At 43.0% G+C, this 211,265-nt stretch overlaps 5 protein-coding genes across 9 annotated transcripts; all 5 read left to right on the forward strand.

Annotated features, from left to right (window-relative positions):
- Window positions 1-637: 637 nt before the first annotated feature.
- On the forward strand, window positions 638-13,074 carry MED6 (mediator complex subunit 6). Of its 2 annotated transcripts, none has more exons than XM_052782319.1 (8): window positions 638-784; window positions 3,743-3,902; window positions 4,866-4,957; window positions 8,751-8,833; window positions 9,538-9,646; window positions 10,111-10,226; window positions 10,989-11,016; window positions 11,617-13,074. In XM_052782319.1, exons 1-8 carry the CDS (start codon window positions 763-765, stop codon window positions 11,745-11,747), a joined length of 741 nt encoding a protein of 246 aa, XP_052638279.1. In that variant the 5' UTR covers window positions 638-762; the 3' UTR covers window positions 11,748-13,074. The 2 variants fall into 2 exon arrangements, with proteins under 2 accessions (XP_052638279.1, XP_052638278.1); XM_052782318.1 differs by lacking the exon at window positions 638-784 and adding an exon at window positions 3,064-3,130.
- A 4,664-nt stretch (window positions 13,075-17,738) lies between these two features.
- Window positions 17,739-22,401, forward strand: LOC128139634 (disintegrin and metalloproteinase domain-containing protein 20-like). Its single transcript, XM_052782317.1, is given in 2 exon segments — window positions 17,739-20,562; window positions 20,564-22,401. Coding segments are annotated over 2 exon segments (2,289 nt in total). The 5' UTR covers window positions 17,739-18,444; the 3' UTR covers window positions 20,735-22,401.
- Window positions 22,402-24,984: 2,583 nt separating this feature from the next.
- Window positions 24,985-33,130, forward strand: SYNJ2BP (synaptojanin 2 binding protein). The gene is made up of 4 exons (XM_052782323.1): window positions 24,985-25,174; window positions 29,257-29,393; window positions 30,929-31,024; window positions 32,530-33,130. The coding sequence occupies exons 1-4, from the start codon at window positions 25,108-25,110 to the stop codon at window positions 32,668-32,670; spliced, it is 441 nt and encodes a 146-aa protein (XP_052638283.1). The 5' UTR covers window positions 24,985-25,107; the 3' UTR covers window positions 32,671-33,130.
- A 14,308-nt stretch (window positions 33,131-47,438) lies between these two features.
- Window positions 47,439-124,132, forward strand: LOC128139637 (deubiquitinase DESI2-like). 3 transcript variants are annotated; one of them, XM_052782320.1, is made up of 5 exons: window positions 47,439-51,122; window positions 100,245-100,317; window positions 101,674-101,767; window positions 102,804-102,945; window positions 121,015-124,132. In XM_052782320.1, exons 1-5 carry the CDS (start codon window positions 51,045-51,047, stop codon window positions 121,255-121,257), a joined length of 630 nt encoding a protein of 209 aa, XP_052638280.1. In that variant the 5' UTR covers window positions 47,439-51,044; the 3' UTR covers window positions 121,258-124,132. The 3 variants fall into 3 exon arrangements, with proteins under 3 accessions (XP_052638280.1, XP_052638282.1, XP_052638281.1); XM_052782322.1 differs by lacking the exon at window positions 47,439-51,122 and adding an exon at window positions 63,068-64,466 and having other exon boundaries at window positions 121,015-121,934; XM_052782321.1 differs by lacking the exon at window positions 47,439-51,122 and adding an exon at window positions 94,395-94,518.
- Window positions 124,133-128,140: 4,008 nt separating this feature from the next.
- LOC128139639 (cytochrome c oxidase assembly protein COX16 homolog, mitochondrial) lies at window positions 128,141-177,912 on the forward strand. 2 transcript variants are annotated; one of them, XM_052782326.1, is made up of 5 exons: window positions 128,167-128,274; window positions 141,237-141,314; window positions 152,759-152,870; window positions 163,636-163,698; window positions 177,530-177,912. In XM_052782326.1, the coding sequence occupies exons 2-5, from the start codon at window positions 141,292-141,294 to the stop codon at window positions 177,644-177,646; spliced, it is 315 nt and encodes a 104-aa protein (XP_052638286.1). In that variant the 5' UTR covers window positions 128,167-128,274; window positions 141,237-141,291; the 3' UTR covers window positions 177,647-177,912. The 2 variants fall into 2 exon arrangements, with proteins under 2 accessions (XP_052638285.1, XP_052638286.1); XM_052782325.1 differs by lacking the exon at window positions 152,759-152,870 and having other exon boundaries at window positions 128,141-128,274.
- Window positions 177,913-211,265: the final 33,353 nt, after the last annotated feature.

Consider the following 211,265-nt stretch of genomic DNA (forward strand, 5'->3'; position numbering starts at 1 on the left):
CTTCACCCTGTAAATGACCGGTGATATCACTTAAGAGTCAAAATGCCCAAGGACCAATCCTCAGGACAGGAACCATGCAGTGTTCTGAAGGTGTGATCTCAAACATCCCGTATTATTCCCACAGGGCAATCTAAATCAGGGCTACCCCAACCAGGAGGGGTGTGATGCTCAGCAGGAACCTGCAGCCCGCATCTCTTTCACTTTGAAAGTGACTGGCAATCACCAGAGGGCCAAGATGAGGTGAAAACAATTGTAACGCCTGTATCTCTGTTTTTGAACGAACAGCTCAGAATTAGCATTAAAAATGCACTTAGTTTTCGTCACTGATGCTGTCATTCTGGTTATGCACCACTCATGGGTGAAGAGCAGGTCACCTTGCAAGTCTGGTGGGAGGCCGGGGCAGCACAGCCCTTTGCTTCACGCTTGTGTTTCCCCGGCCAGCGACTGCGTGCTGGGACGAGGGACGTTCTCCCACCCCACCCCACCCCACCCCATCCCACGCCATCCCACCCCACCCCACCCTATCCCATCCCATCCCATCCCACCCCATCCCATGGCCCGGCAGGGCTGCCCGAGGACCGCCTTCACCCCGTCTGGCCCCGCCCCTCCGCCGGAGGCCCCGCCCCGCCCCCGCCCCGCCGGGCGTGGCGCCGCTCTCGTCTCTCGTCTCGGTTGCCGGCGCCGCTCTATCCCGCTTCCTGTCCTCGTCGCCTCCCGCCCCCCGCCCCGTAAGGGCGCCGGGCGGAAGTGCGCGGCGCGGCCATGGCGGCGGTGGATATCCGAGGTAGGGCCGGGGCGTGTGTGGGCGCTCGGGGCTTCCCGCTGGCGGCCCTGACGGACGGGTTGCGCTTCCCGCGGCTCCGGGCCTTGCCGGGGGCCGCCTCCGTGTTGGGTTGTGGGGTCTGCCCGCCGCCTTGGGCTCAGCTCTGCCGGCGGGCGCGGAGGGGTGAGCTTCCCTGCGTGGGGCAGAGGGCGGCGGGCCTGGCTGCCCCGGGGCGGCGGCGGCTGGAGGAGGAGGAGGTTGGTGTAATGGGCACCGTCCTGGCTGGCTGGCCGGAGGTTGCTGTGCTAATAGTATTCGCTCCCAGGAGTCGTCCAAGTTAGTGGAGGACGAGCCGTGGCCAAAGGTGGGAGTTTAATAGAGCTGCTTCCATTATTAGTGCTCCGTAGGGGCAAGGGAGCTCCTGCGTTTGTTTGTATCCCTTTGAAAAGTCTGCACAAGGGAGTTTAGTAGCGTTGCTAATGCATCTGTGTCAGGAGAAGGAACTGGGAGGAAAAATTGTCCAAAAAGCAGTTTTCTCGGACGTGAGGCAGGCTGGGAGGGTGTGTTCAGGGCCACCTGGGAAAAACAAGCCTCCCTTCTGTACACTTCTGCGTTTTCAGGTGGAATAAGGAGGTCCTGGGGTGAGACAGTAACATAGGGAACAGCTAAAAAAAAGGTTTAGGTCTCAAGTTTGGATGAAGGTGGGAAACACTGGCATGTGTGGGACTTGCACCAGACTGAAGCTGTGAGTTAGGCTGGTAATCTTAACAGTGCTTCAGGTGGATGTGATGAGGCAAGCTGGCTGTTAGAAAAGCCAGAAAGAAAGCTGAAGTAACTGAGAACAAGAAAGTTTTGGGTGAGAATTCAGGGGTATGAATAGAATGAGAGAATGTTTTGAAGAAGAAGGGGTGATACTTTGAATGAAGTATTAAAGGTTTGCATTGTAAACAAAATACAGGTTAAATTACTGTGAAGAGTTTGAACTTTGAGAGAGGAAGAGGGGCTTGAGAGGGCATGAGAAAGGAAATTATTTTTCTCCATAAGGGTGTCTGAATGGAATCACACCAAAAGCCTGTGTGATGGAGTCTCAGAGAATGACCAAGAACAGATGTTTAAGGAAAGCTTGTGAGGGGTTAATTTTGGTAATGCCACAGAGGTTTTCTCCTGCTGGCTTGTCTCCCAGATTGTCTTGACATTTATGGCAGATTGGCAGTATTGTCACAGGCACTTTACTTTTGCATCTGTGATGCAAATTCCACAAAAATTGCTTTGAACAAGATGTCCTGTTTTAGAAACGAACAGGGAAGCAGGAACACCATCCTTTTTCATACCCAAAATAAATGGAAGTACTCCCTTCTTAGTGGGAATAACAGATACGTTGAGTTCATGGTTGGTTTTGTTCTTCTTCCCCTTTTTTTCCAAGAATAGTTTAAGAGAGCAGTCTTGCTAGTTACAAAGGCAATTACAAATATTGGTACTAAGCAGCTATGGATAATTGAGCCTCAGAGCCCAACTTTATATTCCATTTTATGATATGTTTATCAGTCTATATACAGCATTATAGCTATATGTATATGAAGCTTGCCTGACATTCCTCTTGAGAAATGTAGTTATTGTCAATCATACAAGCAAGAAAAGTCTGTATTTGAAATGTAATATGAGAATTTATTATGGGAAGAACATGGCAAGCACTTAAGATTTTGGTGTTGTTGGGAAGGCTTGTCTTTTGGTTTTGAAAGGCTTTTAGGATAATCAGCACTACCACAACTTAAGTGCTTAATAACGGATCTTAGTGCTGTGTTTCTGAGATTTCTTTTTTTTATAGTGAGGAGAGAGAATAGTGTATATGAAATTACATGAATGCCTTGACTCCCCCCCCCCCCCCCCCCCCCAAGTTCTGTGAAAGAGGCTGGCAGTTCTGAGATTAATGAGGCAAAATTATTTACACTTGACTATTTATGCTGCATTTTTCCTGGTTTGCTGGGCAGCTAGTGTTACTTTATTAACTGTTCCTCAGTGAAACTGCTAGTAGTGTATGAGCTGGCATTTTTGGAACTGATCCAGTCATCCTTGAGCATGCAGAGTTGTTGCAGAAGTAAAATATTCACAGTGGGATGATAAATGGGAGTTCTGGGTATGTATATAATGCGTGAACGTAAGGGAAGGGTTCCTGTGAGAAGGGAATTTCCGTTCTTCATTCAGTCTTCAATGACTTCTCATCACTTATGCTTTTTAATTCTAAACAATGCATACCTTTGTTTCCTGCTTTCTTGTGTCTTGGAAATTCTATTTGCTGCTGCTGCAATTTAAAATGGATGAATTTCAGGGTGCTTTTCAAGGTGCCTCATGGATCTTCAACGTTAGCAGGTTTGTTGACTGTGGAACCAATTGTTGACATTGGTTTCTTTGGTCTGCTTGAGGAACATCATTTTGCTGCAGTGTGATAATAAAATCTGCACCCCCCCGCCCCGTAACTGATTCTAACTTACTCTAGTAAATTCAATTTACCAGAGACGTAGCTTTCAAAAGGAACTGTGCTTTGGATTGTCTTTCTACTCACCTAATGCTGTGGTTCTTAAAATAAACTATATAATACTACTGAGTAGATGTATGATAATATTATATACAGTATCAGAGCTAATTAACTCCCACCAACACAGCACGCACGCACACGTGCACACAGACCCTGCTCACATTCTTGAGACATAAAGGTATACCAGCAGCTAGTGGTCAAGGAAAGTGCAATAATAAAAAAAGGCTGTATTTCTGTTATGTATCTACAACAGAACTGCAGAAGGTGAAAGGATATGAATTATTATTTGAACTCTATGAAACACATTTTCAATTAGAACTGGTTTGTGTGAGACTGTGTTCCACCTCCTTTTCCTGCTATAATCATTAACTGGTGGCAATTTACTCTTGGAGGTATTTGTAGTGTTTCTGGCTGCTTTGGTACTCAATGTAGATTTCTCTTCCCAGATAATCTCTTGGGAATTTCCTGGGTTGACAGCTCTTGGATTCCAATATTAAACAATGGGAGTGTGTTGGACTATTTCTCAGAGCGAAGTAACCCATTCTATGACCGAACATGTAACAACGAAGTCGTCAAAATGCAGCGGATGACCTTGGACCATTTGAAGTAAGTTGTAATTTGGAACTGCTTCTTGTGCAGTGTCCTTTGTCCCTCCATCCAGAGACTTTGATGGTTGAATGGAAGCATGCTGGAAACCTTCTGTTCTGTGATTTTTAGTCCCACCACTTGCCAGGGAGCCCAGCTTTTTCTGTATTTGGATGTCTTCTACTTCCTCTTACGCCATTTCAAGGAGGTGTTAAGCATGACAGATTCTATGTATGTTCTGAGATTCCAGTAAATTGCCTTTCAGATATTTCTCTGAATTAGAAAAGCTGTCTTCTCTCATCCTCTCAGCTCAACAGAACCTGAGTAATGGTAATGTAGTTGAATGTTTTTCTATGGTGAATAGGGTTTATGTTAGGGGATGCTCTGAGTTTGTCTTTCTGTATCCTGCTGGCTATGTGCCATAATTAGTACATAATTCCTCCAAAGAGCTGGCTTTTTAGTATGGATAATAAAAGTAGTGAGTGTTGTAAATAAACTGATCACAGATGGTTGTGTAATGAGATTGCAGCATGTAGAAGTTTAACTTTCCTTGCAGTTCCCCATCTGCTACACTGAGCACAAGTGAGATGTTTGAGGACTATTTAAAGACTCCACAATATGATAGGGGGTGTGCAAGCTGAGCTAAAAGTTCATTGGTGAAGTCACTTGTGCTCAGATGTGGTTGCAGAGAGGCTTTCACATCAGACACACAGATGGTCACATCATACACTGGTCCTTTGTTTCTGAGTTTAAAAGACATCTCTATGATGATAAATTGTTATCCTTCTTGCTATTTATTTGTTTGCTAACATGTTCTACTTAGGTGTTGTGTCAGGTTGTTGTAACTCCCTTTATATATGAAGCTAGGTTTTTATAGCTAGCTCAGGAAATCCTATGCCTTTACTGCCAGGCCTTTTGGTAGCTCTATACATCCTACAGATTTTACTTTGAGGAAGATACTTATTCTGGTTGCTTCTTTTTCAGCCAAATGGTTGGAGTGGAGTACATCCTTCTTCATGCACAAGAGCCCATTCTCTTCATTATCCGAAAGCAGCAAAGGCAATCTCCAGCACAAGGTAAGGTCACTCAGTTCATGTCACTCTTTAGAAGGCCGATTGGTTAGTCCCTTTTATCTATTCCTAATTTTTTTAAGCACTTCTGGTTCCCCTTTTATGTCTTTTATCTTAAGTCTAAATAAAAGGGTATGAGGCTTTGTGGTGGGGTGGAGATATTTTGTCTAGCAGAGTGACCTCTAGCGTGCTAATAGCAGGGATTGCCATCTTGTGGTGAAATGTGAAGAGTGCAATGAGAAAGTGCTGCCTTATCGTATATTTTGCCATGGGAAATTGATAATAGCATTCGTGCCATGTCATATTTATCTGTTAGGCTATGCAAGAGTATTCATTTTAATTATTTGAATATAAGGCTAACGATATCCTTGCTTGGGACTAATGAGCTTAGTTTAATTTGACCTAATCATCTGAAGTGGCTAGTATGCAATTTATTTATTTATTTGGGAGAACCATGATTTCCATTAGGTAGGGAGAGGGATCATTCATGCTTTTGTTTGTGTTATGTCGCTGTCTTATTCTGCACTATTTCCACCTTCAACTGTGGATTGGTTATACTGCTGAGTAGGATCTTGTTAGTAGAAGACGATGACCCATGTGAAAAATGACCATGAGATACTGCAAATGCTGCTTGTTTTGGTTATTCCTGTGAGAACTGAGTATTTTGGAATTGTGAGGGAATCTTGTAACAACAGCACCACTCCTTCTTACAGTGTCACTGATGACCTTTTCAAGTTTTAAATTAACTACCTTAGCTCTTTTTCCATTTGCATGCAACTGGCTTCATTATTCCTTTTTAACCTTAAATTTGTTTGGGTGTGTGTGATTAATTAAAAAAGTAGCCACATTTCAATAGTTATTGGACTGTCTTCTGTGTTTACTGCCTGTATATGTAAAATAATTCAGGTTATTTTGGAGTAAGCTTTATAGAAAAGAAAGGTAGGGTTAATGCTAGTTATTTCTTAACTTTTTTTTTTTTAGTGAATTAGGCTCTGCATATGCATTTTAGTGTTGTACAGGACTTTGCGTTGTCTAGCAATGCTGCTTATTTGCTTGTATCACGTAATGGCCTCTTTATATTGCAGTTCCATACTGAAAAAGAACATATATGATTCCTTCTTTAATAGATTTTTTGAGTTGTTTCTTTATTAAAGGTTTTGAATCTAGCTTTCAAAAGATGAATATGGAAATAACATGCAGCCCTTAATTTCCTGCTTTGACACTTTTTAGATTGAGAGTAGAGTTGGGACTTCCACAATATGTGTGTTCAGACTTCTGCTGTAAGGCAAATACATATTTGGTGGAACTTAACTGGGACTTGTTTGGTAATATTTTTGCCATTGTGACTGTAAAGTTTATGCTAGGTACCTTGATGGAGTCGCATAGTTCTGTGGAATAATTACTGGAGGTGACTTAGAAATTAAACCTATATTAAAGGTATGGCATTGTTCACACATTAAGGAAAGGTATAACATCGAAGAAGCTTTCAGGGTGGAATGCAACTGGTATGCAAGGAATCCATTCCACAGTGGTTCCCTAGACAACGTTGCCTGCAAAACGGCACAGAGGGTGGAGTGGAGTGAAGACTCCGTGGCCAGGCTTTGTGAATCACTGCAGAGATAGGAACTTCATGGTACTATGGTACTGATAAGCTGCATATTTGCCACCCTGGGCCAATAGTCTGTCATACTTTGACAAAATGCTGTCCTTTGTGCGAACTTTGCTCATTATAATGTCATTATAATACCAAAACACACCTCCATCCCAAAGACTACCTGCCTTCAAAGTGGGACCACCCCTCACTGAGCCTGCGCTCTGAATTTTTGTTAATCTGTACCTTTAAAAGCGAAGTGAGAGAATTTTATACCAATCATAATAAAGGTATGTATGACTAGAGTCACTCAAGCTCCACCTTGAAGGTAAAGAATTGTATAAAAATGGCCTAAGAAAGGGGGAATGTTAGGGAAGGCATCATCGAAAACAAGTCGGGGAAGACACCATCACAGACTACCTCTAACTCCTGGGGTCAGTCAAAGGGCTGAGCCTCTTTCCCCCCCCCATAAGGACGCCTTTGGGTAAGATCTGGACTATACTGAGCGCTTACTTGGAAAACTTAGAAATCTCTCTCTATAGAGTCGCTCTTCTGATTTTGCACACTGTATTATTTATAATCTCAATGTTCGCACGTGCTTTTGCAGACAGTGTATGTATCACTGGCAATCCGTAAGAACCTGTATTTCTGTTGCTTTAATAAACTGCGCTGTTCGTTAAGCTAGCCGTAAAAGTTTCTCATTGGGCGCCGCCAAACTCTCTAAGTCTGGCCGTGTAAGTCCATGGAGTGTGACTAAGCTGAAAGTGAAAGTGCAGTGTGCTATTAGGGCATCCGTAATCGTGAGAGTTCAATAAGTTGAACACAACTGGACTAATAGTGCCAAATTGGATATCACTCAGAATCTAAACCTAGCTGCCCTCAGCCCCTCTGATATCTGAGGATAAGCTGGAACGCAAGGGGGTTTATTTTCTGCCAAATTACTTTATCCTTCACGCGACAAGTTCTCTAGTTCAAATGTTACCTGTGTGTTTCATTTTATCATGGTACAAACATTAGTGTATTTGAGACATGAGAATGGGGATGGAAAACTAAAATTTAGTGATTTCACAGCTAGTGTTGAGTACTCAGAACTGGTGCAGGCCTGCCTTATGACTTCTGTGTGTTTTTTTTTTTTTTTTTAAAAAAGTATACTTATATTTTAAATTCTTTAAGCCAAGTTTTTTGCCTGTTTGAAGTGATTTTGGAAAAAATCTTTAGATCGAATGGTTAGGGAGAGTTACCTGTCTAGGAAAGCAGGCTGCTCTAGTACAGAGCTGTGAGACAGTAAAGCTGCTGTTCTGTGTCTTGCTCCACTTCTAAGGAAATGCTGAGAATCCTCTTTCTTTTGAGGAGAAGTGGGGACTGGCTGTAATATGGACCCAGCTGTCTTGGTCTGTTAATTTAGGCAGGTGTCCAAGCTTCATAAAATGCAAGTACTGGATGAATTGGGTCCTGTCAGTAAAAAAGTTCAGACAGAATGTGCTAATGCAGATGGAGGAACTGTAACAAATGTGTGTGCAGGTAAGATCCTTAGAAATGTGAAGCTGATAGCATTGCTGTGGTTCCTCAACTGAAGAATCTTTGGCAGAGTATTATGGAGGCAATTGTGATGTTCCTCTGCATTGCAGCTCTAATGAACAACAATTTTTGATCGGTCAGTAGAGGTTCCAAATCTGATTTAACAAATGCCTTTGGAAGGTAGTCTTTTTTTGGCAGAATGTTATTAATTTAGAAAGGCATGCTCTGTGTGTGCTTAGCTGCCCTTGGGTCTGGGAAATCTAGCTAAGAGGACTGTACAAGTTGGAGAAAGCTGAGGCCAGAAGAATGAGATCTTGTGTTGTTGTGGGTTTCTACCAGTAGCAAAGGCAAGTGGAACTACTTCTAGTGCAGTTCACTTGACTCCTCTTGTGTAGCTCTGAAAACCTCAACTCTTGTAAGGTCAATTATTTGTTTGCAGTAGGACAGGACTTAAAGCTGATGCTTTTCTATCTATAAAGCAGACCTTGTGGGTTTTTTTTTTTCCCCTTATCAGTCTGTGGCTAAGGTTCAAATAAAGCACCTTGAAGGAAAAGGTTAAAAAGAGAAAATTTGGTGATGAGGTTAATATTACAATTTCTGCTGTTACTACTGATATTCAGCAACAAATACACAGTCTTCAGCCAGAGCTTTAAATTGATCCTGCCTTTTTTTTTTCTTTTCTCCCCACAGTTATCCCATTGGCTGACTACTATATTATTGCTGGAGTGATTTATCAGGCACCTGACTTAGGGTCTGTCATTAACTCCAGAGTTGTAAGTGTTCTGTGCATATGATGTATACCGGTTTGTATTGCTTTTACTTTTGGTTGCTCCCCAGGCTGTTTAAATCCCTCCTTCACTGTTTTGAGGAAAGATCTTGTGTGGTATACAGTAACTTAAACCAAACCCCACTAGTTAATATGGCCTGCATCCCACATGGAAATGAAAGATCCTGGGAGAGTGCAGTATGGTCCAAAAAGTAGGATACATTGTTTAAGGATGAAGGATCAGAATAGCTGAACCTACACAATTGGGAAAGCAGCATGAGGTTCGAAAAATCAAAAGAAAAATTACATGACAAACACATATGAAATAATAAGTAAATACATATTCAGTGAAGCTTGCTTTGGAATGTTAATGTTAAGATAATGTAATATTTCTCTTTAAATGAGGCTTATGTTTTTAAGTTGATGTGGAATTTCTTTTAATTGGATACTCGGGTTTGTTTTGATTTCTTCTGTTCTAGTACACTACTGCTTTTGCAAGTTTTTCTGTCAGTTTAGAAAAGCACTTCAGAAAAGGTCTTATAAGAGTGTGTTAAAGAGATTACATTCTTGGTCCAAAACTAGATGTCTCAAGTTCCCTTCCCAGAACAAAAATTAATATAGAATACTAATCTTAAAATTCCTGCTGTCTAAAATTTATACAGTATTTTCTCCTTAAATTCTGAATACTGCCTTATGTTCTTGTTCTGAAAGCTCACTGCAGTGCATGGAATTCAGTCTGCTTTTGAAGAAGCTATGTCCTACTGTCGCTATCACCCATCCAAGGGCTACTGGTGGCATTTCAAAGATCAAGAAGAACGAGGTATGATTCCTAGTTGCTCCTGTGTGCTTTGGGAGGGGGAAGGTAACGTAGGGGAAAGCTTGAGGCAATGCACAGTGATGGTGTAGAGATGAGGTTAAGCGTCTGTCTGTCTGAAGGATAAGTTAGTGCTCCCTATCAGGTGGAAGGAATCTTGCTCTTCTGTGCTGGTGGGGATGAACATCGAGGCATGGGTGGGAGATGAAAATGGTGAGCCGTGTGTCAACAAAGTGGGCAACTCTTTAACCCACTGGAGACCCAAGTACATTTCCGGAAGCCAAACCAGTTTGTCAGAAGGTAAGAATTGTCCTTAATCTGTCTTCCACAAAAAAAATCCACCTGATCTCAAAGGGAAAATGTAGGTGAAGTTTTGAGAAGAGACAAATACCAATTTGTCATACAACAAAGAGCTGCTAAGAGAATAGAACTTCTAATACATCTTTCTCTTACATTTCTGTGACTTGCAGAGAAAGCTAAACCAAAAGCCAAGAAGAAAGAAGAACCAAGTTCTATTTTCCAAAGGCAACGGGTAGATGCTTTGCTTTTAGACCTAAGACAAAAGTTTCCACCTAGATTTGTTCAGGTATGGCACTTATAAGCTGTAGTATTACTGTAATTTACTTAGAACTTAAGGCAGTCGTAAGTACTTGCACAGCTGAAACTGAATGGGAATTTTGTGTTCATTCTGCAATGATAACATGGATTAGACAATAAATTTGAAATGGAAAGCTCTGACTGGAGTGTGGGATTCCCCTTTGTAATTGCAGGAGTCATTAAGACCTTAGCTAAACTATGAGGGCAAATTTTATTATACAAATGCCTTATCTAATCACAGAAGGTCAGTTCTTGTCAGCTATCAGATTTTGCTGCTGCTTCCAGTTTCCTGCTTTGTGAGCTCAATCAAGCCACCACAGCTATTTTGTTTTAGTTACTCCATTGTTCTGGAGGCTCATTAATTAGCGTGGAAATTCTTGGCATTCTCTGAAGCTGTTGTGATTACCTGTGATCTTCTGTAGTAGCCATTTGTTCCACCAGGTATTCTGCTTGGGAGCAAAGGAAATTGTTTACAGCATCTCACAGAACTGTTTACTCCTCAGATGTGGGAAAGACTGGCTAACAGTGTACTTTTTGCTTTAGTGCTTTTCAGTTGCCAGAGGAAAAACTGGATGTTATAAAATGTTAATTGGGTTTTAAAGCATATTTAGTGATCCCTTCTACCCTCAACTCTTATGTATAAGAGCGTATTGGTTGGTTTATATTCCTAAATGAATAGTAGGAAGGGTTAAGAATTATGACTTTGGTTCCACTGATGTGTTGTTTTATTTTTTTGCTTCCTCCCCCACAGCAAAAGCCTGGAGAAAAGCCTATCCCAGGTAAAACACCATTATTGTCACAAGACTTAAAAAATAGGCTTTATATAGCAGTGTCTTCCAGTTGCCATATAAGCTCCTTGCTGCTGCTGCTAAGGTGGTTAGGAACTCTGGCATTGCCTAATTGTGCAAAGTGCTAGGTAAGAGCAAAGTACTAGATAAGAGTTCTCTGTGACAGCCAGGATGAAATTGAAAAAAATGTGTATTCTACTCCTGCCCTTTCTGTCTGTAAAACTGTATTGCCTAAAGGTCCAAATACAGGAAATGGTCTTTGAAAGCAGGAGGAGGGTGAAAGGGTGAAAGAGGGAACAGTTTAGTCAGTCGAGCATCTTAGTGATTTTGCATGGTGCTACAAGCTCAAGAAAGCATTTGAAGGCTTTGAGTTGATTGTAAGCAACCTCAAAACAGGAAAAGCATGAACTGTATCTCTTCAATCTATTCCACTTTTTAACCCCTATAGGTATGAGTTTAGTCCTTGGTTATTCTTATACCTTTGAAATGAATTTTGCCCCTTTTGACATCAACAATATTTTCTGAGTACTGTGAATAGTATTTTAGGAATAAAAATTGGAGTTTAACGTTCTTTTGCTGTTACTTCTTAAGTGGATCAAATCAAGAAGGAACCAGAACCAGCCCCTGAAGCTGTCAAGCCAGAGGAAAAAGAGACTGTAAAGAATGCTCAGCAGAGTGCTGGTGCTAAAGGACCACCTGAAAAACGGATGAGACTGCAGTGAAGGGAGAAGTTGTTACACATCTGGATTAGTCAGTACCTGGAAAACAGGAGATTCTTGCTCCCCTTTCTTTATATTTAAGCTCTTCCACCGAGACTGACGCTTCAGGGACTGAAGTCCCTGTAAGAGCTTTTTCTGTAGAAACCTGTCACACAAATGTTAATGTCAGGATGTGAGCTGCCTCAAAGAAGGTGTTCTCAGTGTTCATCTTATTTTGAATGTTGGCTTCTGAGAATGGTTTTTATATGGACATATTTTGCAGCCTCCTGAAATCTTTACAAACTCTTGCATCCCTTGTGTCTTGGTTTTGTATGTAAAAAGAAAAAACTTTTATCTATTAAAAAAAAAGTAATCTGAATTTTTGGCAAATGAAACTCCTGGCTGCTGGAATGCCTTTCTTAAATGCTTACTTTGTTAGTAGCAAATATGCCATATGTGCTGACAGCATTTTTTTTTTGCTTGGATATCGGAATATATTTTGTGCTATTTTGAGGAAGAAACGTTCAACTAAAGGATTTAGGCTGCCTGCTAGAAAGTGCTGTGCCTTTAGTATGCTTGCAATACAGATAAAAGATTTGATAACTGGAGGCTCAAATCCATGTAATTAGATGTCAAACTGCTCTCAGTCTCTAAATGTTCTTGAGCACTCAGTTAATGGCTAAGCTGGTCTTTTTTTATAAAAGCTAGTGTTCTGTGAGAGAGATTTATGATGACGTAAAACAGGCTAAAATGTCTTGCTGTTGCACACTCAGTGAAGCTGTTTATATTTCTCCTTTTTTCACTGTAGCTCAAATATATCAATTACATCTCTTCCTCTGTGCTTCTAGCACTTTCTTGCTGCATCTGATCACCTTGATTAGTCATCTGCCTTTTAGACCTTGGGAGGTAGGGCAGTGGAAGAGAAACATCACTGACACTATACAAAGCTATAAACTTTGCTGTTTAAGCATGTTGCTTACACCCCCACCCCCCCTGCCCCGGAAAATCAGAAGTCATCCATGGCAAAGAAATGACTGTTGGTTTTGTTTCTTTCATTGAAGTAATGGAGCAATTCTTGAAATAGCTTGCTTTCTTTTCACAACTGTTACCTGCTTTCTTGTAAACTGTAGTAAGCAAGAAAAAGGTCTGTACATAGTAAACAAAATGTAGATAGGAAGGAATACAAAGATATGCTTAGATAGCTGTGTCAAATTTATTTTGAGGTTATAAGAGACTCTTTTTCTGTTTTAGTAACGTAATAAATAGCTCTGGGTAGCTATTGAATGATGGAAAGATCCGTGTAATTTTTGTCCTGTAATCCAAAGCTGTAATGTTAAAGATGTAGATAAGCAATAGCTGTTTGCTGTTGATGCAGATATAGACCTAAAATTCATATATGGGTGTACTTAAGTGTGTATTAGCTTTATTTCATACCATGTGGGTCATGTTTGAACAGCTGTTTCTCCAAATGTTGATGGAAGTACATAATAAGCTGGTGTGAACTCTTAAATTGAGTGAAGATATAGAAAGCAGTTATTCTGGGATGCTCAAAACAAGACAGAGCTAATTATTTAGCATTGAATAATTACCAGGTAGTGCAAATACACTTAGAACAAAAGGGTGTAGATTCTTTCTTATATTAAAGAAATTCCTCTGAAAGCAAGGAGCTCAAGAAGCACCAAAGCAATCGTCTCATCCACCCCCATGATGGAAAGGGGGATCTCCAGAAATGAGGCATGAGTGGTGAGGAACCTCAAGAGTCCTTGCTGGATTTTTGATGTTCAGAATAAAGTCCTTGGAATTGGCCATTAAAGGAGCTGAATTTCTCTGTAGTTACTCATGTTACTAAGAACCTATATGTCATTTGGAAAAACTTAAGCAAGAAAGATGACTAGACTGCACTGTAATGAAGATCTAGGGTGTTTTGGGTTTTCTTTTTCCGAGGGAGAAAAATTAAGTACTTGTATACAAAGGAAAGTTTTAACATTACTAGCGGAAGAAAGATACCTTGCTTATTGCTGAAGGCCTGTACAGCTGTGGTCAAAAACAGGTGCTAGAACATATAGTATGAGTGAAGTATTCTATCAGTCACTGGACTTCACCTGAAATAAAGTGTGTTGTACAGCTCAGTGTCTGAAAAGAATTCTCCTGAAATAGAAGTGTTTGAAGAAGGGCAATAAAATAAGTAGGAGAAAGTTTATCCTGTGAAGCCACTGGGAGGACCAAGGCTTTAGTTCCTTAGGAAAGAAAAGACAAATATTGAGTCTATAAAACTGAGTACTGTGAAGCAAGTAGGAGAGTAGAGAACTCTTTTTCTATCTTGTAGTACAAGAATAGAGGGACAAGTTAATGAAGCTGAATTGGAGTTACATTTAGACTGAATCTTTATATTCCATGCTCAGAATTTGAGCTGATTCAGAGATCAGGGTGGAACTTGAAGGGGCAGACTGTCCTCATGTCTGCATCTCTTACCAGCCTTTTTGCTTTCTGCAGAAATGTCTGGTATTGGCTGGTGTCAGAGGGCATTAAAAAGGATGGACTTCTGATCTGATCCCATCTGAGTTCAGGTGCCAGCATCTAAGCTATTGAGAGGATAGCAAGTGGCTTCTATGCATGAAACAATACTTTTGAATGTGATAAGCCTCTTCCAGGGGAATGATCTTTTCCTGAGAGAATTATATTATAAAGCAGTAAGGGATGTTACCAATGAGTGTCCATTTCTTAGCTGTCCTTCAATGTTGAAGGTTTGCTGTATGAGGGACCGAAATATCTTCTATCTTGTTACTTGTGACAAGATATTCTAAAATAATTTTATCAGTTAAGTGAGCTTTGATATTTACTTACTCAAGTGACATTATGTCAGATATTACTGTTAAACTCCAAGTAATTTACTGTCAAAAAGCTGTTAAGCAGCTATCTTCTAGTCAGTAATGTTTTTCAGTGTATGAGAATCTAAGCCTTTTCTCTCTGGTATTTATACACTGTCTCTTGGTTTGGAGCCTAAGCGCCGAAGTCCAAAGTCCTTCCGAACACCTTCAGTATTTGTAAAGCTTATAGATGAAAGGGAAATAAGCATGCAGTTCTGAAGTTTGCCCTGTGTGTCACTTTTCTTTTGCATAAAGGAGAGATTTGGTTGTACAGGAGAGCTATCTCTATTTTTTGCTCTTAAATAATAACCATTCAGAATTCAAAAGGGCTTTACTTGGCCTAAATCATGGGGTAGCAGGAACTAAAACTGACCTAGAACTCTAATGGAAACATTCTCCTGAGAGCCTGAAAATACATGTAAATGTGTGTATACATGTGAACAGATATGCATATGTGTATATACATGTGCATATATATATACACATACATGCAAAAAGATTGTAGGAAGAGGGGCAGTCTAGCTACCTCAATTCACAGTGTAAAGCTATAGTGGTGTCTCAGATGCAGCAGAAATACTGTCTTTTTCAACTTTTCACTAAGTAAGGTCTGACCAGGCTATGTGTTATTCTCGCCCATTCCTCTTAGCCGCTCTGTCCCCATACTTTGTATTTTGGTAACCTTTTCCTAGCAAAGAGAGTTAGATGCCATTTGGACAGTCAGTACGTGTTGTTTGCTGAAGCAAGCTGTACTTGGTGCAAGGTTAGAAGGGTATAGGCAGTAGGAAGGATAAGGTAAAGGGGAGAGATTAGCTTTATTTTGAGACATGGAGGTTCCCTGTGAGAAAAATGGTAGAGATATGTTATGCAAATAGATTGTGGCTTCACTGACCAACAGATGGCTTCTAAACAAAAGCTAATGTGATACGCTTTTTTGGTTTTTTTTCAGTATTTTTTCAATGGCAAAGCAAATACTGATAACTAGGCATTCAAGGTTCAAGACAGTTTTTCTTTTTTCTTGGAGAGGAAGGTGAATTTTTGATAAAGTGTTGCTTTGGTCTTGTAATCATGCACAGAATGAACAAATGGTCACCTACGTGACAAGTATCCTTCTGTAGCCTAATGTGAATCATAGATGGATGGGTGATGGGGAGAAATTTTCCCAGTGGGATGTGTTATGATGTATTATTGATCTCTCAACAATCGGAAGGCTTCATTTCTTTCTGCCAGGACAGTGGATTTCAACCTGTGGTCCACAAGGCTGCTGGGGTTTTGTGACCTGTTCCTAGAGACTCAACAGAAGGTAAGTGAGAAAAGTAAGCCTCTTGCTGGTAGGATTCAATTCCATAGGAGCTGGCACCTTCACTGGAAATTTTAGGGGGCTACAAGATTGAAAAAAATTTGAAAAACACTGATGAATCATGAGAAAGCCAGTTACACGTGCCAAACAGATGTTTCTGCAGTTGAAGTAGCTACAGATTGCTGTGATACGTTTTTCCTGCTCTACTGTAAGGTCAGTCATTTTTTTCTTCCAACCTGTTCATTGTCATATAATGGGAATCTTTCCCTCCCTCCCCTTTGATCTTTGCCTGATCAGACTACAGAAGTGCAAGGCTCTGGTAACCTGAACACAACAGTGTCATCTCTTTTTATGTAACCTCGATGCTGAAGGGCTAGCTTAGGCGCTTAATGCAGCGTCGCAAACTTACATTGACACTTCCCCCCAAGAATAACCTGCCATGAGTTCAGCAATGGAACCAGAGTACTTTCTAGTCCTAACTATATAGTTATGTTTATATTAAAAGAGAAAAAGTAGTAGGCAACTTCTGGGAGGGGGCAAGACATGTCTCTAGCAAGTTGGCAGCGTGATTTAGTAGGGCCTTTTCGATAGCTTGAGTGATCACACAGCAGAAGTATGCATTTAAAAATAGTGCTACAGACACTGCACACAAAGATTATATAACAGAATTTTTCTATTATAGTTATTGTGGTCTGAGTTATATTTATTTCAAAAGATGTAATCCACAGCCCTGGATACTTGAAAAGTAGTGGACAATTATTCAACAACTACCTGCACATAAAAACTTCACAGAAAATAGTTTCTATAATTTTAAAATTAAAACTAACAAGAAAATAAATCAAAGGCTAACATAGGTCATGAGTTTGTTCACTTCTAGGTAAAGCAGTAATAAATTTCAAACAATATACAATTATGGATATCTAGAAAAATCCTAATAGAAGCAGGCGTCCTCCTGTTTTCATTCCTTTAATCTGGGATACTGTATTACAAGGTGTACACTACTAATGCTGGCCACACTTGCAACGTATGAGCAAGGTACCAGTTCGCAGAATCTGAAGCCCCTTTGGACAACTGTTGGTAACCTCCACAGCTGCTGGTTAGGCCTGCCACGTGCCCAGCTTAAGGTACCAGACTGCTCAGGACCCTGGGGCTTGAGGCAGCAGAGGGAGGCTCTGAGCACTCTGCCAGCTTCTCCTCTCACTGCTCAGCCTCCTGAGGGGCAGTTTGAAATGTTAAGTGCCACGCTCGTGCCAGGGTGATGGTCAGCACCCAGAAGTTGGTGCCGAAAGGTAGGATCCCGGAGATGGAGATGGAGTGGTGGGAGGGTGCACCTCCTGCAGCTGAGAAAGATAAGGGCCATAGCAGGTCGGACTTCATCCCAGGCATGCTTTCAGTGCTGAAAAGAAAGTTGTGAAGAGTTCCTGAAAGGTAACAGCTGTGGCTCTGTTGAATCCGAGCAGTATGTGCCAAAAATCCAGTGTGCATAGCTGTGCTGCACGGGACATCCTATCTTGCCACAATCCAGATGAGCTTACAGTCTTATAGCTGTGTCTAGATGGAGCTAAAACGTGTTTAAAACGTGGCAGCCAAGTGGTAGATGTACCTGTAAGTGCTCTCTTCCCAGTGCTCTGCAAGGACAAACCTTTAGAAAGGCCGTGATGTGGGAAAACGACTGTTGCATCAGTGATGTCTGTAATTAAGGCACATGGCTGTAGGTGTGTAGCAGCTGTGGTGCACATACGCTTTGTGCTTTTATACCTGGTGCTATTAGTTTGCTTCTATATTACTGAACGTAGCGGAAGTGAATTCCTCCCTGGTTCTACCTTTCTTTTTGGAGGGGGGTGTGGGGGGGTGTGTGTGTGTAGCTGGAGTAGCTATAGTAAGGCATGTGCTAAGAAAGGGCACCAAGGAGTGCTATGTCCTAGTAACCGGCTAGGAGACTAGTATTTCTGTACCTTTTCATTTCAGACCCTAACCTTTTCCAATATTCTTTTGAGCTGAAATAGTCTGCTCCTGATCTACACTCACAAATTATCCTTTAATAAAAAAAGCGAACAAAGCAAAAGCCAGCCTTTGAGCTATTAAAACAGATTTTTCCCCCTTGTGGACTAACCAAATGATCCCTTTGCTCAACACAAACATCCATGACGAGGAGCGTGAAGCTGAGCCGGGGACCCTCCTTGCTATGTCCGCTCAGAAGGCGAAACGCCCGTTAATTCGAAAATCAAGACTATAAAAAGCTGGGAACGCGCCTGTGGTAGGCGAATGTATTTGTTCCTCCCCACGAGAGCCTCCGTACGTGCTCAAAGAGCAGGGGAGGGACGTCTCGAGGCGCCCTCGCCGCCCGCCGAGATGGACCCTCGGGCAGCAGGACGCCGTCGCCCCGCGGGGGGAAGGCGACGGGGGCGGCCGTGCCGCCCCTCCTCCCCAGCCGCGGCCCACCCCGCCTGCTGAGGGGCAGTTGGAGGCCTCGGGGTGGTTCCCCCCCCCGGGTCGGGGCCCTTCCAGGCTCTGTCCCCTCACAAAGCGGGGTGCGGGGCGGTGCTGGGCAGCAGCCATGGGGGCACTGCTGGGGCTGCTGGTGCTGCTGGGCCTGGCGGGGCGCCCGTCCGGGGAGCTGCGCGTGGCCGCCACGTGGGTGACGGTGCCGCGGCAGTTGAGGCCCCGGGCCGACGCCAACCCCCTGGCCGTCTTCTACTGGCTGGAGGTGGAGGGGCGGCCGCAGGTGCTGCGCCTGCGGCCCAGGCGGGGTCTGGTCGCCCACCCCTTCACCTTGGTCACCTACGGCAAGGATGGGGCCCGCTGGGAGGAGCACCCCTTCGTGCAGGACAACTGCTTCTACCAGGGCGAGGTGCAGGGGAGCCCCGGCTCTCTGGCGGCCCTCGGCACCTGCGGCAGGGGCCTCCGCGGCGTGCTCTGGGTGGAGGATGGCACCTACGAGATCGAGCCCGTCCCCGACGATCCGGCCTTCCGGCATGTCCTCTACCGCATGGAGGAGGCCAGTGACCCCGGGGGTCCCGCTTGCGGGCTGACCCCGGCGGAGCTGCAGCACCAGGAGGCTTTGCTGCCGTGGTTCAAGGCCCCCCAGGCAGCGGAGGAGGAGATGCTGAAGGACTGGTGGACGCACGTCAGGTATGTGAAGATGATAGTGGTCGTGGACAACGTGCGGTTTGTGAAGTCGGGCAGGAACGAATCTGAAGTCTTGAGGCAAGTCCTAGAAATCATCAACATTGGGGACTCTCTGTACGAACAGCTTTCTGTTCGGCTGTTTCTTGTGGGATTGGAGATCTGGACCGAAAGCAACCTTATAAACATTACTAACTCTATCAACAAGGTGCTTGATGACTTTAACAAATGGCGAAAGTCAAACCTGTCTCCACGGATGCGCCACGATACCGCTCACTTATTTGCGTTTCAGAGCTTTGGAAGGAGCCTGGGATTGGCGTTTCTAGGGTCCATATGTGATAACCAGTGGTCATCAGCAGTTGCTTCCTTCACTGATAGGAAGTTGTCCTCGTTTATTACCACATTTGTCCATGAGCTGGGCCATACTCTTGGGATGCGCCATGACGAACGGGGCTGTAAATGCAGACGAAAGAAATGCATTATGTACGAAAGCGATGTCGACACTGATGCATTCAGTGACTGCAGTTACAAAGACTACTTTGACCTGCTTGGGCGTGGCGCCGGCTGCCTTCGTCAGCCCCCGGCACCCGGCACTTTCTACACCATGAAGCATGAATACTGTGGGAATAAGATAGCCGAAAGTGGAGAGCAATGTGACTGTGGTTCAGAATCAAACTGCGGAAAGGATCCTTGTTGTCACCCAAACTGTACATTTACTGCAGGTTCAGTCTGTGCTTCTGGAAAATGCTGCAAGAACTGCCAGGTACTTCCAGCAGGAATGCTCTGCAGGGCAAGTACTGGTGACTGTGACCTGCCAGAGTATTGCAATGGGACTTCCCCTTGGTGCCCACTGGACGTGTACATACAAGATGGAACCCTGTGCAAAGATGGTGCTTATTGCTATCGAGGAAAATGTTCTTCCCACAGTAAACAGTGCCAGCATCTCTTTGGCAAAAAAGCCAGGGCCGCTCCTTTAGATTGCTTCAAAGCAGTGAATGCTCAAGGTGACCGGTTTGGGAATTGCGGTATTCGTAACAATATCCATTTTACAAAGTGCAGTATTGAGAATATCTTATGTGGTAGGATCCAATGTGAAAACATACACAAATTGCCTTTTTTGCAGAACCACGTAACGCTAGTCCAAACCCCTGTTGGAAATAAAAAGTGTTGGGGTCTTGACTACCACATAGGGATGCCAATAGCTGATGTGGGAGCTGTGGAAGATGGCACGCCATGTGGTAGTGATATGCTTTGTATCAACAGGACATGTACCAGTATATCGCTGCTGAACTACGACTGCAACATGACAAAGTGTCATGACAGAGGAGTGTGTAACAATCGTAAGAACTGTCACTGCAGGTACGGCTGGGCTCCTCCGTATTGTGAATGGGAAGGACTCGGAGGTAGCATTGACAGCGGACCCCCTCCAGCCAGGGAGATTTTTCAGAGAGCAAAAATAGGAGTAACACTAATTGGTCTTATTTTTCTCTGTATCCTTGGAGTAACCCTTACCATATGTTATAAACAGGAAATAGTGGGATGGCTTAGGAGCAAAAAGGCCCAATTCCACAGAAGAAGATAGCAGTTGTTTCAAATACTGGAAACACAAGCAGTTCCTAAAGAAGAACGCCTGCTGCCGAGTCAAAATCCACCACGAAGCACTTGCTGAAGACCAACAAGCAGTAGCTTTGGATGCTCCTGGGGAACTCTCCCTTGACTAGAGCCAGCTGATAACTCATCAAAATAATTCAACACGTTCTGAATAGTTCTAATCTCATGTGATATCATTAAATGCAGAGTAAATGTTATCTTTGTTTATTTTAAGTTAATAAATGCAGGCAGTAAGGCATGCTGTTCCTTGCACCTCCAGCTCTTAAACTGAAGTAGTTAGGTAAACTGTAGGTATAGCTTTTATGCTTCATAGCAACAGTTTCCAAATGTAAACTCTTTAAAACAGGTGTAAATAAATTACTCCTTCATCTAATGTTTTTTCCAGCTCGGGGAGAGAGATGTTTGTGAGCATCTGGCTTCTGTCATTCATCAATAACCAAAGAGAAAAAATTGCTCTTGCAGTCTCTATTTAATTCACATCTGCGACACGCAAGCAGGCAAGAAACAGGTATTGCAGTGAGATGCAGGTGTCTGTGGCATAAGCCCTTCCAACTGTTTCCAGGGTGTAGCCCTTCAGGAGGGAGATAGATCATAGGGAACAGGGTCTTCATTTTGTGAGACAGTAGAGAAGTATTATCCAGGTCACACCAGTAAGCATTACATTTCTGAACAATCAGATATACATCAAGAGTGTAGTGACACCAGACCTGACATTTCACAAGAACAAGTTGTCTTTCTTTTCTGGAAACTTCCCAGTGCCTTGACTGCTGGGTTCTTTTGAGAACAGCTCTGTATTTTACTGTCTCTAAGAGGAGCTGTCTGTGAGGTTGCACAAGTTAGCTGGATTTCTAAAATATTTGGAACTATTCTGCAAGTCTCCTCCACCCAGAATTCCTGCAATATTTGGTAGATGTTTTATCTAACTATCTTGGGGGGTTTCTCTTGGTTTACTTTGTGATTGCTTCTTAAGCTATCACTGAATATGTCATCACGGCTCTACGGAGTGCTACACAGAAGCATTGTATTTTTTTATTTTTTAACATGAGATAAAATGTGTCTAACTTATGGAAAAAATATGGGGGATGTGGAAATACCATTCACAAAGTTTTATTTTTATTATTTATATTATAGCAGCGATAAGGTCTTTCAACCAGATCAGCATAAAGAGGAGTCTGTAGTCCAGATTTACGGTGAAAACTTTATTTTAAAGGACTGGTGTTTCTGGATTAAGGGCTATAATGCACTTGTCTGCTACCAAAAGAATTATTTGTATTTGGAAAGCAAAGACCACATTTTTAGCAAACATTCTATAAAGGCAGGATAAGTACCCCAACACTTGCAACGTTTGGGAGGAAATATGTTGGTGACTCTACAAATGATGACAGTAAACTCTTGTTGACTCCCTTGTATTCTAAAAACATAAATGTCATACACATTTTCCTGTACTTTTTTTTTAACATGATTGTGTTCTGCATCCAAAAAGGGCTGGTTACATTATGATTGGATGTGAAATACAAAGGATGTGATTCACAGTTCTTCATGGCTTTTTGTCTAAAGCAAATGGGTCCTTAAATTGTTATCTATATTTGTTCTGGGGAAATGAGGTAACACATTGTTTGTTCAGCAGGCTATGCTTATTGTCTTGATACAAAATGGATGGTTTTGATTAGATGAAGAAAACTTAATCCTGTGTGTTTATGTCAAAAGACAAGATAACTGCCCTTTCACTAACACCCTGAATTTACTCCTTATAACTAGAGACTTTTTTTGGGGGGGGGGGGGTAGGGGTAGGGGTTTTTTTTTACCTCAGAGAAATAACAATTCAGGTGTGAGAAACAAGGGATATGTGACAAACAAAGGGGATGTGGATTAGGTGAAAGATGGAGATAAAAAGTAACACAAGCACTACACCCAGCACCCTCCAACTAGCTATGTACAACTTGCATAGTAACGTACCTGGGCTTGGGGTAAGTAGTGGCAGACATACTGGTAAGTACTGGCAGACTTTTTGATACATAAACATCAGTGGCAGAAGTCTCAGGCTGCCACCTTGATGGCTGTTGTTGATTGATAGTATACCATAAATTGCCAAGCATAGATCTATGCTGAGACCAGAGAAAACACTTAGAGAGTCAGAGTTTTTATTTATGGACCTGCGTACTGAAGAAACAGAGGTGTAAACGCGAGCAGAATTTAGGCTAGAAAGCTTATTTGTAAATGCAGTTTTGGAAGAGACGAAGCAATAAAATGCTGTAGTTTCTGTTCTTCTCTATGCTTAAAAGATTGATCGAAAAAAACATGACTGTTAATTGGGAGGAAGCTTTCAGCAAGCTTTGGACAGGAGTATTTCTGTATGCTTTTCTTCTCTTTCTGCTCAGGCCATATGAGCAAGACAAACATGCATTCCAACCTAGTCTATGTTTTATAAAATCTGTCAGCTCCCTCACTAAGGTTTTCTCCTTGAAAATATTGTTGTTTCTGATTTCACCGTAGCAACAAATAACTTGATACTTCTGGTGGTTTGTTAGAAATGTCCCACTACTCTGTTGTGGTATGAAGGTGCAAGTCTAAGTTCAGTCCTAATCTTTCTGGTTCCCCCCCCTTTTTTGTCTCTTAGTTTTAATTGCCTGTTTTAATGTTTTAAATGGATGCGAGAACTTGGCTAATGTAGAAGTCACTTGAATATGGAAGAGGCAGCCTGCAAATGCTGCTGCACTGTGTCCCCAGAGATGTGGATCAGTCTAGTATGTGAAACAGTGTTGGAGGGAAGTGTCTGACTACGAAGACATATGAAATGGTCTGTGCCAGTGCAGCAAGGTATTAAGTCTTAGGCAGCTGTTAAGATGTGGCAGGCCAGTAGCAGTGGGTGAAGCCTGGAACTGCCTAGGAGTAAGTTACAGCAATGATTTACCCATGTTTCTTGTTTGAAATCTCTTCCTGGCTAAACAAGACTTTTAAAAAAAACTCTTAATATTGCAGTTATCTCAGTTCAAGATAAAATCGTTCTTGTTCTAAGCCAAAACTGCCATCTCTGAAATACATTAAAACTGCTGCCAAGGAACAGTATGTATCTTCAAGGAGTTTGCCAAGTACTGTATTAGCAGAACCTGAGTTTGGAAGAAAAATAATTGATGGCCATTGTGCAAGTTTTGCTTTCCAGTGTTCTTAATCATTGGCAAAAAATAAGTATAGATATCCAGGACAACGTAACTGTGGGGACTGGACTGAAACAGGTGTGAAACTGAATGATGTGCTTAACAGTTTAAGAACTCCTCCTGTGATAGACAAGTCATGGTTTTGCTCGTCATTGCAGATGTAATTGGGCCTTGAATGCCTGTCTCCCACCTCTGAGGCGGGTGTTTAGTGCTAAACATTAATGTTGTAGCAGTAAGGCACGTGGCACGCTCTTCCTCTAATCCAGAGATCCAGTACCCAGGCTGCCTCTCCCTATTAAATTCAGGAATCCAGAAGTGCAGATAATCTTGGAATAAATGCAGTCGAAAACATTTGTCATCAGTACTGTAACGAGGAACAAACAAATTGGTAGTGTAACACTGAAGACCAGAGCACCTGGTCCTCATTTTCATCAGAAAAGTTCCTGCAGCATGTAGATGTGGCTGTCCTAATAGTGCCAAGCAGTTAGGTGACTAAATTGCACTGGGCCCTGTTCATTGTTCTCTGTTGTCGTTGTCTGTATTGCCACACGTGCAGCGTGTGCTGAAATAGATAAGGATAAAGTTTAATAAGGAAATAAACAGGGTTAACTTTTGCCTTACTCTCTTTTCCCCAATATTCTGTTGGTTCAAGAACTCCCTCAGGTACAGGAGTCCCAGGTTCAAGTGGCTCCTCTGCGTGACGGAAAGTTGAGCTACTTTGCGTTTTATTGTTAGGTAATTATCTGTTCCGTAGAGTTTTGAGGAAGTTTCCCAAATCCTCAAACTGAGCAGATTCTACGGGACCCACGTAACCAGTTGTTGTTCCCAGCGGCGGTGGCCAGCGCTGGTGCACCCCTGGCAGCAGGCAGGGCACCCCCGGGCCCGGTCCTCTTCCGCCTCTGCGCTGAGCGCCCCTCACAGGGGGCATTCGGGGGCCGGAGGGAGAAGCCCCGTTCCGCAGGCCGCCGCGGCTCCCCGGCCCGCAGCGCCAAGGACGCACCGCTCTCCGGCCGCGGCGTGCTACCGCTTCCGACGGCAGGGCCGCTGGGGCTCCCCGGCCGGCCGTGGAGCACCGGGCCCCGCGGGCAGAGGCCGGAGCCGGGCCCCGGCGCTCCTCCCCGGGCGCGGCCTCGCCCGTCGCCCCCACGCCCGGGTACCCGCGGCGAGCCGGGGCCGCCGGCTGGCAAGGGGGGCCCCGTCCCCGGGCGGCGCGGCGCGGCCGCGGACTACAACTCCCAGCGCTCCGCGGCGCGGCCCTCCGGCGGCGGCGGCGGCCGAGGAAACGAAAGCGGCTGCCCCGTGAGCCGACTTCACCTTCAGGCCGCAGCATGAACGGCAGCGTGGCGGGCGGCGGCTTTTCCGAGGAGGTCATCAGCCTCACCCGCAGACCCTCAGGTGAGGCGCGGGGCGGCCGCCCCTCGGCGGGCCCTCGGCCCCTCCCGGGCCGGGGCAGCCGCGCCGAGGCCTGCGCAGCCCCCGGCGGGGCGGGGAGGCGAGGCCGGAGCGCGGGGGGCGGCCGGGGCCGGGGGGGGGGAAGGCCCTTAGCGGGCCCCGGGGCGGCGGCGGGAGGGTCCCGGCGGTGAGGACGGTGAGCACGGTGCCCGCTCCCAGGCACCGGCAGGGTCCCGGCCCCAACGGCCTCTCCGGCCGCGGCGTGCCTAACCGTGGCGGAGACGCTGCCGCGGAAAAAGCCCGTGACCTGCGTGAGGGAGAGCCCGCCGGGTCAGGCTTTGTCTTCTGGGAGAGCAGCGGCCGGGAGCGCCGGCTGCGGCCCGTGCCTCGGGTGAGACAACGCGCGTCTGGTTTTCCTAGGAGTTGCCGTCTCCGGCGCAGCTCCTGTTGCTTGCGAGCCAGGTGGCAGGTGCTCAGCGCTCGGCCGTGTTGGATGCCCCGGAGCAGGGGGCGTTTGGAAAAACGTTAGTTGGAAAAACGTTAGTCAAAGCGACTGTACCCTGTGCCGTCAGCTGCGTGTTAGTTGTTCGGGGTAGCATCAGAGAGGCCTTCTTCGGGGTGGTGAGCGAGAGGAGCCCAGGCTGGAAGGGAGAGGGAGCAGGGCAGTCTGTGGGGCAGTTTTTTGGCTTTGCTTGTCCTGTCACAGCAGCGTATGCTCTCGTGGAAGCCTGCAGACGCCTGTCCGCCCTCGTATTTTTACAGGATTTACGATGCCATTCAAATCGCGCTTTCAGAAATGTGGCAAGTTAGCACCAAACGTGTGGCTCTGGAGCAAAATCCTGCCTCCAAAGAACCGCAGGCTCCAGGGAGGCTTTGGAGCTAGAGCTGTACTATGGTGCGCCAGGCCTTCTCTTTAATTAAAACGAGCGTGAAAGAAAACGTGGCAGCCTTTCTGTCTGCATAACTGCTGGGTGCGGCTGCTGGCTGGCCTTGGCTCCACGGGCCCCCCAGGGACCCGCAGCACCCGCATCGTTGGCACATGTGCCATTTTCCTTTCTCTGGGGTGAAGGTAGTTCCTGTGCAGGGCTGGGGTCGGTCCTGGCCCCTGTGCCCGCAGTCGCAACCCAAAGGGCAAGCCCACTGGGCAACCTCTGCCTTCCCTGCTTGCCAGAGTGGCCGCTGGTCTGAAAGCTGCGTAGCCTTACCTGCACGGCCACAAGCTCAAGCTAATGAAGCCATCTATGTCAGCGAAAATTATTTGCCAAACGAAGCCGGTTCTGACGGGAAAGCTGTTTCTGTACATTGGGAACCTAGAATTCTGAGGGAGGTGGAAGGGGGATGTTGTAGGGCAGAGTGGAGAGGTCTTCAGTGTGGCCACGGCAATTTAAATCTTGATTACCGTGAGCAGCATTTGTCCAGTCATTAAGATGGGCTGTGTATTTTTCAAGTTAGCTTTCTAACTACGTCACTTGATTTGAAGGTGCTACAGCCCCTTGCGACCTCGATGCATTTACCATGTGAATTATTATTCATGTCTGCGGAAGGAACAAAACACTGTTATCTGTAAAGCACAGTGTAATCCCGTAATCTCTCTAATTGGAGTTCTGACTGCAACTTTTTTAAATAGGTCTGATGCTAAACATCTCTGGCAAAAGTTTGCTGAGGAGTTGAACATATTTACAGTGGCAAAACAGTGTGTGTATGTCTCTTCTTTTTCAAATTTCCTTCTGAAGTACTAGGCTGAAATTAGGCGAAGAATCTGGTTTTATGGAAAACTAAATAACTTCATCGGTTCAATTTGCAATATTATTCAATCTCTCTTTTCTTAATCCTGCTGATCATGATGTTTTTTTAATGTCTTTATGAGGGACTTTTTAAGTGTCAGGCAGGTAAATGAGGCATAGGGAGGTCTGCAGCCTCAGGGAGGGTCAGCAATTTAGCCCAGAGCCTGCTTTTAAAGCTCTGCCATTCCACTTCTGGTCCCTTGTAGACAAGGGATTTAGTGCCCTGTGCTCTCTTCATCCCCTTGCTCCTTTTCTCCTGGTTGTGCTGTGTCTCTTCCTATGGCTGCATGAACTGGAAGGGGGAGAGAATAGCAGAGAGCTCAAGGAATGACAGAAGATATTTTTAGCCAGAGTGGAAGTTTAAGTGCCAGAAAGGAAAGACACAGTGAAAAAGCCCTGTCGATACTTAACTTGGTCTAGCATAAACTGCTGCCTCTTTTTTGTCACGAAGATCTGCTCCTATCTCATGTTGCCTCTGCTGATGAAAGCTGTGACTTTTGATTATTTTTCCAGTCGTAGGTGAAAACTTGCAAAACGTATACTTTTTTCATATATATAGATATATATTTGGGGTTTTTATATATGAGAGAATCAGTATATTCTGAAACTCTGATTCCTTCTTTCTGGCTTTTCAATAAGTGTTGATTAAACTTTATACTTTCTGTAGTATTGATTCCCCCTGTTCCTAGTTTATTGGATTCATGGCAAATAATTTTTAGGTTTGTGGATTTTTTATTTTTTTTTAATTCCCATCGAAGGGTGTGTTGTTGTGCACAACTGTCCCTTCTTGGAATAGATATTAGTCTAGCTGAAATGTCAGTGTTTCTTCGATCTGCTGCTGCTTCCACGTTCATCCTCATTTGTCTCGAGCTGCCAGGAAGGGGAGGAAAAAAAAAAAAAAAGGTGTGGCTAGATTGCTGTTAATATTTCTTTACTTCCCAGCTGTAGATGCACGCTTAAAATAGCATGACTCATCTTGTACATCCTTTGATCTCCTATGACTGATTTAAAATGCTGCCTCCCAGCAGGCACATGGTGGTTTTACTTTCATTTGCAACTCTCCTCCTCAAAGTTTCTATTTGCAACTTTGGGAGAAAGTAACAAAGAGAAAATAAATCAGCCTGGCTGAACATGGGGAGAATTTGCTTTCAGCTGTTCTTGGCAATAGGTTTTGGATGACTGGTTTATGGCAGAAAAAAAAAAGTTGTTTTTTTTTTTTCTCCATTTACTGTGATTGTATATTTGATTTTTTTTTTCTTTTTCCTTCACTTTTTCTTTTTTCATTGCAAGCCTTTTCTTAGAGAATCCTTCCTGTCCCTTGTCACGTATTATTATTTACAGAGAAACTTAGCTGCATGTGCAGTGGGGAATGTGCTCTCGTAACCTGTGGTTTTCCAGATTTTGAATTCAATTTGTTCCTTTTGGATTTTGATGAAACAAGAAGTCTTAATCTTTAACTGCACTTTAATCCAGCAGCTGGTTCCAGCTAGGGTTCTGTAATTGAGGCTTACTTTAAAGAATAGTATGAAATATAACAAAAATGTGGGCATCGGTTCTGTTTAATATATGTGTATTCCTTTTTGTTTTGCTTTAAATCTGAGAACTTTGTCTTTATTTCCTGTCGTGTTTTGAATTCCTGAAACAGAACAAAGTGATTACATGCAATTTTAAGGAGCTGCATCTAAACTAGTCTTTTTCTTGGAGGCGAAGGACGCCGGTTCCAGCTCCTGAGATGTGGAAGGGGAGCCTTCGGAGCTCTAGGTGCCCTTGAGCTGGTAGCACAGCTTCTCTTGCCTTTTTCTTCATCTGTAGACAGGGTCTAATGCTCCTTGCATTTCCTAACTCTGTTTCCCAGCTCATGAAATGCTTGTCAGGCATGATTTGTTGCTCAAAGGTAATGATGTTACTATAGCCTCCTGTGAAATGCAGAATGCTTTCCTTTCCTTTCATGCTGTGCTGAAGAGGCATATTCCTGCTGAGGACTGAATCGGCATCTCAGAACGATGGCATGTGCTTCAGTATTCCCCAACACCCACCTGAAAATGGCTTGTGGATGCTTTATGGAATGAAGCATCTGGGCCTTCAGACATTCAGGGTCTCTCCTCTGCTTTCAAGATCAATTTCATGAGAATAACCTTTCTAGACAGCGATAGTTGGACAGGATGATGCATATTTGTGTGCTGTGAGTTTTAGTATGGTGGAGAAAACAGGACAGCGTGGGAGGGTACAGTCCCCAACAATAGCAAGAATGTCTGAAGCTTTGAGGTTTTTCTCATCAGCTTTCTCTTTGGCTTACCTTAGGGCTGGGCTTCAACATTGTTGGTGGGACAGATCAGCAGTACATTTGCAATGACAGCAGCATCTATGTCAGCCGGATCAAAAAGGATGGGGCAGCTTACCTTGACGGCCGATTACAAGAAGGAGATAAAATTTTAGCGGTAAGCCCTTTCTTCTGTTGCCCCATGTGTTCTTGAAATGCTGTGATCAGTGATGTGATATGAGATGCAGGTTTGCCATCGCAGTGCACAGAGAGGAAGGATGTGATGAATGCAATTAGATGATGCTGAGCAGACTCCATGGAGGAACTATCTTGGGGGTCTGGGGAAGGCTTTGAGCACTAGGGAGATGAGTGCCTCTACACACAGGCCCGTCTCTTCCGCCTTCTTGATTTGTCTCAGAAGCGCTCCTTGGTGCTGCGTTCGTATTTCCTGTGACTTGCCTCCCTAAGGTTTTAGAATCCATCAGACCTTCTCTTGCTCACAATGGATTGTCATTTACACATATGTAAATAAAGGTCTTCCACCTCTAAGTTTCCATTTTTTGACATTTTGACATTTGTCCATGATTACTGATCCTTTTGCTCAGGGAGATTTTTAGGCCATAAAACTTCTAGGCCATAAAACTCTCCTTTTCAGCTCATCAGGAATAGTACAGGCTGCTTCTCCTTTTAGAAAAATGTTTTAAAGTGACTGAGGTTCAGTCCTGCTGGTTCTTCAGACAGTTGGCAATCATACAAGACAATATGCTTTACAAAGTGATGAGTGAAGAAGTAGCCTCTCCTAGTGTGATACATGATCTTTTAACACGCCTTAATTTTATTTTACACTTGCTTATTATGTTCCACATTTAATCTTTTTAGCCTCTACAGAGTACCTTGCACTAGTTGGAGCCTATTATTGATCCAGAAAATGATACCAAGCTAAATGGAGAATATTATTCTATCTTTTCTTGACAGTTTAATATTTACGTACTTGTGTTTGGGGAGTCTAAATATCAAGAGAAGGGAGGCACTGGATGTGATTTCAGGGGATACAATTAGGGGTAATGGGGATGAAAAAGAAAAATTAGGATGAATATCATCAGTTAGTGAATGAAATCAAGTAGGTTATAAAACCTTCTGCCATGAGATATTATTTTAAATTAAGAAAAATCCTAACACTTCCAAGTGGATGCCAGTAGGTGTGTAAGTCTTTTTTTGTTTTGCTTTTTTTACATCAGTATGCTTTTAAGTGTATGTTTACAACACTGTTTCAAACAGAAGGGTTTCAAAGGTAGACCAGTAGAGGGAACAATGTGGGAAAGAGATTCATAATAGTAATTTTGCTGTTCCTGCTCTTTTATTTCCATTAGCTGTCAAAATTACACCTTTGATTTATTTCCAGTAAAGCAACAGCATAAGAAGCTGCTATTGACACAACTGTCATCTTATATTCTGATTTTGCTTCTAGGTAGCTTTTTTTACTACCTCTGTGTTTTGGCTTGGAGTTTCTCATGTTATCTCTCAACGTATAAAAATACATCTATAATATGAATGGATGAATATGGATCTTGCTGATTATAGTATCATGCCCCAAATGCAGAATTTTGTGAAGTAGGAAGATTTTTATCTCCTATCCTTCCTATGTTAGCCTGCTGAAGGGCAAATAGCAAATTTTTAATGATGCAACTGGTTCTCCTTTTCCTTTTTTGCTAGGTCAATGGCAGAGACTTGAAGGATTTGCGGCACAAGGATGCTGTGGAACTGTTCAGGAATGCAGGCTATGACGTGTCTCTGAAAATTCAGCGTAGGGTATGTTTTACCTGTTTCTTAGGGTTATTTCTGGCTCAGTGTAGACTGGTTTCTATGATTGATAGCTCTGTATTTCATGAGGCAGAAAAATACCATGTCCAGGTGCTCTGTGTGGATTATGCATATAAAAATTTTGATTGAACTACGGCTTTCTCTAGTTGACCACAGCTGTAATCATCTGTGCGTTGCTTGTTTGTAACAGTATCAGTGAAGAGGTGAGTTTGGAGAAGTCCCCAGGTTTTTGTTTTGCTGGAGTAAGGTTTTCTCACAGATCTCCTTTCTCAGAGGCAAAGGTTTGTCTGTGAAGACAGAATCTCAGGCTCTCCAGTTTTGTTTCAGAGGACAAAACCGTACTGGAGACAAAACCACCCTGTTGTTTCAGAGGTCATCATTCATGTTAGTGTTGAGATGTATGTGCAGCCCACCACTACAAGAAGGGCATTGAGGTGCTGGAGCGTGTCCAAAGAAGGGCAACGAAGCTGGTGAAGGGTCTAGAGAACAAGTCCTATGAGGAACAGCTGAGGGAACTGGGGTTGTTTAGTCTGCAGAAAAGGAAGCTCAGGGGAGACCTTATCGCTCTCTACAACTACCTGAAAGGAGGTTGTAGCGAGGTGGGTGTCGGTCTCTTCTCCCAAGTAACAAGTGACAGGACGAGAGGAAATGGCCTTGAGTTGTGCCAGGGGAGGTTTAAATTGGAGGTCAGGAAAAATTTCTTCACTGAAAGGGTTGTCAAGCATTGGAACAGGCTGCCCAGGGAAGTGGTATAGTCACCATCCCTGGAGGTATTTAAAAGATGTGTAGACGTGGCGCTTAGGGACATGGTTTAGTGGTGGACTTGGCAGTGTTAGGTTTATGGTTGGACTCAATGATCTTAAAGGTCTTTTCCTACCTAAATGATTCTATGAAATGTGGGCTGCTATAGTTTAAATGTATTGGCACTATTTTGGATATAGAAAGAGAGGAATCCTTAATCCACTGGTGTAATTTGACCACCCCTGGCTACTACTGAAGTTGTCAAAAGAAATACTGATCAGCCTGAAGCATGCTGGTGGGGAGAGGTGGGCGAAGGCCCCTTTTCTACTCCCTTAGTAAAGGAGCAAATCTTCTGGACCAGTATACAGGGCAGGTAAGAAAACCAGAGAGAATTAGTGATGCCCTTTTCCTGGTAAAGACACCAGAAGATGGTGTGGTGGGAAGTGCATCAAGGAATGACTGGATATGTGTGTGTGTGTCATTGCTTCTGCTGTATGAGACATACCCTGCCTCCAGCTGTTCGAGTCCTAGTTTACAAAGTGGCAGAGAAACATGAGGGTGCCTGGTAGTGACTGGGTACCCTGCAGTAAAGCTCAGTCCATCCAAAGCTGTTCTAACCCTCCTATGTGTGGAGTGTACAGGTACCCGGGTAAACCATCTTGCACATCCTTACAGAACCACTTGGTCCTAACGCAGAACTGGGGGCTCTCCTGTGGTGTGCTCTGACACAAATACTTTTTTTTTCCTTGTAGTTGCAGCCACAGAATGGCCCTGTGGGTCACCAAGGTGATGGAGAATCAGGTGGGCTTCCTCTAGCAGCCATTCTTGTGCCAGGCCTGGCGCTTGCTGCAGCAGCAGTCTGGATCTTGCTGAGGTATCGACAACGGATGTGAAGAGTTCACGTTTTGGATATCACTGCGTATTTTACACAGCTATGATGTAATTTAAAGATAGAGAATCAACGATCTTATCACAGACTGATGTCAAAAAGGATCATTGCCTATCATAAAGCTGCTGCTGATGTTCTTTATATATTGATTTTGTTGTAGGTTGAATGGAAGCAAAGAGGAAAAAGGGAAGGGAGATGACTGTGTTCATGTATAGAGTGGGATAGCTGTTTTTTTGACTAATCTGAGGAGGTTTTGCCATCAGCCCTGTTTTGCACCATGAACTTTCAAACACACTTACCTAATCTGTGTTTTAAGATGTGACTTTTGGTTAAAGGGAGTAGGGGTTGGGGTGGTTTTAAATAAAAAACATTTACTAGAGGCTTTGCCTTGTTTCCACTGAATTTTTCTTGAAACCAGTGATCCCTGTCTGAACCATGAATAAAGAGAAGCAATGTGGAGGGTATATTATTTTTTCTGTTGAATTTTTGTTGGTTGTTGCTAAATAAATGCCTTAAGAAAAATGTATAAAATCTAATCTGTGGTTTCACAGGTAAAATCATCAGTGTAGCTGCTGATTTAACAGTAATATGCAGTGTTGGTGTGGTATTCTACCAGTTCTGAAAAGATAGAAGATAGCCTGCTGCTAGAAAATGACTTTGTCAGAATGACTGCTCATTCTTGGGTCAGAGTTGTATGAGAAAGCTTTCCACAAAATGCTAGCATACCAGAGAGAGGCAGGCAGACAATCGAATCACAAGCATAAGCAGTGGCAAGAGATTTGGGCATGCCAAAGCTGCAGAAGAGTCTTTAAATTAGTAATGAAGCAATAGTCCCTCCATCCGTCAAGTGGGTTGAAGTCTGCATCTCTCAGGTTAAAGGTCTGTTTTGGGGGTTATTTTTTTGCATGGGGAATACTTTAGATGAAGTTCTCTGTAGCAGCTAACTTGCTGCCTGCAGTCAGAAAATCTTACGATGATTGAAAGGGAGAAGTCGAGAGCACGCTGGGATCATCCTGGCTATTGCTTGTTTGTGAAGACTGATGAGATGTTCAGGAGACAGACTGGCAGGTGTAAGCCAGGGTAAGGCTTAGCGAGTAAAACCAAAGGGAGAGACCCTTGCTCTGGAAAGCGTGTTGCTGAATTTACCTGCAGGGTCTCATCTTGCTGTGATTGGAATGGTTTTAAATGCCCCAGCTGACATGAGCTCTGTGGGGTAAGACCTGTTTCTCTAGTCTCCAAGAAATCAACGTGTTTTGTTGTTTTTGTGAAAGAAAAGCAAAATGCATGGTCTTGTCTGTATGATGCCAAAAAAAAAAAATCACATATGCAATATATGTATTCAGACAAAGAAAAACTGGTGTCTCGGTGCTTTACTTATCTCTATTATTCTAGCAGGACATTGCTGATAGGTTTGAAATTGTTGTGTGTTTGCTCAGGGCTGTGTTCCTGCCATCTGCTGGAGATAGAAATGGTATGCTGTTATACATGACATTCCTAAATCACCACGGAGTTTCAGAGCACTTAGACCACATGAAATCTTGCTTTGGCCTATAAACTGCTCTAGTGTCAAGGGAAGAGGAAACAGGAGGAATTTTGCTCAATGTTTTTAGGGGACTTTGGGAACAGACTTGAGGTTTGGTGAACGTATATTGGTGGTGGATGGCCTGGGCCGATGCGTACAGTGACTTGCCTTGGCCTGCAAACCATTTATGCCTGATAGCAGAAGGGCTGCTGTTCAGACAGATCTTTGCAGATGCAGCATGAACCAGCTTGCTTGTCTGTGACCTGCTCTGAATATTTGGCTGTGGTGTCCACGTGGAGCACACGAGTGTATTAAGATGCATGATTAGAAGTTGATGCTGTTGTATCACAGCCATCAGAATAAAGATGCAGACAGTAAGACAAAGGTCTGTCTGGGACAAACCTCTTGATAGCCCTTGCCTGAGTCCAGTTTCTGTGAGGGGGAGTATGTGGGACAGGCTAGGAGGATGAGGATTTGCAGAAAGGAGTAGTTAGTTTTACTCATTTCCCATTGAAGTAAGCCGTGAAAGCAAAGCCTTTGGGGTTTTTTACCTTTCAGCTTTGGGATTTTGATACTGTTCAGACATGATTGCTATCTGTGTTGCGGGCAGTTTATTACGGGGGGAGGGTTATATCCAATGCCCAGATAATTGATGTGGCTTACTGAGCAAGAAAAGGCCCTTCTGGTGCATAGTGTTCCTTTGGATTTCTTTTCACAATTACTGAATAATTTTAATACCACATACAGCATTAACTCAGTGGCTTTTCCAGAAGTCTGAACAGTAGTTTTTACTCAGAATTTAAACCATCCAGTCTAAGCCTCAGGAACACCTTTCTGTGTCTGCCACCATCAAACCAGTGCCTGAGGAGTACCAAACAATCCCTTTTCCAATCCCCAGCCACCTCTTGTCCCATTTATTGACAAAATCCTTGTGGAAAATACATCTCAACCCCAAACTCTCCTGTGAGCTGTGGCTCATATTACTTTCAGCAGCTGGGCTGTCTTACCTAAACTTTCTGTGTTTTCCAAAGTCTTTTCCACCATGTGGTTTCTGTAGCATTGAGTTTCATCTTTACACTGAATGCTGTATACTCATTTTCTGTCATTGCAGAAGAAATGAATTTAAAAAAAAAAATCTAATGAGGACAGCTTGTAAACAGACAAAGTTTTAGCTTTTGTTACAACTTAAATCTCTGGGTTTTGAAAAGAAGGTAAGTTGAAATCTTGAAGGCAAACATAGAAAGCATCCTAACTAATTTATATGTTTGTTTTTTTTAAGAACTCATTTACCATTAATACTGAGGGCAGCTGAAACTCTTAAATCCCCGTGTTTCTCTCCCATTCTCATCTGTTCCCTTAACCTTATTGTGAACTTACTGACCTGCTGAAGCCTGGATTTTCATAGCCATAGTTTAAAGACAAATCCGACTAGTTTGACTTCCTGTATATTCTAGGCATTTGTGTCTCACAGAGTCTCCTGAATTGTACATGCTAATAGTACGTATTTGGTTTTGGCATAACAGTGAGAAAGAGCAGCCAGACTTGATGTGAAGATAGGAATATGCACTACTTCTGGCACTTTTTAATTAAAACAAACTAGAAAGGAGTGTGTGGGAGGGAAAGGTGCCTTACTTTCAGTTTGCCTTTAGGTTCCAACAACTGGTTTGTTAGGTTGTTCTGGGCTAGATTAGAGAGGCCTCTAATAATGGATAGTCCCTCCCGGTGAGGGGATTTGTATGTTGTAATTGCCTTACCTCTCACATTATTTTTAAGAAATGAAGCCAACTGAGCCCTTCAGGATTCTCAGTGTAAGATACTTTCTCTCTTGGAGTAGTTTCTGTGGCTTTCTGCACCCTTTCCAGTGTTTCTGTATTGCTTTGTAAAATCCAGACACCCCAACCATGTGTGGAGTCTCACTATTGAGCATGGCAGTGCCATATACTAGGAGTTTTCCATATTGTTTTTATCTGCAAACGCTTAAATTTCTTTTGGTGAAGGTGCAGACACGTGGAAAGCAAATTTAAGCCAACTCCTAAGAGCTAGCTTTTCTTAAATAACTTTTACAAATCTCTTAGAAGTGGTATACAGCTTTCCCCTTCTTCATTTGCTTTCTCAAGTGCCCTAAGGAATCTGTAAACCACAGAATAAACACCATTGCCACATGAGAGGTAAATTCTCTTAATTCCAGTTTGTAGATCAAACGAGCAATCCCTTTTGGTCATAGTGTGACACTAGAAATGAGTGTTCAGTGCCTGTATATTCCGATTTCTAAATCCATGTCCATACCTGATGTGACCTGCATGGTGTGGGTGAAGGTGTCTGACTTTGCGTTTTGCTGAATGACTGCATCTCCTATTCATATTGGCTGTGTGCACTGACAGGCCCAGATGACTCTCTGCCTTGTCTGCTGTATTATTTACCAGTCCACTATCTTTAGCAATACTGGTTTTGTCTTCTGCCAGATCATTGGTGAAAACACTGAATGGAGTTTGGTACAGAGGCAGCTTCCCCCCGTGGTTAGGATTTTTCAGTAACTGTTGGTATCTCCTGATTATTGGATTCTTTGTTTAACGGATGCATTTTGATTGTGTATAGCATTGATTTTTTATTTTTTTTTAAATACACGTATCAGCATGTTGCATAGTACTAAGTAGATCACATCTGAGTGGTCAGTAAACTTAATCTGTTCTCTTGCTGGCAAAGCTGATACAGGGGTAATAATCAGGTCAGGTGAGCTTTATGAGCCGGTCTTCCTGCCATCCTCTTTCCTAATTTATTGATGTGGGGTTTACCTATGAAGTTATTTTCCTCTACTTGGGTTGAAGGAAAGAGCAGATAACTTACTAATGTGAGAGTGTCCCATGGGCTGGGGGCCCAAGGGAAGGGTTATGTGGAGAAGTGTGAAGGAGGGCCTTGACTATACCCTTGTCCTCAGGGTTTTCCTCATGACTAGCTTTAGGCAGACTCATGCTGCATCCATGCTGCTGTGCTTGGTACGTGTCCTCTCTGGAGCTCTGCTCTGTCTCTCCCCACGTGCAGCTGAGGGGGGACTCCAGGCCTTGAAGAAGGATCCACGTATGATGAGAATGTACGCTGGTTTAAATGAAGAGCAATGTTGTGCAGACTCAAAACGGCTTTCCTTGTCTAATTTGAAAGCTTTTGTCCTTGCTGCTGCAGCTGTAACTGATGGCAGGCAAACTTCACTGTGGAGTGAGCTGTATATCTCCCACCTGGCTGTCAAAACCAACTTCCTAGGCTGGCACTCTTAGTAAAGAAGAGTAACTGTGCTAAGTGTGCAGGGTAATTATTCAAAGTGGCATGTGAACGGTTGGAGATCATTTACCAAGCTTTCATGCTTGTGTTTATGTCCAAGTCTTCCAGCCATGTTTCCCTTTGGTAAAGTTCTCTTCCCTCTCATCCCTTTTCACCACCTCTCGGCAGCCTAGCATTTGTGCCTGGCTTGCATTTTTTACCGTGACACAAACGCAATTGTCATAGAAAAATTGCTGCTTTTGCTCTGTGTCAGCAGGTACTGATATTCATTAATTCAACTGTGTCCCCTTAGTTGCTCTAACTAGCTGTCGGACTTGGTGTTAATTATTCTTTTCCTTTTCCCTCTGGAAAAGAATGTTGGAACTTAGTTCTGTGACTGCCCTTGTTCTGGCTGGTTTGTCAGGTGTTGGAGGACAGATCACAAGAACACCAAGCACGAGCGTGTTCTCCTCTGAGGTAGTGGAGGCTGTACAGTTGGAGCGGTAAGAGTCTCTGATCAGCTCTAAACTGAGCCCAGAGAAGCCCTAAGAGCTTCACTCTGTGATGATGTGGACACTAGAAGCTCTTGCTGAGTATCAATATTTTAAGCAGGATGGTCCAGTCTCTACAGCACTAAGGGCTGGGTTCCAGTTTTGGCAACGCCTCTGAAGACCTTTGTTGATGTCGTGAGAACTCCTAGCTCCACGCCTGCCCTTTTTGCCCTTAACGATGTGTCTGTCTCACCTTTCCAAGTTCCTGACCGTGGTGGTCCTGGGAGGAAAGATGTTTCCAGTTGTTAGAGTGTGGCAATCCACATTAGACCTGTACCCCATCTCCTGCAGTGGGTTGGATGGGCAGGATAGGCAGATCTCGGGACTCACCAGCTAGGTGACTATGTATCCACTACTTGGGACAGTGCAGCAGAAGAGCAGTTTATGCTAAGCATGTCGTTCTTCTGCTGGGACAGAGTATTTCCAGAGAAGGAAGACAGACAGTTTAGCAAAGGCAAGCAGTTTTGGAAAGACAGTTGTACTTGTGCTTGAGAGCAGGGTTGTCTATATATCCATGGCTAACAACATGTCTGGGAAAAGTTTTGGGTGGAGAGTTAGAGTAGATGAGAAAAGAAGGGCTGAAGAAAACCTCTTTGTTCTTGTTCATAGTGAGTGTGTGAGGGAAGTGTGCTCCTAAGAAGGAAATGAGATTCAAAAGAAATAAAGGCTGAACCTGATTCAGTATGCTTGCATGGGGCAGGGGGGTGGGAAGTCGGGGAACACAGCTGGGGCTGGCTGATTTAAACACGGTGTTTTCTGGGAATGGAAAAGTAGCAGTATAAGGTGTAAGCCATGCTGTGTTTTCCATCTTTGACACAGCCACCTGCTTCAGCTACTTTAGTCTAACTAGTAATAAGCACTTGATGAACCATTAGAGCTACTCTGGATGTTAATAACATTCATGCAAATAGACAAGAAGCTCTGTCTCCCTGAATCACTTCAAATTTTGAGTTCATAGATAGTTTTCAAGGTAGATTGCTGGCATTAATTGAAGGACGTCAAGCTGTTAAATAGGAAGTAGTCTGTGTTAGATGGTTCTGTGGTTATTTAACATCCATTAGTGCAGGAACATGCTTGGGTTCTTAAAGATGGGGGGGTTTTTAAATCTAGAATGATTGAGATACTAGCAATTTGGTGTTAAAAGTTGTTAGCATGGGGATTCCCAGGTGGAACTGGAGACTGTATGAAAGAAATTACTTGCTTAACTGGTGAAATACTTGCTGTCTCACTTAAGTACATAGGCTGTATGGCAGTCCAAATGCAACACATGAAATAGTGGGGTCACAGTTACCCCAAATGGTCTTTTGCATTCATTGCTCATCAGCATGTTTTAGTAAACTTCTAAATCACTGAACCAATAAAACATGGAAGGAAAGGGGATAAAAGAATTATAATATTTAGGGCTCCTTTCACTTCCTTCTTTCTAAATATAGCAAGTATAGTACAAAGTTTGGGAATATAGTTCAGAAATTTAATTTTAAAAGGTAATCCATGATTATGTGTATTATTTTTTTCTTTCATTGTGTAAATAATGCTCTTCAGAAGGGTGTCTTGTGAATTTAGAGAAGACTTTATGCAGCTCTGCTTATGCTCCTCCACAGGCTGTTGTCAGCTGATGCACAAAAACGCACGTTGGTCACGCACTCTAATGGCAAAGATAATACCTTTGGCTGTAAAGTGCTTTTATACAAGGGAAGTATTCAGGTATTCTTGGCTTTGCCATGTTGGTGTTGCATGGGGAGGGAGCAGAAATCAGGTAGGAAGTCAGGGCAGAAAAGGCAGAGAGGTCTTGCAGGAGCAGGGTAGGTATCAGTGGGATATATGGTAGAGATGTGGTCTGCTTGGCATAGCAGTCCTCCTCTATGCTGGGAGCTTCCCTGCAGAAACCAAGCTCCTTGGCCCCTTCAACCAAGTCCCTGCAGCAGTGTGGGGCTTCTGAGTCCCAGCTGAGCTGTCACATGCCACGTGGCTGAATTGCAGCAAGAGTGCCACAAAAAGCCAGTTTGTCTGCCAGCCCAGCACTTGAAGATCACAGTTCTACAAAGAAATTTCAGTCTTGAGTCCTTTTTCTTAAATTGCTTGAATCTTTTCCTTAGCAGTGGTACCAGCTTTGCCAGTTAACTATAAACCACCAAGGAAGTGTTGTGTATAGACATTGTCAAGGAATCTGATCAAACTTAACTTTCTTCTAATGGTAATTAAAAGGGAGTGTTTGAATCTGTACCGAAATTGTCCAGCGCAGTGGTTTATGGGCTCCGCTGCATTTCGCTCAGATGTTGAAACAGGACTTCAGATGTTCTTGTGTGAACAATTAGACATGCTGGGATGAGGAGGAAAAAGCCTGCCCCATTCTGTATTCAAGTTCTCCCTGTCTGGCAAGCTTTAATTAATCTTTCCTTGAACTGCTGGTATGTCCCATTTTGGCTACTGAATTTGTTTGTAGTGTATAAATACTTATAAAAATCCTAAATGGAGGATGTAAGAGAACTGATCAGCTGAATGAGAACACGCGGTTCTGAAGCTGTGGTATGAAGCTGGAAAATAAAACCAAACACAATCCAGCACACGGACTTCTGTGGTTGTGGTTAAAAAAAAAAAGCATAGTCAAAGTGCTGCTCCAGGGAAACCACTTTACTCTGCTACTGCCGTCTCTAAGTGCTATTTTAAATGCTCATGTCAGAACATGTATGCTGTTGTTCAGGGTGAACACTGCAGTATGGAGATGTGGGCTGGATGTGAAAGGCACTGATTATAAAAGATTGGCTGGAGAGGGATGAAGGTTTGAATAACCCCGAGGACTCAACAGTTGTTGCTGAAGGACGAGGTCTGGGCCACCTTGTGCCACGGTTTGCGTGTGCCTTAGTCAGTGTCGTGTGAGTATCTGTGCTGATTCTTTGAGAAGCAGGCCCTATTTTCCCAAAATGCAGACTTATTTTTGCATAAAGCCGACATGCCCTTGATTTTAAAGTTGTTCAAGTTAAAGGGATTTGCTCTCAATGGCTTCCCCTGACTGAAATAGGTTCTCACGGTCGTGATATTTAAAATTTTAGAGGTGAGATTGTAGGCTGCCTTTTAATAGGGGCAACCGTTTCTGATTCAGAGCTTAACAACAGGGCATACAGAGGATGAACGTCTTGTGCTGAGAAAAGAAAAACAATGTTAGGCCAGTGTTCCCACCATGCTTCTCCTGGCAGTGGGAGCAGGTGGGAGAAGGATGGCAGAGAGTTGTCCCTCTTGCTTATCAAATGCTGATCTATTTTAAAAGCACCAGACTGGAAACCATTCTCTGTAACTTTGCTTTGCTATGGCCTTCTAGTGATTTTTTTTCAATGCCTGAAATATATTGCTTTTTTGCTGGGCCATCAGCAAAACATATGTGACCTTTCTCCACCTAATTCTGAAAGTTTTCTGCCTGTCACCAGCTCCTCCATGCAGTGGAGGGAAACAAGAACTTTTTCAAGCCTGAAATGGAAACCACAAACTTGAGGCTAAATACAGGCCGAAGCATTTTCTCTGAATTTAACTTTATTATGTTAATCAGATAGACAATTTGAGAGAGAAAACTGTTTTTTCCCTGTGCAGAAGAGATCTCTATTTGCCCTTACTGAAGGGCAGAGAGGTAATTATCACCCGTGGGACAGGGATGGGTTAGCAGGAGGGAAACCCTAGTGTGCCCCAAAGCTGTCCTCTTGAGATTCTGCTTCAGAGATTAATTTGAATTGCTTGACTTGCCTTTTAAAGGTATTATGTACATCTCCCGTATGGATTAAATCGAAGGTGTTCAAAGTAGGATGCTTGTTTTGTGAAACCACACCTAATGGTGTATATCTGTCATTTAACAATTGCCCTGGTAAATTCTTTCTGATGCACATTATTTGTATGGTTTAGACCCCATGCTTTTCATGAGGGCATGGGATATACTTTCTATATGTGAACATATTTTTAAGTGTGTAGTAGAGCAGGGATGAAAAAAATGAAGTAATACTGTGTACACACAGAAATGACCCATCTATACAATCACTGCCTGTTGAAGATATAATCACTGAGTATTAGTGATTCAGTAGCAATTCTCAGTTCATTGGTTCCCAAGATGGTGATATCAAATCAGTGCAGTGTTCTTGGTTATGATCAGTGGCTCATCTAAATACACATGTTGATGGTTGTCGTTTTATGGGGAAGGATCAGACAAATGTTCCTGCAAGTTGGGAAGCATGAATGCTAAGAAGAATGTGGAGCAAGGAAAATGAGGGATCAGTGCAAATGACATGTTGTCGCAGATGGTGAAAGAGATGAGTCAGACTCAGATGTGCTAATAGCTGTTATTGATGAAGGAACTCTTTCTCAAACAGTTGTTAGTATGGTTTAAGCTTATCATTTGGGCCTGTGTGTTTATCCCCAGGCTTTAACAACACAGACTGTTGAAGAGCTGTCGCTCATAGCCACTTGTTCACAGCTGCTTGCACACATGGCTGCATGGAGAGGGTCTCCAGCAAGATGATCTATGCCAGCATCAGTGACTGGCTGTATTGTTTTCCCTTGCCTAAGAGGATACATGTCGATTATTGAAATAACCTTAAAAGAGCAGGAAGAGGGAAGAAGAATGGAGAGCTTTAATATTTTACCTGGCACATCTTCAGCTTTGCAAACCATAATAAGTGGCACATTAGAAGTGTCTAGTTATACACACTAGTTATACAGACGGCTAAACTCTTTAAGGTAGCATCTTAAATAATGAGTCCTAGTTTTTCTATTAGTTTCAGTACGTATTATGTTGATTATGATAGGTTCTTACCTTTATTATCAAGCTTCAAGTCAGCTAAAATTCCACACATGGAGAGATGCTTCAGGGTGCTGATGTGGCTGGCAACGTATCATTGAATGCAAAGGTTGTTCCAAAGAGAGAGCTCTGGTCCCTCCTCCTGCAGGTGAGCTCTGGGTAGAGGCTCTTACTTGCTTTGCTCCTCCATGAACTTGTTTTACCTCTTCTCTCACCACTCAAATTTACCAGGAGGAAAAGTAAGACTTTCTGCTTACAGTTCTCCAGATTCCTCCCTGTGCCTTTTTGGAACATCATACAGTGTTTTCTACACTCCTGTCCTCTGGAACAGGAGCTGATCTTAAGAGATAGTATGATTTTTGGTTGAGATGCCAAAGGAAAGCTGCACTAACTCTCTAGGGCCTTTGCTGGTGTTTTGCAGGTCAGAAGAGCGCCAACTCAAAAGACTCCCTCTGGAAGGCACTATGTTTCTTTTTAAGTGACTATTCTGGGCAGTTCTCAGTGCTCAGCTCATGAAAAAGTCACTGACTGGATTTTTGTGACTCCCATAAGCTCTAAAATTGTATAGAAGTCAGAGCCAACCCTTTGCAGATGGCAGCACCCAGAGAGATTCAGGAAGGAGTGATCTGATAACATTGCAGTGAAGCAAGTGGAAGAGCTCCCAACAGGGAGTGCTTTGTCTTCTGGGACAATTTAATAAAGCTATAGTGACCCTGTAGTGTTGGGGGAGTAATACATGCAGCCCTTAGAAGTAGTTATCTCATTTCTGCGGAGAACCAAGTAATTAGTGGTGTTCTAACAGCTCCTTTCCATTTCCAGGTTGTTCCACTCTTGTATCTTGTTCAGAATCTGAGATCGCTTAAGAATATTGGCAGATAAGGTTCTTTTATCCACAGAATGCCCTCTCCTTTCCCTGTCTTTATCCTTCTCTCTTTCAAACATCAACAGTTATGGCAACAGGAAGGTTGGAGGCAAATAAGCAGCTGGCAGTCTTCCTAATGGGCAGAAACACAGGCTGGAGTCTCTCCTGAATTCAACAGCACAGTGGTAAAACTGCAGCAGCATTGCTAACAGTGGCACAGAGTGCATTTTGAGCTTGCAGGGTAGCTGGATTTAAGGAGGTGAGATATTGCTCATGCTAAACCTTCTACCAGAGCTGAACAACATGATGCATACAAATGCAGAAAACGTGGTCTAAGGTTTTAAAATGGCTTTCCTTATTTATTTTCCAGAACAAAATGGTAAAAGATGGTCTGGGTTGCAAAACTAGGAGTGAAAGGGCTGCTTAGTTGCTGATTCTGGATTACTTCAAGACAAAAAAAAAGAGGGACACTGTGGTTGCCTCTCTTATCTGGCTTTAATGCAATGCCTTTCTCTTAGCCTAGCAAGTTTTCCACAAATGAGAGTGAGTGGGGGCGGGGGGGAAATGTAGGCTTGAAAACTATGGAATTGGATACTAGTGTTCCAGGGTTTTATTTCCAATATACTTGTATCTAATCCCTCCTGCTGTTGGTGTCTTTTGTTGGACCCTCACTCTGCAGACTGTTTTTCTGACATACTATATTATGCTTCAATCCATTCTTTTTTCGTCTGCTGAGAGTTTCCTTCGCTCAGACTGTTCCCAGTTATAGGAGAAAAAAAAATATTTTACAATCAATATGCCAATAAGGTGAAAATATTTGCTGTTACCTTTATTTGGCCCTAGATTTAAATTGTGCAGATCTACCAGGTCTAATGGGACAGATTCATTCTTGAAGTGATTGAAAGGCTGAATATGTCCTTAGTTATCTGTAAATGGAGGTGAATGCTCCAAATTTCAGATCTCAGTCCTACTCTCCTGAACTTTAAAGAGATTTTGATTGGAGTTTCAATCCAAACTCTGTTGCTTGGCTTTATCTACCTACTGCTTTGAAATGAATCCGGAGTTGAAACACCCTCCACGCTTCAGGGTGGTTCAAATTTGAATTTCAAGGATAGGCAGTATCAGGAGGAAGGGAGGAAGGAAGCCAGTGGGGTGCCCTAATTACTAGTAATGTTTTAATTAAGTGGAATAGAGCTACATGAGTTTGATAATCTGAGTTTTTTTAGAATATTGTTATTAGGAGATACCTGCGCTGGAAGTGGTTCTTTCTCATAGCACCACAGTTGTGTGAGAGCCATTTTATCCTGTCATTTTTAATGAAAGTTAAACCAGGAGTGATAGTATTTGAAGGCTGTCACTTCTGGCTGGCAGCTACTTCATCTCCATTTTCATGCACTCAGCTTTATGTTTATAAGCATCCCCTGCAAAGGTACAGCTTAAATACATGGACTTCTGCGTGCCTATGCTATATATGGACTGCCTACAAAATCCATTTGTCTGAGAACTATTCAAAAGTCAATGTTTAGATGTGCAAACTATGAGAGTGTGTGTCTGTGTCTGCGTTTGGTGACAGACTTTGGATGTAATCCTAAAATACCTCCCAGGTTGCAGCTATAAACACAACTGGTGGAAGCACTAGTGGGTAAGGCCAGCTCAGCATGTGTCAAGTTATATGGTGGCATGTGTCAATAAAACAGCTCTTCTACCATCACTACTATTTTTAGTGCCGGCCATCCCAGAATACTGCAGCTGCTGCTGCCTGCACTGAGATGCTAAGGGCTTTACTTTGGCCCCTGTTAGCTTCTGCTCCTGGGATCTCTTAATCCTCCCCTGTGATGGAGTGGCCATCCCATGCCAGTCCTGCGGATGACAGCCGGTGCCCCTGGGTTTTGGTACCCAGCTATCTAGAAGCAGAGCAGAAGGAATCGGAGCCTTTAGAGCACTCTGGGGTTGGAAGGGCAGAGGAAGCGGAGACTGGGGCTGTCTGGACCCGTGTGCCAGTGAAATTTTACTGAAGGGACTTTCTGCAGTGCTCAGAGCAAGCTGTCACTGGGCTCCAGGTTTTCAGGACATGAAAAGGAATTGCAGTCTTTACGAGCTCTTCTAAAAAGTGCAGTAGTGGTGCTCACTTGCAGCCTGTGAGTCAAAGCCTCGCGGGAAGCATGTTTGCAGTTTGGGGATCAGTAGAGGCACTGACGGGGATCACCGCTGTAGCGGTGTGTGCACAGTGATGCAGTCTGTGTTGCCCGACAGCGGGACTGTTGCCCAGGGCCTAATTCTGTCCTGCCTCCCAGAATCATGGCCACATCCAGCCTTTGCTACTGTCTTTAAGCAGCGTGGTGAGTTCAGCTAGGCTAAGTGGGCATCAGCCAGTGGGCACATGCTGAAAACTGCACGAAAGCCCAGCAGCAGGGAGAATAGGGGCATTCTTTCTTCTTTTTTGGGGGGGAATCATTTGCAATTCCTTTTTAAGAGCATTATTTTACAGGGGCATTTAAACTTCAGTGACCAGAGACTTGGCACCACAAGATGTTCTCATCGCTGTCCAAGAGGCCCTCAGCACCCTGCAGAATTGGGCTGTACCTCACCACCCGCATTTAGACTGGCGCACGGGCTCTTCCTTTTATGCCTCCACCTTGCATTGCTCTCTGAGTGTGGTAGGACACTTCCTCTTTCCCCTGTGCCATGATGCCCGGACCTGTGAAATTGCTGCTGTTTCTTAGCACTAAAGTCTGTTCTGCTCCCTGTGTCTTTTGGGTCTGCTTTTGCTTCTGAATTCAGTGGGACGGCTGTCCAGAGTTTCAATATAGTAGGAGAGGGACATTGTTTTTAAAAAGCAAAGCAAACATGAATTCTGAGCAGCAAAGCACTCTTAAGGTGTAATTCATTTTATGTCAAAGTGCTTTTGAGCTGTATATAAAATAAACAAAAATCCTAAAAAAATCCTTCAACTACACAAAGCAAAACAAACTTGGCACATTAAATAACGTGTTAATAAGCATCTATAAAATAAGATGATGGTTTCAATCTGATTTATTTTTCAGTCCAGTGGAGACAGCTGATGAATCATACATGGTTATGGCACTTGTGAATTGTAAGTCTCCTCACGACTGAAGGTAAATGTCAAAGACACCATGTGTTAGAACAAGATATTTTGCTTGGCAGGTATAGCTTATTAGGAAATAGGCTTCTGTTTTATACATACACACTCTACATTGCTCAGTTGAGTGTATCTGTTCCTTGAGCACCCATCCTGTAGCTGTCTTGTATGGTTGAATACCTCCTCCTCATTTAGGTAAATAGCATTTTCTTTGGTAGTGGAGAAGGGAGAGGGTATGATCACTGAAATCCGTTCTCTTTGGTGCTCTTCTAGTAAGTGATAAGCAGAACACATCTGTCAGCTGTGCGGTTCGGAGGCACAACGTGAGCTGGGTTAGAACTGAGTTGCCAGAAGGCAAAACGTTTGTGGCCGTGTCCTCTGCTCTTGCTGAATTTGACTTCCTACCTGAGCGGGAGCGGGTTTCTCCTGTCAGTGCTCAGAGCTCTGGCTTGGCCTTTTTCCAGCAAACAGAAGAGGCTTCAGACATTCAGGCTGAGCAAAGGACATCTGATGCAAAGGTTTTATCTCCTGACCTTCCGGGGCTTCTCTGAGAGAGGCAAAAGCTTTCCTAGAGGACCTGGCTCTGAAATGCTTCCCTGGAGAGTTTTCACATCTCCTGGTCTCTTTTAGCTTCTCACTGCTATCAACACAGAGATTATTCTGGGGATAAATCCAACAGCTCTGGTGCTGACTTTTGAGAGAGGAGCAGAGAGAAGTGCCGCCTCCACCTCTTTTTGGGCAGCCACAGTTGCAGTCTGCAAACTTTGCTCAAAAGCGAGTGCTGCTCTTATCAGGCAGTGTCTGTGTGAATGCGAGCCGGTCAAAGGGGAAATGGGAAGATGATGGAAAATAGCATCATGCTTGCAGCACTGCTAGTGGAGCACCCTCCAGAGAGTGTGCTGTATCCACCAGAAACACAGCACAGAATGTTTCTTGCTTGAGCCTATGCATTTTCTCCCTTCACCTGAGAAACTAGTGTAACTCAATGAGATTGGGAGACTCCAGGTACATGGACCATCATAACTCTAAGACCTGCGATTTGCTGGTGTTTTAATGACTGTATGAAAACAAAGTATGCTTTGGGCTAGGCACGACGGAAGGATGGGATTAGTATGAATGAGAGCGAAGGTATTGGTTTCCTTATAGCTTGGACTCAGCAAGTCAGACATTGGATAGGGTATGACCCTTGAGTACATCTAAAGATGAGATTACCAAAGTATTTTGACTCTGTAACTGTTCCAGTAGAACACACATCAAGGAAAAGCGGAGCTTCAAGACGTGGCAAGCATCTGTACAAAGATGTGTCCCTAGTAGTCCCGAGTGGATGGAGGTGCCATTGTGCACACGTGAAACATGGCTCTGAAGGCTGCACCTTGATTCCTGTAGCTCCACATTCTGTCTTTTTCTCCTAGATCCTCACCTCTTGCCTATCTGCTCTACTTACAGCCATTGATTGCCACTGCTCTGCTGCTGTGTACCACAAAGAAGTTGCAGTCCCAAGCCAATCTCTGTAACCTCGGGCACTCTGCTGGATGGTGGTTTTGAGCTATCCTACTTTATTCTTTCTAGATGCTGCCTCCCTCACAGGTTCCTACAGCTGTGATGAGGCAACACAGGGCAGTTTATAGGGAACTCTTCAGATTATATTCTGTTGTGGATTCTTTAGTTCCTATAGAAATGATTGATCCCCTCTTGCATTGTAGTCCCAGGGGAGGTAAACTCATCTTTGGCCAGTGATAAGTAGTGGAATAGGTATGAAGGAGATGGGCACATCGCCCTGATGAAAACCTTGGTGGAATGGAAGGTAGGGTTATTCCTGTGCTGTTATATACCCTACGCATATCTAAAAAGACCTCATACGTGAAAGTCTCCTTACTGCTAGCAGTGAGTTTCATAGATGGAAAATTCAGGTATTCTGAGTTGTTGCAGGTGTATCTTGACAGAAACATAGCTGAACTGGTGCAAAGGATAGTGTTGACTGTCCCTCAGCTGCTGGTGTCAGGATACATTTCCAGGTCGGATGAGTTTAACTGAGTGGCAGGGACGGAGGATGCCACTAAGCAGATTTTAAGAAATTTCCTTTAAACCAACATTTTTTGGAATCTAGCATCTGAATCTCTCATACCACGTAGAGGAGATGTTATTAGCAGAGAGATTTCAAAAGCAATGCAGTTCAATATAATGGAAAACACCTGACCTGTATCTGATTCCATTTGGGATCTCAGTAACAGCTGCAAAGGAGGCCAAGCTGAATTCCATCAGCATAGCGAGATCTCAAGAGCCCCTTTGGAGTATGCCCGGAATACAAAATACAGCTGAGCCCCTTGCGTTTATTAGCATGACAGCTCCCTGAGTGGGAGAGAGAGGATGTGTATATGTGTGACTTGGTGGCTAAAGGTGGAATTCTGCTGCTTAAATTTCTAAGGATAAATTCGTTGAGGCCTTGATGCTTGATGAGGCTGGGATGCTTTTAAGCTGGGGAAAGAGAAAGGTTGAGTGCCTGCTGGGATTCCATTTTGCAAGTGGTTCCTTTCTTTATAATGACAGGAGTTGTTCTGCTGCAATGTGTTTTTAGTAAAAACTGGCTTTTTCATCCAAAAGGCTAGAGTGTTTTTTTTTCAGGAAACATTGATTTCCCACTCAGTCTCAGTGGGATTTATCAAAAGAAGCAAATTCCCTTCTTCTCCATTGTCCATAGAGGGACTCTGGGGAGCAGGTAAAGGGATTTTAGCAAAGTGAGAATAATAATGCACTGAACTCTTGTCAAAAGTTGAGGTTTTTATATGTATGTGAATCTATGTGTACATATGAACGTATACCCACGGGCATACATATTTAATGAAACCCTGAGCAATTTTGTGGAAAAATGTCCATGCCAACATTTTCAGTTTCATCAGACTTTCCTTTTCAATTCTAATAATTCAGGTTCCTTTGGGGATTGTCAAAGTCTGCACCTGTGACTTAACCCTTCAGTTGGCTTCAGTCTCTATGTTGGATCAAACCCATTCATTGTCTAGACCCCTTTTCCCTTGTTCTCTGATGATGTGTTGGGCCTATAGTCTCTGCGTCCTTGTGTGCTAAAATTGGTACAGTCTCTGGCATCCCAGAGGGGCCTCCAGAGCATTACAGATGGTCATTCTGGGGCAGGATGGGGAGGCCTGATGGAACTCAAATAATGTGCTTCTCCTTCATTACCCTCCACCCAGACAGTTCAACACAGCAGATCTTCCTATTGTATCTTCTTTCTCTCTTTCTCTGCCTATTTAGGCTGTACCCTTGGCTTAGTCACTCCATAGCGCTTTCAATGTCAGGAGCATGCCCTTGTGTTACAGCAGAGCCTTGCACGGCTTAGCTCTGCTGCTTTGGCACTGGAAGAACTGTCTCTGCTTTCTCACCCAGAAAGCAACATTTCCCCTTGGTATAAAGACATGAATTGCCGTCTTTGTTGGTTCCCACTTAAAGAGTTGTGTCCCAGGCTGGTGTGTCTGCTAGCCAGGGCTCTCTGCTGGTAGTGCTAAGGTGGCAGAATTCTCATCTGCTGCTTCAGGACACCTTAGCCAGCAAAGGATTTGTTCTGGTCTTTAGTGCCTGCCAGCCGTTTTCACCTGTCTTATTTAGTGGTGAGCAGGAAATTATATAGGACACAGCATTTGGGTCTACATATCCCATAAGGCTTTATTTTCATGAAGAATAGAGGTGGTGTTGCTGCAGTGCTATAACTGAGCTTTTTAGCTATTGAAGAATACCAGAAGCAGTTGCCATTTCCACAGCTACTGTGACATGTTTTGGTTTCTAGATCTGCAAGGACTGCCCATTCAACTCAATTGATTTGCAACTCAATTGATTTATTTTCCCACCATTTTTTAATCACCTCTAAAAATAAAAAGAAGTTCTGCCAGCAGCCAGATCAGTTCCCTGCCCTTCACCAAATAATAAATAACAAGAACTAACTGGAGTTCTTGGTGGAAATCAGGAGAAAGGTTGGGAACAGAGCAGAAGCTAAGCCTGGTGTTTCTCGCCTCTGAAAATGTGAGACACAAGCGTGTTGAGACTCAGCTAGGATGGGTTCAAAAAGGGTCAGTTTTCAGCTGCTGCCTCCCCGTTTTTCCCTCCCCTTTCCCTTTTCTCATCAGCTTCTCGGTAAATCATCTCCCTCTTCTGGCTCTTCCAGGACTACAGAAGCAGAGGGGCTGCCCTCTGTCCTTGCAGAGCAGCTGTGAGATCTGCCCCATGTCACTGTGAGCTCCCTGGCCAGGATTTCCTCTTGGACTCAAAGATGACTTCTATGGCAAGAGGAACCTGGGAGGAAAATGGATGAGACTAGAAAACAGAAGAACTGAAGGATATTGTCTTGTCCCGTTGGTGAGAAAGGACAGTGGTGCTCATTGTGGGGTAGGTGTGATATGTAGAGGCTATTTCTTCCTGCACCCTTCTTACCCCAGGACTCTGTTACGGACCCTGTGGGAGCCACATCAGCCTGTCTCCTACTCGGCAAATTCTGCCCAGGAAGAGGGTTTTGCTCATCTCCTTTTCTCCTGCCACAGCACTGTCACTTTTTTCTGCCATTCCCCACATCTGGTTCATGAGATCAGGAGTTAGAAAGGGAGGTGCTGGTCTGCGAATTCACAGCCCCCTGGTAGGAGAAAGGGAGAGGGCTAGGGTGTGTGTGTGTGTGTGTGTGGGTTAAGACCTTTCTGCTCTGGTAAGTCCACAGCCATATGAAGTACACGAGTGCAGTCTGGGTGTCTTTGGAGCCTTAGTGTAAGGACAACCATTTTGTCTCTTAAGTGCAATGATGTTAAGCTTTTGCTATATATTCTGGAGTGCTGGTGTCACTGCAACAAAAGTGTGTGTGAAATCAAGGTAGCAGATATGATGTGCTTTAAGGATCACAGCCTTATCCTATTGGAACAGGTGAAAGAGCAGATGGTGTAATTTAAGGCCCCAGGTTCTTTAGACAAGATCTATTGGAGACTGAAAGGCACAATCCTCATATCATTGTAAGGCATGTCATAATCTTAGATTTAACACATGACAATCAAAATGTAAGTCATAAAGCATGGAAGAAAAATTACACTGTACAAGTAGGAGTGTCACATTTCAGAAGCTGGAAGACCTTGCTCTCTCAATCGATTGTTGTCCTCCCAAGTGCTGTGTCTTGTACTTACCCTGCCTCTGTTAGAATACTGCTAAGGGTGTATTTTGCTTTTCAATAAGGAGTCATTTTCTAAGTAATAATCATGCAGGAGCTTTTATTCTAGAAACGCCCGTCCTTCAAACTAACATCTTCACTGTAATTCAGAGCTGGAGATCCTTCCTTGCAGTTATTTTATACATGAGAATTATTGTTGTTATAGAAGGTGACAGTGATTATTGCTGTGCAAAGACGCAAGTAAGGGCAAGGCAGGCACTCTGTATTTTTTTCAAGACACGCAGAAAGATAAATTAAATCTCTTTGTGGAATAAAATAACAGGAGATAGTGGGAGTGATCAACAGGCAGTAGACTCCAAGATGGGGCCTGAGCACGGCTAAAGCATGTGGTCTGGGAGCGTTGGAAAATGCAGAGAACCAAAGATGCGTGTGCGTGTGTGTGTGGGGAGGTATGAGACTGAGAGAAGGTGTCAGGAATGACGGTGATGGAGCAAGGCACAGCGTTCACTGGGAGGTGCAAGCCTGCTATGGGTTTTTGCTTTGTTGGTGGAAATAAGACCTTGCGTATATTTTTGTGGGTCAGCAGGACTGTACCTGCATAACACCTTTACTGATATAATTTTTTCCTAATACGAACATAGATAGGCCTCCGATACTGGCATACTGCTTAGGCAGAGTAGGCAACACAGGAAGAATGATGCTATTTTTTATTTTTTTTTATTTTATTATTTTATTTTTAACTTTATTTCAGGGCTTTAACCAGAAAGAAGCAGGTATCACTGTCTCTATTAGGCTAGGTTATGGCTGTAGGTGGGAATGTGCGCGCTTTAGTGTTCGTGACACCTACAGTGAGGAACTGGCAGAACAGGCAAACTCTGATATATGTCTGAAGCAATATTGACATTTTTATATACTTACTTAATTACTTCAAGCAAAGTTATGAGGATGAGCAGTACTTCAGGAAAAGTGGGCTCCTATTGACTACTCATTTCAGGACTGACCTTGCAAAATTATATACTTAGGCCTGTTGCCTTCAATTTTTCAGTGATTGAGGGTTGAAGAAATCTATATTAGCCATGAAGCTTGTTGATAAGATCACCAAATTAACTTAATTAATTCCTATAATAATAAGCTAGTCCATTAGCCTGCAGTGCCACCTAGCCTCCTCATCCTTTGGAGAGCAGAAAGTATGGCATGAATATTTAGAAAGATAAAAACTACTTGGAAAACATTGATGTAATGATCTTTTTTCCCCTTTGTTTAAAGATACAGTAATTCAATCTCATCAGAAGATTTTCATCAGCAGTCTGAAAACTGTTGCTCTGGGATCAGCCAGTGGGGGAAAAACCAGGGGAGAACTAGAGACTATTTTTCTTCTAAATGTTAGTTCCTTGTTCAATGCAAGTATTACTCATAATTTCTAAGGTCTGAGCTTGGTAAGGAAGCAGCCAAGCTGGTGCATGCCTATTAAATATTTTAACAGTCTGATTCATCTCAAAGTGATTCAGAGACTATTGATAGTAGTCCTGTCAGGAGTTGCCATCTCTGTCGTGAAGTTGGAGCGGTTAGCGACATACCACTAGTGCTTTGTGGCATTTCATAGCATTCATGAGGTAGAAGTATGTGGGGAAATGAAGGCAGCAAATGCAGTTCTGCTGGGATGCTGATATTAACATCTCTGCTACCTGAAGGAGTCATGCAGAATTGGCTTCCATCCATGGCGGGTGCCAGGGCAGACTGCTGAGCGGAAAATTGGCCCTGGGAAAGGGGAACCAAGGCTCTGCTGCCCACCCTGCCCATGTGTGCCTTGGGGAGCCAGGGCTGCTGCTCTCCTGTTCCTCCTCCTTCCCTGATTCTTTGGTGAGAGGAAGTTGGGGTACTTGGGTTTGGACAGTAGTTACTGCAGGATAGCTGTTGGGCTGTGTTTCATGGGGAGCCACGGTCCCGGAACTGGAGGAAGAAACTGAGACATTAGTAAGGATGCAGGGCGGGAACAGCATCCCAAAATCAGGCTGGAGGCAGGAGGTTAGCAAAGGGTAACAAACCTGTCCTTACAGCCATGAACTCTGCCAACTTTGCAAGAGGCCTTTGTGCCTCTCCCAGCCTCTCTGCCCTCCCTGCCAGTTGAACCTTCTCCATCATTGTTGCAAGATAGAGTTGTTTTTTCCTCACCCTTTGAGTGGCTGGGTTCACATTTTTTGCTTGCTGTTCAGATGATGATCTGCTTCTGTTTTACAGGTTTGTTAATAAGTGACGGGGAAAATGAATTCAAGTAATTCATTTCTGACCAATACACTTCCAAGACATCTGTGATAGCTTCTGCCTTCCTAAATAACAAATGTATTTAATCTGAAGCTTTGGGTTTCGGTAGCTCTGTAGAAACAAACACACAGCTTTTTGCTTTGGCAACATTAACCAGAATCTCCCTGCATTTAGACTTGAAAGAGATGAGCACATAGGTCCTTTGTGAAAGACTGCAAATTGTGACTAAACCTGGGGCCGCTCTCATGGCATCAACAAAAATAGGCAGAGAATGGAAAATGTGCACTGCCACAGGCTGCGTTTGTGCAGTGGGCTCTTTCGATTAGTTTGCCATGGCCAAGTAAGACCTCAAACTAAGCTGAAATGTGGGTGGGATGGGACTCTGTTACTGGTTTTCTTTGGTATGGATTTCAGCTTATGTTATGGCAGTATTCAAAAACACTGGTAGCCAGATTATGCCCTGTGTACCAGAGCAGGCTTATGAAAATTTTAGGATGGGAGGAGTGAGGGGAAAAAAAAAAAATCTATTGAGTTCCATCTCCAAATCCTGCTAGATTTTCTTCTTCATCAGCGGACGTTCCTTCACTGTTTGATGATATTTTTATATATGAACGCTTTTGTTTGAGAAGGCACTGCAGTGGGTTTTTGGCTTGACTAAATAAAGAGTCTGAGTAGTGTACACATGTCTAATGGTTAGCCACAGCCTGTTTGCTCATACAGATTACGTGTGAGGGCCTGTTAGAGCCCTCCGGGTATGTCTTACAGAATATATTAGGTTAAACAAAACCCATCCCTAAGCCTTGTAAAGCTGTAAAATGCTATCCACATTCAGAGATCAAATGAATCAACTGAAGCCGTACCCTCTTGTTCTGAGGGAATGAGCTGCCCACTGCCTGTGTCTAACCAAACAAAGGATGAGGAACTCCTGGGGAGTTGGAGAGCTACCGTCTTTGCTTAGGCATAGATCGATATAGCTCACTCATTAAAATTAAGAGAGGTTTTTGAGTGACAAGGGTTAAAACTAGTAAAAAAAATGAACTGACTAAAGCTGGCATGGCGGTACCTATAGGTGGTGCTGGTCAGTAGAGCACAGTAGTCTTGAACCTATCAGAAGGCACTTGTGGATGCATCTGCCATCAGATGTGGTCTTTGGTGTGTTACTCTAGAAGCTAAAAGGTTCTTGTGTTGTCTGGATGCTATAATAGCCCCAGAGAATCGCAGCATGCTGTTGTATCCGCTGGCTAATCATGCAATGTGAACGGCAAGTAAAATAAGAAAAGGGAATTAAGTTTTAGTATTCTAACCCCCCCCCCCCCCCAGTGATTTGTAAAGAAATTAATACAAAGACAGTGAAGCACTTGTAATTACTAACCACTGTTACCAAGCTGTAAGACTAGCTTGCAAGTTGCATTTTACCCTACTTTGCACATACAATTAAAAAACTCAATGGAAAAGTTAAAAATTAGGACCAGTTTTGAGACAGCTTTCAATATTTTTGTGATTTCTTAATTTCCTTTATGTTCAGGTCCTATGAAAGGACTGCAAAGAGAGGCTTAGGTATAGGATAAGGAATACCTAAATTCCGTGAATAAGTTGTGATGCGTATATGCATCTCTCTAATCAATGTCCTGTACCACTAGCTTTGATAACTTTTCTAGAATGACTGGAATGCAGCTACAATGCAGCTGCAGAGTATGATACTTAGCTTGACTGAAAAAGAGACCTACTACCTGGGCATCTAATGCCTGGACGCTAATCAATAGGCATCTTGAGGGTGTTGGAATAGCATAGCTTAGTAGCTAGGGAACATGTGTAGGAGCACCCATCTCTTTTTTTTGTGGATTGTCTTGACCCAATGTTAAATGCATAAATTGCTTTGGGAACAAGCCCAAGGCTCTTGCATCCTTTGCTGTGTGGTGAGCAAGAAGGATGTAAGGTGCCTACACCAGCTCTGTAATCTGAAGGTTTGGGTGCTGTCCTTGATGAGGTGAGCTTTAAATCTGCAGAACTAAGAGAGCCCAGGTTTCCAGTTCCCTGTAATCTACCTAACAGGTGATTATACAAAAAGCAGTCAGTGGCCCCAGCAGCGTGTTTTTGAAGGAGCTTGGCTGTTTCTTCAGGATTCTGTATTCAGCTGCCAACGTGTGGTAGGAGGGATCAGAGCACATCAGGCAGACCAAGTTATCTGGGGGTATTATGTGCCACCATGCTGATTTTCTGGGTCTCAGTCGACTGCAACAGGAGTAGAGAATGACAGTGCCTTGGTTGGGGTAGTTTTGGGCATGCTCAGCAGGGGAACAAAGATTGTCCTGGTCCAAGAGGGAGGCAGTTTAGACACATTCAGGGTTAAGCAGCATCTGGCTTTTTGGATTACAGCTTATGATGTCAGTTCCTATCTCCTTCTTTACAAGTGTGGCGTTGCACCCTGCTTCAGTTCTCTTCAGTCCCGAGTGTACAGCAGATTGGCTGTTTGGCTGAAGTCTGGCCACTTTGCTTCCCCATACCTCTGTGACACAGGGTTGATGATGTATCTTTTCTCTTGCCATTCACCTGTACCATCTCTTTAAATGGCCACCTTTCATTAAGTGGGTGCGGTTGCCTCCTATGTGTTCATACAGTGCCCAGTAACATGGGTCCCTGCTCACCCCTGCAGCTTCTAAACATTATTATAACATAATGCAAATAAATAATCTGAAGATGTTGCTGATGGAAAAACCCTCTGAAACTAAACTTGCTTAGCTCCTCAGATATACAACACAAATTACTGTTAACTGTGGGTAACAGTGGCTGCTCTTAACCATTATTGTTTGTGCTGTGAATTATAATAACAATAATAATAACAACAGCTACTTGCCTAATCCTTAGCATCAGAATGAACACGTTCATCCCAGTTTCCAGGTTGAAAGTCTCTATGTATATTGCTCGGCTATCAGTTGACAGTGTTGCTGTATGTAAACAGAGGTGATAAGAGTCCTATAGTCCCCTGAGGCCTGCCCTTGGCCCAGGAGCACCATTTCAGCCCAGCCTGGGGCCATAAGTCTCCACCCCAGCAATGCCTGCCCCAGTGATGTAGGTAGGACACTGGTCTCCAGCTCTGCACTGCCGGGCCTGACCCGTGGACTGACATCCTGGCTTGACTTTAGACCTGCCTTATCCTTATGAATTGCCTGATGATCTGGACTCTTGGCTGAATGTGGTGGCCATCTCCAGGCCTGCCCTGCGCACCTTGCTCATGGGCTGTGGGATGGGGCCCTGGATAGTGAAGTCCTTGCCCTGCCAGCCATGTTACTGCACTCAGGTCCCCATCCCTTTAGGAGCTGCCAGCCTTTGTTGCTCCCTGACAAACAATTAAGTTGGAAAGCGTAGCTGCAATGAGAAGGGAGACAAAATGCAAAATCAAGAGTGACTCGATGAAGAATTCAAAATAAATATTAACTTTGTTTCCCCCAGCTACTAACATGCACCTAGCTTCCAGCTACAGATCCCCACAGTCTTGGATAAAATCTTTTAAATAGTTGAAATCATCCAATTTGACTGTTGTTCTTTCTCTTTGTGATGCAATCTGAAGTTAAATATTTCACATATTGCCTTACATAGGGCAAAGCACAACCCCTCTGCTATTGCTGGCATCCTGTGCTGATTTTCTCTCTCTCTTTCCCATATCCCACACTCAAGTCAGACCAGAATCAGTCAGCTCCTTGGTGTATGCAAGGGTCTCGGGTAGATGTGAGATAAAACGCTTTCAATCAAAATACTTCCTCTGACACTCCTGCAATAAGGCTACAAAGCTCCAGCACCTACCCAGGAGGTGATTTATTGTTGTAGATGGAAGAAGGGCAATGCAACTCTATGTTCTCAAATACTGTCCTGGTTTCAGCTGGGATGGAGTTAATTGTCTTCCTAGTAGCTGGTATAGTGCTATGTTTTTGAGCTAGGTATGAGAAGAATGTCAGCAATAACACTGATGTTTTCAGTCGTTGCTAAGTAATGTTTAGTCTAAAGTCAAGGGTTTTTCAGCTTCTCATGCCCAGCCAGCAAGAAGGCTGGAGGGACACAAGAAGTTGGGAGAGGACACAGCCAGGGCAGCTGACGAAAACTGGCCAAAGGGGTATTCCATACCATGTGATGTCATGTCTAGTATATAAACTGGGGGGAGTGGGGGCAGGGCGATCACCGCTCAGGGACTAACTGGGCATCGGTCGGTGGGTGGTGAGCAATTGCACTGTGCATCGTTTGTATTTTCCAATTCTTCTATTATTACTGTTGTCATTTTATTAGTATTATCATTATTATTTTCTTCTTTTCTGTTCTATTAAACCGTTCTTATCTCAACCCACGAGTTCTACTTCTTTTCCCGATTTCTCCCCCATTCCACTGGGTGGGGGGGGAAGTGAGTGAGTGGCTGCGTGGTGCTTAGTTGCTGGCTGGGGTTAAACCATGACAAATAGCCTCCACTATTCTCAGGGACCTGAAAAAATACTGTCTCTAGTTTTTAAAAGGCCATTTTTTTACTTCCTTTAAAAAGGATAGTCTTGGCTAATGTACTCAGAATGGGATAATAATGACAACTTGACATGGGCAAAAGCACTATATACAATCCAAAATGGCAAGTTGTCAAAAAGTATAATGGACAGCCAGGGGTGGTGTACCTGCTGTGGAGACAAGACCATTAAGTGTCTTGAAGTTTAAACTGGGCAGCCCTGCTGTGGAACATGCCTGAAAGCCCCATTGTCTACTGGGTTGCTAAGGAGCCTTTGAAAGTGCATGAGGGTAAATTAAGGAAAGGTGTTAATTTAAACTAGAATTTCTGAATAGCGACACAAGTAGACAGCACCTCAGATACAACCATCATCTCTAATACATCCATTAGTTCTCTCTTGCACTGCTGTTCTTTTGTTCTTGTCCCCAGTGGAATGTCACAGGACTGTTTACAGTGCCCAGCACTGCCACTTTTGTGACTGGGACCTGGAGGAGGTGACTGAAGCTCTCGGCTACAGCCTTGGTTAATGTACCAGGCAATTACTGAAGGTTGTACCCTATTCTTGGTTTTCTAATCCATGTTGGATTGTGGCATTATTTTCCTTTTAACCCTTTTCACCTCTTTCTTTATCGAAGAACACACGTAAGACCACATTTGTCTGCTTTAGACAGTGATCGTTGTTAAAGGAGAAGCTGCTGCCCGAGCATTCACACACCAATGAAGGAGTCACACGCACCACTGGAGACCGGAGTCCCTTCGCAGCGGGTGACTCCAGTGAGCTGATGGGTGCCCCTTTCCACGCCTCACACGCTCACCCTCGGGTGCTTCTTCTGCCTTCAGGCTCGACCCTAGGTTCCCCAAAGCAGAATCTCTAATCAAGGCTTTCAAAATAAAAAGCGTAATTTGTTCTATCTATGGTGCACAAATTTAAACAGCTCAAGCCTCCGAAGAGGGACCCCAAACAGTAAACTCCCTGGGCAATTTTACTCTTACAATTTAAGTTCCTGACCCTCACACCATAGTCTGGTCCAATAGTAATATTTGGGTCTGGGGTCTTCTTCCCTCTCATTGGGCCCTTTTTCTGATCTCTAGGTGGGTTCTTTCTCTGTCCTGTTTTTTAGGCTAGTGGTTACTATGTCTCCTTTTCCTGCCTCAAACCAGTTCTGGGGCTTTCTGAATCTTCTTACTCCTCCAATCAGAGAATAGGTCAATGTTAAGCAAAAGCATTAAGCAAGCTCTGAGTTCTGCTTTACCATGAACGACTACTTTTAAACAGCTAAACAGACTCCTGTCCTGGTTTCAGCTGGGATAGAGTTAACTGTCTTCCTAGTAGCTGGTACAGTGCTATGTTTTGAGTTCAGAGCGAAGAATGTTGATAACACTGATGTTTTCAGTTGTTGCTCAGTAGTGTTTAGACTAATGTCAAGGATTTTTCAGCTTCTCATGCCCAGCCAGTGAGAAAGCTGGAGGGGCACAAGAAGTTGGCACAGGACACAGCCAGGGCACCTGACCCAAACTGGCCAACGGTGTATTCCATACCATGTGACGTCCCATCCAGTACAGAAACGGGGAAGTGGGGGGCAGGGATTCGCCGCTCGGGGGACTGGCTGGGTGTCGGTCGGCGGGTGGTGAGCAATTGCACTGCGTATCATTTGTACATTCCAATCCTTTCATTATTGCTGTTGTCATTTTATTAGTGTTATCATTATCATTATTAGTTTCTTCTTTTCTGTTCTATTAAACCGTTCTTATCTCAACCCACGGGTTTTGCTTCTTCTCCCGATTTTCTCCCCCATCCCACTGGGTGGGGGGGAGTGAGTGAGCGGCTGCGTGGTGTTTAGTTGCTGGCTGGGGTTAAACCACGACAACTCCTTAAAGCCCTCCAAAACATATTAACAGCCTGTATAATTTATATATGTTCCTGTGCTATTATAGCCTCACAATCTTATCCCACTATTGCCATTGCCATGTGCTGTTTACATCTCTTTCGGGTGTGGTCCACGTGCTCACGTAGGTCAGCTTTGCCACCTTCCACAACATCCTTGAAGATGCACACTTACTTATGCCATGAATGGTAAGTGTGGATGACCACAGTTAAATACATAAATCCCTTTGAAGGGAGTGCTAGGGATGTGAAGAGCCTGAGAAAATCAGGCCTTGCAACAGGCTGCTTAAATGTGAATGAAGGTGTTGTCTAGCTTTAGGCATATGTATGGGAAAAATGTGTGTTTCTGCTATGTCCTAAAAGTAGCATAAGTGGTTAAAAGAATAATTCAAAACAGATCCCAAAGCTCTAGTTCGAACTGCTCTAACCAGTAGTGAGAAGAATCTCCCTTTTCCTCTGTATTTGCAATTCTTTTAAATTTTAATGCTTTTACGGGGCAAGACTTGGACTCTGGTGCCTGTTGGCAGCAGGGCTATCTGCAGGATTGTACTCACACACCTGAAATAGAACAGTTCAGTTTCTTGACTGCCATCAGCCTGAGCTGCTGATGAAGCACTTCAACACAACCCAAAGCAAACCAAGCCTTGTGAAGAGTTTGTGTGACTGTTAAACAGCTTATATTAATGTTAGGACATTCATTTTCAGACTGATCCCTTGTATCTGGAGTTAGAATAAGTTGCCTAGCATAGAATGGGGTACAAAAAGGAACTTTCGAAGGATCACCAAAACTCCAATGAGGCTGTCACCATGTGGAACAGCTTCTTTCCATGAAGGGGAAGAAAAGGGAGCCTAGAGCAACGACTTTCGTAATGTAGCTCTCGCAGTTACATTTCAAGTTAGGGGGAGTGAATCCAGGTCTTACTGTGCAAGTGACATTTACCGTCTCTCTTACAGCAAAAGTCCTTTAAATAACAAATGCACATTTAGACTGGCTTTGATCTCTTAAAGCAAGAAGATGAGTTTGAAGACAAGCTTTTGGTTTTAATTTTTTTCCCTCTTCTAGCTCTAAAATGTAGAAGTGGAATTCTGCTCTTAATTTATAGCTTTTTTTCTTTTTCTGCCCTAGGTGATTATTTTAGAAATGTTCATAGGACAAAACATCTAAGCTTGTGGCTGCCTGTCACCTTTCCCAAATCCTAGGTATTTATAGATATCTGTCCCTGGAATGTGAATCTGGTTTAAGTCTCTTAATTTATTTTAGTGAACTCTGGGCACAGCAGACATTGGAGTTAATTTAGCAAGTAAGCATGTGGACAAGTGTGGGAAGAGCTTGTGTGCTGCTTTTCTTTTCCAATTACATCAGTCAGTCTAATATCAGCTATTCCCTCTCCTTTCAAGTCTCCTTAAAACATCACCATCACCAGAGCAGGACACATACCCCAAAGCGACAATCTCAGGATATATTTGAGAGTTTAGCAGGAGCCCTGTGGGATTCAGTAGGAGGTTTGTTTTACAAGTTAGGGCATGAATGATGGTGCTTAGCCCCTTGCAGAGGGAGCTTTTCATTGCTTCATAGTCTTTAAAATGATGATGGGGGCTCAGTCTGTCCTCTGAGCAGTATCTGGACTCTGAGATGGTAGGGAGGAGGAGGAGGCACCTTCTCCCACCTGCACAAACTGCTCCTGCAGGCCCAGGCTGCTGAGCCAGATGGTTAATGGCACCTAACAAGGAAGTTGGAGTTGGTGGGTTGGAGGGCTGGGGGATGGTTGGGGTGCTGGCCCAGCCCCTGTGGCATGTGCGTAGAATTGCCTAGCCCACTCATGGAACGACTAGTCTGGATGAAATTACTGTGCTGGAGTCCCTGCCACATTGCATGTCGTCATGCCCAGGCCCGAGCTGTGGCTTTGCTCTTTCAAAATGCAAATGCATACTCTTGGGGCAAAGCAGTTCTGGGTCTCCTTTGGCACTGGCTGGAGGAAAAGTTTTATGTCCGATTCTGTCGGGCTCACACTTAGCTATGCAGGACATGGACTCACTTTCCTTTCATGCTGCCTGCCTTCACCACAAATTCTCCAGCGTGCTGTGTAACACGTCATTTACAAGGCTGCAGCTCTATGGTCTTGTCCTTCTGCTCCTGACAAAGGCAGGTGAGCCCTTCGCCCGGATGGGATGGTTCCCATGTGGCTGAAGACAGTATTGGGAAGGGCTGGAGCATGCTGGGCTTTGCTGATGTAACGGGCTTCCTGCGATTTTCATTCAGATCTGGTTGGCTGTAAGCTGGCAGAGAGCCTCAGATACGCCTCCAACTCAGATGAGGTCATCCCTGCTTTTTTTTGGCGGCGGGGTGGGGGGAGGCTGCTTCAGGAGTCTGCGGTGTCTGAACATTTAAGGTCAGCGTGCTAATTCCCACACCACTGCAAATCTCTGGGTGCAGGAAACCCCTTCTCCCCGCCCCCCCAGCTGCACCCTTTCCCAGCACCATCACAGACCCTGCTCTCCCTTTAAAGAGAGAGGAGGAGCAAAAGGAAGATGAATTTACCGCAGTGGATTTTATAATTGACTCTCGCATCCAGGTCAGCGGGGAGCGTTTGCTGGCAAGACATTGCAGAGCTGCCCGGGCCTAACACGAGTGTAAAGTAGTTCCAGGACGGAAGAAACTCCAGACCCTGCCGCGGCCAGAAGTGAAACTACTCGCCCTGCCCAGTCGCTCGGTCCCTTCCCCGCCCTCCCACCGTGTGCCATGCAGAGATGCATCCAGCCAGTAGAGGACGGGGTAGGTCCCCCCGGCTGTCAGTCAGCAGGGGCTGCCCGGCTCGGGACGAGCTGTTCCCGAAATAAGGACCGACCCTGGCGGAGAGCAGAGCGCGCATAGCTGGGGGTGCCCGGCCCCGGCCCCGCACCGTGCCTGGAAGCTTCGTCCGCCCGGCATCTTCCTCCCTCCAGCCCCGGCGCCGGGTAACCCCGCGCTATCTCCCGCGGAGAACTGCCCGCTAACTTCGGCGCCGACGCCAGGTCTGCCTGCGCGGCGGTGGGCAGGATGGGGGTTGCAGCATCTCCCCTCTGCCCCGGGGGCAGCCAGCCCCTTCCTCCTCCTCCTCCCACCGCCGAGCCCCGCGCCGGAGCCCCTCTGGCGCAGCCTCTCCGCGATGTCCTGCCAGGGGCGGCGAGCCCTCCCCGGAGCGCCTGAGAGCGGGCCGAGCCTCAGCACCGCGGACAGCTCCCGGCCCTCGGCGGGCCGCGCTTCAGCACCGCGGACAGCTGCCGGCTGCCGGCGGGCCGAGCCCCAGCGCGGCGGACAGCGGCCGGCGGGCCAGGGCGCGGGGCGCCGCCGGGCTCTGCCCGCGGAGGGGCCATCGGGGCCCGGCTCCGGCCCGGCTCCGTGCCTCGGTGCCCCGGTTTATTGCGTATTGCTGGCAGCCCTCTGCTGTAGCAGCACGCCGCTCTGCCGAGAAGGACGCCGAGAGATCCGCGCGCACGCACACGCTACCGCTCGCCTCTCTGGCGGTGCCAGAAGAGGGCTTATCTTTGGGCTCGGAGTCCGTTTGTCTTCTGTGGATCGGGATTTACGAGCCTGGACGGCGCCTGGTTACGGTGGTGTATGAGTCTACAGACCCCGAGGTGCGCTACAGAGTTAGAAAGAAACCTCGGATCTGTCGCGCTGTGGAGGGGTAAAATAAACCCTATACAACCAGCAAACCTAGCCCAAGCCTTCCTGCCTCCCTGCAACCAACTTTACCCCCCCCCTCCCCAACGGCGAGAATTCCCTCCTTTCCTCCTCCCTCCACGCTCCTTCCTTTGGAGACTGTAGCATGAGGCATTTCCTTCTATCTGGCTCAGGGTAAAAGCATACCCTAGGGGCAGCAACACACATCTGGCAGGGACTGAAAGGTTTTAATCCAGCCTCTACTGCAATCAACAATGGCAAATGAACCGGTGATTCTGAATGTTTATGACATGGTGAGTATGAAACAGTACTGATTTGAGGCGGGGGGGGGCGGGCAGTGGGGCCGGGTGGGAGTTTGTGCTTGGAGGCAGGCATTGTGTGAACAGGAGCCAAGCACAGGTCCCCACAGAGGCTGATCCCCACTCCCCCAAACTCCTCATCCAAGCATATCATGTTCTGGCTGTCAGAGATGATGCTGACCCCGGCTTTTTTCTTTGAAACATTTAGCATATCAAGCCAGATTACAGGTAAAACTGTGCCTGATTTTGTGCAGGATCTTTCAGGAGCAGCACTTAGTGAGGGGAGGACTTTTTAATTTCCAGTGTCCCAGTTAAGGAAGGAGCTGTGATCACCTCTCTCCTTGTTGGAGATAATTGTCCTTTAATTTTGAGTGAGCAAGCACTGCCAGGCTGTGGGGAAGGGGTCAGGATTTCATCCAGGGAGGAGAAACAACTGTAGAATTGCAGTAAGGAGATAGTTTCTAGGCTAATAATCTGGATCAGTCCCTCATACGCATAAGATTGCAGTTAATAATTTTCTCTGAAGGTTAATTGCAACAACAGCAGTAAGACATTGTCTGAACTGGTGAAGTTTCAGCACAGGGAGGAGCACAGGGACATGCTGCTCAGCAATGTTTCCTGAAAGTTCACAGTGTAGCAAGTGGCTTTCCTTGCCCTCGTCTTGCAAGAGGGAATGCGAGTGGGAATTATCTGTGCTAACAAATCAGAAGATCCAAACCCTAGCCTTGGCATGAGCCCCCAAAGAGAAGAAGGCTTGGCACAACCTGTTTGCTTTCTGGTCCAACAGAAGCTTAGAAGAGGCATGTTCAGACGAGGAACGTTTTGATGATGATGTACTTCTCCTCTGTTTTTTTGTTTATGAACTAATGATAAAAAAGAAGTATTTTTCAGATCTTCCAAAAATTTAGTGAACTTTGCTGGGGAAAATACAACCTTATGAGCCCCAGGTGCTGACTGAGCTCTAAATATTTAGCTCCAGACCTTTCAGATTATGGCATACACTTGCTTTTTGTCATCAAGCAGTGACAACTTCAACAGGAAGCCTACAGAATAGTGTGGGTTTCCCTGTTGAGGGAATCCAGAGAATAGACACCAAAGAGATTAGCACTTGATTGCTGTAAATGTCAGACCTCTTCTTACTACAAAGATTAAGTGATCTTTTGTTGACTAAAAAAGCTGGGTTGTTTTCTGAGGAAAGAGAGAGTGGTAAGGGCTATTTAGGTAGGACTGTATCTGTATTGAAGGACAGTCTGAAAAGCACAACTATAATGGCTTGAAGCTGCCTCTTCCAGAGCTATTATTGGTAAAACTGAGCAAGTTGGTGTAAAATCCTTCCCTAGACTTTGGTCTTGAGTGTTTAATGTCAGTTGCTTGGCAGCCTGAACTGTGAAGTCCCCCAAGCTTTTCTTCAGCCAACAGGTCTGGTAAGCCAAGCAGCTGGTAGCTAGTGCTTGGTAACAAGGGAGTGGCATTGCAAATGAACGCACAAGAGTTTCTCATTAATACTTTGAGGAAGATAAAGGGGTTGGGTTGCCCTTTTATTATATCCACTGTCTTCCTTGCAATTTTTTTAGTTTGTTCTGCAGCAGGCTGTGGTGTGGACTTTCCTCTCTCAGCCACGGTTGAGCTGTCCCAAATCAGTGAATATTTTGCTACTGAGCTGACGAGATCCGAATACTGTATGGACATGATCTTTGCCTTTTTTCGTATGATTGACGCCAAAGATGAAGTCCAAAGGAATTATGGCAGAAGGGACTTGCTGTTCATGGTCACTGTGTTCTGAGATGGACACCAAGACACAGTGAACTGAACTGAGGTCATCAGTTTAATTCAGACTGAGTAATTTTTGCTGCTTAGCAAGCGCTGAAAACCTTCATGTGTGAGTACTAACACCATGGGTTAACCACTCTGTACACAGAACACGTTCTATTTTCATATAGCATCTGTTTGACTACCACTGAGTCTCCTCTAGTTCAAGTCCTACATTATGATTATTGAGGCTACATGCTTTTCCATTGCTGCTATGATTTTAACACCATGGAGTTTGGAATGCAGCCATGCAAAATCTGCACTTTGTTACACTGTGGTGGGGAATTGCGGGGGAACTGGGAAATGAGCACATTTGCTTGAATGACTGTTGGAAAACTAGCCTCAATGAAAAAAAAAAAAGACAGCTGGGGATAACAATTAACTGGATGTAAAGCTCTGCTTTCCTGACAAGGAACATGACCCCTGTATGGCATCTGGAAGCACTTACACTGCAGGAAAACTTACCCCTAGGGCAGAAGTTCAATTATGGGCTTTGTGCAGCTATGAAATACCTACTCTGTGTAGTCTTGTGTATTCAAAGATTATAGCCATTTATCCTTTTACCCATTGGATTTGTACCAGGCTTCTTTAGGAAAAAAGTGCTTCTATTTAATGAGGTGTTTTGCACAAATAGCTGAAGCAGGTAGATTTATTTGTAGATTTATTTTCTTCAACATAAATAAATTGAGCAAAAATCACTGGGTATTCCAAGTGTTCGGAATATCGTCATCAAAGGCAACTTCCCTCACCCCCAGCATGCAGGGTGATTATATCCTGTTTTATCTGTTGCTAAAGAGCTTGTACACACCTGTACACTTGCAAAACAGACAGGGCAGGAGAACTTTGCTGCTCAACCAGGACATTTTAAAGAGTGAATATGCAGGATACTGAGCTCTGATTTATGGTGTTAAGTGTGAACACAGAATAACAATATGGATCAGGGGTTTGATCATGGATGAATCTCTTTCCCAATCTGAATCCCACTCTTGCATGGACTTACTCTAAGCCAACAGCTGTTCAGAGACCTGCATGAAATAACTGGGTCTATAGAATCTATGACAGAGCTTGCTCTGATCAGTCAGTTATCACTTTGCCTTCAGAGGGATAAATCAAATTCCCCTTCATAACTTGCAGCTCTCTTCCCTCCACTCTGCCTTAATAAGCTGTTTATCATGGATCAGATCTTACTTAGATCACAGGGTTGACTTTCTTCAGCCAGGATATCATCCTGTTTCCTCATCACTTTAAGTCTTTGTGGCTTACTTTGGAATAGTTGACTTAATCACTGTACATTAATAAATGTTGCCTACTTAAATCAGACAGAAGAGTAACTGCAATTATTGCCTAGGTTTAAATCTTTAACAAGCAAGCTAAACACATTCCACTAAAAATAGTTTGCTTGGCAGAGAGTCAAGTTGGGGGCTCTCATAATATTTTCAGCTTATTGGATAGCACATTCATGCTATCAAATTAAAAGCAAAGATATTCATATCACTGCTGTCCCTCTTTTATTACAGATATGGTTGTCCTGAATTTCCACTGTCTTTGCAGCTGATAACATACAAACCTGTCATTTTGATCTACTGGTATTTTTGCTTACTCTTTATGCTGGGGAAAATGAGACCCTGAGATGTGCTGCAGAGGAGAATGAGAGCCCTGGTCAGCAGGGAGCCAGGGAGCAATGATGTAGGGTCTCTTTGGACAACAGGGGTGAGTCTCTTTCTCAGCCTTGTCCCACTGTTATTCAATTGATTCCACTGACATTACTTGTCATCCTCTCCAGAGTGAATGAGAGGGAAATAAGATCCAGGCCACTATAGATGCACTAGCTCTGAGATTTTTTCCCTGTGACTTCCAACTTCAGAGAGGTAGCCAAAATTTAATTATTTATAATGGTCCTCCCATATTCTTTCAGTTCTTTATATAATTTATATGATTTGCCAGCTAAATGGCTGAAGGCCAATGGCTGATGGCAAAGGATGGCCTTGCAGGTGACTGACTGGGGCCTCTCTTGCTTCACTGATCCGTGGGTGATGGTGTCATTGATTTGATTTCTCCATCACACCACTGAGCGCATCATCCAAGTGGCCCTGACAGAAAAACAAGCACAATAGCATTCTTGTCTCCATGGCAGTGATGAAGGCCCCTGTTTTGTGTTTGTGATATTATGGCAAGCAGCCTGTGTTGAAGTAGGGGTGGCATTTTGGGCTGAGGATGTAAAAGCTTATAGTCATGCATGTGGTTTCTAAGAGTTCCAGGACCGTGAATCTCACTCCTGATTTTTATTGGCATAGTGGAACAGAGCATCCCAGGAGGCTGCATCTGCACAGAGGGCAGCATTTCTGGGGAGGGAGAGAAGGAGGAAGGTGGTGTTACAAGCCACAAGGTTTTGTAATGAGCTCATCTTCCTCCGTGGGAGAGGAGAAGTAGTTTCAGGTGTACCACCAAGAAACATTGACCAGGCTCTGTGTGGCTAATCAGCTTGTGGTCTCCCAGCAGAGGCTGATCAGAGGCTGATCACGGCCTGTGAGTAGCTTAGGTGGGGGAAGAGCTTTGATGAGGTTGTTTCCATCTGGCTCTACAAATGTCTGTCATCTTACGGTTGCTTCTACATAGAGTTGGGCTTAGGGACTGAGGGCTGGCAGGAGGGTGCCGGGTCAAGAAGGAGAAGTCGCAAGAAGCGGTCTGGCTTTTCTGTCAATCCCAGGAGGGAGGTAGGTAGGATTTTTATGGATAAGCTGTTATGGTGTGGGAACCTGTATGTGGGACTCTGCAGCAGACCCTGGGATAGGGTGAAAGTTGGGTTTTGTTTATGTGCTCTGAGAAAAGGATTGTGAGAGAGTCCCTGGGTGAAGAGGACACACCAGCTATCTGTGAGGAAAGGCGTAAAGCTAGAAGGTCTGTGTGGCCACAGAATAAATGCATAAAACTTTAGTACTTTAAGACAACTTCTCTGATACAAAATAATATTATGGAGGTGGGAGTTAATTTTGCACTTTTCAGCTCTGTCATTTTCAGCATTTTGCTTTAACATCCATTGCTTGCATGTGATTTGGAGGTGTTGACCTGTGTGTACCACTGAAAACCAGCACAGACTTACCATCCTAGTGTCCCTTTTTGGCTTCCTATGCAAGTGGAAAAGTGAGAGTGAGACTTTTGGCCGCTATAATTAAATGCTTTGGGACTGAAGGAATAGAGGTGCTTTGTACATCTAGCTTCAGCACATAAGGAGCCTTTGAGTCTATTTTAGAAGCAGCAACAGGATTGCAAGCAGAGCACTTCATTCTGTGAAGTGATTGTTTTAAGCACTGACTAGATCATGGAACACTTTATTATCTCTCCAGAGGAAAGAATAAGTCTAGTTACTCAGAAAAATGTCAGCTTGTTTGTGATTACTATTAGTGGAAGTCTCGGATGCTCTCGGCTCACTTAGTCAGAAGAGTGAGAAATCCTATTGCGGGTGGTGGTCCCATCTCTGCACTACTCATTAGTTGTTTGTGAGCTGCTATGTGTGGAGAAGTGCAGCATCACCTGACTCTATTTGGTATTCCAGGAAGCCATGTGGAAAGCAAGGGGACATTTTTTGTCAAGTAGGTTGATAGCTGTGGAGTTTCTTGCTGTGATGAACTGAAGAGATGCTCTAAGTCAATAGAGCAACTTGTGGTCTTGAAAGATTAAGTGATAGAGAGTCACTAGGATCTCTTCTTTCATTTTCCTCCTTCATATGTTGGCCACACTGAATGTATTTAACAAACAGAGAGCAAAATGCGAAATATTGCCTTTGGGAGATTTTAATTAAATTCTGGCAACTCCTAATATATATGTAAATTGTTCTGAAACAAAATCACCACTTTTTGAAATGCATTAAATGAAGTGTTTTGACTCTTCCTTAAAATATTTGCCAATCATCACTGGCCAAAACTATTTGCCAAATCTGAATCATTTCAGGTCTCCAAAATGCACTGTTCACTCAAAAGTTTGCCACGTTCCTGAAAGGGCTCAGTAGGTGTATCTTACTCTTATTTATCCTGTGGCCACTCTCAAAGCTCATAAGAATTCCCCTTCCACAAATAAGCCCTGGCTAAGGAAGATCTGGGGTGTTTTATCTTCTTCACAGGCATGTTGGGGGGGGTAAGGTCAAAGGTAAATCCTTAAATTCCTGAAGGAAAAGGGGAAGATTTTAGCCTTGGAATTTTATTTTATCACAGACTCTTCATTTATCCAGAGCCTTATTCATTCTGCTGTCTTCAAACCACATCAGGTAGAGTGTACTGGATAACAAAATGCAATGGCGAGACAGCAGGTGCCTGGTGTCTAGTAATGGGTTCCCCACAGTGCTATAATGTGTCCTACATAAGTGCTAAACTGTCTTTGTTTCTAAGAGTAGCTGAACATAGTGCTAGTCACAGGTGGTACTGTGAGGAATCGGGTAGATCTCAGATGCTTGTTTTCTGTGCCTTCCTAGAGCTTTTAGTTGGCCGCCTTTGCTGGGGTAGGACTGAGTTTAGACTGTTACGATGCTTACGCTGCATAATAGGTCTGGGGTTCATAATCACTCGGGTAAAGTAATGGTCCCACTGCAAAATCTGTAGCAGTAATGTCATACTATGATACTTGTTGTTATGGGCCCAAAAACTCTCTGGGAAGACTCTTAGAGGCCAGAGAGACCAGATAGACCACTGCTGTGAATGAGACGGGAGGCAGAGAAAGCTGCTCTCACTGGATGTCAGCAGAGTCCTGAACCCAAGATATGAGAGGGCTATCCAGACTGCTTCACTTTTCTTGGACACAACATTTCCAAGTGCAAACACTCTTGACTTTGGAAAAAATAATAATAATTTAAAACAAACAAACAACAAAAGGCGTTATGGAAAATCTGATGGCGGTACCTTAGAGTTTTCAAATAAATCGGGCTGAGCAGCCTGGCAGTGTGTGCAGGTAAGGAAAACGAGGCTTTGTTTCTGTTTTTCTTTTCCTCCTAGACTGCATCAATTTAATTTGAGTGACAACAGGCTGACCTCAGGCAGTCCAGTCATAGAGTGAGATTGCTGCCTTGCCCTGCTTGAACTCAGAAGCAGAGGGAAAAGGAAAGCAGTTTGGTGATGCAGAGCACTGTGGTGTAGTCAGTGCCTAGTTCAAGCCTGTAAGAAAATGATGAAATGCAACTAGACATCCCTTTTCTCTGGTATCTTTGGAGAGAGGAAATCAATTGGAGGAAGAAAAGATAAAAAACTAATACACTGAGCTGCAGCTGAGCCCCTTCCTTCAAGAAAGAGGAATTCAAACATGGCATCTGATCTAAACCAATTAAGAAGCTAAAGAGTAAGTGCCGTGGCCTGTGTTAATAAGTCCAGCGATGAAGTGTGCCCATTTATGCATAATAAATGGGGTTTTGTTGTCTTAGCAACAGCCTGGAGATGTGTTATCCATCAGGGGAACAGTCTGTTTTGATGTTGTCAGGGTGACAAGCTGGCTACCTGTCCATGTTACTGCTGATCTTCTCCAGCACTGCAGTTCTTTAGCTGACTAATCTATGCTTATGCATGAGATGTTTTAAGAGCTGTCTCTTGACTGTATGCAGAGCATTGCTATCTTCAGCTACAGCATTCATTCCATCAGCAAGCTCATCGAACCAGTGCTCTGTTGCCCAGTGGACTGAGTTGAACTGACTCATCCAGGGCAACGCAGGAGTTCTCACTTCTGCTAGTCCTGCGTGCACTAGGAAAACAGCTCCACAACATGCTCTCCTCTACATCAGTGAACGCAAGAAACCCTTATGAGAGAGGAAAACCTAGGAAAGCTTAACACAGCACAAAAAATGTGTGAACTCTGCCTCTGGAGCAAAGCTTCACAGGTCCTGTCATTAGCCCAGTTCCCACATCAGTGCTCTTGAGTCGGTTCCTGCAGATGACAAATCTGACTTAGTGTCTCTAAAGTACTTGTTTCAAGGTAGCCTGAACTCTCGCAGAGTCAGGAGTCTTATGGGCGGGATTTCAGGTGTAAGCCCAGGGGCTCAAGGTAAGGTCAGCTCTAACCTAGAGATACAGAAAACTTTTGCTGCTACTGGAATTTGTCCTTTAACCCTATCTACAAGTAAAGTCACAATCCCTTGGCCTGTCTCTGAGCAACCCTGAGAGAAATGATTGTTTCCTCTTGAAACCATATGGAAGCTGGCTTCCAGTGAATTTTCTCTGGTGCTTTTTGGGGTTTCCCAAAACAGCAAGGCAGGCTCCTTTTAGAACATGACACTTCTGTCAGCAAGATTTAGCCTCTGGCTCATTAGGCTGTCAAGGTTCCTAATGTCACTTGGCTGTTCTAGAAAACAAACAAGCAAAACCCCCAAACAAACAAAACCCTCTTAGTATTGATGAAAGCTGATGCGTTGACAGTACAGGAGACTGTCACTCTCCTACCAACTAAATTTACGCTGGCAGTAGCAAAGCAGACCCTTTTGCCTTTTGTACCTCATCCCTGGTTTATAGGTTGAGCTGCTGTGGTTCCATGGCTCAGCTGGTCATCCAGCTTCCTACTGAGGCAGCCCAGAGGGACGATTTATGCGTGTGGTGGGAGCTTCTGCTGGGGAGAGCTGAGCATTAGTGATGGTAACAGAGCTACGAAGTCAGAACAGCTGTCATATCCATTTCTAAGTGTGGTGATGGACAGGTATATAGTTGTGCATTAGTGCAATGAATGAATTTAAATGAGTATCCTAGGGCCAAAAGCTACGTTAGTGACCTGGGTTGCCCTTATTCTAATTCTCTATTTGTTTCAGTCTCTCTTGTTCCTGTCATTATGCGAAGATGACGTAGCTGAAGCTGGGAAGGGAGGCAGAGATCAATCGATACGTAAAATCTATATTTCTGCTGGGGAAGAAAAGAAGCAAAATTCACATCTGATGATTCTTTCTCTAGCAAATGGACTCAAACTGTTAGGAAAGAAAAAAATGTTTGATACTGTTCTAGGTAGGCACTGGATGTTTTCGAGTATGAAAAATCTAGAGGAGTGAAAGTAGTTATCTCCTTACTTCAGAGCTTTATCTAATCAGCAAGTGAATCTGTGAGACTTCTCATCTTAGAGCAAAATATGAGGGTATGTCCTAAGAGTGGAAAATTCTTTTAATTGGCAACTTAGTTTTTCAGCAATGAATCTTAAGGTGTCTGGAAAAGCAATGATAAGGGAAGAAGAAATGCTGTGGGTTACAAGTGATCTCTGATAGGTAGGAATGCTTATCTACAGAAGCAAGTGTCAGATGCTAGAAATGCTGAAAGCATTTCAGCCTGTTTAGTAAGCGCCTCCATGTGGGTCAACATGTGGGTCAAATGCCATGTGACTACTGATAGATTCACATCTCTGGGAGATGGAGGACCTGGCACAGCACAAGCTCTGTTGATAACATGGTTTGCTGAACCTTCAACCATGGATCTGTTACTATGCTTTCCATGCAGTCTTACTTAAACCCACAAGGAACTATCAACCCCTTTGCTGTTCTCTTCAATATCTTCTGCTAGTGATTGATTTACACTGGACACTGATGCAAGAAAAAAAGCTTCCTAGATGCTGATTGCTGCCTCAGGGTTTAGAGTGCGTGAGGAGCCCAATGTTGCCTTCTAGAGTGAATTATAGGCTTTGCCATAGGTTAGTTTTCCCTAGACATCTGGGGAAATCCCTAGATGTTCTTCTAGACATCTGTTCTTTGCTCATCTGTGTGTCTTGCTCTGCTTGGGACTACTTGGAGGAGATGATTTTATAATTGCCCTGTATTTGTCAGTTCCCCCAGCTCTGGATTAGCCTGGTGAATGTGAGAAGTGACAGAAAGAGAGGACCCAGAGGTTAAGCATGGGACTAATCTGATAAATCATTACCTCTGTCATTAACCTGCACTCTTGGGTAGTACTTGGGGTAAGAGCCTCAGCAGGCTGCTTCTAGTTGCATAAGCAGCAGCCTAGGTTGTAGATATTTCCAGGCAGGTGAGGTGCTTTCTTAGCAAATCACTTATCTAGAAAATGAAAGGCTCCATTGAGCTGCCTAAGCATAGACACCAAGGGCTGTTTTAGGATATCCATCTGACCTCTGGCTTCCTCACAGGAAAGGTCCAGGTCTCTTTCCTCATGGATCCTGTTTCATAGCTATCAACTTTGTAGAGATGTCTTGAATATTTTAGGGCATTTGAGTTGGCATGACATGCCCAGAGGTTCTGACATGAGTGCTACTTATGTGCTGGGGGAGGATCAGTAGTAGTTCTGCATTTGACTTCTACCATCCAGTGTGCTGATGCATCTGGAGTGACAGAGGCCTGGTTAAAATCCCTGAGGGACTCAAACACAACTGCCTCTTCATGCAGGTCTGCCATAGAAACAGACAGCAGGAAACTCTGGATTTGGTTGTTCTGGGTCTCTTGTGTCAAAACATTTAGGTTTTGTTTGAAATACTCACTTAGCAGAAGAGTGGATGTTTCCAGTGGATCCTAGCTATTCCAGAGGGTGTCCAGGCTGAAGCCAGGCTATAGTGTTACTCACACTTGTTCTCTGGCCCACTGAACCTGTATTTTATATGAAAGGAATCTTTTCTTTACTTCATATGAAAGAAAACTGCCTCACCATGAAGGACCGAGAAGGCCTGACTCCAGATACACTGTGAGAGGGTGATGCTGCTGCTTCCTTCTGAGGCAGGTGGAGGGCCAAATCCCCTCTGGCAGGCTGAGGGGGTTAGAAAGTTGGTCTGTATCATCCTGGACAAGTGTCTGGACTCCTGGTTATAAGGTACAAGCAGAAAGCACATGCTTTTCCTGGTAAGTAAAGGCCAACCTTGCTCTTCCCTCCTCCTATTGCTTTGTTTCCATTCAGGGCATCGTTAGACAGATGTCAGGCTTTGTTGCCCTGAGAGGATCTCTTCTGCCCTTTCGTCCGTAACTGGCTACCTAACCTGAAGAGTCAATTACTTGTGCAGCCTTTTTTCTGAGTCTGTCCCAGCACTAAGAGTACACAGGCTAGTACATCTTTAGAGTACCCCTGTGATGGAGGCATTGTGTAAAGGTGGGAAGGCAGTGCTGGAGGTTTCCAAATCTGCAGAGGCCAGAGCTAAAAATGCATGTCCTGAGCTGAAATCCACCCACCATCTGTCTCCAGTTCTAACGTTCATTGTTCTTGATTGCAGTGCCATTTGCTGTGCCCTTGTTCACTCTAATTTTTATGGCTGCTTGTTATCCAAGACAGCTGGCTATCTTCTCTTTGGGATGTGGAATAGACCTCTTCTGTTTTCTGCTGCTGGAGCACTGTGCCTTGTGTGCTTGCTACTGCGAGAATATTGGGGGCTAATGCATTGAGGAATGGGTTGTACCGAACTGAAACAGAACAGATTCATTCCAGTGTAAGCCAAGAAGAAATGGGCAAACTAAGCGGGTCCATTTCAAGCTCAGGTGTTTTGGGGACCAGAAGGAAGGAAGTACTACAAATCCTTTTTTTCCCCATGGGTCTCGTAATATAAGCAAAAGAGCTGTGACTTCTGCTGAGCAAAAGCCTTGGGAAGGATAAACAAATGCAAACCCATGGACCCATGAAAATTTCAGTTGTTTTTGTTGTCCAGGTCAAATTCTGTCTCTTCCCTTGGGCAGAGTGCTGCTGGCAGGAGATGCTCTGCATCATGGTAGCCAGAGGCCTTGGCAAAGCCCAGCAAGCAGGCAGGACGTGCCTTGCGGGACAAGGGAGGACAGAAAGGTGTTCATCCCAGCACCCTGTTAACTGGATTGCTCATACATCCCCCTGACTGCTGAGCATACTCTTCTGTCCCTTGTATTCAGGCAGAGCAAATGGGAGGGAACACTTCATCTGAGAGCTGAATCAAGAGGCAAGAGAAAAGGGGGATGGGGATGGAGAAACTCCTCATACTTCTCTCTTTCACAGTCTTCAACACCACAGGATCAACCAGAACTTGAACTTTTTCAACACTCTTTAAAACACCCTCTACTTCTGTGAGAAAGGCAAGGAAGCAGGAAGCAAGCTGAAGTAAAAGTGACATCCTATCTTCCAAATCCATCTCTGCAGTAAAGTTATGCTAGGCAGCTCACACGTCCACCTGTGACTTTTTACATGCTGTTTGTAATACAGCATGTTATTGAAATGCTTCAAGGATTCCCTTTGTAATGTGTAAATACTCTGAGATACGCAGTTCAGTGCCTATTGCAGCTGCTGTTTTGGATAATCTTGATACAGTTAAAGCTGTTGCTGGATCAAATAAATCTATGCAGGTGGAGTTTTTAAAGTTAATGTAAAGAACAATCTAATAGTCTCTAACACATCAGGTGCTTAAAAGTCCTGTACTTGGTACCTCTGAACTTGGATTCTACTTCTCATACCCACAGGATGTTAAAGCATGTTTCCAGCTGTCTGTTGCCTCTCCAGAGGTCTCAGAGGTGTCTCATTAAAGCTGATGTTAAAGCCTATTAAAAACATGAATGTAGCTTCTAATGATGCATCTCATTTAGGTGAGTTGTCACCAGCAATTGGCAGGCATCATGGCTGCTCTGGTCCCCCGGTGGCTAGGATAGTGAAAGCCACCTGGAGAAGTGCAGGATTATACCTTCTTCTGTGTTGGGAGACAAAAGACAAAGTGTCTTGAAAAGGCTGCCGACTTTCAGGGGCACACCAACTTTGTCACCTTGTCACCCGACCAGCTCGCCTCCCTCCCTCCTGCAAAGTGCAGCCTCAGCTCCTGGAGCTTGCAGATGGGAGGCATCTGTCCTTGGGCTCTCAGTGTCTCCAGCCAGTTAATTATTAATCATCACAATATCCCTTATGTTAAGCATCTGAACTGCCCATGAAGCATGGAGAACTGCTTTATCAGTTGAGTTGGAAAGGTTTTAGTGCCCTGCCACTCATTGTTTGTAAAGTTGTTGTTCTGTCGAAGAACTTAAGTGCCCAGAAGTGATAGTTAACTCAAATGAGCCCCACACCAGATGACCTGCTACTAGCAGGGGCAATAAATCTGTGAATTGGGAAACAAGAAAAGAAAGTTAAGCTCGTATTGTGGATCCTGCAACAGAACCCGTGCTGTACCATTGGATATGTTTAGAACTGTAATGCTACTGCAGTATAGGTATGTTGCCCATTATGAGCACCTACTGGGAAAGACACTTAAGTATTTAGCTCCCTTGAAAGATATCTGGGGGCCTCTTAAATCCTGGGGGGCACAGCTAATTTCCTGTGACTGTTGGCTGGGTGGCTGTTGTGCCTGTCTTTGGGATGCTGCTGCTTACCATTGCTCTAGAAACAGCGAGACATGTGAGCTTCTGTGGGGCTCTAGGACTTGCCTGCTCTCTGTATTCAGCTTGTATGCTACTCTAAAATAGAGAGACTGAACAGAGACAGAACAGAGAGTAGGCATGAAAGAAGAAAATCACTCAGCTTGTATCAAGGCACTTCTTACTATTGGGAGTACTCAAACATGAGAACCTGACCCCCCTGCTCCTTCTAGCTGGGACTATTCTAGTGGAAATCAAATGGCACCAGCATTATTTCTGGTTTAGTTTTGATAACATACATTGAAGCAGATCTGAAAATAAACCAAAATTCTGGCTACTTTCCACTCATCTGTAGGGCAGTTTTTACAAGGAATAAATTTGTTTCCTTCTGCCTATCTGCAGAAGCAGCACTTTAAATAATGTCATACTCTCAGGATCACCCAAATAAAAAGATAGGTCCTGAAGTCTGTCTTAGCAATGTGGCACAAGATACCTTCTCTAAACTGTGAAGCCTGCAGCTGGCACTTGTCACAGTGGTAGCTCTCACTAAGCACTGCCAGCCTCTGTGCCCTTTGCAAAAATTTGCTGGAGTACTCTGGAGGCTCTCTCCAGTAAGAGCATGTTTCTAATAAGTTGCTGAAGCTGACACCTGCAGGCAGTATTACACTTTCCTGCCACCATTTAAACTCCTACTGTGGTAAGACCTGGGTGATGCAGGTAAGCGACCCTGTTAAAACAGGATCACGCACACAACTTAAACTGTGCTCTTTAGTGTCCCTATGACATGATGAGGTCCTCAGGTACTTCTGTGTTCTCCTCCACCCTCCCTTCTATCCCAGGATGCCTTCATGCAGAGAGAAAGAAATGATGGTGGATCTGACAGGATGCTTTTTTGTCTCAGTAAATTGATGATAGATCGTCACTAATTAGCCCAGCTAGGGTCAAGCTCACTCTTATTTCGTTCTCTACTAAGATAGTATGATTGTAGGAGACCAACTCTTATTTACATGTAATAATAGATGGAGATGTTTTTTTCCTCCTTTCAGTTCAAACATAACATCGTGTTCAATGACACCACACTGTTTTGTGAAAAGTACAAGTGCTTTGAACATGTGGGAATCAAAAAGCTCTAAACAGATTGCATAATGCTGCCAACAAAGCATGTCCTTGGACCCTAGCCGAGAACAACCAAACCTTCATTTTGAGTAAAGCACTGGATGTTGAGAAAGAGAAATACCAAAGCTTTAGTCCTAGTTCCCACCTCAATCACACTTCCAGCAAGTCAATTCAATCTCTTTGCCCTGGGTTGTCTCACCTGTAAGATGGTAAAGAGCACTCTTGTTGGGGTGGGAGGAGATGCTTGTGGGATGCTTGAGAGGTTAAAACCCTTTTTGGTGTCTGGGACGTAACTGCCTGGGTTGATGTGGATCCCATAGGAATGGGAGGCAGCAGCAGGGTTTCTGGGTGGCGGGCTGAGGGGCAGCGGCCCTGCGTCCTGCTGGCAGCACCCGCCTGACCTGTGCCCAGGTGAGCCCGTGCCCTGTTGCAGCCTCACTCCTGCTGCCTCGGTGGCTCTCCCTGGGCCTCCTGTCAATCAGGAGGCTGTGGTCCCCCTCCCTTCCCCACCAGAGCTTGCTGGGGGAGGGCAGGGAGGATCTGCAAGCAGTCAGCCCCCACACCTGCTCCCGGCCTTGGCTTTTACTGCCCTTTGACCGCGCGTAGCAGATGAGGTATTTGGAGGCAGCTGCTATTTCTGTCATTAGCACCCAGACTTCCTAGGAGAAAACTGCTGGCTTTGTGACAGCTGAAATCTGATTCAGAGGAAGCTTTTTACTTCAGCATGTACAAAAGCAAGGGGAGAGTGAAGTAAGGGGGAGGGAAAGAGAGCACTCAATTTGCTATTCATTTAATTCTGTCAGGAAAGCCCAAGCAACTCGAGATGACAGTGTAAAAATTGCAGACACTCGTGTTGCAGCACGGTGGATACTGTTCAAGGGGTTGGGGGATGCAGAAACAGTGGGTCAGAAAACAACACAGCATGAGGGGGCTGTGTGCCATGCTTCTCGCAAGGATACATTAGCTCCCTCTGAGCAGTTCTGTGCTCTGGAGCCTGCTGATGGTACTTGCCAGTTTAAAGCAAACGTGAGTATCTCCATGTTGTGCTGCCATTGCAGGTGCTGGAACAGGAGGGTACCCAAGAGATCTGCTTAGCCTTCTCCACTCCAGCGCATGATCCTTTCTCCCTCTTCTCTAGTGTACTTCCCAGTATTTCTCTGGAAAAGGAAAAGGCTGTTGTTCCCACTCTGCAGCTGAGGCACTGGTGTGCAGAGAGGCTGGCTTGTCTGATTCTAGGACACCAGGAAATGGAATGAAGCTGCGTCAGGGGAAGTTCAGACTGGAGATTAGGAAAAAGCTCTTCACTGAGAGGGTGGTAGGTCACTGGAACAGGCTCCCCAGGGAATTGGTCACAGCACCAAGCCTGTCAGAGTTCAAGGAGAGTCTGGACGACACTCTTAGTCATTATGGTTTAGTTTTTGGTAGTCCTGCGAAGAGCAGGGAGTTGGACTTGACAGTCCTTACAGGTCCCTTCCAACTTGAGGGATTCTATGATTCGGTGCCTTGTTGCTGTGCTGTCCCTTGGGTTTTGATGTGAAGTTACGTTTGTGAGACTGTTCTTGCTCTTCTCCAGCTTTGGCTGCTGAAAATGCTCTGATTTCTTTTCAAGGACTGTGATAGAAGTTTCAAAGCAAAGCGTTTTATTGAGGGTTCCCAGTTTACCTGTGCTCCCCTTTGATGGAGTTCAGATAGCTTCTAGCACTGGAGGGAACTGTGGGTCAGAAGCACTCTTCCAGCACTCGGTCTTTTTAAAATGGAAGTGCAGGCTTTCTGTTGCTATCATGATTTCCAGTTTGAAAGAAAACTCCTAGGATTTCATTTTGTACTGTGAAGCCAACAGGATCAGAGATGGTTCTTCCCAAACCAATTAATTTACAGAGCAGCTCTGGTACCATAATTCAAGAGGCTTTCTGAAAATATGTCACTTAATAAACAGGGGTAGATGAGCCAGAGCATGAAAGATTAATGCCCCCCCCTTGTTTCCCATGACTCTGTACAAGCCTTGGACTGAGATAGGGAGAGGTAAGGAGAAACAGTCTGTCCTAGTTCTGCCTAATGACTCGACAACAGGATTGCATGCATGTTAATCTACCAAAATTTATCCTCTGCTTTAGAAATAAAAATGATACCTCTGGGCCAGCCTGAAGTCTCTATGCTGGCCAGTTTACACAGGTTATCATTTATTTTGATGGCTAATAGATTTGAAAATCTTCTTGTGTTTTTACTTGGGACTTGTCAAAATAAAATGCTACCTAGGATTTTAGGGGGATAGGAACACAGTTACATTACATGCTAGGGTTACAGGAGGTGATGTGGTTAAACACTGCATGCACATATGTGCTCTGGGGACAGCTTGACAGACTGCAGGCTTTTGGAAAGAACTAGTCTAGCAAAGGAGGGGGGAAAGAAGCATCTGTCAGTAAATAGATGGATAAAGATGCTCTGTGCTGCTTTTAAGAAGCACCAATCATCTTTATAACTTTGACAGGTGGCAATGGGGCAGGAGGGGAGGATGAGATTCAGACAATTGTGTGGGTGGTGAAATTAATCCTAATGAATTGGAAGAGCAAATCCACAGAGGGCAGAAAGCTTTGGATTTCTGCCCTGCTGGATATGGATAAATGCAAGAGAATCCCTTTTGCACGCAAGAGCTAATTGGGCAATTACAATGTAACCTCAAAACCTTTGCTTAAACTGTATCCTGACTATCAAAGTGTGAGGCCGATTCTCTTCCAGTGATTCATAAGGCTTGCCCGGAGTTTTTCAGATGGGTGTTTGAAATAGCTCCCCTCTTCATCTTTCCCTCTCTTCTGGGAAATAAGACCTCTCTGTTACTTCATCTTTTTTTTTTTTTTTTTTTTTTTTAAATCACTGCACTATGATGGGAGAACTCATTTCCAAGGCTTCCTTTCAATGTTTTCAGTCTTCTTCACACAGAAGAACACATGAACATAAGAATGGCCAAACTGGCTCAGACTAAGGGTCCATCTAGTCCAGTATCATTCTTCTTCTTCCCTCAGTGCCTGCTTGTGGCCACTATTGAAGATGGAGCAGCAGGAACATATATGACGTTTCCTTTTAACACTTTCACAGCTTCCAAACATTTTCAGCTCTGGGGCTTCTCTGAGCTTGATGTCTACCTCTCTACTAATCCTTGATGGCTCTTTCTTCCATTCAGTTCTCCTGAACAAATGTAACCTTTTGTATCATCATCCCTTGCCAGGGAACTTGCAGGTCTACTACCTAGTGAAAAGCCAAGTCCTTTTTTTTAATCTTTGGGTTTTTTTTTTTTAATGGCTTCCTTCTGATAGGTTTTACATCTGACAGAATAGTCAATTCCTATCTGCTTTTTTCATGCCACCTGCAGAACCCCACCATATCTCTTTGTCTCATGACTAGTTACATACTTAAAGACATTTTCTCAAGAATGTAATCAAAGACTTTTTTTTAAATGAGTTAACTATGTCAATGAGATCACTGATTTCTCCAAAGAATACCGAGAGGTGGGTGTCACAGGACCTCACCTCATAGAAGTCATGTTGATCCTTAACAAAAAGATCATATTTATTGTCTGTTAATGCTATCTTTTGTTATTGCTTCTACTAATTAATCCAGTCTAGATGCCAGGCTTGCAGACTTGTAATTCCCTGGCTGTCATGTGGACCTCTGTTTGAAGATTAGCATTACAGTTGCTACCTTCTGGTGCTCAGGTCCCAGAGACATTTTACATGAAAGGGTGCCCACGATCATTAGTAATTCAGCTATTCTGTCCCTGTGGTTCCTCTGTTACTCTTGGGTAAGTGTTGTTCTGCCCCTGGGATCCTCCAGGGCCAACTCTGTCTGTCTGTATCATACACTTGTCCATGTCAAGTTTAAACAGAGCCTCTTCTGATTTCCTCACTCTCCCTAACTCCTTCTACAAAAATAAAAGTGGGAGGTTCAGGCATGGGAATCTCACCAGTTTTCTTCTGGTGGAAACAAGAAAGCTCTGATGCAAAGATTTAATTTATTTTCTCTGCAACAGCCGTGTGAGGTCTGAGTTCTCCTTTTACAGCTTCGCTATCACATGGCCGTACAGACTTTTCTGACATGTTGGAGGAAGGATTGAAGAAATAGCTAAATGTTACAGGAGAGGCTATCTTTATCTTTTTTAGGTCCATCTAGAAGCTAAAAGTGACAATGTTTTCACCTGTTTTTGAAAGCACAGGGTCCAGAAGCCATTTGGATGAGGAATGACCAGTAAGAGAACTCTCTTGTCTGCAGTGCTCTCTGCTGGATACCTTGGGGTTTTCCCACCCCTAATTTGTGGGTTCATGTTGTCTCAATCTTTTATGGGAGTGCTCTTGAACTAAGGTTTGAGTGCTACAATGCCAAGCAGTTCCACACTCCAAAGAAATGGAGCATCTGGGTGCTTCCAAAAGTTTAGGTCTTCTTAAGCCTTTAAAACTCAAGACTGATTCCTGTTTACTTTAGCCATCTTCCAAAGGCTCACTTGTGATGTGAAGCATGTTATTCTCCATCCCACCTCTCTGCTGAACCTAGTTGGTGTTCTTTCTCTCGGAGGGAGTGTTTTTCTTTAGAACTGGCACCAACACAGCGATTCAGCATCAGGCTGGTCTTGCTCACATCCGTTGTGTATTGCCATCTGATCAAACGGATGAAAAAGAGCCTATGCCTTGCTAGGACTGAGTTGGAAGGGAAAGCAAAGAAGGTATTTGCAAGCACAGGTGCACAAACCCCGATGGTATTAGTGATCAAGTGAGGTAGAAACCATGGCTGCACGATTACACAAGCTAGAAATGAAGCTCATGTTAGAGTGTGTGGTCTTTTTTTAGAGAGGAAGAAGATACATCGGCAGCTAGGATTTATCTATCCAGCACTGTTTTCATGCTTGGTTATCCAGACATTGCTGCTGCTGAAGGGTAGCAAACCACACTGTGTATTTACTCTCATTGTTCACAATGTACAAATGCACCTTGGAGGATAAAGTAAGCTGGGGGAGAGTTAAAAAATTTGCATCTTCTGTAATTTAGTTGCTGAAGGAGGCTGTCCTCTGAGCATGCTAACTATTGCTACAGAAAGCATAGGCATTTCTAGGGATTCAGCAGCACTCCTGGGCAAGTGACCATGTTCTGGAAGGAGATGGTTAGGAGAAGATTGTTCCCATAAGGAGACCTGCCAAGGACAAATCTATAGTGCTGCAACTTTGGTGCAATACTGGGCCTGTTTCTAGGCTTGATTACTAAAATGCCGTATGTGAAAGAAGGCTGATTGTCAGTCTGTCCATGGCTGGCTTTGTACATACTCTTGGGCATGTTTGCTTGTTGCTAGCAGGACACCTCATGTAAACCAGAGAGTTAAAACACTGCTGTTCCTAGGACTTCATTGTATATGTACAGACTGTAGTTATATGTTTGCACATGTGATGCAAGAGCAAATATATCCTATTTGCTTGTGCAAGTTTTATCTCTGTTCTCCTGTGGAATGAGGTAACACTCTCCTGCTTACGGCATGCTAGCGTTTGCCTTGTCCTGCTGTTAATGGATTATTTGTGATACCAACTACTAGCCCCAGCCATGAACTGGGATTCCACCATATTTCATGAAGACACTGTATAAATGGGAACCAGAGAGAGACTTCTGGCTCCAAAGAGATTACAGGCTACTTTTCATCTAGATCTGATAGGATGCATGCAAACAGCGATTGATTTAACTCCATCTGGCAACCCTAACCCCTCCTTCCAAGATGAGATCTCCCACTGATGCAAACATTCCTTTGGTCATAATGCCCAGTCAAATGCAACTTTGTTTCCTCTATGAAGTTTTATACTGACTAATTTTTTTTTTTTTTATCCCTTTTTGGTCTCTTCCAGTAAGTGAGGCTGAGCAAGATTTTTGAGGTGTTAAAGGGAAGCACAGTAAAATGAATTATATAAATGCTACCGAACTCATACTTTATAGAGCAAACAGAAGTTTCACATAAGATGAAATATATCGGGCTGGGCTGCTGATCTTATTTGTTTGATGAATCTGTTTACCTCTTGCATGCATCCATCTAACTTGGGAGAAGGCAGATATATGGAGTGGGAACTGAATGGTCTCAGACCTATCCATTCATCACTTGCATGATGCATCACTTGCATGACTTTCATTGCTGGAGTGTCCAGATACTTCCCTGTTATATAGGAATAGAAATCTTTATTTTCTCTTGGTCTGCAGGATAATTAGCTTAATTTATAGGTTTATGACCATTTGTATTCCCTAGCTTGCATGAGTGAACTTAAAGAAAACAACACAGGAGAACTGAGATCCACATCTGTTGTACAATACCCTTCATCTCTTGCGGGAGTTGTGTCCATATCTAAGCTGAGCCTGATTGTATGGAGTTCTGCTCTTGCTCTCCTGCCCTATAGATCACTCTGGAAAGAGTGTGGTAATTTTTTTCGGTCTCTGGTTCTCTGGGAAGCATTCTTTGGTGAATATGGAATATGACTTATGTGTGTAGTATCCTATTAAGAGTGTGGGCTCTTATTTTTGGTACTAATCAAAATGAGCGTGTGCTTGGAGCGTGCTGCTTCACTCCTAGAAACGAGTTACAATCTGCTTTTGAGAAAGGTAGTGGGCCATTGTCAGCTAGGGCTGAATAAGGCCTTGTTTTCCTACAATAGATATCTGGGCATCTAGAAAGTTCTTAAAAGGGCCAAACTAGGGGGATAGTTTAATCTGAGAGCAGATGTCTTTGATATTAGGGGATGTTGTGAGCTAGATGAGACATTTACAGTGCTTACCTCTTTTTCCTATGGTAGCCTGGCCACAGTTCAGATTAGAAGTCTACTCTGCATGCAGGAGAATTTTTTGGCAGGTCTCTGAGGTATCTGGCAGACAATACCATTTGCATCCCATGGTACAAATATACAACCATTTCTCTTTTCACTAAAATAAATAGAAGCCAAGATGTAGTTGCAGTATCTAATGGATTTTTATAGAAATAAATACAAATGGTGGGGAGGAAGGGGAAGGAATGTTCCCAGTGAAACCTGCTACATAAGGCAAATTCTCCTCCTTGATCTTACTGAAGTATTTCCTTATCTTCCCTCTTCCCCTTCAATCCCCGATCTCACTGAGTACATTTCAGATGTGGAGATACCCTCAGATGCATGTCCATGAAGAAACCAGTTGGCTGAATCACTAGGGTCATTTCAGGTCTGTTTCTCGATGTATGCAACACACAGTGGACTAGCACAGCAGATTTGCTTTAGCACAAGTGTAAAATTATTACTGTGCCCAGCAGAAGGTAAATATTTAGGGCAGCCGGAATGCTGGTCCAACACTGGTCTCATACATGCTGTGCTGTTTAGGAGGTGGAGGCAAGGAGAAGAAAGCAAGGATAACTTAGTGTTTTCCAAAGAAGCTGCACTGGCATGTTTGTGCCTCTCCCTATGCAAGGGTGTGTGTGATGCTTGGGAGAAGCAAGCACAGAGGCCATCCCTTTGAAGGGACAAACACCCATATTTTAATTTGAAATGGTTTTCACCCTAAGCAATATCTTCATAGTACTAAACGGTGATGATTTGTTGCCAGGCACTGCTGCTAACGATCATCTCTGTCTTTCAGCAAGGGATGGCTATTAAATGGTATTGCAGAGCTGCATGTCCAGTGCTGCTCATTAAATAAAGACAGTGGGAATCCTTGGGAAAAAAAAAAAAAAAATCCCCTGTAGCCCTCAGACAAACCAGAGCAGAGCACATTACATCAGAGTCGTTAAGATACTCCCACAGCTTTTAAATTTTTTCCCAGCCATCATAGCATGCTGCACATATATTAATCATTCTGTTGCATATTCATATGGGGGGCAAAAGTATCCTTAAAGCAGTTTGTCAGCATCCAATAGCTAAATGCCAACAATCAGAAATTATTACTCATTTTCAAAACGATTAGTGTTTAGTATCTTTGGTCATTTTAAACAGTGCTAAAATCACTCAGCATAGAAGCCCTTGGGTCATGAGTTATAAATGAGTTTCTGTCTGAACTTCCCCAGTCGTTTTTATATCAGTTTTGTGCTTTGCAGAAGATAATTATTCCAACAACCCAATTTAGCATTGGGCTAGGTTATACAGCTACCCCTTCTTAAGACAGTTCCCTTTTCAAGGAAAGGTTCCTTGCTCCACTCCTTTTTGTTTGTTTGTTTGGTTTGGTTTTTTAAATTGTCGTCCTCAGACCAGCAGAAACTGGGTTTTTGGGGGAAAGTGTATTTGAATCTGCATGGCACAACAGCATTTTATCGTTGTTATATTCAGGTTCCTTGCTTTCTGTTTTATCCCTTAAATTCTAATCTGGAGACATCACTGCAATGCGATTCTTCGGTAATTGTGCTGGAACAGCAGAGAGAGAGAGAGTGTGTATGATTATGGCAAAAAATGCACCCATATCCTTTTTCTTGTAGGAAAAGATAATGCAGAGAGATGAGACACTGTGTGAAATTGGCACTGTATTTGAAGAGTTTTATCCAAGACAGGACAAAGCACTGTAGGGAAAAAGAACAAGTCACTAGCTGCGGGAATCTGTATTTCCCAATATTTTTCTAAGCTAAGCTGGTTAGGCATGCTGCCAGCCAGGCATGGCCCCTGGAACCTCTCCAGGAAAAAAATCTCAGCTCACATTGTGAAAGGGTTTCCCCCATCCATGCTGGAGAAGAGATTCCCTTCTCAGAAGCTTAGAGATAAATATTGATTTTTTTGCTATAGCAAACTAATGCTACTGGCATGCAGTCAATTTCTGTCATGGGCACCACAAAGTGTTTTGAACATGTGCCACTATGCCACACCAAAGCCAGCATGGAGTATAGATTCCTTAGGTGCAAAAGAGCCCCCATCCCACTCTTTGCTGCTGCTGCTGCTCTTGGCTCACAGGACAGGCACAACTGGTTTTGGCAAGTGAGGGGGAATGGGGCAGGGAGTGAGAATTTACATGCCTATGTGACATGTAAGTGCTGGACTGGATTTTGGCCTTACATAGCACTGGCATGGAGAGGAGATCTGGGGATTGTTACTTTCTTTTTTATTTTCTGTAGGGATCCAGATTCGCTTGTGGGTAGGCTTAACTCCTGGGTATGAGGTGCTATTGCTGCCATTGGGACCCCCAGGGTGAGGCCTATGTCTGCGAACTTCCAGCAGCAAGCAATCAGGGTTGAAAAGGAGAGCGGGGATCCCTATCTCTATTGGGGATTCTCATTATCTGAGTATGGAGCCCACCTGTTCTAGCTGTAGTGGAGTGGGAAGGTCTTCCATTCAGGTTCCTGATACTGATGGTGTTAAACACTTCAGGGCAAATGGCAACTTGAAGAAGAATGTGGAGGATGACAGTTTTGAATTTGAATGTAGTATCATGCTGATGAAATTTTAGTTTTGACCTGGTCTAAAGTAAATCTGTAGTATGTCCATAGCAGAGCAGGGAATATGAACCTCTCAAGTCCTTGTTTGACATCCTAGCTGTGGGACTATCCATCATTAGTTTGTCTAGCGATGTTCAAACATGCTTCCACCTCCTGTTTGAACCCAAGATTTTTTTCTCTGCTTTTTTTTTTGGCAAAAATTTTCTTTCCTTTAACATCTGTGTGCCTCTCATTTTTTAACTTTTTTTTTTCTACTGAAGATGTCAGCTTTTGTCTAACAAATGTAAGCCTGCCAGCCTGCAGACTCCTTTGAAGTAGTTTGCTGTCTCCCTTGGGTCTCTGCACAACAGGTTGAAAACAATATGTTGTTGTGCTCTGCATTAATGGGGTGGAACAAAAGGAACTATTTATTCCATTGCCTGTGGTGTTCTTGCTCCTTCTGTGACATCATAAAGGGACTTCTTATCCCTTTGTGATGACTGTAATTACAATGACTTTGTTGTTATCTCAGTCCTCTCCAAGTAGTTATCCATGTAGGAACTTGGCAGAAGTCAGAAGTTGTTTTAACTAGTTTCCTATACTTGATATAAAGATAGTAGATGTCCCTGCCTTGTGTATCTAGGAGGCTGTTGTCCTTGGTGAAAGCATTAATGAATTGGGTTGCAATGCAAATATGAGTACAGTGTTGGCAAAAAGAGGTTTGACTTTTAAGGCTAGGACTCCTCAGGAGACAGTTCAAGCTGAAAAATCACAGCCGAAACTTTTAAAAGCCTCCTCCATGTTCTTTTTCTCTAATTCTGTTTGTCAAATAGGATGCTAGTTTTTCAGTAGGTTATAGTGTCTTTGCCGAAGGAAGCCACTGTGATATCCCTCTTCAGAAGAGGAACTGTGGTGGGTCAGCCTCACTCCTTTCCACTTCAACAAACCTCGTGACAGTCCTGTAGATCACTTCTTTTTGGTGGGCAGTATGGAAGTCTTGTTGGATTGTTAACCTTTGAGCCAGGATGTTGAGCTCATCTCTGCTCCCGATTTGCTGTGTCTTTGTAGTCATAGCACAAGATATATGCTGGTATTTTCTTCCCCTACCTCTAAAATGAAGAATGTTTTCCTGCTTCACACAAATGCTGTGAGGCTTAACAATTTAATGCTTGTAAAGCGTTTTGAAATCCTAGGAAGAATTGCAAAGTAGAGAAGCAGAGTGTTGTTGAATCACCTGATCTGAGACCATAAAAAAAAAACAACCAAAACCTTTGAGTATATCTTTAAATTTATAGAAAGTGTATACCTCAATAGTTGCCTTTTCTGCCATACACAGGAGCAATGCTCAGCCTCGTGGTTTCCAGAGTAGCAATTCCTGAGCAACTTTCCCCCCTAGTATTACATCAGAGAGGTTTACTTCTCCAGGGATAGGCAAAAAGCCAGATGATAATGAACCTGCTCCCCCCTGCCCTGGCTTTGTTTCTTTTTGGTTTTTAATCCTTTCATCTTTACAGAAATTTCTAGCTCTGAGTCAAGCTTGATTCCTAATTCCTTCCACTTGGTAGTCATCTCAGAGTTTTTCTCCCCACTGCTGTTCTACCTCAGCACAGTATGCTTTCAGATGGCAGCACTTAAGGGAATGTTCCTTCCAAAATAAAGTTAAAAGTGGCCTGCATGCAGCCAATCAAAATTTTCAAGGTCATATGTCTGACAATAGGGGCTTTATTGTTAGTCTATTGCATTCCCCCCCTTCAGGATGGTCACAGCCTGCCACTTTGGAGATGATTCTCCCTTCCCCTGCCACTGTCTTGATACGGTTTGGAGAAAAGGCAGACTGATCTTGGCAGGTATGCAAGCCTTATCATATGAAATGAGGACTGAGTATGTTTGTCTGGATCACCTGGCAGGTCTGAGTGACTGTCAGAGGATAACTGAAAGAAACACCATTCGGGAAGAAGAGCAGACACTCCTGTCCACCAAGCCATGGAGCCTTGCCCCTTGTTAATAGGATGAGCAGACAGACTTTTTTTTTTGTCATAGGTATTAATTTTCTCCCCCAAAGGCTCTGATGGCTGTACCTATGAATTGGATCCTGCTGAGCAATACTTCGTTCCTGAATTACTTATGAATGGAAACAGCAAAGTGGAGGGTGTTTCCAACTACTGTGTTTCAAACTATGCCATTGCTTGAAAGATACCAGTGTTTTGGATGTGCTCAGTAGAAACCTGAGAAGAGACCGCCTTAGGTGGTCAGGCATGGACTGTTGGTGTGCCTGAGCTAGCCAAAAAGTAGGTATTTGTGTTTGGCCAGGCAGGAACACTCCAAGAAAGAGCAAGCCAGTGAGGAAGAATTAGTGTCATATTAGCATTTTGCTACTACGGGAGACACATTTAGGAACCTGAGCAGGGATCTAGATGAGCCCTTGGTAGAAAAGTCTTAACTGCCAGTTTATTTGGTGGCATGGATTGCTCAATCTCTTCTCCTGCAGCTGTTTACATGTACATGTATCACTTTGATGGAGAAGCTCTAGTTGGTGATTAGGATGTTCATCCTGGATATGAAAGGCTGAAGTTCAAATCCCTGCTACCAATTTGCCAAAGCAGAGAGAGGAACTCTGCTTGTCAGTGCTTCAGGGACACGCTACAGCTGTTAGGCAATCGGCAGTTCTGTGGGGGGCTTGGGGTGCATGTTACCTGCAGCCTGATTCTCTGAACAAAGGCAGATGCTTTGGCCTAGGCAAAACCGATATGTCAACTGCAGTGCATTTTGAAAGGATGCACTAAACGTCTGTTTTCCCTCTGTAATGCTGGACATCACAACAGGGCTAGTCTCTTCTTTGGAGAGAAAGACTGGTAGAGGTCCACAGAAGACAGCAAGGATCCTTACCAACAAGGAGAAGGAGGTGTTAATGTTTCCTGGTCTGAGCAGGGCCTAGCCACAGCATTACTCCACATCTGAGAAATCATTTAACAGCCCTATTTATTATTACCGTTCTAAGTTACATCTTTCCTGCAAGATGAAGGGTGGAGAGCCCTGAGGCCATATTGCTGACCCTACTGGGCCTGCCAGGACCAAGCTGGTTCCAGACCTAAAGCATCTGCGCTGTGCTTCAGACATCTCCTGGTGAACTGGGGTGTAGGGTATTTATCTTCCTATGTTTCTTTTCAAGTGACCTGAATCCTCTTTGATGGGAAGCCTACTTCCTAACACACTCTGAAGACTTGGCTGAGGGCTTACAAAGCACATAGCTGTGCAGGGTCTGAAATATGCTCAGCTGAGGATGTTAACATCCTCCTAGATGTTAGCAGAGGAAAACATGTCGGACCATTCAGTAGTCTGTCCTGCACAGGCACATTAAGGCTTTCTTGGTATCTGGCTTTCAGTCATACACATGTTTTCTTGTGCTTTCTTACTGCTAGGAAACTTCTAAACGCTTAGCCAAAGTCTCTTCTTTTTAAGCTGAGTATGTTACTCCTACTCGAATCCTTTCATATCATTCTTAAGAAGTCTTTTCCCATAATTCATGTCAGCCCTTCAAATGTTTGCAAATTTGTCATCTGTAGTCATTGCTTTGCCAAGCTGTTAACTCTTCTGAATTAATTCTCTTATAAGTCAGTCTCGCCATTTCCCTGATAGTTTTGCTGCTGTTCTTTTTGAATACCTCTCAATTTGTCATTGTGAATGCATCTAAGGCAAAGGCATTATCACTTTACTAAGTTTATAACACATCCAAGTTTCTCAGGCACATTCCCTGAGTAAATACACTTCAGTGTAATCCTGCAATTGGATGCTTTTTTTTCTGGCTTCATGTACTTGAGATTAAGACTGTACGTGAAAGTTGTCAAAACTAAGGAGATACATGTGAAGTGGTGTGCAATAGCATGGATAGTCCTTCTGCAGAGCTGCTTATGAGACCACTGTCTCGAACAGGCTCTCGGCACTGGCACGTGCTGCACCCATGTCGCACAAGTCCCCCTCAGTGATTTCTGTTTGATGGCCCCAGTCCCACCCCAGCCCCTTCAGCTGACTCCTTCAGGCAGAGTCAGGACTGAGGTTAAGGGAAGCAGATGGAGGTTTGAAAAATGGCATGTTGCTTCTCATATGGCACAAACAATCTACTACAAATACCATGTTGTGTACACAGACACCCAAGCTAGGCCATTAGTGTCGTGACTGGTGTGACAAACCCTTGGGCTGGTAGATTAACTTCTGCTGGCTTCTGTGTGAACTTGCAAACAGGGATGTTCATTCTGCAGGGACAGAAAATGGTTGCTTAACTTGCCCAGCTAGTTGCCCTATCTCTCCATTGGTAAGGCAGGTTCTCACTCAAGCTCTGAAAAATAGATTGGATGAGTATTTACTGTCTCCAACAAGAGTCAACTGTATTTACTGCAAAGCATGCTGGATCAGCTACCTTCTAAATCGCAGGCTACAAATGTGCATGGCTTGAGGCAAAAGATACACAGTGGTAAAATTCCTCCCAGATGTTGCTGCAGGAAGGAAGCTCTGCTCAGGACAATGCCTGTTGTCAGTGCAACGTGGTAGAAAGTGGAACAGTAATGGAGAAAGCAGAAAATTATAAAAGACTTCAAGTAATACCAGTATATTGAGCCAGGACTGTGCCTGCCCTTTTGTAGGATGAGTCTGTAAGTGGAATCACTGAAGGTTTCCCTAAATCTTGTTTGTTATTTTAAATTAAAAACATTTAACTAAAAATATTCTGAATACACCCAAAAGTTAACTGCTGAAATGCATACCATTTCCTTTCTGCAGCATGATTAATATTTTCTTCTGTCCTGCTATTCATCCAGTAAAATCACATTGCGTCACAACATTGAGGCATAAGTAGATTTTCAACTCTCCCTCAGCAGGAGCATCAGTTTTTAATCTACATACAGAGTTTTAGAAGCCACTGAAGTAAGCTCTTTATGCTTCATGATTGCAAAGATTTCAGTGTTGGCTCATGCATCAGGCAATTCAGAAGCATATTATAATGTCTGAAAAGCCATGGCAACCTCCAAAGAAATTTCTGTGAAAAGACAGCTAAGGAATGTATTTAGCCCAACCTGAGAGGAAAAGATCCTTTACAGAGCAGAACCTGGCTGAAATGGAAGAGCTGCTGAGACAGTTGGCTGTTGCAGTCCTACAGAGGCTTGGCCTGTTGTTCCTCTCAAGGGTGCAGTTGAGCATCTTGCCTTGTGTGCGTCTCTTCCCTTAGCATTTGTGAGTTTGCATGAGGGAATTTGTTTAGCACTATAAGTTGTAAATTTCAGGCTGTCATTTCCCAGAAAATTCCCGGTCTGTTAGAGTGTATTATCCTGAAGGGTGGAGAATTGTCCTCAGCAGCAGCTCTTTTCATTCAAAATGCAGCAGGGTGGAGTCAGCTGCACACCAAGAGATGCCTTGTCTTTTTCTTCTTTCTGTAATGTGACTCTGCTCCTCAGATGTCTATTCTCCAGCCAGTTCTCCTGTCCCAGTCCAAGTCTGAAGTGTCCCAGTCCAAGTCTGAAGTGTCCCAGTCCAAGTCGGAAGTGGGGTCCTTGTATAACCCTGTATCCCTGCTTCATCAGAGCTACATCAAGCTCTCTGGCTGCATTGAAGCTGCAGATTTCTCAGTACTTGGATGCTCTCCTGGAAGAAAACCTGTAGTTCCTCAAGCTTTGATCAGTTCTGCCAGTTGGGTTGTTTGTAAACAGGCCAATGCCCACATTCTGGGAACTGTTTTTCTTGAGACTTACAAGTTATTGCCTATTGCAACTGGAGGCTGAGCCTGTCTGTAAACAGAGACCTGCTTACTGCAGTATTTTGTTTCTTTATCTGGCATTTTAAGTGAAAGTTAGCATACCTGACTAAAGCAGGCGCTTTTGGCTAATTGGATTTGGAGTGACGTGACGGGTTGTCACACCCTGGTCCATGACTTGCAGATTGATAGCTTTTGCCAACAGCAAAGAGAACCTGACATAAGAGGTGATCCTCCAGCCAGGAAAAGTCACAGTCTGCGTGTGCTGGAGTGAGGGCCCACCCAGATTTTTCCCAGGTATGAAGTACTAAAGACAGGTCTGTGTTATCACCCCTCTTCTCAATACTCTGCTACGCTTCTTTTTTTAGTTGCTGTTCTGCCCACATGCATTTAAATCCTTTCCTGCTTAATCAGTATTCACAGTATATTAGGAAAATAGCGTTTTAGGCTTGGTGACTATACAAGCCTTGGACCTCTGGAGAACTGAGTGTAAGAGACACAGGTCATGCTGAAATGAGCTTGGGTCTCGTCCAATTGCTAAAGAAAACTTACTAATAGCAGTCATGCTGTATAATTTGATGTCATCCCACATGATAGTGAGTTTTTATTACTAGAGCTCCAGGCCAGAAGGGGTGAAGAGCAGAAGGACTGAGACATTGGCAGAACTGTTTGCATGCCTAGAGCTGTGGAACATAAGTGAGCACTACTGCAATATGACTGAAGCGCCTTGGCAAAGATCTGCGGGAAGACCCCTGTCCTGCATGTCTGTAGTTGAGGTAATGCTTCCTTCACCCCTGCAGGCATTACTCAGTGAATAAAGTCTGATCTGTTTTGGGCTTTCTCCTTCCACCTCTGTGGGCCCAAGATTCTGGATCCTGGTTTAGAAAAATGTATTGGGGGAAACGGAAACTCTTCTGAAGTTGCTGACCATATAGGGCTGGGATTTTACTTGCTGGTTTCTTGAAGTGATATTCTTTAGCTTTCCCCTCTAGTTTTGTCTTTTGTGCTCTCATATTTCACATCTGGATCAACGCATCTCAGAAAATAAATCTCAGAAAATAATGCCGAGATATTACTTTGGTGTTCCCTGGCTGGTCTCCTGCATGAATCTGATGTTGCCTTTAATACTGGCTTTTGTGTTGAGCTTTAACATTGCAGAGAATTTTCCTGGTGTTTGAGATATGACCGATCAGTGCATTTATTAGTACACATGCTCCTCTGCACGTTTTCGTGAGGCTGCCTAGGTAAGTTGACCGCAGGGGCCAAGCACTGCTAAGCCCAGGACAAAGCCTCTGGGAAAAGGCTTTACACAGTGTATAAAGGCAGAGATGTGAAGAAATGCTCCTTGCCAGTCTGACTCCTTTCATGGAGCACACTAGTTAGCAGCTGGAGCCCTGGGCGTCCTCCACTTGGATTTGTTGAGCCAAGGGTCTCTTCTGCATTGAGCCAGCTTCCCCATCCTACAGAGAGGAGACACCTCTGCAAAGGAGAGCTGGGTCTTACAGTGTGTGACTTGGCCCTCAAAGACGAAAGGATTAAAATCAAGCCTAAGTGGAAGGGCAGACAGTCTGTTGTTGGACTTGTGTTGGCAGGAGTGCTCCATGAAGACTAGCAGAGGATGAGGTGATTTGGCCATTTCTTTCAGTCCCTTAACATGCTCCTTGCTCACTAGCAATGTCAGAATATCATCTGTATCTCTTGTCCTCCTTTACTGGTTTTTTACTTCCTCCTAGAAGCAAAGCTTTCCCAGTGGATTCACGGGGAAAAGGAAGTAATTCTACTGAATTATAGGCAGATGGTGCTTTGAGAGGAGATAAGGTTAAGTTAGTTACTGGTTTATCATCTGCACCCATCCTTGGTAAAGGTGTCTTGTTCAAAGCAGCGTGTTTGCATACATGGACAGCAGAGCAACCAGACTAGGTCAGAGCAAAGCTCTATCTAGCCTGGTATCCTGGCTCAGCTGCTGATTGTATGTGATGATACCTAGTGAAGAGCAGAAGAGCACAGCAAGGATCTATGACACTGAGTACTCGGAGTTTACAACTATTTGCCAAAACCAGATTTATTTAGCAACTCCCAGTGGATTTCTTTTCTATATGTTCATACAGATGATAAGAAAGGATGGGTTAGTGTCTGTTTGGTAGTGAATGGATCTGGTGGAGTGGAACATCCAGTCTGTACTGGAGTGATAAATGGAATGTTGCTTAGTGTGTTGGCTGCTCAGAGAAAGTAATATCTGAGATATTCACAGAGGTGGTCTTGTCTCCAGCCTCTAGGGAGCTGGTTAGTTAAGCCGCTCAGCACAGTGATGCAGTAAAGATTTTGGTGACACACCGTGGAAAACAATGGTCTGAAGTAGGGAGGTAAAGAGAAAGTTAGTGACAGAAACTTCAGCATTATAGTATGATATTAATTGATGGTAGAAGTTAGTGGTTACATGGATGGGCCTCTTCTATCTGGAAACCTATGTTTCTGGTAGGAGTTCCCCAGAACTCCTACTCTGAAAAGTCCCAGGATGACATAATCTGCTAGTATCACACCATCTGCTTCTCCATCCTAGACCTACCAGAAGCATATCAATACAATGAAGCTTTTAAGCTTCTTTCCTTTCTGGAAAGTTAGGTCATGGTTCGCTCTCCGAGTGGGACTTTCACTTCTACCTTTATGTGAAAGATGGATAAATGAAGGGAATACACAACAACTGACTCAGAGTATCTGCCAGAATCTAAATTATCTCACCAGATACTCTGATCTCTGAACCAAACAACCAGGAAATCAGGGAAGACTTGAATAAAAACTGGAAAATTTCAAATTCGACTTCATCAGGGACCAGCATTAAAAGCTCTTAACTGATACACTACAAACTATAAATGCAAAGAGGTTCCTCTCTGCGTTTGAATTTTGAGTCCTGAGCTATCTGCTGCTTTTGTGAAGCAACTACACTCTGGTTAGCTTTCCTCCCTCCCTCTCTTAGCTTCTGAGCTGTTCTCCGTCTCTGTTGAAGATGGAAATGAGACAGAATGCTCCAAGTCTCTCCATGTAGGGTTTACAGCATGATTTTGCAGGCAGTATGCAATGCAGGCATGAATCACAACTCCCTTTTAAGATACTGCTGTATTTGATTCCCTGGCTCTTTCATCTGACTCAGAACAGGCTGCAGATTTTTGGTTTTAGTCTAAGCAATAGCCAATTCAGTTCAGAGATGAGTATTTGCTGACTGTTGCTGCTGTTCTTCAGAATTGTGAACCCCTTGGAAAACGAGCCCAGCTCGTGCATGTGTGTACAGACCTGGTTTCAAATCTGGCTTGGATTCTTTCTTCCAGCTCAGCAAGTGACTGACATGTTCACTTTAGCATAGCTTCCTCCCGAGACAAGCCGTGGGCTGTGCCAAAGTGCCGTGAGGCGTTCGCTGCATGTTCAGTCGCACACCAGAGGCAGATTCTGCAGCACCCTGGAGACAGGGGTGAGATGAGGACAGTAGCAGCCATGATTCAGAGCTGCTTTGCATTTTGGTCTTGCTAGTAGGTCATACTGAAAATATTTATTTGCAGTGAACCAAGATGCAAATGAGATCCCATTTCAATAACATAAAGGTGTTACTGAAGTTATTTGAAAGAAAGTACTAAACCAGTGTAGCTGCTGTTCAGTTCAAATTCAGGTATGGCTGAGGTTGTTGCAGTTCAGTCCATAATAGTTCATTAAAGGAATTCATACCAAAAAATACACCATTTAAATACAGAAATGTCCATGTGACAGTTGTAATCCTGCAACACCTGCCATCAGCCAGAGAAGCACTTTTGCTCCTCTCTCCGTTATCTCTGGTGGAGCCTCCTCATCACTTGCGTTTCCAGAGCTGTCCTGCAGCCTGGCTCTCGGCTCCCGGAGTTGGGCAGGGTGGGTTTGGGGGGCTGCGGCTCTGTCCTGGGAACAAGAGTGGTTGGGGGCCAGGGCGAGCTTGTGATCTGACAGTGCTCTGCACATATGAGGTGATCAGGTCTCAGTGCATTACTCTAACATGTTAATCAAGGAGAGGGGTTTGGTTTTTTCCTGCTTGTTTGCTTATTTGTTGTTTGGATCCAACATAAAGTTTAACATGGAAGAAGAAAAAGCTATAGCTGAAAGTGGCTTTCAGTTTAACTTTCTTGTTTAAAATACAAAGCCTGATGCAGACCAGCCTCTGCAGATAGCCCTGACTTTGATAACTGGCAGGAGCATTTCTAATTTAAAAAGTCTCCCTTCTCTTCCTATTAGTTACTCTAAGCAAAGCAGCTGGCATGACCTGGGCATGTTGTGCTTGTATTGTTGCTGTGAGACAATAGCTCAGCCTGAGGGAAGAAGACAACCTACTTACCATATCCTCTGGGAGTTGTTACAGTGGCACTCTAGAAACCAGTTTTTCTCTGAAGCTTACTGAGACTATCTGAGGAGTTAACCCATGAGATTTGGGAGATCAAAGAACTGAACTGAGGGCTACGTGTCCATGGGAGACAGGCTTTGGTCTCCTCAGCAGATGTGGCTTGTGTCATATGGGCTCCTGTATGCAGCCTCCACCTCTGTGTCTTCTTCCCCAGTCAGAGCAGGGATATTCCTGCTGCAGAGGACAGGGCAACAGAGAACTGCGGAGAAGGGCAGCAAAAGGCAAGGGCACATCATGTCCCTAAATACCAGGCATGGCGTTCAACAGAGGGTTCACTGCTAATGCGCTGTCTCAGCTGGTGGAGGTTGAGAGCTACCTGACCTAGCTCCAGTCCAATGCTCTGATGTATCCTAAAAACAAGAGTTTGCATAATTCAAGTGAAGAGGTAAATGGAGGTTATACAAGGTTTGAAGAGAGCAGTGGGCAGGGGCCCAGCTGGGGTCAGGTGGTTTGCTGCCCTCCTGCAGTAATACATCATTTGTGATACCAAAACTCGCAAAGAACAAGAAGCATTACAGCATTTTATAGAGGGAAAGGGAACTGCTGTACTGCCAGAGGCAAGCATTTCTGGGGACATGGTTTAAAGACTGGCCATACATTAAGTCAGGCTTGGGACTGCACTTTTTGTATCAAAGCTACTGTGTTTTTCCACAGTAGCAGTGGTCTCGCAGAAAGCATTTCCAGGTGATTTACACAGCTATTGCAGTCATCAAAAATACATAAGCAAGCAGTGTGAGGAAGGTAGATGGAGTATGCCAGACCTCTGGTTACCTGACAGTAGAGGGGTTCTTACTCATACCATGGCAGCTCAGTGATGCCAGACATCAGGGAAGGTGCAGTTTATTCTGGCTCCACCAGAAGCAGCTACCAGACCCAAAAGAGAATTTTAGCTTAATGAACCTGTCATGTCCTTGTACAGGGACAAGCGAACAACACTCACTTTCCTTGCAGTGCTTGATTAAAATAAGAATTTAGTTGCTCTGAGTTACTAGATATGCATCTTCACTGCGCAGTAGCTGCAGGTGAACTGCAAATATACCAGGCATGGGCAGTTTCCACTCAGTGCCTGAAAACATAATTTCTGTAGCAGCACAGCTCTGCAGCTAACCTAATAAATAGTGGTGCTGAGCAGGGCTAATTATCTCCAATGCAGCACTGCCCTGGCATGGCTGTATGGCTTCCCGCTCCAGAATTAGTTTAGCTTGGACTTGTTTGGGTGTCTGCACTGTCCTTCACGGTATGGTGGAAACAGGCCCTGAACAGTGCTTGGTGGAGGAGCATCGCATGCATGCACCAGACTGCAGTATTACTCTGCTCTTAATGTAATGGGCAAGTGCTGGACTCCAGAGCAATGAAGTCACTTAACAGCTCTGCTTGAAAATTTGTTTGACTTGGGTGAAGTTGTGGTCACCTTGGACCTAATTTTGGAGCAGCAAGCCTTTGTCTCTTCTGAAAACAGTGCTTGATAGTATATGGTACCTCTGAGCAAAATGTTGACTAGCATGCTCCGAGTTTCTTTTTTTTCTATAAAGCAGTTGCCAATGTCATATAGATAATTACTAAATGGTGCTCCTCTGACCTATGGGGGGAACGGACCTCTGTCTCTATGATCTCATTGCCTAAAACCAATTCAATAAAAAGTAGATGTCGGGAGGTGATGTAGAAAGGTGTGTGGAAAATATCTGGGGATTCTCTAACTCAAGATTTTGAAGACAAGTGCATTGGTAAAACTGGCTTAGTGTCAGCTATTTAAGTGAGAAGATAGATAAATAATCACACATCCTGTAGCAGCTGGGTTTATGCAGGTTCAGGTCCAGTTATATCTTAATACAGGTTAATGCCTTATGTGGAGAGGATTAAATGAGCATTTTTTTGGAGACCTGATCCCAGCCAGCTGTATAAACACAGTGCCCACTTCTGTTGGTCTGTAAGGAGTCTCAATTTGTCTCAAGATAATTTCAAAATCACTCTTGTCCTTAAGAGAAGTTGCCCTGAGGACGGGAGATGGGGGATATACCCTAGATCAAGATTGTGTGTTTCTTTTCTGCTAATATGCTTCCAAATGTGGCTTTTCTCTTACTGTAGTACTGGATAAATGAATACACCTCCACCTTGGGGATTGGTGTCTTCCACTCTGGCATCGAGATCTACGGCAGAGGTATGAAGTATTTCGTTTTCGCTACCCGCACAACATGGGTACAACTGTATGGCTAGTCTGATATGGAAAAGCACCCCAAACTTACAGCTTTTGGCAAGGAATGTTTTGAGGAATGAAAAACTCAGCCAGTTCTCTTTTTACAGCCTATCGTGGAGTCCTGCAGGAGCTTGTGCAGTTCTGTCATGAACCACGTAGTCCTTCTTATTTTCAGCATGTAACTGCAGCCTTTAGAGCTTGTGCAGGTGTGTAGCAGGATGGCAGATAGGAGGGACCAAGCAATGTTGGAAAGCCGTTCTCCAGTAAAGGAGGGGGAGAGAGAATGGGAGAAATGGGGGAGGGGGAAGAGAGGTAGATCAGTGGTTGTCTTGAGACCTGCATATGCGTGTCTGTGCTAATTCACTGTTGGGGTAACTCCATTTTGCAGTAGTTCTTTATGAATGTCTAAGGACTAGAAATCTTGGAATCTAGATTTCCAGATCTTGGAAACTGTCCTTTTGAAACAGCAGAGTTACAAGGAAAAGAAAATGTCTTGTAAGACTTTTGAAATGGTCTGGATGGGGTTGAAGCTGATTAGAGCACCCATTGCGAAAGGTGCAGTCAAGAGATCTGGGAAAACAGCTGTAGCACAGTGAAGGACAGACTAGCAACACAGACTTTGTTTCCTTCTTCAGCATTAAATGGGAATGACTCGGGCTACTCACTCATGGTATTTTTAGCCAGTGCCATGCAGTAGACAAAACCCCTGGGGTGCCATGTTCCATCTCAAGCACAGAAGCTTTCACAGAAGCTTTTCCACGCGAGATGGCCTGTATGACACTGTGAGGTCCCCGGGCTGTGTTTCGCGGGCCATGCGAGATGGCCTGTGTGACATGGAGGGACCTCCTGGCTTGACCTGCGTGCTGAGGCAGCGGAGTGCAATCAGCTTGCCTTCCTGCAAAGAATTCCCACTCGCTGCCTGTAAATCCCTCTGGAAGATAATTTGATTTCTCCCTACTCTAGGAAAGACTTCTTCTAGCTCAGTACCACCACTGACAGCCTCTCATAGTTTATCTAGATGCCTCCACAGCGCAACTTTCCACTGAGAGGAAGCCACCTGGATGGGCACAGAGACAGACTCGGAGAGTTTTCCTGGCACTGTGGGAAAGCAGTAGTGTTAGCATGGAAGGTGGCTGTGAGGGCATCCTCAGGCTAATAGGTAACCGGACAGAGAAAATGGCTTTCAGAATCTGGCTGAAATGGGTTTTGGCAATAGCCCAGCCCCTGGTGCTGATGCTGAGCCGTGCAGACAGCTGCCATAGACTTTTTCCTGACATTGCATTCATCCAATTACTCACAGTCTGTTTCTTTCCTTGTCAGAGTTTGCCTATGGAGGGCATCCCTACCCTTTCAGTGGGATTTTCGAGATCACACCTGGCAGTGCGGTAGAACTTGGCGAGACCTTTAAATTCAAGTAAGAGCCCTTTTCTTCATCTTCCCCTCTGGCCCTGGTAGCCATCAGTGTAGGGGGAGCAGGGAAGTCCTGTCCTCTGGATCCCCCTTTCCTTCTCCTCATAAGTGCCCTCACTGCATCCTTTACATGATCCTGGTTCAAAGGCAGCCCTGCAGAGATTTTGGAGGTGGATAAAAGAGTGTGTACACCAAACAGGGAAGAGTGCTGAACTGTGTTTGGCAGGGTTTAAAAGCATACTTACAAATGAATGCAGTTCTTTTTTCCCATTTTCTTTGTTTTCTGTGCTCCCAGTTTCACCTGTCAGCAAGAATGGGAGTAACTGTGTGTTACACCGAGCCAATGCGCAGGCGTAAAACAAAACCTAGTCTTTTTATGAGTATCACCTATTTGTGGATACTGCACAGAGTACCAGAAGTCATGTCCTGTGTTTATTGCTACTCTGTCACAATGGACAGACCAGCTGCTAGAGGAGTCCGAGAGGATGCTGCATTAATGTGTTGTTCAAGGTGCTCAGACTGTGGGGCTGTGGGTCAAGGAACTGCCGCGGCAGGTGAGGCTTGACCTTCCCAGACTGCCAGTTGATGTTGAGGGTCGTTGGAGACTTTTAGAAAAACAAGCACTGTTGAGTGAACACTGGGATAAGCAATAGGTTTCTGCATAAAGTTTTCAGTCTGCTCCTTCCTGGCCCACCCCATGGAAACCCTCTCAATCATGAAAAAAGCATCTCTTCTGTCCTACTGGAAATTTCTCTTGTGGGATTATGGGCAGAGTGGAAGCAGGCACCCAGAGCTGAGACTTCCGTGGTGATGAGGCTCTTCGGGCTGTTGCCTGTGCTGTAACCTGCTTTGTGGATAAGCTGGGCATATTACTATGCCATTTTTATTAGTGAGAGTCTCTGATAGCCCCAGGTATGCATGTCCATGTTTTAAGCCTGTCCTTCTTGCCAATATCTGATAATTTCCTTCTCCCTGGGTGTGTACCACTCTCTTCACTGTAACTTTCCATGTTCCCTGTTGTGTGTTTTGTTTTAAACTAGAGAATCCATTGCCTTGGGCACCACAGACTTCACAGAAGAGGATGTGGATAAGATTATGGAAGAGCTGGGCAAGGAGTACAAAGGAAACGCGTACCACCTGATGCACAAGAACTGTAATCACTTCTCTGCTGCTTTGGCTGAGGTGGGCACAGCTGCTTTTTTTTTTTTTTTTTCTCTGCTTCAGATCTGTAGTAGTGCTCACAGAAAGGGAACTGGGGTCAGCACAGCCTGCCAGGCCAGAGCCCATAGCCAAATCTCCCGTCTCTGCCCTTAATATTTTTGGAAGCCGTTTGCTGTTGAAAGGGATGGGATCAGGAGGTGGAGATGCAGCAGGTTTAACACACATTTGGTGTAAACTGTGTGGGAAATTAGAAGTGCCTACATTTTGGTTCACTGAACAGGCGCTGAGCAGGAATTGGAAGGACAGACCTGGCTAGCATGCAAATGTGCATCATTTTAATAACAAACACAAATAACCCTACATGATCTGTAAAGGAATAAAAATGGCTTATCAAACAAAAATTTGCAGTGTTCAGGAAGTGGGTGTCCCTTTTCCTTATTTAATGTGCACCATCCAAAGCCCATTAAAAAAAGCATTGATTTTCTCATCTTTGGTGGTTATTCATTTTCACATTCACAAAACCACTGTGAATTATAACAGAGCTATTACTTCAGAGAGAATTGAAGCACAGAGAAGCACAGATTTATCCCAACTATCTGCTAATTCGGCATGTTTGATTTTTGATTCCCAAAGATCTGATTATTTTGGGGGGAAGCTGCCTTCCTCCTCACCCCCAGATGAGGTGTTTAATGTGTGTTTGAATTAAGGTGTGAGCATTCAGCACTTGTGTAAATCCGAATTCAGGATCTTGACCCAGTGCCAGAAAAAGATGAGAAAAGCACAAAATGGAAGTAACCTTCCATAAAAACTGTTTCTGTGCTTTCCAGAAGTGTTTTACAGCAAACACAAGGAGAGAATATCATTCTTCACAATAGAGTTCAACTGCTTTAACAGTGAAACTTTTAATTTCTCTTTCTGGAGTCCCCATCCTCATTCATTATGCATCTCTCACCTTTCTTCATCATGTGGGGCAAGAGTCCTATGCCAACAACCTCTTTTGCCACAAGTGTCCATTCATCCCCAAACACGCCCACCATGGATCCCGAGCAAGACAAGATTCTGTAGAAAAAATACTGTATGATTTTGTAAGAAAATCCCTAGTGAATCCAAGAACCAGCCATTCATTTACAAGGGACCAGCTTAGGCTCTTAGGAAAACCAGTTCTCTATTGATTTCATCCTTGCTAATTATAGAAAGAGAAGATGACTGAGTCCTTTCTGTAAATGTTAGCAAATAAAAATAAACAGGAAGGACTTGTACTGGTACAAACAGAGAATGAAGTTTCAAGCAGTACACTGATCAAATCAATGTTAGCCACAGTACTGTTTTGGAGTCAAATAATCAAATTACTACAACAGAAAATGGGAACTTTAAAAATTATGAAGGAAACCCAAGAGAAAGCTGTGTGATTATTAGCAAAAGCTAAAAAAAGCCCTTTACCTGCAGCAGTGAAATAAGGTCATTGCTTATTACGTACTTTGATATGTAAAATTTCCGTCTCGTGTCCAAGCCATAAGATCAAAGCCATTCTTCCTTGATTCTTCTGCTACATATCAGTGAACCCTTCACTGCCCATTCCTTGTCCAACCTTCAAGCACAAGTCAAAAAGAGATCTTAAATACCCTAGTATTCTTTTATTTAAATTTTGCTTTCAATACATCTTCAGTGAATGTCTTTACAGGAGTGGAATTTAGGGTTAAGTTTTCCTGCAAGAGCTTTCTTGGTGGATTCTGTGTGCTCATTCACTGCCCCATAACCTGTCCAGATAATAAAACAAAAGCTTAAATGGCTAGTTCTGACACTTCTGCTCCCAGGAGCAGAATTTACTCAGGATTTTGGTCAGTTTAAATAAGCCCTTCGTAAGCAAGCAGGATTTGTTGTTGGTGGTGGTCTTCACATACGCCTGTGTTTATCACCCCTCTCTTAAGTATTACAAAGGCAAAACCAGTGGAGATGCAATTCAGGCCCAGGAGCAGAAGGCCCTGGATGGTCTCTAGCATCAAAATACAGAAAATGGGAGCTGAAATTCTTAAAGAAATAGCTGGTGTTAAGACACTAAGCAAAAGTCCTAGCCATTTAACATGCCTCAGCAACATGAGAAATACATGTGGCTGCCTTATGACTGATGTCTACATCCTTTCTGGTAAACACAGTAACTTGGCAATCGCTGTGTTTCAGAGCTGGGTGAAAAGTAGCATAGCTTATCTTGGGATACTTCTGACCTCTTGGAGGAAAGACTGCTTGGAAACTGTTGAGACAGAACCTGCTTGAACTGAAAGCAATGGAAGTTTCTATTCTCATTTCCCAACATCCGAATGCTTGCTTAACTTTACAGCCTTAGTGCTTTTTTTTTTTTTCCTCTTCTTGCTGTAGTTCCCATTAAAACTAAACAAAACAAAAATCACCACATTAGGAAGCTCCAGGGCCTACCATGTAGAGCTATAAGGTGCAGCCTTATAGTGCGCAGAACATGCTAGCTACATGACGAGCGGCTCTCAAGACTGTGTAGATATGTGTCACCACAGAGGGCAAAAAACAGAACTGATATTTGTGCCCTAAACCCAATTCTGAGATGAGTCTGTTTAGTGTTTGTATTGCTCTTTCCTTCAGACTCTTCACCTGTGAAGCAGCAATAATAATAATAATAATTAGCATCTCTTTATGCATAGCTGTGTTACATGGCAGTTAAAGACAGGAAACTGGGAAAAGTATGCAAAGAATTAAAAAAAAAGATGTAGAAACTTTGTTCAACAGAATAAAATTGCTCCCTGGGACTGGGATTTAACTCCAGCCACACAAAAGACAGCCAAGGATTTTAAGTGGGTATAAGTTCTCTGTCTCTCTGTTGTTGTAACCCAGCTGAAAGGTGATGCTATCAGTACCGCAGTGCCCTTTCACCACAGAGAGGGGTCAGGGTGGAGGCTAATTTTTAGCATGAGAGAGGGAATGACTAGCTCTGCTCCCTACAGCCCTTTAGGCCTTTCTGCCCATGGGCATAAGGAGTTGTGGCAAGTTCAGGAGATGGTTGTTCTGAACCTCCTGGGTAATGCCAGGCAAGTCGCATCCCTGCTCTGTGCCTAAGTATCCCTCTTTTTATGCTGGGTTATTTCCTTCCTTTGAAAAGGGCTCGGAAATCTTTGGATGACAGCTCTCATCTGCCAAGGTTAACTAGCTGGGTTATGGCTTGTATTGTTCTGTATCAGCACACAAAACCAGGCCGTGTGGCGATGTATGAGTTTTACACAAATCTGTCTGGCAGGCCTTGAGATTTGGCTGTACGGCCATGTGCTAGGTAGCTGTGTTTGGCCACCTTAACTTCCTCATCTGGCTGTGGGCTTGCTAATTAGTATCCATGCAGATGTTGCCCCGCTGGCTGGGCCATTGGTTTGGAGGATACCATCTGGTCATATGGACTGAGGGCAGATGCAGCCACGTGTCCTGCTGGCTGAGGTCACAATTCTGCAGAGGGAATGGGAAGGAGGTATAAGGCTGGCTCTCCCTCCCAGATCAGCTTTCTCAAGATCACACTGTGAGACAACAGCTGCATGTCTAATTGCCAGGACCTGTAAGCCAGGTTCCCCAGCCTCAGAAGGACAGCTGAAGCCACAGGAGTCAGGCTTTATTTTCAAATTTTTGTTTTCTTGTCCTTTACTAATGTATTCTCAGCAAATAGAACAGCCATTCAGAAATCTTCCATCTACATCTCTTTATGAATGATTTTTCTGTCAAATTCCTGTTTAATCCAGTGATGCCTCAGGTCCCACCATGATGACTGGTAACTGTTATCTTTAATGGTTATATCAGGCTGACTGCTAATGGTTAGGGGCATGTCCAGACCTATGTTCATGACTCTGCCATTTGGCCATGCACCTCGAAAAATCCCTGGACTGTAGCAAGTCCAGCACAGGCAGATAAGCTCTACTTAACCACTGTGCATGCCTTCAACCTGCTATCTCCCTTTGGAAGAACTCACTTTGCAGTGTGATTGCAGCCTAATTGCGTGCTGCTGTGGCATTGAGCCTCTCCCTACAACACCATGCATCTCTTCTGATCTTCCTGCCCACATTCACTTGTAAGCTGCAAGGGGCTTTGTTACTCCCTCATTGGCACTTAGCTCTGAATTTTCCTTACTCCCTACTGCAGACTGCCAAGCATATTCATACTTGCTCAAGACTTAGATCTCTCCCCACTTTGCCAGTTCCCTATGGACTTCTAACGAGCAGCTACTGGATCAGAGAGGCATGGCTGGGTCTACTCACAAAGCAGCTCCTGTGGAAAGAAAACAGAGAATGCCCCGATTTCAGCAGCAGCAGTTCGGACTTCATCTTCTCCAATGCCATTTCATGGCAGCCTTCTCAGTAAGTGATTCAGTGAACATGCTGCATGATCAGGAATCTCTTTCTGTGGATTTCCTGAGAAATTCTTCTTCATCAGGGAACTCTGAGTTACTTAAGAAGTGAAGAACTACCAGAGAGCATAAGTCTCTGCCTAGGAAGTGCCACACACCATCTTACTTAGTTTTGAAGGGAGTTCTGGTGTAAAGCAGGGCAGAATTTCCTAGTGGATAGTTATGAGAAAGAAATCGGATGCAATCCCTGTGCAGTTGCCCAGCTTCAATTTAAGGTCGCTGGTACACACGCCACTTAATACCCCTTTGTGGTCTCCCTTTACCTTCACCATCTATGTCAGTGTGGGAAGCTGAGGGGAGCTTGATCTAAGCAGTGAAAATCTAGTTAGGGTTGCCTCAGTCACTCTGACTCCTGCAACATGGTCCCATGGTACCTATATTTATAAACCACTTACACAAATTGTTTGTGGGTTAAAATGAAGAGGTTCATCAAACCGGGATTAGCAATTTGCCTACAAGAAGCTTATTCCTTTCATGTTGCTTATGTTGACAGTCCCCAAAATCAAGTAGTATCAGTACCACTCTGTTTGAAGAAACTGTCCAGGAGGATGGGCAATCCTTTTGGGGGAGTTATGCTTGCAATTTCTGCAAAGAAAAATCAGCCAGGCCATCAGCAGGAGAGCCCAAACTTCCCATCCTGTTCTGAGCTTATGTGCCTTTCTGCATGTTGGTACTCCAGGTGGGTAATGCTGCTGGCAAACAGCAGGGATTCTAGCATTCTGATAAGGTTATGCATGTGTGGGGAATTCAGTTAGGACCACGTCAATATTGGGTAAAGCCCTTCTGTTTGATCATCTGTTGTTAAGTCGCTGTGTTCCTAACAATCCCCCGTGTATACTTACAGCAATACGTTCAAATGGCCCTTCAAGGAATTGCAAAATATTTATATTCTTTATGAGTTGTCCTGGCTGATGAAAGAGGCTATTTAAACTCTGCCAGATGGAAAAAATATTGGCTTTTGAACATCAGAAAAACCTTTTAAAACAGAAAGTCTAGAATAATTAGTTCTTTACATGATGTGATTTGTTGAATTCCCTGATTTTTCACAACAAGGAGATGTGAGATAGCAAAAAGACAGAAGTTACAAATTGCTGTAAAGCAGACATAAAGGGAGAAGAATACATGTGTGCTTTCAGGAAAAAGCCAAACTCAAAATAATTCTTGGGGTGTAAGTTCCCCTGCAAGGACCTGCAGGTTTGAAGTCCCAGTCATGCCATTGCTTTGCAGGAGCACTTGTCACTGCAGCAGTGGGCAACAATGAAATATGCCGTGAGGTGCCAAGACAGACGTGCAGTTACACACTCTTTGTCACAAAGACTGTTCTTTGGGCATAGATAAGGGTAGGTGCATGCAGATACAGGGAACAGTGAAATTGCTGTCAGAGGGCTCTTTTCAATGCCAGAGCATGGCTCATTATTGCCCTGCAAGCCTATAATATAGTTTGGGCTTGTGGAAGGCAGCTACTAGACAAGGCAAAAGCAAATTTGGCACAGGTTGTACCCCCAAAAGTGTGTAAAGGAGAAAGGTTGACTGCCAGGGGTTCATATATGGGCATGTAAGAATATGAGCCCTGCTGATGCGTAGGTGTATGGTGAGCATACAATGCCGGAGGACATTATCTTTAGAGAAGATAGCAGTAACTAGAGGATCAGAGGGAGGATGAAGATTTTCTGCTTCTAGGTTCCAGTCTGGTGATATTCCTCAGTATTGAGTGTAACGATCACACCATGTCACTGCAGCTTAAAGACTCTGAAAAGTCTTTTGCTGCTTAGCCCATTCACAAACAGAAGATGACTCATTTGACTTCCCACCAGCAATTTTCTGTGCTTCTGAAGTTTCCTGTCTAAGATAAGCTATGGAGCTGTGCTCTTACCAGAGCGATGACAGTTGCAACAGCATGTCTCAGAAAAGGGCAAACCACCATGCGAAGGGAGAAAAACACTTTTGAATCAGCACCAGAACTGGAAGATAGGTGGAATGACTCAAGGAAACCACTCCTTCTCCCTTCATCAGTGTGATTACTGCCAAGTAACTGGAATGATCCCTATTTAAGGAAACTCTTTAGCACCTTGCTATAGGACACATGACACATAATTATCAAAGAAGTGTGGCTTCTGAGCACCGGGGAAGATAGTCCCTTTTATTCCCCAACAGCCTTACCAGTGGTGGAATAGCAATAAAGTCAGTGGGTCTTATGAGCCCTTTTGATAAGATTTGAAGCTGATGCTCATCATAATTAGCAAATGAATTGAGAGGCACTGATTTGATTCTCCTTAAAAATTGTTGATGTTGGAACTTTACCTGAGGACAGCAGTGGCAGAGGGTTTTATTCTTTTATCATTTCTTTCCTCCCTCTTCTTGAAAGGGGAATTTTTTTTTTCCCATTTGTATGTGTAATTTATCTTAAGTACCAGAAAAGGTCAAAAACCCTCTGTATTTTGTAGCAGATTCCCAGCCTGGAGTTATTTATCTGTCTTGCAACTGCTCTAAAACTACCCTACTTCTTTCTTTTTTTTCTTCTCTCTTTTTTTTCTTCTCTCTTTTTTTTCTTCTCTCTTTTTTTTCTTCTCTCTTTTTTTTCTTCTCTCTTTTTTTTCTTCTCTCTTTTTTTTCTTCTCTCTTTTTTTTCTTCTCTCTTTTTTTTCTTCTCTCTTTTTTTTCTTCTCTCTTTTTTTTCTTCTCTCTTTTTTTTCTTCTCTCTTTTTTTTCTTCTCCCTTTTTTTTCTTCTCTCTTTTTTTTCTTCTCTCTTTTTTTTCTTCTCTCTTTTTTTTCTTCTCCCTTCTCCCTTCTCCCTTCTCCCTTCTCCCTTCTCCCTTCTCCCTTCTCCCTTCTCCCTTCTCCCTTCTCCCTTCTCCCTTCTCCCTTCTCCCTTCTCCCTTCTCCCTTCTCCCTTCTCCCTTCTCCCTTCTCCCTTCTCCCTTCTCCCTTCTCCCTTCTCCCTTCTCCCTTCTCCCTTCTCTCTTCTTTCCTTTTTCTTCTCTCTTCTCTCTTCTTTCCTTTTTCTTCTCTCTTCTCCCTTCTTCCTTTTTCTTCTCCCTTCTTCCTTTTTCTTCTCTCTTCTCCCTTCTTCCTTTTTCTTCTCTCTTCTCCCTTCTTCCTTTTTCTTCTCTCTTCTCCCTTCTTCCTTTTTCTTCTCTCTTCTCCCTTCTTCCTTTTTCTTCTCTCTTCTCCCTTCTTCCTTTTTCTTCTCTCTTCTCCCTTCTTCCTTTTTCTTCTCCCTTCTTCCTTTTTCTTCTCCCTTCTTCCTTTTTCTTCTCCCTTCTTCCTTTTTCTTCTCCCTTCTTCCTTTTTCTTCTCCCTTCTTCCTTTTTCTTCTCCCTTCTTCCTTTTTCTTCTCCCTTCTTCCTTTTTCTTCTCCCTTCTTCCTTTTTCTTCTCCCTTCTTCCTTTTTCTTCTCCCTTCTTCCTTTTTCTTCTCCCTTCTTCCTTTTTCTTCTCCCTTCTTCCTTTTTCTTCTCCCTTCTTCCTTTTTCTTCTCCCTTCTTCCTTTTTCTTCTCCCTTCTTCCTTTTTCTTCTCCCTTCTTCCTTTTTCTTCTCCCTTCTTCCTTTTTCTTCTCCCTTCTTCCTTTTTCTTCTCCCTTCTTCCTTTTTCTTCTCCCTTCTTCCTTTTTCTTCTCCCTTCTTCCTTTTTCTTCTCCCTTCTTCCTTTTTCTTCTCCCTTCTTCCTTTTTCTTCTCCCTTCTTCCTTTTTCTTCTCCCTTCTTCCTTTTTCTTCTCCCTTCTTCCTTTTTCTTCTCCCTTCTTCCTTTTTCTTCTCCCTTCTTCCTTTTTCTTCTCCCTTCTTCCTTTTTCTTCTCCCTTCTTCCTTTTTAAATAAAAAAAAGGCAGGCAGGAGAAGGCTGAGTCTGTGTTAGTAGGACCTACTTGTCTCTTTAAGTATGGTGAGAGAGTCTGCAGTAGCCCCTGGGACAAAGCTGGCTCAGAAACACCCGAGTGATCTAGTACAAATTCCCCCAGAGTCAAGGAAAGCAGAATTTGGCCACATGACTGAGGGATGGTAAAGCACAGTTAAACATCCCTATTTGCTTCCTAAATTATCACAACTTTCTCTTATATCCAGAGAAACCTATTAAAAAAGACTAGAACCAACTCTGAAGTTAGTGTGTATGGCTCACATCCACATGTGACCATTCTTCAGAAGGCTCTTTAAGGTCATTTGGATTTGAGGGATTAAAAATCCTTCAGGAAAACAGATTGGTATCTCATTATCCAGCTTCTTTTTGTACCCACTGATCTTTTTCACCCCTTTATTCCTTTAAATAGTAAAGGATCTCTTTCCTTATTGCTCAGCATTTCTTGATACAAAGGATTGGATCCAGGGGACAGTGCTCAGAAATGCCACCTGGGTAAATGGCTAAAATTTGAACTAATTATTAGAGCTGAACTAGGATCTTCAGATTAAACCAAGTCATCAAAAGTGGAGCCTTTTAGAGGGATCTGACAGTTTTAGTAAAACTTTTGCTAGGGCGTTTTGTGAGTTCAGGCAGAACTAGCTGGTGAGACATACTCATCCTCAAGTAACTGATAGCTTCCTGGATAGAGAGAAGCTTGCTGGGGTGTGGGAGAGCAAGTTGGACTAAAGATTTAATTACCTTTTCTCCTACATTTCAGCAAAAATTCTCCTGAATATCAGCTACAAGATGTTCTGGAGCAGGGAGTCCCTCAACCTCTCCTGTGGGAACTGTCCTACTTTAATTATTTACATAAACAGGGAGAGAACACATTTCAGCAGGAGAAGAGAGAGGCCTAAATCAGAATTTGTGTGCTTGTGGTTTTAGAAGCTCATTTTGAAGTTGTAGGATTTGCAGAAATTTCCAGAGAGAGAAAAATATTTTGGGGAACTGGGGGTCTTGTTCTTGCTTGTTTGGGGCTGAAGGGGCCTTGGAAAATAGGCCTGGGGGTTAATGAAGTGAGCTTGGCCCATTCTTTGTGGACACAGGAGGGGAAGAGAGTCTCCTAAGCATCTGAGGTGGCTTAGGTCAGCCTTGGAAAATTCTTTGGCATCCTAGATGAGGCTGACTCCTACAGGGCAGGGATTACGGACCCTGTCACAGTCAAATGCTTTGCAGCCACAGTCTTAGAGCTGCAGCACTGCAATGCTCAACCTGGGAGGTAAATAACTCCCAGTCTCCCAAAGTCAGCAGGACTCTCTCAGATCAGCCTAAAAGGATGGTCTCCAATAGGAAATAAGTTGAAGAGTAACAGATGGAGTCTGCACAGGGAATCCTGCAACCTCATTGTTGCAGAGGACTGAAGTAGATATTGAGCATACCCACTACTGATGCTGATACCACAGTGATATTATTAAACCTGCCCGCCAGATTGGATGGAAATGCTTGGTGAAGCCACACAGTCTGAATTTCCTTGGGAGGCAGGGGATGATCTTGGTGCAATCAGGCTTGCTTGCATGTGGTTCACATCTAGGCTGGATGATAAGGCTTCTTTCCTCTTTCCTCTGTATTATTGGTAAAGATCTGTCCTATTGATAGTAGCAGAGAGAGGCATTGTCATTGTGTATCAGTGTGTTAGCAGGAAATAAGCATCTCTCGTAACTGAAGTGCAGCGTAAGATATCTCTGTGATTGGCATTAGACCTATGTCTGATTTATACATCCCGGATGGCATGGCTGTCTTGGTTGTCCTTTGTCAATGTGGTTGGAGCTTTGGTAAAACAGAGGGATCTTACTTTACTGGTAGAAGGTGTGGAGCTGTGCTGAAGTGACAGGAGATGGTAGCCAGTGCATATTCTTTTCTCTCTGGCTATTCACCTGTCCTTTTTCAGCCAAGGCAAAGCTGACAGCATATAACAAACTTGCATCAGAATTCTACTTCCCTTAGAGGAGCCTGACTTTCAGTAAATTCTCTGAAAAAGGCAGGTGTGCTGAATCAAGGACAAAACGAGGGCAGTTTTTTAATAATCAGTGAATAATTCAAGCTTAAAGCTTTTCAGGTCCATCCCCAGGCACGTGTGAGTTCTCATCATAATGTTATTAAACACTAGGAAGCTCTCCTTAGCCTGAAAGCTATCAGAGAGACAGGATTAAACACCAGAGAAGGGAGCTTCAGGTGGTATTTGAGTCATAGTCAAAAGCAGCAGAAGCTTTTATAAACCAGTCTTCAGCAGATCCTAAGTAGACAAGTAATACCTGTGTTTTCCTTAGTCAACAACTGCTTTTCAGTTGACTCTGTTGTAGAGGAGGAGATAGGTGTTTTGTTGCGTAAAAGCCTGTGTGAGATTCTGTTAATGGCAGGGGACATGATGCTCCCAAGAGACAGAAAGGACAGAAGGAAACGAACGAACAAACAAACAACTACAGGGCATGAAAGAACGTTAGGAAAGCTTTATTTCCTGGCGTCTGAGCCAGACTTCACTGAAGCTGATGGAAAGATTTGCTTCATTGCAGCAGCCTTTGAATGTTGTTAGCTCTATGGGGGACAGGCTGTGTTTGTTTTGTGCTTTTTAACTGCCACATATGTTTAGAAGAAGCTTATTAATAAAGATGTCCTGCATCTGTAAATTATTCTCATAGTTTCAGGTGGATGTCATTTTTTCTCTTGTTTCTGCCTGTAAGTATGGACAATTTTGACTGCTTGCGGTTAATAAACTGCTATATTGCATTCCAGATGTGGCTTCTCTGCTGTGGCAAAATGAGATTTCTAGGTGTAGTTTGTGTATTAGTTAAAATTTATGAAGTATTTGGGACGTCCTTGGAATAAAGGCTGCTATAAAAATATAAAAGTGTTTTTCCATCATTAACCTTTCTAGCCTTGCTATCCTGAATAAGTCTTACAGCCCAAGAAAAATGATTAGTGGAATAACTCTCATATGGATCTTTCAGCTCTCTCAGTCCATCCTATTCTCTCTATCTATCTATGTGTGCAGGGGAATAGTATGAGGTGGCAAGTAATTTGAAACAGAAATCATCCCCCTCAGGGCAAGTTTTTAGTACATCATTTCAATTTTTTGAAAATGGTCTGGTTTTGCCACATCTGCCTCTGCAACTGTCCAGGTTTTCCCTTTAAAGTGATCCATCTAGCAAAAAAGATTAAATATGAAGATATTTTAAGAGTGAATTTGAAAAAAAAAAAGTAAAAAAATCTCAGGCTTTTGGGGGCTGGTGTAAATGTGGGTATTTTGCACCATCTATTTTATTTTATTTGCTTTTTGCATCTGTCTTCCCAAACCAAAAGCCCTGTGTCCTTACCTGTTATAAATAAGGATAATACCTTGGAGCTATGTTAGTTTGTACTATCTGGGGAATTCATCTCTAGTCGCACCATCATGGAGCCTTTGAGCCTTTGTGTGTGTGAATGCCTGAGAACAGATGCCTCCTTTCCATGAATGAAGATGGCAAGGAAAAACCCTGTCCTTTTCACCAGCTGCCTGTTGATAAATGGAAAGTGTCAGGAGTGTAAATGAACTGTCTAAGTGTGGTGATAGGCTTTAGAGACTGGAACCTTTTGCTTAGGAGTCCTGCCAACACTGCCAGACAGAAGGTCTCTCCCTGTTCCTACGAGTTCCTGTGTTCTCTCTTCTCCTTGTATCTCCATCCGCAGTAACCTGCTGCTCACTAATGTTAGGAAACAAGGCTTGAGACTGAAACGCAGGATTTTCTTGGTTAGCTATGCAGGAAAAAACAGATGCTCTTGATGTCTGCCCCTCTATGCATATGGGTTGGCCTGGTCACATTCAGCATGTCTGTAACACTGGAAAGGACGACCCTGTTGGGCAACAGCTGTTCTCAGCCACTGCCCTCAAAACAGCACCTGCTAGGAGAAGGCAGTTCCTCTTCACACCATCATGATAATATAAATGAATTGCAGTTGCTCATTCATTTGGTGGGAGAGTCATTATTTTAAATGTCACTAACAAGCCCAGACTTAATTATACTTAGTATTCCCCAAATGGTCATCTGTTGTGAGGCCACTCGCTGCCTACTTTGTCATCCTGCAGCTGCTGGCTGTACGTATAAGCGCTGGTTACAAGGAACTTCATGCTCAAAGAGGGTATTGCCATACTCCAGTGTTGGTACATAACCAATCAGTGATGCCACTCAGAATTCAGCTCTGAAAGTGGTCCATCGAGATATCACATTTGCAGCCACTGTGCCTCTCCACTGGTGGCCTGGCCAGTGAAGCTGAAATAGTGCTGTGAGTGCTGAGGTGCTATAAGCTAGCTGTCTCGTTTGACCCAGAGCTATCTACTCCATCGTCTCTGTTCTAGGCAACTCTCTGCATGCAGATTCCTGCATAGAGGCAGCTCTGTCCTTCCACCACAAGACCACAGAGGTGACTGACATGTTCCCACTAGCATCACAACGGGAGCAAGACTGTGGGTATTAGTCCCTCCTTTCAGTGCTTTCCTTTTTTCTCACTCTTGGCTGGTCTCAGGGAGGTGGTGCAGATGCTTCTTCTGCTTTACATGGCAGAAACGCCTGCAGTCCTGGGGAGGACCCGTAGGAGTGGCAGTGCCCTGCCTGTTGTGGAAGAAAAAGAGATTGCATAGGAGAATGGGGGCATTTTAGACAGTTGCTTAAATTCATTTAAAGTTTTTTCCCTTCCTGCCTTTGGCTTGAGATGCTCCCAGAAAGCAGCCTCATTACTGAGCTCATTCAGCCTCACCTACAGTTTCTCAGCTGTACCCTTTCTCCTGCAAGATGCAGGCCATTCCTGGCTCTGCTGAATGCGTGCTGCATGCAGGTTCGGGGCCCAGTGAAGCGGCCCCCCTCATTTATTATGTTGATCCCCACAGGCTAGTTATATTCCCTAGAGTAGAAATTGTCATTTTTACACAGTAACTATACAATAGATCTCTTTCAAGCAAGTGATCTTAGCATGCCAACTCCACCAAGGTGAGACTGTGCTTTCAGGTGTGTTGCGAAGGCTGTACGTCCATTCTCTTTCAGGAATGTTATTTCCAGCGTATACACCACGTGCAGCAGCTGATCAGGAGCGCAGAGCTAGAGGTATGTTCCTCACTGACGCACTCAAGACTCTCTTATCTCTGCCAGCACTGGGCAGTTATACTACCAGTTTAGTTTTTGCGAGGTAGTAAAAAAAAATGTCTCTGTGCATTGGGTTAATTAATGGTTTATTCCAGATGCGTCCACGTACTAATTTCATCGCATTGCCACGCTTCTCTTTCTACATATGGTTTTTGGCTACCCTAGCACAGCCTGCAAGCTTTGCCTAAGCAGATGTGCTGGTTTGTATGTGATGTCCTTATTCTGAAATTCTGATAAGCATCATCTATGCTATATTGTCTAGGCCTCATAGGAGCCAACTCATGCAAACACTGGAAAGATTCCCCTTGGGCTCTAAAGACTTTGCTCTTAAAGTGCTCCGGGGTGTGTGTTAGACTCCTCAGGCACCAGTAAAAGCCGTTTGCGTTCTCTAAGACACACCAAGGGGAATACTGTACAGTAGCTCAAATGGATACATGCCCTGTGTGGATGCCACCTCATTTTTAGCAGGGCTGCTAAATGGAAGTGGCGGGGGGAGGTGGTTCAGCGGATGTTCAGTGCTGAACTCTCTGAGCCTTGGTTTGAAGACAAGAATTGAAGTAATTAGCATGTATTGTTTGAGGAATGTAATGTTGCCTCCACTCATCTTGATTTTCATGAATCGGAGCACTACATGGTGCCCTTGGGAAGGCTCACTTAAAAAAATTCCTAAGTGCCTTGAGTTATACTTCTGTGCATGGCCTGAATTGCCCCAATTGCATCACCCAGCACAGTGCAGTACCTATTGCATTCAAGAACTTTCTCTTAGGATCTACAACTAATCTGCCCTTCACTCTATTTTGAAAGGGGCTCAGCCTGTTAGACGATCTCAGATAATGTCTAGCATATGCCCATAGACCCAAAGCCCTCACACAATGCAGCACATTGATAGTGTTGTCCTCTAGAAGGCAGAAGACTTGGCTTCTTCCATTGTGGCCTTCCATTTAACCCCATGTTTCCCAGCTGCTAAGCTGCTCCCCTGCCCAGAGTAAAGCTTTGCAGGGAGCCTGAAGGCCTTGCCGAGCAACAAAGCCTAGTTCTTAGGGCACTTCGGGGAGGGAAGAGCGATGGGATGCAGTCCTTACTCCCAGGGCAGTTTGTACATTTTAACCAGCAACTGTTTAGTGCAAAATGACACAGCTAAGGACGCCCAGAGGATCCTTCTGTATCCTAAATGAGTTGTTTCTTGGCGAGTTGAAATCCAGGTGTGGATTTGACAGCTGCCCAGAAACAGCACCCAAACTGTCATGTCCCATTTCTCCCTCACGTTTGGCTTCAGCCACGGATGTCTGAACTGCTGTTTCCACTTGACTCTGCAGCTGCCAGCTGGGTCACTCGCAGCTCTTAGGCAGAGTCTCCAGAAGAAGCTGCAGCTATGGGAGACTTGGCTCTCTATCCCGAGGTGCCGCTCAGTGGAAGCTGCAAGTACATGCAGCCTCCGCCGGAGTTCCTGCCTGAAACGGGGACAGGTCTCTTGGTGGGCTGGTGATTAAGCTGCGCTCGCTATCCGAAATGCTGGATTTCAGACCGTGGAGGGACTGGCTGCCTCTGCGGGGTGGGAATAACTCACACCTTCAGGGACCTGACAGTCACAGAAAGATGAGGAAGAGCTATACTCGGCAATGATTGCTGGACACTAGTCACAGGAGGTTTGCAAAGCTTAAGGAAGCCCTACTGGGCTGAGGTGTTGCAGGCTTTGCTGCTAGTAGTCCAGCCTCTCATGTACTCTGCAGGGTTTCCCATCCCAAACACTTTTCTGCCTCAGAGAAGCCATAACTAAACCCTGAGCTACCTTTCAGACTTCCATCTCGCACAGGCTTAGCCCTTCTGTGACTGTTCATTTCTTTAAAGTTCCTTCTCCAGTCAGCTTAAGAGGCTCAGCTGCTTTCTTGTCACGTGTCAAGCTCAGGCTCCACCACAGGTATGTGAAGTTTCCTGAAGGGATGGTAGGAGGACAATCGGTATGATGGTCAGGACCAGTGATTTCTGACCCATAACAGTTTATCTGCTAAGTCTGACAGGACAAGTACATGACCCATCCCAGAGAAGTTTACTCCCTTCAAAAGAGAAAACTCCACTTGTTTGGCAAGCAGGAAAAAAACACCTAAAATCCTAAACTCTGAAGTCCTCTAAAAAAGAGTTCTGCTGGTGGAAACAATGGACAGTAACAGGCTTCTGTGAATTTATTGTTCCAGGGTGAGGTTTTCAGTTGAGAATTACCCTGAAGAGCTGCAGTAGCTAGATTTTTCTGTGTCTTCATATGCAATTGGAAAAAACCCACTTCATCTTGCTTGTGCTGTTTTATTTAAACTCACTTGGCTTAATCCCACTGCAGTCAGGTTTATTTGATGCTTCTCCATTAGCGAAGTACTGCTGGATTCTCCAGCACGATATGCTTTACGACAAGGAGTGAAAAACACAGGAGCAGGCTGTAGTGTTAGTGGCATTCCCTGCCATTGCCCTTTTGCTCCTGTTGAGCATTGTGTTTTGCTGTGGAATAGTAATGAGTCTTGACTGACAAGAGGCGAGGACAAGCATGACTGAGGAAAGGGAAACCGCTTTGACTTCATCATTATCCTTAAGCTCCACAAACTGCCCTTTGCTGATTGATGGCCTTAGGCCCACACATCTCTGTTCTTTTTCTGGCTCTTCCTTGCCTCGCTGATTCATTCTGGGTGAAGAAGCTCCCTTAAACAAAAGGCAAACATCTCAGCATTGCTTCCACATTGGGAAGTGCTATTTCAGTTGCTAGTGGATATGCTTAGAAAAGAAAGCCAACTCTTAAAAACACTATTTCTAGTTCAGGCAGTCTTACCTTGTGCTGTTCTGTTGTTTCAGCTAATTTTCTGAAGAATCATACCCTGGTTTTGTTTTCCTATTAATATCTGGGGGGAAGTCTTTATTAAGACATATGACTGCTTGAGAACTAAACTCACGTGCATGCATACATCACAAGCCTAAACTGAGTCACTTTCTACACTGGCAGTATGTTGCCTAAGTTCCTGGAGAGGAAGAAAGAGAAATGCTACAAAATCTAGAGACAATTGTGCTGCATTTTTTTGGCTTTGGCTCAGGTTCAATGTTTGAGTAGACCATACTGAATACAATTTTAAAAATTCAGCAGTGTTCTTGTGAAAATGATCAGATATGTCTGGTGAGAAAATCAAATGGATCAGCAAATTTTCTATGAATGCCCAGAAACACAGGTGGAGAGGTAATGTGCTTATACGCTCAGGCAATACCTCTAGCAATGGAAACCAGGGATCTGGATGGAGGCAAAGAATTGCTCAGAAGGTAATTGTCCCCAGATTAAAAATTTCAAAAATACAGATTCATATAGCTGTATCTGAGGTTAAGTAGAATGCAGCACTTGTAAGAACTGACATAAAAGACCTTGGGGTGTATTAGGTAAAGAACAGTCTATGCCTGCAAGTAATTTTAGCAGCTAAATGGCTCTGCTTATTCTCTGATACCTAATGATAATGATGTCTTCAATTTCACACATTGATTTTTAAACAATGCATGTCAAAATAAAGTGAGTTTCATAGTCAAATTAGCACGGTCACAGGTTTGCCTCCTTCTCCACACCTCATTGGAAACTCCACACTGTTGGAGCAAGCTAATTCCCTTATCCTCAAGGTGACTGTTGGAGTGGGGCTTAGATTGTTCTGCCCAGGCCATACGCATAAAGGACCAGCTGGTTGTCAGCCATAACAACTATAATGCGGCACAGCCCATCCTCTAGCAACTGCTCCAGTTGTGGTCCCTGAAAATCTCTTGAAACCTCTAAGCACTGCATTTCCATTGTCAATAACAGACATCTTGCCAAATAATCTCCTTAGTGGATTACAGACAAACACCCTCTTAGTTTTTGCAGTAATTAGTATTAAATTCAGTGTAGTTCTAGACAGAAAGAGGGTGGAAGGAAGAGCAAAGGAATTTAGTATTGGCAGAAGGCACAGTATGGACAACCCTGGAACCACTAATCCATGTAAATTGTGGGACAAGGTCTGTGGGGTGGAGTTTCCTCCCTGCCTGTCTTGCTCCGTGGGAGACAGTGCTGGTAGGGAAGGAGAATTCGGGTGTTACGACTACTGTACCTGCCACAGACTTCAGGCTCTAGTATACTGGTGTAGGGCCACACAGGCAGTATATTTACTAAAGACAGGCTCTTGAGGCACCCCAGCTGATCAGTTCCACGTGCCTCTTCTGTGTGTGGTAAGGGAAATGGTAAAATGTAAAGGGAAACTTTGCTTCTGTGGCCTAAGCCAGATACAGCTACTAAAATCTGGCACCTGTATGTATGTGTGGTCAAATGCTACAGAAGAAGGGAGCTGCTGTATGCAGCAGGTTGTTTCATTGTGCTGAATATGAGATGACCTTGGAAAACAATACCTGTGTTAGCAGAGTGTAACCCAAATCAGTGCCAGGAGCATCTATAATGAAACACAGGCCTAGTGAGAAGCTGGCAGGGCTCTCCATGCGTGTCGAGCAGTTGTGTAGCCATTGGCATTTATAGCTGTTTCTGACTGCAGAAGATGGTCCCTACGTTTCAAACAGCTCTCTTCTGAGCAACAGGGAATTCACCCTGCTGAGGTGGTGGTAAGGATGGGGATGACGTTGCCACCACACAGGTGTTTTGGTACTATTAACCATGCTCCTTTTCGGTTTGCTCCACAGATACTATGTGGGAAAGAGATCCCCCGCTGGGTGAACCGCCTGGCCTACTTCAGCTCGTGCATCCCCTTCCTCCAGAGCTGTCTCCCCAAGGAGTGGCTGACCCCAGCAGCCCTGCAGAGCCACATCAGCCTCGGCCTCCACAAGGAGGAGCAGGGGGACACAACGGACGAGGAGTCCCCCTCCACCTCTGCAGCCCCCTCAGCCTCAGGCACTTCGCGAACCTGTAGACATACCCGGGTCTAAACTGTGCCCAGCATGCCCTCAAATAACATCCCCCTCTCTCTTGTACGATTTATTTCTCACACCCTTTCACATACCTTGGTTTCTCTCTTCTTCAGTGGACAACACAGGGGAGGGAAGACCATTTTTACTAAGGAGGCGAAGCTTCAGTCCCTTTTCCAAGGGCTGCCACTACAGTTGTTCGGCAAAATTACCGTGAACCCCAATGCTGAACTGAGGAGTGTGGCGACTAAACTGGATTCTCCTCCCAGGGCCTCCATGCCCCTTGATCCATGGAGAACTGCTGTCTCTCTCGGGCATGAGAGCATATGTACGGGCAGGGGGGCTCCATACTGTGATGTTCCTTCTCTGGAACTGTTTTATCTTTTTATCTCTTCCCCCACCTATGTGAGCCCAGCAACCTCCTCTCTATTTTGGCTGGGTTTGCCATTCCCCTATGACAAATCTCCTGCCCACACCCAGTGAAGGAAGCAGAGCCAGAACTCAACCTTCTCATCTCTCAGACCAGCAACAAGCTCCACTCAGCCCCATCCTTTTTGTAATTATCAGGTTTCTAACTCATGTGAAGGACAAATGAAAGGTGCTGCTGTTCTACAACCACCAGTTTTCAGTACTCAAATTTAAGAGCTCAAATGACTGTCCTGCTCTTGAAAATAATAACAAAGAACCTAGAAAATGAATGTGTTACCATGGCTTTTATTTGGGATCCAAAAGAGGATGGGGCTAGTGCTTAGAGGCAGCTACTAAGTAGGTGCAGAGATGACTGTTGACCATATTGGTGCTTTTTGGCACAGACCCCTCTCAGTCCCCCTAATTGTAGGCAGCGTTCCTGGGTTTCCTTTTTTCCCCCAGATTCCCTGAGGAATCTCTCTCCTAGCTGACATTTGCTGCTGGTTTTGGGAGAATGGCCCTCTTGAGCACAAGGAGGAGGGGAGAGAATCTGTTGGGAAAGTCAGTATTTCCTTCAGCTTTTCCTCGTGTACTCACAGACCTAAAACGTGGCTCCAGAGTCACCCTCCCCCAGCCTATTTTTGAGCCAACCCAAGAAGGTAAAAAATAAGTGATGAACCCAAAGAATGTCAACATGTTTCCTTCTCCTCCCTTTTTGGAGGTGGAGGGGGAAACTTAGGGCCACATCTGGAAAGCATGGATGACCCTTCCGATGTGTGGGCCACCATGGTGCCTTCCGTTGTGCGCACTATTTCAGTGGCATGAAAAATGGGCATAGCTGGCTCACTGGCCTTTCCAGGCTGGGTCTTGACAACAATCTGGTTCTTGGATGTATTTATGCTCATTCTGACAGCTGATGAGAAAGCAGAGGAGGAGGAAAGGACAAGTACACCAACTCTTCCACTCAATTACCTCACTAGGAGTTCTAGTCAGAAGAGGTAGGAGACAATTAAAGGGAAAATCCAGGCCCCCTCTCTTCCTTGCGACTCCTCTTGGCTACACAAAGGAGGATGAAAACGGAACAGGCACAGTGTTGAGAAGGGGTTGCCATTTTAGAAATGCAGTTCTCAAGCAGCTACCACCAAGTCAGGACTTCCACCCTCCACCCACAAAGAACTACAAGCAGCCCTTAAGATGGCTGGTAGTTTCCTTTTATTGGTCGCAATAGCATGCTAAGTCCAACCAGCTGTTTCTTTAGCTCAGGTATACAGAAGCATGTGCATTCAGGGCTGAAGGTCTTGGCTATGATGTACATCATGTCTGCACAGACAGCGCTTAATGGTTTGTTACATGTGCACGCTCTTAGTGAAGCAGGAGGCTTTGGAGAGATCTATTGGATGGAAATAAAACTCACAGGATGGCCTCATTCCACCGCCTCCTGAAGTGATGCATGTTTGGGCAACACCACCTTTACAAAACACCTCTCATTTTCATCCTCTGAACAAATTGCTGCAAGTTCTGTACTGAACTAAAATCACGTTTCTTATTAACCTTGGCCACTCACAGCCAATACTGCATTGTGAGCAATTCTGCAGCTCCTGGTAGCCAGTCCAGCACCGATCTTGATTACCCTGTCTTGTCCAGGGATGTTTAATAAGATTTCCATCCTGTTCTCCATCCCACTGCCCAGAAACCACGTTACACAATGTACTGTTGCACTACCTATTCCCCTGCAGTCATGGTCATTGCAGCCTAAACCAGCAGCGCAAGCTTCATTTGTCTGAAGTTCCCAGGGCGCCTGCCAATAGCCAGCAGCACGTTATGTGCAGTGAATTTTAAAATCTCTTTTTAAGTCCTTCTCTGGAGGAAAGTGAGAAGAGGCTTTCCCAGAGCTTTTGTCTAGGCCAGGGAAACTGCAGTCAGAAACACCTAGTTCCTGATGTGACAAAAGCCAGCCTGCCATCAGCCTTGTGTTTCCGCTCTGCACCTGAACTCCAGATAAAGCATGATGTGTACATCTAGGAGAGAACTAGGGCTCCAGAGGCATGTTTCACATGGAAAACCCTCTCACAGTATTTCACAAAGTAAAAAATGCTTAACTGGCTGTATGGTAACCCGGACAAGAAAGCTACATTCAGCCTCCTTGAGGATATGAATATATGCTTGAAGTATTGTGAATAACACTTGGGGCAAGCTGTCAATGTCACAAAAACCAGATGTTTGTTTATCTACTTTTATGTTTGTCCATCTATTTATGACAGTATGGGTCACATCAAAAAGGCATCAAACCTCTGTTGTAAATCAAAACCAGAATATATTCCAATCTTCAAAAGCGTTTCTCCCCACCCCTCTCTGTTCAAGGCAACCAACCAATAATGACAAGAACAAAGGGACACTGTGGAAATAAAATATATATTGTTGATAGCTTTACCTATGTAATTTAACAGCATTTTAGATTATTAAACACAAAGACATTTTAAAAGTCTAATTTACTGTTCATCTCTGGCACAGCATGTTTATTTTAGGCACTTTTCTTATCCCTCCAATTGTCACAAAATTATTGTTATTATGTAATTCTATCATATTTGTATTAGTTACACATTTGCTTTCTCTTGTTATTTTAGAGCATAACACCATCAGAAAATTTTAGATACCAACAGTTATCAATGAAAACAAAAGAGCAGCCCATGATACCAGCACAAACTCCTACCCCTTCTTCTTACTGCCAGGACTTTTGGTGCCCTTTTAAAAGTTGGAATGAGAGGGCACCAACTCTTCAAATGGGCAACAGCAGCTGTGGGTTACCTCTCTAGCAGAGAACTAATAGTACTCAGGTGGGACAGTAAGGCTGAAGGTGAGGTTAGCCTAATGCTGGAATATTAGAGTTACAATACAAACTGTTTCTGGGGAAAGTTAGGGTGAGAGGAAAGAGGTAAGTAATAACCTCTCTTCTCAGCACGTCTGTATCTATAATAGTAACTCTCTTAATTTCAGGAGATTATTCTTACTGAATTTTTTTTTGTTAGTGTGCTTCCTCTTCCCGAGTCTGTGATTTGAGGCCTATATCTCTCAAACTCTTACAAAGTTTTAAAAGGGACAGCTGTGCTTTCAGAGGACCTGGGTGAGCTGGTCCCCCGGCACTGAGCCTGTGCTCTGTGATGAGTTCATCCCAGTCTCAGCACAGTGCAGGAATGGACACAGATCTGTTCTCTTGCTCTCATCACTCCCAGCTGAGAGTTCGCATTTCTGGAATTCAGACCCATGTTGCCTTTGTGTTATTGAGGTACTCAAGAAGCAGTCATTTCCTGCTATGTTACTTTCTTTATTCTTCAGTTCTGTTTATTTGTCTCTAGGCTGGGGAGGGTCTCAGAACAAGTTAGTGGCAATAATGTTAGCTTATCTTCTTATTATTTGTGTTTGATTTTCTTCTCATTTTAGTTTGTATATATGGGGTGGCTTACTGACACGTTCAGAAAACTACGTAAAGTACCTCCACCAATTCCTTGATGTGATTAATGGAGAAGACCAAAGGAAGTAATCATCAGTGTTTCATTTTCAAATGGCTTTAAATTACTCTTTAAGTTGAGGCAGCAGGTGCCCTGTTCCACTTTGCCCCCGCTGTGCTCGCCATCAGGCAATGATTTGGGTTGTGGAAAGGCTGTGTAGTGACTCAGGATGTATTTGAGAGGAACTTTATGATGCCAGCTCCACTCTACCATTGCCACAAGCTACCAGAACATGGCGGAGCCTTTGGCTGCAGTAATATGTGAAAACATCATAGCCTGTGCCTGGAGAATACGTGCTCTTATCTCCAACACGTCAGCGCTCCACCATTGTGCATGTGGCTCTAGCCGAGAGGTGTTTGAGTGGATGACAGGGCACATTTAATTACTACTAGCAATGAATAACTAATGGCTCTAAATCTCAGAGTAAGACTGTCTGTTAGTGTGGTTGTAGCCAGCTTTGTTTTGAAAAGGCTGTAGAAGTTTATGGGGGTCCAATGGGATTGGGATAAGGAATAACAAGTCAGGAAAACAGGCAGTATGATCATGGCAATCTTTTCTGCTTAGGAAACCAGGCTACAGAATGAAAGACATGGCTAGTGGCCAGATCTTGACAACTGCTTTAATCAATGTGCTTTGATGGAAAGTTCAAAATTACACAAGGCGGCCCTCAGTAAAGATGTGTGTTCACCCACAAAAAAAGCTGGTGGGGACTGCATGTGCGGCTTAAGTGTTGAGCTGGCTTGTCTCTTGTTAGAAGTAAAGATTCAGCTGGCTAAGTTCTGGTCATCCACCGGGTGAATAGTAACACAGCCTTCAGCTCTCACTGGAGATGGCAGAGGCTGCATATGTTTCCTCCCCAGTGGTGCCCTCCATGCTTACTGATCCTGAATGGCAATGTTTCCTGCTATTCTAGCCCTGCTCTCCCTCCCACCCTACCAAGGTATCCCAGGTGTAAGTTGCAGAAGCAATTAGCCTCTCGCTGCCACTTGCTTTCCTGAAACTTCCCTGACCTCAGTTCTGCAGGCTGGCTTTTCTGATGTGTGTGGGGAGGTGAAATCCCTAGCTCTGTTGAGATTCAGTGAACTAGTCAGTTATTTGAACTAGTCATCATTTGATTGTGATTTTGCGGAGTGGCAGATTTTTGCCTCTGAGGTCCACTTTACCCAAGCCAAGTCCTTTTACCAAATACCCCACAGAAGCACAAAAGGAAGTTCAGAACACAGAAAAATGTCAGTAATCTGAGTCAAGTCCTCTCACTTGACAGTCTTTGTAAAAGTTCAACACAACATAGATAGGTATGCTCAGAGGCTAGTAACCCTACGTATGTGAAATACATCTCTGTTGCTGGAAGTTCTTACAAAGTACATATATGCAGTGCTAAATCTTCTCTAGGTTCCAGACTGCAGTACCTAGAGCTCCTCGAGTGAGAAAAGGCAATTCTCGCCTCACTGACAGGTAGAAGAGCACTCTCTTCACTGCTGGGAACGCTGCAGAAGCTACCCATGCTCGCATGGATTTTTTCTTCATTATGCACAGCATGAGCATTCGTTTCTTCCCAAACTATTTGCTGCAGGCTTTTCCTCTGTCTGCTGGAATGGACTTGTCTGGGGAAACATGTTCTTTCTTTTGCCTTTGAGGTTCTTGAAGGGAACTTCTCCTGAGGGGCTTCCTGTGCCAAACCACCTGGCCACACGGTAGCACTGAGCTCCCCATCAGCCTCGGGGCTATCTTGCAAGTCTTCTTTGTAGTCTTTTGTTGTTTTCTCATTTCTGTGGCTTCAGAGGTGACCTCACTGAAGGTGAACTCCTCTTCCCCACACACATGCAAAGGGAATTTTATCTTAGTAGGGTAATTCCAGGTCATGCCTGGGTTACTGCAGTTTTGTGGACGGTGCTTTCATCTCACCATTAGGGACTATGCTGTAGTGACTAACTTGAATTTTCAGTCCTGGCATACAGACAGACTGAACTGCCGCTCATGGATGTAATTACCTTAATATAATAGCACAGTATACTCATACAATGTTTTGTGATATTAGTGAATGGGTATTCACAGGTACCAAAAGTAATCAACAGTAAGAATAAGAGCACAATGTGTAGCAGCCCTAATCCAAAAATTAGAATGCCACTGTTCTAGGAGTGGTACAAACACCTAACAAAAATAGCACGTTTGCACAAAAAAGTTTCCAGGAGGAATAATGGACGGGGAGATTTCGTTCCACGTGCCATAGGTGGCAGATGAAAAAAAACAGGGGCAGAAGCCTCAGAGGGGCTTCAGAACAGCCCAGGTTCGGCAGCCACGGAGCCAGATCGTTTTAAGCGTCAGTTCCCCTCTCGGCACACACGTGCTGTTTAATGGCACCCCCTGGCCTTAAATCCTAGCTGCATTCTTGTGTGGGTGACAGCATGGCTCCAGCCCCATCCTTTTCTTCTCATAGATACAGTGGAAGCCACCTAAATATCTAAGCAACTTGGCTACAGCTGGCGTAGGACACGGGAACGTGCTCCCCAACAAACATTTCTCCTCAGGGAAGCCAGCGGGGTAGATGAAACCATTCACAGGCCAGTCTGGTACCAGCGTACCGGTTGTGTACGTTCAACAAACGCCCGTTAATTCGAAGAGCTTTTGCGATACGCGTTTGTGTGTGTGTGTGTGTGTGTGACCCAGAAGTACCCTGTGGGCTTACAGCCGGTCACTTGGCCGCAGCAGCCGTGTCAGGCGAAGCGCCTGGCTCGCTCACTCTGACCGCGCTGTTTCACGTGGATTATTTTAACCAGCGATCAGCTACGCCTGGAGAAGCGCGGGTAAGAGCGCAGGGGGCGGCCGGCTGGATGCCGAGGTCCCCTCCGCCCAAACCCACCCCTTCTCCCAAACATCCCACGGGAGCACGGAAGGGAGCGCAGGACGCAGCCGCCGCGGCGGAACCCAGTTTCCCCGGGCGCGTTGCCGCGGCGGAGGGGGCCGCTGTGGCGGGCGGACCCGCGCCGCGCCGGAAGCGCTGAAGGCCGGTCCGGAGGCGGCAGGTGGCTGCCCGGGGCCTATGGGCAGGGAGGGCGGGGGATGGATGGAGAGGCTCCGGAAGCTGTGGAGGGGCCGCACCATAACCTTCGGGGTCCCCCTCTTGGTGAGCACCGCGGAGGGGCCCGGCACCGGGGAGGAGGTGCGGCGGGGCGGGGGGGGCGGCCCGGGAGCCGGCTCCGGGGGTGCCGCGGTCCCGCCGCTGCCTGAGGGACGGGGCGGGGGTCTGGCACCGTGAGGGCACGGCCCCCAGGCCGTGTGCGCGGGGGCGTCTCTTGGTGTCAGGGGGACAACGGCGGATGAAATTCTGCCGGCCGGGAGGAGGAGGAGGAAGAGGAAGAGGAGGGGATTTGTGTCAGGTGGCGGGCCGTGCCTCCGTCCCCCGCGGTTGTCGGGGCTGGAGGGTGCCCGGGGCGGGGGCGAAGGGGGGGGCGTGAGCCCCGCTGTGCCCGCCGGTTCGGCGGTGGCCTTCGGAGGTCTGGGAGAGGGTGTCGAAGCACACTCCTGAAGTTATTCCTAACTAGAGGGTGAGGAAAACGCATCGTGGTGGTTTTCTTTTACAACGCCGCTTATGTCTTCGTCTGAGTTTCTGCAGCTTTTCAACGGATTTTAAACCGCGGCGGCAGCGTTGGTCTCGTAATTTGTACGTCTAAATGAGTGGAAAGGATTTGAGTTAAGTGAGTTGATGGGTTATGGTTACAGTTGTGTTCAAAGTGATAGGTGAGGCGTAACTATTTAGAATAGTCGAGGTTAGAAAAGATCAATAAAGTCAAAGGAATAAAACAAAATGATAAGGCGGACAGCATAATAGATTGCACTTGCTTCTCCTAAGTACCTGTGCGCATTAGGGGAAAAATTAAACAACTCGGATGCACTTACGGATAAAAACTCAGGAAGGAAGACAAAAGCAGCAGCCAGGACAGTGTGGTTTCTGTTTATGCAATTCATGTCTCATTTTCCATATATACAATTGGTTTAGAAAAAGTCAGCAGATTTCAAGGTGGATAAAGAGTAGGGCAAAGGATAATTCCAACATCTTTGTAATACTACTAGAGAAATTAGTGTCGTCCTCCTCAAATGTCCAGCAACATGCCTCAGAAAGATGGAGTGGTCCAAAGAAGGACAGTGACACTCGTTAGAGTTAAAAAAGTCTGAGGCTGTTTATTTTAAAGTGATATTACAGAGGTTCTAGAGTAAGGACTTTAAGTGGAAATACTCATGCAGCTGAATACACTGAAGTATCTTTTCTCAAAATATTGGTGAAGACATTTGTAAGAAATGAAAAGAGATTTAAAAAAACCCCAAACCAACCAACAAACTAGTGTGATAATACCACAACTGTATGAATCATTTGCATCAGCAGCTCTACTCCCTGATATTGCAGACAACCTCTTCATGTAAGACTTTGATAAAGTGATCAAGCATAGCTGTTACAGCTGTTTAGATATCCTGCTGCATTGCAGGTATACCTAAAAGGCTGTCTAGAACTTTTCTGCTTTCATGCTTAGACTGAATTTATTTTGCTTTCTAATTTTTCATGTCATTTTTTGAGTGCTCTGACATTATTCTTTAGTTTAATAACAGCTTTCTTAGATGTTTGATGTTGGATATAGTTTTAGGTCACAGTCCTATTGTTTATGTAATTATTTGAGGTTTGCTACTTCTCTCTCAAAATGAGGCGAACCCAGGCAGTTTAGTACTCTCCAGCTCAATTTTAACTCCATAAAAGGTTTTGGGAAAATATTATGTGATTAAATTAGAGATACTTAGAGGTGGTGACCTGGTAGAGAAAAAAGTTATCATTGCTTTTCAATAATAAATGTATCAGATTTGGTATTTGATAGGTGAACTGGTATAGTAGGTGAAGAGATGCAACTGATACACAAGGTCTTGACTTTGATAAAGCTTTCTACATTACTTTTCCTGTGAGAATTGCACTTCAGCGAAAGTGCGGCAAAGATATGCTTCTTGTCTTTTGTGTTCTCGAAGAATTGAAAAAATATAGAATGTAGTTATCAGGCACCTTCCAAATTGAAAGGTATCTTAGGTGAGGTGGGTCCTGCAGAAAAATATTGTGAAAAAACAGAAATGTCATAAGACACAGAAACTTGTCAAAAGTAAAGTAAAACATGGAATAGGACTCTTCCAGTCTGCTCAAAGTCCTCAGCTGGAGTAGTTTTCAGCTTTGTGGTGCCATTGTAGAGATGATGAAGACAAGCTGTAAAGTCTAGAGGAGAGTAACATGAAAGATACAGCAGACATTCCACCTTTAAGGAATGCCTGAAGGAATTGACTTAGTTTATTTTAGAAAAGTCTGAGACGTACATCATATATCGAGAGTGGTGGTTGCTTTTCATAGCTTGGGAAAGAAGTACCAAAATAAATGAGCTTTAGATCAGATGTTAGGAAAATATTACTTTTTCTTAGGAAAGAGCACTTGTGATACATACTTAAGGTTTTTAAGGAGAGGTTGAACAACCATCTAGCAGCAATGGTGTAAATTTTCTCAGTTCTGCTTTGGTGCTGGAGCTAGGACTTCAGCTTCCCAGGCCAAGGTAGAGCTGTGGTTGTCCTTTTGGCCCTCCTAGTGTTTTTGCATGATTTGCCATAGATCATACCAGAAATTTTTGAGACTGGTTTCTTTGACTTTGTACTGCCTAATTTCATTCCATTTCTGTTACCGCAGAGCTCTTTCTTTCCTCCAGAGACAATATTATATAGAGAAATATTATATTTATTTCCAGGGTTTCATGTCTCCCTGCCTTAAAATTGTTCTCCCCGTCAATATTTCAGAATGTTTCTGTGTTGCTGCCCAAAGGCTTCCCAAGGAGTAAGAAAAAGGAAAATTCATGCAGTTCTTGTTAGTTCCCCAGCTGTCTATTGAACTCTGAAAGCATCTCTGAAGCTGAACAGAGTTGTGCTAAAAGAATGATAACAGCAAAAAAGACACTGAATCTATGCACAGAATCGGGAGCAGCATGCCTTTGGAACCCTTTAAATTCTGCTGAATTTGTTAATAATACTGAAACCAAAGGTTTCTGTTAGATTCTTGCATCCTGTACATAATTTTTTTCACTAGATAGGTACAGGACTTTATACTTCAGTACTGCTGGACTTTTCATCAGTACCATATTTGCTTATTTTATGAAAAAAAAAAAATCAAACAGCTTTCACATCTTCCTTTCTTACACTGCGTATTTGAATGAAAAGTCGCTGTGCCACTTTTTCTAAAGGCTCCAAGGTTAAAGAGATTATAATTCAAAGGCAGATGACCATCTTATTATACACACGCACGCACAAATATATATTAAAAATATTTCTTACTTTTTAGTGTAAATTACCTTGATCCTTTTTTCTTTGTTCTTTTGGGCTTGGGGCTGTTAGAATATTTCAGTGCAGAAGGAATTTTCTTGGTTGATCTTCAAACCTCAAACTGACAACAGCTTTCAGAGTAAGATGTGTAAATCACAATTTTCAGTCATACTTTCTCAGAAGATAAGAGTGTTTCTTTGTGAGCACCAACAAGACTGTAGGGGGTAGGAATTAAACCTGCAGGAAACCTTGATTTGTGAGTGTTTCCTTTAACTCTGTAAACTTCTCAGATAAGATACCTCTTCATGGCATAAAACAGTAAGCATGCAGGAGAGAGTGATGTAACCTGGCATGGGATATCTTAACAGCTTGGGTGCTGCAGGTTAGTAGTCCTAAAGCATTGGTAAAGATGGTAACATCTGTGTAGATGTTGGGATGAACTCTAGTGACCTTACAGATGTATCTGTAAAATTTGCTGTTATGATGGAGGGCTGTGCCACCTCTGTGGTAACTTAAACATCTTTGACAGCTGTATCGACATCTCTGTTTCTTATCATGATAATGGTAACTCTTTCCTTATCACATGAACCTTAACTTACAAATCTTCAGGATACTTGGTTCTGTTATAAAAGAAGAGCTTCAGTCACTGCTGCTTTATATTCCACAGTCAACACTACCTGACCAAAAGGGATGTGTCTATCAATGTCCTATTGCTGCTGTGATGCTTCTGTAAGACCTTGAGAGAGCAAGGCTCTTTGGTATTACAGCTAGTGGATCCAGTGTCATACCTTTGTTAAGAGACACTGAACATGTAAGGTTACTTCTCTAGTGCAGTTAGAATGTTTGAAGGTTGCTGGAAGTTATTTTTTCAGACAAGTATAAATGGTGATTCTAGATCGTTGAGGAAACATGTTTGGATTTCAAAATTGTAAAGCAGTAACAGTTTTAAAACACACGTTAAAAACCCACTATTTCATGTGCTCATACCACTTTCCAAAACTTACGTTTGTGGTTCTGTCTCTGTTCGATTCTAGACAGGGATCTTTCATACTCTCTAAGTTGAAAAAATGAATGTATAGATGCAGTTCCAGTTCTGCTGTCAACATGTTACGAGGGAAAAATTAAATTCTGAGGATCTGAAGTGGCATTTTAGCAGACAGAAAATATAGTCTGTGGCTCATCTGGTGATTTTCATTGCACACCTGAAATAAGTATATTGCACTATATATGTAGTGCTGCAAGTTTCAAATTTGTAGTATGTTACAACGTTCTCCATATATATAGCTGTAGATTTTGACTTATTTTCATTTTTCTGTTGTTTTTTTTTTTTCCTCATCCTGTAGTGACCGTACTTTTACACATACTTTGCTTCCCCTTCTGGATCTTGTCTTTGGTGTTTTACATGCTGTGCCTAGTGTTGCCAAAAAGATGAGGGTAGCTTGGAACAGTGAAAGATTTTTCTGTGAATAAACATGTTTCTAAAATTTATTTCCATCAGTGTTTATGCACACAGACTGTACTACAATGCCATCTACTTTGCTGCCTTGAACAGTGCAAGTTTACTTTGATAAACACTTCGTCAAGAGACACCAAGAATGCATGTCATGTATACAGGACAAGAAAAACGGTCAGATTAGAGAGAGTCCCTAACAATGCTGCAGCAATGTGGTCAGTGCTTCCAGGCACCATTAGAGAAGGTCAGTGGCATCTCAGGCCCTTGTTAATGAACTAGTTGTCTCTCCAGCTTTTTGACAAACAAAACACTTTTCCCAGACATCAAGACGTGAAATTACATGTCTGTGGATTAGTTTTGTTCACTGGTGAAATCAGGGTCATCCAGAAGCCATGACTGATGCTCAGAAATGTTTTGCAAATATTGTGAAATAGTATTTTATTGTGCTGTGAGTCACTGAAAGTGGAAGTTTTACAGGGTTACTGGGTAGGGAAACTATGTTTTTATCACTTAAATGTATTTCAATAACTAAGTTTCCAAAGAGTCCTTTAAATACAACATTCCTAATTCATGTCATAAAAAGCTGCTGAATTCTGAGTCCTGGGGTATGCTGAATACAAAGCACACTTCTTTCCCATGGATTCTGGAGGATCTGCCCATAAAAGATGGTATGAATGCTGAGAAATATGGAAAATTCTTCTTGGGTGCAATCACATTTCTGAGATCTATTGTTGCCATAAGTGTCTATGTGTAGAAACTGTTATTACATTATCTTCTGATATTGTTTGAAAAAGGATTACTACAGTCAGCATTTTTTTCAATTTTAGATATGTCAGTGTTACTGTTAACATCATTCACATCATTGCCTTGACCTATTCATAATATTGAATTGCAGGACTTTTATTAATATCTATTACTTCGTATAACTTTACAATAAAATTTGACATATGCAGAACAGTTGATTTAAATGTTAATATGCTTTTGAGAGATGAATAGAAGTTAACATTTACCCATGAGAAAAGAATTCTGACTTCTAGTATTTGTAGATAAATTGTGATTGCCTGTAAAAGTCACAAGTATTACTTTTGTAGCCTAGAAAAGCAATAAATACAAAACTGTTTTTAGAATTTTAAAATGGTTGCGCCCAATCAGTGAATCACAGTGTTGCTTTTATGCTTCAATGACTTGTAAATATTGGGTCTCTAAGCTTATGATGAGGTACGTTTTTGACTTCTGTTGTGCTTCTGCTTTGCATTTCCTGTTCATCCGTCTGTGTTTGAATCCACAGCAGAGTGTGGAGCTGTTCCAGACAAAACCACCCCCTGGAACTGTTTGTGCTGGAGTGGAAGCCAGTGTGTTTAAGCTGAAAGGGCTTCTGTGGACTCCAGTTTGTGCAACCTGAATTAGCTGACTTCCATCTTTCAGTTGACTGTCAGGCCTTAAAATTTCTGAGCTCATCTTTTGAATCATCACCTTAAACTTTTCTTTTGATTCTTAATCTTTGAGTGCTGTTTTTCAGATAAATGTTAAATAAACAAATAGGCACTCTTTAGTACTCCAGATTTCCCCTCTGTTTCATTTTAAAACATGAAGAGTGTATTTGCATTGTTTAATGCTGTTAGAATGGACTAATCTGGCACTCAGGGCAACTGAGGTTCTGTATTGAGCCTCAGGACAGGAATGTAAGTACAGACTTGCTTGTTTTCACTTTGTGTGTTTAGTCCTGCTCTAAGAGTCCACCTTATTCAAGGGGTGGTGAAGGTAAAGATGTAAGATTAATATTTACTCTATAGTACATTTCATCTTCATCCCCTGTCCAGTGTTGTCAATAGGGAAGTATTACTTGACTAGTAGTGGTTTCTTTTTGTTCTTTAATGCAGGTTTCAGTTTATTGCTGTTTTGAGCTGGATCTAACACGTCACAAGAACACCAGGTTGCCATGAGATGTAAATAGTTTCTCACTGTAGTGTACCTTGGCTAGATTTGAACCTGTGAGTAATGGGAATCATAATTTTAATAAGGAATCGAAATTTTGACTTTTAGAAGCTCATGAAGAAAGAGAAGGTGGTGGTCAGAAACTGCAGCTTGACCACCATGGCAGACTTGGTTTTCAAACTGCTGCAGCTGCTGAGTGAAATTCCCTTGTCATCTGACCAGCCCAAGCAATGTGTGTAATGCAAAATGACAATGTTGTGGCTGAAAATGTCCTTTTTCGCTAATGCTCGTGCTGAGGAGCATATGGGTTTCTGTCTCTTCTGCATTGTTCTTAGATTGGTTTCTATTAAATGCATTTTCTGTGCTTTCCAAGCGGTTATGAAATGGAAATTGTAATAGACAAAGGTTTTGTTTTCTTTCTAAGACATAGAGTAGTAACATTGAGAGGATACAGACAATTTTTGTTGTACTTTGGCCTGTAGCCGTTCATATTTGCAATCTTCACATCACTGCTTTGAACATACTCTATATTGAGCCAGTTAGCCCGATACCTTGGGTCAAGTTCAATATTCTGCACAGAGTTCTACATGCTGTGAAAACTACACTCTTAGGCTTTATCAGTGAGTTATGATTGGCTCCAGTTTATACCAGCCGCTGTCCTGGGTTGCCAGCATGGTATCCATGTGGTCATCTACTGGCATATTTCATCCATTTTTGAATGTAATGCGGTAAAATCTTTCTGCAATTTGTGAATTCTAGTATACGTATTAAGTCAGTGCATTCTCTTAACTTTGTCATGCTTTTGAATGAAATAACTACTAAGAGATGTATAGTTTTGTGTTTTGTTTTCCCCCAAAGGAGGCCTCTGATCTGAACTTAAAACGATTTCCATCTGTTGCAGACAAGAAGAAAAGGTAGATGCTCTTCTGCTCCCATTGAGGGCGGGGAGAGGATTTAGTAAGTTTCTGAGAAGACTTTGAACCGTTTTTCTCTCTTCTCAGCAGTTTCAGTGTTAGAGCCAAATACTGGAATGACTGTGGGAAATAAGCTCTTGAGAATTAGAGCTGGCAGAGGGGGGCGCTTCAGGTTAAGATGACTTGCCTGGGTCTTTTCTGGGACTGGCAGTTTGCCCTGCTACGTTATTTAGGGAACAAAAAAGAGACTTCAGTCTTCTGGGCTGTCAAATTGCCATCTTTCACCAGTCTTGCACTGCACATATGACAGTTCTTTAAAAAGGAAACCCCAAAACCCTTTTTACTGTGATCACTGCAAGCTAAAATAAAATAATTCACATGACTGTTTTGAAGCTCCTGATGAATACCTGGAGGGTTTTGTAGCAGCAGCCTTGAAGAAGAGCTTAGAAAATTATCATGTTCCTTCTCCAGTGATATGTATCATAATATTTTCCACCACTGCAGGATCTGTGTTGCCAGCACTGAATATTGTGATTTGGTTAATTTAGGGATTTATGACAAATGTAATTTTGTAGTCTGGCTTTCACAATTGGTACTATAGCAGGAATGGCTTTCTCTAACAACAGGGACACCTGTAATATGGCAAACTGCTGGTGCTGCCAGAGAAATAGTTTCTTGTTATTTTGTTAACCCAAGAAACTGAAGGTGGCTGCTTTAGATGATGCAGGAAACTAAAAAAGTGGTCATCTTCTGTAAGTCCCAAGTTCTTCTGCTATTATGAGTCCTCAGTGACCATCTCACTGTAGTTGGTGACAAATATAAGTATTTCCCATCCTAAGGTGCAGTTCAGGTGATCAGTCTGATGCCATCCATAACTGATTGCATAACATACTTCCCAATGGAGAAGTGAACAAACAGAATTTTTAAAAGAGTGTTATTAAAGAGAATTTTATGTCATTTTTTTACATAAAACATTTATTGAGGTTGCTGAGTGTATGTGACAGATGGTGCTCTTATGTCACATCCTATCTTTCATTTTGTTTTGGAACATGCAAGTCTTCCATGCATGCGTAATTGCATTACAACATTGTAGGGGGTTTTTTGTGTACTCACTGAAACATAAAGGAATAATCCAATGTGAGATCTTTAATGGAGGTTTGTGCTAGCAGTGCTGTTAAGCTGCTTGCTTTGGTGTTAAGTGCTTGCTAACTAGTATGTTTTATGATTTTTGCCTTCTTAAGGTAAACTTCAGGTGTAAAGGAGAAAGTGAGAAGTTATTATCATAGAAACATAGAATGTTTTGGGTTGGAAGGGACCTTAAAGATCATCTAGTTCCAACCCCTCCTGCCATGGGCAGGGACACCTTCCACTAGACCAGGTTGCTTATCATTTCATCAATCTGCTGAATGCATTCAAGTAACTAGACAGATGATGTTCACTACATAATGTTTTTTGCTCCACATTCTGAAACATCTAAAACAAATAGTTCCTTCACAATGAAAGAAAGCAGGTATATTTGAACATTCCAGCTTGAGTACTCTTCAGATGCCAATGCCTTAATATTTTATGGTGTAAGTTAAGTATCTGTATGATTCTAAAAAGGGAATGAAGAAAAATATATCTTAATTTACATTGTAGGTGGCATTACTTTTCCCCTTTCAGTTAACTGGAGAGTGAACTTGAGCCTGACTTCATTAGGATGTTGCCAACCTAACTGTTTTATTTATTTGGCATCCTGAATACCTTCTACTGTCTCTTTTATGTCTGGACTAGTGGATGGAACATACTGGACTTCGCTGTTGCCCTTGGCTTACATTGAGCAGATCTGTCCATTGTAGCACTTTTCTAACTGAAGAGTGTTTGCAAGGAATGTAGAGATTATTTTACAAATTGGGAAACTAGAAATGTGTGTGAGACATACAGAATATGCAAAGCCAACAAGCTGGTAACGTTGCTGGAATTTTTAGCTTAAGTCTTACCCCATTTCTAATTATTTTGACTGTTGCCTCTTGATTCTTCATTGTTGTTTGTATGTATGCATTCTTCCTTTTAAATACAGTTAACTTAAATGAAGGTAGTGAGGACATCTTCCCTCATAATGCAGAAAAGAGAAAGTAAACGCTTAAAGCAAGACTAATATTTCCACTCAATGCATTGTCAGTCACTGAGTTCTTTGCTACCTTTAATGCTATTATAGTTGCATAAATTCATTTATACCTTCTTTTATTGGCTGTTGAACACAGTTTTCAAAAATCTAATTGACTGAATAGCTGTCCATTGCTGCTCTGGCTTGTGTAGATCAAGGCAATTCATGCTCAGGGCTGTCAGCTAACTGTATTGACGTGCTGTTGGTTGATTAAATAAGTGCTGAATATGACTGATTCTGGTCTGGTTTTGCAGTGAAGTCTTAGACATCATGTTTGGTTCTTCAGAACATTGGTCAAGTAAATTCGTAAACATATGACTTATATTTTTGTGTGTCTTCTGTGCTTTTGAAAATTATTTAATCTTAATCCTAACCTTCCTTCTAGCATTACTGTGTGATATTTCAGTGGCATTTGTAATTTCTTACAGCATCAATGTGCTTTGATTCTGATGCAACCTAACTGGTGTTTCATCGTAAGATAAATCAACCATTGCAGTATTGAAGTGTAAAGGCAACTATACTAGTGATGCCTGATGAGTGAAATGTGCCAATTTGCCAGGCTCGTTACACTGCTTATGCTGACTGAAGAGCAAAAGTACATCAGAAACAAGTGGGTTTTTTCCCTTTAGTGGTATAAAGGTGATGTGAGTAAAATTACAGTCTCCAGCCAAAACCTGTCTAAAGGGACTGAGAGGTGTGTGTTTATCAACTTCTTTATCATGTGTATAGCTGCAAATGTAAAATGCACTGTATAATAGATGATTGCTGTCAAACAAGTGATAGGATGTGATCAAAGTGAGTAGCACATGACTTATTTCATGCAACAACCTTCTACTTGATTTCCCTTAGTTACAGTGTACATTACATAGTTTTAAATGATCAAAGCTAAATAATGTAATATTTAGCTTGGAGCATGGCTTTGTAAGCCACAGTGTACCTTTTAATTATGTTAAATAATAGTTGGGTTATGAGGAACAGGCCAGTTAAAGGTCTTCCACTTGTTCATATTGCCTCTCATAGTGGTATATATTTCATGCAAGTTTGTTGTTGGGCAAACTAATTTTTAATTGATGTCACAAGTAATGGCTACTTTCTGCCTGGTTTAACAACTGTGTACTGAACGATTTTTAGTGCAGGTGCTTTTGCCCTGCCATAGCCACTCTTTGACAACATACTAATATACACAAAGGCAATAAGCTGTGGTTTGTAACAGCCTTAAACTTGTCTATAGCACTTAGGACTCAAAGTTTGTTAAGTTAACTCATTGGCTGTTAATTAATGTAATACTTGTTAGGAGTTAAAGAAGATCACCTGATGAACATTTATGCTGAGGTGTCAACCATATTGAAATTCAATTACAGTCTGATCCTTGAGACTTTCAGCATTATGCGTTACCATATCTTCAGCTGACAAATCTTCTACTTGGAATAAATCTTGAGTAATGTTCAGGTTCTTTTTAACCATTTTGAATACTTTATTTTCTGTTTCCTGTTATTCTTTCTTACCAAGATAATGACAAGAGGAAGACTTTTTTTTCCCCTCCTTTATACGAATACCTTTTTTTCTGTTGTGTATTTTGATGATTCAATATTTGCAAGAGCATCATTAATTCCTTGAACAGTTATGATACAAGTATGATGCCATCCCATTTTTGGTAGGTCAAATTTCTAGTCGCTGAAAGTTAACTTGCGACCACATGATGATTTTCTGATTGGCTTTCTGAAATCACAGTTCTGTGGCCTAGCAGCTGGATGTTTATATCACAAAATTTTGGTCTATTTGTTTCTAATTATCAGCTAGATTCTTAGGCTTATTGAAAGGGCCAGGCCAGAAAGAGACTGTAGAGCCTTTAATTCCTGGCTATTGGTGAAGGGTTCCCTGTTCTGTGAACAAAACACATTAGTTCCTGGGTACCAGTCTGTAACTTCCCAGCATCTAAGTGTGTGTGGGGAGTGCGTTCATATGGTTGTGAGTAGTTTTACTTGCTTGATGGGAAATCATGTAGTCCTGCAAGTTTTAGAAGGAATAAATGTAGAAGGCTTCCCCTCCCCACCCCTCAATTTAAATTGAATTAATATGGCTTTGTGGCCTCGGTGACCTGAACTTAAGATAGCATACTTTTTGGAAAGAACATACATTTTGACTGCCTGTGCAGCATAATTATAACAATTCTTGGACACAGGCCATTGCTACAAACCTAATATGTTGCAAGAAATCAGCCAGCATTGTGTAGAAAACAGTTACCGGTGCAGCAACAGCCTATAATGAAGGACTGTAACAGCAATGCGGTGTGATAAAATAGGGTGGTGTTGGGGTTTGGTTTTGGGTTTTTTTCCCACTGAGGTCCTTAGACTTGCCTCATGCTTCCACCTTCCTTAGATGTACATCTCTAGATATGAAGCCTTTTGGCCTCTGTGCATCTGCCTTAACAGAGAACAGCAGACAGTCTGTCAGGCCACATCAGGAGCAAGAGGCCTTATTCTTCCAGAAAGTACCTAGACTTCTAAGCTAATTTTCACGTCCTTAATGGTGTTTGTTAACAGTACTTGATCTTTTGGTTGGTCTGTCCATTTTTAATGGTAAAAATATGTAGACAGTTTTATGATATCCCTCTGTCATAAGAAAGAATAATTTAACAATTTCTTTATGTGGATATAAAGGTGTTTTTCCCCCCATTTCACCCTTTATTATACTTATTCATATGCTTCACAGGTGTGGAGGGAATTGCAAGACAACTAAGCAGGCAATAATAAAAGCGCAGGTGTGCTGGATATGATTTCTTAGCCTGTGTGATAATGTCTTATTGAACCACAGCTCCAATCAGCTGGTCTGTTCAGAAGCTTAATTAGATCTCTTACCTACAGACATCAGAGTAAGTCAATGTGGCATTGTTACTTCCCCATAGAGTTTGAAAATGATGAGAATAAATCCTGTGGTGGTAAGGTAAAGGTTCCTTTGCTGCAGTTGTGGCAGGAAGCTATATGGGGAGGGAAAAGAAGGGGTAAGAGGAGAGGAAGTCCCTAGAAAATGTGAGTCATGAAGCAGCTGTCTTTGTATAAAGGAGGAAATCTGTGAAATTCAGGCCCAGATCGTGGAAGAAAAGGCTCTGACTTTACCATATACTCCTTCTTCTATACATACCTTCCACTTGATTATTATCTTCAGTTCCTGGTGTTTCTGTTGGAAGAAGAGTTGGTTCCCTTGGTGAATGAATTGGGTCAGTATGCAAACTGTTCTTTTTAAGTATGCAAAGTGGTTTGTTTTCATAATAGTCCTAACACCTCCGTTTTCATTTTGTTGTTTTTCAGCTGTATCTTATTGGAGGATCTTTTGGACTCCGTGAATTTGCTCAGATAAGATACGATGTCCACAAACTACATGGCAAGGTAGTTGAGACAGTTTTCTTTACTTTTCCTTTTCATTTCATTTTGCGTATGTACTGTCTGCGAAAGGATTGCTAGGACAAGCAAACTACTGATATTGGGGATTTGCCTTTCACCTCTGGGCCCTGGGCTACAGCTGAGGCTCTTAGGCAGTGAGTAGTGTAGGTAACAATAAAGGGGCTGATATGATGATGAATCCTTTTACTGTCTGTGGAATGGATCAACATAAATAATAGAAAAATTTTGTTCCTTTCATTGATTGTAAGTGGCAATTCTGAATCCCCAGAAAGAAGCGTAGCACATCTAGAACGAGGTTATTATAAAGATACTGTATCTGATTTAGACTAAGAAAACTGGTATTTTAAAAGGTTCTGTTTTCAAACAATACTTGGCATTAAGTATATAATGTTAGATGGTTTTCAGGGCTTGGCTTTGTGTTGACTGAGATAAGCAGATACCTTTAACATTGTGCTACATCCTGTTCTTTAAGCTCTGTGAAAGAAACAGGAGCTAGTCTTCACTCAGTATGTCAGAATGTACTATATGGAAGAACCCTTCTGAATGAAGGAAATGGCTTGCTTACTAGTGCTACTTACACCTCTAAGTGTAACACTAGTTCCAAGTTGTATATGAAACGATCTGAAAGGAGCATGTCAGTTCAGCAGAAAGTAATATTGGCTTGCTTTCCCTAACTTTGTAATATGCAGGTCTGCCATTGCAATGCAGAGAGACTTTCTGGTCTCAGTGCTGCTGACTTGCAGGTGGCATGAATTTTTTTTAAAGAGTATATGGCACTTCATATAAAAAATTTTTGTGTAAGACTCTGGACACAGTGGCTTTCTACTGTGGTCAAATCTTTGAGGTCCTGAGCTGTTGAGAGTTTGGAGACCCCCTTGTTTTGTCTTAGACTCTTGTTGTGGGCCATCTAAATTACTTTAATCATTCCTCATTGTTCCTTGTGTTGCATACCTAGCTGTGGCCTTTGAAACACCATGTGGCCCACTCCTGCTCAGTCCCGTATTTGACATAGCCCGTAGACAGGGGAGAGTAATCTTACAAATCTTTTCTCCAGTGCTGTCTTCTGGGTAGTTATTTTCTATCAGTCCTGGGCTTTTAGGACCAGTTGGAGCCTTTAAGTTTTTCTCCAACCAGATGGGGATCATAACAGGGGCAAGAATTTGCCTGCTGTGTTTCTGTCAGTTTTTTGGTCAGATTCATACTCAGTGAATTACATTTGGCCTCCATCATCTGCACTGTGACCGCAGCTCAGGGAAAAAACCCGGTAGTAGTTGTGCTCATTCAGATCTATGAGGCTCCTTGTCCCAGCATTTATAATCAAGGGAAGCATCATTGAATTAGACAGTAGTACATGAAAGCTCTGAGGGGAAGCTACTACACCCTGGAGTTCTTAAGCTCTGAAAATCTAAAAGAGGACATCTGGGTTCTGCTCTAACCAGTATTACTTAAGGCTGCAACATCTCTTTTGTGTTTTCTTTTTCTTTTTATTATGATTTTATTTAGGAATAGATGAAATTTAAATGAAGAACAATGCAGTATTGGCTGAGAACTAGCAACACCAACTTTGGGCTCATTTGTAGACAGACAAATCAAAGTAATGTGTTCCATGAATTTCTGTTTCTATGTCCATAAAAATAGAGTTAAGAACCATTCTAATTTATTAAATAAGACAGCAAAAGAGATTAGAATGTATTTTAACTGATAAAGAGAAACAAACCTAGTTTAAAATGTACATGAAACTCAGGAAAAGAACATTAATCTTAGTGATTTAAAAATGCTATTAAAAATCTTGATGGTCATAACATCTGTTTAATTTGTCACTGGTTAAAATGTTTTTGTGTTGGAGTAGATTATGCTTTTCTCGTATAACATACTTTGATTAGCGTAAGTCCTTATCGGAACAGGGACAAGTGCTCCTTTTGGGGGGTTGGACAGTTATATGCAAATTGCAATAGGCAATAAAATAGGGTTTTTTTGTTACAGTTGCTCCTTTGGAATAATAACAATGTTTAATTAAATAACACTTTTCATATAAGGAGCTCAAAAGACTTTCACAGAATTTAAATGAATTAAGCATCATAGCCTTACTGTCAGAAAAGGCAGGATTATTATTTCCATTTAACTGCTGAAAAAGTGGAGGTTGCAAAAAGTTAAGCAACTCATCCAAAACTAGGCTAGGATTTGTAATACCTGAGTGCCTATCTTTTATGATCATGTTTTAAGGATCTGCAAACTATAGTACACCCCCTTTTGTAAGCATGACTCCTAAACTTGTTTTCTTGCTAATTCAACTGCTAGATAGACAGAACTTAGACAATCCTTTTGCGGTATATCTCTACTACATTTCAAATACTAAACTATGATCCCTTCCATTCAAAAGTATTTCTCCTTTTCCTTTTTCAGTCTAACCTTTCTCACTGTGCTGAGAGGGAAACCACAGTAGTAGGCAAGTTCTCAGTTGACAGTGACATTTCGAAAGAAGCATTATAGTAGAACTAGTGTCTGTGTTTCAGTGACTAAGGGGTTAACTGCCACTTTCTCTGTGTACTTGTGGCTTAATGAGCAAAAGCTGCATTAGTGATAATGCCTGTGTTATTAATGTCAAGCTGGCTTTTGAAGAACGTTCCTTGATAAAGGAAATAAAATTCAAGAGAAAATGGTGGTTTGGACTTTCGAGGGAGTATGGTTTGGTGGTGATGCTTGGGGCTGGGGCTGGGATTAGGAGAGAGACAGAGGCTAGAGCTGTAGCTGGAGTGGGGCTGGGAAGGGGCTGCAAAAGGAATTCTGTTCTCTTGTTCATTTGGGCCGTGACTTGGGATCTTGGGCTGAGGCTCAGACAATGTGTATGATAGAGAGACAGAGTCCAGAGCTGCAGTTGAAGAGGGGCTATTTGCATCTCGAGAACAGATATTTTATCCATTTAGTATAGCATCTTTGGATATCAGGGCTTTGTATATGCCCATCTCTTGCAAAAGCAAAAAAATATTTTGGGTACACCTTAATTTACTCAGGATCCCTAGATCAGTCATATTCCCTCAGCACACTGAATATTCTGCGTTTAAAGTGGACTTACGCTGAGACTCTTATTGATGTAAATGTGTGTTTATTCTCCTGAAACTAATCAAGGATTTCTCCATTATCTATTGTTGCCAAAATGTCCATTAATGGAGAAATCATTAGGTTAGGTAATTGTTTCTTTTCTGGGAAGAATTTATGCAAATCAAAATTGGTTATAGAAAACCAGGTATGCTTACGGGAAAATCATGTGGAATTAATGGAGAAGAAATGAGTAGGTTTGTATAGGCATTGTTCCAAACACCTTTTTTCTCAAATGGAAAACTAGGCCCTTTCTTTGTCTTCTTGTTGTGTATGCAATTGAATAGAGATGCTTGTTTAAGTTTTTTAACAGAAAATGTGATTTCCATTAAATATACAAAAAATGTTTCCTTTCAACTATGTAATAATAAATTGTTTTTATTTACTGTGTGCCCATTGTTGTCATTCAAGGCATGGTAGAGACTTGCTGATTCAGATCTAATTTTGGATATAAGAATCTCAGATATGTGGAATGGTCTGTACTATTGGCTGATAGTTACTGTAGAGGGCTGAAGAGAAGCAACATATTAACTACCTGGGAAAATCTAGGCTTTCATCCCATCAGCAAACCACTTAGACTAATAAAATAGAGTTTGTAAGCTCCAAAACTGCTTTGTTGAAGTATTATTGTGAGGCAGGTTCTCGGAGTATGGGGAGGCGATAGGACTGAGCAAGTTCCTTCAGGGTAACATGCAGCAGAAGCACTTCTAGGAAAGCTAGACTCTCTAGGTCATTTTGTCAGGAAACAAAACATCAGTTAGCCTTTGAAGTCTGCAAATAGGTCCTGCTGTGGATTATGTATGACTGTTACTATACTGACCTCTTTAGTGTTCACAAACTACGCAGATGCTGTTCACTTTTCCTTTGTCCTATGCAAAGTGAGTGCACCCCAAAAGTAGAATGCTAAGAAATGAGAATAATAATAGTAATATTTTCTTTCTTACTGAGGCAGAAAGTAGAGGCAGTGAAGAGTCAAAATGACAGAAGTTCAATCTTTTCTCCTACATGAGTTTCACCCTTGAATCAGCTGTTGTGCGTTAAAATATGTATGGCCATTGCACGGCACTCCAGGAGTTAAAATCCAAGTGAAAATGAAAATACCTGACCTGTTCTTTCAGAAAGCCATCTGGGCAATAAAACTGTAAACCCAGAAAGAGTATAAAAGGAGTAATGGTGGTGGTATGAAGCATACTCATTAGTAAGTGTGCTAAGAGTGTAAAGCTTGCTTTATGCAGACTGAGTAGATTGCCTTTAAAATTTCTGTAAAGGAAATGGCAGTGTTTTGAGCTTCTTAGCTAATCTTTTTGACCAATTGACTGGCATGTAATTACCCATGAGACATTGCTTATAGACACATGCAAGGTGCTAGTGTTGCCATTGTCAATTCTCATTTATTGAATTTACTTGGTGTCTTGAAGCCCTACCTCAGGAAACTATATACCTGTGAGGATCTCAGCTTTTATTTTATAATCCTAGACCTTGGAGTTGGGAAGAAGAGCACATATGGTGCATAGAGGATTATCCTGGAAGCCTTGCTGTCCTTTGAAAAAGAAAAAAATGGGGAGTAGAAGAGAAAAGAAGGCTAATGCAATTGCTTATGATACTCTGACATTTTACTGGTTTACAGCTGTTCTCATAATTGGGCTTGATAGTGATTTAAGTGTGTTGACTGTCTGGTTGGTTATTTAAGTGTGTTGACTGGCTGGTTGTTCAGTATTACAGTTCTAGAATATTGTTGGTGGGTCCCTGATGTTGTCCTTTAACATCATATCTTGAAGCTCACAAATGGGTGTCAGGGGACCTACAGCAGCATGTGATTTAAATAACTTCCACTGATCTCATTGGAAATCTTATTTCCATCTTGTTCAGGTTCTTGGTTCAGTTTCCTTCTCTACCATGGAGCTCTTCTCGGCCTGTGAGCAAGTCACTGAATTTTAGTGAGACTCACCTTCTCAGTCTGTAAAAGGGAGATAATTAATGCTGCTCTACTTTACGTGGGGAACAGGAAAGTTAATTAAATCAAATAGAAGGAATTATTTAAATTCAAATGAGTATTTAAAAAAAATATTTCCTCAGGTGAGATCCATTAATTCAAGTGTTTTAGGTCAGGGTGAAATAGTTCAGGAGGAAACAGGAGCAGTAAAACTGACCAGTTTCCATGAGGCTTTTATATCAGAGGAGAACATAATTGACATTTGCCTTAGGAAGGTCCAGGAAATCAGTCCAGCATTTTCTCATTATTGTAAGTGGATAGTTGAGAATTAGGTGGTATCTGCCTATTAGAATGCTTTTGTGTTGCAGTTGAAACATTACTCTGGTTCACAGACATACTGCAGTTTGTTTCAAAGCATTGAGTTGAGATGGTGACAACTGCAGCAGCAAAGTATTTAAATGAGGTTGCAACATCCACCCAAAAAGGGGAATGAATCTGTGAGTGACTGGACAGCACTGCTGAGTTGCTGGCTGGTGTATTCATATTGCTGATATTATGTAAACTAGCTCAGGTATGTCTGCAGGAGTTGCACACATAGGTGTGCCCTGACATTACAACTAAAATTGTCTGTTGGTTATTGCTTCTATTTTACCTGCCTATGAACTCCACCTGGATAGGATTTCTGCACCCCAGAAGTTTGGTTTGTTTCTTTGGTTTGTTGTGTTTTGGTTTTTTTTCTGAAAAAGAAGCATTACAGAATTAAACATAATTTAAGAGGTTATTGTAGTTAGTATGATTTCTGAACAATCTGTCATGTTTCTATGTCACATCATTTTCTTCCTTTAAATAATGTATTTCATATGAAGTGAAGGTTTTAAAACAAAATCACCTAAACCTCTGAATATCAGTGGCATTTAAAAATTACACTTATATTTGTGGCATGTCAGCAGATTGTCCCCATCATTAAACACATTGCAAGCTACTAGCGCTAAATAGAGCTGCTTTACAGCAAGCTGTCTTGTTTATCTTATTTGAGGACCTGCATCTGTGTTAGAAAACAGTATTTACTCTATTTGCAAAGCTATCAAAGATATTAAGAATTTAACTGAGAAAGCAAACAGTGTTGTAGCAGGATATAAAGGTGTGTTTTTCACCTTCTTCCCCCAAATTGTTAAATTGACTGAAAATTGCAAGGTGTTTTTATTGCAGTTCTTAACGGATAAGCATCCGTGCTTGAAATCATATTACACACTGGTGTTCCCAAAGATCATAAGTCTGACCAAAACTTGACTGACTTCACCATTTCAAGGAGTAATCTGGATAGGCCAGTTCATTGTGTTTGGACTGGACTGGCAAAGCCCATGGTGGTGTAGTTCGTTCTAATGACAACTAATGGACTTAATGCTATTGCTGCCAGCCCAGGTTGTTCCATGCATTCAGTTATCTTCTGTGTTCTGCAGGCTTTCTGCTTGATTTTGTTCCACATGGATTTAGACTCATCCTCTAGACTTCCAGGTGTGCCAACACCCCCTACCAATGCTAAGGTGAATTTAAATTAACACTGTTAGTACTCAAAATACTCTAAATGTATTGTTAGAGTTAGGGAGGTGAAATTTAAACACTCAGTATCTGCTCAGCTAAATCTAAACGTATGTTTGTGGTGCTGTGCACTAAGTCAGGAATTCATCTTGCTCATGTTTCCATTGTCTTAAATGAAATGCCTAGTTTGACATAGCTATGCAGGCAGCCCATATAGATGGTTTGAGAGAGAAATGCCCCCATAATATGCTTCATTCAATTTTAAAATACTTGCTTGAGAAATACGTTGTTCTCTTTTGACCAATGGAAAAGTAGAGAGATTGAGCTCAACACTATTATTACCCCATTTCAGTGAGATGAGTACCATCCTTAGTGTATGAATATATTTATATTTAATTTGACCAGTGAATGGTAGGTGAGATAAACCTCTGCCTAACTTAAGGTGCAGATGAGTTAAGTTTTTGGACATATATCTTCAAGTGGGATTTATTTTCTCTAGAAACACCCATCTCTATTCAGCTGACTGCAGGAGAAGCCTAAATAGAGACCTTATGCTTCAAGTCAAAAGTTTAGATGGATAAAATTAGGTGAGATGAAGCCTGCCCTAAATATTCTTTCTCTGAAGTTTCATTGGCAAACTAGCAGATGGCTTGAAGGTAGAGGAAGTCTTACTTAATCTGTTGTTTGTGTCTGAGGTATTCTGTGATTCTGGAGCGTTTCCTCCGTGATTTCATAGGAGGTTGTATTAAAAACATCCTGTTTGATCTGAGTGTGAACAAAATCAGAATATCTTTAATTGGTGTCTGGTAGAATTTTTTGGATGGGAAAGGTATCCTTTCTAAAGTTGTCAGCAAGAGAACATGGAATGATTTGAGCGTCTGTCACTGAACTTGGAAGAATAATTAAGTCTTCTCATCTAGCATTTTAGCATTTATTTATTTATAGATGCATTTTCATGTGTTTAATTGATTTCAGTAAGCTAATTACACAAGCACAGTGTGGCAAGGGATTGATGTTGGTGATTATTGTTTTCTTCTTTTTTTTCCTTAAGCAGGTCAGGTTGGCCTGAGTCTCAAGTCTAATGAAGACAAACTTTGGCTAATTTCCTTGTATAAGTAGATTTAGTTGATTTTCAAAGACTAAGTTCATTAATGAGCTTGGCCCTAGGTCCTCCAAAAATTAAGAAAATAATACACTGAAATGTTGTTTGGTGCTTTAAAGAATGTGAGAGGCATACGTTTATGATTGCTTATAAGAGAAAAAAAAAAAAGATCTTTGTCAGTCATTTATGTAATGAAGCACATTTTACTAAATTAAAGCAGACCTTGCTTTCAAGCATGGCCTGCTTAGTGGAGGGTTTTAGAATTGGATGTTAAGTGAGGCAGCCTGGCTCCTGATTGATGGCTAAGCAGGTGCCCTTACAGTGTCTTTGTTTCTGTTGGCAGGGGGAATTTGGAACTTGTTACATCTTTTGACCATGGTTCAGAATCATCCAAGGTAGTAATTTCAGTCCTTCAATATGGCACAGAAATGAAAGGGTAGCAGAGCTGTTCATACTCTGTATTGTGGTGGTACCAGATGTTCAGACGTCAGTTTTCTTTCTTGTTTCAGATCAGTCCAGAGGGATTGTATGGAAATGAGCTCTTTTATCCGTGCTATTCTTGAAGATTTTGAGTTCAGCTGCTAGTGTTGGGTTCTTGCATTGATTTCAGCAAAAACTAATCTATTTTGCTTGAGCTCAGATGACTTCCCCACTTTGTCTCTAAACAGCTACTTACTGAATTTGCTATGATACCAGACAGAGATGTATGGTTTAATTTTTCAGACATCCTTTCAGTTTAGCATATTAACCACCATTTTTCTGTAGAAGGCAAATACAGAGTCAGTCTGGGATTCAGTAAGATTTTTGTTGCCCCATTCTGAGGCTGACACTGTGTGTATGCTTTTGAATGGTTTCCAGTGATTGGATCCATCTAGACCCACTGCATATTGTCACCACAAACAGCTTACAGCACTGTAGGACAACCTGGAGAATTAGGTATTGCCCATGCCTGCCCTTTTCTACCATCTTGTGTCAAGTTGAAAAAATGAGACCAAGGCCATCTAGCCTGTTCTGATGAAATCAGGAGATCTGTCAATATCAGAAGACTTCCGTTAATAACCTGAAACAGGTAGGGGCTCTCAAAATCACAATATGGTTGTTAAACACTGGGGCAGTCTCATTAAATCTGGATGTGATGATGTTAACAATAGTAATAGAGAGATTATTTTGGTAATATGTGTTGTTCACTGATGAAGAATTAAAGCTGTACTAATTTTTAACTTTGAAATATCTGTTCTTTAAATGAATCTTTACTTTCAATCTTGTAATATTGTGCCAGCATAATTTTTTGGCAATGAACATTAAAATGTATTGTTAATGAGACTGAGTTTGGCCAGAGACCCTAAATAATAATATTCAGGGTTTCCATGGTAAAGTGTTTCACTGAATCCTTGTCAAGCTTTTTTAATAAGTTTTTTTTAATGAAGAAAAGCCCTTACCTATCAGTTTCCATGTATGCAGTGGTTACTACTACTGTAGAAATCACAGGGGTTTTCTGCCATCCATGCTAGGATATCATGCTATATCCTGTATGTAAGTATACATTAACAAACATCATTGAATCAAAAATCAAATCAAATCATTAAGTTTGGGAAAGACCTCTAAGATCATCAAGTCCAACCAGAACAGCATGTCTGTGAGAGACAGAGAGATCTCGTGCCTTTTATAAAGATTGGAAAAATGGACTTAACGTTTCAGGGGCTTAATATCTGTCTAGATCTAAAGATCTAGATCTAAAGATTCTTAAAACTTCCATTCTGCGGCTACCTGGATGCATATTGCTTTTGGACTGAAGATCCTTTACATACCTAAAATTCCGCTGATACCGAAAAAGCTGGTCGAAGAAACTCTCTAAGACTCAATTTTGGAGTTTTAGAAAGCAGGCATTCTTTATTGCAGCACTGGGTGCACGGGGGATCGCTCCACCTATCGTGCACACTGTCAGGCCTAATTGTGCAGGTTAAGTACATGTTCTACATACATATTCACTAGATTTCCAAGAAATGTTATATATATTCATTAGTTTTCTGGGAAACTATTAGCATATGCAAATGTCCTTTATGCAGGCACATTGAAGGTCTCTGGTGGTCTTCAGGAGTCCTCTGGTGGTCTTCCATAGTCTTCCTCACTCGTCCACTACTTGACCCTTCTCGGATGATTCTGCGCAGTGTGATCTTCTGCATGTTTGATACATCTTATCCTAAAGAATGCTTCTATTATCTATGCTTACATTTTGACGTAATTCATATGGATACTTCTAAGCTAAGTTACCTAAAAGGGCTAAAGTCCTTATCTTCTTCAGAAACTGCAAGGCCATCCAAAAGCAATTTCTCACACATTTTGCAACATACAGAACCCTCATCCACCACTGATCAGCAAACAATCGGGCAAAGAAACAGCAAGGCCATTGTACTCAGAAAAACATCCTGCATCACCGCTTTTGGCCAAGCTCTCTAATACCGCAGTTTTCATGGTTTTGCATAGCTTGGCATCTATTAAATATATAGAAAATCTTTTAGGCTCCATTAAATAGAGGTTCCTCAGTCTGTGTTAACTGAGAGGTGACCGCCGCTAAGTGAGCTGTTGAGTGCAACTTGTGAGGCATCCCACAAAATGGCTGTTAGAAGCAGGGATGCTGCTTCCTGTGACCTGCTGGTTCAGCCGGAGAGCAGGTACCCAGGATGTGGATGAGAGTTCAAGGCACATCGCCTTTCTCTGGGAAACATGCAGTAACTGTAAATTTGTAGATTGCCTGGACCTGCAGGCATTATCAACTTTCCTTATTAAAACTCATTTCTGTATGGAATTAGTTAAGAAATTGGAAGAATGAGGGAGAAAATGTGATTGTGACCTGATAGTTACATTATACATGCGAAGTAAGGGAAACCTGGCTTTAATTCCTATGCCATTTGGAATTTCTGTATTTTAATCGAATGAGTATTCGATATTAAATGTCTTGAAGCTGGGGCCCCTTTTTTTAGGGCATTGTTCTTTCTCTGAAATGAAGGATTTGTTCTTTTTCTTTAAGACAAACAAACAAAACCTGGTCCACCTCACTCCGCGATGGCTAAAGACTATGAATCCTAACTGGAAGGAGGTATCTTCTCAAATCTCAGGATAAGTTGTGTAGTACTTACAAACTCTTCAGCCTTTCTTCTTGTCTGTCTGTAGTTACTGCTGCTCTAATTGCTGCCCAGTGTGTGTCCCCTTTCTAAGCATCTAAATCTTCTCTTACTTTTTAAAAAAATTTTTTTTTTTATTCCAGAAGTCTTAATTTGGGCTACACAACCAGGTGCTAGGTCCCTGTAAATCTAGTTCTGAATCTTCAGATGTGTGTACTAACATGTGTGTGCCTGTTGCTACCTATCTTGAACTAGTAAATACCTTGGTGACCCTATGCATTGTTCCAGCTTTCTCATATGCATATGCAAGTTGTGGATGCACTTAGAAGATTGCCTTAGAGTGAGTGCTTCATGTGAGGGCTCTCATATTTATGTCCAGGAAATTCAGGACAGAATTTGGATCCTATCTGGCATGTCTTACTCAGGAGTACTCAGTAAAGGGAGCATGCTAGGTACGTTCTGTACACAAGGTAACTCTATTTGGATGCACAAAAGTCCCAGTGGGTATACATTGTCCAGGATTTCCAAGCATCAAGCAGCCACATTAGAGCTACCACCTGACTGTGCTACCCAGCATGTGGAAATTCCAGGCAAATGGCCAAATTTGTCTTTTTTTTTTTTTTTTTTTTTTTGCCAGGACAGAATTTCTGTGTAGAAAAAAAGGGCTGTGTCTGGAGAAACCTGGACATCTGGCAGCTTTACCTCAGATTATTGAGCTTCTCTGTGATGAAGTACAAAATAGAGTGCAAGTATTAAGAGTTCCTCGTTTTAAACAGAAGCCATTTTTTCCATTTCATAATTCTTGATGGTGTTTCTGTTGTCAAGATTAGACTCAGATGAAGAGAAGGTTATTGACTGGAGAAACGCATTCTTATGCCATTGCAAGTGGAACTGGTTTCAGTACATAAAATGTTGCTAGCTTTCAGATTTTTATATTTTATATACTACCAAGAATTCTGTTTGGTTGCTTTAAATCCTATCACATTGCCACAATTAATTACTAGTATTTTTGCTTTGCAATTGAAGTGATTACAAGTGTGTAATTTAGCTTCAGGCAGCTTTTAGCCAAAACATAATTTAGTATCCAGCTGTTTTTTCCCTCACCTCCCTCAAGCACCAGAAAACATCTAGCTTTCCAGACTCATCTTGTGAAGCCAATAGCCATGGTGTCAGCAGATTGAAGCTCAAACAGAAGTACTGGGGTCCCAGTCCCTAGATCAGGATTTTCTGCACTTCTGGACTTGTAGTTTTTACCAAGAAGGTTTTGAAAACCCTTTGCCCAGGAATGTTTCTGTTTTAAGTGTGATCTCTGTCTAAATGAACCTTCCCTTCTCCTTTGTGTTTTGAGGCTAGAAAGACTCAAGAAGTCAATTGGTTCTGTGCGGCAGTCTGAAAAAGCAGAGCCCAAACTCGTAGCTGGAGTTACAACCACTAATGAGAGGGGAAAATGCATAATCTGTCTCTCTTTGAATATCTGTCACTGCAGAAAGCATTTATAGGTTTGCTTGTGATTCAATAGGTGATACATTTTCCCCAGAGTTAGCACTGAACCTCCTGTATGTTGTGTCAGGCAGTGCTTAACTGCCTTTTTTTGATGAGGCATAAAAATGAGACTTTGCCTTTAGAACCTTAATGAGTGCTGAAATTAATGTTGTAGCTGGTACAACATCATGTCTTGCCTCCCTGGAGCGTAGCTCAAGGAGAGTAGAAGGTATCTGAGATTGTATGTTGTCCCTGTGCGAGTAGACGGGCAGCTATGGGGTCAAGAAATTCACAAGCTCTCCCTAACAGTCCCTCCACTTCTGCACCCTCAAAGACTATGTGTGCTGTTCATAAAGCCTACCAAGTGTAAGCTCTGGGATGATTCAGAGCAGGAGACTAATTTAGGTATTCCCAGAGGAACCTCTCTTTCTTCATTGATTACAAAGAGAATGTAGGAATACAAGCTTTCTGGATACTGCATAGAGAAGAGAGATGACTTGTCTTATTAATATCTAAAACGTATGAATTAAAATCTTCTGCATTCGTAATTCCCACTGAATTTGGTAAATTGTTTTGTTAATGTTGGACGTTTAGCCCTTATAAGTACATATGGCATAACAGGAAAACAGTAACTTTGCTACTCATGTTTTAAATTTAATTACACCAGATCTTATCATTATAACTTTCTCTAATGTACCCATCGGAATGTCTGACCCTTTGGCAGGTAAACGTGTTAGTTACTACAAATAGTGGCAAAATATCTTTCAAAAGAAAATAGCGCGTGATGTACAAATGTGTTGCAAATTCTATTAATCTAAAATACAGGTAATTTGGAAGATGAAAAACTTTCTGGAAGTGCAAAGTATTAGAAGAGGCTTTTTCTTCGTACTGTAAAACTTCACTAGATGTCAGTGTGGAAAGTATTTTTACTTAAATGCTATGTGAACTGTAGAATGAGAAGTGTTCATGCCTTTAACACATGCAGATTTAGGATGGCAGTTATTAGAATTTGGTAGTTGGGGGATTTCTCAGTATGTAATTTATTGTAGAAATGCAGTTTCAGAACAATGAAAGCAATTTTGATAAGTTCACACTGAATTCTGAAAATTGTTTCTGTTCAAATAGACAAAAAATCAAAATTTGTTTCAGTACTTACAGAAAGTTTTGAGATTTGTATTATAAATCAAAATAACATTTTAAAACATAATTTAAAACAATTTTTAGGGTTAAAACCAGCAGACTTTTTGCTTTTATGTTGATTATTTTGAGTCAGCAAAAATGTGAATGTATATTTTCTTGCTGTTGGTTTGTGAAAACTGGACTTATTTGTATGAGGGTAGCAAGTATATTTTCACATGGCTCAAGACAGGGCTTAGGCATTAACTTATGCATTTGGAAAAGAAAAAGATGCATGTATATTTATATATGTTTAAGTTTGATTAAGGAAAGCATTACTAATCTGTAAGTGTGCTTGTGCATTCTTTTAACTGTATTATGTGTTTATATGGCATTTGAAGATCAGACTATCTCTGCTCCTACATGAGAAGGTTGGTGGGTTGGGGTTTGTTGGGTGTTTTGTGGTGGTGGTGTTTTATTGAAGCTTCAGTGCTTTTATTGAAGCTTTAAGGTTTGGTCTCCTATGAGATAGTTAAGATGTTTCCCTTTAAATGAATTCCTTTGTGTTTCTGAGCTGGTACACCAAGTGAAAGATATTGGTTTAGATAGAGTATGGTGCCTTTGGTTTTGCTATATTGTTAAAGTAAGCTGCTACCAGGACTAGTTTACCAGGATGAGCCTAAGTGAACAATCAGTGAACACCCGAACACAGGTATTTCTGCTGAAGTACAGAACTAAAGAGGACACACTTTCCAATCCTATTGTGTCTGCTTGTACAGCAATGAAAAGATTAAGACGAGAAGAACACAGAACACAGGCTGCTTGCATGCTGCCTTCAACTGCCAATTCATGATTTCTCTCTTGGAGTTACTTGTTTTTAACAGAAACTTAAGTGACCTTTCTGTTTTTCAGAGTTACCACAAAGAAGTTGATTGTGTCCAGAGTTAGGATATGACTAATAGAGCGATAAGGAAAAGCTTAAACTATATTTGCACTAATTTTCCAGCTTTAACTTGTACAGTAGGTACATAGCCATTAAAAAACAATCTTTTAAAAATATGATAAAAAAATGTTGAGTCTGCAGGAGTTGCATCCAAAAGTTGTATTTTGTCTTTATTATTTCTAGCTATTAAGTATCTTCCATTTAGAGGCAAAAAGGGGTTTTTTTGCCTAAATACTGGTGGCACAAGCTCACACTCTTTGTGAGTCCTTACCTATACCTTAGGTGTGCTTTCAGTAGCATGTCCATTACTTTCAGAAAGTTGGCGCAGATGGAACCAATTGACCCTGTAATTTGGATACAGCAAATCATCCTTTAGTAAATATTCAAGAACTATTACTGAAGTTCCTTTTGTATTTGTGCAACTTTTATTCAAAGTAAAAGCTTTTGCTTTTGCCAATAAAGATCATGTGATTCTGAATGCAGGAGTTGGACATTTTTCATATTAGAACTGGACTTTCCTTTTGCGTACAGTGGTTAATGCTGAACTAATAGTAACTAAATAACATGGTGATGGGTTAACTGAAATATGCAGAAAATGCATTTGAAAATGTAAATGTCAAATATATAAGCAGCAGATGCATTATAAGGAATTTTGAGAGGTTTGTTAAAACATTGCAAAGAGCTCGTATGTAATTTAAGGTACGATGAAACCGATATTTAAGAACCTAAAATCTTTTAGTAGATTTCATTAATTTTTTATAAATTATACCTACACACTGAGGAGGAGAAAAGGAATTTTTAAAGTACTGCTTTATGTAACATTTCCTTTTTCTGAACTGATACCTTAAGGGTGTTTAGTTTATGTCCTGTACTTCGCGACGTTTAAGTGGCTGTAGCGGGACAGGTATAGCATATTAAAGAGGCTTTACAAAGGCACCTTGAGAGATGGGCAAGTTTTCTCTGTCAATGCTTTATGATGGCTGACTCAACAAATTCTGCAACTCTTGTTCCAGGCGAAGAATCTTTTTTTGTGACCAGTGGTCCACATTTTGGCTGACAGGAAAGAATGTGCTATTGCCTTACTTTTCACCTCTTTCTGTGATAATAAATAAACGCATTAAATCCTCTGATAGTAAATCAGGCTGAACCATTCTTGCCTTTCTTGCATAGTTTACACCATGGATCTTCAGCATTTCTGTCCCTTTCACCTGGGAGGTCTTACACTTTTGTTTCTTGTTTGGAAGAAAGTAAAAAGGAAATTTAGGAAAAACTGCACAGAATACTTAGCAAGTTCCTCCCTTTGTACTATTGGGTTGCAGGGTAACCAAGATTTAGCAAAGCCCAGGAATGCCAGCTTTGAGATCCTGTATTGGAGAGCTCTACCATTCTGACTTTAAGGCGAGAGGTGTGGTTGGGTCTATACTTAGAACTGGTTCGTCTTTATGAATGCAGCAAAATTTGCTTTTCCTTGCAGGGACCTTTCAAAAACACCAAGGGTCTTGCTGTTAGTTCCACACTTGTGGGGTTTTTTTCTCTATTGGCATGTTTTATTTTATACTGGAAGGAGCAGTTTTTGCACTGAATTTTACTGTGAAATTAAATTTATGCTAACATACTCAGAGCCAAGGTTTAAGGCACTAATTTATGTTTTATAAATCAAATAAACAAATGTGCACCTGCAAATCAATCTGGATGCGAAAGCATACAAATCATTGATTAAATGCTTGAGTACTTTCTTCTCGGAACTGAAAGCTATAGAACTCCTTATGATGACCTTATATATGAGAAATCTAGATATGCTTAAGTGCTTGCTGAAGTATGGGAGGTTTGGTCATCATATTAGCCTTTAACTTAATTGCATTTCCTGTGGCATTAACATGTGAAAATGTATAGTCCAGAGTTTGGGATTGTAGGTCTTTTTTTTGATCCATCTGAAAGCAAGTAGAAGATTTGGATTTAGAGAGATCACTGCTGCACCATGTACTGTAACTCTGGGAACTGCTGCTGTAATAAGACTTTATATTGCTCCTTTGGAAATGTCTGCATTGATTTCTGTCAGAGGCTGGATGAAATATTTTTTTGCTTAACTGTCTGTATTCTGTGCAGATCTTAGGAAGGAGTCAAAGGACACAAAGCCAGGTTTTGCATCTAGTCTCAACTGTCTCCCCAGCGTTCAGAAGTATTCCTATCCAAGCCTTACCTAAGTGTTTTTCATGTATTAGATATTATAAATAATTTAGTTAAAGGATGTTGTGAATGAAGTTGCATGAAATGGTATGTTTTGCCTTGCCCTTCTCTGTTACCAAAGACTGTATGCCAAAGAGTTTGGCATAAGTACAACCATTGTTGTACTTTACAGTGTTTACAAGGTTTGTTCCCTTAATTCCTTAAGTAGAATGGCACTCAGCTTGGCTGTAGTTTACACTGCCCTTCCTGAGTCCTGGGATTTATCCTCTCTTGTCTACAGCTTCTCACTATGCTTATAAACCACAATTTGGAATATTTATGACACAGGCTTTTGTAACAATTTACGGGAGTCGTCTCTTCTTCAGGAAGATTAAAGTTGACTGATCCACGCAAGATTGCTGATTTTCCATTTAGAGAAGTTAGGCATATGATAAATGTTTTCAAAGAAGATATTCTATTGGGAGAGCCAGAACTGGTGGTTCTGGTTTACTCTAAGTTTAAAAAATGGGTGGGGAGAACAAAATGAAGAATTTCATATAAACAGTCATTTTGTGGCCTCTCTGAGTTGTGGATGCTGCAGAAGAACTGTGTCCCATCTGTTTATGCTGGTGTGAGCAGATGAAAAAAAAAAAAAAGCTTAATTCATGTTCATTACATTCAAGCCATCATCCTTCCCCATTTCCAAAGTAAAAGCTGAAATCTTTCTCAGTGGGATATTATTTTGTGGAGGATAGGGTAGGAAAGGATACTCATGTTTTAGTAAAAATCTACCGCCTTCTGGAAGTGCTTGCTAGAGGGAAGGTTTTGTAAGACTTTGGCATACAAATATTTGGTCAGTATATGCCAGTCTCTGGACACAAGTATACAACTTACTGTGCTAACTTATGTGAGAGGAGACTATTAAAAGCACAGTCCTCTTCTCATGACATGGTTGTCTCCTGACAGTTTCCTTGTGTAGTAGTTGAACCCTTAATTTGAGAAGTTGTAATATATTTGAGACTTGATTTGCGCTAGAACCCATGGCCACAAATAGTAAGTGGACAAATAAATAATAATGGCTATAGCTGAGAGAGAGAGACTGCTTGTGAAATTTGGCTATTTAAATTACAGATCCAGGCATGCACGTATTGTGGATGACTGGGATGCTACCCTGAAAATTAGAACGTGAATCAACTTGTTCCTCTTCTCTGAATGCTGAACAGAGGGGACACTGCTAATCTGCTTTGTATTCCTGTGTTTCATAGAATCATAGAATAGTTTGAGTTGGAAGGGACCTTTAAAGGTCATCTAGTCCAAGCCCCCTGCCATGAGCAGGGACAGCTTCAACTAGATCAGATTGCTCAGAGCCCCGTCCAACCTGACCTTGGATGTTTCCAGGGATGGGGCATCTACCACCTCTCTGGGCAACCTCTGCCAGTGTTTCACCACCCTCATCAGAAAAAATTTCTTCCCTATATCTAGTCTGCATCTACCCTCTTTTAGTTTAAAACCATTACCCCTTGTCCTATTGCTACTGGCCCTGCTAAAAAGTTTGTCTCCATCTTTCTTATAAGCCCCCTTTAAGTACTGAAAGGCTGCAATAAGGTCTCCCTGGAGCCTTCTCTTCTCCAGGCTGAACACCCCCAACTCTCTCAGCCTTTCCTCATAGGGGAGCTGTTCCATCCCTCTGAACATCAAAAGGGGATAGTGATGGTGTTCTTTGGGTTCCTTTGTGGAAGAGCTATCATTTCCATATCCTCGAGATAAAGTTAGTGACATTCAAAAATTTCACAGTTGCTCTCTGTCTGTATTATTTGCTTCTGAACCAAAATGAACTGTGGTCACTGAGGATCAGCATAAAATTGTCAGCTAGAAAATTTTTTTAGTAGAAGCACATTTAGGTTTATAACTGTACCAGAAATATTTGTGTCGGAAACAAAAAATTCCTTTGAATGAAAAGAGTGTAGAGAGGCCAACAGTTTATCACAGTGCACTGCAGGAGTCCCTGGTTTGGTAGGGGCTGCAAGCACCAGGTATTCCTGCTTTGGTCTGAAGTGATGCCCCTTGTCTGCACCCTGAGGTGCACCTTGTTTTCCACCCAGAAATTCTGTCTAGGTTCTAATTGAAAAACTGAAATGTCAGCCTTAAAATGAGAAGTGGCAGCTAGATTTTAAAAGGATTTAGGTACTTACAGCCTCAAATAGCTACCTACGAAGATTTCTAAGAATAATTTTGTGCTTAACCTCTATTACTTTTAGCCACCTAAGAATATTTTTTAAGTCTTTATCTTTGGGAACATTTTGAAGTGTAGTAAGGGTAAATCTGAAGGAACAGTGGAGTGTGAAAGGGAACAAAATTCTAATTTGAAAACTTTGTTCTTAAACCTTTTTTGAGGTTTGTCTATATAGCTGCCCTTGCACTTTGAATTGATGTAATATGAAATAAGCCTCTATAGTGCAAAATACTCCGAGGATGTTTCATTCATTTTTGCTGCAAGTGCTACATAGGGGAAAAAAAACCCCAATGCCCCAGAATAAAAAATAGGAAAGCCTTGAAATATTGTATTTACAGTATTGTTTTTGAAGCCTTGCAGACAGCTTCTCATGAAAACTGTCTGAAAACTTACATCAAGTATTTCGATAGTTTTTCAGTAAGAATTTGTGAAGTTATGCTGTAATTAGAAGTCCACACATCCTTGAATTCCACGTTTAGAGACAAAGCTTGAATTTAAATGGAACTTAAATCTGAGATTTTGCTTGACAAGGAGAAGTCCTCTAGTATAAAGGGATATTGTCTTCTGTTCCTTCCTGCCTCCTAAATAATGGTGCAGAGACTGTTACGGCATTTGGGCTTTGTCTGCTTCCTCCATCATATTTACTAATAGGGATTTGTGTTCATAATTTAGCTGATGATTCATTTGCCAGTACATAACTGAATACTTTTAGCTCATTTGGCAGTATGTGTTTTGGCATAGCAGTCATCATGGAAGCGAAATGTATGTGTTTGTGTTCGGATCTTGTGGCAGATGTGTAATGTAAAGGAGCTACCACTTTGGCAAGGCCGCTTTCCTGTCTCTGCCCACATTTTAAGTGTTCCCTGGTTATGATCTGTGATAGTGGCTCATATTGATGTTTATCTGCCTTTTCAGAGTGAGCAGAAACAGCACCATTCTGTTTTCCTTTTTTTGTTCTTGCGATGTTGCAAATATAGTGCAGCATGGTACAAACACTGTGGAAACAGATCTTTATCATATGCTATTTTTCAATTGCCATGTTGCTTCTGAAAACAATTTGTAACCTGTCTGTCTCCATTTGGCAACTGAAAAGCAGGGGTTTGCAACCAAGGCTTTAGAACATGCAGATGACTCAATTTCTGTGTGGAGTCCAGTACGTTTAAATTATTCTACGTGGGTAAGTATGTAGGGAACAAGAAAATGTAAAGATAAAAGGAAATACATACTTGCTCCCTTTTTTTTTGTGGAACTTGGAGCAAAATAACATGTTCTGCAGAGTGGACTTATGTCTTTCATGTGCCTGTATGTTAAATATTAAGAGCTTGCCAAGATACGTGTATAGTTTGCCCTCAAAACAGGGCTTAACTACTCTTTTTTGGTAAGTTAATTTGCTGAATAAAATTCCTACTTCTAAAGAAGGAGGAGTTTCTCTTCATTTCTCATTTGCAGGATAACTTTTTTCTGAGAAATTTCAACTAGCCTCCTTCATTTCTGTGTTCTTGTCAATATTAGAGCTGCAGCTTCAAACAGTTAGGAGTATTGGGATGCTCTGTCTCAGTTTCAGCTAGTCTTCTCCCTTTGTGCAGGCAGAGGAGAATGAATACACGAAGAAGTCTGAGGACAGAAGGCCCTGGAAGGGAGAAGAAGCAGCAGTAACTTCACTGCTTGTTTCCCTTTACCTTACACAAATGTGCCTATGCAGACACGACACATTTAAAAAAAACACTAAAAATTGCTAAAATAAAACTTGATAATGGCGATATTGAGCTGTCTTTGTAAGTTAAATTCTGGCTGTGGTTAATTAAGTAAAAATGCTGCTCCAACCATGTTATCTTGGGTGCCTTATTATTAAATGAAGGGAAAACATAGGAGGAAATAAAACTCTCTTGCTTCTTTACTTGCTGGAGCATTTATTTCCCCTTGTCCATACGTGTATTGCGAGAACACCAAGCATAACAAATAGTGTTTGCATTTAGTTCTGAATACAGTGAGGTCCACGATCACTCTTATCTCTGTGAAAGCAAGCTCCAAAGCCTGTCTGGCTGCCCAAAGAGTTCCCATTTCTGCTTGTGTGATGGATGGGTTCATTGTTCTAGTGAAGCGTGACTGTTGTTGGAGCTCATGGTCACAGGAAAGAGGCAATCCCTCTTTAATGAGGGGCAGTTCTATGGAGGCCTTGAATGCCAAAGCAGAGATGTAGCATTTCATTTTTTTATTTGATGAAGAGGGCCAGTGCAGAGACAGTGCCTTGTTTTACAAGGTGGGTTTTTTTTTTAATTACAAAGAAGGTGGGAGCTGTATCCTCTACAAACTTTAACCATTTTAGATATTTTGGCTTACTTCCCAAGTGTAATGAGTCTGGAGGTTGCAAATGCATGTATTTCTATGGCCAGATCTCTGATCAGATAGGGAAATCAAACCTCTGGCCATGCACGGATGGTGTTAGACTTTCCTGTCTTAGCATCCTTAGGAATTGAGGTCTCACAGGCTGCATACTAACTAGCAGGCAGTGTCTGTAATCAAGGGGAGCATTATGGCCTAGGGAAATTCTTCAGAGTAATTCCCATCAATACAGATAGTAGGTGTGTATTTTAAGTACCTCTGAGGATCAGGAGCTTGTATTGGGGCAGAATGTGAAGGTGGATCTTGTCATCGACTGGGCAAATTCTATAACATGTGTTCCCTCCTTTTTCTTCTCTAGACTGCTTATAGACATTTGAGGTTGATTGTGACGAGGGTAAATGAGCCCTTTTCATTCAGATCAAGAAGGAGCAAATGAATAATAACAACTTTTCTTCACTGAACTAGTCATAGTTGGACTAGTGTACCATGGATGCAGAACTAAACACGTTACCAGTCTTCTTACACGTCTAGTTTGTTTAACACTGGTTGTATTTAAAGTCTAAAAATGAGAATATTTTCTCATGGTAGATTTATTTGATATTCTAATTGATTAGCCTAAAGACTGTGTCTGAATACTGCATATGTAGCTGATGTCTGTTTGAGGAGAACATGTCTGGTTTTAGATTTGTTCTTTGAACAAACTTCTCTGAAAGGTGGCAGGAATCGCCAACATTGTTGGTAGAGAATCAAAACTAAGAAAGAGCTGTATGTTCAGAAAATTGGAAGTTTGACTCATGCTTAGACTTTGAAAACCAGAATATATTGTATACCTATTCACTGAATACAACATTCAGGAGTAAAATATGTAATGTGATCACAATTTTCTCTTTCTCGGTCTTTCTTGTTTCATTTGTTTAAGGCTTTGTTTAGTTTGACAGTCTCAAACTAAACTGTTACAGATATAAATATCTAAGGTAATGCAAGTGCAGGGCTCCTTACAAATGTACTTCTGTTTTGATTTGAAAAGTTTGGTTGTTGACCTGTTTCTTTTCAGCCCAATGCTTGTACTGCGTTCATCATCCTGGTATCTGAACAAACAGCACATAAGCTCATTTAGAGGAGCGGAGGGTTTGCATGTACCAATATTTAGTTTATTTGAGGTTAAAATTTCTTTAAAAAAAAAAAATTCTTAAAAGCAAACATATTTGCTGTATTTTTGTCTGTCTTGCAGGTTGATCCAGCTTTGAAAGAAAAATTAAAACAGAACACTGTGACACTGGAATCTGAATATGAGGTAAAATAAATTTGTTGCTTGGGGCTCATAACCTTGGCTACCCTTGATTACCCTGGCCGCTGGTGGGTTGTATCTGTCCCTAACTAAAATTAGATCAGCCATCTGCCTTTGACTCACTGATGTCCAATAAAAACAAGGTTTTATGTAAAGAAAGGTTTTTAAACATGCAGTGCTTTTTTCTGAACACAGCTTTACTTTGATGTCCAGGTGCCAAGTACAGTGGTACAAATAAATTCCACGATTTCTGTGGTTAACCTAGTCTATAAAAGTAGAGCTGATGTTGGCCTTAGACGGAATGTGTATATGTGTATGTCAGCACTTCTATTGCATGAGTTTTGATGATCTTTAGACCAAATTACAGAACAATGTGGTTGATGTGCTTTCTGTTATTTCTTGCTTCTGAAACTTATGTGCATCTTTCAAACAACTGCTGTTCCTTTTTCACTATTTCAGAAAATTTTATAGAGAAATATTTCACTCTTTCCTCAACAATGCATTTTCTTCAAACATTACTGAGCTCCAAAATGGCTATTTTGGCCAGTTTAATATCCGGAGTTTCATAAATCTTCAGGCCTACAAAAAGCCATGTTAGGAAAAGTGGAAAGAGCCTCCCTGTATCCAGAAACAAAGGATAAAGCTCCTTAAGATAATTTTTATGTTTTAAAATTACTTGTATCACATGTCCAGCTAACACTTTATCTATCTCTGTGTTCTTTATGCTGAACACAGGTTTTCTTTTTCTTCCCATAGCACATTCCTGTCACAAGCCTTTCAAGAGCTTGATTGCACCCATAGCTCTCATACTTAGGTGTCCAAATGGCAGTACATGATCTTGCTAATAAAACCTTATATTACTCTTTTGTGATTTGTCTGAAATAAAAATAAAACTTACCTTTTGTATTTTCACATGCCTAATTTCACAGAACATCTACCTACCTGCTAGGTTTGTGATAGTGTTTTACCATTATTGCAAACAGTTTGGGCTGTCCCTCTTCTACAAAGAACTGTGTTTTATGGTGTAGGGAATAAAAAGATTTGATCCGTAAGTACATATGGAAAGCTCCAATGGAAACTCAAAACATACAAATCCATTAAGTTCTGATTGCCTCTGGGTTTATTGTACCTCTCGCTTTCCATAGAATATACTATAAGGCTGCTCTGATTCATTTATGTGGAAGAACCACAAGTAGGAAAAAGAACCACATCTCTCTGTTTAACTCACTACCTAACCTCAAAATCAACTGATCTGTATTCAGATATGCCTTGCTTTCTCTCCAGAAGATAAGTAAATAGTTGAAGGATAATATTTAAATGGCCATAATTGCATTATCTTTATGGATAAATCAATGGTAATAAAATACAACTGGCATAACTACATATTACAAGCCTACTTGGGTAATGAGGCTCCTTCCTGATGGACAGAAATGACAGAAGCAATCTTATTTTTTTCTCCATGTAAACTGCAGAGAGTTCCCAGGCTGAAATTCTTCCAAAGTAGCATTTGGGTGTTATAGGGAGCAGACTAGTTCAACAAAACAAATGGATTTGCATTTCCACCTAATGAAAATAGATTCAGATTATTGTTTTGAACTCTATTCTCAATATATACTTTACTGTGGGCACCAACTTGCAAGCACTAGGCATATTGATTTCTTCAGTGAAACTTGTGGAACTACCAGCAGTCATGCACATGGTTCGCAGGCTCCACATTGACTGTGTGACAGTTTTAGTCAATGTTACCTCTGTATTCTGGTGGACAAAATCTAACCAATCACTGAGTTACAGCTGACAAGTAGGACCATAGCTGTGTGTTCCAGGCTAGGGTGTTTTGAGTAGTTTTTTTTTCTCCTTTCTTTATTTTTTTACTTGTCCAAAATACAGCTCTTAAGAGCATCTTCTAATTCTATATGTAGGTCACATCGGAGGATTACACTGGTGGCTGTTACTAAATATGGTATGATAAGAGATCAAGGGCTGTTAAAAAAAAAAAGTTGCTGTTCTGATATGTAAAGCCTTATTTTACAATATTATCAGCATTATATCTGCAGCTGTTACTGAGGATACCAAGCCAGCTCTTTTGAAGCATGGTTGCCTGATGCATGCGAATGTCCATGGGCCCTCTCTAAGACTTTTAAAAATATTTCATTGTCCTTACAGATATGTACATATTGAACACATACTGAATTCTTCTAGAATGTCATAATTTCTGCTATAAGCATACACCTTTATGGGCATATTGTAAAAGATAAAGACATTTCCGATATTTCAAACATTGAAACATTGAAGTCTGTCTCCATTGTGGTGGTGGTGATGAAAAAAGTTGTAATCGCAGGTTTAATCAATTTACTGTGAGGAAATTAACATAAAGACATTTTCTCACCTCCTAATTCACTAAATTATATCTTCTCAAACTATACAAAATTTACTTTATTTCATATAAGAGTATTTCTGGCCAGGATGGTCTTTTGAGGAAGAAAGAATTTGCATGTGTAATTCACACTGCATTTCTTATATCTCAGATTTGTTAATAATGCCATTTATTTGTGCCTTGGGGCATGCCAGAGGAGCAAGCTACCTTTGCATGTGTTTTCCATTGTTTATGCATTCCTCTCACACACTTATGTGTCCTCATATGGCCAATTAGCCCTTGCTGCTCCCCTTTGCCTAATAAATCATGGCTTTGTCCACTAGTGACACTGGTACTAATGTGAATGTAGTTCTGCTGCTGAGCTGGGCCTTGTAGAACACGCTGTAAAAAATGTCAAGTGTTTGACCTGTGACAAAAGCCTAGAGTATTTTATTTCTAAGGACAAAAATATTATTTGAACGAGGGGGGATAAAAAACTGATTAATGTGATGAGTGAAAAACATTCTCGTGGACGTTTAACAATCACAGTACATTCCTTTTCATTGGTTTAAATGCAATCTCAAAATAACATTCCTTATTCTAGCACTTGGTTTCTGTACTTCTGTGAAATTAATGGTCTAGTACATGCTAAAATATCTGGCCTCAGTCAGTTATATCAGACCCCAAAATAAAGAATTGTTGTTTAGGGTTTTTCAAGCAAGTAAAAACATCTTTAAGAATTTATTAACATTTTACAATGGAAAAATCAGTTAAGTTTGAATCAAATATGTGATATCCAATGGGAACCAATGGCAATTGAAGGCAGAGAAAAAAAAACCACAATAAATAAAAAATGTGAAGGATTGCTATGGAAACAGTAAATGAGAAGTATAAAGCAAAGAAGACTGATAAAAGACACTAAGGACATCAGAGAGTTGTCTGATAAGTGAGCTGACAAGGATGTGCGTAAGAGGATAGTGTTGCAGCAAACTAAGAATAAAATAACGAGGATGTAAAATCATGAGTAACCATGTTGGCAAAGTAGCAGCATTCAAAAAATATATTTGTATTTCTTTTAGAGGAAAAAAGTCCTTTTTATTCAAATCAGAAGAGACAAGGGATGTACTTCCAAACCTCTTAATAACCAAACAAGAAGTTATTTAATATCTATTAGGCTCTGATGGTTTATAGCCGAGTTCCAAGAAAATGCTTGGAAGACTTCAATGGCTGCTGAAAATCTCAATCTGGGAATGATGGTTCTCTGGGAATCATCACTGGGCAGGAAGGTGATCATTTTAAGTGTTCTGTGAGATTTGGGACATATCTGGGCAATACTGAGTACTTTTTTCAGTGATACGGAAGAAATTGTAAAATCATCACTGATGTGCAAGTGATGCGCAAGTGACAAAAGTATTGAAGCAGTAAAAGTATGGCAAGGCAGGGACAGAGAGCTGTTCGTATTACTTGGTAAGCTGGGCCCATTAAATGAGCAAAGTACCTTTTAAAGTAGCCAAAGTTATTTGTTTAAAAAACTGGAAATGCAGGCCAGAGTGGACTGCATTATGGAAAGCAGCAACTCTGGAAAAAATCTAGGAGTCGGTGAATAAATAATTCAGATCGATCTTCTACTGTGATGCTGTGGCACAAAGAACTAATTCAGTCTTCATGAATATAAACAGGAATGGTAGATGGTAGTAACCGGTGATTTTACTTCTGAGTGTGGCACTGATGAGGCTAGTACTGAAATACTGGATCTACTTCTGGTGTCCACATTTTGAACAGGGCTTTAAAAATGGTATAGGTTGCAGAACAGGCTGAATGTATTTACTTAGGGCTTGAGAAAATGCCTTAAAAGAAACTTAAAGATGTAAATCTTTTTAAAGGTACCAAAAAGAATGTTAGTTATATATAAATACCTTAATAAGAAGAAAGTACTAGCTTTTGAAGATTTTTTTTTTTTACTGCAGCAAAGATACTAAAATGAGAAGTAAGGTCTGTTATTAATAGAGGGGAACATAATTTGAACACAACAGCAAGAAAAATGTGTTCTCTGTCTTTCAGAATATCAAAACTGTAAAACTTTTTAAAGTTTCCTTTAACTGGTTGCAAGCTATTGGACTCAGCATGGCATAAGTGAGGGAATATGCTGGTCTGCGAATAGTCAGTCTAGAGAATGCTGCTTTCTTGACTTAAAGTATATGAATATTGAGCAGTTTTTGTTCCTCATAATTTGATAAATCACCAAAGGTCAACATTAGCTCTGGACAAAAGTTGTGTAACTGTCCTGAGAATTACAGCAAAAGCATTTTAATTGCAGTGTCCTGCTCAGGACAGTTCAAGAAGTAAAAGCAGGTATATGGTGAGGTGGTTTGGGAATATAACCTGTATACTTACTGTCTTAAGAGTAAAAGAAGAATTTGAATAAGCTCTTCTGAAAAAGATTCAAGCCACTTAATGCTCATTTGACTTAACTGTGGGGATTGTAGTGCCAGCAGAATGGATGAAACATTTTTTTCAAAAAGGGATGGGGTAGTAACATAGTAATTTATAGTATTAAATAGATGCATCAAAATGTGTGGACATGGGCACTATTCAAGAAGGAAGGTAATTCCTGAATGCCAGTAGTTGAAATCTGCAAGTATCTTGTTGCTCCCATTATCAGTACCAGAGGATTACCAGTTTTGTTGCTGTTTAAGAATGAACAGATTAATGTATTGAATTGATTTACTTCAGTGTCTGTGAAGATACTAGTGGCTAAATACCTTAAGCTGTTTTGAGAGATGACAAAGATGTTGGGAAAAAAAATCACTCCTTAGTGACTGTTGTGACACTAAATGAGGTTGAGATATTGTTCTTTCCCTCTTTAATCACTCCATCCCTTCCATGCTCTCTTCTTTGTTGGTGCATTGTCCAGCCTAGCCGTTAGATTCTGACTGTCCTCCAAGTTGTGTTTGGGATGAATGGACTTTCTTGCATTTTTGTTCATTCACATGTAAAATGGTCTTGAGAGTTTTTATTTCACTGTGAGTCTTTTTCACTTAATGTTTTGTAGAGAAGGACAAAGTGGTGTTAGTTTATCACTAACGGAGACTTCCATGGGAAAGGATTTTAGTTAAAATAGTTTGGGCTAGGCACTTTATTCTGAGTGGATGTACAACCCATAGCCAAGCTACAGTTTGCTCCTTTTCTTCTTGACATCTCAAAAGTCTTGTGTGCCAGAGGTCAAAATGTGATCAGAGAAACACAAGAAGGTGGGATTTGGTGATGGGTATGGCATAGGAAGAATTCTGGTGGAAAAGCATTCTTGCAGGAAGAAAGACACTTAGCCTCCAGAGGAAAGTTCACAGGGTATTGCCTTTTACTGGTCTTATTTCTGGAATTCACGTCTATTAAATAGTCCTGTAAATTCTTTCCTGGTCATGTTTATAACGTACCTCTTTGCACAGGATTTTCCTTACTTGTGAGCTGTTTCTTTCGTGTGTGTTGCATTTGCACTTTTCTTACCCCATAAGAAGACACAGATTTCTCATAGATGGTAAACAAAGTGAGGCCCTTAACAGTGCAATCAGACAGCAAACATGGTCGGGGCATACAAATGCCGGTTATAAATAATCTCTTCTCACCCTTTCTCCTCTCCAAAATAGAAACCTTTGTACCTGCTTGTGCTCCCTGTATGCTTTTTTTTAATCCCAGAGGAACCAACCAACACTTAACCATGTTAGGGCCAACACTGTGTTGTCTCGGTCACCAAAAAAAAAAAAAAAGTTTGAGTAGGGAAAGTATCATCCACACAGCATGGCTGAATTCTTTCATTTACTGTCCTAAGGGATGCTGGTAGTTTCTACCAGGCAGTATTGGGAACATTTTCTTATGCAGCTGACTAGGTGGAAATGTTAAGCACTTCTGTCATACTAATGGGCCCCCAGTGGGGAATTGCTAGATCTTTGGTATGAAATACCTCTGAAGTAACTTTAGTATGGGAATTTAACTACACAGCTGAGGCTGTATACATTCCTCTCATTGACTGCCTCTGAAGAGGATACAGCAAAACAGGTAGCTCTTGTCTCAGCAACCAGGCAAAGTGGCTTTTTGCAAGAATATTCTCCTGTTTGTTTTGCTTAGCTTTTTTTCTTTTTTTTGACCAATTTCATGAACAGTACCTGGAATATTCTGTGACTGCCAGCCTAATTTGAGATGATGCCCACATGGACATCATCAGGCTAAATTTGAAATACTTTAAAAGATTGTTATACAATTCTTGCATGTTCTTTGCTTCTCAAATTATTGTTACCCATCTTTATTTAATGCTCAAACTGTACTGAACAAATGTACTCTGCAGTAGCAAGTTACTGTCAGAGAGTGGGTCACTGTCTGTCCTAAGAGGCTTACTGATCCAACGGAAAAATGAGACGTGAGATGATGGTGGAGACTGACCATGGAGTTTGCACACTTTTTAACTAAATAATCAAACTTTGAAAAATTGAGTTGAAAAGTTCCCTATTTCAACCCCTGACTTCATCGTACATGTGGTAAGACTTGAGTTTTGCCCAAGTATAGCTTGGAGACATCACTGAGAAGTTCAGAGGCTGAGGGAAATGCTGTTGGCAATTCAATATGTAGTACTCCATCTTGTTCATGGTATCTTCCCAGCAAGTCATTGGAGAGCCAGTGTCCTGCTGTGCCATCTTACAGCTCTAACATGAAAATAAAGAAAGAGTCTTTAAGCATGGTGCAGTTCAAAACCAAAATACCCTCCAACCATAGCAAGACCCCAGACCTTACCTTCTAAAACTTCCTCTTCATTCTTGTAAAAATTTAGATATATGCCTTGATCCTTCTCAGATAGAAGTCTTTCTGATTTGAAGACCTGTTGGTTCTGATAGAATGAAAGGTAGGTTTATTCACAAGTTATTTGAGTACTGTACATGCAGCAATATTGCTGAGAAGTAGCTTTAGTGTCACTTGCGATATAGCAGGGGACTAACACTCATATTACTGTCCTCATCAAATAGACAGGGGATGTTAGCCACAGAGAAGAAACAGGAGGGGTTTTTTTCTTATGAGAAATTTGCCCAACAGTGCACATCAAACAGTAGCCATTAATGTCACTGAAAAAACTAGTTATGGCTGAAAGGATTGAAGTTGCTCTGTTAACATTTAGCCAAAACCATAGTTTCTACACAGAGAAAAGCATTCTGTTTCAGCATATAAATTGACAAGCAAGTTCTGGAAGAAGGATGAGTGGAAAATCAGCTGGAAAGTGTAGATAAGAAACAAAGTCCTAAACTACACTAACTCTGTGTGAATGTTACCTGAACTAACTGAGGTGAGGATAGAGGAGCAGCATGTGAAAGGCAGAAGATTTAACTCACCAATTCAGAAGGGTCAACTACTTAATAAGGTTGACTGCTGATTTGAAGGACCATGGTTACTTTAAGGCAGTTATTTAATGTCCTGGATTGAAGTTTAATTTGACATTATTGTTGTAAACCTTCTCTAGTTGTTTCTTTTCTTAGGCCCACACGCTTCTGTTAGTAGTTTCGTAATGGTAACTGATCATTTCTTGTTGTGGTCGTCTCTTAGCCCTTCGCTGTGATATTCATCACAGCTTTTTCCTCTCACATAAGAAACCTGTAAAAGCTTATTTTTCAGATCTCTTCAGAAGGAAAAACACCATGTGTGACTCATGGATCTAGTATTTTTTGATCCTTGTACACCTCTTTCTTTTTTGATTAGAGTATCTTTTTATCATTATTAGAAGGACATAGTGTGCCAAATTTTATATACACAAAGTAAAAAAATTTTCCACACTTCCAAGTATTCATAGTCCTAGCAAGATGTTTGAAATAAATCTTCTCTGTGGTGTCAGGAGGCTTTTGTGGGCTCCAGACAGGGACATGCTGTGGAAATCCATATGCTCTTCCTACCAGCCACAGAACTGTCATTTTTTGCTTTTACTGCACTCCTGCACTGTAAAAGATCACATACCCCTTCAGCCAAGCTCAGCTTCATATAGCTGAAAAAGATCCTGCAGACATCCCAAAAGGCTGTCCCTGGCTGCTCCTTTTTTAGAGGGTTGTGCTGCAGTAACTAGGACATACCTTTATGAAGTTTAATATGATACAAAGTTGGCAAGATCAAGCACTCAAAGTTGGGAAATTCCTTGGTCCTATTAACTTGGCTAGGTCTCCCAAGCTGTAAATTCAGAGATAAACCTTAATAAGCAGCACTGCTCTTTCTGGGGCACATTAACCATAGCTTGATAAAACTTCCATATACAAGGGAAATTAAAATGGTTCTAAATGTACTTAACTGCTTAATTAAAAGTGGGATTTGCTGAATTTTGGGTGTTTGATCTTGAAGGTATACTATTGCACTCATGCTATTCTTTATGTTGGATGGTTCAGAGTTTCATTTTTGCTCCAGAAAAGAAGATAAGCTGAAAGTAAATGACCCATGCATGAGTTCTCTTGACTTTACCCATAGAGCTTGTGAATCCTTTAGACTGAGAAGTCCATCTTGGGTGATCTGCAGGTGTAATGCATAAATGGCACTGGGTTATCCTCTGAGATTTAATGTGGTTTTTAAGACATTCTTCATTTTAAGAAGGGATTGTCAGTTAGGAGGTTGTCAGTTAGAAGGAAATCATGGCAAACCCTAATTCCTAGATGAAAGTCTATCTGCCTAATGTTATTTTAAAAATTCAAGGCTGCGTAATCATGTAGTTTTAACCGAGTGCTATAATTGTTTTGTTTACTGAGTAGTTTGTATCACTGTAGCATCTTCACACAAAACTATGAGAGCACTCTGTGAACATTAATTAAACTCTGTGACACCTCTGAGATGGAGGCAAGTCCTGTTCTCATTCTTCAAATTGGGAAAATGATGCAGAGACAAATTGGTGGTGCAGTTCCTTGATACACATCTTTTACAACATAGCCACTAAAAGATGTTTCTGTTCTCTCTTCACCCAATGATTCCTTCAGCTGTGCCAGTTCAAGTGTTTGCATAGTCTTATGCTTAAATAGGATTCATTCATAAACAGTATGTATTTGTTTTCCTAATCTATTTCATTTTTCTGACTGGGACATGTGGTGGGTTGTCCATCAGGCAGAGGGGAAGCTTCCAGCAGCTTCTCACAGAAGCCACCCCTGTAGCCCCATCACTACCAAAACCTTGCCACACAAACCCAATACAATGGGTTTGCTTACTATAATGATGGGAAATGATTGTCTCTCTGAATTAGAGCAATTTCTTTCTGTGGTGCTCATCACAGAATTTATTGCATCAAGCTGTAAAGTAAACAGGATTTTCTTATCCCTCTTTTCACATGTGGGAAACAGAGACTAAAGCCAAACATTTTTTGCAAGTGACCACATTGAATTAACTCAGCCAGAGCACCAATAGCTCTAAATGAATTTCTGCAGATTTCAGTTTGTTTATTGTGGCATGAAGACTATACTGCAAGAGTAGAATTCAAATTCTTTTAAAAATTTATTGTATTTTAAAGCTGACAGAGGATTGTGGCTTTTACATAATATCAAGTCAGGCATAACCAGCAATTAAGAATTGAAGGTCTCTTTAGATCCTTATTGGTACCTTTGTACCAGGCAAGCTGTTTAACAAAAGTCCTAAAAGTCAAGTGTGTGGCAAACAGTTGAACTTTTTTTTTTTTTTTTTGTTCGCTGTGCCTGTCTGCATAGCTGCATTTTTTTTCTTGAATTTACAGCTTCTGTCAGTCCCGTACTTTTAAGAGGCAGTTTAGCTGATTTAGGAAGTGAATCAGTAGATTTAATGGACTATGCTGATCTTACTTTAAACAGCTAATTTTCAATATCCTTTGGGCTATTTGAGACAAGCAAAAAAAGTGGTGCTGGTCTGATCTGATTACATTTCATTGTAGTCTCCAATGGCTGACTATTTAGTACATTTGAATTGGGAGAAAAAGCTTTTTGGTTTTTAGACTGCCAGTTCATATGGATTTCAATTCAGTAAAAGCTGGAAGTAGTTTACCATCTTTATGTGATGTCTCCATGAAGTTAGGTGGGCAGAGTCCAGGTGGCTAAAAAGAAAAAAAGAAATAAAATAAGAAATTAGAAGACCCAGCCAGTTAGAATGAAAGAGGTTGAGTTCATCTGAGAGGAGAACTAGCTGCTTGCCTGAATTCTCAGTGTACAGTTCAGGCAATATGAAGGAGCTGTGTAACTTTGCAGCTTGTGCTGCACCTAATCGATAGAAGGACTGTCAGTTTGGTCTTATTCTCAGCACTAAGTTAATTTTAAAAGTAGCTACGTACATGTCTTTGGCCTACATCTAATGTAGCCATTTATTCTGAGGTTATATCGTTGTAAGAATTTTCATGTCAGTGGCCAAGCAAAAAGGTTAGGTTTTTTTAGTTGTATGTGTTGTAGTGTCATGTTTTAATCCTGGCCAGCAACTAAGTCCCACACAGCTGCTTGCTCACTCCCCGGCTCCGGTGGGATGGGGGAGAGAATCAGAAGGGTAAAAGTGAGAAAACTGGTGGGTTGGGATAAAGACAGTTTAACAGGTAAAGCAAAAGCTGTGCACAGAAGCAAAGCAAAACAAGGAATTCTTTCACCACTTCCCGTCGGCAGGCAGGTGTTCAGCCATCCCCAGGAAAGCAGGGCTCCATCACATAACGTTTCCTTGGGAACCATTCCTTGGGAGCTGTAACTCTGAACATCCCCCGCTTCCTCCTTCTCCCAGCTTTATATGCTGAGCATGATGTCATATCGTCTGGAATATGCCTTTGGTCAGCTGGAGTCAGCTGTGTCACCTCCCAATTTCTTGTGCCCCCCCAGCCCACTTGCTGGTGGGGTGAGGTGAGAAGCAGAAGAGGCCTTGACTCTGTGTAAGCGCTGCTCAGCAATAATGAAAACATCCCTGTGTTATAAACGCTGTTTTCAGCACAAATCCAAAACATAGCTCCATACTAGCTACTATGAATAAAATCAACTCTATCCCAGTCAAAAACAGCAGAGGCAGATGCGTGTGAAAATAGCTATACAGTAGGAAAGCACTGCAGAACAGATTTTTGGGTCCGCTTTTACCTGTGATACTCTTATGCTTATCCACATGCAACAGGAGTCCTCTATTCTTTCAAAACTTGATAGCATCAGTTTAGAAAATTGGGTTGTCTAATCATGCTGCCTTCTGATGACTGAACAGACAGTTGTCCTGTAAACTACTAATTTTTGCAGACACTGTCATGTGCCAGTAAGGAACATGCTTTCTTCTTGAATTGCAGCAAGGTATCAAACACAGTCTTTAGACATGACACAAAATGTTAATGATCTCTATAAATATAAAGAGAATAGAAATTTTTTAAAAAGTCTCTCTGTGTATTCATTAGAATCTTTAATTCTTTATATTTTAATTGACAAAAATTAACTCTGTCAATAGGTCTCATCTATAGTTTGAAGCAATGCCATTCACTGTACATAACTCTTGGTTGTTTTATTCTATCAGTATATCACAGTGTGTTTTCCAGGTACCTTTATGCTTTCCGTTGGAAACTGCCAAAATACTTTCTTGTACGGGTTTGTTTAGATTGTATAGTTTTGAAATATTTCCTGTTTTGGACAAACCTCCTCTCTGAAAAGCCTTTGAAGTTTCAGGGGCAGATTAATATGAACTTAGTATGCATGTCTGTCTTGATAGACTTCTTTATGTAGCCTATCTTTAGATACTACAAGTTTTGTTGTATATATTTTAGATATTGATTCTTGTTCAGACTTTGGGGGCTGAGTACCTTTGGGAATAATTTAGATCCTCACAGCTGTGTGGTACCTTTGTGTTTAATAAAATCAGCATGCTTCCCTTCTGTTAAAGCACAAGGTTATTTTCAGTGTAGTTTCCTTGAAGCTTCTGTTAGAATTAGATGTTAAATTCTGAATTTGCAATCAGAGTGGATAGTCACTGCTGCGTGGAATGATGGGTACCTTCCCTCCTTCTCCCTCCTTCCATGTCAGCTTGGATCCCTTCTGGTTGAAATGAAGTACCAGCTAATCATAAGATATATAAAGTAGTAAAGAGAATTCTTCAGAAAGACCTATGTCAACTCCACTGTATAAAAAATTCAGTTGCTCCTACCTTGTGAAAGTCTGCTGTGTTTGTGCGTGCATTCTCATATATCTTCTGTTGAATGTTGCCTAATTTCTTTTGATATCTGACTAACCTCATTGCAATTTCCTCAATTGTAGAAATGGCAAAAAACTTTTACATAACATGAACTAATAGCAGCCGGTCTGTTCTGTTCTAGCTGTTAAATTATTCTGCGACTATTATTCAAGTCCCTCAGTATTTGCCATTTATTTGGATGATTGAAGGCAGGCAAATTAGACCACAGGCTCAGGGCAGGGTTAAGTATTTTCTGGTGTATTTTTACAGCATTTGCTGAGATGAGACCCTGATCACAAATCAGAGGTTTAAATCCCACTGCAGTACGTATCATTAATGGTATACAGTATTGCCCTTTTCAGTAGCGTGTAGAATAGCCCTGTTTCTGGCAGTGTGCAGGCCCCCTCCTCAGTCTCCTGTTGGCAGAGCCCCGTCGTGTCTGATGTACCGTTCCAGTCCAGTCTGCAGGCTGGTATGTGAGACTTGACGTCTGTGTCTGCTGGGAAGGGACTTCTGTGTCTGCCAGTAGGACTGTGAAGGTGCAGTATATGTTTGTCGTCTTCAACTGCAGCACTTGGTAGGTGACATCAGGAGGGCACCTGCTCTTCATTTCTGTGCGCCTCTAAGGCTAGATAAATACTGCAGTCATTGGTACTTCTGAGTGGGGATGATAGGAATAGACAAGGAGGTAATTAGATAGTTTTCAAGTATCTCACAGTTCGGCCAGTTAGCATATCTCATTTATGACTTAGTGAGAGACCTATCTGTGATGGTTGGCTGCCATGAGAAACTAGGCAGCAGAAAGCATCGCATACCTCTCTCAAGTTAAAACCACATGGATTGAAGGGGATTGCACTGTTACTGTCTCTCTTTGTGCTAGATAATTTATCTTTTCTGGTATGCTTTATATCTGTGCTGACAGGATACTTCAGGTCACTAATTACTAATCTTCTGTTTGAGCTATACCAATGCTTATCACACCTAGTACGTCAGTACTTGGCAGACTTGCAGCTGGAGAACAGATCTGGAAAACTAGGTGAGAGAAGAAAGAAAAAGTGAATACAAGATATCTTCAGTCGTGTTCAGATGCTATAGTGCTTCCTGTCCTACATGCTATTTATCTGTTGATAAGTAATGCCCACCCTAGTCATTTATGTAGCTATATGGATAACTCCCACATTTTTTTTTCCTTGTTGTTGAACTTCTCTTGCAGGGTAGATGAAAGTTCATCAACCCAATAGTGATACTGAGTTTCTTGTGCAAAAAGAAAACAATTTAGAATAATACGTACTTAAATCATGGGGCTGTCAAGGTGACACTGTTATTTTTGCTGTTTATCTGCAGAAGCTGGAAAAGTCTGACTTGGATAACTGGGAGAACATCAGAGGACCCCGTTTATGGGAAGATTCTAGGACTGTTCAGAAGCAACGGCGGGAGGCTGTCCGTCTCAAGACAGAGTGACTGAGCAAGCCTACTTTGGTGCCTCTGCAAAAAAAAAAAAGTCTCAGTCTGAACTGTCGTATTTTTTAATCCAGTATCAGGAACAGACACGGGAGGGGGGGATTGCACTGAACAATTCATGCTGGTGTATATATAAGTAACTGTGAGATCAATCCAAAAGGCACTGTATTATATGAAACTCTTTGTTTGCATCCATTTGCACAGAGTTCCACAGGCTGCATATATCAATTCTCAATTAAAAAAATAGCTGATTATTCTACTGAGAATATCCTATTGTTTTGCAATCCCTATCATTCAAAACTGAGATGCTTCAGCAAGGAATAACATTGCAGGAGTCACTTGTCAGTACTAGAAGTTGTCGTCCTAATGAGAACAACAGTGCTGTCATCTAGATGTGCGTGACCAGATAAATGCTGCTTCAGGGAGCCCCTGCATGACTTCAGGCTCTTAAGCTTGGAAGGGACTCCACAAGCATATGAACTGTTCGGAACAGTGAGTCCATTTTTGGCTAAATAATATTCTTGTGTTTCATTTCCAGGAAGTTGGCTGTCCAGAGGCATATACAGAGTGTCAGCTGGTAATTGGTCAAATAACATTTGTTTAGCTGTGGTTAGATTTTTGTTTATTGATACCTTCGTGCAGGCAGGACCTTTGCACTGGAACGTCTCAGTTTAAGTTGGAAGAATTCTTCCTCACTAAAAGCTGTGCTGGTTCTCTGTGAGCAAGTATTGTAACAGAATCTTGAACCACTATATAGTGGCAAAGCTCATCTTACATATATTATTACCTGTATATTTGTGCACGTGCACAGATTTTTTTTATCTTTTGATGAATTCTTCTGAAATCCTTGTCTTTTTATAGTTGTCTTTGTCTGCTGAATGTTTGCTGTTAGAGGAAGCCATGCTAACATTCAGGACCCTTCTGCTGAGACAGTTCAATGAAGAAGCATCTAGTCAATTTTTCAAATGAAATTAAGCTTTTGATAAAGTGTAACAACAGACTTGTAAAACTCCTCTTTAGAGGAATGGAGTGGTAGAGCACAGATTAACAGTAGGTTCTAGTTTCAAAGCATTCAGTGACACCTATATGTAAATCCTTTTGGAACTGGCTTTGGAAGAGGTGTGGTCTCCTTCCTCTCTGCAAGATGTCAAATGCAATCTAACACTTTATTTAGGGTAGCCTCCTTGTCCTCATGTAAATCTTCCCTCAGCACTTAATTTTCTTCAGCCTCTCAGTGATGAGGTCCAGTCTTTCTCTCAGGAAGAAGAATCAACACTGACTTTTAGAGTTGTAAATCAATTCATAAAGCATTACATGAAATATCTTAGCCATGTTTTGTGTATGTTTTCTTCTGATAGAGTTTTGAAGACCATCAGAAACCGTTGCAGGTTATCTGGAACAAAGTTGGAGCCATGTGTTTGTGTATTTCCCTGTTCAATATCATATATATCTTGGTTCTAAATAAATGTACTAACAAATTAAACCAACCAGGAGAGGAATAAGAGGAGCAATACAAGAGTGAGGTAATCATAAATGCTATAGGGAAACAACTGAAAAAATAGAATGTGGAGGCATTAAGCTGTGCTAGACCTAGACAAGAAGGAAACTGGTTTAATTGCTTTGTCATTAGTTTTACCTAAGACATAAAACAATATTCTTAGGCAAGTAAGATATAAAATAGGACAGATAAGGAGTAATTAAAACTGCATACTTTGCTAAGCATTTTTTCAGCTCTTAAAATCAAATTCTGGTTCAGTTCCACTGACAGCAGCAAGATTGCTTGCTCAAAGGACATCAATGCATTGACTACACTGACAGAGTATTCTCTGAGTTAAGGCTCCTGCAGCATCATTGCTACTGTTAGGGTACTAGCTGGACTACTGGAAATGTTTCTTTACATTCTGTGGGATAGATGCATCTTCTATGGACACTGCAAGTTCACTATGTCCTTCCCAGAGGACACGTATCTTCCTTTGCTGAGCCTTGATTGAAGGAGAGGGGAAGTTGCCATTGCTTTGCATATGGAGAAGCATGATCAGCTCCCAGTCTTGCAACATTGGCTCACAACATGGACCAAAACTACCCCTGAAATAAACACGTGGCGTTCTAGGAACATGTGTAGGAAGAGCTACCCCTTCCCCCAGGGGAAGAAGCAAAGATATTTCTCTTTCATGAAGCCCTTAGGCTTATCAGGTTTCTTGATGAACAAAACACTCACTGAAATATCCTGTTGTCGTGGTTTAACCCCAGCCAGCAACTAAACACCACGCAGCCGCTCACTCACTCCCCCCCACCCAGTGGGATGGGGGAGAAAATCGGCAGAAGAAGCAAAACCCGTGGGTTGAGATAAGAACGGTTTAATAGAACAGAAAAGAAGAAACTAATAATGATAATGATAACACTAATAAAATGACAACAGCAATAATGAAAGGATTGGAATGTACAAATGATACGCAGTGCAATTGCTCACCACCCGCCGACCGACACCCAGCCAGTCCCCCGAGCGGCGAATCCCTGCCCCCCACTTCCCCGTTTCTGTACTGGATGGGACGTCACATGGTATGGAATACACCGTTGGCCAGTTTGGGTCAGGTGCCCTGGCTGTGTCCTGTGCCAACTTCTTGTGCCCCTCCAGCTTTCTCACTGGCTGGGCATGAGAAGCTGAAAAATCCTTGACATTAGTCTAAACACTACTGAGCAACAACTGAAAACATCAGTGTTATCAACATTCTTCACATACTGAACTCAAAACATAGCACTGTACCAGCTACTAGGAAGACAGTTAACTCTATCCCAGCTGAAACCAGGACACCTGTGTATGTTTAGTAATTTGATATCCCACAAAACTATTTTGGAACGGTCATCTTATTTCAGCAGGTCTGGAATGTGGTTGTAAATAATTACTTCTATGGAGAACACTTTTTATGTCATAACTTAGGACCCAGTTTTAGGTGGTTGCTTGCTGGTTGTGGGGTCCCCCCACTGCTCCCTTTTTTTATAGGTGCTAAATTTCCTGTAGTTTCTGAGGGCATATTTGTAACTGCCTTTGAAGTGGCATCTCTGGAAAGTGAAGGATTTATCTTGGCATCTCTGAGAAACACTGACATGCAGTTGGAAAACTTTCCAACTTGCCCTTCTCTTCAACTTCCCTTTTAAGAGACAGCCCATATCTATTGACAGTCCACTAAAAAAACCACCCACCTCTTGTTTTTTAATGCTGTTCACTCATCTATGAATTAAAAAAAAAAAAAAGAAAAAAAAAAGAAAAACTTTGGGCAGGTACGGAAACTGTACTTTTCATAAAACAGGGAGAGCTATTTCAGTAATTTCTCTTTATTGCCATGCACTTGGACAATGGCTTCATGTTTTATGCTGTGCTTTTCTTGGCCATTAAAATGGAAATAATACTTATGAAAGGCGTGTTGAGAGTCAATTAAAGTCTCTTAAGTTGTCATGCATCCTAAAGTAGAAGGCACTCCAGAAATGTGGAGAATTATAGTTCACAACACTAGCAAGAGAGGCAAACTTCAATTGGTTCAGGACTCATGCTTAGTTTGGCTGCTTATTTGACCTATCCTTTTGAAAGCCATGTTACAGCACTTCTGGTTATCTCTAAGGCACCTGGGAACAACCTTGTTGAATTCCTGAACTGTTATTCTAAACATCTGTAGCTGAGAGGGTCAGTGGTAATTAAATGCAATTGTCAGTCTGAGACACTGATTGATGTTTTTGCATCCTCTTTGGTAACTGGCATATACTTGTCTGAGGGGAATGAAAACAAGGCTTTAGTGAGAGGTGTGAAGTATTAAAGGGTTAAAAGAGAGGACTGAAGAAGACAGATCTTCTAGTCAGTGTTGCTGAAATTAGAAATAAAGAAGGAAGTCTGGCTAAGTGTCTGTATGTATGTGGACTGAAAAATTAGTTTCAAAATCCCTGTTTTGACAAGAAAGGAGAAAGGGTTTATCGCTCAAAGAAACTGTGGCAAGGTTGGTCTCTGGGATCTTCCATAACAAGAACAGCAGTAGGGCATAGAAGTGGAGGGGATCTGGGGCACCTGTCTCCAGGGATAGGGAGAGCTCAGTGTAGCACCAGTGTGTATCCAGCTGGATGTTTCCTAGCGGCAGCTATCTGCAGCCCAAAATGCTAACCAGATCTTTGCATGAGATCAGCCCTGTGGATCCTGCTTATTGAGTGTGTTTCTCCTATAGCACTTCGAATTTGCAGACTCATGGATGACCCAAAAGAGAAAATGTTCTTAGTTCAGCTGTAACACAGATGAAGGAGAGGTTTAGCAAAAGCTGTAGATACTGTCATCCAAAAAAGGTTTCAAAACCTGCTCGATAGCATAGCAGTTGAGTTTCAAAGCTCCTAAATACATCTGGATGAGCAGCTGGGTGTTAAAAACATTTAGAATCAAGATGCAGAGAACAGTCTTGCCAATAGTGATCCTCCAAGGTCTTGAAAATGGCTCCAGCTACCCAAAAAAGGTAGGTTATGGCATAATAAGAGGTCAGTGATGGGAGTTTTTGACCAGAACATAGAATGCAGAAACTTCTGAAAAGCTACTTAAACATACCCCATCATCAGCTGGGCACCATTTCTAAAAAGCAGAGAAAACCATTTCTTCACAGAGAAGCAGCAACTTGGAGTGATTTAAAGGTCACTGTTCACTGGATGTTTTACATGGACACTTTTTGTTTAACTGTATGTGCATGTGTATAGGTGAAACTTAAAACGGTAGGTTTCACCTTCTGAAATAACTACATAGACCCTTGTACTTCTTGATGATCTTGCGTTTGCTCTGAGTTGCTATGTTTGAATTTCCGGCACAAGTCCAGGGCAAGTTTCATTTTTATAACTTGTATTTTCCAGAGGCTTTTCTTTCTGCAAGAAATGGGAAAGCCTAATATTATCCTTTGCTACTACCTACCTTATGTCCACTGGAAAAAAAAAAAGAATAAAGAAACAGAAAATCAGGGAATGATCTGAAGTCTTAGGGAAAGCAGAATAACTATTTTTACATGAAGATGGTCAAAGAATTTTCCATAAACTTTTATGGTTAGAAAGGCTGCTTTTTGTCAGTGTTTTCAGTGGAAAACCGCTTTTCATCCTTCAGTGGAGTACAGTTCAGAAAAAATTTCCACTCTATTTTAGACTAGCTAACTAGAAGCTTTTAATCAAAAGAAGGTAATTGCTCACTGGTAGACCTTCTATTCCTACAAGGACTTGCAGCCAGACTCAGCCAACACACAAATAGTCTCTAGACTTAGAAACAAAAACTCCATGCATATGTTTTTCTTAAACTTGTCCTCACCCCAGGAGCCCAAAGCAGTCTTTCATACCACTGGAATCAGACCGAACATATTTTGTTGTTGAACATGAGCTTTAACTGCATGTTTAACTGTCTCGCTTAATGCAGACAGGCAATTAAACTTTCACCCTCACCATCTTTGTGCTGCTTGGGAGGTGTGTTAAAATTAAATTCAACCAAAGCAGCAGCTGGTAGTGCTGCAGAAAGGACGTGTAAAATATGGTTATACGTTGCAAATGTGACAAGAAAAGTAGTATAGTCTGAGGTCATTTGGAAAAAAAACCAAACCCAAAACAAAATTAAAAAACCAGGAATAAGGAAGTACTGTGTATTCCCAGTGCCTCTGTAGAAGAAATTTATGCACTTTCACCCAGCATACTTGGAGTCTGGCTTGATATGCTTCAGTTGATGGAAAAAATGACCATACTTATTTAGCATGTCTGTTTGAAGGTAGTTGATGAGATCCTTGGTGTTCAATACCAACTCCATTGTGCATGTTTTGTACCAAATCCATTATGGTATCAACCTCAAGGAGGCCCAGTGGCTTGCAGGAGTATGGCTTAATCGCAGGCAGGATCAGGGGTAAACCCATCTCTCTGCCCTACATAATCCATTCTCCCTCTTCTTTCTCTCCTGTCTTACAGTGTTACTCCTAAAAAGTAACAGCTCAGTCTCTGAACTGCTCTTTTCTAGTGGAACTGGCTGTAAAATGTCACCCTCTTTTTTAAAGTTCATTTTCTAAGAACTGAAGAATAGTGGTTTCTAAATTAATTTGAAAATGTAAGCTCAGAAACACAGACCCAATATTATATCCCCTTAAGTATGGCACCCAGCATACACTGGGTCTCTTTTTATCTTTAGATTCACAATGCTATGCTCTCTATTTTATGTACAAAGGAAATTAAATGTATATTTTTCTTTAAAAGATGAGATCTTCATCCATCACCACCTGTCAGTTCCTAATAATATTGCCCAGAGAAGTGTTATCTGTGATTTAGTGGCTTTAGTGGACTATCTTTTGTTGAACAGAGGACAGCAGAATAAAATTTCAACTTAATATAGCTCTCTTCATACTCCTTCTAAATAAATAGAGGAAAAGAGGAAAGCATGAGCAAAGAATCTTGGTTCCAGGCTCAAGTTTCTTCTGTTCTGCAATAGATAGGGCATTTTTAAGAAAGAAAAGGAAGGAAAATGAAAGTGGAAAAAAAGGAAATGAGAGAAAAGGAGAAATGTGGAAAGAAAAAAGAGTAGGGACAAAAATAGTAATAGAAAACAGAGTGTTCTTTCGGAGTGGTCCCTCCGGATAGAGTAGGAAGGAAAATTGTTTCTCAGGAAAAACTTTTGAGCTCAAAAAATACTCATTTCAAGTCAGAATGAAAAGTCAGGTATAATATTTTGCAAGCTAGTGGTTTTAGAAATACTTATATTTGGGTGAACTGCAATGTTTTATTTTGATTTTCACGTTTTTCCATTCTTGATTCTTTTTCCTCAGGTAGTTTAACTCTGGAAATGAAAAACCACCGCTGATCTTAAAAGCATGTTTTTCACTAAAAAGACTGTCAGCGCAAAATGTTTCAACAGTTCCCAAAACTTTTCACAAAAGTGTTCTCAATAAGAGTAAAGATCTATCAGAATAGATCCCTCTCAATGAACAGGTTGCAAAATGTCAATCAACCAGATTAAAAAAAACCCCAAACTGTAGAAGATCTTTCATCAGCTGTACCAGTCAGTTCCTCCTTCGTTAATTGGTGAGCACTGGTCCTGCTCGCTGACGAGTGTGACTGTACACCTCTGTGGCTGCGTATGCCAGTGTTCTCCCCACCAGATGAGCACACCTGCATTTGGAAAGTTGTACGCTTGCAATTTAACAGAGGATTTTGCTACTCAGTAACTCCTAAGAAAAGACCTACCCCTTACTGCATCCAATATTCTGCTATCCCAGGTAATGACATTGTAATTTTTACATAAACTGATGAAGTTGCCTCTAAAAACTAGTTCCCCTTCCTCCCTGCTTTTGCTAATACTACAACCTAAGTTTATTTCTTTAGTTCATCTTAAATAATGTCATTTTTTATTAGATATTCAAACAGCATGCTTATATGTCATAATAAAATAAGAAGAAACCCAACATTTTTCCCAGTCTAAAAAAAGGCATCGCCCCTGTTTAAGTGCTAGGTCTAGGGTTTCCATCATTTTAAGTTACCTGTCTAGGAACAAATTGGCAATCAAAGACGGAAAGACTCCATTCCTACTCATGTTCATATATATTTGAAGTGACTATTGTCCATGCAGTTTTGGAGTCATGTCTTACCATTATTTGGCTATCCACCCCACTGCAGGTGCTTTTTTGCCTTGCAGACATCCTGATTGGGCTGTTGATGTGATTAAAGTTAAACATATATTTTCAGTACAAAAGTCTGAGATTGCACCTTTCTTATAATGGGCCTTTTGGGCTGTGTGCTCCCCGTGAAGTGCAAAATTCCTTATCGGCTGTGCTGGAATAATAGACAGCAAAATCGTATGTTGTATTTTTATCATCCTTTAAATCAAGATGAACTTGAATGCAGTTTGATCGAATTTTTTAAAGTTCACCCTGGCCCTGATACGGGGTTTTTTTTGGAAGGTTTAAAAGTGAATTATGACAGACAGTGTTTTGCAACTTGACTTAGGGAAGTCATTGCAGAGGAACAGCTGGGACTATTCATGGTACATTTCAGTTTAGCTAATGCCCCCTGTATTTTAAATAATCAGAAATTTAAATGTCTTAAATGCTTGTTTGAATGTCTGTTTTAGTGTATCTTCCATGATCAGCATAGGACATGTCCTTTTGTGTTAAGTGGACTGAGGTTTCACACTAATCCAGTTTATTCAGATGTTGCAAGAAAAAGCTGGATGTGGGAATCTGTACTTTCTATGGACAGACCCAGTTGGCTGGTCAGTGATTTTGAATACGAATAGGAGGAGGAGACCTTCATCTCTTATCTTTCATCTATTCAAGAAGATTTCTTACTGCTGTAATGAATTATTCACAACAGAAATTAAAAATTGAGCGGTCTTTGTCCCTTGAAGCTACACAGGGTTGTGCAATGTTATCTGACAGGTCCATTTTTCTAACACATACTGCACAGGATCTTAAAAGTGCAGATACAATTTCCTGGCAAAGCCAAATTTGCACATTACTACCTTAGATTAACCTCACTAACTTGATAGTATCCTCTGCATGTATCATATCGTACATGGATCTTGCAGTTATTTATCCCTGAGGTGTCTATTGTTTTCCCCTCGTTGTCTTTGCTAGCAGTAGAAGGATGCACAGGATTTTCTACAGCTCCCTAAGGTTGAAAACATCAATATTTCTTCTCCCAAAAAGGATATTTTCTTCAAAAAAAATTTTTTTTGAGGTTCTGTTGCTGGCAACCACTATCCACTTTAACTGCCGCATATTTTATACAGTCTTTTTGCATTTCCCTTTCTGTGTGTTCAGGTAACGCCAAGAAACTAGCAGGAGAACAGGTGTTAGTTCTCTTCTGTGCTCTCTGCCCGGAGATACTGTGATCTAGGAACTGCTGCAGCAGTCGACCAAGGTATTTCTATGCCTTGTTCTTTTGTCCTTTGAGAAGTTTCTTTTGCCCTCGGAGGATTCACCACTCTCTGCTTTCTTTGCATGAAAAGGTGTAGCAGAAGATATGAAATTTGGAAAATACATAATACCTTAAGGTCTCTGCTGTGTTGCCATATGACTGTTAAAGCTGGTTTTTAGAGGGTGTGCATTATATATCAAGGATAGATAGATAGACAGACAGACACCCCACCCCCCCCACCCCCCATTTAGACAGCCCCAAAGACTGCATTCCCCTTTCTGTGCACACACAATGGAGAGCTGGAGCATAGTGTCCCTTTGCAGTCACTGCCCTGCCAAGGTGGGGACTTGCAGGGATCACCTCTGAGGGATGAGGATGGTTGCCTTAGCAGGAACTGGCTCTGTGCAGTGATTGCCTACCCAGATTACATAGAAGAGAATTCGTTTTCCCACTGATGTACATGGTGGCTGCTTAGAAGTCAAGTGTCTAGGCAAACATTAACATCAAGGCACATGCAGACAGTGATCACCTCATTCAAAAGTAGCTGTCTACCAAGGTGGGTGTTGAATTATGCTCCACCTCTTCTTTCCTTCCACTGATCTTGGAAGGCACTCAGATGATGAGATTTGATCACTTCGCCTTTGTAAGGCTAGCTAGCTTTGGGTGAGCTGGATCCCAAGAAGTCTCCTCATTTAGTAAGCAGTCTGGGGAACTTCTCTTGGCTTTCATGGAAGCTAAGACAAAACCTTTGGATGGGTGCTTGCAAAAGCAGCGAGGGCCTGTGTGCCTCTGCTAGTGCCCTCAAGCTTCTCTCCCTGAACCCTCCTGGGACAGGGTTATGGGCTCTGAATGAGTTTGAAAATCGGGGCAGCTCTGATATTGCCATAATTTTTTAATTTATTATTTCTTCTTTCTCTTGAAAAGCTGCTGAGTTTCTTGACAACTTAAATAAAGATTAACTCAGTAAATTATTATTACAAAGATCAGCAAATATCTTATTCTGTCACACTGGTGTTTAGATAGAAATTGCAGTCCCAGCATTGCCTACTACGGAGGTAATGTATCTAAGCTACCTTTCTGATGAGGGAAATCATGGCACGGACAAGGGGAAGTCATACTATAGGCTTTCTTGGGCAGGACTGAATGCAGTTCTGTCTGCTGGATGAAATAAGCTAAGGGAATACATCCTTCCTACTTCAAAAGCAAAGTTTTGCTTGGACCATCCTTCAGTCAAAGCTCATGTTGTATGGGCAATAAGGTCAGAGGATCCATAGTGTCCTCCAAGTCAACAGGGAGCAATAAAAGATATTTTCTGCCATTAAAGATAACCTTGTGTACAGCAAGGGCATGAACAGTGTGTCAGCAAACTGGGCCTGTGAGACTACTTTATTGATGCTGCTTCAGGTTTCTTGTAACATGCAAAACAGCATTATTATTACAGTAGAGAACTGGCACAGACTTTTCAGGATTATGTATTAAGAGCAGCAAGTCAAATACCATCTGCCTAACGTGATAAATTCTAAGTATTATTCCAAAGAGGTTTGCCTGAATCTCCTCTGCGGAGCGCAGAGGCAGGCGCCAGTCGCTTGTGTCCTCAGTCCCCTTCCCATTATCGCTTCTTGACCTTTTGGCTAAGATCAAGTGTAGTATCAGTTGAAGTCTTGGCATGTCCTCTCTTTGGGGACTCTCTCCTGCCCTGGCAGCAGGCTGGGCTCGGTGACCTCCTAGCTCTTTTCTGTCTGTAACTACTATCATTCCTGTTATTTAAGAGAGCTGGCAGCTTTTAGAAGTCAAGGCTCCTTTAACAAGCCTTGCAAGAACAGCTGAGATGGACTGGCCTGAATTACTTCTGTTTCAAAAGGCAGGTGGGCCTCCGCTTTCTAGCGTGGGAGAAATTGTAATGCAGCTGGAGGGCTTGGTTCACTTCTGTCAAAGGCCAACAAAAAACATTTATCTGCAACAGGAGATTCTTTCTTTTTTTAATTACTTTGATGCTTAGAGGAAATATAAACCAAAAGGTTTTGGAAGAAGACAACACAGGTAAGTCCTCTCAGAGCTTTGCACCCCTGCATCATTGGGGTTCTGGGACCAGGCAAAAAACATCTCTTACATAGGAAGACCTTAAAATACTGTGATAATATGTCTTCTAGTTTTGGTAGTTGTAAACTTCCTAAATCCAAAGCTAAGTATCCACAAGGGACTCTGTAATTGCCAGCCAGACTTAGTGCCTGAAGTCATTACCTAATCCTGGCTTTTATACACAGATGTATTAATTTGCAATGAAAAACAGTTTGTTGGGCAGTCAGAATAGGGGGAAGAGGCTGATGTCCCCAAACTTTTGGATGCTATTTTATCTGGGATTTTGTTGGGACACTAGGTTTTTCAGTGCCTTGCCTTCCTGAGCTGTGACCCATTCTAACTCCTGTGACAGGAGATGGGTGCCTCTGTTAGAGCCTGTGATATAATGCAGGTGGCATGTCCTTTCCTTCCCAGTTTGTTTTTCATCCTGATGTAACTGCAGCAGTCTAACCTCCAAGTGAGGACCTCTCCACTAGCAGATTTTGGCCAGAGATCTGTGCACATTTTTCTGGCAAATTCTTTTCAGAGCAGTCCCTGGTTTGCTTTCTGTAGTGGACCTACCTCAGGGATTATATGCAACAGTTGCATCTGTGTAATTGCATGACGCGCAGGGGTTTGGGGTTTTGGGGGTTTCTTTTTTGCCTAAGTCTCTCATGAAAGGGGAAATCATATATATTATTTCTGTAAGAGACCATAAAATGATAGAGCGGAACCTCGTGTGTAACTCAAATAAAGGAATTTCACTCCAGCATTCCTACATCAAACCCAGTAAGTACAGGGTATCTTCCAATCTTTGCATTGTCAGAGATCACTTAAAAACTCCACCCTTGTCTCTGCAGCTACCCTTTGTGGAGGAGGTACATGGAGGACACTGCGAATTTGCCTTCCACCTAGGGAGGGCTGGCCAAGTGCAGCACCAGCCAGCTCTACATCCCTTGGCACAGGGAGAGATGTAGAAGATGACTGCTGCAGGAAACCTCTGGCTGGCTTTTGTAGGAAGGCAGCAATGTCTTCCAGAGTGCTAGTCTCCCAGCTGATCTTGTCTCAGAGATCTGTCTCGTCTAATGACACAAGTTGTGGGAGGCCAGGTTTTGTTCACTGTCTCTCGCTGCTATTTTCAGGATGCGATTTTTCCATTTTGGTTGGCTGGGTGTGGAGGGAGTGTTGCTATGCTTTAGAGAACACTGCAATTAGATTCACTCAAAACAATCATGATTATTAATTATGACTGGTTTGTTACTAAAAAAGGAAAAGGTAGAAATAAATAATAAACCACGGTTACTTTGAAGGCAATCTCTGTCTCTCTCTGTGTCTCCCTGAAGAGCTTTGAACAGACCTAGGAGTATTTGGGCTCCCTTTAGGGGACAGCAAAGCCCTCATTTCCATACGTGGCAGTGAGCCTTGCTCCAGTGTAAGTAATCTGATGAGTTCTCTGACAGAAGAACCGCATTTACCAGTTGGTGACTCTTGTTTGGTAAATCCCAGATAACTGCAGCAGCTGGGCAAATCTCAACTGTGTTCCAGATAATTAGCGAAAGTATTTGAATCAATAATGGCAGGGAAGCCACTGCAACAGCTTTCCTGAAACAAGTCAGTGAATAAACACTGAAAATTTCCAGTCCAAGTGAAATCTGTTTACTGAGGATGGCTTCTTTCTCCCTGTGAGTCCATGGCCTCAGGCCTGCGATGTCTAACAGAAGCTGTTACTACCTGAAATCGCACTTCATTATCCCATTAGAAGCTGAACTAGAGAAGTGTCACGCTAGCTGCTGGCCCCGTTTGCCAGCCTCTTGCTCCTCCTGATGCGGTCAGGGGATGTCTTTGTGTCAGGAAATAGTGCCGACCTGGGAAGCCACTGCTTTGCGCTGCTGCAAATGCTGCAGACGGGCTGGGGTAAGCAACAGTGGCGAGAGCAGCCACGCTGCGCAGGACGGTGAGCCTGTGTGCTGGAAGGGCTCTGCACTGCTGGTTGCTCGGTGGAAGGAAAACATCTGTTTTCTTCCAAGTTTCTGTAGAAATGGAATATACCGTGCAGTGAGGGCCTGGCAGCATTGCCGTCGATCTCTCACGGGTGCTGCAGCTCAGTGCCCTTGGTCCTGGCAGGACTTCTTCACCACGAACAGGCAGTCCATTTGGGGGGAGAGAGGGTGCGGGCTGTGCCATCCTTGTGGCAGCAGCTCTGCAGAATGTCTTTGAAACTCTTAGCGTTTATTTATATATATCCATTGTGTTCGCTTTTGACTTTGTTTCATAGGAGCTGAAAAACTGTTTCAGTTGGTCCGAGCACATGTGAAAGTATCTTTAAATTAAAGTCATCTCTTAAAAAGTAATGAATTCTTATATCCTGTAATTGAAGCAGAAGGTCATCTTCCCTCTGCTTAATTTTTCTGGAGAGGTAACTCGTGTTTCTGAGTTTACTAAGGAGCTTGCTTCCACATTCCCAAAGGAGTAATTCATCAGCCCTTAATACAAATTTTATACTTAAATGATCTCTGATCAGTAACTAAAACATAAAGTGAGTGTGTGGTTTTGTACATAAAGATGTCCTCTTCATCGAACTTCACTATGAAGTTGTTATATGAGGCTTGCATGCTGCTACAAAACATCCAACTCAAAAGGATTTTCTGATGTGTAAGAGTAAATGTCTGACTTTAAGTGAATCAAAAATTTTGGGACCACAAAAGATGTGGTTGAAGTGCTTTCAGTCTTCCATTTCTTCTATGAAATTTTGAAATGAAAATTTTGGAGTGCTTATTAAAAGAAGAATCTTTCAATAGTCCTGCAGTTTTGTGTGTAAAATTAGAGGCATAAGGGCATTTTCTTCTGAAAGGACAATGAAAAGCCCATGTCAGTCCCTCAGTTTTGGGATACTGACAATGATCCCGACTAGATCGCTTGAGGTAAAATTCTCCCTCTAACAACTGAGGTCTTGTACCAGACTAATGTGTCCTGGTTTTCGATAAAAACAACCATGTTGCTGGTTTTTCTTCCTTTTTGATCCTCTGTTGTTGAGATTTATTGCCTGCCATTTGTAGCATTTGCAACTTGCAATTAAGGCTTCTATTTTGAATACCTAATGCATAAGTAGGAATTGCTGTAACTTAGTATTTGGATATGTTTTTCAAACCATAACAGAAAAAGAAAATGTTTCAGATGTGAGGTAAGAGCATTTAGAGCTAGAGGAAGTTTATAGTGACCTAATGTTACATGAATAAACTGTAATTCTAGTACCTTCCCATCAGTTTGAAGAGCTCCCCTGCATGAAGTCTGTCTGATATCATCTATAGGCTGATTTTTTAATTTTTTTTTTTAGCAGAATTGCAAGTACATTGAGCATTTGGAGCAAGAAAAGTTTAACATTTGTATAAGTAACTCTTTGTTATCTAAACCCTCCTGTTTTTAAATGCTAAGCTGGCTTTGTGAAATAGACACTGATTGAACATTCATCTCTGGTCTGGAACGAGTATTGGAGCACCCGATCTATGCTCCCATGAGCTGTATCCCCTGGAAGGACAACCTACCCAGCCTGTGCACTGGTCCGCAGGCCCCTCTCTCCCCAGGCCCCCCCCCAGGAGCAGCAGGCAGTTGCCAGGGCTTTCCTGGTGCACATCTACTGGAAGGCTTGTGTTTCAGGGGAGCGTCTGGCTGCTGCATCTGTGATGAACCCCAGCTCTGTGTGTCTGCTCTATACTCAGTCTTACAGCAAGGAAGTACCTGCGAGGACCTCAGAGAGTACCTAAGGTGGCCAACAGCATGGGAAATTTGGGCACTACTGGGCTAGACCTTTAATTATGCCGAAGGGCTGGCAGGTTGAAGGATGGGCAGGAGAAAGGGTCTCTTCCTTATGGCTGGGCTGGGGGAGTGCTAACTGATGGTCGTCCAAAGAACTAGACTGGCCTGTAAGTTTGAGCCTTGGTTGTTAGTGTTTTATAAAGGAAGGAGATAATGAAAAGAAAGAAATGGTCTTGTCCCCCCGAACGCCTTTCAGATTAAATCACTGTTTGTTGGCGAACAGGAAAGCTGGAAATTCTGTTCCACCAGAGATGGGGGAGTGGAATGAAAGCCCATGTGTATTTTTAGCATCCCTTGTAATCATGTCACCTTTTGAAATGAAAGCATCAGTGCATTAGAGCGGAGAAAGTGGGGAGAGGACATGTTCTACCAGGAGAAACGTCAATGCTCAGAGTGGATTGACTGAGTCACACGTTGACTGAGTGATTCTAGCGCCGGCCAGGGCAGACCCATCTCCTCCCTGCTGCACGCTTCCTCCCCCTCCCAGCTCCTCAGTTTTATTTGGCTTCCTCCCTGCCGGTTGTCTCCTCATGCATCTCTTCCCAGGTGATTCTACCCTCCAAACTATATCCAGCTGGAATAAAACCCAGCACATGCAAGATGATTTGGGATATTCACCCAGAGTCCTGCCCAGAGGGTAGGCAGCCCTGGCAAGGTGACATTGCATGCCTTAATGGAAGCTACTTAGCGATGCCTTTTTCTTTTATCTTTTTGCCTAAGAAGAAAGCAGATCTAACACAAGGAAGAGAGGAGGGCATCTGTTCAACAATGAATGTTTATTTGCTGTTCACCTCTGAAATGCCAATGAGCATTTGTGCTGTCTAGTTTGAACTGACTATTGGCCTTGGAGAAGTTACTGATGCTGCTCTTGAAAGAAATTGTCCCTTACTTTCTAAAGAGGTAGAAACGGTCTATCACAGCCTCCCTCTGTAATCATGGATAGATCATGTCATTGCTCTGCTATATCCAGGAAGAGGGAGTAATTCCCCATTGTTCCCACCCTTTGCTTAGCCTTCATAGGCTGGTAAGAAGGCAAAAACTAGTTTCTCCGCATTTACACAATAACGAAACAATGATCCTCTGCAGTGGATGAATTCTTTGGTGCTGTTAGCATGCAGCTCAAACTGTTTGAGGTCACTTGTAGCTGTGCACCCTGTGCCCCCCTGGCCCAGCTCCAGCAGGGGCATGCAGGCACCAGCTGTGAGAATTGGAGGAATGGTTTGCACTGTTTTTTCAGCACATTATTCAGCGCTGAGTGGGATGTTTTCACCCCTGGAAGGTAAAGAAGCAGGAGGGATACAACTGCTTGAGGAGGGTTTAGTGTTGCATGCCAGACCATTCACTGCAGCTCTCTGTGCCTTGGTGAAGGTGCCATCTGTGACGCAGGTGACCTTCCTTACTGAACAAGGCAGATGTGCAATTAGTGCTGCAGTCCTTTAAACAAGTCCTCTTGTCCCAGAGCCTCCTTTATGTGCCCGAGAGTGGCAGACAACCCTCACCTCTTTCCCCTTCCTCCCTCCACTTCTTCCCTTGAGCATTATATTAAATCCATTCTCCGTTGTACTGGCACCAGCAGAAATGTGATGTTTCTTCAGTGTGCCAAGACTTTGGTCTCATGTTTACACTGCCTCCTGCTGCATGACAGCCGTCCGGAAGTTTAATTAAGCCATGGTGCTGGCTTTCTCCTCTTTCTTGTGTTTTTTCACTTGATAAACAGCTTCATGACTTGACTGAAGGCAGAAATGGAAAACTTCACGCTAAGAGTATGGGGGCTCCCTGAGAGCAGCAAGCCCACGAGCACAGCAAGCAAACACCAGTGGAGGGAGCTGATCTGGGCTGGAAGGCAGCCTGGTCCCACAGCTGCTGTGCTGCCCCTGGAGCTCCTGAGACAAGACACATGCTCTGCCCCATCTCCCAGAGCAAGGTGACACTCCTTTGCACCCAGGGAGGGGTGCAGGTCCAGAGGCAGCCATGGGCTGCCTGCCCGGTGTTCCTTGCAGAACTTTTTTTTTTTTTTTTTTTAGCCTGATCAGAGTTGCTGGGAATGCTGCTGCAGTGTGTAGATGGGGCCAGGCAGCCCTCTTCAGCCTGCATGTGTCCCCCCATCTACCCTTCTAGTAAAAGTGGGTTATTCTCATCCAGAGTTGCTCTCTCGGTGACTTGGGATTGTTGTACAAATTTGGGGCATGGCTTTGTCATCCACTTGTGTGCACACTGGTATGGTACCTTGCTAAAGCATCCCCAATGCTGCCCAAGCAAGGCCTCTCCAGCTCCCCAGCGAGTCTTGGCCAAGTTAGGGAGCAGCCCTCTGTACACATAAGCATTTGCTTTAGGGACTTACCCATCAGTTAAAGTGGAATTACATGCTTAACTTACTAAATTACTCTAGGCTTTGCTTAAGTATGTGATTAAGAATTATGTACTCAAAGATAACTATTTGTAGGGCTGGGGCTTGCTGTCCTGCTTTCATTTCCCTAACACTACAGGCAAATTACTTGTGCCCTCGTCTTGTTCTGCCCGGGTAATGTTTCCAGCTGCTGGGATCAGAGGGTAACAGAGACAGGAGGAGAGACAGAGCATACAGACCCATAGGAACACCTCATTGCTCTGGGAAGCCATCTCAAAACATGGGAGCATTTCAGAGGTCCAAATACAGCTGGAGAAGCTTATTTAAGTGCTGCACAGGGCCAAACCCTGGCTGTCCTCCAACTCCAAGCCTTTCTTCAAGGGATCTTTCCCTCTGTGGGTGAGTTGGGAAGGAGCTGGCCGCAGTTGTCGTCAGCCCAGCTGCTGTGTCCCACTGCCTGGCCAAGGACTGCTCAGTGTTTAGCAAGCTCAGCTTTGCAGACTGAAGCCCTCACATACCTCCCCTGCCAGTGGTTTCTCCAAATTGCTATCGGTGTCCCAGGGGGACAGTGCTGGAACAATGCAAGCTGCCCCTCCCTTATGGTTAAACCAGTATTGAAGGCTATGAACAAAGAGGGCTGACTGGCCACGGTGACCACAGCCTTCCACTGGAGATGCCCATCTGCAGAATGAAGCCAGGAAGATCATTTTGCTCAGATATCCAGACTGCAGCAGTCAGGGAGCTCCTGAGCAGGAATGGGTCTGAACTGATAACGGCCGCAGGTGATGCCCCGTGTCCATCAGCTTCTAGACATTAGTGTCTCCCAGACAGTGCTTTTCAGAGACAGAGAGAGATCCACTAGGCCCTCTGTGATATTGGCAAGCTTTGGCTATGGCATGAAAGCAGCCAGAGAAAAGATATATTGCCTCCTAAGGAAAGGAGTGCTGTGTAACTAGCACATTGGGGATGCCTGCCGCTGTCCTTTCTTGTCACCCCTCTCATCTTTCTCATTATGCCTACATGACCCATATTTGCAAAGATGGGGAATGCAGGTTAAGGAGCTAAAACCCATTTGGTGTTTGTGTGATTTTTTCAAATACAAGAGGCGTGTTTGGGGGCAGTTTATCCTTTTCTTCTAATGATTCACACTGCCTTTTCAGGGACAATTTGCCAAAGCTCAGAGAAGGTCTGCTCTCTTTTTCTTTTTGGCTTTTTTTTTTTTTTTTTTTTTTTTTTGAGATAGGTCTGTCTGCTCTGTGCTCCTTTCTCCCTTGCCCAGACTGGGCCTGACCCTTTGTGGTGCCTCTTGTACCACCATCTCCCGCTTTGGGCTCAGCGAGGTGTTATTGCAGGTGGGATGTGGTGGTAGGCCAGAAACACTGCATGGACCCACTCCCACGGGCAGCCTTTCCTCTGCCCACATTGCAGGGACAGAAGGATGTGCAACTACCCGAGCAGAGCTGTAAGAGATGGCGCCTTGTGCACGTGCTGTGCAAACAAATAGCAGGGGTCCTTCAAGAGTCCTCTCTTCTGACATCGGCATCATCACAAAATCTTGGAAGAGAGCTGTACCTCCTCCAGGCTGTCTTCTTGCACAAGCCGTGCCATCTAAACACATTGAGTAATCCCTGCCTCAGGCCCAAAACTTCTGCTTGAAATAGAGCAGATCAGTTAAAAATATTAGATGTTAATTTTAAAATCTTAAGTTACCGAAAGCTAGCCATGTTCCAGAACGCATTGTACCGGTGGCTGGTTGCTCGCACAACTCCACATTTGGGGCCTGACTCCATCAAGTTCTTGGCTCCTGCCAAACTTCACTTGTCTACGCATGTACTTCCACGTCTGAAACCCCACGGTGCCCTAAGAGCCTTCTCCTAGTCAAGTCCAGTGATGGTGACTTCCCTTTATCTGCAGAAACATATCCCCCTGTGCTATTTGGATGTTGCCATCTTCAGCTCCCGTCCTAAAGCGGGTGGCATGGTTATGGCTAATGACATCTTTCCTGTGCTCCTCCAGACCCTTGCATTTCCATGGTGGATGGAGTGACTCCGGGTGGTTTGTATAGTTTTACAAAGATTTTCTTTGATCCTTGGGAGAAGATGAACTGTATCATGGCTGGTACATACAATTGCTTTCTGCAGCAATGAGCTGTTCATGGTTTATTTTCTCTCTAGTAATGCACGAACCAGCTTGGACAATAATTTAATGGTGTCTCCTACAGTATGTCTAGTGTTTAAGGAGAACCGAGCCACTTACTTATCTGAAAAGCTGCCTTTGGAGCAGCCACTTGCTCCAGCCTGCACTGGAATGGAAGATCCCTGGCCCACAAAATGAGTGCTACTTTCATTGCCCTTGGACTAATCTGGCTCTCACAGTAAACCTAAAAATGCTGTTTCCACTAATCAAACAGAGGATTGCCTGCCCACACTGAGTAACTCCACTTCTTTTTTTTTTTTTCACTCCAGAGATCCCAGTGACAAACTTTGTGTCGCTTCTGTTCAATTCATCCTGTGCACTCAAGTCAGTTTTCCACAGCTTTTAGCAGCTCTCTTGTTTGAACACAGCTTCATCCCATACCTCCTGCCTGTATAACTCCTTTCTCTGGAACAAGCCAGAGAAAGTCAGGTTTTTGTGTGTGTGTGTCTGAGAGAGAAGCAGCTCTTTCCAAATTCCTGCCCATTGCATGGTTGTTTGGCAGCTGAACCCTCTACTGTAACCATTTGGGTTTTTTACAGAGGTGCCTCCTTGTCTCTGATCTTCTGATAGCAAATGTCTCCTTTCATGTCCTACATCAAGGCTGCTGCTTTGGCCTCCTATCCCATTTGCTCCTCTTTTTAATGCTGTGCCAAGCATATTAATGTCAGGCAGTGCTGCCCTGGACCCCTTGGTGTAACTCCGAATGCAAAACCTTCCCTTTGCCCACCTGAGCTTCACTGGGCCGGCTCCTTCCTGGCCCCATGTGTGGGCCAAGGTGGTGGCACCATCCAAACCATGGCCTGTGTACTGTCCTATTTATTATTCTCAGGGATCCAGAGGGCTGGACTGACTTCTGGCCCAGCTGGCTCTGCTGTGGCCATCTCTACATGCATCCTCCTACCCTCTAGTGAGAAATGCCCGTGGTCCAAGCCTGGCATTTGGGACCAGAAGAAGGAAGGGGGCCCATGGAGTAAAATACCTGTTGTATGGAGACATGGGTGCGTTATCAGAGCCTGGCAATGAAGGACCTGCTGCTGACAACGGTGCCCAGCTCCTTTGGGAGCACATGCCACCTCCTCCTCCAGGCTTTGTGGGGTACTGGTCTGCTGCCTCCAATTCACCTGCTCACATGTAAGCCTTATCCTCAGTCTAAATATACTGCAAACCCATTGAAAATCAAGAGCAGGCTGACAGGGAGAGAGACAAGCTGTAAAGGCAATGGAGGAGAGTGGGGGGAAGGTGCAAGATATTTGACAGGTGATTAGCATTAGGGATTTTCTTTCTATTTATCCTGGTGTAGCTGCACATAAGCCAGTTGGATTGCTCTGTACGTGCCCTGGTGTAACTGGATTTTGCTGCAGCATTAGTATGAACGTTGCCCCATTGCAATACAGAGGGAAATGCTCCTCATCGTCCACACCTCTAGTGCACAGGAGGGGTTTATCCAACCTGACCGATGCCCTGCAACACACCTTTGATGCCCAAGTTAATAAGGCAAGGGAGGATCCGGTCATTCTGTGTTACTGACAGCCCCCCTGGGCAGCCAGAGTACTGCACAGTGTGACAGCTCTTGCTGGCTCTGGCTTAGCTGGTGATGAGTCACCTTGAGTGCCTGACTTCTTGATAAACCCTGGAAAAAAACAGGGCAGTTAAATGTCAGCCAATGGGGAAAATTTTCAGCTGGGGTAGGTTAAAGTAGCTCCACAGCTGTCAGGGACACTTGGCCACCAAACACCCACCTCGAGACCTGGCTGGTTCAATAGCACTTACCTGCAATGACTCTGCTGGGGTGAGGCTGGTGAGATGGTCCACAGTTTTTAAGGAAAGCCTGAGTTGCTGGTACTGTTTTCTCCCTCCTGAGACCTCAGGGTTTGTCTTATTACTGAGACCAGGTAGGTAAAGAGAAAGGTTCTCTCTTCCCCTGCTTCTCAGGAATTCTGGTAAAGAAGCAGCTGAGAAAATGCCTCAATTTGTGTCTAATCTATGGTTCTTTCCAGCTCCTCAGCTGTCTCTTTAGTCACTTTAAATGCTGATAGGAATTATTGATCTCATTTACCTTCTGTATATCTTGACTGATTCTTTATTTGGAAACCAGAGTCTTGAGATGCAGAGGAAAAGCAAAGCTCATCTCATGGGCTGGAACAAAAATGTGCTTTAGTGTATCTGAAATCTATAAGAAGGCTTTGTGTTTCCATGGGTTGTGCTGAAATACTGAGTCCCTGGCAGGGAGGGGACCGTGACCCACTTCTGTGCTGTAGAGAGGACTCTGGCCTCCTGGTCCTCCAGCAAGAACCTCTCTTGCTACCACCCTGGTGTGCATTTCTCCAGCTTATCTGAACTCACAGCTCTGGGAAATGGCAGTTCCCACTCAGGAGGAAAGCTGCAGCCAGCGTTTCTGCCTCTGTCCAGGCAGCTCCTGCCCTCCAGGGCAGGTCTTGATGGTCCTGAGGCATAAGAGACAGACCTAACTCTTCATTTCCAGTTAGCGTTGCACAAGCTTCCCTCAGAGCTGCAGCTCTCATCTTAGGTTTTACAAGCGGGCTTGATGGTCAGTCCCCAGAGAACTGAGGGAAAGCTCAGTAAAGAATATGGTTGACTCTTTAACCCTAGGAGCAGTGAGAGCCACCTTTTCCAACAGCTGTGCTCAACAGTGAGATAAGTTTCAGATGACCCACTTGTGGGAAAGAAAAGAAAGAAAAATAATTCTTAATTCTGGACACTTCTTAACCTACTTCCCAGCAGTGTTCCTTCCCATTGTCTGAGAGCACCCAAGTTTTGCAAGGAAAATTGCTTTGTGACTGTTAATAGTTAAATGCAGTTTTGTTTATTGGATGTTTTAGAAAACAGAAAGAACAGCTAAGTGCACAGACAGACTGTTGCATCCAAATGATTTACTGCTTTGCCTTTTATAGCTCTTGATTACATCAGGTTGCTGCATCAATATCTTGTCTGTTACAGTCCAGCCTGATGGGCCAGCAAGGCAAGGAATATTATTGCTGGGTGGTTTTCCAGGTGGTGTGGCAATTAAAATAGCTTTCCAGGGGGATGTAGTGCAGATCTCCCAAAGCTGGGAAACAATTTAAACTCATGTGTGTTCAGATGCTTGTTTAGCCCATAGATCTAAAATAAAAATACACTTTTCATAAAATATCCCAGGTATTTTGCTTAGGACTGGCTGGCTGTAGTTGAGCAAAAACCTTGCCTGAGTATTTCACTGCATCTGTCTTTGATCCAGGCTGCAATCTAGAAGTGCAAATAGCTGTCTGTAGCAAGAGATGAGTGAGGGCTGTAAATCAGGGTCCGGCCTCCAAAACCTCTAGGATGTGAAGCTGAGTCCAGTTCAGAGAGAGGCACCAGTAGCAATGCCTTTCTCCAGGCTGGGATTCACAGGCTTCATCTCCTTCAAAATATCAGCAGGGTAGGATCCAGGACTTAGTGCCCTAGTGCCACATCAGTGTTTGGCTTTGCACCTGCAAGCCTCGTGGTCCGTCTGGAAGAGTGCCCTCCTGCCTTCCTAACAGCTGAGGAAGCGTGTGATGGGATTTGGCTTCGATGACCCAGCAAGGCCTGCAATGGGAATGGATTCTCAATGTCCTGACAGCTCCTACAAGGCCAGATCCGAACTCAAAGGAGATTTCACCATGTATTGGAAAATCTACCCCTGCCCTGTTGTGGTCCCTCTCCCTTCTTCGTCCCCTTCAGCAGGCAAACCAGCTTTTGCTGTAGGATGCAGAAGGCGGCAGAGTGAAGGTAACTAAGGTTGTGTGCTCCGCTTGTTACCTCCACCATGGCACAGAGTAGCTGTGGGACAGGGAGGAAGGAAGAGGGGAAGGGGCTTCATGCACTTTGAGAGAGCCTTCCTCACAGTGGACAGAAAGTGGGGCTAGAAAAGCAAATACTAAACCAGTTCATCAATGTCTTGGTGAAAGAAGCAACAGTTGTGACCTTAAGGCCCGGACAACACACAAGGGGGGAGGCAGGGACAGAAGAGGCTCCCTGGTGAAAACCATTTTCATCAACAGTTCAATTTCCTACTGTAGCCAGAGCTTCTGCCTCATTCGTGTACTTCTCTAAATCAGATACACTTTATACTCCTGTTCTTTGGCTGCACACTAGGCACGACAAGTGATGGCAGGAAATTGAACACAGGACATGTCTGCGGCTGCGGGGAATGCGATGGCATTAGCAATCTGACCAAGTGTCTCTTTCTGGTGGCTCCAGAACTCACTGAAATACAGTATAGAGCCTCAGATCCAATTTCCTGCTCTCCTTTATCCTGGGTGAACATGGCAGTCAGAGCGACTGCCTGTCATTATCAGGTGATCCATCATATTAAAACAAGGGGGAAGGAAAAACCACAGCAAAAAGGAAAATTAACGCTCTGCAGTCTTTGAAGTACTTCCCCTTTCATCCTAGCCCATAAAACTTTGATTTAGTTTTGTATCCTGGCTCAAGGGTTTCTGTCTGTCCCAGTGCTCTGATCTGCTCAGTCCAGTTTGGACACCGGTGGAAACCAAGCAGTACCTGCACCCATGTGTGCTCACCTGGCCCACGCTAGCCTTCCCTTCTGGACAGGGTCCATGCAGGTGCCTTGCGGGACTGTCACTTCACCCGTGCTGGCTAACACCATCCCATGCCAGGGAAGCAGGAGAATTGTTGCTGCCCCAGGTAACCCCCTTCCCCACCTGCTTCATTAAATAATAAACAGTCAGAGTGTAATGCCAGGGTGGCCAGTGACCTAGTGCCGGGCTGGCGTGTGAAGGAAGAGGTCCTGCAGCGCGCAAGGGGGATGCAGGCCGTGTCAGGAGGTCTCCGTGCATGTTGCACTCTTCTCTTTGAGAGGCTGAGACAGTGCCAGTGGGACTGCAATAGCTTCCAGTTCAGTTCAAGGTCCAGAGCAAACCAATGACCTGTTTGTCTGTGATCTCGCCTTTCAGTAGCAGACATCAACTCAACAGTTGTCATTAAAGGTCTGTTATACTCCACAAGGGGGCTGGTGGCTGTCATGTTCCGGACAGAGTCCAAATTTCATTCCATTTCTGTGAATTCCCTTTGGAAGGTGTTGGACACAGCACACATCGCTTCCTGCCCTCCGCTGCTCTGCACTGCTTCTCCAGGCTCTTCAGCAGCTCCCATAGTGTAGCGTGGACTATACTGCTCACAAAGTTCCAGCTAATTTCCATAGGATCAGGATTTGGTTTGGTCTCATCATAATGTGTACTCTGCTAAAGTGTCTGGAAGCTCTCTGCATCTGCCCCTGTGCCCTGCAGTAACATCGGGCTGGTCAGGACCTCATTGCACTTGTCTCTGTAAATGCACCAGGTGAGGGAGAGGTCCAGCATTGGCAGGTGTGGATGGGGGTGAGGACGGATTGTCCTCAGGTTCTCCAACAGCCCAGAGAAGGCTGTCCAAAGTTCATGAGTTTGCGTTTTCTGAATTGGTCCTACAAGACGTGGAGACCCTTGACCTGGCTGAGGACAGTGCAATGCTCAGACAGTTAAGAGTGCCTGGAGGCTGAGTCTGGGCACTTGATGCTTCACAGCCGGGCCGCCCGGTCTCACAGCTCTGCCCTCGCTGCTGCCAAGAGGTGCGAGAGCCTATTCCAGGCAGCAGAGCCATGGAGGAATTGTGCACGTGTCTTATTTACTGTGTGTTGGTGAGAAATCTGTGAAGGGAACTTCCCCTGCTCAGCATCTCAGTATCCTGGGAAGTTTCTGTGGCAAGGACTGGCACTCGTCTGCATGTTCCCATCCAAGAAGTGACCTGGTTGGGAGTGTTCTGTCTCATCACTTTCCTCAGTGGTACCTGGGGTAAGGGGGGAAGACTTGGTAGCTGAGAATGAACCTGCAGCTGCAATTGCATTCAGGAGAGAAGGGTTTCATGTCCCCACCTTCTGTGATGAAAATCTCTGTCATAAAATTAACTGGCGGTTTCACACTTCCTGATACACTATGGAAATGATTAGACAGAGCAGCAGCTGGGGGAAGTGATGGGACTCATTGAGGCTTTGCTCCTTCTAATAATATCTTTTTTCTCTTTCATTTTTTTTCCCTTTTTTTAAACATGCATTCATTGTTTGTGGAAGCTGGCAAAGGACTTAAAATCTCAATAGACCCACCAAACAAGTCCAACAAGGGAGCTGCTCTTGCAGCCTGTCCCCTGACCACATGGCAGCAGCTCTCTGTCTCATGAAAGCAGTAAACCATGAAACCACCAATAAAGAAATGAGGATGAAAACGTATCTATGCAGAGGCTAGATAAAGGGTTTTTCCTGGTTTCTCTCTTTCTGAAGGCATGACAAAATGAGATTCACCTCATGGCTCTATTGCATGCTCTTGTCCCTGCACACCCTTACAGGGGTGGAATTAAAACCCTTACAGCATGTGGAAGAGGAGCTATGCCCTTCACCTCCCCTGGGAGCCCATGGTGGGTCTGGCAGTGACCCAGCCCAGGGAAGCCAGGGACTTGCTGCCAGGTTTCTGAGTGTGGTGGGTGACAGGCAGCGGTCCGGATGCCTGGAGGCATGCTGATCTGCAGGACAGTGTTGGGCAGAGGGGATAATGCTCCACCAGCCAGCAGAGAAGAGGGGAGCCTTGGTCTTTTGCCCAGGGGTGGCTCTGGCAGCCGATGGCTTGGCTATCCCTAGTCCTCTGGCAACAGTCACAGTGCTCTGCCTGTGCCCTGTAGGACATGGAGCCATCGTTCAGCTCTCCTCTGCAGTAACGAGAACGTACTCGAAGAGACGCTAGAAAGTTATTAAGAGGAAGAAAGTTATTACGAGGAATACCATGGGATTATAACCATACTAAGTAAGGAAGGGCTCAGTCCATTTCTAGATGCAGCTGAAACCAGCGAGAGGACGGCAGTAGGGACAGCAGCCGCAGGGGGAGTGCAGCGGTTCGTAGCAGAACCAGCTGAAAGGAAATCCAAGCACCTCAGGCCCTGCTGCTTTTGCAGTGTGAGCAAAAATACACGATGCTAGGGAAGGAGGCCGCCTCGCAATGCTGCCGCTCCTGCTGTTTCCCTTATCTAGTAAATACTAACTTCTGTGATGAGCCACATAACGAGCGTGCTGAACCACGCCTTCATCCTCTGGAGGGCATTGCAACCAAGTGTCAAGGAATTAGCCCTTGCAGCAGCCGTGGGAAATGAGTAATGCCCCACTGCATTCGAGGAGTTGCCTGGCACTGCTGAAGTCCCTCGAGTAAGTTGGGCGGGACTGGGAGCAGCAGGTCTCCTGGCTCCCAGTCAAGTGACTTGGTCTGCCTGCTGCTGGGACTCAGGAGCCTGTTCTGCTGCACGGGTGACGATGGGGAGATGGACCTGGGAATTGCTTCTGGCGTTGTCGGTACCTTTGACTTCCAATTCAGGAGTAAATCCAGGCCCTTCTGAGAACCTCGGATGCAGCAGATGTGAGCTGAGTGCAGGCCGGGGCAGGGAACAGGACATGGAGGCAGTGGCTGGGGAGCTCACGGGGGCTCACAGACGCTCGCTGTCCCCAGGAGGAGGGGGGCTGCTGGTAGGGCAGGGGTGAGGGCTCTGCCACCCCAAAAGGGCTCCTGCAGGACACTGCTAGGGCATGGCAAAGGCGGGTATCTGAACCAGGACCTGCTCCCTGGCATCACCCGTTTCCCTCCACAAAGGCAGCACACTCCCGGGGGGGGCTGGACCCCCCTGCAGCTCGTCACCACCCCGCTCCCACCCTGCCGGGCAGCCCGCTCTGAGCACGCACCCCCTGGCTGCGCAGGTGAGCCGGGCCCCCCCCGAGCACCACAAAGCCGCTTCTTCAGCTCCTGCCAGCACCGCAGGGAGCACGGATCTGACCCCCAGCACGCTGCTGGCCTTTGGGGCTCAGTTTCATCCGGGCTCTGGTGTTTGCGTGAGGTTCTGCTGCTCTTCCCGTTAAGGTACATGGCATTTTCTCATACTTTAGCCTTTGTAAAGGGCTTGTCCGGCTGGCGTTTAGTCTGTGTGTATGATACCTGCTGAGAGCCCCGTTGTGCCTTCGGGGCTGGGTTCCTGAGGCGAGGAGGCTGCGTGGTCTTGCTTTGCCAGCAGGAACCCGTCTGCGCTTGTCTGGTGGTCCATCCCGTAGCTCTGGGACCTGCTAGCCCACTGCAGGGAAACTTGGTAGCTGGGTAGCAGTTCCCAAAATCTTAATTTCCCACTTGTCAGAAATTAGGCAGGTGGGGGGAGGAAGGAGAGGCTCAGGATGCCCGGGCTGAGGGAAGCACCCAGTCTGTTAGGGCTCTACTGGGAGACACCGAGTGTTGCTAGCTGGGTCTCATCTGCCCAGCTGTGCTGAGTGACATTGGGCTGCTCCTGTCAAATGTGGTTCCGGTGGCTGCTGCAGCTGCGAACCTTGACAAATCTCCTACTGGCGTGTGGAGGTGAGGTGGTTTTTTCTATCTGGTGTTTCTGCTCGTGGCCCTTGGGGTGAGGTTCGTGTGTTTGGAAAGCAATGCTGTGAACAGCTCCGTACAGCTGGGATTCCTGGAATTGGGAGATATTTCTCTGTAGTTGCAAAATGGCCACCAGTGTAAAAATGAAAGTGAAAAACTGTGCAGACCAGAGCCTGCAAAATGGCCATAGCCTCCCTCTGCCAGGAGCGTGCTGGGGGCAGGAGATGGGCAGCCTGGGACTCTCCAGGCTGAAGTGTTTCTGCCATTCCCAGTTATTCCACCTATTATCTCCAGAGCAAAACTCCTTCTGCACATTATGGGATGCAAATTAGTTATCATGGAGAGAAAGACAGAGCTACTCCAAGCTCAGAGTTTATGTGATGTGTTGACAAAGAGCAACAGCTAAACCCACATTCCCACAGCAACAACATAAAGGGTGGTTTAAAAAGCGTGTGTGGCAAGAGGCACAAGCGGGTGGGAGACAGTGTACAGAAAGCGGCAGAGGACAGGGCAGAGGCTGAAGGTAGGACTGTGTACAAAGTACAGGACAAAATACATATTGTGTGGAAAAGAAACCCCTTTAGAAAGAAAAGCTGAGCTGTGAAAGACCACCCAGCCTGTTGTGCACGCGTCTGAGTGTGCCTTTCTCCTCCACAAATTAGCTTCTATCTGAATCCTTTTGATTACTCTGAGGGTGGGATCCTGTTGTCAGAGCAATACAGTGGGACTGCTTCAGGCCGTGACGGCGTGTCTAGGACAGGCAGGTTGTGTTCAGCAGGATCTAAGTATATATAGGTAATGTTGCATGCGCCTATGTCCTTTTGTGGTTGTGCATTCTTTTAAACATTGAAACAAGGGATAATACTCTCATAAACTCAACTTTTAGGAGAACCTGAATAAATTAGTACTTTAAGGCATAACCAATGTTTTATCCCCCACTTAAACTAAAAACATGACACATATCAGAAGGACAGTTTGGCGACATAACTAGAGACTTAAAGTCAAGGCTTCAGTGCTGAGGGTGGTGGCAGACCTTGTATGGAGTCCTGATGGTAGGTCTCTTCCCAGGGAGATTGTCTCTGCCCTACACCATCACCAGAGCAGTCTGGGGTCAGACCCTGCACCAGGAGTGCTCATCCCATATGTGTTTCCTGGGTCCTGCCGGTCCTGGACAGAGGCCATGTGTATCCTACAGACAGATGCACCTCTCCAATCTCTCCATGTACAAGCTGCTCACTCCTTTAATTAAACTGTTAACTTTCATTAACAGCTGATGTTAATTTACTTTATAGTTCGTTTTTCCCCCCTGATTTTTATAAACCAGGATCAGAGTCTCCTGGAGGGAAGCACGGCTTTCTTCTAACTGCTCAGGGCGAAGAGACAATCTGGCACTCTTTGCTTTGTCCCAGATTTTTAAAGGAAGAGACACTATTGCATAGGAGACTTTTCTTTTTTTTAGTAGGTCTCAGCTGTTTTGCTAAGGAAATTATTACATTGACCTTAGGGGAATAGTAAAATCTTATTCTGTCTTTATCCAGCATTCATTGCTATCCCCATTGGACTGTGCTATCGAGGGCTGTAGTTGTGCTGTCTGGTAACATCCCCTGAGGTCGGGGGCCTTCAGCTCTGCCATCTTGCATGCTCAAAGTGGAGACAAACCATAGTGTGAAAACTTGTTTGCGGCCCCCACTGCCAAACTGCTGTGAGGTTAAGGGCAGGGACAGCCGCAGCCACACCGGCATTTTCTGCCCGTGAGCTGAGCACCCACAACCCCGTGGTGGGTGGCTGCAGGGTGGCTGTGGGTCCATTGGCCACCCAGGCTGCAAAATGGGTGGGAGAGTTTGAATTGCTGATGCTGTGGAAGACCCTTAGGAACTGGAAGCCAATACAGGGGACAACATGCTCCTGGTACATATACGCTATCTGCAGTATAATATAACCCTAACCATTTTTCATTACTAATAGCAGCACAACTTAGCCCGTTAGCAAGCCCACCGGCCAGGGAGTAGCTTACCCAGAATTTGAAAGTACAGGCACAGGACAAAGGGGGAAGAGTTTGAGAGAGGTGTAAGAAAGCCAGCCTGTGCGCGGTTTGTGGCCAAAGCACCAGCTGCTGCTCTAGAATCGCTGTGAATCCTCCTCTCCATGAAGCACGGGCTTAGTTTTAGAAATGTGGATTTTTTTTTCATTCTATTAGCCAGCGTGTGCTGCAGGAAGCAGAAAAAAAGTCACGGTGTCAGTGTTTAACAGGGAAACCAGAGTGGTGGAGGTACAATTGATTTTTGTCTTTGTTGGGTTTCAAAATCAATGAAATGTGAACTTTTCCCATTGATTTTTGGAATTCAAAATGATTTGGGGAAGCTGTTAAATAAATTGATAACTTTGGGAGCCAAATCCTCTTCTAGGGCTTTGTAAGACATGTATGAGAACCCATCAGAATGTGTTGATGTGCTTGCAGGCTTCTCACCATGCTAACATCTGTTGCTGTCGTCTGTCATGCCAAACCTCCTCCTCTGAGGCCAGGCTCCTAACTTTAGTTAGGTTTTTTTTTATTTTGGGGGGGGGGGTTGTACATGGTGTCTGAATGCTGTGTTAGGTTCCTTTAGGTCCATGTTTACTTACACAGAATACCCTTGGCAAGCCCAGACCAGGACATGTTTGTGGTATCAATCATCTACACATGGGCTTGTCTCTATATTGCTCTGCGCTCAGTTGTGATGGTGAAGATGACTGCACAAAGAACTGCCCTTCCTTCTGAGCCGGACCCAAGGAACATGGCCTCTGACCTCATACTAAACCTCCTGGGAAGCTCTGCAAGGAGACTGGAGGGTCTTATCACAACCTACACCTGTCACAGCCACATCTGTGGATCAGAGAGATTAAACCCATGGTTCACTCCTTCCTGATCAGTGCGCAAAGGATACGCAAAGAATGAACGATGCTTCATCCTTCCTTGTGCATCTGTGGCAGAAACCCATTTGCTCGGTCCTGTGGAGGAATTGCCCACTGGTCGCAGGAAGTGCCACAAAGAGAGCATGGACTGGTCCCAGGTGTCTCGTGGCTTGTCCGATAGGATCTCGTGCACTGTTGAGGATGTGTGTGTAAAGCCCAGCTTGGCTCTCAGAGCCTCAGTCATGTTTGCAAAGCAGGCTTTTATGGGGGAAAAAATAAAGCACATAATTTTACATGTAAACTGGGTTCATTTGCTCTGTAATCACGGATAGCCTTGGATCTGCCTCCTACATAGTGGCTCCTTTCCTCTTTCCCCTCGAAAGTAATTTTTTCTCAGATTTGGAATTTCATTTCAAGGCTCTGCAGATGCATCATACTAATAAATGTCATATTATCCCATCTCTTCTGACATGAACGTGAGCAGGCACCTGATGAAAGCTGATGAGGAAGGAAAAGCAAAGCTATGAAAAAATAACCTGACACATTACCCAGGTACACCGAGACCAAATCTTGAATGAGAAAAGGGGGCTGTGCCAGGCCCTTAGATACAAACTGTGGGGCAGGAGCAGTTGGGCTGCTTGTATTCAAGCAACAAGGGCAAACGTAGATAGTGTTTGTGGCCATTCTTGGGTCATTGGGCCAAGGGCTGAAAGATTGGAGGAGGACAGCAAGATGGTGGAAGCAATTCCTATGGCCTTGCTCAGCTAGAAATTTTCCAAGGAGAAGACAAACCTGCAGCTTGTGGTATCTGCCATAATATAGCAGTAATATGGCCATATCCATCTGAAATTTTGGATGGCAACTGTGTGAAATTCTTACTGTGAGTGCTAGGTGCACAGTTGGTGGATGAAGGGGAAGGAATAGGTCCTTTCTGACGCAGCGAACACACTCCCGGAGTTTCTTCCGGAACTTGTAGGACATGGCAGGTTTTTTATGTCGATAGATGACGGCCTGGCAGAGCAAGCCGATGCCTGTTACGCACGTTGTCTTTATCGACAGCGCTGCTGTCAGCTACGTTCCGCTGTCAGCATCTTTATTATCAGCACGGTTGCCAGCAGAAGACTGAAGCCATGGGATGTTGAAACCATGGATTAAGTTAGAAAAATCTTCTCTGCTCTTAGGTGGACAAGGAAAGGAAGGGCAAAGCCTGCATTTCTTGTTCCACCCCAAATCTCAAGAGCTTGGAGACAGGTCTGAGAGTGGGATTCAGGTCCTGATTGCTCATGGGAAAAGCACCCAACTGATGCCTTTCTGGTTCATGAGTGACATTGCCTACCTGTGGTTTCGGTTTCAGGTCATCACGGAGGAGTCTGGAGGGGAATGGGGTTTGCTTTACAAATTTTCTTTTTTTTGTTGTTGTTGTTGCTGAACAATGTAATTGTTAATTATGCTTGTCATTTACAGAGAGTAAGAAAAGCTTTTATGAAAGAAATAGCATCTGTTCCTTTAATATATTAGTATTTGATAGTCTTCCAGTGGTTTTGGTTTAGGTGAGGTAACACCTGAAACATCAGTTGATCTTGGTATTCATTAAAAACTGACATCCAGGCTTGTTTAGTGAGATTGTGCTAAGCAGCCCAGGAGTTTGAAATCCCTGTATTTTATTTGCTAAAGCTAACATAAACAAGAGGGTTTATTTTTGTTTATTTTTTTATAGTATTATTATATAAAGGGTTCCATCCCAGGTTAGTACCTTGCAAGAACATCTTTAAGGCTAAGGAGATAAAAAATTTCATATACTCCCTCCTGTGATTAACAGTTTCTGCCTGAGCTGAGCAACGTAAGACCAGGCCCATATGGAAGGGAAGGAAAGAGGGAAATGCCTGGGAGTGTTTCTTAAACGTATTAGGCATGATTTTATGTACTGAGTTGAGGAGATGAGGTGAAATGAAACATCTGTGTACAATAAAGAGCTCTGTCTGTCTTAAGTTATTGTCAACTGTAAATTTGTGTGTCGCCCCCAGGGCTTGTTCCCGCTGACGAGCAGTTTGTACCACCGTTCCTCGACTCTAGACCTGCTCTCGCTGAGTCTTAAACACAAGCGGTTGTTTGGAACCACCTGACAATGAGCCGTGGGTTGGGAGAGTTGCCCTGTGCCAGCCGGGGCGGTTTCCTTTGCTGGGTGCTGGAGGAGACTGGAGAGCTGCCACCCTTGGGCTCCGTCCCCCCTGGCAGGGGTGTGAGGTTTGGAGGTGGCCGCCTGGAGATCGGGTGACACTGGGCAGCACCAGGCTCCCTGCATCGGGATGTTCTGCACTCTTCTGTGCCGCCGTCTCCTACTCATTCAGCCCACCTGGCAGCAAGCGTGTCCCCTTAGGACCTCCTCCAGCTGCCCCTCTGTCCCTGGGTTTCCATGCCCTGCTCTAACTAATAACAGTAAGTAGCCAGACCCGAATGGGTAACTGCTCTTCCACGTCTCTGGATCCCTTCTGCGCTGAGGTGTGGGACCAGGGGCTGCCCTGCGGAGCCGTAACCAGAACGTACCAGCTGACTTTGAGGGACCTGGTGGTCTGTGCTTTCCTGCGGGGGACCGCAGCCCATTTGCAGCTTGCTTTACCTCTTTTTGGCAGCATGAAGTAGGTGCAACTATTTTACACGTCGCCCTCTCGGTAACTGTTTTGCTGCTCTTTCCCCTTCCCTCTTCGTACATCTCCCGCCTGTGCCTGGCCGAGGTAAAAGCTGTTGCCCAGTGTAGGCTCAGGTTTCTCACGGCAGTTTGCACGGCTGCTTTTGACAGGGATGGTTTGCACTTGCACATGTGCTCGGGTCTCACCAGAAAGGTTCTGCTCCCTCATCACCTCCTGGGGTAAGGGGAGTCACTGGGGACAACAGAGTGGGGACAGCTTCTTTCTGGAGGATGAAACGGCCCATCCTTTGGCAGAACAGCCCTGTGTCAGGGATCGTTGCCTTCTAGTGCATGGGTTTGCCGGTTCTTTAAAGTGAGAAGCCATGCCAGAAG

The sequence above is a fragment of the Harpia harpyja genome, chromosome 3, assembly GCF_026419915.1.
Source record: "Harpia harpyja isolate bHarHar1 chromosome 3, bHarHar1 primary haplotype, whole genome shotgun sequence".
NCBI lineage: Eukaryota > Metazoa > Chordata > Aves > Accipitriformes > Accipitridae > Harpia > Harpia harpyja.

Excerpts from the sequence above, each read along its gene's own strand:
- MED6 (XM_052782318.1), top strand. The coding sequence starts at position 3,079 with ATGAATTTCAGGGTGCTTTTCAAGGTGCCTCATGGATCTTCAACGTTA. Across the intron at positions 9,647-10,110 it reads CAAAGATCAAGAAGAACGAG|AGAAAGCTAAACCAAAAGCC; the intron begins GTATGATTCCTA and ends TGTGACTTGCAG. Across the intron at positions 10,227-10,988 it reads TTCCACCTAGATTTGTTCAG|CAAAAGCCTGGAGAAAAGCC; the intron begins GTATGGCACTTA and ends CCTCCCCCACAG.
- SYNJ2BP (XM_052782323.1), top strand. The coding sequence starts at position 25,108 with ATGAACGGCAGCGTGGCGGGCGGCGGCTTTTCCGAGGAGGTCATCAGC. Across the intron at positions 25,175-29,256 it reads CCTCACCCGCAGACCCTCAG|GGCTGGGCTTCAACATTGTT; the intron begins GTGAGGCGCGGG and ends GGCTTACCTTAG. Across the intron at positions 31,025-32,529 it reads CTCTGAAAATTCAGCGTAGG|TTGCAGCCACAGAATGGCCC; the intron begins GTATGTTTTACC and ends TTTTCCTTGTAG.
- LOC128139637 (XM_052782320.1), top strand. The coding sequence starts at position 51,045 with ATGAGACTAGAAAACAGAAGAACTGAAGGATATTGTCTTGTCCCGTTG. Across the intron at positions 100,318-101,673 it reads CATCGAGATCTACGGCAGAG|AGTTTGCCTATGGAGGGCAT; the intron begins GTATGAAGTATT and ends TTTCCTTGTCAG. Across the intron at positions 102,946-121,014 it reads TCTCTGCTGCTTTGGCTGAG|ATACTATGTGGGAAAGAGAT; the intron begins GTGGGCACAGCT and ends TTTGCTCCACAG.
- LOC128139639 (XM_052782325.1), top strand. The coding sequence starts at position 128,191 with ATGGGCAGGGAGGGCGGGGGATGGATGGAGAGGCTCCGGAAGCTGTGG. Across the intron at positions 128,275-141,236 it reads CCTTCGGGGTCCCCCTCTTG|CTGTATCTTATTGGAGGATC; the intron begins GTGAGCACCGCG and ends GTTGTTTTTCAG. Across the intron at positions 141,315-163,635 it reads TCCACAAACTACATGGCAAG|GTTGATCCAGCTTTGAAAGA; the intron begins GTAGTTGAGACA and ends TCTGTCTTGCAG.